Source organism: Tamandua tetradactyla, chromosome 6 (assembly GCF_023851605.1).
Source record: "Tamandua tetradactyla isolate mTamTet1 chromosome 6, mTamTet1.pri, whole genome shotgun sequence".
NCBI lineage: Eukaryota > Metazoa > Chordata > Mammalia > Pilosa > Myrmecophagidae > Tamandua > Tamandua tetradactyla.
In genome coordinates this window covers 147,785,134-148,073,491 of record NC_135332.1, presented here as the reverse complement: position 1 = coordinate 148,073,491, position 288,358 = coordinate 147,785,134, and the positions used below count along the sequence as shown (strand labels likewise).

Here is a 288,358-nt window from a genome sequence, read left to right as displayed (position 1 = left end):
TTTTTTTCCAGTATGCTCACATCCTTGTCTTCTTCATTAGTGTTTTTTTGGATTTATCCTCTTCCTTTGCATAGGCCATCATTTCCTGGTTCTTTGTTTGTCTTGAACTCTATTTCACATTGTACATTTTAATATTTAAAAGTTTTAGCTCTGGGATTTATTCCCTGAGATGTCTGTTTCTTGGTTTGTAAACATCTTGTGATAAGACAGATATTTTCTTGAGCTTCAGTCCTTCTATCAGGAAGATCTTCCCAAGGCAGATGCAGGATGCATTTGGCTTTTGCTTGTTAGTTGTTTTGGAGTTCCCTTGTTTCCAAGAGTTTTGTTGTCCACTATGTTTCCCAGGAGACAGAACTCCCTCCCCTGGGTGTCTGAAGTTGGCAGGCCTTTGTCCCAGACTGTCCCTCTCTATGCTTTTTTATATTCCTATCATTTTCTCAAGTTGCCTTTGTCTGGAGGGCAAATTCTGGAAGCAAGGCACAACAGGGGGAATTTTCCCAAGTCAAGGCCAGGGACCCACGAAGGAAGCATAGACTGGCTCCAAAGTGCCCCAGGAAAGGGATCAGGAAGGGCACCAAGATCGTTTCTGAAGGCTCCCCAGAGCTGGCCTGCCAAGCAGATGCAACCCTTCAGCTAACTGTGCCCCGCAGCCCTGAGGAAGCACAGCATCTTTAAATCTTCGTGGCACAGCCTCTCTCCAGGGTAGGTTGAAACAATGGCTGCTGCTATCTTTGTCCTTCATGGGTTGAAGCATTAGCTGCCCTCAGAGCTGGGCCCCCAGGACACTGAATTCAGTAGTCAGTAACCATGATCAATGAGCAGTCATGTCTATACCTGGTCTTGGGGAAGAGGATTTTTACATCCCTTTCTGTCACCAGTCACTAGCCAGGGGACTCCACAATGGACTGCTGTAAGAGTGGGGAATGGGAACTGGTAGCCACTGTGCAGAGAGTAATTTATTGTTCTTGGTTGTAATTGATAAGTGTCTTCCTCCCGCTCTTGCCTGGATGCTGCAGTGTTATTCTGGCCTCAGGAGTTTTGAAATTTCTGTTCCAGACAATTCCTATCTGTTTAATAGTTGTTCTGGTGGAAGGGCTGAGTATTGAAGCTTCCTACTTCACCATCTAGCCAGAATCTGCCCCAAGCATTAGATTTTAAAACTGTTCTTTTATAGTTGTTGTGGAGAAGTGTTTATTTTGGATGGGGGCAAAAGGAGGGAGAATCACAAAATCATTGAGGCCTATTTCTAAAGCTGGCCCTAAAAGTGAAACTAATTTCCTCCTTTGGTTGAATGAATTATGTGTTAAAGATCAGAAGAAATGTCTTCTCTTTTTTTTCTTTTCTGCTAGCATTCACTTGGCTCCTGTTAGAAGCCTGTTTCCCATGCTGGCTGATTTTGTTAAGAGTAATTACCAGGACCTGCAGCACATTTCACTTTTTGCACCCACCTTCACCTTTATTTAATCCTCCCCTTTTCTGCCCTTTGCCCTAAGACCTCTGGAACTGTACTTTTTTTTTTTTTTTTTTTTGCTTTCTTATCCATTCCATCTTTAATACCCATTGAAGCTACTTTACAGTAACTCTTTATCTTCCAAGAACATTAGACCAGACCTTCTGTTATTTAGCTTAGGATAAAAACTTTCTACAATGTAGCATTGCTGAAACAATTTCGTTCATTAGTAGTGACATGTCTGAATGAGGGATCACAGATTTATTTTGATAACAGCCTGTGCTGGTTTGAAATGATGTATGTCCCCTAGAAAAACCATGTTTTAATCTAAATCCCATTTCATAATGGCAGAATAATCCCTATTCAATACTGTATATTTGAATCTGTAATTAGATCAACTACCTGGAGATATAACCCAATCAAGAGTGGTTGTTAAGCTGGATTAAGTGATGACATGTCTCCACCCATTTGGGTCAGTCTTGATTAGTTTCTGAAGTCCTATAAAAGAGGAAACATTTTGGGGAAGAGAGAGATTCAGAGAGAGCAGAGCAGAATGGCATAGCCACGAGAAGCAGAGTCCACGCGCCAGCGACCTTTGGAGATGAAGGAAAATGCCTCCCAGGGAGTTTCACAAAACAGGAAGCCAGAAGAAGCTAGCAGATGGTGATGTGCTCGCCATGTGCCCTTTCAGATGAGAGAGGAACCCTGACCGTGTTCACCGTATGCCTTTCCAGATGAGAGAGAAACTCTGAACTTCATCAGCCTTCTTGAATCAAGGTATCTGTTCCCGGATGCCTTAGATTGGACATTTCTATAGATTTGTTTTAATTGGGACATCTTCTCAGCCTTAGAACTGTAAACTAGCAACTTATTAAATTCCCCTTTTAAAAGCCATTCCATTTCCGGTATATTGCATTCTGGCAGCTAGCAAACTAGAACACCGACTTACAGTATTTCCACTCACCCATGCAATATGCCAGGACCAGCTGGCATTGGATAAGCATCATTCACTTCTGAAAGTGAATTTCCCTGCAGGAAGTTAGGGAAAGTTTTCTCTTGGGCACTGCTATAACTGTCCTAAGGCAGCACAATGTATTGCAATCACTTCTTTTCATGCTTATTTCTTTTGAGAATGTGCTCCTTTTGGAATCTTTCATAGATTAAGTGCAGAGTACAGAGACTCAATATAGATAATAATACGTCCTTTCTTTTAGGATTCTTATGAGAATTAAAAGTAAATTAATTTAAATGAAGTGCATGTAAAGCATTTGCAGTGCTGTGAGTGTTACGTAAACATTAGCTGCTATTATTATTATTACTTTCATTAGTAATAAAACGTGTGTCCTTACCTCCACATTTCTGTCTTGGTGTCTCTGTGCAAGGGATGTGCCATTCAGGGATAAGGAATGCAGAAGAAATTAAATTTTGGCTATGGAGTAAAATAATGAGTTCATATCTGGACATTGGTTTCATGTACTTGTGAAGAGATGTAGACATGGATCTGGTACTGCCCTTGGATTAAAAAATAATAATAAACCAAATACATAGCTGAAGCCCAGTAAGTGCTGACTAAATGAAAGAAATCATTTATTTATTCAATGAAAAATTTATTGACCCTTATTCAACCCTAGGTAGTCAAAAACTTTAAAGACTCAAACAAACTTAATTTTAACTGTAAAATGCATGCAATATTAGCAATATTAGAAGTGTCATCATCTCTCCAAACTGGAAAACACTGATGCAGTATATGTTTTAAAATTCCTTTCACCAAACAACTGAATATTTAGTTAGTATCTTCTCATATGGGGCTTTAAGACCCTGTTTACATCATCAGTTTTCACTGGGTTGCCATCAATTTTGTATTCATTACTCAAATAAAGCTGAGTATGAATGTCTGATCTCACGTGTGTGATATCCTGATTATCCCTTCTTGCCCTTAAGTGTCCCTAGTATATAGTGGTCACACCAACTTTAAAAATCTCTCTGCTCTGTTCTGGAATTATAAAAACATAGATGACAGAAGATGAGGAGGAGGGAAAAAGGGGGAGGTAGGAAGGGAGGAAAAGAAAAAGGAAAAAAGACTGTTCTGTGTCCACATCACCAAATGGGTGTGGGAAAATGATTGCTCTTTTCTGTTCCTTTTTTTCTGAAAATAAAATGATGAGTGGAAGTTATAAAAGAGGTTAATAGTAATGAACTTTATCTGATTCCATCAAAGGCAAGAGTAGTAGCAGTGACCAAGTGGCAAGACTTAATAACCAGACATTTGTTGTAGCTTTCCTTCTTTGAAGGGCTACTATAAATCTTTATTTCTACCCTCTGAAGTAACCCTTTCGCATGCCACCCCTTTTATTTCCTTCCTCGGGGCTCCACCCTAACAATCCTTACTTCTTAAAACCCACAACACATATGTGGGTTTTATTCCAAAACATTTTGATGGGTGAAGTTATATTTCAAAATGGTCAAAATCATGCTCCCATTTCTACATTAATAAAAGGTCTGAATTGCAGGAAATTGCCCATGTCTTTAACCAATCAGATTCTGTTGTGTACAATTCACTGAGCCATCACTATGGAAACCACAGGTTGTAGCAGGAGGTAGTGCCAGTGATTCAGCAGGTGGTAATTTTCTAGTCACTAATACCCAGCGCCCTGATGAGATGCTGGGCAAAAGCCCTACTATGGCTATTTCATTCTTTAAATAGTAAATAAATTGAAAATTCACTGGGCTAAGGCACAATCAGATTTTAGATCTACCAAACTATGAATAGTAAAAATAGAAGTGCAAGATCAGAGTCAAGTGGTGAAAAGTAAAAAATTTTAAGTAAATTTGTAAGTCATTAGGTAATTCACTTAAATAACTGGAATTACCCAGGGGAAAGATGCTCTTGTCTGTGTTGGGCTCATTCTTACCGCCTGTTAGGATAAGATATTGCTAGATAATTTCCTACTGGAATTTTCTTTCCTTAATGAGTTATAAACTGCTCAAACTGCACAGCTGACTGAAACAAAAGATCTCTGTAGCAGCTTGATTAAATTAAACTAACCCAGGGTTTTATCAACAGTTCACTACTGACATTTTGGGCTAGATAATTCTTTTTTGTGGGGCTGCTATTCTGAATATTTGGGGATGTTTAGCAGCACCTCTGGCCCCTAGCAGTCCCCTCCCCACATTGTGACAACCAAAATTTGTCTTCAGATATTGCCAAATGTTTCTGGTAGGGCAAAACTACCCCCAGTTGAGTCACTGGATTAAGAGGTTAAAAACCAAACAAAAACCTGCACCCAGAAAACTAAGAGCAATGAATCCACTATTCTTCTTAAATATTAAGGAAAAAATAAGTTCTTTATTGAACTTCTAAGCATCACTGCTGTGCTTGTTTGAAACTGTCATGTACTCCAGAAAAGCACATGAAGAGATGCTCATTTTCATTAGCTAAAATGAAAATGCAAATCAAGACTTCAATGAGACACCATCTCACACCTATAAGAATGGCTGCTATTAAACAAACAGGAAACTACAAATGTTAGAGAAGATGTGGAGAAACTGGGACACTTATGCACTGCTTGTGGGAATGTATAACAGTACAGCCACTATGGAAAACAGTTTGGCAGTTCCTTAGGAAACTAAATACTGAATTGCCCTATGACCTGGCACTATCACTACTTGGTATATGCTCAGAAGAGCTGAAAGCAGTGACACAAACCGACATTTGCACACCGATGTTTATAGCAGCATTAGTAACAATTGCCAAAAGATGGAACAGTTCAAGTGCCCATTAACAGATGAGTAGATTAACAAAATGTGGTATGTACATAGGGTGGAATATCATGCAGCTGTAAGATGGAATGACATCCTGGAGCACATGACAAGATGGATGAGCCTTGAGGACATAATGTTGTGTGAAATAAGCCAAGCACATGATAGATACTATATGATTCCACTATTATGACCACGGTAAAGGTAAAATCAGAGGCTTATAATACAGAATATAGGTACTTAGAGATACAAAGAAGCTAGAGATGGGTGAACCATTAGCTAATGAGGTTGAACTACAATGTAAGGGAATAGATAGGAGCAAATGTGGTTATCTAGTGGGCCTATAAGTAATATTACCATATGTAAGTAATATTACCATATTGAAGATGAACAAGATTGAAAGGGGTTGTATAGGCCTATGTGACCCACTGATTAACACTAGAAATATGAATTAGTTTTCGCAAGAATTACTTCAAAGATGTGATTCTTGTACAAAGAGTGTTTAAGTCCGGGGTACAGGGGGAAAGCTGCTATTGCATGCTATGAGCTATGTTCAAAAGGAAACCATCCACTACTACAGCAACAACAGAGGTAAATAATGGGGTGAGGGACAAGAGTTAAGAGGACATTTAGATTTTCTATTTGACAAGGGTATGGTTATGGTTTTCTTTCTCTTGGGAACAATGAAATTATCTAAAATTGAGAATGTTGAGGGACTGTTGACTTTGGACATTATAAAATGATGCCTAATGCATCATCCAGGGGTGAAAGTCTCCCTGCAATGTGGGAGATGACTCCCAGGGATGAATGCAGACCCGGCACCATGGGATCAACAATTCCATCCTGACCAAAAGGGGGAAAAGAAGTGCAACTAAGAAAGTATCAATGGCAGAAAGAGATAGAACCAAGAGGCTACTTTGGAGGTTGCTCTTATGCAAGCTTCAGTTAGAACTTGCTACCTATCATAACCTGCCAAACCCCAATCAGGACCATTCTAGCCAATCCTAAGGAACACCTAGGGCAATACATAAGATCCCACAAGGGTTCCATGCACTAGAGTAACTTTCCAGAAACCTACAACCTCCAGATTGGTGCCTGAACATATAAGTACTGAAACCTAGCTCAGCCACTCCAGAACATCAGATAGCTCCATTTCCCTACTCCATATTAGTGACAGACCCTTCCAATATAAAAAAAATTAGAATTGCCATAGCCCAAATACCCTTAAAGAGAGGAATGGAAAGATCAAAGGTGATGGTGGAGTTATACAGAGAAGATAGGTTTTAACAAATGAATAAGACGGCTGAATCATTAAATTAATATCTCTTTTAGTCTCCAGTATTTTAGAGCAGCTAGGAGTAAAAACCTAAAATTGTGAAATTGTAACCATGTCAAACCCTGAAATCTGTTCTACAACTAATTGTGGTGCTGTGCTTTGAAATTCATAGCTTTATTGTATATATGCTATTTTATACAAAATAAGAAAACCGTTGATTGTGATTGTTTACGTTAGGGTTCTCTAGAGAAACAGAATCAACAGGGAACACTTGCAAATATAAAATTTATAAAAGTGTCTCACGTGACCATGGGAACACAGAATTCAAAATCTGCAGGGCAGGGTGTGAAGCCGGAGATTCCAATGGAGGGTCTGGATGCACTCCACAGGAGAGGCTCATCAGCCAAAGCAGGAAGAAGAGCCTGCCTCTTCTGAATCCTCCTTAAAGGCTTCCAGAGATTAGATTAAGCATCACTTATTGCAGAAGACACTCCCCTTGGCTGATTACAAATGGAATCAGCTGTGGATGCAGCACTTGATCATGATATGATTTTATGAAATGTCCTCATCACAACAGATAGGCCAGCACTTGCCCAACCAGACAAACAGGTACCATTACTTGGCCAAGTTGACACATGAACCTGACCATGACAGTGATGATAAAAAAATTTTTTAAGCCCTCTAGCCTCCTATATTTGGGATCAGCTAGAAGGAAAAATATGAGAGGAACAAATGGTAGTCCATGACAAACTCTGGAATCTGTCCTGTAACTACATGTTGAAACTGTGTTGAAAACTATTGCCTTTTTATTTCCTTGCTTTGTATATATGGTATACAATACAAAAAAAAAAAAAGTTTAAAAAAATGAACAGAAAGGAAGTAGTGCTAGAGAAAATGTGGATAAAGTGATGTACCTATTTTAAAAAATGTTAAGGAAATAACATAAATAAAAGTATAATTTCCAAACCAGTAGACTGAAGCAAGGGAGAACAGAAATAAAGTCAACCAATCTAATAGAAAACAGAAAAGGAAAAAAAATCTAGAAATAAATCCAAGTATATAGTTAAATGTATATTATTACATTGTTAAAATTGGGGAAAAAACATGTGAGCTTAACTCACTAGTTAAAAAAATAGAGGGAGAAACAAGGGGTATAGAATGTTTTAGATTTTATTTTTTATTTTTGTTCTTTTTATGGAGTAATGAAAATGTTCTAAAATTGATGAATACATAACTATGTAATGATACTGTGAGCCACTGACTATACTTAAGATGGATTGCATGGTGTGTAAATATAGCTCAATGAAACTAAATTTAAAAATAAATTAAAGAGGCAAGAAGGGAACCAAGATGACGGCTTAGTGAGGTGTGGGATTTAGTTCATCCTCCAGAGCAGCTAATAAATAGCCAGAAACAGTACAGAACAACTGATGGGGCCATGTCAGTGACCAGACACACAGCGTACCCCAGTCTGGACCAGCTGGACTGGCTGTGAGCCCACCCAGAACCATGAATCCCCCAAACCATGGTGGCCGACGCCTCTTCCCCACAGGCTGCTTCCCAGAGGGGAAAGGAAAGAGACTTTACTAGCAGCAGGGGCTGATCTCAAGCAAGCTCCAATTGTGAAATTAATTAACAAATTCTGACTACTAAAAACAGGCCCCCAGCTCAGCTGAACCTCAACTAAAAGCTGAGGTTGTTGGGTTTTGCCCCAGTGCAGAGGGGTCAGGGCTGATGGAAAAAGGGAAAAAAACCCAAACAGAACAGAAGTTTTTTTGGATTGTACAACACAAAATACTTGAAAGGTTCTGGGCCCTGAAGGAAAGGAGGGGGCACATAGGACGTGGAGATACACAAAGCAACATACGAACTTAAGCTCCTAATTGATTGGCAAACCTAAGGAACAGGGTCCTCCTCTGAAAAGGATTTCTTTTCTTTTCTTTTTTTGTGGCTGTGTTTCTATGGCTTGACTGCTCTTTGGATACAGCTGCAAGGATTCTCAGGCTCCAGTTGCCCCAGGCATGGGCAGAATTAAGCTTGTTTGAGAGTTTGTCTGGAGGCTGTGCCCTCCCCAGGAGAGGGGTGGGGCCCAACTCAGGTGGAATGCCTCCCTCAGGGAATTCAGACCCCAGGGTCTGGAAAACTGAAGCGATTAAAGCCAGCCTACAACTTCTCCTCTGTCTCAGCCACACCCCCCAGGAGGGAGAAGTTAAAGATACCAAATCACCTTATGCTGGCTGGACCCACAGACAGACAAGTATCATAGAATGGGCAGGATAGAAAAAACACAGAGTTGAGAGGCTTCATAGGAAAATCTTTCAATCTGCTGGGTCTCACCCTCAGGGAAAACTGATGCAGGTGACTCTTCCCGCCTGACAGGAGGCCAGTTTGGTCCACAAAAATCTGGCTGGGGTCTATAATACCTAAGTAGACCCTACTAAGGGGTAGGGGAAAGGCACCATACAGGCAGGGCAAGAAACAAGAAAATAAGAACAGAAAAATTCTGATCTCTTAAATAAAACCTAAGCTAGAGGTCTAGAATAAGCTGAACTGAATGTCAAAGAAGAAATAGACAACAAAGTCATCCAGTAAGAAAATCCTAGGTAAAAAAACTGAAAGCAATCTCCAGAATAATCTAATTAAGGAAATTAAATGCCTTGACACCAGCAAAAATAATGAATCATACTGGGAAAATTGAAGATATGGCCCAGTCAAAGGAACAAACCAACCATTCAAATGAGAAAGAGGAGTTGAAACAATTAATTCAGAATGTTTGAACAGACATGGAAAAACCTCATCAAAAATCAAATCAATGAATTGAGGGAGGTTATAAAGAAGGCAAGGAATGAACAAAAAGAAGAAATTGAAAATCTGAAAAAGTAAATCACAGAACTTATGGGAATGAAAGCACAGTAGAAGGGATGAATAAAAAATGGAAACCTACATTAGATTTCAAAAGCAGAAGATAGGATTAGTGAACTGGAGGACAGGACATCTGAAATCTGAAAAGCAAAAGAAAATACAGGAAAAAGAATGGAAAAATATGAGCAGGGACTCAGGGAATTGAATGACAACATGAAGTGCACGAATATACGTGTTGTGGGTGTCCCAAGAGGAGAAGAGATGGGAAAAGGAGGAGAAAAACTGATGGAGGAAATTATCACTGAAAATTTCTCAGCTCTTATGAAAGACTTAAAATTACAGATCCAAGAAGTGTACAGTACCGCAAACAGAATAGATCCAAATAGACATACTCCATGACACTAATCAGAATATCAGATGTCAAAGAGAAAGAGAGAATCTTGAAAGCAGCAAGAGAAAAGCAATCCATCACACACAAGGGAAGCCCAATAAGACTGTGCATAGATTTCTCAGCAGAAACCATGGAGGCAAGAAAACAGTGGGATGATGTATTTAAGATACTAAAAGAGAAAAACTGCCAACCAAGAATTCTATATCCTGCAAAATTGTCCTTCAAAAATGAGGGAGAAATTAAAACATTTTCAGACAAAAATACACTGAGAGAATTTGGACCAAGAGACCAGCTCTGCAAGAAGTACTAAAGGGAGCACTAGAGACAGATAAGAAAAAACAGGAGAGAGAGGTGTGGAGAAGAGTGTAGAAATGAAGATGATCAGTAAAGGTAAAAAGAAGAAAAATTAGATATGACGTATAAAACCGAAAAGGCAAAATGGTAGAAGAAAGTACTGCCCTTACAGTAATAATACTAAATGTTAATGGATTAACTCCCCAATCAAAATGCATAGACTCATAGAATGGATTAAAAAACAGGACCCAACTATATGCTGTCTATAGGAGATGCATCTTAGACCCAAGGATAAACATAGGTTGAAAGTGAAAGGTTGGGAAAAGATATTTCATGCAAACAACAATCAGAAAAGAGCAGGAGTAGCTATACTAATATCCAACAAATTAGACTTCAAATATAAAACAATTAAAAGAGACAAAGAAGGACACTATGTATTAATAAAAGGAACAATTCAGAAGACATAACAATCATAAATACTTATACACCGAGCCGGAGTGCTCCAAAATACATGAGATGAACACTAAAAAGAGAAGTAGATACATCTACATAACAGTTGGAGACTTCAATTCCCCACTCTCATCAATGGACAAAACATCTAGACAGAAGATCAATAAAGAAACACAGAATTTGAATAATACAATAAAAGAGTTAGACTTAATAGACCTTTATAGAACATTACACCCCACAATAGCAGGATGTGCCCTTTTCTCAAGTGCTCATGGATCATTCTCAAGGATAGGCCATATGTGGATCACAAAGCAAGTCTCAATACATTTAAAAAGATTGAAATCATACAAAACACTTTCTCAGATCATAAAGGAATGAAGTTGGAAGTCAGTAATAGGCAGAGAGCCAGAAAATTCACATACATCTGGAGGCTCAACAACACACTCGTAAATAACCAGTGCGCCAAGGAAGAAATTACAAGAGAAATCAGGCAAATGAAAATGAAAACACAACATATCAAAATTTGTGGAATACAGCAAAGGCAGTGCTAAGAGGGAAATTTATTGTCCTAAATGCCTATACCATAAAAGAAAAAAGAGCAAAAATAAAAAAATTAACTATCCACTTGGAAAAGGACAGCAGACTAACCCCAAACAAGCAAAAGGAAAGAAATAACACGATTAGAGCAGAAATAAATGAAATTGAGAACATGAAATCAATCAAGAAAATCAAGAAAACCAGAAGTTGATTCTATGAGTGTGCTGGTTTGAAAGGAAGTATGCCCCCTAGAAAAGCCAGGTTTTAATCAAAATATCATTTCATAAAGGTAGAATAATCTCTTTTCAATACTGTATGTTTGAAACTGTAATCAGAACATGTCCCTGGATGATGTGATTTAGTCAAGAGTGGTTGTTAAACTGGATTAAGGGATGACATGTCTCCACCCATTTGGGTTGGTCTTGATTGGTTTATTGGAGTCCTATAAAACAGGAAATATTTGGAGAATGAGAGACTCAGAGAGAGCAGAGAATGCTGCAGCACCACAAAGCAGAGAGTCCACCAGCCAGCGACCTTTGGGGATGAAGAAGGAAAACGCCTCCCATGGAGCTTCATGAAACCGGAAGCCAGGAGAGGAAGCTAGCAGATTATGCCGTATTCACTGTGTGCCCTTCCAGCCAAGAGAGAAGCCCTGACTGTGTTCATCATGTGCCTTCTCACTTGAGAGAAATCCTGAACTTCATTGGCCTTCTTGAACCAAGGTATCTTTCCCTGGATGCCTTTGATTGGACATTTCTATAGACTTGTTTTAATTGGGGCATTTTCTCGGCCTTAGAACTGTAAACTAGCAACTCATTAAATTCCCCTTTTAAAAAGCCATTCCATTTCTGGTATATTGCATTCCGGCAGCTAGCAAACCAGAACAATGAGAAAATCAAAAAGATTGATGGACCCTTAGTAAGGTTAACAAAAAGAAGAAGAAAGAGGATGCAAATAAATAAAATCATAAATGGAAGAGGAGATACAACCACTGACCCTGCAGAAATAAAGGAAGTAATGAGAGGATACTATGAACAACTTTATGCTAATAAACTAGACAATATAGATGAAATGAACAGCTTCATAGAAAGGCATGAACAACCAACATTAATTCGTGAAGAAATAGATGACCTCAACAAACCAATCACAATTAAAGAAATTGAAGAAGTCATTAAGAAACTCCTAAAAGAGAAAGATCCAGGACTAAATGGCTTCACATGTGAATTCTACCAAACATTCAAGAAAGAATTAGTACCAATCCTGCTCAAACTCTTAAAAAATTGAAGAGGAGGGAAGGCTACCTAACTCATTCTATGAAGCCAACATCACCCTCATACCAAAGCCAGACAAAGATATTACAAGGAAAGAAAATTACAGACCAATCTCCCTAATGAATATGGATGCAAAAATCGTCAACAAAATTCTTGCAAATTGAATCCAGCAAAGCATTAAAAAGATTATACACCATGACCAAGTAGGATTCATCCCAGGTATGCAAGGATGGTTCAACATAAGAAAATCAATTAATGTAATACATTATATCAATAAATCAAAGCAGAAAAACCAGATGATCATCAGGATTGATGCAGAAAAGGCATTTGACAAAATTCAACATCCTTTTTTCTTGAAAACATTTCAAAAGATAGGAATAGAAGAGAACTTCCTCAACATGATAAAAGGAATATGTGAAAAACCCACAGCTAACATCATCCTCAGTGGGGAAAAACTGAAAACTTTCCTCCTAAGATCAGGAACAAGACAAGGATGTCCACTATCACCATTGTTATTCAACATTGTGTTGCAAATTCTAGCCAGAGCAATTAGACAACAAAAAGAAATATAAGGCATCAAAATTGGAAAGAAAGAAGTAAAACTCTCACTGTTTTCAGATGATATGATACTATATGTCAAAAACTCTGAAAAATCCACAGCAAAACTACTAGAACTAATAAATGAGTACAGCAAAGTGGCAGGTTACAAGACAACACTAAAAAAATCTGTACTGTTTCTATACACTAGTAATGAACAATCTGAGTGGTAAATCAAGAAAAAAATCCATTTATAATTGCAACCAAAAGAATAAAATATTTAGGAATAAATTTAACTAAAGATACAAAAGACTTACACAAAGAAAACTACAAGAAATTGCTAAAAAATCACAGAACACCTAAATAAATGGAAAGGCATACCATATTCATGGATTAGAAGATCGAATATAGTTAAGATGTTAATTCTACCTAAATTGATTTATAGAATCAATGCAATATCAATTAAAATCCCAAAAATTTGCTTTTAAGAAATAGAAAAAACAATAACCAAATTTATCTGGAAGAGCAGGATGCCCCAAAAAGCTAAAAATATCCTGAGAAAGAAAAATGAAGTCGGAGGTCTCATACTACCTGACACTAGGGCATATTACGAAGTTACAGTGGTCAAAACAGCCTGGTACTGGCATAAAGATAGATACACTGACCAATGGAATGAAATAGAGTGTTCAGATATAGACCCTCTCATCTATGGACAATTAATCTTTGATAAGGCAGTCAAGCCAACACACTTGGGACAGAACAGTCTCTTCAATAAATGGTGCCTAGAGAGCCTGATATCCACATGCAAAAAGAATGAAAGAGGTTCCTTTTTTCACATGCTATACAAAACTTAACTCAAAATGGATCAAAGACCTAAACGTTAGATCCAAGACCATAAAACTTTTAGAAGAAAATGTAGGGAAATATTTTATAAATTTTATAATAGGAGGTAGTTTCCTAGATCTTACACCCAAGGCATTAGTATTGAAGAAAGAAATAGATAAAATGGGAACTCCTCAAAATTAAACACTTTAGTGTGTCAAAGAACTTTGTCAAGAAAGTAAAAAGACAGCCTACTTACAATGGGAGACAATATTTGGGTATGATATATCCAATAAGGGTAAGAGTCTAGTATCCAGAATATATAAAGAGATTGTTCAACTCAACAACAAAAAGACAAACAACCCAATTACAAAATGGCCAAAAGATATGAACAGACACTTCTTAGAAGAGGAAATACAAATGGCTAAAAGGCACATGAAAAGATGCTCAACTTCCTTGGCTATTAGGGAAATGCAAATCAAACCACAATGAGATATCATCTCACACTCACCAGAATGGCCATTATCAATAAAACACAAAATGACAAGTGCTGGAGAGGATGTGGAGAAAGAGGCACACTTATCCACCATTGGCGGGAATGTCAAATGGTACAACCGCTGTAAGGGCAGTTTGGCAGTTCTTCAGGAAGCTAAGTATAGAAATGCCATATGATCTGGCAATACCACTGCTAGGTATCTGTTCAAGGACACAGATGGACATTTGCACACCAATGTTTATAGCAGCATTATTTACAATTTCCAAGAGATGGAAACAGCCCAAATGTCCATCAACAGACAAGTGGCTAAACAAGCTGTGGTATAGACATACGATGGAACATTATGCAGCCGTAAGACAGAATAGAGTTATGAAGTATGTAACAACATGGATGGACATTGAGGACATTATTATGCTAAATGATATTAGCCAGAAACAGAAGGACAAATACTGTATGGTCTCACTGATATGAACTAACATTAATGAATGAACTTGGAGAGTTTCAGTTAAGAACAGAGACCATCAGGAGATAGAAATAGTGTAGACATTGGTGATTGGAGCTGAAGGGATACAGAACTTAAAAATTCAGATATGGATAGCACAATACTACCTAACTGTAACACAACAATGTTAGTACACTGCATGAAGCTGAATGTGAGAATGATAGAGGGAGGAGGGCTGGGGCCACAAATGAAATCAAAGGAAAGATAGATGATAAAGACTGAAATGGTATAATCTAGGAATGCCTAGAGTGTACAATGATAGTAACTAAATGTACAAATTAAAAAAAGTTTTGCATGAGGAAGAACAAAGGAATGTCAACATTGCAGTGTTTTGAAAATAGATGGTAATTCATACTTTAAAACTTTAACTTATATGTGAGACTAAAGCAAAAAATGTTTACTTGGTACAAAATTTGTGTTTTGACTAGTGCATTTCCTAATATAACTTATGTGGACAGTTTAATTGAACACCATAAATACACAGAACCTTGAATAGGGCATGAGATTTTGTAGGTTTGTCCAGAGTGATGCCCTGATAAATCCCAGAGTGATTTGAACAGTGAATAAAAAAGTATTTGCAAAGTCCCCTTGGGGGAATGGCGAGAAAAGGGGAAAATTCAACTTCCCCATGTGAAGAATTCCTGTTATTCTTACAAGCAGTGGGGGCAACCAAAGTAACAGAGCGAGCCCTCAATCTTGGGGTTTGTTCAAATGAAACATCCCCACAAAGGATAGACTAAGCCTACTTAAAATTAGGCCTAAGAGTCACCCCCCATAAAACCTCTTTTGTTGCTCACATGTGGCCTCTCTCTTTCAACCAACATGACAAGCAAACTCACTACCCTCCCCTCTCTACATGGGACATGACTTCCAGGGGTGTAAACTTTCCTGGCAATGTGGGACAGAAATCCTAGAATGACCTGGGACGTGAGACATGACTTCCAGGGGTGTAAACTCTCCTGGCAATGTGGGACAGAAATCCTAGAATGACCTGGGACTCAGCATCAAGCGATTGAGAAAACCTTCTTGACCAAAAGGGGGAAGAGAGAAATGAGACAAAATAAAGTGTCAGTGGCTGAGAGATTTCAAACAGACTCGAGAGGTTATCCTGGAGGTTATTCTTACGCATTATATAGATCACCTTTTTAGTTAAGAGTTAAGGTATATTGGAGAGGCTGGAGGGAAGTGCCTGAAACTGTAGAGCTGTGTTCCAGTAGCCATTTTTCTTGAAGATGATTGTATAATGCTATAGCTTTTGCAATGTGACTGTGTGATTGTGAAAACCTTGTGTCTGATGCTCCTTTTATCTATGGTATGGATAGATGAGTAAAACATATGGACTAAAAATAAATAAATAATATGGGGAACAAATGTTAAAATAAATTTAGTAGATAAAATGCTAGTGATCAATGAAAGGGAGTGGTAAGGGGTATAGAAAAAAAAGTAGGGGAAACAAAGGCTAAAATATATTGGGTAAATAAAATACTAGCAGTCAATGAGAGGGAGGGGTAAGGGGTATGGTATGTATGAATTTTTTCTTTTTTCTTTTTATTTCTTTTTCAGAATTGATGCAGATGTTCTAAGAAATAATCATGGTGATGAATATGCAACTATGTAATGATATTGTGAGTTACTGATTATATACCAAGAATGGAATGATCGTATGGTATGAATGTTCATTTTTGTATGTTGTTATGTTTAAAAAAGACAAAAAATTTAAAAAATAAACTAATTTAAAAAATGATGCCTAATGAATGGAGGTGGCTGAAAGATGAACTGACTGAGAAGTAGATGGGTGAATGATGGTGTGTACATATAATCACATATTGTGCTGCTACAAAAAGGAACAAAGTTGCGGGGCATGCAACATTCTGAATGAACTTGTGGAACATTTGGTGAGGCAAAACAAGCCAGAAACAAAAGAGCAATTATTGTATGGTCTTATTTAGAAAATACCTATAAGAAAACAGATTGAGTACCTATAAGAGCCTGGATTAAAGCTCTTATAGCAGTCACATTTCACCCAGAGTGGTACTTATTATATCTGAATCTTGCAAGGCTGTTTTATATATGTACAACCTGGTATTTAAAATTAAGAATGAAACGTATCAGATCAGGATTAAGGTAATTTAGAATACAGGGGTAAGGAAGACCTTGTCTTTATTTTAGAACTTCATCTACTCTTTGAAACCAAAGAAGAGGAAATGTTTATTTTGTCCAGAACCTAAATTTCTGTAGCACATAATCTAACTCAACCTGTCTGGATAGATCATTTAAAAAATCCAAACACAGGTAGCCCAGAATAAGAATGAAGGCCTTTCATCCTATATAGGCTAATGTAATGCCTGGATATATCCCAGAGTTTATTAAGCAGATAATCAAAAGTATTAACAAAGTCCCTTAAGGCATGGAAGAAAAAATCTGGAGCTATTAAGCTTTAACACAGGGGAAAACCCTGATACTGTCAAACATTAGGGACACCCAAATTAATAGGGCAAGCTCTTGATCTTGAGGATTGCTCTTGTGAAGCTTATGTAAGTGTTGGAGAAGCTCAGCCTACCAATAGGTATGCCTAAGAGTTACTTCCAGAGCATCTCTTCTGCTGCTCAGATGTGGCTTCTCTCTTTCTAAGCCCAACTCTGCAAGTGAAATCATTGCCCTCCCCTCTACATGGGACATGACATCTAGCAGTGAAAGTCTCCCTGGTAGCGTGGGAGATGATTCTGCTGGGAGTGCTCTGGCACTGTGGGATCAACAATACCATCCTGACCAAAACAGGGAAAATAAGGTATCAGTGGCTGAGGGAGTTCAAATAGTCAAGAGGTTACTCTGGAAGTCACTTTCATGCAAGCTTCAGTTAGACATTGCAATCTACCATGACTTGCCAAACCCCAACCAAAACCATTCCTGCCAATCTTAAAGAACACCTAGGGCATTATATAAAATTGTACAAAGATTCCATGTACTAGGGTAACCTACCAGAAATCTACAGCCTCCAGATAGGTCCCTGGACCAGATAAGTCCTGAAATGCAGAGGGGCCAGCCTCTCCAGAACATCAACTAGTTCCCCTATCCCATATTATCGACAGCCCCTTCCAACATGAAAAAGTTAGAATGGGCATAGCCCAAATACCCCTAGAGAATGGGAGAAAGATCAGAGGTGATGGTGCAGTTATACGGAGAAGGTAGGATTTAACAAACGAGTATAATTACTAAATTATTATATTAATATTTCTTTTAGTTTCCAGTACCTTAGAGCAGCTAGAAGTAAATACTTAAAAAATTATGTAATTGTAGCCCATACCAAACTCTGAAATCTGTTCCACAGCTAACAGTTGTGATGTACTTTGAAATTTATTGCTTTTTTGTATATATGCTATTTTTCACAAAAAAGAAAAAAAATGTTATTTCTTCTAGCCTCCAGTGTCTTGGAGCAGCTATAAGGAAACACCTGAAATAGTGGAATGGTAAATCATAACAAACTCTGAAATCTGTTCTGTATCTACTTATTGAAGTATACTTTGAGAATTGTTGCTTGTTTTTCTTTTTCTTCTTAAATATGTTATGTTTAACAATAAAAAAATTTTTTAAGTAAGTTCTTTATTGAACTCCTAAGCATCAATACTGTGCCAGTTTGAAACTGTTGTGTACTCCAGAAAAGCCATGCCCTTTAATCCTCATTCAATATTGCTGGATGGGATCTCTTTTATTATTTTCATGGGGATGTGACCCACCTATACTGCTGTGGGTGGTATCTTTTGATTAGATGGTTCCCATGGAGATGTGTCTTATTGGAGCCCTTGAAGAGGGAATCACTTTGGAAAAAGCTTCAGAGCCAACAGTGCCAGCAGTGCCAACAGAGCCCACACAGCAAGATATCTTTGGAGATACAGAAGGAAAATGCCACTGGGGAAGCCTTATGAAATGAGGAGAGAAAGCTAGCAGACATAATTATGTACCTTCCCAACTGAAAGAAACCACAACTTCATCAGCTCTTTCTTTGGAGTTAAGGTATCTTTATATCTAGATGCCTTAGTTTGGACATTTTCACAGCCTTAGAATTGTAAACTTGCAACTTAATAAACTCCCTTTTTAAAAAGCCATTCTGTTTCTGGTATAGTGCATTCTGGAAGTTAACAAACTAAAACAAATGCCAAAAGAATAAGATGTATTTAAGAAGTGATACGCTCCCCAAATATTGGCAGTGATGTACCAAGTGTTGTTTTTAAATGTCACTTTAAACCGCTTTTAAAAAACACTTCCGTTTTCCTGACATATTCCTTTGGTTTCAAGTTGAGAACTCAGTCATCATACATGTCCATAAGCGCTATGACCTATTCACCTTCCCGTTATTCCCCTCTTCAACCCTTCAAGTAAAATTGGAATATAATGATGGCAAATATCTGAACTTTCAAAAACTGTTAAATCTTTTATGAATAGGGCGGAACCCTCTACTAGCATTTTGCTCCACTTAGGGCTTGCCTACCCACTTTGCTAAGCTTCAAAATCTGTGGTCCTCCTTTATATTTTGTGAAATTAAAGGAAAACCGTTATAGTGACTTAGTTTACCAGGGCTGCTTAACATATACCAGACAGACTGGTTGACTTAAAGAACAGCAACTTATTGGCTCAGAATTTTGGACAGTAAAGGTCCAAAATCAAGATGCCAGCAGGATCATGCAGATTTCTCTCGTAAGTCTGTGCGTTCCAGGGGTGGTTTGATGGCAATCCATAACTTAATTTCTATCTCTGTCACATGGCCACCTGTCTCCTTCCATCTCCTCTTACTGTGTCTGAATTTCTTCTTCTTATAGGGACTCCAGTCATATTGGATTAAGACCAACCCTGATTTAGTTTGATCTCATTTTAAGAAATAACATCTTCAAAGATCCTATTTACAAATGGGTTCACATCCACAAGATGGGGGTTGGGACATGAACATGTCTTCATGGACCATGATTCAACCCATAATAAAAACTTAAAATCAAGCAAAGGGGAATACCGGGGCTTTGTTTTCAAACTACATGATCTAATCTATGCACTCATCCCTCATTCCTTAAGAGTCATGGCTGATTGATTATATACCATGTATGGAATGTCTGTATGTTAAGAATGTTTGTATGTTGTTTTGTCAATAAAAATATTTAAATTATTGAGAGATCCTGTGTACCGTTTATCCAGTTTTCCCGAATGGGTAACATCATGCAAAACTAAAATATAATTCCACAACCAGGATATCAATATTGATACAGTCCCCCAATCTTATTCAAATTTCTCCAGTTTTACTTGTACTCATTTGTATATGCATATGTGCATTTAGTTCTGTATGATGTATTACATGTACATTTGTCTTCACCATCACAGTCAGGTTAGAGAACAGTTCCATCAACACAAGGGATCCTTATGTTGCCCTTTTAAAATCATACTTAATTGATTCAGTTTGCCAGGGCTGCTTAACGAGTACCAGACTGGTTGGCTCCCTCACTTCTGTCATGCACCTAACTCCTGGCAATCACTAATCTGTTCTCCATTTCTACAGTTTTATTACTTCAAGTATGTCATAAAAATGCAATTATATTGTAACTTTTTGGGATTGGATTTTTTTCAGGCAAAATAATTCCCTTGAGATTCATCCAAGTTCTTGCATGTGTCAGTAATTTGTTCCTTTTAAATTCCAAGTAGTAATCTATGGTATGGATGTATCACAGTTTGTTTAATCATTCACCTGTTAAAGGACATCTTGTTTCCAGTTTTTGGCTATTACAAATAAAACTGCTATGAACAACTTAAAAAAAAAAAAAGTATGGCTAGGCTCTGTTTTGGTAATGATGATTACCCTTCAACAAACAATAAAATCAGAAAGTTATTTTGTAACATCCATTGACCTAACTTTAAATATTTGACTGTATTTTTGCACATGGAAATATTTCAATTATTTGAACCAATTATTTCAATTAACTGAGGTGTGGAGTGCATGGCACAAAAAAGCTTAAATATTTTCATAAAGGCAAACTTAACCAGTTATGATGCAAAATTCACTGGCATGAGAGAAAGCAGAAGCAGAAATTTAATCAAATTTTTATTTTATCAAATAATTTTAACACCATCAAAAAAGTGAGTTGTTTTTATTTGCGCACATGAACAAAATATTTTTAAGTATTTCAGAACAAAATAGATTTTAAAAGGTGCTCTCCTTAAACCTAGACATTTGCATTCTCTAGGTTTGATGAGGACAAAGGAATTAGCAGAAAGGGTTAAGTCATGAAAATATATAACCCAAGTCATCAGTCAATATTCCACCAAGAACACAAGTCTAAATTTTATTTCAAGCAAAGTGTGGAGCTTGGATCCTTTCTCTCTCATGTTCACTCCAGTTTCATCAGTTTTTAATATCAATTACACTAATATTTGAATAGCACTTTGCAAATGAAATGCACTTTTACTTACATAAAGTTCAGGGTAAGTAAAAAATTCCTATATACCTATTAAGCCAACTGAGATTTTCTCTACAGAAATATACTAAAGATAGTAAATTATAAGTGATGCTGGATATGAATGTGGGTGATTGTAGCAACCACAGAAATGTGCTGCTTGGATCTTTTTTGAGGGGAGTATAGTTGACTGAGAGGTAGTAACCCTCTACATTCTCCCCAAGGCTACATATTCCCTGCGCTCAGCAAGTGACTGAGCACAATCTGGGTTCTAGTGCTGGCTAATCTGTAAGATGTGGGCCTTCTCTAATGGGCAATTTTGGCTTGAGGACTCTCCATTGACTTGCTTGAAATTTTCTCAGAATTGAACTGCAGTCTGAGATTCTTCCTATCCAACCATCATTCCTTACCCCTCATTACAGTAGTCAAAACTCAATATGGTCTGAAGGCTTTTCTTGCAGCTCCTATTCCTCCCCTTCATCTTTCATAGGCAATTCCTTCCAACAAATCTCTTATATCTTTAATCTTGTGTAGGCATCTGCTTTCTGAAGGACCCAAACTGACACCATAGCTCATACTTATAAGTAATATTTGCATATTTTTTTGAGACCATATCCAAATTAACTGCAGTAAAGTATACACAAGAGAGCTTGGTTCACCTTGAAAATCAAGCAATCTAGGCCAACACTAGATCACTAGGATCAAAAAGGTAGCTATGTATCTCTAACATGCCTATTGTCTGCCCTGCTTTAAGAAAAAATATGATGAAATATTTAAAACATTCAAGAAAGTATAAAATATAATAGACTGGACACACAGCTTAAGAGATAAAACCTTACCAACAGAGTTGAAGTCTCCAGTGTACCCACCCTAATTATATCTACTTCCCACTCTCCAGACTTTGGTCTTTACAATGCCTGTGCATTTCTTAACATTTTTATTACAAATATAAGTATTCCTAAATAATTCATAATTTTTCTTTGGATTTCTTTTTAGTTCTTCTTTACTTAAAATTTTCTAAAATTTTGGCTTACATATATGTATAGTAAAATCTTACTAAACTGATGATTTAAGACAAGAAAAAAACCTATCTCACACAGAACTGTTTAGGATTTGGTGAGCCTGGAATAAATGATCAGAAATGGATCAAATTTTGATGCTGAGAAAAAGGATGTTTTATTATCCCAACCACAAATTATAATTATTTATAAGAGGTATATATAAACACAGGCTAATCGTCTTTTAAGTCTCAAAAAGTTAAATATATATAAAGCACAGAAAATAAATTCAGTTGAAAAAAGTTCTGAATGTTATGAAGAATCACAGATTCTAAAGAATAATGGCAATCATTACCCCATCTAATATTAACAATAACAAAGAGATACTGGGCCTAAATGTAAATTCAAACATGTAATGTTTGATATATATAATAAACAGATCAGAGAAAACACATAGCTGCAATGCCTAATAGCAAAAATTAAAGTGGTTTACACATATTATATGCTTTAATAAAATAAGAAAGCAGACCAAAGTATAAAACGCTGGATAGTCCTGGCAGCCAGGTCACCTTTAAGGATAGTTTTTCAGGGCAGCAAAAATGAGCAATGATAAAGTTCTACACATAAAACTGAAATGGGTGATATTAAACAGGAGCCAGTATTTTTATTTCTAGAGTTTACACACCCAAATATAACAAATAAGTATACATTAGGATTGGGAGGAATACCAAATATTATTTTACAACTGCCACTATGTGTTTCTTCTTCTCCGACACAACTGGCACAGATCCAGGCTTGCTATGTTTACGACGATTCACTTCCCTAGAAATAAACAAAATATGTAAAATATAAGCAACTTCATGAGAAATTATCTTAATCAAAGAAAACTTTCTTAAAGAAATCATAAAGCATTTTCTTTCACTGGAACACCACCTACTGAAAAAACAGTATAATTTTTGTTTTTCATAACAGGAATATTAGGAATTCATAATGAGGAAGTAAAAAGTAGCTAGAAATGAATTTTTATTACTTATTTCCTTCTGATTCCATTACATATAAATGTACTTCACTACATTTTAAACTGTGCAACAGTATTAACATATTTTAAATGGACTCAAGTCCAACACCTACCCAATGACAGTCATTTGTACAGCCTGATGGCAGTAACAATAAAAAGAACTCTGCCTTAGAGTTTCTATATACTTTTCGCCATGAATTCAAGGATTTCAAAGAAGGATATTCCACACTGATAGGGAGGAAGTGGGGTGCTAAATCTTTTATCCAACATGTTAGATCTCAAATGTTATGATAAAGCATTTAGAAAAATTCTTATTTAAGAAATATCCTCTATATAAGTTATTTGCATTCTTTAACTTGGAAGATACATAATACCTCTTAATTCCAGTTACACTAGAAATAGTTTTTAAAACATTATTTATAAGTTTTTTTAGTATGAGAGTGTTTCCTTAATTTTACATAAGTCACTTTAATTCTCAAAAATGTGTAATGCAAATTTTCACAATCTCAGATGATCAGTGCTTTCCCCCATTATTAGAAAAAAAGGGGGGGGGGCGATATCTCTAATGTACAGCCACACATAAACTACTCTCTTGAAAAGTAGTTTTTTGTTGTTTTTGATGAGTGGAGAAGGGAAAATTAGAAAAGGGTCCTGAAATAGAGTCAAATGCCCCAAAACATACTTTCGTCGACGAGCTTCTTTCATGATGCGCTGCTCCTGAATCTGGCTGTAGATAGATTTTGGTAGATGTCGGTGACGAGCTATACGTTTTATTTGAGGATGATGTTGAAATTTTTCCTTCAATTTCTGATTATAATCCTTGGCTGCTTTTTCTCGTGATGTAAGCTGAAAAAATGTATTTGGGTATTTTAATGAATCTGCATTCTTTCTTTTGCTTTAGTATATCAAAGCTAGGACCACCCTTTTCCCAAAAACCAAATATAAAAAAAAAATATGCAATTTAATTGCCAACGTACTTCTGATCTTTACAAAAAAAAGTATGATTACTCACTTTCATGTAAGTAATACTAGCTCTGCAAGCACTGAACATCTTTTTAGATACCATGCGAACAATATGGATAAATGCCATCAAGTGAAATACAGCAGTGTTGAGGGAATAGGGCTATATGGACCACTGAATTGAACTTTACCTAGGCATAAATAATAGAAATAACACCTAACACAATCACTCAATTTTTTTTTTCTGTAAAAATAACCACACAGAAATGAAAAAAAAGGAAAAAAAAGAGATCGATTCCATAATAACTAGGCTTTGTTTAATAAACGTTAAGGAAGATATAACTTGCAGGAACAGCATGGTGCAATGCCAACCAATCATTAAACTTAGAACTGTCTTTAATTACTTCTTATTATATACCTTAGTCTTCCTACTCAGGCTAAGTAGAAAATTAATCACCCTTTCAAATTTCCTTCTTAAACTTAGCATTTATTCCTGATAGAAAAGCTCTGTATGTTTCTTATAGAAAACATGGGACATTTAGAAAAGCATCAAGAACAAAAAATCATCCCTAAGCCCACAACTCAGATGCAAGTAGCTAATGATAATATCTGTTATATTTTTCTAAATCTTCTTTAAAGTCCAAAACTTTTGGCATTTTATCATGTCTCAGATATTAAAAGACCTCCCAGGAAACTTCAGTTTTTGATCTGCTGGATTTCTATGCCTCTAACAGAAGAAATATGTACTCTCCTAAATTCTAAGCTTCTTTTCTTACACCCTACCTCAAGGAAAATACAAAGAACGAAGAAGGCTGAAATATTATCAAATATCTGAATTAACAAAGGCAGCGTGAAGATGTCTTTGACATGGAAAAACAATCTCAATACAGCCTTGTCAGTTATGTTGCTAATTTATTTTTATCACAGCTATGCCAATTTGATCAACATACCTAAAGTACTTCAAATAAATTCTCTTCACAAAATGACGATATCCAATAAAATGAGAAACAAGCTTTACCACAATGAAAGAAAATGGGGTTCTTACCACACCCAACTTTTCAGAAGCATTAGCTTTCCACAGACGAATGTTCATTTCATCAGATCCACACATAATGTACTTGCCGTCAGAAGTCCATTTTACGCAGATAACATGCTGCATTCGCTTTGTGTGATAAACTTCCCTGTAGAAGAATTAAGTTAAAACTCTTAGGATGATTTTGGTACAGCTTTTCTTTAATCATTACCCATCAATATCAGGATACGACTTACGAATCTGAGGAAGTATAAAAAAGGAAATTCAAATAAATTTTAATGTATTTTTTAATTAGATAAATTGTAGCTCTACAAAAAAAAGTTCACATAAAACACAGAGCTCCCATATACCACCTTGTTATTAACACGCGCATTATATTTTTTATTGAGCCCAATCAGCAAGGCTCTATGCTAAGTGCTGGGGAATCTGACAGTTGAATCCAGTAAAAGAAATAACAAACTGAGCAAAACAGATGCACAGAAAAGCATGAAAAATAAATGAAGACATATAATGCAAATAAACTATAAAGCTAAAGCCAGAGTAATTCTGCAACAGTTAAAATGGCTTGCTCTTACAAAATAAAGTGTCAATCGCTGAGAGATTCCAAACAGAGTGAAGAGGTTATCCTGGAGGTTATTCTTATGTATTATATAGATATCACCTTTTTAGTTAAGGTGTAATGGAGAGACTGGAGGGAACTGCCTGAAAATGTAGAGCTGTGTTCCAGTAGCCATGGTTTTTTCTTTTTTTTTTGCATGGGTAGGCACCGGGAATTGAACCTGGGTCTCCGGAATGGCAGGCAAAGAATTCTGCCTGCTGAGCCACCGTGGCCCACCTAAAAGCCATGTTTCTCGAAGATGACTGTATAATGATACAGCTTTTGCAATGTGACTGTGTGACTGGGAAAACCTTGTGTCTGATTCTCCTTTTATCTACCTTACTGACAGATGAGTAAAACATACGGACTAAAAATAAATAAGTAATAGGGGGAATAAATGTTAAAATAAATTTAGTAGATTGAAATGCTAGTGATCAATGAAAGGGAGGGGTAAGGGGTTTGGTATGTATGAATTTTTTTGTTTTCTTTTCATTTCTTTTTCTGAATTGATGTGAATGTTCTAAGAAATGATCATGATGATGAATACTCAACTATGTGATGAAAAAAATGGCTTGCTCTTAAAATAAGCCTTAAAAAAAAATTCAGGTCAACAAAAATATACCACTCACCCTCCCACCCCGTTTTACTGAAAACAAAATAAATGCAATAGCATTCAAAAAGCATAATTTGATTGTTGATTCTAAGTCTGATTTTTTTTGTTTTGGTCAAATTGTTTAAAGGGCATAATTAATTGAAGTGACAGATGATGATTTACATGTGTGAAGAGGAGAAAAGGTCTACAGAAGTGTTTGGTGAGCTGAGGTAAGAATCATTTCATAAATGGAAATGTCAAATATCATACCTTTTTGGAAAGGTTGTGAAACATGCTGAGAGAATTCACAGAAGAAACTATATTAGGAAGTGTTAAGAAAAGCATTACAAAGTAAATAAAAGACAAGGTCAGAAAAAAAAAAGATGAAACTTCTGGAGAAATAAAAGTTCCATGATTCGGGTGGGCCATGATGGCTCAGCAGACAGAGTTCTCGCCTGCCGTGCTGGAGACCCAGGTTTGATTCCCAGTGCCTGCCCATGCAAAAAAAAAAAAAAAAGGTTCATGGTCTCTATTAAATAATCAAAACTGCAGATTACATGAGAGAAAGAACCAAATTCAACAAACTATGCACAGTAAAAGAAAACCCATGGAGATGACCAGATAAATAAAATTCATTTCTGTAAAAAAAAATCTCTGAAGTATAGCTACAAAACTAGTGTTTTAAATTGTTTCTGACAGATTTTTTAAAATTCTTGAATATGTAAAGGTAAACCATAAGAAATTTATTTAAAACACGAGAGGCGATTATAAAGAACATCCTATTAAAATGAAAATAGTTGAGACAATAATTGTGTTTTCTTCTCTTTCCTCAATGCTCCGCTTTTACAATACTCATTTCTCACAGATTCTACCTTTTTAAGAGGTCCTTTTTTTCTCAAAGCAATGTAATGAGTTTAAATGTCAGGAAATTCAGTCAGACTTAGATAACCATTACAAATAATCTGGTCATGTTCCAGTCCAGTCAAATTAAATGGTTCATCATTTTATCAACTTAAAACCCTCCCCTCTTTAATGGTAAACTATCTCAAGGTTTCTAACCTTGAGATATGCTGACACTTGCACATACACTAGATTTATAAAGCTCGTTAAAAGTTATACTATGTATTAGGAGACCAACACATTAAAAAACTTAAATTCTTTATGTACATACTCGAAATAAACTAACTGTTCTATGTGTGAATGCTGTTTATTCATTTGTTTGCTTAGTAAATATTGAATGAAATCCGAAGAGACTTTCAAATATTGTCAACTGTAGTATTTACCTAAAAAATCTACTCAAAATTTACTTTAAAATTCACTTTAACCATTTTAAGGTCTTTTGAAGGAAAATATTTTTAAAGATAGGTTGTTCAAAGTAATGCCTAAATGTTTTTTGACTTTTTAAAATGATCGTAAATTAGAGCAGACCATAGAAACAAACCAGAACTACATTTCAAGCAGATGAAAGCAAAGGTCTGAGAGCGTATCATTTATATCTAAACCTAACAGAAAGTAACACACCTTAAGATTGTGATTACAAAACTTCCAAATGACATTAAGAGACAATAGCCTGCTAATGGGAGGTAAGAACTCATCACTTTACACAATTGTAGAATAACCTGAATTTGGTAGCTAGACTTGCATTTAGTTAGTTGCCCAAGTTGGCTTTGGAATAATTCAGTCTGAATTCAGCAGCCAGGCTCTTGGGATCATAGCTACCTACACACTCCCATTTCTTATTCTCTTTGTTCTGCTCCCATTCTTTGTGTCTATCTATGTATCATGTTAGAAAAGAATTATCCCACTACTTTGGGAAGTTTTGGTGCCTAAAAACAATACTCTTTTGATTCTCAACATTTTCCAGAGAACCAAAGAAGAATGGAAAATATTAGCCTTGCCTTGGGCCTGATTAAATGGTCCCAACAAGCCATTACTGACAGCTTGGGGAGACTATCAAGTTAACTGCAAAGGAAGCAAAAGCCATACAGACCCCAAAATTACCCATCAGGAGATTGGGAGATGATGGAATAAAGACCAAAGTTACCAGAAAGCTTTGGTCAGTATGCTTTTGATTCAAGCAAAGGAAAACCACTTTATAATCATATAAACAGTGATGAACACAATTATTTGTTGGCAACCAACCACGATACCAGGAGGCTTAAGAATCAATATGGCTTCCTCAAATTAAGAGCGGACAAAGTTGCAACCATCAAAAGTAAAAATACCAAAGAGAGACAAACAGGTTGGCTATGCCCAAAGAAGACATGAATGAGTACTTTTCTCTTAGGAGGAGGCACTGTCTGAAAGATTTTTTGGTGTTGAAACATAGGGTAGGACTAGGGTGAGACAAGCTGAGGCATCGATAGTGTAAACTTTAAGGAGGCACTCACTCCCAGGCTGGTCCAAATGCTAAGCTGGCACCTGTACAACCCTAAGAGTATCTTCTAAAATTTTGTGTCCTAGGTACCTCACTCCCTCTTCCTATTTTTGGTCCTTCTGGAACAGAAAGAGGGTGAAGCAGAAAAAAGGAGAGGATGAGCCTTACAAAACATGAACATCATTCTCTCAGAATCTTCACGAGAGGAAATGCTTGGCTAATTATTAATGATGAGTTAAATTTTCTCCCTGCACTAAAATGGACAAATTTATCTACCCTGGTGAAGCTGCAAAACCAAACTAAATGTTCTGTAGATTTTTTTAAGTGAGGGAGGGTCCCAGGAAGATTCTCGGCTACCATCAATCTTTATTACACTGGGGAAACTGCTCCATGCTGTTGTCTTCTATTGCAGATCACCCACCTTCACTATGTAGGTTCTCTGTTCTTTCCTTTTTCCCATTCTACTTTTTCCTCCTTTCGTTTTTCTACCACCAATCACTCCCTGTTATCTTTCACTAAGTCCATCTTCTCTCTACCTAACTATAATAATTCCATCAAGCAAATCTGGGCCACTCAATCAAGAATATGTATGTGTAAGTACATATACACACACACACACACACAAGCATATGTATACACCTTTATATTATTTTAAAGGGATTTACAGTTTTAAAAATTTTAATACGTAATTAATAGGAATATGTTAAAATGGAGGCAGTCAAATCTTTAAGTATGTAAAATGCCACCTTTATCTTTTTTTTAAATCGATATTGTTAAATATTTTTAACTCCAATTTACTCGGATTTGTTTTATGCATATTTCTAGGAATGCATCTAAATCACTATTATGAAGCAAAGAGAGTATGTGTGAAAGTGCTTTGTAATCTGTAACATGCCACAAAGGGGGCTGTATCTTACACAGGAGTTAGGTTTTAAAGTTAGCCTATACAACAAAAAAAAAGTACAGTCAAAATTACCTTTAAAAATCTCTTAAAATGCCATATTTTTGTAAACATCATTATAAAAATATGAGATAATATACAATATGATATAATATACCATATGATATAATACAGATGTGTAAACATATTCATTAATATATAATATAGAGTAGAGGGCCAATCTATATAAGACGACACATGTTTTAAACAGAATCATAATCAATGTACTTAAAAAATAACAGGCACAAAAACTGAGACTAAGGAACAGCTGAGTATTTGTTCCACCTCTCCATCATTCGAGGGCATATGCTAAATAAATGGAAAACAGGGAGAATGAGTCTTACAATTTAAACTATTATTTCTCCCACCTGGACTCCATAGAGTTGACATGAAGTAAGTAAAAAATAACAAATGTATGGTTTATTATTATTAATTGCTCTTAAACTACATTAGGGTAAAACCTACTCATTCAAGCTCTTCTTTATCAAAAACATTTTTTTTAAGTTTACTATAAAACAAACACTTACAAATATTTCCAAAAGAAAAGGCCTGGGCCTAAGACAAACACTAAGAGTCTATGCCAACAAATTATATAATAATACTGGTAATGAAAGAAGCTGATGCTTGTCTGTAGATTACACAGTCCCACCATATACACATAACCAGTCAACTTGTGAGAAAAGATAAAAGAACATCAAGATTAAAAAAAAATTTAAAGAAAAATAGATGGCTTATTGATAGTCACATACCTGCTTCGACCTTTATTCACAGGAAAGATTCGAATAGATTTATCAAAGCTAGCAGACACAAACTCTTTCCCAGTAGGAGAGTAATCCACATCAAGCACTGCAGATACATGATCCATATGGACCATTACAGGCATGTCAAGTGCCCGCATATCAAAAGTATATAAGCTGTTTAAAAAAAAAAAGTATATAAGATATTTTAAATATCCAACACAAACTTCTAGAAATAAACCATATACAGTAGTAAGAGGTATTAGTAAAAATAAGACCCATTATCCAAATAACACACATCTCATACTAAGACAGTTGAGGGATGGAGGAAAGTATCAAGTTGTTATTATTCCTTAAGATTATACACACACACATTTTCTTCCTTATAAATATCAATTTCATTGTAGAAAATGTGGGAATTTTGAAAACGAACAAAGAATATAGGAATTACCTTTAATTCCACCACCCAGAGAAACTAGCTCTTTCTAATCTCTTCACCATGCCATTTTAATAAAATTGAGATAATACTGTATAAACCTTTGTAATTTGTTGTTTCATCTAGCATATGATGAGCATTTATTTACCCATATCATTAAATAATCTTTGAAGACTTTAATGGCTACACATTTACATAAGAATTAAAATAAATTATTTCCCAAATTTTTGATATATGGTTTCTAATTTTTTACTTATTATAAATACTATTTAATGAAATCCTGATATTTGAATGTTTGCCATTCAATCTTTAATTGTATGGGACATATTCAATTAAATCTGGACAGATTCCTACAAGGAAGATTATTAGGTCCAAAGGCATTAAGTTGCCAAATCACTTTCCAACAAAGCTGCAATAATTTACTGTTATCTATGGATGATCACAGGTTTTCAGAGGGTGTGCCAAAATTAGAAAACTATACTTAGTGCACAACTGATAAGAACAATGACTTGAGTTTAAGATTTAGAAATAGCCAACAGAACAGGGCTCCACATAACTCAACAGGGACAGTGAACAACAGTAATACAGCATTATTGTGACCAAGTTTCTCACATCAGAACTCTTCAAAATGCTAAGATTAGTGAGCAAATTTTGAGGAGAAAAAGGATATATCTGCATAGTTTCAAAATAGCCCCCCTTCAAAGATAATATTAGTTACAAAGGGAAAAAATAGTAACTTATGGTAGAGCAACCTGCCAGGCACCACCTTAGCCAAGTGATCAAGGTTAGTATCATCAGTATTAAGACATATTGATATCACATACACCCTGATATGATACTCTGAGAAGGGCACATCAATTTTGTAGTATTCTTCCTAAAAATGCCTAACCTGAAATATCAGTTAAACCCAAGTAAGTCGCAGGCTACAAAATTACTGCTGAGTCTTCTTCAAAAGCACTAAGATCATACAAGAGAAAGAAAGGCTAAGGAACAGTCATAGATTGAATGGACTAAAAAGAAATGGGAATTAAATGCACCACGAATCCTGTGGAACAGAAAAGGAACACTGGGGGAAAACTTGATAACGAATAAAGTTATAAACACTATTTTACTAATGCTAATTCTTGATTTTGCTAATTGTATTATTATTATGTAAGATGTTAACATTAGTGGAAACTAAGTAACAGGTACTATTTTCAACTTTTCAGCAGGCCTAAAAGTATTTCAAAGTAAACTGTTAAAAAAAAAACCCAACACTTGAAAAAGATTATTTTTTAATACCACTATTGCAAAAAGTCACTGATGCCAGTGATAAAAAATCCCAAATGTCATGTAGTTCTTACCAAAAGACAAACCATTGTTTTCTTTCTTTAATATTCCAACATAGCATGGATTTTCATCTACAGTAGGGCTGAAAATTTTTTTTGTGTGGTTAAATTTCTGAGCAGACAACTGCTTATATTCCTGATCTAGACATCTAGTCCAGGGGTTCTCCATCAGGGTCCTGCTGGTTGTCACAAGCAAGAAGGCATTGAGTGGGTAGAGGCCAGGAATGCTGCTAAACATCCTACAGTGAACAGGCCAGCCCCCTAACAAAGAAGTATCACGTCCTAAGTATCAACAGTGCTGAGGCTGAGAAACCTGGTCTATGGCATTTATCCAGGATTACCACATACTACCACACAAGCTATGCTTTGCAGAATGCAAACAGGCTGCAATGTGAAGTGTCCTCTGGAGATATGCAGTGCCCACCTCGTAAAACCACAGAGCAGGTATGCTTTTGCTGCCTTGCTTTCATGGAAGTCCTATTCACCATTACAGTTTTATTATTTCATACCAAGACCAAAAAAGTTCTGAAACTGGCTGCCTCCAATTTTCCCCTGTTGATTCCTCTTATCCACCATTGTAAGAATAATTTTTCTAAGGTTAACAGTCATTTTATGTTTCCTGTTCAAACATAATGTTGGCTCATCAATCCTGAATAAAGCCCAAGCTTTTTGTCACCAATTCACAAACAACAGTGTTCTAACATATATGAAAGTACACTACCTAGTGACACATTTTTCATAGTAAGACTTTTACAATTGAGCTCTTCCTGACAGAAATAACTTTTAAAAAGAGGGGAAACTTACTTGTAATCTTCATTTGCTGCAGTAAAAATGAAAGCCTCCATAGGATTCCAACAGATTGTATTCGTTCTCATATCTAAGATAACCTGAGAAAGGAAACATACATTATTCCATTACCATAAAATTCCCTCTAAAATGGATAAATTTCCTTTCCTTCTCATTGACTTAAGCAAATTTTTAGTAAGTACCTATTATGTGCACAGAACCTACCCAGCTCAAAGCAATAGGAAAAGAAAATCAATCAACAACTGTTTTCTGAATACATAAGCATGGTAGTAAATAATGAAAAATATAAAAATAGTCACTTGACCTCAAAAAGTTTATACTTTACTCAGGAAAATGAGATGTGCAAAAATGTATCGAAGTACAGGCAAAGTTAATGGTGTGAGCTTAGGGTTTGGACAGAGAGAAAAGGTTTCAAAAGGCAAGTAACATACGAATGTTTGTAAATACTTACTCCCCCAGACACATACTAATCAGTCTGTCAAATGTTGAAGAGAAGCAGAAAATCCTGAAAGCAGCAAGAGAACATTTTATAGGAAAAACTCAGATTGTTACCCACTTAAAGGGAGCAGGGAATAGGGTAGATCGAGTCAGCCCTGCTCCAAGGAAAAGTTAGAGAAGAGACAGGAGGGTGACTGAGACAGCAATTTAGGAGTGCAGCTGACCTGGGAGAATCTTCTGCACCACATAGGGCAGCCCTGGTTGCAGAGGCCAAGGAACTGAGAGGCAGAGGACCAGACCCTAGCTCGGAACCCTGAGTGCACGGAAGTAGAAAGATGGGGAAAAGAGGACTATGAAGTAAGACAAGCCAAGTTCCTTGAACGTGTTACCCCCATGAGTGCAGCCCCGTGACCCACGACTCACCCCACACCGCACCACATGAACCCCATCACCTGCCCCCACTCCCCGTGCTCCAAGCACCCTCGCCCCACCAACCCCCAGCGCATGTACCCACCCCCACTGCCACCCCAAATGCAGCCCAAGCACCACTTCCCCTCCCTGCTCCCTGCAAGGTGTCGCCAGTGCATGGAGGTTGCAGGCGCTTAACTCCATACCCAGGCTACACCCATCCCCTGCCCACAGTGTCGCACAACCTCCCCCTGTTTCCCCTGAGCTCTGAGAATCAGGTCAAGGCACGCCTAGACCTGCGCATGCGCAAAGCCTTCAGTCACACTTCCCAGCTCTGGAAACATCAGCTTACAGTACTCCGAGACACGCACATGCACAGGGTCCTCATGATTCCCAGACAGAGAGAGCGCTGACCTGAGCAGCCAAATCACATCCGCCCCCAGCCCATGAAGGTATAACACTGACCTGCTGCCAAAGCTCTGCACATGAGCACAAAGGGCCGTGCCTCCTAGATCAGTGTACATCAGGGTTACATCTCCCAGACCTGTGCACCATTAGGGGCACAACTACATCCTCCCTGGCCGCTGGGTGCCCACATTCACAAGCACTAGCATCACATCCCCAACCTGCACTGCAATGCATCACTGCACTGTTGTGCCCGACCTGGTACCATGTATCCTGCTACATATCCACCCTACAACCACAAGGCTTTAGACTATCGAAGGAAATCAACTCCCAAAGTAAATCAATCAAGATATTTACATGTGACAAAACAACAGAAGATCACTAAGAACATCACAATGCAGACAGATATTGGCCAGCCTAATGACCAAATTAAAACAACAGAGACACAGATGTTGGAGCAACTAATCAAAGATGTTCATATAATTTACTTAATAAAATAAGTGGATGGCTAATAATGTAAAGGAGATCAAGAAGACAGTAGAAGAGCATAAAGAGGAATTTGAAAGAATAAATAGAAAAATAGCAGATATCACAGATATTAAAGACTCTGTTGACCAAATAAAACACATACTAGAGGCACACAACAGCAGATTTGAAGAGAAAGAAGAAAGAACAAGAGACCCAGAGGACAGGATAACTGATTTCAAAGACTCAAAACAGCAAATGGCAAAAAAGATGGAAAATTTTGAATTGGATCACAAGGAAATGATAGACAAAACAAAGCACACAAATGTAAGAATCACTGGTGTCCCAGAAGGAGAAGAGAGGACTAAAGGGCTAGGAAGAGTAGCTGAGGATATAATGGGGGAAAACTTCCCAACCCTTAAAAAGGACATAAATATACAAGTCAAAGAAGTCCAATGAACTCCAAACAGAATAAATCCAAATAGGTCTCCCCCAAAACACATACTAATAAGTCTGTCAAATGTTGAAGAGAAGCAGAAAATCCTGAAAGCAGCAAGAGAACAACATTTTATAGGAAAAACTCAGATTGTCACCCACTTAAAGTCTAATGCCAAAGTTCACATATATCTTCCCACTACATCACACAAATGAGTGAAATGATTAAAGCGGTATTTTGGAAAGATTACCCCCTATTTATCTAGTTAAAATTTGAATGAATACATATTCTATGTCTAATATTTTAAAATTTATTCATGTTATAAAAATGATTTGGGGGGAGGGATAAGAGTTAAGAGGAGGTTTAGATTTCCTATTTGGCAAGCGTAGTGTTTATTGTTTTCTTTCTCTTGGGAACAATGAAATGATCTAAAATTGAGTGTTGGCGGACTGTGGGCTTTGGGTACTATACATGATCCCTGATGAAGGCAGGTGGCTGAAGGATGCACTGTTTGAGAAGCAGATTGTCGAACAATGGTGTATACTTATCAACGAATGTTGTGCTGCTACAAAAAAGGAACGAAATCATGAGACAAGCAACGATATGAATGAACATGTGGGATATTTGATGAGGCAGAATGAGACAGGAACAAAAGAATAACAATGGTATGGTCTCCTATAGAAAATGCTTATAAGAAAACAGGGGCCTAGATTGTAAGCTTTTATAGCAGACATATTTAGTCTGGAGTGGTAATTATTATTTCTGGATTTCGAGAGGCTGTTTCATATATATATATAAAATATAAAATATATATATATAAAACCTGATATTTAGAGATAAGAACGAAGCCGATCAGGTTGGGGTTAAAGTAATTCAGCACACAGGAGTAAAGAAGACAATGTCTATATTTTAGAACCACACATAATCTTTGAGATCAAAGGAAGAAAAGTATTTGGTTTGGAACTGAAATGTTCTGTAGCACATAATCTAACTCAACCTATTTGCATAGCTTATTTGAACAACTGAAACACAGGGAGCCCAGAATAAGAAAGAGGTCCTTTAATCCTGTATAGCTTAATGTAATGCCTGGATACATCTTAGAGTATATTAAGTAGATAATCAAAAAGTATTGTCAAAGTCCCTTGAGGGATGGGAGAAAAAATTTGGAAATCGCCTGATACTGACTCAAATTATAGGGAACCCAAATCAATAGGCCACACCCATGATCTTGACGCTTACTCTTGTGAGGCTTATGTGAGTAGCAGAGAAGCTTAGCCTACCTATAGGTATGCCTAAGAATTACTTCTGGAGACCTCTTTTGTGGCTCAGATGTGGCCTCACTTTCTTTAAGCCCAACTCTGCAAATGAAATCATTGTCTCTCCCCTACGTGGGACATGATATCCAGGGGTGAAAGTCTCCCTGGTGACAAAGGAGATGACTCCAAGGATAAATCCGGCCCTGGCACTATGGGATCAACAATTCCATTCTGACCAAAACAGGGAAAAGAAGTGCAGAGAAAGTTCAAATAGAGCTGAGAGGCTACTCTGGAGGCTGCTCTTACACAAGCTTCAGTTAGACTTAGCTACCTCTCATAACCTGCCAAACCCCAACCAGGACCATTTTAGCTGACCCTAAAGATCTAGGGCAATATATAAGATTCCACAAGGGTTCCATGCACTAGTGAAACTTTCAAGAAACGCACTACCTCCAGATGGGTCCCTGGGCCAGATAAATCCTGAAACCTAGAGGGCCCAGCCTCTCCAGAACATCAGATAGTTCCCTCTCCCTACCTCATATTAGTGACAGACCTTTCCAACATGAAAAAGTTAGAATGGCCATAACCCAAACACCCCTAAAGAGAGGGATAGAAAGATCAAAGGTGATAGTGGAGTTATACAGAAAAGATAGGATTTAACAAATGAGTAAGATTGCTGAATCATTAAATTGATCTCTTTTAGTCTCCAGTAACTTAGAGCAGCTAGAAGTAAAAACCTGAATTGTGGAATTGTAACCCATGTCAAACTCTGAAATATGTTCTACAACTAATTGTGGTGCTGTGCTTTAAAATTTATTGCTTTTTTTGTATATATGTTACCTTTCACAAAAGAAAAAAAGTTAATTGTGGTGATAAAAGCCTTCTAGCTTCCTATATTCTGGAGTATCTAGAATGAAAATTCTGAGAGGACTGAGATCCCATGACAAACTCTGGAATCTGTCCTGTTACTTATTGTTGAAGACTGCTTTGAAAACTATTGCTTTTTTATTTCTTTGCTTTGTATATTTGCCATACTATACAATAAAAAAGTTAAAAAAAAAGATTTAGGAAAAACAAATATTAAAAGCAGGTCTTTCACATGCAGATTATGAAAATGGGCTCACAGCATAGGAATGATGTATGGCCCTTTCTGTGTCCCCACAATTCTAACATTTGAAATCAGAACTTATACTAACACTCCTTTCTTCACTGACACTATTGCTCTCCCTTTTGAGAGTCATTTTAAAGTTGTAGTAAGTTTTGATATCTAAGTTCTGAAATGACCAACTAAGAACTATTGAGAAACAGGTCACCCTGATCAGGATAACACTTATTTAAACAAATAGTCAAACTCATACCCAACAGCAAGCAACTAAACAAATAAAGCTGATAGTCTCAATTAGTTATAAAACTTTCTGAAACAAAATACTGTACATGGCCTACTTCATGGGGTGTGAAGTACTGCTACACTACTAGGTAGATGCTAGTGTAAGAACTTTCAATTCAGTAAGTACTAACTAGATGCCTGTAGTATGGAAATTATAAAGAAGACTAGGATACAGTACTAACATCAAATAACTAACGCAGTCCAATTCCAAAATAGTAGAGTAAATTCAATGAAAGACAATACAACCCCAGTCAAAAATATGAAGCTATATAGCAAGTAACTGAAATTATGGATTCCAGAGTGGAGAGAAGAATATGCAGATTGCTACAGACTGTTCAGATTTGACCAATAAGAGGGTGTTTAAGCTTGGCCATAAAGGCCTGCAGTATTAGGCCTTCAACAAAGGAAAATGCTAGGCAGAAGGAAACAGCATCACTAAAGCAATGATGAGCAGAAATGTCAGAGGACCACAAAGAAGCAGAACATTATTCTGGAAAGCATTAGAAGATGAAATTGAGAAGATATATTTCTCTAGAGGATAAAGAAGTAAAAGAAAGACAAGGCTACAGAAAAGCTCTAATACCAGGCTAAGGGGTCTGAGTCTTATCCTGGAAGCAACCTGATGCTACTTTAAAATTTTGTTTGACAGAAGATGTGAAGAAGCTGCTGCAAGACACTTAACAGTTTAAGGTTACCATAACATACATTGTAATGTTACCCAACTACTTTTTACTTTCTGGATAACCAGAACATGGATTTCCTAAATTATTTATTCATAACTTAAAGCCTGGTTATAAGTAGTGCCACAGAGTAGAACAGCGGCTCTTAAAAGTTCTAAAAGTCATGATTTCTGACCAGTTACTAGCACTATATTATTAAGCATACTTAAAAATACGTTGGCATTAAAATAGTATCCATATCATTGGTATATAGCACTATTTATAAGTCTCACTGAATAATATTAATGAATTACCACATAGCTATTTCAACATGCAAAAAGTGCTGAACAGCCTTCTATTTTTTCCTATTTTATATCATCAGCATTCATTAAAATATCACCTCTGAAGTCAGCCCAGTATACAGTGAAGTCATCACATTAAAAACCTGTAACTCCCTGTGGAAAGATTTTCAAAGAAATGACATGCAGTACAACACTGGCTACAGGATAACCAGTATAATTCTATCAAGGTACTCACAAAAGTTATAAAGAAATATATTTTTCTTTGAGAAAAGAGGAATTTTTAATTTCTATCATGAAGCATGTGGTCTGTACATAATTCTAACTTCATGCTAAAAAGTCATTTAGGTCATCTTTACATTTTTCTGGGAAAAAGCCTTTCACACATAAAGAAATACTGAACATTTTTATTAAATAACTGCAGTAGTCAGATACGGAATTATAAAGTAAAAGTTCACTAACATGTATTTTTTGCTCACATCTGTCCAGACTGTGACCTCTATCTAGACTGTAACATCTGAATATTTCCACAAGCCTATACTGACTTTCAGCAGTGCATGTGTTCCTGGAAAAATGTGTGCTATTCTAGACCTACTTCATATACAATAGGGAGCTCCTACTTAAAAGGAATCTTATTTATAAATACTTAGCTAAAATAACCCTTTTTTTGTATGCTGTATGGCGAGGGTCACATTTCATTCTTTTTCCATGTGCATAACCCTGTATTGCAGCACCATTTGTTGAATTTTTGTTGGGTTTTTTGTTTGTTTGCTTGCTTGTTTGTTTGTTTGGGAAATGCATGGACCGGGAATAGTACCCGGGTCTCCCACATGGCAGGTGAGAATTCTAACACTGAATTACCCTTGCACATCCCCCAAAATAATCCTTTTATAGTCTAAACTAATGAAATAGAATTTTCATTTTTGTGGTTTTCATAAAACCTACAACACATTTTAAACATACAAGACAACACAAAAAGAACCTTGTGGTATATTCCCAGTACCTAGCACAGTGCTGATGGAGTAGGCATTAATGAGTATTTCCCGATTAACTGAATCAATGGTGTCAACGTTGAATAGGTAGTAAAACTGTGCCTTCCAGGAATGACAGGATAAAAGGAAGAGAATATAGGGTCAAAGAGTCTCACTGAGATTTAACAATAGGTAGAAAGGGAGTAAGAGAGTCAGAAAGCTAGAAGGAAAGAAGGTTGTGGTTAGCACTCAGAAGTTTAAAAAGATTCCAGAAGTGGAGTATTTCTGAGTGAAGGCCAAAGCAATAAACTACTGAGGTACAATATAGATGAATGTAACTGGAGTGCAGAGAGACAATGAACTCAGAGGCTAGGGAACAGGATAGACTGCCCACATGAAAGCTGAAACCACCCTGGTGGGTGGCAGGAATGGGACTCATACGACAGAGTCAGATACCAAAGACTTCAATGAGTGAGGCAGCAGTGAGGGGACAGTCAGTCATATAGCCAGATGGTAATAACTTCAAAGGTAGGTTTTTGTGTAAGAGTGAAAATGTAAGGGTCTCTAAATAGCTGAGAGAATGCTACTATTATCACTTTGGGTTCTAAGAACATCTCTATGAAAACAATTTCAAATGTAAACAATATAAATTCTTAAAAAATCATTTGCTCCATAATTTCAATCATTCTGATTTAGAGGAATACATTAACATTTGTATAAAGCAAAAGATGACACTGAAACTCACCTTTTTCAGAGGGGTGGCTTGCCTCATATCATACAGTACTATATTTCTGTCAGAAGCACAACTTCCCAAGAGAAATGTCTAAAAATAAGTGAATAATCACTAGTTAAAAGCCAAGTTTGGCAGCACACCTGTCCATTCAGCAAACAAAAGATTTAATTATTCCTCATATTTATGTTAAAAACAAGGTTACAACATTAAAATCCACTTTAAGAGGGGAAAATAAACCACCCATCATCTCAGAACTCTAAGTATTTTCACTGTTAAACCCTTATGCATGTATTGTAGATCCTGTGATAGTGCACAGACATTACTGTGTTTAATTTACAATAGAACATATTTTACTTATCCATTACTTGACTTAGACTTATTTCCTATTTTTTGCTATTACAAATAACATTGATAACCATTTTTAAACATTTAAAAATAATGAAAAGCCCTTCTTTTTCATTATTTTCTTAGGGTAAAATTTTAGAGTGGGATATTGAATCAAAAGGTATGAACATATTTAGGGCTTTTGATATATAGGGCTAATTATTTTCCAAAGAGTTGTGTACATCCGTGTAGGAATATGCCAATTTTACTGCAATCTGGGCAGCATTAGGCAGTGTCATTTATAAGTTAATATCTACAATAAATATTTTTAATTATATGAATGTATTACTTTATTAGGGTAAATGTTTCCTTATTTTTGTTAACTTTCTGTAGAAATTAGGCCTGTTTCTTTGATCATTTCAAGATGTTTCAAATATTTATTTTTAAGCCATTTATAAATGTGCAAGGTACGTAAACAATGCTTGGTAAACATTGTCAAAATATGTCCTCTTATTTTAAAAATTATAGTAAAAATGGAGCCCTGAATCTAACCATTTGTAGTTGTAGCATTATTCCTCACTCATGGTTCCTGACATGCACAACTCCTGACTTCTGCCTATTAATACTTCCTTTCGCAAGCGTTAAGAGGAATAAGGGTTCTTTACTAAATAGCTGTATGCCAGCTGACTCCAACTACATACTTATTATAAACAGTTTACAAAGCATCATAAAGCTAATGCTACAATCATGATTTCCATTTCTTTTCCAAACCCTCCTTTTTATTCACCGCCTCTCTGAGACATTCCCCTAGTTAGTGACTCGATTTTTCTTGGCTTCCCATTATGTCACCTCAAAGTTGACCAGGTTCCATTTCTAAAAACAAAGGCTTTGATCTAAACAAAGTAAAAGAATTCTGCCAGACTGAAAGTCAGTTTTCACACTGTAAAATGTGGTACGGCTCAGCATAAGCTTTTGGGTTCACCAGAACTCTAGGTTTCAATATTTTAACAGAAAATTAATTATTAATGATTAGAGGAGACAAATACACTCCATTTGCTCACAGGAACATGCTGTCTCCAGTATGTTTAATATAAAGTAAGAGATGTATACCATTTGCATTCACAACTAAGTCAGTTCATAGGATTAATAAAGAAATGCAATGAACAGAGTTGACTTACTGACAAGTCTGAGAAACAGTCTAAAGTAATTTTAGAATTGGCCATTATCTCTTCTGATATAGGTGTTCACCAAAACAAAGAAGCACATCTTCTTTGACCCTGAGAGAAGTAGGAATCAATATCTGCCTGTTTCTCTTGGCTTTTTTTATAGTGATAACATCATCGCCTTGAATTTGGGTAGCACTTTCTCAAAAGTTCACATATATTATCATATTTTAAACTCACAACAAACCTATGAAACACACTGAGCCATAATTAATCTGATTTATAAATAAAAAAGTAAATACAGAGAAACTGTAACTTATACAAGGTCAGTGCAAAGGCACAATGGCAGGAAATACAATTTCAGTCTAACTCCATCCCAAATAGGGCATAAAATGAACCTACAAATCACTTGTTTTTGTAGCCTGCCTCTGCCTGGTATCATCTAGGTCCCACTCTGCAAAGCTGGTTTGCCCATCCATGCCACACCTCACTTCTACAACCAGGGAGAACACAGGGAAGGGAGACAGAAGATAGAATGAAAAAGGTATAGTAGATGGATGTTCTAGAGCAAGGAACAGTAAACTTTTTTCTGTTGAAGGGCCAGCTGGTAAGTATCTTAGTTTTGTGGGCCATTTGGTCTCTGTTGCAATTACTCAACTCAACCACTGTAGCACAAAAGCAGCTATAAAAATAAACAAACAAATAGGCATTGGCTGTGTTCCAGTTAAACTCTATGATAGCCTTCTAATAGTGATTTCTTTTTCTTTTTGCAGGAAAAAGCCATCTTCTAAGTTCTCTAGCCAACGAATTCACCTGCCAAATATTCAGAAAAAACACAAAGAAAGGGCTAGCTTAGTCATCAGGGCAGCCTCCTCCTAAATTCAAACCTGAATACACAGCAAGTAATGGCCAATCTCCATCTCTTCCCAAAGACCTGAAAAGAACTGGGAATCACAATTCAGACTTCTGAGCATAGACAAATATAACTGTAACTAACTACAACATCACACAATAAAAATTACGCATATTTTTATGAAGTACTGGTACCCTTCTCATTTACAAATAATTAGAGAAAAGAATACTAAGTGCTCCTTTTAGCCTCAAAGAGGGTTCAGAAAATTTGACATTTTCCTAAAGATGCAATGATGTAATCTGTGGAACATAAGTGTTGAAGGTATGAATAAAACTAAAGTTAAATAGTAAAGTATTTGCTTGGATTCCATCCCCATGACGCCCTGCATACGTCCCTCTTCCAATGATGCTTAACACAGGTGTCTGGGACTGGACTACAGGCAAACAAGTTAAGAGCTGACCAAGGATACAACTCAGATACAAACTGGAACACTGACCAAATGCCAGAACACTGTTAAAACTCAGAAAATTCTTATATTACACACTCAAGTTTCATAAACAGAACTTAAAAGGCATATTATTAAGCAGAACATATTTAAAAAGGAACATTACCTCAATTGGGTTAAATTTAACACTACTTATACTGTCAAATCCCCAGGTCATTGAACATATAGGATTGGTTCTTTGTTCATCCCAAATGTCCACTTGCTGTCCACATGTGGCAAAAACAGCTTCTTTCCAGTGATGATCAATTCCAGTATACACTGTCTTTAAAAACAGAGAGGTTGTTATAGATGGGTCTGTTCACTGCTACTTCCAATCTGCAGAATAATATTTTCAACATATCTATCCACACACTCAAATCTTGGAGAAAATTTCCATTCACAAAGAAACTTCTTTGAACCCAATACTTAAACAGAAAAATAGTAACATAAGTAATGTTTCTTATCACATACTCTGAGAATAAAGAAAAATGTTAGCATGGGATATACAGTTATCCCTTCCACACCGTGACTTTCTCCATCGTGGTTTTGATATATCGTGGGTCAATATAAGAAATTAAAACGGGGGGATTTTTGCAGAAGGCACAGATGACACCCAAAGGCCAGCAGATTCACAAAAAGTGTAGAAATGTGCAGGATTGTTATTAAAAAAAAAAAAAGGCATTCCAGTAGATTCTGGCATCATACAAAAAAGGCAAGTCTTTATAAGATACCCTAAAGGAAAATGAAAGTGAAGAATCTACTAATACAGATTTTCAGGCCAGCAAAAACTGGTTTGAAAATTCTTAAAAAAGATTTAGCCTATTGTGCCAATAAGAATCTGTTATGTACCCTAGAAAAGCCATGTCCTTTAATCCTCATTCATATTACTGGGTAGGTATTTTGATTATCCATGGAGATGTGACCTACCCAATTGTAGTAGTAATTTTTGATCAGATGGTTTCCATGGAGATGTGGATTATCTATGGATTATCCCAACTGTGGAGATGTGACCTACCTATGACCCACCCAACTGTGGCTGGTAACTTTTGATTAGATGGTCTCCACCCATTCAAGGTGGAGTTACTTACTGGAGCCCTTTAAGAGGCAATCATTTTGGAAAAAACTTTAGAGCCCACACAGCCAGACACATTTGGATATGAAGAAGGAAAACACCCCCAGGGGAGCTTCATGAAACAAGAAGCTGGGAGAGAAAGCTAACAGGCTTTGCAACATGCCCTTACAGCTGAGAGAGAAGCCCCAAACTTCATCAGCCTTTCTTAAGTGAAGGTAATCTTTTGTAGGTGCCTTAATTTGGACATTTTCACAGACTTAGAACTGTAAACTTGCAACTTAATGAATTCCCCCTTTTAAAAGACATCCCGTTTCTGGTATATTGTATTTCAGCAGCTTACAAACTAGAACACCTATGCAGTGTAAATCAGCAATGTCTCTAGCTACAAACAGAAACAGTGTAATGATCAGCAGTGCCTCCCAATCAAGAGGCAGCTAGGGAGTTTCCTGAAACCCTGAAGAAAAAAAATTATACACAGATTTTCCAGATCACAAGGATGCTACACTCTTAACCCCTGCAGTGTGGAAGGATAACTATATTCAAGTTTGACTACATTTTATTGAAATGCCTTTTAAATCATCACTGGGTACTGAAGAATCTAGGAACCACGAATGACTTGCAAAAGCAATTTCTAAAAAACATAGGTCTACTTTAACACATAAAATACTTTAACACATAAATTCCCAGGACAGAAACACAGATACTAACAGCTGGATTGAAACCTGGGGGGAGGGAGGTTGAAGGGTATGCCGGTTTTAATCTGTAGTGGATCCCAGAAAAACCATGTCCTTTCATCCTCATTCAATATTGCTGGGTGGGGCCTTTTTGACTGTTTCCATGAGATGTGACCCATCCAATTGTGGGTGGTAATTTTTTATTAAATTATTTCCATGGAGGTGTGTCTCTACCCATTCAAGGTGGGATTGCTTACTGGAGCCCTTTAGGAGGGAGACATTTTGGAAAAAGCTATAGAACCTGCACAACCAGAGACCTTTGGAGGGGAAGAAGGAAAATGCCCCTGGGGGAGCTTCATGAAACAGGAGCTAGCAAACACAGCCATTTGCCTTTCCAGTTTAGAGAGAAACCCTGAATGTCATCGGCTTTCTTGAACCAAGGTATCTTTCCCTGGACACCTTAGATTGGACATTTCCTATTTTTTAAAATCATATCGTTGTATATTCATCATCATGATCATTTCTTAGAACATTTGCATCAATTCAGAAAAAGAAATAAAAATAAAACAGAAAAAAATTTATACATACCACACCCCCTATCCCTCCCTTTCATTATCACAAGCATTTCAATCTACTAAATTCATTTTGACATTTGTTCCCCCTATTATTTATTTTTAATCCATATGTTTTACTCATCTGTTCATGAGGTAGACAAAAGAAGCATTAGACACAAGGTTTCACAATCACACAGTCACACTGCGAAAGCTATATCATTATACAATCATCTTCAAGAAACATGGCTACTGGAACACAGCTCTACATTTTCAAGCAGTTCCTAGCCTCTCTGTTAGGAGACTGGACATTTCTATAGCCTTGCTTTTGTTGCGACATTTTCATGGCCTTAGGACTGTGGACTTGCTTCTTAATAAACTCCCCTTTTTAAAAGCTGTTCTCTTTCTGGTATATTGAATTCCAGCAGTAGTAAACTAGAACAAAGGGGATGGATAATAATATTGCTAAAAACAATAAAGTCTTGTAAGTTTGATTTTATTCCCTTGAACATGTAATTAATCTGCTCAGGGCTAGAATAAAGTTCGCCTTTGTACGACACAGGGAAAAGAATGTTTGCAAAACAAATTAAAGGGAGATATTTGGCCAATACTTTTAGCCTTTAAGAACCCTCATCACCATATACAGGTTTCTAATTATTTTCTGTTCATGGAGGTGAGACTTACAAATTTTTCGACTCTAAATATTAGTTTCCAATACCACAGAGACAGGGATAAGACCAGAGACTTCAAAAACTATTGAAACTCCTTGAGAAACGAGACCAATTTTTTAAATTTATTTGTTACTATCTGCAAATTAGTACTATTCCACACTCATACCCCATTCTCCCATTTCTTTAAGAACATTTACAACTTCTTGAAACCTGAAAAGCAGAACCTAAATATAGCTAAGCATAGTTCAGAAATTATGATTTGTAAAGCACCCATATTTAATTTAAGATTAAATCTAACTTCAGTATGTCCTTTATTTAATATAAAAATGTAAGCATATAAAATATGGGTAGGCCAAAGGTTGTGAATAAACTTAAGCTAAAATTAAACCATATCATGATTTGCAGAATAATCTGTAAGAAACATGAATGACAAATACACAAAAAGTATCACATTATTACATCTCTTCATGGCCTGAAGTACTCTTTCAAGTAAGAAAGTCTAACCTTTGTGCAAGAACTATTATGAGATACATCAGACAGAAGCTGAAATATTAATTTTCCTGACCTTTCATCTTACAGATTTTCCTTCTTGGCCTTGCTATAGGCAAAGTCTCATTGCATTTCCTAGCTACAAACAGAAATAAAAATCTACTACAATGAACATCAAAGAATTGCTCAAATTCTTTGGCTGCAAAAGACGTGAATTGGATTAAATACTGCTCAAAATAGATCAATTACTGCAGCCTAAATAAAGTCTCTCTCATTTCTTATTTTCATCTCTTTTTTTCCTTTGGTAAGATATAATTAGGAAATAATTTTAAGTAAAAAGGAAGAATTTTAATAGAAAAAGCATGGGTTAATTTATTTTTATACCTTTCCTAACACTGTATGCAGTGGCTCCTCCTCTTCTCCATAGCCTGGGCCATCCATTTTCCAGTGCTTCACAGTTTTGTCATCACCAATCTAGAAATATTTGTTACATTATGATGAACAATAGCTATAAAGTATAAGCTTGCCAACATATACATCAAATTTTAAGCATCCCCAGTTTGAAAAATAACATATCCTTCTTGTAACTTATTACTGATGCATTTGTCATTCACCTCATTATGGTAAAGATATATAGAGCACAGAGTAAAAAATAAAATACTATGAGTAGAACAAAAGAAAATTAGAATAGGAAAAAAGTAGGATTATAAATATGTCAAAAGAGTCATTATGATAAAGGCAGTATTTCAAATTGGGCAGGAAATGGACTACAATAAGACAGCACTGTGATATCACGTTAGTCATTTACTAAGTTTGAGCCTCATCTAATGTCTTACATTAAAAAAATCCAGATAATTTTAAATGTAAAAAATGAAATTAAAAACATAAAAATGCTAAATGGAAGATACTTTTTATAATCCTAGAGTGAATAAAGGTCTTCTATGCATGACACAAAAATCCAGAAACGATCAAGGCAAGCAGTTTTCAAATAGTCACCTGACAACTTTTCAGAGGTCCACAAGGTCAAAACTATTTTCATAATGCTACTAAGACATCATTTGCCTTTTTACTGTGTTGATATTTGCACAGATAATGTAAAGCAACAATGAGTAAAACTGTAGGCCTTTAGCATGAGCCAAGGGTGTAGCAACAAACTATAGTAATTTAGAGTTAGATATCTGGTAGACATTTTCTCAAAATTAAATGAAGCAATCCTGTCACTTCATAGAAAACAAATGTCAATACTTTCGCCAATGATAAACTGTAAGCCTTCTAGCAAAAAAAAAAAAAAAACAAAATTTTAGGAAACTTTCATCTACCTTCATAAGCTTGACAGCCAATACTTAAAGTTTTCTGATAACCTCAATGGTAATATTAAAATGTGATTTTTAAAATATTATATAATGAAATGTGTCAATATTTAGAAGATCTGTATAGTTTGGTAAGCCAGTATTTTCTAGATGACCAATGCATGATGTTACAAAATAATCCAAGAGTAAAAGATATATTCAAAGTACAAGTCAGACTGAAGAATTCTAATATAACAGTGTATGCAAAGTTTACTGATGTGCCTTTAGATTTAGGGTAGCTGTAATCTTTAAATTATCACTTTCAAATTTGGGTACAGTATCAAAGAGGAATATTCACAATCATTGAAAAAGACTACGAAAATACTGTTCATTTTTCAACTACACTTCTGTGTGAGGTCAAATTTCCTTCATACACTTCTACCAAATCACATATTGCACCAGAATGAATAGATAGACATGAGAATTTAGTTGTCTTCGATTAAATCAGACAAGAAAAAGATTTGATCCTACAGAAATACATGAGTGCAGACAAAAGTACAATGATTCACTGTGCAGGACTGTTTGCAATAGCAGACTGGAAACAATCCAAAAGCCTATCAATAGTGATTTGATTAAGTAATCCATGTCAAATTTGCACAACGGAATACTAAGTAGTTACTATAAAGCATAAAGAAGAGCTGTATGTTCTTAATTGGAAAAATATTCAAGATATTAGGTGAAATAGGCTGCAAAATAGAATGTATAATCTGGTTTGTAGTTAAAAACATAAAATAATCATGTATGTGGTATTGCACAATTGTATAAATAAACTGCTAATGTAAACTCAGAGTTTCAGGGTCCATTAAGTTTCCGTTTTTTACTTTTCTATGTTATATACAATCCACATTCACTTTTGGAATAACAATATTAACAAAAAATATATATTTCTTGTGTGAAGAGTATGAATTTAGATCACTTCTTGTATCCAACTCAAAACAGGAAACCTTTCCTACAAAACAGTTCACAGGGCAATGAGATTAGAATAGACAAGTGATCAGGAGAGAGAAATGATCAGAAGACAGGAATTTCTTTTGTTGAAGATGCTAAAATATCAAATCCTTACTCTTTAATAAATAGTATTTATTAATAACTCTAAATTTGGCATCACAACAAAACTCAATTTAAGAAAACCAATTCTACTGGGAGCAAGTAAGATGTACCTGGAACTAGGTATCCAGGTCTTGGCTGGTCTGGCTTGACCCAGTGAGTATTTTAGCATTTGTGGAAGACAGTACAAACTGTGTCCTTGACCACACTCTCCTTGAAAACAGTTTCTCTCAACTGAGCCTCTGATAGTGTCTGCAGGTCAAGTCTGAACTTTTTGCAACGACTGAACTATGCTATATAGTAAGTATAAGCTTAGGGGATGCGTTCAACTGAGTAGCCCAATAAAAATACTTGCATGGCTAGAACAATAGTTCGTCTTCAGGATAGGCAGGCTGAGAATGGACCTATTGGTACCACAAACTGGGATTTCTTGAAAACTATGAAATTTGGATAATAAATGTTTACCTTTCGCATTGTTGCATACAAACAGTATTTGAAAGCATAAGAAGTAAAATTATGCCAGTAAATGGCTTTTTACATGTGCCATCTCTGACAAAGCAAACATTACTTAAAAATATCTGAAAAAGGGAAAAATGAATGGTGAATATGAAACATTTTCAGCCATCATTCACTTCAAGCATTAACAAAAAACAACAGTCAATTCTCTGGCTATGATAATAAATTAACCAATATATTCAGAATAACCAAATGGAAGAGATCTTAGCTGCAACCAACTTGCCATCCAATCCCTTCTACAATATAGTATATACATGATCAGGCCGTTTATACTCTGGTGAAAAGCCAATGAATGCTTTGCAAGGTAGCCTATTTTGGTTTTTGACAGCACGTAAATGTTTTTCTTTACATCAAAATAAAAATTTTAACATTAGCATTTGTTTCTAATGCTCCCTAATGGAACATCAAAAAAGTCTATTTTCTATTCCACATGACAATCTTTCAAATAAATAAAGGCAGCTATCAGGTTTTCCAGAAGTCTTCTATTTCATTTACTATTCTGTTGCAATCTGGTTTTTACCTCAATACTCCTTAACCTGTTCTTTAATAAGTCACCAATGAATAAATAAATGGCTAGTGTGTATATGTATACCAACTGTTATATAGGAAGATTAAAAGATTTGAAAACATGCACACCAAACACTAACAGTGTTAAAACTGAAAGAGTTAGAATTATACCTTTAATTTTCTATTTTTCACATGAATACATTCCTAAAATGTTTTTCTCAGTCTTCATCCTCATTATCCTTGTAGTGGTTCACAAAACTGACTATCCCTTCCTCCTGGGACTCTACACTCATTCTCAGGGGCTTCTAGTTTTCTGGCTATTCCTGGAGACAGACACTATCCAAAGCTACTTCATGACATATTTGTATTTCTACATTTCCTCTTCTCACCTCCCTCAGTGATGACATACCATGACTTCAATCATTACTTCCATATTGATGATGCCAACTTGAGCTCTGACTTTGTTCCTGACCTCTAGACCTGTAAAGGCCAACAGATATCTTGATGTGAATAGTTCATTGGCCGTCCCACTCACCACATGATACCCTTCCTATTCTCACTCTCTTCTAAACTTGGTGATTTTCTTGACTTCTCTATTTTGTAACAGGCACCACTATCTTTCTAGGCATCTCTGACTCAGCTGTGAAGTTTTCGATATTCGAACTTCTAGATGTTTCTTGAGTCCAATCATTTCTTTCTACTGTTTCTTCTCCTCAGTGGAGCTTCTTATTATTGCCTGCTCAGACTATTAAACCTAGATCACTTCACTGCTACCAAATTAATCATCTCAAAGCATACCTTAAATACTATCATTGTGTTTAAAAACTTCCAATGTCTCACTGTCTGGCAAACTGCATACAAACTCCTAAGGCTGGTACTGAAATAAAAATAAGCCAAACTACTTTTCTAGTCTCACCTCCTGTCCTACTTCCCAGAATTCTACAGAATATTAATTCAATAAAAAGCTAAATAATTACTTGTAAAAAGTCGAAATATGGGGAAACTGGATTACATGAAAGAAACTAGGGCTTTTCAAGGCTTGTAATAATACTTTGCTTTGTTAAACTCCAAAGGGGCCTAGGAATAAATAAACAAACTATGATCAGATCAGTTTTACAGGGGTTAAAAAATCTTAATTACAATGGCATTTTACTTACAGTAAAAAAAGAAGTCCCACAAAAGCGAGTACATATTCCTCGTACAAAACCTTCATGTGCTTGTATTGTACGAATACATTTTCGTTTAGTCAAGTTCCAAATTCTAACCTATGACAAATCATACCAGGAAATTTCAGTGAACTATAAATATAAAATGTTCAAGTATAGAAATATTGCATTCTAAGAAAAATATATTTAACATTGGAAAAACTATGAATCACTGTACCAGCCAACTAAAAACAAATTCCTTTGGATTAAAATAATGCAACGCATATGGGTAAGTATTTCAACAAGCAGTAAATTCAATCTGTCAAGTATGGTTAATTCTAGCTTAAAGTATTTCAAAGCTTTTTTCCTCACTAGAGTGGAAAATTATGACATAGACTCTATAATAACACCACTGTGGGGGGAAAATCACACTTAAATATCTTTATTGTAAACACAAGTTATTTTATTTACTCTCAAGTCTACTACATTCATAATTTCTTAGGTTAAGAAGTTATCAAAGTTACCATTTCAAATAGAATTTAGTCTTGAGAATTAACAGAAAACAGGACACAGTTAAGACTAAAATCAAAGTACAATGCACAATAATGAAAAATTAGAGGTAAAACACTTCTAATATGCCTATCTTTAGTTTAAAATCTCAACATGTAGAGTGACACTTGCCTCTCCATCACATGCCCCAGAAAGGACTGTAGCCAGACTCTTTGGATGTTTTGCCAAGCAATTGACTCCATCTCGGTGACCATCCAGGGAGGCAAGGAATGGTTTTGCAAATACCCGCTCTAGTTTGGTAGCATTTAAAGCTCTTATATATTCTCGTGGAACCTCAAAAGGATGCAAGGCAGGATCATAGTTTCTTGGAACTGAAATAATAATGACTTCTTTTAATAAAATAATTCACATTTAGTATTTCCTGTGGTCTTCCACCGCTATCACAACTTATTTTTCAATAAGCATTCCTGAGGGGCCCTGTTCTATGCCTGTTGTTTAGAAGCATTTTCAAAATTGCCAGAAAATCATGGAATTGTATCTTGTTAAATAACTAGACCCTATATATACACAGCTTTGCCTTTTATATGTCCTAACTACACTCTTCAACTGAGTTGTAAACTCCCCTGGGCAGGGCTTCCAATACATTCTGCATCTGTACTCCCTAGGCCAAGCTCAGTGTCAGAAACAAAACAAGCACATGATGAATGTTTGTTCAATTAAGCTTTTCATGGGGCAGTGTACACTATTAAGCTCTGGTCCTAAATACTGTACTGACAGGCACACAATGTTGTGTTATGGTCTTATTATCTAACTATCAATTATTGAGTACTTTAGTAACTTTAAAAAGCCTCATACAGAGCTTACCATATGCCAGGAACTGCTCTATACACCTTATATTAATTCCTTTCATCCTTACAGCACTCCTACAGGATAAGTTCTATTACTATGTTCCACTGTACAGATAAAGAACCTGAGGTGCAGGGATTAAGTAATGTCTATTAAAGGTGGAGCCAGGGTTCAAACTAAGGTAGCCCGACTCAAGAATTAATGTTCTTAACCATTCTGCTATGCTGCCAAATATACTGCCTCAGTTAATAATTATGCTTAGAAAATAATTCTAAGCCTATACGTCTGAAAAACTTCAATGTCTAAAAGTAAGTGCTGCTTCTACTTACACTACTTTAGGCCATTGTACCTGTCATTTCCCTTCCCTGGAATGTTCACACATGGTTGGTTCCTTGTCATTAAGTTGCATGATTAGGCCATATAATTAAAAATTGGTTGGTGTGCTAACTGGGAAGCACACTACGTATAAACAAAACTCAGTAACTTCATTTCAATAATTCCCTCATCAAACTTTTCCCAGAAGTTGTTGATAAGAGAAAATTGATGGCGTTATGTTTCATCTTTGTTTCTTCTTCCATCCAGGACTATGTTATTAGTCGGGAAGTGGCCAGAAGTCAGAGCAGCACAGAAAGACTTAAAGAAGCCTGTTTAACTCTTCAACCACTTCAATTCACAAGTTTTGCTCATTCAAGCTTCACTTTCCAAGAGAAATAGGAACATGAGAACAATCAGAAAAAAGCAGTTGGAAGGAAGGCGGGAGCTTCCCCCACATATCTATTTCCCACGTACCAATAGAAGAAATTCTTCCAAAAAAGACTAGGAAGAGGGGAGTTATCTGCTATCCAGCCCTGCTCCCGCCTTAATTGCAAAGTTTGCTTTGGTGAAAGAGAAGTGGGGAAGAACGAAACTAGAGCACCAGCCTCTTTCCAGATTTACTTCGGGAAGCTGAAGCCAGATCCCAGGACTCGCGTTCCTTTCTCCTTACCAACTAGTCTCACCTCTCTGTAAGTCCAACTTCGTTTCGCGGACGTAGTTGTCCGGGTTGCGGCTCAACATCTTTACCTTCATCTTTGCGGCTCGTTCTCACCCGGGAGCCTGTCAGTCAGAGTGCCTCTTACAGCCACCTCTTCCGCCACATGCGACTTCCGCTTCTCCTAAACTACTTCCTGTCACATGACTTCAGGTAGTGGAAGCCGGCTCGACTGGGTCCTGCGGCGTTCCGTAGGTTTGCAGCCATCTACGGTTGGCAGGGGGCGTTTTTTCGGCAGCTCTCTCTCATCCCTAGCCTTTTCCCCGAGCCCGCGGCTGTAACAGGGCGGGGACTCAGCCCAGCGCAGGAGGGCACCCCGCCTCCTTCGCCCTCTCCGCCTGCGTGACGTGCGGCTTCCCCTTCCCTCATCCCCTCTGAGTGACGGTCTCTCGGCTTTGCACTCTCTCCGTCGTTGGAGTCACGGAGGTGGGCTTGCACTTTGTGGTTCTGCTGCTCCCGGGCGGCGACCACTGTGTCTCGTCCCACCTTCTCTTCCCTGGGTACCGTGGTCTCGGCAATCCAGGAGCCTATGACGGGACAGAGCCAGTCTGTATCTGGGTCGACGGTATGGAGCACGATTTTCCGCCACGTCCGATACGAGAACCTGGTGGCGGGAGTAAGCGGTGGAGTCCTGTCCAATCTCGCGTTGCACCCGCTCGACCTCGTGAAGATCCGCTTCGCTGGTAAGAGCTATCTCAACTCCTCTTCATCCCATCCCTGGAACCCCCATCACCACCGCGACCCCAACGGTTCCTTCTCTTACTCCTCGTTTCGGATTCCGAGTCCCTGACTGCGTTGTCACTTGAGAATGGCGAAGAAGGCAAAGGCTGGCGAAGTTGGGATAGTTTCTGGCTACAATATCATCTGAACTGGGTGATAAAAACTCAGAAGCAGTTCTTGATCTAGAGCTTTGGAGAGGATGCTTCTGTTCTGGCTTACCTGGAACTAGATTTGGGGACGGGATCCTGGTAAAGGTGTCTAGTCCCGTCACTCCTGCCTCGCAACACTGAGGGATAGGGAATGTGAGTAGAAAGTTTGACAAGACTCTTCGCTGGCTTAGAATGTGGGACTCAAAGCTTAAATTTTAAAATGTTCAAGTAGGCATATCCTTCGTCCCACGCTTGGAGGTATTTAATAGTCTTATGAGTAGCCACGTGTTTAGCAGCTCCGCTGAAAAGAAAAATGTTATGCTTGGAGGTAGGGAGTAACCCTTACTCAGCAGGTGGTGAAAGGTTTAGAATAGAATGCTCTTTGAAGGTTTGATTTTTGTGGTTTATGGTGTGGTACAAGGTACTGTGAGGGAATAGGTAGCTAGAATTTAAGTACTGGTTTGTCTTTAAATTTATTGAATTAAGTGTATTGAAATTACAGAATTATTAGATTATTAGAAATTAATACTAAATTATGCAAAAGATAGTTTCAAAGATTATTTTTGATAACTTAATTTGAAAAACTTTTCTGGTATTTCAGTTATCTTATTACAACTAATTAGATTCTACCTTGAGAATTAGATCTACAGAAGTGATTTATTCAAAAAGTTAGATAATTCCATTCAATTCTCCAAATACATACTTTTCTCTTAATGTTTGTAGTCTTCTGTGTGGGTTGCATAAGTACCTAACAAAGTTTTTGCCCTCAAAGAACTTATAGTCGAATTATAGGCTTGAGACCTAATCATATGAAACAGATAGTACTAGATAACATAAAATCAAAGGCAAAGTGGAATAAATCCAAATATCAAAACATAGGTATAGCTATATTATCAAAAAAATTATAGATTGCTGGTGGCGGTATATATCCATAAAGTTTCCATGAAAGGTTAGATCTTGAAGTTCACCATCAAAGGACTGATATTTCAGTAGCGAGTTGGGGAGAGGCAAGAAGCCATTTCGAAATAAAGGAAAATTAGTGGAAATTATGGAGTATTCTCCCCAGAATAAAATCCACAAGGCATATAATTTCAGGGAGTCTACAGTGCATACATAAATAATAAATATGTTAACAAGTAATATTCATTAAGCGTTTAATACAAGGAACAAGGCAATAATGTAAGAACTTCGCATGCATTATCTCTTTTATTGCTCTCAGCAGTCCTTGGATTTATTGTCTCGATTATATGGGTAAGGAAATGGAAGATAAAAGAAGTTTACTGATTTGTCCAAATCGTATGTTTGTGAAGATGGATGTGTAATTTGAATCCAGTATCTTTGGCAGGGATGAAGGAACAGACTAGTTTAATTTTGAATATGTTTACATGAAATATCCAGTTGCATATATCTGTATGGATCTGAAGATCAACAAAAGGTCTAGTCTAGAGATATAGAACTGGAATTTATGTCCAGAAACAAAAAAGAAAGGAAGGAAATATGTTAAAATAAGGGCAGTCATCTCTTGAGTGGTAACTTTAGGGGTGTTTTTATTGTCTTTTTATAGTTGATACATGTTCTGCAGTGTACATGTATTGCTTTTAAAAAGCTCTTTTAAATGATTATATAGTAGTTTAACATTTAATACATGAAAAGGTTTTAAATGTTATTCTGTTACTATATGTTAATGTCATTTGCAGATGCTCAACATCGAAATTTTCTGGAATGAGGGATATCAGAAATTAAAATTTTTAAACATTTTCCTTAGGACTGCTTTATTTATTTTTATTTATTTATTTTTGTATGCTGTATGGTGGGGGGTCACATTTCATTCTTTTTCCATGTAACTGTCCCATTATTGCAGCACCATTTCTTGAAAAAAAATTTGGAGGGGGGAGGGGTGCACTGGTGGGAATCTAACCTGGGTCCCCTGCATGAGAATTCTACCACTGAACTACCCTTGTACCCCAAGATTTTATTCACTTTTATTGCTACAGAAAATGCTATAATTAACATTTTCCATGTTCATTATACCCTATCTTGGCCTAGTATTTCTGTAGGATATTCTTAGAAATGAAACTGCTAGGTCAAAGGGTAATTGCCTTTAAAATTTTAATAGACACATCTGAACTTCAAAAAGAGCATGTGAGAGCATATGTCCCTACACCCTTTCCAACACTGGGTAATAGCAAATTAAAACATTTATTTTCAGTCTGGAAAGCAAAATAAAGGCCTATCATTTTAATTAATATTTATTTTATTAGTGGGGCTATATGCTTTTTCAGTGCTTCTTGGCAATTTGTATTTTTCTGCGGATTAACAGTTCGTATACTTTGCCCATTTTCCTTTAGGGTTGTCTTTTTGTTACTGATTTGCAGACACTTTGTATATAGTAAGTCTTTTAACGCTTTGTTTTTTATATATTGCCAGTTTTATTTTGTTTTTTCTCAACCTCTTGTTTGTGGAGTCTTTTGCCAAATAGAGCTGTAAAATTATTTAGTCAGAAGTATCTTTTACACTGTCAAAAACAGATTTGAGTTCCCTTTAAGAAACATAAAATGTATATAACTCAGTTTTTGCTTTATCCTATCATATTTTATTAATCTAGAGCTTTTGAGAGTAAGAAAAAAATGGATAGGAAAGATATTTTTTCTCCTTTCTGTTCTGATTTTGGTGTGTGTTAGGGGATAGAGGGGAATAGAAAGAATTTCCAGGAAAAAAGTTTATTCCATCGTTCACATTTTTTTCCTGCCGCTCCCCAGGTTTTGACAGCACTCTTGGTGTAATTGAGGTTCCTAGTTAGTTTTTTGTGGGTTTTTTTGTTTTTGAGGTTTTGTTTTTGTTTTGTTTCTTGGTGTGGGGTGGGGGGTTTACATGGACTAGGAATGGAACCCTGTTCTCCTACATGGCAGGTGAGAATTCTACCATTGAACTACCTGTGCACCCCCTCCTGGCTAATTTTTGAGTAATAGTTTGAGCATCCTTAATTTTGGATGTCTATAACAAAAGAACTAAATGTTAAAACCTGTTTATCTAAGAGGCTTTTGGATTATTTAAGAGCTGATCTAATACTTCATACAATATTATTTGACTGTTTATTATGCCCTCAATAAACATAGATTCATGAATGTATTAATTTTAAAATATTAAATTATCCTGGAAAGTAATTTTCTCTACTTAAACGATTTATCTTCTAAACTTATCTTTGTATAACTGACTGTGATTTCTGTATTTCTGTGTGATTCAGAGCTAGAACTTGGATCTTACCTAACTTTGTGTATCCTTTAATATAGTGAGTGATGGATTGGAACTGAGACCAAAATATAAAGGAATTTTGCATTGCTTGACTACTATTTGGAAACTTGATGGACTTCGGGGACTTTACCAAGGAGTAACCCCAAATGTGTGGGGTGCAGGTTTATCCTGGGGACTCTACTTTTTCTTGTAAGTAGACTTGGGAAATTTTACAGTATTAAATACAAGCAAATTTCTATTTTTAATGATTTTTACATATCAGTTAATAAAGCAAGTTGACACATTTAATTAGTTTCTCTGAATTCAAAGAGTCAGAAGGGGTAAAAAGGCTTAATAGTTTCTTTCTCCGTCAGCTGTTACCAGAGGTATTTAGTCCAGAATAAAATCGTAATTAGAAAAAGGTAAAAGGATGAGAAGAAATACTCTTATAGAAGCCGTTTCTGTGAGGTGAGTTCAGCAAAGTGAAATGTTTAACTGGTTTCTCTTGTAAGCTGAAAAGAGTTTTTATTTTCATTAAGACCATTTGAAATACAGCTAACTCCAGATGGTTCAAAATGTTACTGTAGAGAGCCCCTTTAGTAATTCTGAGGTATTTGGCTATTATCTGTACTCCTGAGTATTTCCAACAAAGATAGTCACAATAGAATTGAAAGAAAAACTGAATCAGACAGTTTGGCATTTGTTAGCAAGTTTATAAAATGTCACAGAGGCTGGAGGAGCTTGAAACTATTATCTAAAATGAATTTCAGATCCCTTTAGGGGTAAAGAATACCATATTATCTCTACTGTGGTTATTTATGTGTTTCTTGTAGTCCTTGTTAGTCTGTTAAGAAAGGATCCATAGCACATTTATATTCTCTTTCAAAATGCCAAATATGGTAACTGAACATATGTGCTCAGCAAATGTTAGTTGTTTTTTGTTGTTATTTTGTTTTTGGTCTTTTGCCTTGTCTGTCGTCCCCAAGTTTTCCTGTCTGTTTTTAATTGATGAGTGTGTGATTAAAATATTTTACAAATGTATTGCTAGCCATTTGGGGACGGTTGATAGCCTACAATGAGCCATTTCCAGCAAATACCGTTCATGTAAAGGGACTCATTTTGTGGTTGCATTAGGCATTGACTTTTACTCCTGAGATCCTCTTGTTTATTATACACACTTTCAAATTGATTTAGTATTTTATGGCACCTATTCCAGTATTTGACAAACTGTTCCTGTTTAATTTTTTTAGTTATAATGCCATCAAATCGTATAAGACAGAAGGAAGAGCTGAACGGTTAGAGGCAACAGAATACCTCATTTCAGCTGCTGAAGCTGGTAAGGCAGTGTGTGAAATAAGTAACACCAACTTCCAACTTGATTTTTATTTTTTGCTTTGATTTATTTGCCTTTTTTTCTTTAAACCAGAATCTAAATATGCCCATCTAACTTTATTAATCAGTTATCACATGAAATTTCTTAGAAAGCAGGTGTTTTTATTTATTACCCAGAGTAGACTGCTGTGGTTCCATTTAAAGTATAATTTCAGTTTGCAAATTATATAATTTGTATAATTTAGTAGTTTTGTTTTATTGCCTCATGTATGCACAATATCCAGAGGGAAAAAAACGAAGACCCATAAGTTTTTATAACTCATACTTTGTTCCCTTACATTCGTTGGTTTCTTAATGTTTACTATTTGTGAGTTCTTTAAGGCAGGAACTGTTTTACCCACTTCTGAATACTAAGACTAAATCTTAGTATTTAGCAAAGACTAAACCACAACAGGACTCAATAAATATTGTTTAATAAATGACTACTTAGGAAACTCAGCAAACTAGAAAATTAGCACCAGATGATATTTTTAAATTTTAACTTTCTATGAAGAACATAAAATGTTACTGCAATATGTAATATTTTAGTTTTGAGGAATAATAGCTACTTTGAATAGATTTGAGGAGGATTGTGATAAAGTTGGGATGGAGATATGTGTGTGTATATATCCTAATTTATAGGTCATAAGTGAATAATCTTATTTAAATCTGATTTTAGGAGCCATGACCCTCTGCATTACAAACCCATTATGGGTAGCAAAAACTCGCCTTATGTTACAGTATGATGGTGTTGTTAACTCTCCACAACGACAGTATAAAGGAATGTTTGATACACTTTTGAAAATATATAAGTATGAAGGAGTGCGTGGATTGTATAAGGTAGTGAATTATTATTGTCAATATATTTTGAATAACTAAAAATTGTTACTGCAATTATTCCTGTTGGTTGAATTGAATGGCCTGTAGTTGGTTGTCAAAAGAAGCTAGACTCTAAGCAAGAAACAATTTAACAAAAACTGAAATATTACAATATTGAAATTGTACTTTAAGCTGTTTATCCTCATTACCACAAGATGTATCATCATGACACTGGTGGGTGTGAGATCTGTCTAAAACTTTGTCAAATACCTTTTCACTAGGTCACACTCCAGGTCACATATCCCCTATGCACCTCCCTGGAAGTTTTGATGTTTTGGAAACTTGGGATAACATGGCAGGGAGAAGAGATCAGTGGGTCTAACAGAATCTTAAGAGATTTTATTGACCCTTGTGGTCAGTGTACCAATGATATAACAACTCCAGTCTGATCAAGGGAATATATTTTGGACAGATCTTAACTGAATTAAAAGACAACAACAACAATAAAAACCTTCACTATTGTAATATTTTTAAAAATTTCTTCCTAGTGGCAGTAAGCTCTGTTTTCTGATTCTTATAACTCCTTTTTCCTTTATCTGTTTCTTCCTTATCCACCTCCTGCTTATTTCCATAAAAACTTTTTTAAAGCTATAAATAGTTTAAAACAAATTTAGATATAATTAGATTTTAGTTTGTTTTTTGAGAATTGTATAATAGCTTTCAAATCATTGGCATTATAAGATTAGTGTTAGGGGTTATGATTTATGGACAGAAATTATGGAAATACATCATTCAATTCTTTGTTTTTTCCTATCGCTTCTGATCTCATTCTTTCAGATTACCTATGCCATGAAATTACGATTCCCTTTCTTAATTTCCAGAAGTTAACTTCCTACTTGTAATCCAGTTCATGAGAGTGGAAAAGGACACTTTAGGCATTAGTGAACCCAGAAGCCCACTTATGTTCTTTTCTACATAGCAAGTAGAGTTTTTCTAGAATAGGTCATATAGTCCTCATTTTATAAATAATGAAATGAAGGATGGGAGAGATTTAAAATTTGTTCAGAGTTGTTCGTAGTGTTAGTGGCAGATACATTTCTAAAAATGCAGTCATGTTTTCCATTCCAGAGCTATTTCAGGTTAGAAATTTCAGTTTTTCTGACCTTACAGTGTAGGTCTTCTTTATGTTTATATGTATCCTGTTTAAAGAAAAACTAGTTATATACCTCTGATTTAAACTAGTTATACAAAACTGATTTAAAATTAGTTATATTTAACTAATATTTAACTAAACGTATGAAATTCCAAACCTTGAATAAACCTTAAATAAAATAGAAAGGAATGCTTTCTTTAACTCAGTATATACAAAAATGTGATTTGTGCACAGCTTAAATGAATTTGCTTAAGGTACTGTATTAGGGAAACAGAACTGGCTGGAGATATCTCTAAATACGAGATTTTATAAAATTGTCTTGCACCACTGTGGAGATGCATGAGTCCAAATTCTGTAGGACAGACTGCAAATTGGGAACTCCAATGAAGGTTTTCGATGAATTCCCTAGGAGAAGCTGTCTGGCTGAAGTAGAGATGAAAATTCTCTCTTCTGACGCCTGAAATCATCACTTTTTTTAAAGCCTTCAGCTGGTTAGATGGAGTGTCACTTATTGCTGAAGGCAATCTCCTTCATTGATGTAGACATAATCAGCCATAAATATAGTCAACTTAGTGATGATTTAGGTCCATAAAATGTGCTCGTAGTAACATAGTACTATGTCCTCATAGTAACAGTCAGACCACTTCTTGCTTGACCAAACAACTGGGCATCATTACCTGGCCAAGCTGACACATGAACCTAACTATCACGGTACTAGACTAAGAGGGAAGAGAAAATATTTTAATAAGCGTATCTTTCTTTGAAAGTATGTTGTTTATTTTTGTGTTATTTTCTTGTAATGGTTCTCTTCTAGGGATTTGTTCCTGGGCTGTTTGGAACATCACATGGTGCCCTTCAGTTTATGGCATATGAATTGCTAAAAATGAAGTACAACCAGCATATCAATAGATTACCAGAAGCCCAGCTGGTAAGATGATTCTTGAAAGATATCATTTACTTTTTGAGGGGTGGGGTGCAAGGTCTGGGAGTCAAACTCTGGTCTCCTGCATGGAAGATGAGCGTTCTACTGCTGAACCACCTGTGCACCTGATATCATTTACTTTTATGGGCCTTTCATAGGTAGAAATTTTGTCATGCTTTTTTGGGTAGTATTGATGTGATAATGAGTACTGACTTAGTTAAATGTTTATTTTTCTATATAATTTTCACTTCTGTATTTTTAAGAAATCCTGACTAAAGAAAAACATAAATGTTTTGTGTTGTGATTTTAGAGCACAGTAGAGTATATATCTGTTGCAGCATTATCCAAAATATTTGCTGTAACAGCAACATACCCATATCAAGTTGTGAGAGCTCGTCTTCAGGATCAACACATTTTTTACAGGGGTGTATTGGATGTAATCACAAAAACATGGAGGTGAGTGCCTGAGATCTATCTAAATTGGTCTTAAGAGGGGACTTGCATGTCTTAGACTGTCCAGTTGATATTGGTTTTATAACAGAGGCCAGTGTGCTGTGGTGAAAAGATCCTGGTAATTCTTGCTGTCCCGTTTATGATATCTGGAACCATGGATTAATCATTCTGAGGCTTGATTTGTTCTTTGTGAAATTAGAATATCTAAGCTGACAAGACTGTTGGAATGATTGAATGAAATCTGTGAAAGTACTTTGAGAACTAATAAAACAATTTAGGTGTTTAAAAATATTTAAATGACATTGGCTATAGGTAATAAACCTCATTTAATACATTTGAGAAGGTCCCTCGCCATCTATTGGCCTCATAATTTTTGCAAATACTTGATTCCATGTTTGAAAAATTTGCTATAGTTAAACTGATATGTAGACATCCCCATATTTCCCTTTTATTCTAAAAGCTCAGAGCAGAATATTTAGAATGTTTAAATTTAGTTCCATTCTGAAAATAGTTATTGAAAGCATGGCAAGGTCCTAGACCATATCCCCTATTCTAGGCATTTAAGGAAATAAGGTTTTATTTTTTGTGTGTGCTATATTTAGTGTTGTCTAGCATTATGTAAACCATGAAATTTTTAATGCCTATATTAGATTGGATTTAAAACTCGTGCATATTTATACATTTAAAGACATTTGAAAAATAGTTTTCATTAAGGTACTTTTTAATTTGATTTTGAGGTAATCTTGCTCTCTCTTTCTCAGTCAGTCCATGAAAGTAATGTTAAGTCCCACCGAATATCTATGTCATAAACTACATGATTTCAGAAGACTAGAAGCACAGACATAAATCACAGTGAGGTTTAACTATTTGCTCCATCCCCTGTGTCAGTTAAACTTTTGTAATTTTAGGCTAGTTATTTAGAAAATTAAGCATATATCTGTTTTTCCCTCTAAAGGAAAGAAGGCTTCGGTGGATTTTACAAAGGAATTGCCCCCAATTTGATTAGAGTGACTCCAGCCTGCTGTATTACTTTTGTGGTATATGAAAATGTCTCATATTTTTTAGTTGACCTTAGAGAAAAGAGAAAGTAAGCTAAAAGAAGATAATTCCAGTATATTTGCCCACGATGGCAACATGTTCCTTTATATTTAAAACATAAGACTCAGAATACTGCAAGAATACATGGCTCATAATTGAAACTGATCTGTAATCATTAGAAGAAGTTGAAGAACTGCTGAGTTTCCACAATATTTTTCTGCTTTTTGCTTTCTCATGTTTATGGGGCTTGGCTACCTCTGCCTAAAAATCGCTGCCATCAGCACAATGTTAAAACAGACTGAGTGTGGATCTGCAAAATGTGTTCATTTCACTGTTCAGGTAGAAGCTGTTTTGCAATGTTTGCTACAGGAATGTAGATGAATTTGCTGTTTTTTCTAAACTAATTTGCCTGGATTGGTTTTCAAATTGACCACTGTGCAATAGTAAGAATGGCTTCTGGAGGGGTAAGGGTTATGGTATGTATGAATTTTTTTTCTGTTTTCTTTTTATTTCTTTTTCTGAATTGGTGCAAATGTTCTAAGAAATTATCATGATGATGACTATACAACTATATGATGAAAAAAGTGTTCATATTGTATGTTGATTGGTTTTATTAATAAAAATTAAAAAGAAAAAAAGAATGGCTTCTTATTAAGAATGTCATTTTATGTTTCAAGGATAAATTAAACTTTAATGAATACTGAAAGTGTGTTGCCCAAATCCAGACCATTTTAGATTGGATTATTTTGGTAAGAAAGAATCCACTATAAATGTGTTTTATTTTTAATTCAGTTTATTAGAGAAAACTGAAAAGTATTCACATCTCTAAGTTTGAGAAATATCTGATATCTGTTGTTATTTCATTACTAATGTTTAATTTTTTCAGAGGCTCTTTCCTTAATTTAAAATATAGTCTGGGATCCAGTTCTTGTTTTGTGGCATAGACAGTGTATTTTAAATTTATAAAATCAGAACATTTAGGATCCAGCCATTTAGCACGTATGGCTATAAATCATTTATTGGAGGTGCTAATAGATCCCCTTATACAGATGCTGGAATGTTTGGGGTATGTTTGTTGGCAAACTGTATGGAAATGAGAAACAGTTCCTCTATAAAGTAGAGTAATATTCACTTAACTTTGGCATATCTGGGTCCAGATCCCAAATTAAATGATTTGGTTGCTCAAATTCATATTTAATGGACAATATTGATTTTACTTTCATGAATTATTGGAAATATCTTGTGAATATAAAGGACTTCTCCAGTAGGATGCCAGAATAATGTTTTTTTTAATCATCTACATCTATGAATGCTTTTGCACTACCATCTATTTATTGTAAATAAAACATTGTGGTTTTCAAAACTGTATTTAAGTGGTTCTTTAAAAAATAGCTCTATTTTTATATTTTGAAAGTGGCAGTTTTTAAAATAAAAAAGAATTGACATGTACTGAATTGTATTTCCTATAATCTTGTGTAATATGCATAGGACTACTTTATAAATTAAATATGTGTTTTTCATACCTCTGAATTATGCTTTAATTCATGTGAAATCAGACATTGGTCCCCAGATGGAATGACAAGCTGCAATTGCTATTTGGAATTTGGGAAGTCATACCATTATTTGAATGCCTCCCATGTACACAAATTAAGAAAATATGTCATCGCTGTCCTGTGAGAGGATACAAGCTATTGAGGTAAACAAAATATGCATTAAATAATTGCAGTTCTAGGTTAAAAACATGCAAAGAGATTTGTACAAAGCCCTGCAGGAGTTCTGAGAAAAGACAACTCATTTTATTCACTCAATAACAAATACTTCTTGAGCTCCTTCTCAGTGCCAGATATGTTTCCAAATGAGAATAGAGCAGTAAATAAGCCACAAGTATTCCTGCCCTTGTGGTATTTTTGTTTAGTGTGAGTGACAGCAATGTATAATATAATTTCAGTTGTTCAATGCTATAAATAAAACTAAAGCAGAGTTAGGGATAGTGGTGCTATTATAGATAGGATTGTTGGCATCTGGAAAAGCCTCTTTGAGGAAGTAATATTTGAAGTATTTTGAAAGAAGTGAGGATGTAAGCCAAAAACAGCTAAAAGAAAAATATTCAGGCAGAGTAAATAAGAAGTACAAAGGCTCAGAGGCAGAAATGAACTTGACTAGAGGAAGAAGAGGGAGGACAGACTGAGAGGAGGTTGGAGAATGTGTGGTGGTAAAGAGGGCAGGTCCAGAAGCCAGACTGGCTGGTTTCAAATTTCAGCTTTCCCCTTTCCCATTTGCTCTTCTGAAAAATGATCTTAGTTCAGTTCCTTTGAAGCAGTGCCTGAGATGAGGATTCTTGGGCAAGTGATTTATTGAAGGAGTACATTTAGGACAAATTTGTAATGGAGTTAAAAAAAAAAAAGATAGGGCTGGGCTTTTATGTTCCCACAACATAGGTCAGTCATTGACTGTGGATTATGTGAGATGTGGTTAGGTGTCTCTCCTCAGCCAAGAGCAATCCTCCAAAGGGTGCCGGTAGAAGCTGTTAGCCACTAACACCTCAGGCAGCTGGGGGATGGGAGATGGGTGCACCAGCCCTAGAAAAGATATCTAGGTGGATCACCAGTAACAACTCCTACAAATAAGGATATTAAATTGAATAGCTCATTGGATTATCAAAAGAATTTATATTAATTAGTCCCAGTAAAGTGCACAGTACAGTTTCTGTGAGAGTGAGCATTAGCAGGGGCCAGGTCTTGTAGGATCTTGTAGGCCATGAGTAAGGAGTTTGGATTATGAGAGAACGTTCTGCCGGTTATATACAATAATTGGGGGACAGATGAGAAACAGGGATACTGGTTAAGAAGCTGTATTAGTCAGGGTTCTCTAGAGAAACAGAACCAACAGGGAACACTTGCAAATATAAAATTTATGGAAGTGTCTCACGTGACCGTAGGAATGCAGAGTCCAAAATCCACAGGGCAGGCTGCGAAGCCGATGACTCCAATGGATGGCCTGGATGAACTCCACAGGAGAGGCTCACCAGCCAAAGCAGGAATGCAACCTGTCTCCTCTGAGTCCTCCTTAAAAGGCTTCCCATGATTGGATTTAGCATCACTAATTGCAGAAGACACTCCCCTTTGGCTGATTACAAATGGAATCAGCTGTGGATGTAGCTGACGTGATCATGACCTAATCCTATGAAATGTCCTCATTGCAACAGACAGGCCAGTGCTTGCCCAATCAGATGAACAGGTACCACAACTTGGCCAAGTTGACACCTGTCCCTAACCATGACAGTCCACCCCTTGTCAACTTGGCACATATATATATATATATATATCACCTTAGACCGTACTTAATTTCCAAATGAAAGCAAATAAGCACGCATTTTTTTTTTTTTTTTTTTTACCTGACAATACTCAACTGTCCTGCATATAACTGGAAACACATTAAATCTCTCCATAATAGTGTGCAAATCCTTGGGCAACATTCATTCTTAAACTTGATATCTTACAACTTAAATAGTATAACACAAACAAAACAGCATTACAGTCCTCGTTTCTGTAACTGATCACGTGGTTGAAGTTCATATTTATCACTACCTTCTTCCACTACCCATTCCATGTTCCCTTTCCCCTCAGCAAGCACTTCAGCTGGCCATGGTTCTTTGCCTGGTGGGGTGACCCAAACCTTCATTCCTGAAGTCTCAGAGCCATTAGTGGTCCTGTCTGGATTGTGTTGTTGCAGTTTTCCATTGATTTTAATCACAGGGCATGGTAGTACTAATAGACGCCCCAGGGGATCTCCTATATTCCAAGAAAACTCTTCTTTACCTCCATTATGTAGTTGCAGTCCTACTTCCTTCTGATAGTCAGGGTCAATTACCCCAGACAATAATGTAATCCCCTTCTTGGTGTGTTGATCCAGAGGCATAAGTAGCCCAAAGTGGCCAGGTGGCAATCTTAACTTCCAGTTCAGTGGTATCACTGTTGTTTCTCCTGGAGAAAGCACACCCCGTTTTGGAACTAAAACCTGTAGGCCAGCAGAACTCAGGGTAGCGGACAGGAAGCAAAAATTTTCCTAGTGGATCACTAGGAGTAATAGTGAGTGGCACCACACCCATTTCCACCCCTTGGTTCCTGGACCCATGGATCCTGGCTATGGGAGAAACAGCACCATACAGCGGACGCTGATTCAGAGCATACACAGCTTCCTGGAGAACATTACCCCAGCCTTTCAAGTTTTTGCCACCTAGTTGGCACCGTAATTGAGTTTTCAAAAGGCCATTCCACCGTTCTATCAATCCAGCTGCTTCTGGATGATGGGGAACATGGTAAGACCAGAGAATTCCATGAGCATGTGCCCATTCCCGCACTTCATTTGCTGTGAAGTGTGTTCCTTGATCCGAAGCAATGCTATGTGGAATACCATGACGATGGATAAGGCATTCTGTAAGCCCACGGATAGTAGTTTTGGCAGAAGCATTGCGTGCAGGGAAAGCAAACCCATATCCAGAGTATGTATCTATTCCAGTTAGAACAAATCGCTGCCCCTTCCATGAAGGGAGTGGTCCAATGTAATCAACCTGCCACCATGTAGCTGGCTGGTCACCTCGGGGAATGGTGCCATATCGGGGGCTGAGTGTGGGTCTCTGCTGCTGGCAGATTGGGCACTCAGCAGTGGCTGTAGCCAGGTCAGCCTAGGTGAGTGGAAGTCCATGTTGCTGAGCCCATGCATAACCTCCATCCCGACCACCATGACCACTTTGTTCATGAGCCCATTGGGCAATAACAGGAGTTGCTGAGGAAAGAGGCTGACTGGTATCCATAGAACGGGTCATCTTATCCACTTGATTATTAAAATCTTCCTCTGCTGAAGTCACCCTCTGGTGTGCATTCACATGGGACACAAATATCTTCATGTTTTTAGCCCACTCAGAAAGGTCTATCCACATACTTCTTCCCCAGACCTCTTTGTCACCAATTTTCCAATTATGGTCTTTCCAAGTCCCTGACCATCCAGCCAAACCATTAGCAACAGCCCATGAGTCAGTATACAAACGCACCTCTGGCCAGTTTTCCTTCCAAGCAAAATGAACAACCAGGTGCACTGCTCGAAGTTCTGCCCACTGGGAGGATTTCCCCTCACCACTGTCCTTCAAGGACACCCCAGAAAGGGGTTGTAATGCTGCAGCTGTCCACTTTCGGGTGGTACCTGCATATCGTGCTGAACCATCTGTAAACCAGGCCCGAGTTTTCTCTTCCTCAGTCAATTCACTGTAAGGAACTCCCCAAGAGGCCATAGCTCTGGTCTGGGAAAGAGAAGGTAATGTGGCAGCAGGAGTGGAAACCATGGGCATTTGTGCCACTTCTTCATGTAACTTACTTGTGCCTTCAGGACCTGCTCTGGCTCTATCTCGTATATACCATTTCCACTTTACAATAGAGTGCTGCTGTGCACGCCCAACTTTATGGCTTGGTGGGTCAGACAACACCCAACTCATGATAGGCAACTCAGGTCTCATGGTAACTTGGTGGCCCATGGTTAAGCATTCAGTCTCTACTAAGGCCCAGTAGCAGGCCAAAAGCTGTTTCTCAAAAGGAGAGTAGTTATCTGCAGCAGATGGTAAGGCCTTGCTCCAAAATCCTAAGGGTCTGCGTTGTGATTCTCCTATAGGGGCCTGCCAAAGGCTCCAGACAGCATCTCTATTTGCCACTGACACTTCCAGCACCATTGGATCTGCTGGATCATATGGCCCAAGTGGCAGAGCAGCTTGCACAGCAGCCTGGACCTGTCGCAGAACCTCCTCTTGTTCAGGTCCCCACTCAAAATTAGCAGCTTTTCTGGTCACTCGATAAATGGGCCGGAGTAGCACACCCAAATGAGGAATATGTTGTCGCCAAAATCCAAAAAGACCAACTAGGCGTTGTGCCTCTTTTTTGGATGTGGGAGGGGCCAGATGCAGCAATTTATCCTTCACCTTAGAAGGGATATCTCGACATGCCCCACACCACTGGACACCTAAAAATTTTACTGAGGTGGAAGGCCCCTGTATTTTTGTTGGATTTATCTCCCATCCTCTGACACGCAAATGCCTTACCAGTAAATCTAGAGTAGTTGCTACTTCTTGCTCACTAGGTCCAATCAACATGATATCATCAATATAATGGACCAGTGTGATATCTTGTGGGAGGGAGAAACGATCAAGGTCTCTGCGAACAAGATTATGACATAGGGCTGGAGAGTTAATATACCCCTGAGGTAGGACAGTGAAAGTATATTGCTGACCTTGCCAGCTGAAAGCAAACTGTTTCTGGTGGTCCTTACTAATAGCTATTGAGAAAAAAGCATTTGCCAGATCAATAGCTGCATACCAGGTACCAGGGGATGTATTGATTTGCTCAAGCAATGATACTACATCTGGAACAGCAGCTGCAATTGGAGTTACCACCTGGTTGAGTTTACGATAATCCACTGTCATTCTCCAAGACCCATCTGTTTTCTGCACAGGCCAAATAGGAGAGTTGAATGGGGATGTGGTGGGAATCACCACCCCTGCATCTTTCAAGTCCTTAAGAGTGGCAGTAATCTCTGCAATCCCTCCAGGAATACGGTATTGCTTTTGATTTACTATTTTGCTTGGTAGGGGCAGTTCTAGTGGCTTCCACTTGGCCTTTCCTACCATAATAGCCCTCACCGCACGAGTTAGAGAACCAACGTGGGGATTCTGCCAGTTGCTCAGTATGTCTATGCCAATTATACATTCTGGAACTGGGGAAATAACTACAGGATGGGTCCGGGGGCCCACTGGACCCACTGTGAGACGGACCTGAGCTAAAAGTCCATTGATCACCTGGCCTCCAAAAGCCCCCACTCTGACTGGTGGTCCAGAGTGACGTTTTGGGTCCCCTGGAATTAATGTCACTTCTGAACCAGTGTCTAATAATCCCCGAAATATCTGATCATTTCCTTTTCCCCAATGCACAGTTACCCTGGTAAAAGGCCATCGGCCTCCTTGGGGAAGACTTAGAGGAAGGTTAACAGTATAAATTTGTGGCAGTGTAACAGGTTTCTCCCCCATAGGGACCTGGCCTCCCCTTCATTCAAGGGGCTCAGGGTCTGTAAACTGTTTCAAGTCTGGAAATTGGTTAAGGGGCCGTGACTCTGTGTTTTTGTAATTCAGGTTAGACTTCTGTTCCCTTGACCTAGAACTCTTTTGTTTATACAGCTCCAACAAGAATTTAGTAGACTGCCCTTCTATTGTATTTCTAGGTACCCCATGATTCACTAGCCAATGCCACAAATCTCTGCGTGTCATATAATTTTGATGCCTCCTTTGAGTTTGTTGTCTATTATAATACCCACGTCTACCCTGTCTTTGGTGATTAAGTGCTGCCACCTGGCTTCTGCCAACTCGGGATCCTGTCATCCCCATTGTGTTTAAGGATTCCAGCTCAGTGACAGCAGTTCCTACAGTAATATCTGACCTACAGAGAAGTGCAACCACAGAGCTCTTGAGGGATGATGGTGCTAGTCTCACAAACTTATTTCTCACTGTTCTGGTAAAAGGTGCATCTTCTGGACATTCCTGGGGTGTAAGAGCAGGCTTTGCATGATAAATCCACTCTAACATCCCAATCTCTCTAAGCCTCTGGATCCCCTCATCTACATTATACCAGGGCAGTTCTGGCATTTCAACCTCAGGTAATGTTGGCCACCTTTTGATCCATGTTTCAACCAACCACCCAAACAAGCTGTTAACACCTTTTCTAACTGCTCTAGCTATAACATTGAATGCAGAATCTCTGCTTAGTGGGCCCATATCAATAAATTCAGCCTGATCCAGCCTTATATTCCTCCCACCATTATCCCACACTCTTAAAATCCATTGCCACACATATTCCCCTGATTTCTGTCTATATAAATTGGAAAACTCACACAGTTCTTTTGGAGTATAACGTACCTCCTCATGTGTGATACTTTGTACCTCACCTTTAGGGGCCTGTTGGGACTTTAGTCTAGTTATAGGTCTAGAAGAAATGAGGGGTGGTGGGGGTGGGTCATGAAAAGAATTAGAAATATCTTCCAAGTCATTTGCTTCAGGGCTTTCATTTGCAGTTTCATCTGGTGAAACAGGATTAATAACTCTAGGGCTAATCCCTTCAGGAGGAGGTTGGGTGGCCAATTCCTCAAGGCAGGCTGGAGGTGGGGCGGCTATGTCCTTAGGGCAGACTATTACAGGGTTATCTAAAGAAGGCTCAGCATGGTCTAGGGTTTCAACCTCACCCCCAACATCATTATCAATCCATATGTCACCATCCCATTTTTCAGGGTCCCACTCCTTTCCAATCAATGCCCTCACTTTAACGGCAGACACCATGCAAGACTGAGATTTCAGTTTACGTTGTAAAGTTGCTACTCTAACAATAAGATTCTGAGTCTGATTTTCAGAGATCTCAAGTCTACGGCTACAGGAAATAAAATTTTCCTTCAAGATACTCATAGAAACCTCTACATCTTTCAGACGGCACTTAAGCTTCTTATTTGAAGCCTTAAGCCCATCCCTTTCATCCTTTAATGTAGACAGTGTATCTAACAACAACCAACCAACATCTCTATAACTCTTATTCCTACAAAACTCTGTAAAGGTGTCAAAAACGTTATCCCCCAGAGTCTGGCTTCGTACAAGCGAAGCATTAGGAGAATCGAATGATGATATTTTGACTATCTCCTTTGCCAACTCAGTCCATGGATTGGGAGTGTCATTCTGATTACGGGAATCAGAGTCCTTAGTGTCTCTGAGCCCAGTCAGAGTAGAAAACCATTCATAAAAACCCATTTTTAAGATTCTGTTCCTTAAGAACCACTCCTGGTACCAAGATGTATTAGTCAGGGTTCTCTAGAGAAACAGAACCAACAGGGAACACTTGCAAATATAAAATTTATGAAAGTGTCTCACGTGACCATAGGAATGCAGAGTCCAAAATCCACAGGGCAGGCTGCGAAGCCGATGACTCCAATGGATGGCCTGGATGAACTCCACAGGAGAGGCTCACCAGCCAAAGCAGGAATGCAACCTGTCTCCTCTGAGTCCTCCTTAAAAGGCTTCCCATGATTGGATTTAGCATCACTAATTGCAGAAGACACTCCCCTTTGGCTGATTACAAATGGAATCAGCTGTGGATGTAGCTGACGTGATCATGACCTAATCCTATGAAATGTCCTCATTGCAACAGACAGGCCAGTGCTTGCCCAATCAGATGAACAGGTACCACAACTTGGCCAAGTTGACACCTGTCCCAAACCATGACAGAAGCTTATACAAATCTAATCAAGAGCTGATGGTAGCTTGGATTTGGTTGATGGAGGTAGTGATTTATGGCTTGGAGAAAGCAGAGAAGAGTTCACAGAAGGAAAAACATTTGAATTGGGTCTTGAAGGAAGAGCTTCAAAGAGAACCTCGAGGAAAACATGGAAAAGAGAGTGACATCTTACAGCTAATGAGGTGGGGTGAACTGCAAGTATTCATCTCACTTAGCTTTTCTGGATTTTTGCAGATAAACGAAAGGTAAAGAACTTCAGCTTGGAAAAGTAGTGAGAATGTAAGAAAGAGTGGAAGGGGTTGGCAGAAGGAAAACCGGGATATGATTGTAGGGAGAGCTCTTAAAGAGGAAGATAAAAAAAGATACAGCCCAAAAGACAAAAACAGCTGGTCATAGGTAGGTGCCAGAGAACATAGGGTAGAATGGAACCAAAGATGATGGTGGGTGCCATGTTCTGTGAAAAGAAAGCTATTACATTGCAGTATGTGCTTTTGTGGTCTAACAACGTATAAAGTCATCATGTTTTTTTAAACACTACTAAAAGAGGGACATCAACTAAAGTATGCTTAGTTTGTGAGTCATCAGAATTAGGATTTTCTTTGAATGTAGATATTTTCTTGAATATAAATTCCTTCAGATAAAGTATTATTACCACTCCTAACAATATCTCTTTATGCCTCTTTCTAAAAATGTGTTAGGTAACATGCAGAAAACATGACGTTTTGGGTTACTTAAAAGTCTTAAATTTCCCTCTGAAGAGTAAATGGGAAACAAACTCTTGAAGTTCCTGTAATAAATATCTGTTGTTGACTATCCAGTATCCATTTCTCTTCCTTTTTGGAGTAGTAGTCTGAATTTCTTTTAGGAGCCTGTTTCACTCCTCTCAGCTTTGTGGTTTAGAAGGAATTGACCTCGCCTGTCCCAGCTGTGTGCCCTGATTAACAGAACCAATATGCATGTACCATCTCTTTATAATTATTGGTCCAGGTGCCTAAGCTGGCCATTCAGAGTGACTCTTTTTTTTTTTTTTTTTTTTTTTTGCATGGACAGGCACCAGGAATCAAACCCGGGTCTCCAACATGGTAGGCGAGAATTCTGCCACCGTATCACCACAGAGTGACTTTTAATGACATGTTTTCTGAGAATACTTTCACAGATTCTCATTGGGCTGTTTCATGAATGAGATTTCATGTAATTCTTGGAGCCACTCAAACCCAATGTAGGATCATGAATTGGAGGAAGTGAGTTTATACAAAATGGAGTCAACACCAAAGAAATTACAATAAAGAAGATTTAAAGAAAGAAAGAAATTATGTCCCGAATCATTATATGAGATTTGGATCAGCCTTTGTAGCAAAATATACTACTGGAGTTTCCAATAGATGAACCAGTAAATTTTATTTTTTAAGTCAGTCTCAGTTGGGTTTTTCTATTGCTGCAACTGAAAGCTTCTTGGATGATACAGAATCTTTGATACAGACCCTGAAGTTTCTATGTTACTATCTCATCAGCTGTCACAATGTTTGTGTACTGTTTCTATGGAAATTGATGTCACATTTATAAAAATGAGCACTTTGGAAACTTTGTCTATTGTGGCCACATATTTATTTAAAGTGTCTTTAGCTTTACAGAAAAACATTAGTTACTAATATTTATGAAATCAAAGAGATTATTCAACTCAACATCAAAAGCATAAATGAAAAATATTGTTTAGTAAGCTTAGAAAAATAACCGAAAGTCTGCTTATACTGGAAAGCCCAGAAGTTAGATGACTTAAAGAGAAAAGCAATCCATCACATACAAGAGAAGCCCAATAGGACTATGTGTAGATTTCTCAGCAGAAACCATGGAGGTGAGAAGACAGTGGCATGATATATTTAAGATACTAAAAGAGAGAAACTACCAACCAAGAATTCTATATCCAGCAAAATTGTCCTTCAGAAATGAGGGGGAAATTATAACATTTTCAGACAAAAAATCACTGAGACACTTTGTGGTCAAAAGACCAGCTCTGCAAGAAATACTAAAGGTAGCACTGCAGACAGATAGGAAAAGGCAGGAGAAAGAGGTGTGGAGAAGAGGGTAGAAATGAAGACTATCAGTAAAAGTAAAAAGAAGAAAAATTAGATATGGCATATAAAATCCAAAACACAAAATGGAAGAAGAAAGTATTGCCCATACAGTAATAACACTAAATGTTAATGGATTAAGCTCCTTAATCAAAAGATATAGACTGGCAGAATGAATGAAAAAACAGAACACGGGCAGGCCATGGTGGCTCAGCAGGCAGAGTTCTCGCCTGCCATGCCGGAGACCTGGGTTTGATTCCCAGTTCCTGCCCATGAAAAAAAAAAAAAAAACAGGACACATCTATATGCTGTCTACAGGAGATGCATCTTAGACCCAAGGATAAACATAGGTTGAAAGTGAAAGGTTGGGAAGAGATACTTCATGCAAAGAACAATCAGAAAAGAGCAAGACTAGCCTTACTAATATCCAACAAATTAAGCTTCAAATATAAAACAATTGAAAAAGACAAAGAAGTACACTATGTATTAATAAAAGAAACAATTCAGAAGAAGACAACAATCATAAATATTTATGCACCAAGCCAGAGTGCTCCAAAATACATGAGGCAAACACTGAAAAGAGAAGTAGACACATCTACGTAATAGTTGGACACTTCAATTCCTCACTGTTATCAATGCACAGAACATCTGGACAGAGGATCAATAAAGAAAGAGAATTTTTGAATAACACAATAAACAAGCTAGACTTAACAGACATTTATAGAACATTACACACCACAACAGCAGGATACGCCTTTTTCTCAAGTGCTCATGGCTCATTCTCAAGGATAGACCATAGCTGGGTCACAAAGCAAGTCTCAATAAATTTAAAAAGATTGAAATCATACAAAATACTGTCTCAGATCATAAAGGAATGAACTTGGAAATCAATAATAGGCAGAGGGCCTGAAAATTCACAGATATATGGAGGCTCAACATCACACTCTTAAACAACCAGTGGCTCAAGGAAGGAATTGCAAGAGCAATCAGTAAACATCTCGACGCAAATGAAAATGAAAATACAACATATCAAAATTTGTGGCATGCAGCAAAGGCACTGCTAAGAGGGAAATTAATTGCCCTAAATGTCTATATCAAAAAGCAAAAATTGAGGAATTAACTGTCCACTTGGAAGAACAAGAGAAAGAACAGCAAACTAACCCCAAAGCAAGCAAAAGGAAAGACAATAAAGATTAGAGCAAAATAAATGAAATTGAGAACATGAAAACAATCTAGAAAAATCAACAAAACCAGAAGTTGGTTCTATGAGAAAATCAATAAGATTAATGGACTGTTAGAAGGTTGACAAAAAGAAAGGGAGAGGATGCAAATAAACAAAATCAGAAATGGAAGAAGAGACATACCACTGAAATAAAGGAGATAATGAGAGGATACTGTGAACAACTTTATGCTAATAAACTACACAATATAGATGAAATGAATAACTTCCTAGAAAGGCATGAACAACCAACATTGACTCGAGAAGAGATGAGACAACCTAAACAAACCAGTCACAAGTAAATAAATTGAATTAGTCATTAAGAATCTCCCTGAAAAGTCCAGGATCAGATGATTTCACATGTGAATTCTCTCAAACATTCAAGAAAGAATTAGTAGCAATCCTGCTCAAACTCTTCAAAAAAATTGAAGAGGAGGGAAGGCTGCTTAACTCATTCTATGAAGCCTACATCACCCTCATACCAGAGCCAGACAAAGATGTTACAAGGAAAGAAAGTTACAGACCAGTCTCTCTAATGAATATGGATGTAAAAATCCTCAATAAAATTCTTGTGAATTGAATCCAGCAACACATTAAAAGGATTATACACCATGACCAATTAGGATTCATCCCAGGTATGCAAGGATGTTTCAACGTAAGAAAATCAATTAATGTAATACACCATATCAACAAATCAAGGCAGAAAAACCACATGATCATCTCGATTGATGCAGAATAGGCATTTGACAAAATTCAACATCCTTTCTTCTTGAAAACATTTCAAAGGATAGGAATAGAAGGAAGCTTGTTCAATGTGATAAAGGGCATATATGAAAAACCTACAGTTAACATTTCCTCAATGGGGGAAAACTGAAAACTTTCCCCCTAAAATCAGGAATAAGACAAGGATGTCCACTTTCACCATTGTTATTCAACATTGTGTTGGAAGTTCTAGCCAGAGCAATTAACAAGAAAAAGAAATACAAGGCATCAAAATTGGAAAGGAAGAAGTAAAACTCTCACTGTTTTCATATGATATGATACTATATGTCAAAAACCCAGAAAAATCTACAGCAAAACTACTAGAACTAATAAATGAGTACAGCAGAGTGGCAGATTACAAGATCAGTGCTCAAAAATCTGTAGTGTTTCTATACACTAGTAATGAGCAAGCTGAGGGGGAAATCAAGAAAAAAATGCCATTTACCAATTGCAACCAAAAGAATAAAGTATTTAGGAATAAATTTAAGGATACAAAAGACCTATACAAAGAAAACTACAAGAAATTTCTGAAAGAAATCACAGAAGATCTAAATAAATGGAAGGGCATACCGTGTTCATGGATTGGAAGACCAGATATAGTTAAGATATCACTTCTACCTAAATTGATTTATAGATCCAATGCAATACCAGTTAAAAATCCCAAAAACCTATAAGAAATAGAAAAAACAATAACCAAATTTATCTGGAAGGGCAGGGTGCCCCAAATAGCTAAAAATATCCTGAGAAAGAAAAATTAACTCGGAGGTCTCACGCTACCTGACACTAAGGCATTACAAAGTTACAGTGGTCAGAACAGCCTGGTACTGGCATAAAGATAGATATAGTGACCAATGGATTTGAATGGAATGTTCAGATATAGACCCTCTCATCTATGGACAATTGATCTTTGATAAGGCAGTCAAGCCAACTCACCTGGGTCAGGGCAGTCTCTTCAATAAATGGTGCCTAGAGAGCTGGATATTCACATGCAAAGAATGAAAGAGAATCCATATCTCACACGCTATATAAAAATTAAGTCAAAATGGATCAAAGACCTAGACATTAAATCTAAAACCATAAAATTTTTAGAAGAAAATGTAGGGAAATATCTTATAAATTTTATAATAGGAAGCAGTTTCCTAGACCTTACACCCAAAACACAAGCATTGAAGAAAGAAATAGATAAATGGGAACTCCTCAAAATTAAACACTTTTGTGCATCAAAGATTTTCATCAAGAAAGTAAAAAGACTGCCTACACAATGGGAGTCAGTATTTGGAAATGATATATCAGATAAGGGTCTAGTATACAGAATATGTAAAGAGATTGTTCAACTCAACAAAAAGACAACCCAATTACAAAATGAGCAAAAGATATGAAGAGACACTTCTCAGAGGAGGAAATAGAAATGGCTAAAAGGCACAACTTCCCTGGCTATTAGGGAAATGCAAATCAAAACCACAATGAGATATCATCTCACACTTACCAGAATGGCCATTATCAATAAAACAAAACGATAAGTGCTGGAGAAGATGTGGAGAAAGAGGCACACTTTCTTATCCACTGATGGTGGGAATGTAAAATGGGACAACCGCTGTGGAAGGCAGTTTGGTGTCCCTCAGGAAGCTAAGTATAGAATTGCCATATGATCTGGCAGTACCATTGCTAGGTATCTGTTCAGAGGACATGAGGGCAAGGACACAAATGGACATTTGCACACCAATATTAGTGGCATTATTTACAGTTGCCAAGAGATGGAATCAGCCCAAAAGTAGGCAAGTGGCTAAACAAGCTGTGGTATATACATACGATGGAATATTATGCAGCTGTAAGGCGGAATAAAGTAATGAAGTATGTAACAACATGGATGGACCTTGAGGACATTATGCTGAGTGAGATTAGCCAGAAAAAGAAAGACAAATACTGTATGGTCTCACTGATATGAACTGACATTAATAAATGAACTTGGAGAATTTCAGTGAAGAACAGAGGCCATCAGGAGATAGAAATAGTGTATATATTGGGTAATTGGAGCTGAAGGGATACAGATTGTGCAACAGGACTGATTGTAAAAATTCAGAAATGGATAGCACAATACTTCCTAATTGTAGCACAATAATGTTAGTACACCGAATGAAGCTGAATGTGAGAATGATTGAGGGAGGAGGGCTGGAGGCACAAATGAAACCAGAAGAAAAGATAGATGATAGACACTGAAGTGGTATAGTCTAGTAATGCCTAGAGTACAATGATAGTGACTACAAATTTTAAAAAATGTTTTTCCATGAAGAACAAAGGAATGTCAATATTGCAGGGTGTTGAAAATAGATGGTAATTCATATTTTAAGTCTTTAACTTGTGTGTGAGACTAAAGCAAAAAATCTTTATTTGGTACAAAATTTATATCTTGACTAATGCATTTCCTAATATAACTTATATGGACAGTTTAATTGAACACCACAAGTACATGGAACTTTAAATAAGGCATAAGATTTTATAGGTTTGTCCAGAGGGATGCCCCAATAAATCCCAGAGTGGTTTAAACAGTGAATAAAAAAAGTATTTGCCAAGTCCCCTTTGGTGAATGACAAGGAAGTGGGAAAGTTCAACTTCCCAATCTGGAGAACTCCTGATATTCTCGCAAGCAGTGGGGACAACCAAATCAATAGCCTGAGCCCTCAATCTTGGGGTTTGTTCATATGAAACTTATCCCTGCAAAGAATAGGCCAAGCCTACTTAAAATTAGGCCCAAGAGTCACCCCCAGAGAAACTCTTTTGTTGCTCACATGTAGCCTATTTCTCAGCCAACATGGCAAGCAAACACACCACTCTCCCCCTCTCTATGTGGGACATGACTCCCAGGGATGTAAACCTCCCTAAGAAACATGGGACAGAAATCCTACAATGAGCTGGGACTCAGCATCAAGGGATTGCGAAAGTCTTCTCGACCGAAAGGGGGAAGAGAGAAATGAGACAAAATAAAGTGTCAGTGGCTGAGAGATTTCAAACAGAGTTGAGAGGTTATTCTGGAGGTTATTCATACGCATTATATAGATACCCCCATTTTTAGATTAAGGTATATTACCTAGAGGTAAGTGACTGAAACTGTAGAACTGTGTCCCAGTAGCCATGTTTCTTGAAGATGATCGTATAATGATATAGCTTTCACAATGTGACTGTGTGAAAAGATAAAAAAGTTCTCACTAGTGTATTTTCTGAGATCAAATATTACAAGGTTGTATGCTTAATATTAATTTTAAATACATGTTAATTATGAAATTAAACCTGTTTTATTTAAGCCTAGAAAATGATAAAACTATACTAAATATGTTAAGTTTCTTTTTAAGTGACTCACTTTAATCCCTTTCCCACCCACGTTTTAAACTTACTCAAAAATAGACAAGAAGTAAATGGAGCATAAATTATTACCTTTATTAGTGATAAAGCTGCAGTTAGAGATTTATATCTAGATAAAATTAGGCTTCTTAATAGTAGTCCACTCCATGAATCATACAGACATACTCATCCAGGCATAGAAGACATTGGACCAAGACTATTCTACAGTCTGATCCTGAAAACGTATGGCAAGAAGGAATAGGGCAGGACATATGCTCTCAAAGTGGCTTTTTCTCAAGAGGGAGAAGGAAAAGAGAATGTGCTACTCATGCTAACTCATCCCAAACTCATCAATGTAGTAATCTATCAATCTGAATCCATTCAGGAGACAGAAACACAGTAATTCAGAAAAGAAATGTTTAAAGAATTATTAAGCTATGATAAAAGAGTAATATAAATATGTCAAGAGAACCCTAGGGCTGAAGGAGAGTACCTAAGGAAGAACAAGTTTGGAAGAAAATTCCCTTCCCCTAGGTTGGCATTCAGACATCACTGGAAGTATGTTTGCTAGGCTCCTGTATGGTAGAGAGGTTTGCTGGGTTTCCTATGCCCGAGTTCACTGACAATTAAACAGTAAACAATCCTCTGGTTCACAGGCAAGACAGAGTGATTGGCACATGTGCAGAGGGAGGTAGGGCATTTCTGCAGGTGTAAAGCCAGGAGCAGTCCTTGTCTACAGAGAGAGGACCTCAGGAACACCCCTTCATGGAGCAGGCAAGTCAATATTGGTGGGTGGGCATGCAGAAGGAGTCGGGATACTCCTGTAAGTACAGGGCCAGGAACATTTAGTGTCCATGGCAACAGGCAACAGTAAGGTGTTCATTGGGTCTGGACCAGGGCTTCGAGGTGATTGACCGACTGTACATTCTGGAGGTGTGACTGGAGCAGAGCACCACCAGCTCTTCACCCAAAGTCACCACTATCTATGCAACAGGAGCAAGAAAAACCATAATTCAGCACACTGAAACTAGGAAGAGACGCCCCGTCCTCCTGCATTGTCCCTGTATTTTCTCCTGACAAAGCCTAACATCATGTTTACTCTAAAGGAGAAATGCCTAAGGAATCCAGTCAATTATCACAGAGTAGGTACTGAAGGGTGAATTTGGAGCTGAGAAACAATATTGGTAACTGGCTCAGCCCACCCCTTTGACTATCCAGCATTCATAAGTACCCTTCTACACACATTTAAACTGTACAACGAGGAAGCAACTGTATTTCTGCCTAGCAAGATACAACTACTGTTACAAGTAAAATTGTTGCCCTTTGTAAATGAGATGACATGAAGTCCCAATACTAAGTGAATCTGTCACTGCTATATTAAGCCACTGGCACTACGTCACTGAATGCAGAATTGTGAAGACATGCACTTATTCAGTGTTTGTCAGCTGATACCAGCCAGCTGTAGCACACCACTCACTGCTTTCTGTCTCAGTCCTCAACCTCGTCACCATTTGTACAGTATCCAATATTGTTGCCCCTCCATTAAATTGTACACTCACTGACTTCTGTGATACTTTACTCTTTGGATTCCTTCATTTCTATCCAATAAAATTCCTGAATCTGGATTTTTCTTCTCTCTCTTATACTCTTTCTGCTTTCTTTCTTGACAATCTGTTGTCATGGCTTTGACTGTTTTTCTGTGCTAAAAACTTGCAAATATTCATTTCCATCCCCTGACTTTCGTCTGAATTCCAGACTTTTATTTCCATCTGCCTGCTAGAATTTCTTAGTACTAATGCAAACTCAGCACATTCCAAGCCCAAAACATCTTGTCCCCAAATCTCCTGACTTCTCTATTTCTGTTTCTGCCAGTGTCCCAGGATTCAAACCTTGAAGTTACATTTGATTCTCCTCTACTCAGTTTTTCCATATGTAGTTGAAAGGCCTTTTGATTCTCTTTTGAAGTTTTCTTTTTCATTCCTGTGGTCACTACCAAAGCCCAAAGCATCACGGTAGCCTTTTAACCCATTCTTCCTCATCTTTGCACCTCTGCTTTTTGTTGTTGTTTATTTTTTCACTCAGTTGTCAGTGAATTTTGTTATGATGTTATGCCTCCAAATATCAGTAGCTTTCCATGGCTCTCAAATAACTCTGGTATTCATGTGCTCCGCAGTATTTTCCCAACCTCCTTTTCCAGCTCTATCTCTTACCATTACTACATAAATGCTTTAAGCCTCAATTCAACTATTCTCTGAAAACCATGTCTTTCCTAACTCACAGTTTAATGTTCTTGCTCTCACCTAAAATGTCCTCAATGTCCCCCACTTATCAAAAATTTTACCCATCTTTGTTTAACTTCTACCTATGGTCAATATTATTTCTTCTACATCTCCCCACTCGCTCCCTTTTCCAGGTTACTTTGAAGCAAATTCCAGACATCAAATACTTTATCTTAATTATGTCAGTATCTCTAAAACTTAAGCAATATTTAAAAATAACCACAATACATTATACCTAAAAAATATTTTTTTCATATCAAATATCTAGTCAGTGTTCAAAAGACCTTCAACTATCTCAAAGCAGTTTTGTTTTTGTTTTTGTAATTTGCTTGAATCAGCATCCAAATGAAGTCCAAACATTGCAATTGGTTGATCTGGTCTTAGGTCTCTCTTGTAATCTAGAAGTTTTCTTCCACTTTTCTTGAACTCATTTTTCAAAGAAACAAAGTTGTCTACTTAGAGTTTCCCACAAGCTGGATATGCTGATCCATATCCCTGTGGTGGTAGTTAACCATACTCCTCTATTTCCTGTATTTCCTAAAAACTAATGGTTTGATCCAGAGGCAAAATCAGGTCCGGATTTGATTGTTTCTTGGCAGGTAAAATTTCTCGAGTGGTGATACTTATTTTCATCAGGATGCATATTATCTAGTCTGTCTTCTTGGAATGTTATCAGCCATTAATAATCATTGCTAAATCCCATAATTCATTAGAGCTGCATAGGGGTGATATTTTAATTTTATAACTTTCTAAATTTGGTAGCTATAGTATATTACTATGAAACATATAATACTAGGTTACTATACTATTACATGTACTTCGATAAAAAAAATTTCCCTTCACCAACAATTTGGTAACCTAAAAATAACAGTTCATAAAGGGAAAGCAGAACAAATGCTGCTTTTTAATTTGCCAGTTTTCAAAATAACAGGTTGGTTTGCTAGCATCCTCTAAGTTGACCAATAAATTTTATTTTAGTATCATTACGAATTCATGCATTTAAAAATGTTTTATGCGTTTCAAACCATTTCATTATTTTTTTAGTTGATATATATTTTATTTTTTTGTTAACGGAAAGAAAAAAAAAAGAAATTAACACAACATTTAGAAATCATACCGTTCTACATATGCTCTCAGTAATTCTTAACATCATCATATAGATGCATGATCATCGTTTCTTAGTACATTTGCATCGGTTTAGAGGAACTAGCAACACAACAGAAAAAGATATAAAATGTTAATATAAAGAAAAGAAATAAAAGTAGTAATAATAGTAAAAAACAACAACAAACAAACAAACAAAAACAAAAAAAACCTATAGCTCAGATGCAGCTTCATTCAGTGTTTTAACATGATTACTTTACAATTAGGTATTATTGTGCTGTCCATTTTTGAGTTTTTGTATCTAGTCCTGTTGCACAGTCTGTATCCCTTCAGCTTCAATTACCCATTGTCTTACCCTGTTTCTAACTCCTGCTGAACTCTGTTACCAATGACATATTTCAAGTTTATTCTCGAATGTCCGTTCACATCAGTGGGACCATACAGTATTTGTCCTTTAGTTTTTGGCTAGACTCACTCAGCATAATATTCTCTAGGTCCATCCATGTTATTACATGGTTCATAAGTTTATCTTGTCTTAAAGCTGCATAATATTCCATCGTATGTATATACCACAGTTTGTTTAGCCATTCTTCTGTTGATGGACATTTTGGCTGTTTCCATCTCTTTGCAATTGTAAATAACGCTGCTATAAACATTGGTGTGCAAATGTCCGTTTGTGTCTTTGCCCTTAAGTCCTTTGAGTAAATTCCCAGCAATGGTATTGCTGGGTCGTATGGCAATTCTATATTCAGCTTTTTGAGGAACCGCCAAACTGCCTTCCACAGTGGTTGCACCATTTGACATTCCCACCAACAGTGGATAAGTGTGCCTCTTTCTCCGCATCGTCTCCAGCACTTGTCATTTTCTGTTTTGTTGATAATGGCCATTCTGGTGGGTGTGAGATGATATCTCATTGTGGTTTTGATTTGCATTTCTCTAATGGCCAGGGACATTGAGCATCTCTTCATGTACCTCTTGGCCATCCGTATTTCTTCTTCTGGTAGGTGTCTGTTCAAGTCTTTTTCCCATTTTGTAATTGGGTTGGCTGTCTTTTTGTTGTTGAGTTGAACAATCTCTTTATAAATTCTGGATACTAGACCTTTATCTGATATGTCGTTTCCAAATATTGTCTCCCATTGTGTAGGCTGTCTTTTGGAGGTCCAGCGATGCCGGACTTTAAGGCATATTATGAAGCCACAGTGGTCAAAACAGCATGGTATTGGCATAAAGATAGATATATCGACCAATGGAATCGAATAAAGTGCTCAGATATAGACCCTCTCATCTATGGACATTTGATCTTTGATAAGGCAGTCAAGCCAACTCACCTGGGACAGAACAGTCTCTTCAATAAATGGTGCCTAGAGAACTGGATATCCATAAGTAAAAGAATGAAAGAAGACCCGTATCTCACACCTTATACAAAAATTAACTCAAAATGGATCAAAGATCTAAACATTAGGTCTAAGACCATAAAACAGTTAGAGGAAAATGTAGGGAGATATCTTACGAATCTTACAACTGGAGGCGGTTTTACGGACCTTAAACCTAAAGCAAGAGCACTGAAGAAAGAAAGAAATAAATGGGAGCTCCTCAAAATTAAACACTTTTGTGCATCAAAGAACTTCATCAAGAAAGTAGAAAGACAGCCATTTCATTTTTGATGCTTAAATTGTTTCATCTTTGCTAACAGGAACCTATTTTAAGTTTGGATCCTTTTGAATTATCTTTTATGGTTGTCTTCTTTTCCAAATTTTATTATTGTTGTTTTATAGTTGTTGTTTAGGATCAAATAGTTCATGCGTTCACATTGATGTTTCCAATTTAAGCCCAGGACCACACCAATTCACTTCACTTCATCAGTCTTACACATGTGCTTCCTTCATGAATTCTGACAGTCTTAGCCAGTAGTGATCAATCTCTCTTTCTTTTATGGGAATCAACAAATTAATCTTTGATTTATTGGTATTTATTATTATTATTATTATTATTATTATTCTGCATGGGCAGGCACCGGGAATCAATACCCAGGTCTCCAGCATGGCAGGCAAGAACTTTGCCACTGCGCCACCATTGCCCTCCTGATATTTCTGTATATATCTGATTCTTCCTACCAAATGGTAAGCAATTTGAGGATAGAGCCCATATTTTTAGTTTTTGTTAAATTAAGATAAAAATCCTAAAGTGCTAGTGTATTTCCTGACACATAAACACTCCATTCTCTTTGTACATACCCAAATATGGAACAGTACTATACAATCAAAATTAATATGATTGTTAAATGAATACATGCAAGATTAGGTTTATAACCAACTTTACAGTGATATACAGTACAATAATGCTTAGTGACAGTTTCAAGATATTAAACTTGTTTGGAATAAGTTTTTATTTAATACATATAAAACAGTTCTGAACATTTACAGCTCGCACAAAGACTGGCAGCTTTCCTATTTAAAAAAATGTTTTACGAAGAGAACAGAAAAAACTAAAGACCACTATGAGATTTCAAATTATAGGTTCAGGGAATAGACATATGTAGAAAGTATTCTAATCAACTACAAAATCCTGAAACAATTTTTGATTGAAATAAAATGAATAATATGATATTTAAAAGCAGTGTGAGATCACACTTTGGTCCGTAAACATGTTTAGCTTTGTTTCTCATTCAAAAGCATACTTAAAAATGATATAAAATGCTATTTAAATGAATAAGCAAAGGTATAATTAAAAAAAGAGGTAGGGAATGAAAATTAAATTATTTCGGCAGTTCTTCAATAATTATGCGAGACACTGAATTCCATCCAGTAGAAGCATCTCCTTTGGGGTAATCCGAACAAGTACCAACCCAAATAGCAATATCTACTAATCCAGCACCAATTCCTTCACAAAGTCCTTCCACTGCAAAACAAAGATGAAAGTTATATCTTTCCTTTAAAAAGCAAAGACCTTTAGCTAAATTTTACTACTTTAGCCAGCTATATTATAAATATGTTCATAAAGACAAATTATCTTTTTTTTGGTAAATAAAGATTTTCAAAACTTTCATACATATCCATTCTATGATATAAGCTTAACAGCAGTTTGCTTACAAGTTTCAGCCAAAATAACATAATTTGTTCAGTTAGAGAAACAGTCTAAAATAAATCAATTCATTTGACTAAACCAAACCAAAGGAAACCTGCACCTTTAATATATAAGATGTTGATTTGATATACGATTCTTTTAAGAAAGCCCTTTCAACATCTTTCTGTACATTTGATGCCATTGAAGTAAAAGAAAGCGCTCTTATAAACATTAAAAGAAATTCTAGCATAATCGTTACATGAATATTTCAATGTGGAAATTCCATTTTATAGAATTTCCTCACGGTAAAACAAAAATACATATTCTGCTTTTCCTCTGCATTCTTAGGCTTTCTAAATATATGTCTTCTCACGTGTCCTCTGGACTATCACATACTAACATACTATTTGCATTCCATTGTACCATCTTAAGTTTCTTATACCTTAGAAAAATTTCTCCTAGTGGCCATTTTAGCAGGCAAAAAGACACAGCACCTTTGGTGTCTTTGTAAGGAGGGTAAAGGAACTATAAATCAGCAGATTCTTTAGGAAACTGAATTCTGGACATATAGGGAGTGTACTGGATGACCTCATGTGATTGGTAAGATTTCCAATTTGGTTGCGGTTAGCGCAGTCCAACTGAGACACAGGAATGTAGGTCTGAAGTATATCTATTAGCTATTAGTACTCCATCAGTGAATCTAGGGTAGGTCCCTTAGAAGACGGAGCCTTCAAAGGTTGGCGAGGTAAGCAGGGGCCAACAATACCATTTAACCTAGTATTCTCAGTACCATACCAGGTGGGAGTGCCCAGAAATATTCATATGTTTCTGAGGTCTTGACATCCATGACACAAACCTGTTCACTCATCATAGAGCCTGTCAACTCAGGAAGTCAGACAAGCTGGGATCTAGCATCAGCCTCAGACATGGGGAGAGTCAAATGGTGCCTCATGGTCTTTGACAAATAATTTTGTTAAATGAATGAATTTAAAATTTTCATTATCTGGTAATGTGGTATTGCAATTTACTAAGTACCTGAAATACTTTGAATTGGGAATTCTCATCCTGTTTTCCTTCTAAATGACTTTCATATGTTTGTCAAACATTCTGATGGTCATATCCAAGGTTTTAAGTCATCCTCCGATGTGCTAACTATAAATGCATCCCCTTTTCTTTCACTCAGGATAGGGAACAGTGTGCAAGGGAAAGTGATTTTATTACAGAGGTAACCTTTAATCTACTTTAATACAAAGACTGTTTTTAATAAATTACTTAAGATACTCCATCCAACTTACATCAAATAAATGTCCATACCACTATTAGGAAATGCTATATTAAATAATTTATAAAGTATATGCATGTTCAAGACACCATTTTTAGCTCTAAGGGCTTACATTATGCAAGATATTACCACATACCTTAAAGGTAATATAACAAAATAAGTTGCTTGTTTTCAACTAACATCTAAACACATATCACTTCCTAATCAAATTAAAATTAAAAACCAGTTATTTCCCTGGGCCTCTTCTATGTGTGAACAGAGGGGATTAAAATATCTTCGCTGTATATCTACTATATTGTATGGATTTGAGAAAAAAATGTGAAAGGGATACCCTTGATTTCTTAGGACTAAATGTGCTATATTAGTTTTCAACTATAGTATCTGACATGGATTCCCAAACAATGCTGAAATATGATTTCTTCTGGTTAGCAATGGGGGGGGATCTTTTCCCTTTCCTCTGCCACTTTTAAGCACAAGTTTAGTGAGAAATTTCAATAAGAGATCAAGGAAATGAAAGTGGTGATGTGTACCCCTTATGGTATCCCTTGTGATTCTCCCAGGCAAATGCTACATGGCGTGTCATGCCGCAGCACCTCAAAAAACCAAAATGGCCAGTAGCCAAGTGATGTCTCCAGGTAATAAGATTAGTAGGTAATTTGTTTTTCCTGTCTACTGTTTGGTACTTTCTAAACGTTCTTTAATGAATAAAATAGAATAATGCAAACCAATTTTTTTTCCTGACAGCTTATGTGACTAGTGGTTTAAGTAAATTTTTTTTCTTTCATACTAGGTAGAAACAAACAGAATGCAAGAACAATATAAAAATTCTCACTTTTACAAATTCAGCAGACTATACCCACTCTTTTAAGGATTAGGCAGATAATCAGTCTCCTTAGCAAAAAAAAAAGTCCCCTTATCATTGGAAGTCCCATGCGTAGGCTGCACCCTGACCAAGTAAATTAGAGTCTGATAGGTGGTACCCAGGTGAGCCCAATATGCAGACAAAGTCAAGAACTTGATGTCATTATTAGCTGTTTTGCCATTTCATCTGATTTTAAACCCTGAGACCCTATCAGAATCACAAGGGGGTACTTTTTAAAAATGCAGATGCTTTAACCCCCGAGATTCGGATTCAGTACGTGAGAGGGGAGACTCAGGGATCTCTATTTATATTTTTAGAGAGCTACCAGTAATTCTAAAATGCAATCAAGCTGGAGAATCATATACACTGAAATCTTGCTGTAACTCCCCTTATTGCAGGCTAGTGACCCAACATGACCGTGGGACTCAAAGCTAATCTTATGTCTCTAAAGTTTTGAGGCACATGCAACATACCAGAAGAAGTGCGATGAATGTTAATTGTTGAATTCATTTCAGGGCTTCCTTGGTCCAAATAAATTATGGCTTCAATTGGAAGAGGCCCTGAACATTCAGCTCCATTGAATGTGAAATACCACCGCTGACAGCATGCGTTTCTGCATTTTAGCCGAAGTGAGCCACTAAATAAAACTCTAAGAGCACTGTTTGAACGCATCTTTGTAAATGTACACTCCTATCACAAACACAGAAATGGGGTTTAATTAGCATTTAAAATTTTATTTAAAAATATGCTTTCAAATTGTATTATGAGTTTTATTTAACACTCCTTTCCCCCAAACCACATTTTAAAAGCTTAAGTTTTACAGAGACAGAGGTGGAGAGAGATTGATTGATTGACTCTCTGCAAAATAGATACGAGACTTTGATACAGGAACGCTAAGAAAATCAAATCATGGCTTCTTTTAAATTATTCGTCCCATCAAGGGTATATTTTAATTTTACCAAAACAAAACAAAAAACTAGTCTTCAGTATTTCAGACCAAACTAATCTATTTATTCATTTATTTTATTAAAAAATATTTACTGAGCCCCAACTACATTCTAGATACGCAGTTAACAAAACAGACAAAATCCTTGCCCTCACGGAACTTGCATCCTAGACCGGCTCTGCCTATACATCTTTACTCTTGACCTCGTTCTTTTTGAACAACAGCAAACAGTACTGGGGGGTGGGGTGGACAGGGGAGGGGTAGAGCATAGGCAGGTGTGGAAGGTCTGTTAGTCCACCTAATTTTTAGTCTTTACCTATATGACACAATTTTAAAGCCTAGCTTTTTCTCTAATTGGTCTTGGCAAAATTTGTCTATTGACTCATGAAGCCACTATCTTTAGCTTGCAGAAGGCTCCCAAACCCATTCTGATCATTGCTAAAAGGAACCTGAGACATATTAATAATTTAGAGTCCACAGAGATGGTTTTTAGAAAGAATTAAGCAACTTTTGATGGACTATAAACAAGCAACCAGTCTATCAATTTCAGCTGTTTTAATCAAGTGCTTTCTTAGAAACTAGAACATAAGAATGGTTACAGCCACAAACACTATAAAAGCTATATGAAGTTCCTTTCATGCAAAAATCAAGTCAAGACAGTCTCAAAACTTTTTATGGATAGTAAATCAGAGCCCTAAATGCTTTAAGGAGCTGAGATGAGGGGCAGGGATACTACTACACAGATAGCATCTCAAAACATTTGAGTTTTATAAAAGCAAATTATTTTGTAAAATGTTGTCCCAGGGGTCATGGTAGTTAAAATCACAGCCATTCCTGTTACTATTTGTTGAAGAGTACTTTGAAAACTTGCTTTTTTCTTTCTTTGCTTTGTATATATGCTATACAATAAAAAAAAAGTTTAAAAACATCACAGTCACATGTTGTGAAGAAGGAACCATGTGCAGATTTGGTTGACAAATAACAAAAGAGGCTTATGAATGCCACCAACTTCTTCAACTCTATCCCATTCCAGTGGACTTGATGGTTACTTTTTTATGCAATTTTATTGAGATATTCACATACCATACAAACCATCTGATGCCAATTACTTCTGAGGCAAAAATTAACAAAAATGATTGAATCATTCATCAAAATGCATTGCCAAATAGTCGATTTTGAATAATTTTCCCCTTAAATGTTACAGAATAATTTAAATTGGTCAATGCAGTGCATCTCATCTGGTTAGTCCATTTCAGTTCTCTTAAGCTTAGTATTTTTAAACTAGGTCTCTGCTTCCTTGGAATGAGGGCAAATTCCAAAAGACTTCCCACTTCCAGATAATCTCTATCATGTGAACAGTTCTAGAAATGTATTCCTACATTGGAATCAGAGCAGAAGTTTCTTAGAATAATTTAAATTTGAATTCATATTAGGAGAAGATTAAAAAGTTGTTGCTTACTGCCCAACACAGACACCTATGTTCTCCCTTTTCGTTTGCACTTTAAAAAGATGAGAGTCATTTTAGATATTATGGTTAAAATGATATGGTGATTTATTTGTCTTAGAAATATCTTCACAAAATTCACTCTGAAATTTAGTAACTTTGTCATTGCTTTAAAATTATAAGTCACGATGTATCCCATACTTTTTAAAAAAACAAACAATAAAATCCTACCTAAATGTTAATATTCAAATGTGAAAACCCTAAAGTTTTGCTTCAACTTTTTAAAAAATCAGACTTACCGCAATTTTCCCAAGATCTATGCCATAATTTAGTGAACTCCATGAGCACTGCTTGTAGTTGGGTGTCCAGGATTCTTCAAAACTTTCCCTCAGGCATTCTCCCTTTTCTCCTTTGAATCCATCCCGACCTGGGATCCCAGGGGTACCAGGAATGCCATTGGCCCCAGGGTTCCCATCTCGCCCAGGCACTCCGGCAGGCCCTTGTAAGCACATTCCATTGTACTACGGGGAGAAATGAAAGGTGGAAAAACCACTTAAGACTCAATGACTCAGTCTGATTAGAATTGCATGTATTTTAAGCCCTTGGAGTCAAACATCCCTTCATACCTCTTTGCACATGTTATTCTAAATGAGTTATTGCAGATAATTTATTTTTAAATTATTACTTTAAAAATATGAGATTAAGTGCATACCTTTACACACATACAAAAAAAAGAATCAAGGAAGAAGAAAAAATGTTTCTATTTGCCTTGCTCCTTTCTACTGCTCAATACTATAAGCATACATAGTTTTTAAATAGCTGTGTTCCAAGATGGGTATAAGTTGATAATCTGCTTTTTTTCTTCTAACCCTAATCTTGTAAAGGGACTTGAATTTTATACTTTTATACAAATATTCCACTATTTTTAGATCTTATTTCCATTTTTTCTATCATTAATATTGGTAATGAAACTCTTTACCTTTTTCTTCTGAGTTATTTCCCTAAGATAAATTCCTAGAATTATAAAATAAAATCTTAATAGTCAATAATTATCCTCCACTGGTAATAGCTATAAGTTGAATATGCTGACCCCGACTTCTCCTCCCTCCCTTTATGTGGAGGAAACGTCACTAGAGGCTCTTGGCCTCTGGCCTACCCCTCACTTCCCGAGGAGAAAAAGTAAGTGATTTGGTTGCAGGTGATTCTGGTCCTCAATTGGTGGCAGTCTACCAGAAGTCTGTAAGAGCTAGGATTCTGTGTGTATGTGTATGTGTGTGTGTGTGTGTGTGTGTGTTCGGGGGTGAGGGGCAGGGGTGGTATTGTGTACAGGTTAATAGCATGGATTCTAGATCCAGATTCTCTGGATTTAATTCCTGGCTCAGCCACTTAGTAGGTACGTGACATAGAGCAAGTTACTTAACCTTTCAGTGTCTCAATTTCCTTATCAGTAAAATGTGGATAATAATATAGTTCTTAGGGTTTTTATGAGATTTAAGTGAAACAATAAAAACGTGCCTAGAGCGTTGCCTGGTACACAGTAAATATTGCATAAATCAGCCATTATTATTATTATTATTATTCCCCCAAGACCAGAGCAAGGCAGTGATCCTGGGTGAGTGTGTCCACTCACTTAGGTTGATTTTACCCGAGTCTAGACCTGGAGAAATGAGCATTAGCAAGCCCACCTGCTAATACACATAATTCACACATGCCAATGTAGTTTTATTCATGATAAAGGTGATATTTTGATCTCCATCTGTCTGATTCCTTTGTCTATCCTTGAATTGGTTCATGTGGGCACAGGGATGCCATTTATTAGACCCTTAACCCCCAAAACAAACCACTTAAGTTTCTTATTATAACATTTCCCCTATTTGTATAAACTGTTCAGTACTATCATTCTTTCCAGTGAAAGCAAAAACCAAGTTACTTATATATTAAAATAACTTATCTTTTAAAATTATTGTTTTATTATTAAATGGCTTATCTTTTTAAAACTTATTTTGAAATGTTTTCTTATCTATAGGATAGTTGCAAAAATAATAATAAAACCCATACAGAGTATTCCAGCATAGCAGCCTCCCCACCGAGATATCCAGATCTGCCAACTTTTAACATCTCACAGCATTTTCTATATTATTCCATGTATATCCATGTACCTATAAAATAGCTTATCTTTTAACTTCATCAGCTTGGATTGGACATGGTCAGATTACAAATAATAATACTACCTAGGAAGAATCCTTTATGTATCTAGGCTAATATTTGCCAATTTGTTTCTTACATCACCAGTTTGATCTCTGCTTTGATAAATGATAAATGATGACTTTGACCACTGACAAATGATGACTTTGACATTTTTCTGATGGTAAGATAAAAAAAAAAAGACATTCATTTACTGCCAGAAAAATAGGTAAAAATATTTAGCATTTGCAAAAGTATTCAAAGACAGGCTAAAGTATAAAATATTTTAAAGCAATTTGGCTTTATTTTAGGCTTAATTTTCATTTTAGTAATTTCATTCACTCTCATTGGCAGGTATAACTGCAATATTTGGACTTATATCTCAAGTAGGAAGGGAGAAACAATTAGGATTCTGGCATTTACTTTTTTTTTTTCACTATTATCTCTCTCAGGGCAAAACTTGCACAGACTAAGTTTTATTTTCCTAAATATCAGCAGTACTCCATCAGGGCAATTTTACCCCCCAGGCAATGTCTGGAGATATTTTTGATTATCACAACCTGGGGAGTGGGAGGGTTGCTACTGGCATCTAGTGGGTAGAAACATCCTACAATGTGTAGGACAGCCCCTCAAAGCAAAGAACTGCCCAGCCCAAACACCAATAGTGCCAAGGTTGAGAAATCCTGGAATTTTTATTCATCTTTTTTTATCCAAAAGCTACATTTCAGAGATGACTTAATTTTATAGGATTCGCTTCCATAGGTATTCTATCTACTTCCTTTCTCTAACCCAGCACATGCCTAATACTGAAGTTCAGCAAGTATCTGGAATGAATAAAAACGTGAATGGAAGCACAAACTCTTCTCTACTCCCTATATATTCAAAACTGTTCCTTTTCCTGACCACCAGAGGTCAGAGCTAGCTGAAAGCATGAAAGAGATGCTTTGAAAGACCTGTACAAAGAAGTTGTTTTATAAAATCGGTTGGAACCTTAATAACTATGTGGACTTTATCGTTCAGTAAAACCAAATCCAAATCTACAGGATACACCTGAGTCTGGCTGTACAATAAGCTTTCCCAAGTCGCATACTGGAAATCCTTGGAGAGAAAGAAAAAAATTGCTAGCTTTAGGGGAAAATCTGTATCATAAATACAGATTCATAAAATGCAAACTGTACATGAACTACACTCAGCAGCTTTAACATTTTAGACACTTAGACCTGTATCCTTGAATTATATAGTCTGCTTTTGTAGAATGAAATTACCAGCATATCACTAAGAAGTGCTAAGTGAAAAGGCAGGAATTTTTTCCCAGCTCTTTTGAATACAGCATAAAACTAGCTTCCAGAGAGCTTGGTTTATTAGCTCAGTTAAGAATGGTAGCTTAACAAATTTGAAATATTTTTTGTCAAAAAATATCTCTGTCTTATTTCTGCAATGCCTGTAAACCATTATTTGTGCAGATGAGATTGGCTTAAGGACTGAAGTTTATTATGTGCCCAAGAATATGGTATTGCAATAGCTCTTACCACTGAACAGAGAACTTCAGGGCCCTCCAGGGGTCTGTTGACTTTTGGAGGGAAAGAGCTTTGAGCAAATAAACCTTCCTATAGATTAATCCCTCAGAAAGCACTTAGGCTATTCGTTCTCCTGGAAACTCTTCTACCTTAGCTCCACTAAATTTCTACTTTGTGACCACAGGCTGAAGACCTAATGTGTCTGGAAGGACTTGACTGCCCATCTGGTCTAAACAGAAGGAATGAAATGGGTCCTTGGAGGGTTCCTACTGGAACCCTTCATTTTCGCTTCCTGCCCTAAACCCTCTGAACCATTCCTGGCCTCAGCTGTGGTTTTCTAACAAAGTAAATTGCAGTTCAAACTCCCTAGGAAGATGACCCAACGTGACTCACAGTCTTCAAGTTACAAAGAGTGGGACTGACGCCTCGTGAGGGCTGTAATTCTTTCCTGTGGGCAGACGTGGCCATCGGCCCCAAGAAAGTACTCGTCGCAGGGCCCTGGCACAAGCCCAGGAGATCAGCGGAGTCCAGGGTCTCCCTGTCAGCCCCTGGCCCAGGTTCTAACCTACCCAAGCTTCTCATTCTACCCGCATTCCCATCCTTTCCTTTTCCTTTCTCTGAGGAGTTCCCTCTGAACCCATAAAGTCTTGGGCGAATCCCAGTACTTCGAAGTGTCCCACCCAACCCGGATTCCTCTTTGCTCTACGATGGCCCTCTCATTTTGGTTTCCACTCCGAGTTCCAGGACGCCACTAAATGTACAGCCCGGGTCCTTTCTTACACGTACAGACAGACAAAGCAGGACAACCAGGCGCACGCAAGATACACCACACACACACACACACACACACACAACTGTAGAGACCTCACCGCTCGACATCTGGATCAATGCCCACCCCTGGGCCGCCCTCCCCGACTCACCAGGTCCACCACCTCCCTCTGCCGGAGCAGCGACTTTTGCTTCCCCTTGGGGGTCTCGGAGCCGCTCGACAGCGCCGGCAGCTGCAGCAGCAGCAGCAGCATGAGGCCGAAAAGCCGCTGCCGGGAGGCGGCGACCGGGACCTGCGGGCTCATGGCGCGAGGCGGCCCCGGGACGCACTGAGCTCCGCGGGTGGGAAGCCCGGGGCGGGAGGAGGAAGAGGACCAAGACGAGCAGGAGGGGGGGGTCGGGACGTGGTCAGCGCCTGGCCCCGCCGCGCTCCGCAGCCGCCGCAGGCTGCATCAATGCGCCTTTCACCCGCGCGCCTCCCTCCCCCCGGCCACCGGAGCTTCATAGGCGGGAGCCCGCGCCCCGGGCCCCACGCGGGGCGGGCCGAGAACGAGACCCGCCCCCTCCTGCAGCCGCCGCTCGGCCCGCCACGACCCTCGCGGCACTGGGCAGACCAAGTGGAGGGGCGGGAGGTGGGAGATGGTCGTCGGCGGGGAGCCGCAGGTGGTGGCTTCAAAGAGGGGTGGAGCTAACAGCGCCACGTGAACATTTAGAGACCAGTTCTTCCACCTGGGTCCGGGAACCGCCTTCGAGGGTCGTCAGTCTCTGGCAGTGTCGGCAAGGCTTCTTGGGGGAGGGAGAAGGAGAGTTGACATTTTTGAGTGTAAAGAAACCGTAGATATCCTCAGGTTCTCCGAGGGGCCCATAACCCTAATGATTAAGAACAGCTGTTTTAATAAGTGCAGACGCTTACTAAACGCGGAGAACCGGAGAGTCCTTTTCGTGTCCTCCGCCTTCGCTGTCACCCTAGGGGTTAGAAGCATCCCCCGCTAGCCGCATTAACGGATGAGGAAATTGAGTCTCAGAGAAGTTCATCCTGATTCGGTGATAGGATTTACCTTTGAATATTACTCTAGAATTTAGTTTGGTATCTTTTTCCAAGCTTGTCTTCCTGGGACTTAATCTCAGATGCTTTCCAACTTCTAAAGGGAGAGGTTTGCGGCAGTGACGGCGGTGAGAGTTAAGTTTTGATAGAATGAACTGGCAGTCTCTCTCCTAGCGCCGAGGGACCTGGGGTGAATAGGATCCTCTTCTGTTATGTCGCACTGGACCAGGCCCCCTCTGCAGGTTGGGGAAGTCATCTGTCCTTTGTCCACTCTGGAAGAAAGCGTCCTCAGGGACCTAGGCCACGCATCCGGAAGGGACAGGTTGGAGCAGGAATAACTCCCTCATAGTCCACTGGCTAGAATCAGGCAGAATAGAAGTATTGCTGCACTGAGGTTGTTGACAGATGGCAGTGCTGCTGGGGTCAGATTCACCTCAGCAGGGTTCTCTTTAGAGACCCAGCAAGACTCCAGGAAGTTATTGTGAATCCAACTGATGAATATTAAAGAGAAGGAACAGTGGCCTGTGAGTTGGTCAAGGCAAATTCTAGGAATGCTCACTTTGGAGTGAGAGCAGGTAAATTTTATTCCAGTTTGTCAGAAGAAGAAATAACCACATCAGTTCTAAAGCCAGGACTTGCTAGATAACTTGCCATGCCCAATGCAAAACAAAAATGCAGAGTCCCTTGTTTTGATAAAAATACGCATTAATAATATCAAGACAGTGACAGCAGAGTGTTAAATCCAGCATGGGACTCTTGTAAGCGAAGAGCCCTGTGAGGCTGCCCAGGTTGAACTCCCATAAAGCTGGTCCCATGCAAAGCTAAACAAGGTCCCAGTTGATGCCCTTGTGCAGCCAAACCACTGTAATGGCAGCAAGCTCACGGGTCAGAGGGGGGGCATCGCCACCCAAAGAGTCTGTCTTCTACCTGATTCCTGCAGTTGCAGCTGCTGCTGCTATCATCCAATGACTGCAGATGGTCTCTCTCTGGCTAAATCTGGTGTCCAAATTGGGGTTTCAGCAAAGATCTAACCCTGCATTAACTTTCAAGCATTTTAAAGCCACACATTCACATTATTAAATTGTACTGAAAGATAAATAAGGCAGGTATCATTATCTATATTTCACATATATAATAACACATAAGTACTTTACCGTATACATAGGGTTTCACCTACCCTGACCCCCAGGTCCTCAAGTAGCCCTGTGCACAGAGATTTCCTGGAGGCTGGCCTAGGCCCTTCACTCTTCATCCTTCCAGTGGTCTAGGAAGAGGCCCTACCTTGGTGCTTACATGGCTGTATGTGGTACAAAATTTGCAGAAGTAAAATTTTCAGCCACAATATTTTTTTAAGACTCTTCTCTCTTTGCACTTGAATTTCCCCTCCATTTCACCCTCCTCTTGGGTGGCATTGGAATGGCCACAAACATTTTGGGGATCCAGCTAAGGGCAAATTGAAGTGTTGACTCATTTGGTTCGTGTTTAGTAGAATATGTATATTTTCTATTTCTGACCAGCCTGGATAGGAATGGCTTCCAGGAATATTCCTACTGCCCACTGGGCTGCTTAACCCTTTCTTGTGATTTAAGGGTGCAAGGCCAGAGTTTGTATGATATAAATGTATCCTAAGGTCCTCGGCCTCAGAAGAATGTGGATAATGGAGGAGAAACAAGGTTTGGCATGCATGCAGCCAGAAGCTAGTCCATAGAAATTTTTTTTCTGGTCATTAGACACGGAAAACTTCAGGTCTTATCAAAATGGAAGTTTCCTCCTATAAGGAATATATTCAGTAATACAGTGCACAAAATAAAAAGCACTATACATATTTTTCTTTGTTGATAATTCAAAATTGAATTATTGGAATTTCTGCACTTCTAGGGAACAGATCTGTAATAGTACTACAAATAATGGGTTCACTGGTGTGTAAATCCACGTTTTTCCATTCCAACTATCAATAATAAAAAGTTTCCATCAACCATTTTACAGGAAACAGTGAGCTGTCTTTCTAATCTCTCTATAGTAAATGTCATTGCAAAATCATTATCATGCCAGTCAATCAAAGAGCAGGCAGTTGAAAAATGTAGGAACAAAGGTATTGTAGAGATGTGTCAGGCAGTTAATGAAAATATTGTGACATTTTTCTGGATTTTGTAATGTTTATGGCATCCACTGATATTTGAAAACTATGTTAACTTGTGATTTTTTCATTCTAAATAGTCACTTTTGTACATAATTTTGATTTATAATTTCACATTTTTTTAAAAGAGGATGCTCCAAATTATATAAACTCTGGCCCCACAAAACCTGGATCAGCTCCTGGTGGAGCTGATTAGTAAACAAATGTGTAAACTAGCATCTCAGAGGAGTGAAGTGATTGGCACAGATCTCACTGTTGTTAAGCAGCAGATGTAAGCCTTAAACCTGGCCATTTCTAAGTCATATGCTATTTCCCCTACTCCATGCTGATTCCCAAATCACAAAACTGCATATAGGAATACAAAGCACGAAGAGTTTATTGGCAAGCCAGCCAACTCTACTCAAGTGATTAAAGGCTATGAAAGCATTTGATGTCATTTAAGACCAAAAAAAAGGTAAGAGTAAATCTTAAAACATACCCAGGGAACATTGGTGAATTGGTTTACAATACTAAATCCCATCTGAGAGGCATATGTTGAGATCCCTTAGAATAAACTCAATTTGTTAATCCGTGGCCTTGGAAGGGATCCTAAACTAATCCTTAGTCTCTAATTGGAATTAAAATCTATAAGTTTAATTAAAAGAGAGAAAAGTGAGAAGAGGCCTAAATTTTGGACCGAGAAAACTCATCTGGACTTGGGCAGTAGCGTCCAGAGTCATTAGGATAAGTGACTTTGCAAACCTTACAAAGTATAGAAGTAAGCATAGAGAGTGAAATTAATCAAACCCATAATGTTAGTATTTTCATGATAATTTTAGGAATGTCTCATACTAATGTGATCATATGATTTAGTAAAGTCTTTGAAACATTTAAGAAAATTTAACTAATTATTTTGTGACATTAATTTGCAATGAGTAACAAAATTTAATCAAGTTTGTAGAGCTTTTGAATGTTTTAAAAATCTTATTTGCTACATTTATAAGCTTATAGATTTAAAAGAAGTGCTTGGATGTTTAAAAAGAATCTTCTTAAATTGTTAAGCTTGTCCTGACAAGAATTTGGCATTGGGATAAATTTCATATATTACATTTGTAAATGTGGTTTAAAATATGTAAAGTAATTTATTAAACTAAGATTATAAGTAGTGCTAACCTTTAGAAAAATTAAGTCTTTTAAACTGATGAGGCACTTGAACCTGAATCCTCTATGTTAAGCTTAAAGACTTAAAACTTGGTTTTCAAATTTAATTTTTTAACTAATTAGAGTAGCTGCAAATAGCATTTTCTATGCACATACAGCATCCCCTCTCTACTGAAAGAAATTAAGAAGGGAAATGAATGAGTTAATATTGTTGGGTGTAGTTTATCCTAGTTGTTCATGTGATGCAAGTTCTAATATAACAATATTGATCTCTTTGGTAGAAAAGAGTAATAGACTCTTAGAGCTGACAAGAATTTTAGAAATTATCTAATCCTATCCACATAGTCTGTGGTTGTAGGATATAATTAAAGGCAACTCAGAGAGGTCAAGGAGCTTTCCCAAGATCTAATTGCAAGTAAATGTCAAAGACATGGCAGTACGGAAGTCAGAGGACTCCTAGTTCAGGTAATATTCAGAAAGTAGTATCTAAGTAATATTACTTTCAAAGATTCTAATCTTCCAAAGCCTTGCTTGTGGAAAACAAGGAAAGAATTTTCCACACTTGAGCCAGAAGTTTCAAGACAAAGACATGCCTTTGAAACAGGTATCATAAAGGCAGAAAGGGATCAATGAGACAGGATCCCAAAGGAAAGGTAAAACTGCTTGACCAGCTAGCTGCCTTTTGGAGGGTGCTGGGTTGTATTTAAATAAAGAAGCTGTTTTCTTAAGTGACTCTGTGTAGTGTTGACCCATATACCCTGGTTTTGTTCTCCAGGACAACCCATAGCAAGTCCAATCACTTGTCCCTTTGACAATCTTTCCTCTGTTTCAAAACAGCATACCATAGAGTGAGACAGTTGTGAAATTTGGAGTCAGGGGACCCAAGTTTGAGATTCAAGTCCATCATTGCTAGTTGGATTCATTCATTCATTCATTCATTCCCTGAGCAAATATTTATTGTGATCTTACTATATGCTCAGTACTGTTCAAGGTTTTGGAAATCCATTGATGAAGAATATAGATAAATATCCCATTGCTTACAATTTAGTTCATCATGATAGATAGAAAATAAACTTAATGAACAAGGTATAAAGTATGTTATGTAATAAATTCTATGGAAAAATAGATGGTAGAAGGGATTAAAAATGTCAGTGGCAGTGGCAGAGAAGCTGATTATAGTTTTCCATAGAGTGGTAGGGGTAGGTCACGTTTGAGTAAGGGTTTGAAGATGGTGAGGGAGCAAGCTGTGCAGATATCTGTGAGAAGACTATTCCAGGCAAAGGGAATCTTCAGTGTGAAGGCCCTGAGGCCAAAGGGTGCCCAGATCTTTCCATTTATCTACTCTGTCATTTCAGTGGGACAACTTTACCCTCAGGCCAATTCGCATCATGCGGGTAAAATGGCATTGGACATAGGAATGTCCAGAAAAAGACAAGCGTCAATATCCTTTCTCTGTCATGTTAAAGAACAAGGAGACTTTCCAAAACCACCTCACAGTATTCCAGTCATGTTTTTTGCCAGCATTGGATCACATCTGTTTCCAAACCAATCACTCCCAAAGGAAATGAATGGAGTTTAGAGTTTAGCTTAGACCAATCATTTGAAGTGATATTGATGTTGAAAATGTTACTTTCATTGGTTATTTTCAATTTTTCCATCCTATAAATAATACCACATTGAACACTATTCTCCAAAGTTCTTTTGCACACTTCTGATTATTTCCTATGGATTGATTCCTAGATATGGAATTACTACATCAAAGAGGCTCTTGATTTTAAATGATCGTTTACCAGCCATTTCCAAATCTTTTGCATATTTCCCATTTAAATCCATTACTTTTTCTATTAGGCTATTAGTGCACTTACTTATCATAAACATCTTTTAAAGCCTGACATTCTTAGAACATTTAATCTTTCCATCTAGGGACATACTATGTCTCTCCATTTTTCCAAATCCTCTTTTATACTTCAGTAAAAAAACTTTATCATTTTCTTTATACTGTATGGGTCTTGTATATTTTTTATCTGCCTATATTTTTTCTGATCTTGGTATTTTGCTGCTGTTGGAAATGTAATTTTTCCTCCCCTGTATACTATATTCATCTTCTATTACTGTGTAACCCATTACCACACATTTAGTGGCTTAACACAACACAAATTTATCTCACAGTTTTTTGTGGGTCAGGATTTCGGCATGAGTTAGCTGAATCCTTTGCTCAAGTTCTTACAAGGCTGAAAGCAATGTGTCAACCAGGTGTGTCCTCATCTGGTGGACTGACTTGGGAAAGAGCACTTCTAAACTTCCTTAGTTTTTTGGCAGAATTAATGTCCTCGTGTTTGTATGGCTGAGATGCCTATTATCTTGCAGCTGTCAGTTGGGGATGGTTCTCAGCTATAAGGCTGTTCTCAGCTTTGAGGCTGTTCTCATGTCCTTGCCGTGGGTCTCCTCCGCAAGCCCTCTCTGTCTGTAGTTCTTCAAATCTCTGAGTTCAGGAAAAGCCCAGTCCCTTTAAAGGGCTCACATGAGTAAGCCAGGCCCGCTCAGTACAATCTTCCTTTTGACTTACTCAGAATTCACTGGTTTGGGGCCTTAATTACATGTGCAAAATCCCTTCTGCCATATAATGTAGCATAACTGTGGAAGTGACATCCACCACATTCACAGGTTCCACTCACACTCAGGAGGAGGACATTATACAGCAAATGTACACTGGGGACAGGAATCTTGGGGACATCTTAAGAATATATGCATGCCACATCTATCAGTTGGCTTTGATTGAGAGCTTTTGCTATTCATCACAACTTCGTTATAATGTGAAAAGTAAAATGGCTGGCAGGTATCAAGAAGTTAAAGGTCATTGATAAGAATATTCTAATCACACGAGTGATAGAAGCCAACCACCAAAATTCTATACTTCTTTCTCAGGAAGGCAAACACGAGAACTTCTCAGTTTTAAAAATGTTCAGCATTCGTATATCTCTAAATTACCATTTATATGCCAAGTGAATCCTTTCATGCATCAGCTGATGATGAACATTTCACTCTATCCCATAATCACTGCCTGCCAGTCAAAAGTTCCATTTCGGCAGCCTTTCTATCTTTGCATAGCAGTATTTGCACTACTATTTGACTATTTTTATATATTCTATCATTTCATTAAAAAAGCAAAAAAAATAGAGAATGAAAAGTGGTCATAATAAAAGCTCATAAATTTAGAAAGAATTCAAATAAAGACAGCAATAAATGGGCTAAAAGTGCCAATTTTTAAGGCTCGATGGAACATAGTGGAATTTAGAAGAAACTGTGACAGAGTAACATAAACCTGCTAGATATTTCAACCAGAGAGCACTTAATATAGGAGCTTGGTTACACAGGTGTTGGAAATCCAAGATGCTAAGGGGCACCACATGGTTACAAAAAAAGCAGCTAACACCCCTATAGCTAGAGAAACAAAATGGAAGAAGTATTTGCAGAGCTTCTGAGGCTAGAGCTTTGAGGAAGTTCCAACCCTAAGCCCAGCTAGAACACATTTGGTCTTAGACTTCAGGTTAAAGCACCAAGTACACAGTGTCTGGAAGACAAACAGGGCAAGGCCAGCTGGTTCTGACACCTCTGAGGGGGTGGCAGGGCTGGTAGAAGTGCCAAGAAAAGCTGGAGGCTGAAACTATAGCTGCCCTTTGCTTTGGGCATGAAGCTACCAGGAATTTGTGATAAAAGGAGACCCCTCCTCCCTTCTTTTTCCTTCTTATCTCCTTCTAGTTCCTCCAGTTGTCCAATTGTTAGAACCTAACAGTCACTGGCAAGAGGGTCTGGGACGTGTAGTTCTCGGAGTACAAAAGGGAGGGGTTAGAGTTGAGAGGCAGTAGAAAATAACCCTGAGCATGTGCAAAATGCTAAAAATACATGCCAAATACTGGTCCAACTAGGGCATTCATCTGAAGGCTAGAATGGAAGGAAAGGGAAACTCTCTGTTGAACTTCTCTTGCCTTTGTCCTTTCAGAAGCACTTGTCTGATTTCTTCTGGAGTTGGAACCCTTCTTTTAGAATAGGGAACTGATTCCATGTAGGTCAAGTAAAGCTGGTCTAGCCACCACAAGAGTGGGGTATTGTATCTAGACCCAATAATTGTAGGACTCCATTCACTTGGCATAAGTAATTGGTTCAGAGATGAACAATAGTCTAAACCAAGCCAATCCAGTTTCTCCTGGGACTTAAAAAAAAAAGAAGTCATTCTCAGCACATACATTTTCTGCTGGCCTTGGTAATTTGGCAGAATAAGAGTTTGAGGCTGCCAGTGCTGTTTTTTCTACCACTGGAAAGAGCTCTTTCAAGAGACAGAGGAAGAAAGACATAAAGACTCAAAACGTAAGTTGAACCCAATCATGAAGTGAACTTATACTTTTAAGTTATATGATCCCATTAATTCCTTTTTTCTTTTCCTTATTGTGTTAGTTTTAATTTTAAGATATTTGACTTTTATACATATTTTTCATAAGTATAAAATGTTCAAAGGCAATATGGAATACAGTGATTAAGAGTGAGAACTCTGTAATTGTATAGACTTAGGTTCAAATTCTGACTAAGGCCCTTCAGCAGCATGGCCTTAAATAAATTACTTAATCTCTTTGAGCCTCACGTTTCTCAAATGAAGATATTGATAGAACCGGCTTCAGAGGGCTTTTGGGAAGATCTATTGGGAGAATGAATGTAAGGGCTTAGCATAGTACATGGTACTCAGAAAGTGCTCAATACATATTAGCAACTCTTTTTATTTAAAAAGTAGGGGATTCCATATAAAAGGAAAGGAAGTTATGATTTGAATAGATAGTACATAACTTCCATATCAGTTACATCATTTGAGGTCCAACCAGGAAACAAAGACTACTCTGAGTGAGAATTTAAGGTAGGAAACGGGCCACACAGGCCAGAAGCTAAAATTGGCAATAGCTGAAAGTGCTCCCCCCTTAAGATGGAGAGACATAGATTGTCCAGTCAAAGCTGGAACTATGTTAGACTTGTCCATTAGAAGCTGGAGCCACGAAAGAGGTGAAGTAACTGACAGAGGGGCCATCTAGGGCAGGCAAGGACGAGGGGCAAAGCCCTGGCTTCTCTGTTCAACGCACCCACCAATCTCTGATTGGCCAAACCCACCTGGGGGTCGCTTGATTACAGGCACCTGGGAACCCATCTGCAGGGTCAGCTTCCGGTGATAAAGAGCAGAGTAGGAGGCAGGAAGAGCAGATTGAAGGGCGAAGAGGCACACACCAGCTCTGAAAGGAAGGGACTAAATTCCTCCCTCCACTGGCTCCTACCATGTTCACATGGGCACGCAGATGGTCAGCTCTAAAATCCAACAGTGTGGTGACTTCATCCACATTCCTAACTGCCTAAATTGCCGGAGTGCTCAGATCTGTAAGTGATTAATTTATCACCATTCTGTACTGATTGAATAGTAGATATGTAATGCTTTAATGGCTCACAAGTTATGGGAATTTTTCTAGTTCTAAGAGAATAAAAGTAGATGGAAAGTAATAGAACCTAAATCATTAGTGAAAGATGAGTGGAAATCCCTTGCCTGCAATTATGGTAAGTACGTTCTAGATGCAGACTTTATTATTTTTATTTATGCTACTGGAAGCTCATATTCTTCTGTCAAGAGAACTATTACAAGCAAACAGAAAGAAGAGAGTATAATTAACAGTATAACAATTTGCAAAGTGGGCAACACAAAGCAAAAGCTGGTGTTCCAAAGCAGAAGGGGGAATTGGGAATTTATAGTCCAGAAAAAGTGGTTGTCAGGAGAGTTCTGTGCTAGGTGCTTATTGGAACGCGGAGGCAGAAGGAAACCTGTACGAAACTGACTGGTCAGAGCTTAGACCTCTTTTTTTTTAATCCAATTTCCTGTAACTCTCATTCTCCAAGCTGTGCATTTCTGAAGTCATCAGCATGTTACCTTCTACGCCCCCTCTGCTGGGAGCCCTCTTAAAACCCAGGACCTGAAGGTCAATTTAGAGTTCCTTCGACACTTTGCAGGGCTTAAGGGCAAACGCTGCTCTGTGGTAGACCTGGTAGAGTTACATTTCATTTATTCTGAATCCTAACATGCTGCATGCTTGCAACTTGGGTAGTCTTTAATTTCCTGCTAATTTTTCTTCCTTTTCATTAAGTTACACAAAACTTTACCTCTTCATTATGCCCTGTGTACAGATTTTTGAATCAGCAACCTCAGAACAGACTCTGCTTTGTAAGAATTCCTCAGAAAACTGTCCACCATAAAGATCTATGTTTGAAAATGGTCAAGATTAAAGGCATTTTGGGGCAGTTTCGATGACTCTTTGCAGCCTGTGTGTCTCTTTCAAGGCACAAAGAACTGCCTGTTTTGTGATAAAAGGAAGCCAAAGTAAGCAGGATTTTTGGAATTATAAAATATTTAAATTTGCAAAGACACATCCAACTCCCCAGTCTCTCCCTCCACAAATCTCCAACCTTACCAGCTAAACTGTAGTTTCTCATAAATCTCCCTGCCCCAACTCCTCCAGTTGTAATGTAGGTGATAGATTTGCTGATATCAAATCAAATCTTTGCAATGGAAACTGAGACAAGTCAATATTATTAATCTTCTCTCCCACCTACCAAAGCTTTTAGCAAGCTGAATGTGGTTTTAACTCTACCCCCACCCCCACCCCGTCTCTCTATGTCCAATAGAGAATGCTAAAGTGTGATGAAATGTGAATTGACTGGTGACAGGAGGGAGAAAGAAATCAAGTTTGAATGCAAAACAAGAAATGGATAACTATTCAAAGAAAAAAAACAAGTGTTAGTGTAATGGTTCATTAATAATTATGGCAATAAGGTTACCTGTTGTAAGACTTATTAAGTAATTTTATCTATTCTAATAAAATTAAAATTAATTCTATGCAAACAGCCTTTCCATGTCATTTACCATGATCTGAAAACCCTGTGACAATATTATCAAAAACTTAGGCAGTATTATCAGAATTATAGTTATTACAGAATTGTCAGAAACATCTTCTCACCATCTTTTAACCCTTGACTAGATTAATGATTCCTATTTTATCAAAACTCTTTACCTCCTGATTTACCTGTGTTTTCTATGGAAAGCATGATTTGCAATTTCTAGATGATCCAAAACTGGAAAAGAGAGCTATACAATATGCAGCTGCTGGCACCAAAACCACATGGGAGAGAGTTGCTTGGCAGCAGTTTCCAAGGGCAGATAGGTGATGGGAGAGGGAGACATGTTGAATTAGCCACTTGCTGAGTGAAAACCAATGAATCGTACAGAGTAGAATCACCTGAAATTGAATAAGGAGAGAGAATAAAAATTCTCACTAAATCTGTTAAACAGATGTTAAATGGACCAGTTTAGATGGAGCCACTATTTGCATGTGACTCTTACACTAGGGATGATAAGGGATGGCCTGTGGCCTGCTCCCTTCTCCATCTTACTGTGAAATTTCCTTATCAGGTACCTGGAGCCCTTGGCACAAGCCTTGATTTCAAAGGCCTTGACTGTCACAGGAAATTTGCACACCAGTCCTATTCCTTTCCACCCCGTTCTTGTAGGTATAATTCTTCTTAGAGCCAGGCCACATCCTCAGCATTTGCTTCATATGTCTCCTAAGAATTGCTGCCTCTTAGTAACCTCTTATTAAGTGTTTGAGTACATTTCAAGGTCGTGGTGGAACATTGCATTATTGTACTACTTCTCTGTCATCTCTGCCCATCTCGGCCCAAATATTCACATATATAAACCAAGGCAAAGTCCTGCATTTCTACTCTGATTTTAATTATATCACTCCATATTTCACAATTATCAAGACCAAGATGATATGGTTACCAAAAGCTAAGGTAATCTTAATGGCATTATAACCACTATAAGAAATAAGTGCATTGACAGACATAGACTATTCTGCATGATTAAGAACACTGCCAGAGTATTGTGTTCCGTTCCAGCCAGCATATGCTAAGATGGACATTGGCTTGTTCAGCCTGGGAATGTTTCTAAGTAGAGTGAACATGATTGAAAGGAGATTTAAAAAACATCTCAAAGGAAGAATAGTTGAGAAACTGGAGAAAGGTAACTAAGGGGAGGCAAGATACAAAAGTCTGAAGGACAGCCCCAGAGGAGACCGTACTCAAGAGGGTGGAATAAGCTTCCCTGAGATCGTTGTCCACTGCCTCCCAGAAAGTGCTAAAAGTGGAAGTGATCATTTGGGGAGGATGTTTGTGTTGCAGCAAAAGTCCAGCTTTCCTGGCAGTGGGTGGGCAGGAGTAGAGGTTCTGTCTGAATGTGCAGTGCTACCTCTGTGAGGCCTCCTGTTTGGAGATAGTTTACACAGGGCAATTTCAGTTGACTTTAGAAGATACAGATTACATTCCAGAAATAGGCTATGAATTGGCAATATCTAAATCCATGAAACCAGGCCTAATAGGTAATGCCTGTCCCAGGAACTGAAATTGGATGCATACTCTCAAAACAGTCTTGAAGCACAGCCAGTTTAAGAGTGGCAAGGCTGTGGAGGCAGATTCCAGGCTTTACAAAGCAGGGCTCAGGTGCTCTGTTTTTCTCTGAAAAACTTTATCTCAGGACATTCCATTGTGTAGGTATTCCACCCAGCCCCATCTCACCCAGCAACTGCGCCATGTGCCTCCTGCACTCTGGATTCCCTCTGACCTGTGATGCTCCTGTTGATGCTGCCACTTGGGTTATCCTCATTATTCTTGGAATTCTTTCATTCACCCAGCTAATGCTTATGGCACCTGGTCTATATAGAGACCTTGTGTTAGACACTGGCAGTATAAATAAGAAAAAAACATGGTTTCTATCCTTAAATAGCTCAGTCTAGTGCAAAACACAGATTTCTAAAGATAGATATTAGTACTGAATAGTGTAGAGAATGCTGTTGTAGAGGTGAATACAGACTGTCAATGATGGGGAGAGGCACTGCCATGGAAGTTTTCCTGGAGACGTTGATATCTGAGCTGTTCTAAAGAGTAGGTGGGAGTTAGCCAGGCAAAGGTGTGCACTGGGCTTTGGAGAGATGGAGAGAGATGGAGAGGAGGATATGAAAGAAAGGGCATTCGATCAAAGTGGTAGCATGAGAACTGGCACAGAGGTGTAGAACAGCACTGTGTTCAGGGAACTGTAGCATTGGGATGACTAGATCTTATAGTGCAAGGCAGGGACTGTCCAGAAATGGGGCTGGAGAGGCCAGTAAGGGTCAGAGCATGGTGTGCTCTATGTTTCTTTTCAAAGTATTCGGGATTTGTTTTATAATCAATGTAAAACTCTGGATGGTTTGATTAGGTTTGTTTAGGCAAAGGTCTCTGGTAACAAGTAAAGGCTGGTTTCCAGTCAGCCAGATAGTATCCAGGAAGACTCTTTAAAGGGCCATTGCTGCCAGGAAGACTAGTGGGTCTCAGACATAGTGGTTCGTCCTGATTAAATTTGAGAACAGACTCGAGTCCTGCTAGGGACCTGGAAATTGCCCAGAATCTGAATCCTTTTCTTTCTTTTTGTAAATCTGTGCTGCATGTCTGTGGCCATAGGGGTGTCTTTTACCTACCTGGTGTCTCTATCCATGAATATTTATTTCTCAGAAGAAAAAAGATTGGAACCCACTGGTGTAGATGAGATATGACACAGATCTGAACTTGCACAGGGATAGGTGGGTTGGTGAGGAAGAGATGATGATGATGAGAAAAATTTAGGAGATACAATCAGTGGACTTAGTGACTGATTGGATCTAGGGGGTGGTAGGAAAGAGGAAGAAGGCCACAAGGATCTTCTCTCCTCCCCAACTTTGTAGGTTAGGTAGACAATTCATGGATTGTGAATCCCCAACTAGGATATAAAATACAACAGAAGGAATAGTTTTCAGGGAACAAATAAAAAAAAAATGCAGCTTTGGACCTGTCAGTCTCAGGGTACCTGAGGGGCATCCCTGTAGAGCTATTCTGCAAGCAGTTGGAAACACTACTCTGAAATTTAATGAAGCAGTCATCAGCTTAGCCATGAAGAAGGATGAGCAGAATGGCCAAAGAAGAGGAGGCCAGAGGGAGACTAAGACTAAGTAGCCTGATTATATGCTTCATCTCAAGGTTGTATATGCCCAGGTATGGAAATGTACCATTTTGGTAAAGAGCCAAACCACCATGCAAATCATGGTGTCTATGCAGTCTCGCCACACCATCCCTTCTGGAATGAGGGATGTTTAATAGTTGAGCTCACTGATGCAATAGCCTGTGAATGTTGAGAGTTCAGAATGGGTGATTAAAAAAAAAAATCTTTGAGTTTCATGACCAGCTCCTTTTTGAAAAATGCATATCATATATCTCTGTGAAATGTCCAACAACACCCTAGAACTGTGATCATCCCAAGCCTGGGTTGGCTTGCTCATGTTGGGTATCCATGGAAACAATCTAATTAAAGGTTCCACCCCAAATTATAGGGTGAAGAAGTTAAAATCACGGCAGAGAGGAAATATTCTTAGTACGAGATTAGAAGTCCCACTCTATTCTATATACCTGCTGGTCTTCCCAGGTTCTTGAACTGTTGATTCTTTCTTTCAGCCCAGGACTTCAGTGCTACATGCTTCTCTGAGTCTTTGGTGACTTCCTGAGCTTTGGAATTAGTTGACTCTCTCGAATCCACAGTGCTGTTCTTTTTATCTTATGCTCAGCATGTACTTCCTCCCCAACTTCTTCACCAAACTAGGTTTTCAAAGCTGTCCAGCTAGAGACATCAAAGTACATCTTATGATAAATGTGTTATTGTAACTCAAAGTTATTTTTAACAATTGTAACTGACCTGAATAAAGTAATCCTAAGGTTAACTTTATTACTGTATTCCAGTGCTTATACAGGGAAGACAAAATGTGAATGTATTAGTACCTTTTTTGAATAATTTGCATAATATGTTAGACGCTAAAATAAGGATTTTAAGACGTTTCTTTTACATGTTGCTAAAAATACGTTATGTAAGTGGATATTGTGTGGCTTTCTTTGGTACCAAAGTTAGACATTTTAAAAACAAAGATCCTAAATATGATTAGTAAGAAACACATTGTGAGTATTAAAATTATTCCAAATGGGTAATGAATACTTAAAAATTATTATCCTTTAAATGTTTTCTTCAAAATGCTGAAGGAAAAAATATATACTTTTAAGGCAATACTTTTTATATTGATCAAACATTTCCTTCATATACTATCATTTGTTGTTTCAGAACCCTATAACGCTAAGGATGAAGTTTTAGTTTCTGTATCTTTGCTCATTTTTATTATGACTTGTAAAAGGACCTTGGCCATTAAAAGCTAAAACACTGATCTTTTATAATAGTTTGATTAAAGTATTTTTGTTATTATGGGTATGTTACCTTATCTATAAAGAAAGAGCAGAACTTTTTTTTAAAAGGACATTAATGAATTTTTATACCAGCCCAGTTTTTTTGTTTGTTTGTTTTGGGTGCATGGCCCGGGAATTGAACCCGGGTTTCCTGCATGGAAGGTGGGCATTCTAACTACTGAACTATCCGTGCACCCCACCCCAGTTTTTTTGTCTGTAGAGGGGAAAATAAAGTAACAAAATCATTATAGAATTGAATAAAAATAATATGGAAGTACATCAGTATGTTCTGACAAGGAGCACAACTGCTTAAAATAAATTAGTTAAGAAAAACACTTCAAATCTAAATCCTTTTTGAAGCAAAATACAATTACTCTTGGATTTAAAAATTTACAAAAGGTTTAGAACAAAAATGCCTTGGTATACACTGAATAAACTGTAAAAAACATAGGATTAAAATATATGCTGAAAACAACAGATAAGCAGAGTATTAAATATATTGTTTCATGATATTTTCACTAGGGCTTCAATAATAGAACACAGACCTTATGACAAAGTATGTTACTTTCAAAATAACTATCAAAGTAAAATATTTTCATATAGATGGAGTGGTTTTCAAGTTTGCCAGAATATTTATTCTTCGGGTTAAATATATTAGCCCAGAAACGTTAAGACTGATATACAGAAAACGTATTTAATATCAATTGACAGTTCATTATCCTTTATGAGACAGGATAAAAAAATTAACTAAGGTTATAACCAGGTATCATCTTCTGAATATTATGAAAATACTATGGTTTTTTAAATATATTTTATTCATACTCAGTGGAAGTGCAAAACCACTTCAGTTCTCAGAGTGGACATGAAATTAAAATGGTGAAGAAAATTACACTCTTGCCTAATATTGTGCAATCAAATTTCATTCAATGGTAGAGTAAATTTCCATGTAGTCAATTTAAACGTTGCTCATTTATATGTTGTTTCATTATTAATCCAAATATCTATAAAAGGAATAATATTTTTACAGAAGAAAGTTGAGATACATGTTAAACAGTCAGCATTTAGAGAAAAGTTAGAGTGGCCAGTTTTTAATTTAAAAAACTCAAGTGTGACATTTTTAATAGTAAAAAAGTTCTCCAATTCTGTAAGAGCAGGCAATCACGGCTTCTTTGTATTTTAAAGGTGAATTGATAATATGGGTAAATTTTATGCAGACAATGTTAATTTTTTAAAAGCCTAGAAACATCACAAACTAAGACCTGAATGAAAGATAAAAAGCAATACTGAAAATGTTACTGTTTTAAAGGAAGAAATATGTATCTAGTCTGACATGATACATGCAGCAAATGTTTTTATTTGCTAAGATGCTTTAAGAAGCCTTATACTCAATATATGAATGACAAAAGAGGGTCAATAATAGATATGGAGATATCTTTAAGTATGTTTAAGAAAAGCGTCAACTTTGGCCATAGTAATTTATATGAGAAAAATAATCATAATATGACAGGTTTCTGGATATTATATATACAAATATTTTGAACATATGTATTAATGTTTGTAATATAAACCTAGAGTTTGAATTTTAAAAAACAGTTAATATTGCTAAAATATACACAAGCCTAAATATGGTGAAACCAAAATCAAGTGAAAGCTAGAATCTATTCTACACATATTATCTTCCTAACACAACAGTGTTTTCTTGAACTATATCATATTAAAAATAACCCTGTTGCTCCGTATTCTATACACCCTTAGCTGTGTCTACAAATATGAAACTGAATAAACACCAAAGATGTTTTTAAGTGAAACTTAGGGAACCAATGTTACATTCTGTGAGAAGAAGCTTTTCTCAACCTTCATCTGTAGGTTTGAAACCACGATATTCTCGAAGCCCCCACTTTCATCCTAGGAGAGATTTCAGAGCAGAGGATTCAATTCTTACTCCACCTTCCTCTACTGATTCTGTTAAGTAGAATCTTGGATAACTATTTTATCCAATAATAGAAAACAACTGGCCCCATATGTGGTCCGGTAACAAATATGAGAGTTCTGGATATGCTTAAGATTAAATGTTTTTGCTAAATTTTTAAGGAAATTAAAGAAACTTAATAGCCAAAACATTGAGGTGCAGGATAAAATCATGGTTTCCTTTATTAATTCACCCTCATTTAAATTAACAGATTTATAATCTGTAACAAATAGAACAAAGGCTTTATCTATAAGATAAGTCAACAAATGTTGATCTATTTATCAACCACAAACACTATGTTTACCAAATAGATTTTTATGGCTTAGCCTTAGCCATGTGCCTTTCTCTTTAGAGAATGACTAGTTCAAAACTCTTGACCTCAGATATACCTGCCTTCACATAAATCTTCAAACATCTGTCTCAACAAGCTTTTACCAATGATGAGTTTCGATAACTTGGTTTAATTTGACTAGCCCTTTTCTCACTATTCTCAATGTTAAGCAATAAGTTTTCAGTATTTTTCCTATTGTACTCTCAGAGATCACGTTGACTACCTAATTTTTACACTTAGCTACACACTTATACATTTATCTTAATTTTTATGTCCCCAAGCTGATAGCTCCATTTTCAGATGGTCTCCATGGGTTATGGGATAAGGAAGAAGTACAGTATACTTTCCTTTGTCTAGAAAATCAATTTATGATCTCAGTTACAACCAAAATGTTTTATTTAGAAATTGTCATGAATTATCTACATTCTAGAAGCTGATTTTTATGTGGATAACATTTTAATAAGAGAACACTTCTACTTTGAGGATTGATCATTAACTAACATAATTTTTTAAACTAGAGCAGACAATGTCATAATGATCGCTAAAAGTATTTTCTTTATACCCAAACAACAAAAAATACTCCTTGTAACTCGTAAAATGGTGTGAAAATCTAACAACCAGCTTCCATTAAATTAATCTTACATATTTTCATAATTTGCTTTATTACTAATCTGCTTTCTTCTCTATTACCAAAATAGGCATCTTACATATAGTAACTTGATTTATACTTAATTATATTCCAGAAATAAGTTAAAAAATAAAACAGAACTCAGGACTAAAAAGGTTTGCTTTTTATGTAAAAAAGTAGAGTTAGGAATGTGCTTTTATTTCTGTAAAATAAGTTCATAGAAATTTAAATATAAAAAGTTATGCAGTCAGGGCGGGCCACAGTGGCTCAGCAGGTAAGAGTGCTTGCCTGCCATGCCCGAGGACCCGGGTTCGTTTCCCGGTGCCTGCCCGTGTGAAAAAAAAAAAAAAGTTATGCAGTCAAAAAATAAAAAAGTTATGCAGTCATTTTGATTTACCAGGATTAAAGACTCTTTACTTTATGAGAGCCTTTATAAATCCCTTTAGCAAACGATTTTTAAAGGTAATCTAAAACTATCTAGGATTTTTTTTATGATATGTCCTTCTAATTGTCAGCAAGTCATAATCCACCATTAAAAAAAAATCTGAAAAAGCACCCACCATGTCCTTGCTAACTATGAGACTGTGTTACTTGCATTTAAACAGGGTTCTGAAGAAATTATTTAAAAGAGAATAAAGATGTTTTTACATCTTTAAATTCCAAGTTAGCAAAGACTTAAATATCTTTTGATACATTTTTAAAAATATTTATTTACATAAATTTCATCCCACTTCTTCAGCCAATGTCCAACATAATAACTACATTTCATTAAAAATGTAAAATATGACACAGCATTCTTTATGATTAAGACTAAAGTCTCTAATTTGGGGAAGTCAGAACGTGTCTACAATGGTCATAAAAAATACAGTTTATCAGGAATTATCTATGTGACTTTTTGCTAAGGGATTAGTGTTAGCTTTGGTAATAACTGAAGTCAAAGGTCATTTAATCTGGTCTGCAGGCTTATTGGAAAGATGTCATAAGAATACAGTAGTAAATGTTCAGTAAATTCGTAGAACTCAAATTGTTATTAAATCGATGAGTTTTATTAATATTTGTATTAAAATTGTATGTGTGGAACGAAAAACTTTCTGTTTGTGACCTCTAATAAAATTGTCAAGCTTTGTTACTATAATACATCATTCAAATAAAATGTTTGAATGTTAAAAAAAAAAAATGAATGAATGAATATATAAATAAATATATAGAACAGCAGTCTTCCAGAGGCAGAAACATGAAATGACTCTGTCATATGTTCCTTTTCAAAAGTAGGGAAATTCTCCCCAGGGTCTTCCCTGCAGACGTCCCTGCTGTCTCATTGGCCAGAATTGTCTCTCATCCCTGTTGCTGAACCAACTGGGAAGGAATATTAGATCCATAGGGATGAGAGACCCTACCGGCCATTAAGTATATGGCCACTTGTAGGACAGAGAACAAAATATGTGTTCTGTTAGCAGGAAGAAGGGTGAGGGGCAGGTATGGTGGCTAACTGTTGTGTAGAAAACCGAAAGTGTCTGCCACAGAATACAATCTTTCTCATCCATGATGATCTATTTACCCCTTCCTGTTAACTACTGGAAAGTCTTTGGTTTACTCATCCAACCTCCCAACAGCTATTTTCAAAAGTTCTGAGTAACTTTTGGTAATGGGAGACCTAAGGGGAAGGTGGGATAAATTTACCAGGGGAAGTAAATTACTAAGTCCAGAGGATGTATCACAGAGTTCCATTTATGGATGCAAATCCATTATACCTACTCTCTTCTTGCACCAATAGTTTTTCTAGCTCACAAAGGTGAATCAGAGGCCAGCTCTGTTTTCAGGGAAGTAGCCTCAGTTTAGTTTGCGGTTTTTAATGGAATGTCTCAGAGACGATCCATTGTTATGAATGTTTCACACAAATTCCAAGAAGCTTGCACAAATTTCTGTGCTTACTCAGTGTCTTATCCATAATATATTTGTGTCCTGCCTCTCCAGAGATTCTGGTCTTAGTGGAATATGCTTCTCCTCCTGGGGTACTTTGTACCATCATCTGTGGGGCCCTATTTATTGAGGAGCCTGTGTAATTTTGGGAAATGTCAGGTTCCTAAAGGATTGAACTGTTGGCAGAAACTCAATTATTAGGCATTATAGTGGGTGCTACAATGATTCTATTATAATAATCATGATTGCACTTTAACTCACAAGTTGCTTGTCTCCACACTAGTCTTTATATCCATTGGTATGGTCTTCAATTCCACACTGAAGATAAGATGAGTCTTTGTGATAACTGTTTCCACTTTTACAAAGTTTTCTCTATACCAGATACAGTTTATCAGTAGATTACTTTAGTCAATTATCCACACAGTTGACCATTATCTTTTGTGAAAATAACTTCTAAATGTATGTATAAAGAAAATTTGAGTTTTAATTATATTTAATTATATGAAGAAGAGTTTCATGGTAAGTACTTTGAGGGTATACCATGTTTTTTGGCAATTCAATTTTTATGTACTTTGATGTTGTCTAATTTTTTAATTGCTATCTTTGATCGCCCAAAGACTACCAAAAAGGCAGGAACTCTGACATTTCTTTGTATCTTTCACAATACTTAAAACATTATGCTGGGCACAGAATGGATGCTAAATAATACAGCATTGAACTGAAATTCTAACCTTGCCTTCATATAAGTTTCAGAGCATCTAGGACAGATGGATAAAATCAGGGTAGAAAGAGGATCAGTCCTTTTTGGAGTCTGTCACCAAAGTGTAGTTAAAAACTTGAGTGTGATTGGGTAGAATGTTGTGGTATTGCCTAGCATCCATACAAAATACCAACTTTGGATCCTTTTTTAAACAAAGACTTCCTAGAATAGCCATTGCCCACAATGCAGAAATCACTTTGGTTGGGCAATATGTAAAATGGATACATATGAAGGGGGATATCTCTACATACAAAAGAGTACAGAATTCTAGGTATAACCAAACTTTAGCTTTAAGCCTTTTATTCTAGAGGCTCATTATCTGTCCCATTAGTCTTAACCATACCTCAGATTGGGAAAAACTTTCAGCTTATCATTTACTATCCTGCTATGCCATAGTCTCCCCATGCTTACAACAGAATGTTCAAGGATTTCATTCTGAGGGTTGAAGTCCCTTTAGAGACATAAATCACATTTCTCTAGCTAGATGGTTATTCTTGCTTTCCTTGCTGACTCTTGATCATGAATGATTCTCAGATATACTCACCCCACATATATCATACCATTTTTGCTACTCATTTGCAAATTATGAATAAGCTCAAATTCAGGCTTATTTGGTAGAATGATGTACTTCTTGTTGAGATCACCAGGGAGTCTGATATACACTCTCTTATAGTATTTCAACAAACATCTGTTGTGTGCCTTTTATGTGACAGACACTCTGCATTGAGGGATATGTATCACCCACAAGAAGTTGATTGTTTTATCAGTTAAAATGTTTTCAGCAGCATGTAACAGAAAATCCAACTCAAAGTGGCTTCAATAATAATGAAATTTATGTTCTCTTTTAGGAAATTTAGAGACAGAGTTGAGAGGGTATACTGGAGGTTATTCTTATGCAGTATATAGATATCTCTTTTTAGTTTATGGTGTATTGGAGTGGCTAGAGGGAAGTACCTGAAACTGTAGAGCTGTGTTCCAGTAGCTATGTTTCTTGAAGATGATTGTATAATGATATAACTTTCACAATGTAACTGTGTGATTGTGAAAACCTTGTGTCTGATACTCCTTGTATCTAGGTTATGGACAGATGATTTAAAAATATGGATAAAAAACAGATAATGGGGGACAAAGATTAAGACAAATTGAGTAGATGGACATACTAGTGGTCAATGAGAGGGAAGGGTAAGGGGTATGGCATATATGAGTTTTTCTTTTTCCTTTTTTTTCTGGAGTGATGCAAATGTTCTAAAAAATTATCATGGTGATGAATACACAATTACATGATGATATTGTGAGCCATTGATTGTATACCATGTATGGCATGTCTATATGTTAAGAATGTTTGTATGTTTGTGTGTTAAAATTTATCAAAAAAATATTTTTTGAAAAAGAAGTGCAGAGGGAGGGCTGCTTCAAGGTTAGATAATTCAGTGTGTCAACCATATCATTAAGGATTCAGGTTTTTACTATCTTTATCATTGATACTCTTAGAGTATTGGCTTTATCCCCAAGCCATCCCCCTGAGGAGGCAGCTGGTCCAGATGTCTAGAGGAAGAAGAAGACAATCTCATGGAGTGTCCCCTTCTTAAGAGGAAAGGAATCTTTCCCAGAATCTCCCCTCTTTGCCTGTAATATCTCCCTTCCCCATCTCATTAGCCAGAATTGGGTTACATGTCCAGTCCTAAAATACTCATTAATCAGATGAATGAGCTAACCACAAGTGACTTAGGCAAATGAATCAGAAGCTCCTGGAACCAGTTTCCCCTTGTAGAAGAGGGTTGCTACTTGAGTAAATAAGGATTCTATAATGAAGAAGGAAGGGGGAATGAATGTTGAGTTGGTAGTTAGCAGCTTTCTTTTCCCTCAAACTTTGAATGAAGCCAAAGTAGGTGACAGGTACCTACATATTCTACAAGGAGATTCTAGACGTGTGTGTACAATCCTTTGACCCCATAGCCTAGACTCATCACTTACCCACCTTCAGACTTTGTAGTCTTTGAATATATGTGTCTGGCTTCTTTGCTCAGCATAACGTTTTTGAGACTTATCTATTATTGTATGTGTCAGTAGTTTGTTTCTTTTTATCATTGAAATATATCACATAATCTGTTTATTCATTCATCTGATAAGATTATATCAGCCATTTATACTTCAGGATAAATGAGTCTATCAGCTCCTTTCCGGAGAGCTTGATGGGATCAGAATAGAGAGAACCCCAGGGCTTGGAGCTCTAGAGTGTTCTCACTGCAGAATGAACCCTAGAGTCCAGACATATGCTGAGGAGACCATAGTGTACTAGTGGGTACTGCCCCTTTGCTGCTCCCACTGGGTGGAGGAGGCCGAGACAAAAGCTGGATTGCTCTGAGGGCTCCTGAGAATTCTGAGAGGATGCAGATTTCCCATCCCTTATAACTTCATCAGCAAGACTCCTTTTGTTCTGAGATTCTTGGCTTTTGCATCAGAAGCAAGAGTCTAAGTCACACCGTGGGCTGCTGTGAAGGTATTTCTCCCCTGCTGACAGACAGAGTCCTGAAAAAAAGGCAGAGGGAGATAGGGAGGTTCCCCTACTTCTGAGCCCAGCAGAGTACATTATTAGCAAACTCTTGGCCTCAAAGTTAGAAGTCCAATCCAATATACCTAATTCAATCCCAATTTTCTGTTCATGTTGCAGTAATCCCAGACCTCAGCAGACCCAGAGCTATGAGCTAAACATTTAATTCCTTGGTATATTTAACTCATGTGGTTATGAGTCATTGTTAATATGTTCAACAGATATGCTGATTTCCAAGCTGCCTGTCCAAACTAAGGATTTTAATTGTTTTTCTTAGTGATTTACTCATGTCTGCATACCAGCAGTCATGCTTGGCTGTCCAAAGCCATCTTGAAATATTTAATTTCAAATTCAGTATAGGCCGAAACTGTGTAAAATATTCCTAAGATCTTTATCCAGAGACATGGATCACTGATCAAAATTAAGTTCTAAACAAAGCTACAGTAGGACATAAAACTAAATATGTATTTTGTACATTAATATCATATATGCAATGAATGAAATCTTACAATGTCTTGTTCCAGGAATATACATATTCTGTTTTACAAAATTGGAAAAAAAAAATGGAAATGTTTATCTGATGGGTAAAAATTTTGCAAATTCTAGAATGAGGTTGAAGATAATGAAATCATAAAGCTTCTTATCTTTGTACTGATGTGTATCTTGAGCTGCAATATGCATTGATCTGCATGAAATATGGAATTAAACAAGTAATAGAAATTTGCCAGTTTTTCTTTCTTACCATTTTGAGTGTTTTTTCCTTTTGGGAGGTGAGATGGAGAATAGCATATGCTCATTCTGAGAAACTCCACCAATATAGAAGTATATAGAAAGTAAAAGTTTTCCCTGTTGTTAACCACTACCATAATCTCACTCCTCTAAACTAATTATTGTTCATAGGTCGGCATATATGCTTCAAGTCATTATACATACACATATGTATGTAAGATAATACTTGAATACAGACATACCTTGGAGATATTGCAGGTTTAGTTTCAGACCAAATATCGCAATAAAGTGAGTCAAATGACTAAGTTTTGGTTTCCTACTGCATATAGTTCTTGGTTTCCCAGTACATATATAAGTTATCTTTATACTATACTGTGGTCTATTAAGTGTGCAATAGCATTATGTCTAAAAAAACAATGCACATACCTTAATTTAAAAATGCTTCATTACTGCCCAGCCTCAGTCCTGTTTTTTTAAAAAGCATTCTTTGTTATGAAATATAACATATATACAAAAAAAGCAATAAATTTCAAACTATATTGTAACTAGATAGAAGAGCTTTCAGAGTTTGGTATGGGTTATTTTTCCACAATCTTAAGTTTTTCTTCCTAGCTGCTTTAAGACTGGAGACTAAAAGAAATATCAATATAATGATTCAGTAGTCATGCTCATTTGTTAAATCCTATCTTCTCTGTTATAGCTATTCCCTCTCCTTTGTTATAACTTCTCCCAATCTTTATGGTTATCTGAACTCTCCCTTTTTAACTTTTTCATCTTGGAAAGCGATGTTGTTAGTGCGCAGTAGGGGGATGGAACTAGTTGATATTCTTGGAGAGGCTGACCCTTCTGGGTTTCAGGACTTATCTGGCCTAGGAACCCATCTGAAGGTTGTAGGTTTCTGGAAAGTAATCTTAGTACGTGAGACTTTTGTAGAATCTCTGATCAAGTCCTAGGTGTTCTTTAGGGTTAATAGTTTAGCTGGAGTTTGGCAAACCATGGTAATTAGCAATATCTAACTAAAGCTTGTGTGAGAGTAGACTCCAGAATAGCTTCTCAAATCTGTTTGAACTCTCCTAGCCACCAAAGCCTTATTTTGTTACATTTCTTTTCCCCCTTCTGGTCAGTAAATCATTGTTGATCCCATGGTGCCAGGGCCAGGCTCACCCCTGGGAGTCATGTTCCACGTTGCCAGGGAGATTTTCACCCTGGATGTCATGTCCCACATAGTGGACATGTGGCTGTGTGGACTCTGTTGGTCCTGGTAGCTCTAAAGCTTTTTTCAAAATGGTTCCCTTTTAAAGAGCTCTAGTTAGCAACCCCACCTTGGATGGGTGGAGACATATTTCCATGGAAACCATCTAATCAGAAGTTACCACCCACAACTGAAGTGGGTCACATCTCCATGGAACCAATAAAAAAGATTTCACCCAGTCATACTGAATGAGGATTAAATAACTTGGCGTTATTTAATCAACTTAAATAACTTGAGTTCAGATAACCATAAAGATTGGGAGAAGTTATAACAAAGGAGAGGGAGTAGCTATAACAGAGAAGATAGGATTTAACAAATGAGCATGACTACTGAATCATTATATTGATATTTCTTTTAGTCTCCAGTTACTTTCTGGAAGTAACTCTGTGTAGGCTTAGGTTCTCTATTACAGAAGTAAGCTTCATAAATGCAAGCCTCAAGATCAAAGTTTTGGCCTATTGACTTGGGAGTCCCTAATATTTCAGGTAGTATCAGGGGTTTCTCCAGTGGTAAAATTTAATAGTTCCATATTTTTTCTCCCATCCCTCAGGGGACTTTGCCAATACTTCATAAGCAACTGCATGACGTGCTCTGAGATGTATCCTGGGTATTAGCTTAAGATATACAGAATTACAAGCTCTCATTCCCATTGTGGGTTCCATGTGTTTGAATTGTTTAAGTGAGCTATCCAAACAGATTAAGTTAGATTATATGTGTGCAGTTTGAATCTGTTGGATACCCCAGAAATGCCAAGTTATTTAATCCTCATTCAGTATGACTGGGTGAAATCTTTTTTATTGGTTCCATGGAGATGTGACCCACTCAGTTGTGGGTGGTAACTTTTGATTAGATGGTTTCCATGGAAATATGTCTCCACCCATTCAAGGTGGGATTGCTAATTGGAGCTCTTTAAAAGGGAACCATTCTGAAAAAAGCTTTAGAGCTACCAGGACCAACAGAGTCCACACAGCCAAAGACCTTTGCAGATGAAGAAGGAAAATGCTCTCTGGTGAGCTTCATGAAATAAGCCAGGAGAGAAAGCTAGCAGACATTGCCATGTATCTCCTAGCTGAGAGAGAAACTCCAAACTTCATTGGCCTTTCTTGAGTGAAGTTAACCTCTTATTGGTACCTTAATTTGGACATTTTCACAGCTTTAGAACTGTAAACTTGCAACTTATTAAACTCTCCTTTTTAAAGGCCATTCTGCAGTTTAAAAAGTGATCAGGCATTGAGTAGAGATATGAATGAAGCTGATCTGGATAGGATTAAGATATATCAGAAGACTGGGTAAAGGATGATATCATCCATGTCTTAAAACTTCAACTTCTATGTGAGACTAAAGGGAGAGATATTTATTTATGTTTTGTGTAGTGTATTTCCTAATTTAACTTGTGTGGTCAGTTTAGATGAACACCAAAAGTACAGGGAATCTTGATCAGAGCATGAGGTTTTGTTGATTTGTCTAGGTTAGTGCGATGCCCTGATAAATCCCAGAGTGATCTGGAGAATGAATAAAGTAGTACTTGCTGGGTCCCCTTAGGGTAATTGGGAGAAAGGGGGAAAGACTTAATGTTCCATTTGGAGAATTTCTGATACTCTCACAAGCAGTGGGGACAACCAAATCAATAGACTGAGCTCCCAATCTTGGGTTTGCCCCTAGGAAACTTATTCCTGCAAAGGATAGACTAAGCCTACTTAAAATTATACCTGAGAGTCATCCCTAGAGAACTTCTTTTGTTGCTTAGATGTGGCCTCTGTAAGCTGACACTACAAGGGAATCCACTGCCCTCCCCTACTACATGGGATATGACTCCCAGGGGTGTGAATCTCCCTGGCAACATGGGACAAAAATCCCAAGATGATCTGGACTTGGCTTCAAGGGATTGAGAAAACCTTCTTGACCAAAAGGGGAAAGAGAAATGAGAAAAATTAAAGTTAAAATGGCTGAGAGATTTCAAACAAGAATTTAGAGGTTATCCTGGAGGTTATTCTTATGTATTATATAGATATCCATTTCAGTTTATTGTGTATTTGAGTGGCTAAAGGAAAGTACCTGAAACTGTAGAGAGGTGTTCCAGTAGCCTTATTTCTTGAAGATGATTTTATGAAGTTATAATGTTTACAGTATGACTATCATTGTGAAAAAAATCTTGTCTGATGTTCCCTTTATCTAGGGCATGGACAGATAAGTAAAAAATATGGATTAAAAAATAAACAAATAGATTGGTGAACGATGGTGTATACTTATGAATGAAGGTTGTGCTGCTACAAAAAGGAACAAAGTTGTGAGGCATGCAATGATGTGTATGAACATGTGGGACATTTGGTGAGGCAAAGTAAGCCAGAAACAAAAACAACAATGGTATGGTCACCTTTAGAAAACGCTTATAAGAAAACAAGGGCCTATATTGTCAGCTTTTAGAGCAGATATATTAAGTCCAGAGTGGTGATTAATATTTCTGGATTTTGAGAGGCTGTTTTATATACATAACCTGATATTTAGAGATAAGAACAAAGCCAAACAAGTTGGGGTTAAAGTAATTCAGAACATAGGGGTAAGGAAGACAGTGTCTATTTTCGAACCACACGTACTCTTTGAGACCAGTTGAAGAAAGGTTTATTTGATCTGGAACTGAAATTTTCTGTAGTGTATAATCTAATTCAAACTATCTGTGTAGCTCATTTGAACAATTGAAACACAGGGAGCACAGAATAAGATAGAGGTCCTTTAATTCTGTGTAGATTATTGAAATGCCTGGAAACATCCTAGAGTATATTAAGCAGATAATAAAAAGGTATTGGTAAAGTCCCCTGAGGGAGGGGAGAAAGAATATGGAACTATTAAACCTTACCATCAGTGAATCCTCTGACCCTGTGTCAAATTTTAGGGACACCCAAATCAATAGGCCATGCCCTCGATCAGCAGGCTTACTCTTGTGAAGCCTTTGTAGGTGGCAGAGAAGCTTAGACTAATTGTAGGCACACCTAAGAGTTACTTATAGAGGACATCTGTTGTTGCTCAGATGTGGCCTCAGTCTCTCTAAGCCCAACTCTGCAAGTGAAATCATTGCCCTGTCCCCTACATGGGACATGACATCCAAGTATAAAAGTCTCTCTGGCAATGTGGGAGATGACTCCCAGGGATGAGTCCAGCCCTGGCACTGTGGGATCAACAATTCCATCCTGACCAAAAGGGGGAAAAGAAGTGTGATTAATAAAGTATCAGTAGTAGAGAGAGTTCAAGTAGTGTCAAGAGGCTACCTGGAGGTTGCTCTTATGCAAGCTTCATGTAGACATTGCTACCTATCATAACCTGCCATCCCCCAACCAGGACCATTCCTGCCAATCCTAAAGAACACCTTGGGCAATATGTAAGATTCCACAAGGGTTCCAGGCACTAGAGTAACTTTCCAGAAACCTACAATCTCCAGATGAGTGCCTGAACCAGATAAGTGCTGAAACCTAGCCCAGCCTCTCGAAAACATCAGATAGTTCCATCTCTCTACCCCATATTAATGACAGACCCTTCCAATATCAAAAATTTATAATTGCCATAGCCCAAACACCTCTAAAGAGAGGTATGGTAAGATCAAAGGCGATGGTGGAGTTATGCAGAGAAGATAGGATTTAACAAATGAATATGAAAGCTGAATCATTAGTCTCCAGTATTTTAGAGCAGCTAGAAGTAAAAACCTAAAATTGTGGAATTGTAACCCATATTAAACTCTGAAATCTGTTTTACAAGTAATTGTGGTGCTGTGCTTTGAAATTTATAGCTTTTTTTTGCATATATGTTACTTTTTACCAAAAAAAGAAGGAAAAAAAAGTTCATTGTGATGACAAAAAAAAGTATTTAAGCCCTCTAGCCTCTTATATTCTGGAGCAGCTAGAAGGAAAAATATGAGAGGATCACATGGCACCCCATGACAAACTCCGGGATCTGTCCTCTAACGACTTGTTGAAGAGTGCTTTGAAAACTATTGCTTTTTTATTTCTTTGCTTTGTATATATGTTGTACTATACAATAAAAGTTAAATAAACAAATAATGGGGGGAACAAAGGTTAAAATAAATTAGGTAGATGGAAACAGTAGCGGTCAATGAGAAGGAGGGGTAAGAGGTATGGTATATATGAATTTTTTTCTTTTTTCTTCTTATTTCTTTTTCTGGAGTGATGTAAATATTCTAAAAAATGATCATGGTGATGAAGGCACAAGTATGGGATGATATTGCAAGCTGTTGATTGTACATCATATATGGAATGTTTGTACGTTAAGAATGTTTGTGTTTGTATGTTGTCTAGTCAATAAATATTTTTTAAAAAGCCATTCTATCTCTGGTATATAGCATTCTGGCAGCTTATAAACTAAAACAATGTACCAAAGAAATTTTAGGTTTTGGACAAAATAATCCTCTCTTCCTTTGTCTCATACAGTAGGTGGAGTTCTAAAATACAGACAGTATCATCCTTACCCCTGTATCCTGATTCACCTTAGTCCCAATCTGATCAGCTATGTTATCTGTAATTGTAGTCTGATTTCTTCTTCCCTTTCTTTAACAGTTGTTCTGTGTAGCAATGCTGACTTTCAGAGCTGCAGAACTCCAACTCTGAGTCTTAGGTGTCACACAGGCAGCCAAAGTTCCAGGGAGATATCAGGTTATACATACATCGCACAGCATCTCAAAATCTAGAAATAGCATTTATTAGCTCCAGACTAATTGTGACTGTTCTAAGAGCCTACAGTCTAGGCCCCAATTTTCTTATAGGTAATTTTTAAAAGAGACCATAAAATATTTGTTGTTTTGTTTCTGGCTTATTTTGCACCACATAATGACCCCAAGGTTCATTCAACTTGTTGCAGGCCTCAGGACTTTGTTCCTTCCTATAGCTGCATGATATTCCATGATGCGTATACACCACAGTTCTCCATTCTACTTCTCAGTCAGTATATCCTTCAGCCACCTCCATCCGTTGGGCATCATGAATAATGTTCAAAGTCAACAATCCATATCTCTCATTATCTTTACTTAGTTTTATGGTCATCAACATTCTCATTTTTAGAAAACCTTCATTGCTCCAAGGAGAAAAATAATCGATAAACACCCTCTCCAAATAGAAAGTCCAAAAATCCTCCTAACTCTTGTGCCCCCTCCCCACCCCCAATTATTTACCCTTGGTATTTCTAGGGTACTGTGGATGTCTTCCTGTTAACATAGCCCATAGCATGTAATAGTAGGTTTGTAGGTTTCCCCTTAGACCCCTCTGTTATTGACTCTTTGTATAAGATTCATTATTTTGAAGTAGTTCATGCAAGGTAGTGTTAATCGGTGGGATACATGGCTCTATACCACCTCTTTCAATCATGTTCACCTTCAATATAGCAATATTACTTATAAACCCACTAATGAACTGCCTTCACTTCTATCCATTCTCTTACATTTAAGTTCAACTTCATTAGCTAACCATTCACCCGAGTTTAGCTTCTGTGTATCTCTAGGTCCCCCTACTCTATGTTATAAGCCTCTGAATTTGCCTTTACCAAGTCATAATAGTGAAATCATACAGTATCTATCTTTTTATGCCTGACTTATTTCACTCAGCATTATATCTTCAAGGTTTCATCCATCTTGTCAAGTGCTTCATAACATCATTTTGTCTTACTGCTGCATAGTATTCCATCATATGTATATACCACATTTTGTTAATTCACTAATCTGTTGATGGGTACTTGGATTGTTTCTATCTTTGGGTGATTGTGATGCTGCTATGAACATCAGTGTGAAAATGTCTGTTTGTTTCTCTGCTCTCAGCTCTTCTGGGTATACCAAGTAGTGGTATTGCCAGGTCATAGGGCAACTTGATATTTAGTTTTCTAAGGAACCACCAAACTGTCTTCCTTAGTGGCTGTACCATTATACATTTGTACCAAGAGTACATAAGTGTTCCAATTTCTCCATGTCTTCTCCAACATTTGTAGTTTCCTATTTGCTTAAAAGCAGCCATTCTTATAGGTGTGAGGTGATATCTCATTTTAGTCCTGATCTGCATTTCCCTTATAACTAATGAAAATTAGCATCTCTTCATGTGCTTTTTTAGCCATCTGTATTTGCTCTTTGGAAAAATGTGTATTTGTAGCTTTAGTCCATTTTATAATTGGGTTGTTTGTTCTTTTGTTGTTGAGTTGTATGATTTCCTTATAAATATGGGATATCAAACCTTTTTCTGATATGTGATTTCCATATGTTTTCTCCCATTGAGTTGGCTGCCTCTTCACCTTCTTGACAAAGTCCTTTGAGGTACAAAAGCGTTTGATTTTTAGGAGTTCCCATTTATCTATTTTTTCTTTCATTGATTGTGCTTTTGGGTGTAAAGTTTGAGAAGTTAACTCCTATTATCAGGTCTTGAAGATGTTTCCCTATATTTTCTTCTAGGAATTTTATGGTACTGGCTCTTATATTTAGGTGTTTGATCCACTTTGAGTTCATTTTTGTATAGGGTGTAAGATAAGGGTCCTCTTTCATTCTTCTGGCTATTGATATCCAATTCTCCCATGCTCATTTATAGAAAAAACTATTCTGTCTCAGTTCGCAGATTTGGGGGCCTTGTCAAAGATGAATTGACCATAGATTTGGTTGTCTATCTCCATACTCTTAATTGGATTCCATTGGTCACTATTTCTGTCTTTGTGCCTGCCCCATGCTGTTTTAACCACTGTGGCTTTGTAATAAGCTTTAAAATCAAGAAGTGTTAGTCCTCCCACTTTATTTTTTTAAGGATATTTTTAGCTACTCAAAGTCTCTTTCCCTTCCAAATGAAATTTTTAATATATTTTTAATTTTTAATTTTTTAACAAGTATTTATTGTGAAATATATATATATATATATACACACACAAAAGCAATAAATTTCCAAGTACATTTTAACAAGTAGTTATAGAAAAGATCCAAATGAATTTGATATCTATGTTTTCCAAGTCTTCAAAGTAGGTTGTTGGAATTTGTATTGGTATTGCATTGAATCTGTAGGTCAGTTTGGGTAGAATTGACATTTAATTTTCCTATCCATGAGCAGGGGATGTCTTTACATCTATTTAGGTCTTTGATTTCTTTTAGCAATGTTTTCTAGTTTTCTGTGTAGAGGTCTTTTACATCCCTGGTTAAGTTTTTCCTAGATAATTGATTTTTTAAAAAATACTTTTACTGATAAAACTTAACATACAAACATTCCATACATGGTGTACAGTCAGTGGCTCACAATGTCATCACATAGTTGTATAAATTGATTCTTTTAGTTGCTATTTTGAATGGAATTTTTATTTGTCTCCTCAGGTCATTGCTTGTGTATAGAAACATTACTGACTTTTGCACATTCATCTTACGTCCTGCCACTTTGCTGAATTTGTTTATTTAGCTTGGTCATAGATTTCTCAATGGTTTTCCAGTATAGCATCATGTCATCTGCAAATAATGAAAGTTTTACTTCTTCCTTTCTGACTTGGATTTTTTTTTTTTTTTTTTTTAAACATGGGCAGACACCGGGAACCGAATCTGGGTCTCTGGCATGGCAAGTGAGAACTCTGCCACTGAGCTGCTGTTGCCTGCCCTTGGATGCCTTTTCATCCTTTTTTCTGCCTGACTTCTCTAGCTAGAACTTCTAATACAATGTTGAACTAGCTAGAACTTCTAATACAATGAGTGGTGTCAGAGGGCATCCTTGTCTCAGTCTTGGTCTTAGGGAGAAGGTTTTCAGTCTCTGCCTATGGAGAATAATGCTGGCTCTGGGTTTTTCATATATGTCCTTTATCATATTGAGGAAGTGTCCTTTGTGTCCTACCTTTGGAAGTATTTTTATCAGAAAAACATGCTAGATTTTGATAAATGATTTCTCAGCAAGATGATCATGTAATTTTTCCTTTTTACTTGTTAATATGCTGTATTACATTGATTGATTTTCTTGTGTTAGCCCACCCTTGCATTCCTGGTATAAACTCTACTTGGTTGTGGTGTATAATTCTTTTGATGTGTTTTTGGATTCAATTTGCTAGTATTTTGTTGAGAATTTTTGTATCTCTATTCATAAGAGAGATTGGCCTGTAGTTTTCCTTTCCTTTAGCATCTTTACCTGGTTTTGGTATTAAAGTGATGTTAGCATCATAAAATGGGCTAGGTGGTGTCCCTTTTTCCTCAGTGTTTTGGAAGAGTTTGAGCAAGATTGGTGTTAGCTCTTTTTGGAATATTTGATAAAATTCCCTTGTGAAGCCATCTGGTCCTGGGCTTTTCTTTGTAGGAAGATTTTTTGATGACTGATTGAATCTCTTGTGATTGTTTCATTGAGATCTTCTGTTTCTTCTTGAGTCAGTGTAGGTTGTTCATGTATTTCTAGGAATTTGTTCTTTTCATCTAAGTTGTCTAGTTTGTTGGTGTATAATTGTTCATAGTCTCTCTCTCTCTCTTTTTTTTTTTTTAATTCAGGGTCCATGGTAACAATCCCCGCTTTCATTCCTGATTTTGTTTATTTGCATCTTCTCTCTTTTTCTTTTTGTCAGCCTAGCTACACATCCATTGATTTATTGATTTTTCTCAAAAGAATCTTTGAGAAATCGCTTTTATTGATTCTATTGTTGTTGTTGTTCTCCAATTCATTCATTTCTGCTTTAATCTGCTATTTCATCTGTTATTTCTCCTCTATTTGTTTTGAGGTTAGGTTGCTATTCTTTCTCTAGTTCTTCCTGATGAGCAGTGAAGCCCTCAGTTTTTGCTCTTTCTTCTTTTTTAATATAGGCATTTAAGGCAATAAATTTCCCTTTCAGCCCTGCCTTTGCTGCATGCCATAAATTCTGATAAATTGTATTCTCATTTTCATTCATCTCCAGATATTTACCGATTTCTCTAGCAATTTCTTCTTTGACTCACTGATTGTTTAAGAGTATACTAAATAATCTCTACATATTTTTGAAAGTTCTGGTTCTTTTGGGGCTATTAATTTCTAGTTTCATTTTGTTGTTATCAGAAAAAACTGCTTTGAATAATTTTAATCTTTTTAAATTTATAAAAACCTGTCCTATTTTGTGCCATAGTATATGCTCTATCCTGGAGAATATTCCATGAGCACTAGAGAAGAATGTATATCCTGGTGTTGGGGTGTAATGACCTATATATTATCTGTTAGGTCTAACTCATTTATCAAATTGTTTACTTTCTCTATCCCCTTGTTGATCCTTCATCTGATTGCTATGTCTACCGAGCAGAGTGGTGTATTGAAATCTCCCACTATTATTGTTGAAATGTCTATTGCTCCCTTCAGTTTTGCTAATGTTTGCCTCATGTCTCCAGAGCTCCTTAATAGGGTGCATAAACATTTATGATTGTTTTTACTTTTTGGTGAATTGTCTCTTTTATTAATATGTAATGTCCTTCCTTGTCTCTTATGATGTCTTTACATTTAAAGTCTATTTTGTCTCTTATTAGTATAGCTATTTCTTCTTTCTTTTGGTTACAGATTTAACCCATTTCTAGTGTACTTTCCTTCCAGTCTGAAGACCTCTTTAGCATTTCTTGTATGGCAGATCTAATGGTGACAAACTCCCTCAGGTTTTATGTATTGGGGAATATCTTAAAATTTCCTCCATATTTGAATGAAAGTCTTGCCAGATATAAAGTTCTTGGTTTGCAATCATTTTTGTTAAGCATTTTAAATATTTCATGCTACTGCCTTCTTGCCTCCATGGTTTCTAATGAGAAATTAGCACTTAATTTTATTGGGATTCCCTAGAAAATAACATGTTGTTTTTCTCTTACAACTCTCAGAACTCTCTCCTTGTCCTTGGTGTAAAAAAATTTGATTACCATGAGTGTGGGCATAGTTCTTTTTGAGTTTTTCCTGTTTGAGCTTCCTTCAGCTTCTTTAGTGTGCAAATCATGTCTTTTGTTAAATTTAGGAAGTTTTCCGCTGTTATTTCTTTGAATATTCCTTCTACCTCTTTCTCTCCTTCTTCTTCTGGAACTTTTATAATGTGTGTATTGGTCTGCTTTATGGTGTCTCACAGTTGCCTTAGGATCTGTTTTCATATATTTATTTATTTATTTTATTCTTTCATCTTTTTGCTTCTCATCCTGAATCCTTTCAGTTGTCAAATCTTTCAGCTCACTAATTATTTCTTCTGCCACCTCCAACCTGCTATTGAAACTGTCAGGTAGTTTTTATTTCAGTTCTTGTATTCTTCAACTCCAGTATTTCTCTGGTGAGATTCCCACATTGTTCATTCAGTTGTTCATTCCTCATATCCTTCAATTCTTTGTCTGTGTTTTCTTTCATCTCCTTCAGCATATTGTGGATCACTGTTTTAATGTCTTTTTCCAGTAAGTCCAAAGTCTGGTTCTTTTCATATATGTATTCTGGATTTTTATTATATTCCTTTGAATTGACCATCATTTCCTTTTACTTTATTTGTCTTATAATCTCTTTCACACTGTACATTTTAGTATTTTAACATGTTAACATTTTAACAGGTTAACTCCATATTTGAGTCCCTGAGCTGCCTCTAGTTGTTTCTAACTAGTGATATGACAGAGATTTTCTTGAATGTCAGTAGTAAATTAAAAAAAAAAAAAAAACCAAAGAAAAAGCCCCTTTCACTCTCTGCAAATTGGCTCTGCTTTGGCTGGTTATCTCCTTTAGAGCTTAGCTCCCCTATGAAGCAGATCAGCCTGAGAGAAATGGAAAGGACAGGTCATGTCTGTCTAATGTGACCCTGCACAGAGCAGTAGTCAGGGACCCTGTATCTTTTCCTCAGCTTGTGATTGCTGGAGGCCTTAGGAATTCCCTCAAAGTTCACAGGACTTGGAATGAAGATCTTTTCTACTTCCTTCGGAATAGACCTCCTCTCCCTCCTGGGTGCTCTTTTTTTAAAAAAATGCAGCTTTATTGAGATACATTCACACACCATACAAGCCATCCAAAGTATACAATCAGGGATTCACTGTATCATCACATAGTTATGCATGCATCACCACAATTAATATTAGAACAGTTTCATTACTTCAAACAAACAAGAACCAGATGTCCTATACCCTCCCACCACCACTCCCATCACTGACTCCTAGCATTGGCATGGTATTTGTAACTTTTATTAAAGAATATTAAGATATTATTGTTAAGTACAGTCCATGGTTTACAGTAGGTACATTTTTCTATATGCTACTCTATTATTAACTCTTTGTAATAGTGTCATTCATTTGTTCCAGTTCAAGGAAGCAATTTTTTATATTTGTACTGTTAATCACAGTTGTCATCCACCACAAAATTTGCTGTGTTTAACAGTCCTATGCTTTACACTTTAACTTCCCTTTTGTTGGCATACATGACTCTAAACTTCCCCTATGAACCACGTTCACACACGTTCAATATTCTTAATTATACTCACAATAATGTGCTATCATCACCTCTGTCCATTTCCACATATTTAAATTCAACCCAGTTAAACATTCCACACATCTTAAGCAGCCACTCCTTATTCTTTATCAAACCCATTCAAAGGGATGGCTTAAGCAATGAGGAGTTAATTGCTCATGGTTTGGAGGCTAAGAGAAAGTCCAAATCAAGGAGTCAGGAAGGCAATGCTTTCTTCCTGAAAACTGGAGTTCTGGGGCTGGTCCCAGATGATCTTTGGTCCTTGGTTCCCCTGTCACGTGGCAATGTACATGGTGGCCTCTCCTGGCCTTTCAGTTCGCTTTCAGGTTCCCATGAATTTCAGTTTTTCTTCTTCTGGTGGCTTTCTTTCTCTGTCTGAATTTCATTCCACTTATAAAGGTCTGCAGCAATAGGATTAAGACCTATCCTCATTGAGGTGGGCCACACTTCAACTCAAGTAGCCACCTCAAAACGTCCTACCTACGATGGGTTCACACCCACAGGAATGGATTAAGTTTAAGAACATGTTTTTCTGGGGTACAGCTCCAAACCACCAAAGGATTCTTCCTAAATCACTTTACTAGGTATATTTTACTGTTGACAATTCTTTGTCAAGTTTTCCTAGGAAATGGGCATGTACTGTGATAGACTCAATTCTTTTATTCTTGAAAATTTTTCTTGTAACCTATTATTAGATGTTTCATATGTTCCATTATTTTGGTTATCTTCTTTGGGGACACTAGTTATACATGTGTTAATTTCTTTTATCTTCTGTAATTATCATGTTCTCTATCACTTTTCAACTCTTTTTATTCTTTTTAACTCTTTGTTTTTATTTACTTTACTCCCTTTTTAAAATCCTCTCCTCCATGTCTTTTGAGTAAGAAGCAGTTTTTATTATTCCTAGTGTTACTTCTAATTAATTCTTATTCCTTTCCTGAGTTTTGGCAGCAATTCATATCTTGTTTTCACATCATCCCTGAGCTCTTGTTTCTGCTTTGTGTCAGTTGTTTCATTGCTTTTGAAGACTTTTAAAAAAGCATATGTTTAGTAAGAAAATTTATCTGCTCTGCAGCAGTATTTTCTTGGGAGCATTTTATGTTTGCCATGCTGTGTGTGTGGGTGTTTCATCTTCCTTTTTTTTGTAGCTTCATTGTATAGCTTCTGGGTTAATTCTGTTTGAAAATTACTTTTAGATGAGGCAAATTGTTCCTGGACCAGATATCTGTTAGAGGGAAATGAGTGAGAAGTCAGAGCATTTTCCCCAGTCTACTGTGATTAGTAGCACAGGGCTGAGCAAAAAGCAGAATTACTAGATTCATACCCTGTAGCTTGTCTGAGTGATTCCTCATTTATCTATGCCTCCCCTGATTTTTGTGACCGCATGCTAAGTTTCTATGTTTGAGAGTCCATAATAAATGACACCTATATCTGGAAACATTTGAGAGATCAACACAGGAGTTAGACAGATGAAGATAACACCTTACTTTTGTTAGTGTTAAAATTGGTGTTGGAGAAGGTGTCTTATTGTGAGAGCCAAACAGGCTGGCTTGCACTCCCAGTCTCCTAACACATCCAAGTTTGGACCAAGCTTAGAAGAGCTCATTCAAGGGAAAATTTGAGGCTGAAGAACAGATCTATTTACGTGAGTGTGAAGGACGGAGGCTTGATGTGGGGTGTTCTTAGTAGTTCGTTGGGGGTGTTTCAAAATCTCATGCCCATCACACTCACACAATGCTCACATACACTCCCCCTCCACACGTGCTCAGGTGCACACACACACACACACACACACACACACACACACACACACTTATATGCACAGGCTTGATATTTACCAACTTTAAAGCCGAGGTACATCCTTCAGTTTTCCATAGTCAGCAGTCCTCTGTCTTCAGAGAGATGCGGTGATTCCAAATCCAAAGCAGTATGGAATAGGTGTCTTAATAAAGCATCAAAAAATAAGGTTGTATTGTTTTCATGGACTCCTTCTTCCTTATGTGATATACCTTATTTTAAGTCCTTGATATATCTCAAGTTCCATCCCAGGAGGACTTGCCTAGGCCTGAAGCACAGACACTAGCTGACTTTATTGCCTTCCCCCACCATACCCACCCCCTGAAAAATAAGGAGGGACTGTAGCACCTGTCTCAGTTAATAGGAATAGAATCTAATTTGGACATCAGCTACTAGTTCTGCTGAAGCCATAAAACTGACCGGATATAAGTAAACAAAATATCTATTGGGAGTTACTAAGTTCAGGGCCTAGAGTTTGCATGTTCGTTTGCCAAAAGACAACATACAGATTTTCTTTCTTGGCTGATCAACAGTAGATCTGGCAGTGACAGAAGAATAGCTCCTGCAGGCTCTGAATTCTCCCAGGCTAATCTGGGCTGTTATCTTTGGCTGATATATATAACAGTTGAATTATATATGTTTGTATTGCAACATTTCATCCTCCGGGTTAAACATAAGGAGTTTTTGGTTTAACTGTCAGATAGTTAGGAATATTATTTTTGCTCTTGATAAGCATACCATAAAGGAAAAGCTGACTTTTCTGTTCTGGAGGGAAAGGAATAGGTCAAATTGCAAAATCAAGAACTAGTCTCTCGGCAGCTTAGGTAGTAGGCAGACACAGACAGAAATATATTCCCTTCAGAGTTCAGCCCAAGTTTGGAACTACCCTGCAAATTAGGAACTGTACCCAAACACCTAGCTATGGCTGCTAGGAGAGAGCCAAAGGCCAACAGCCAACTTTCTTCTCAGCTCCATGGGCTGCTGGGCCTGAGTCCAAACTCAAGTGCTCTAGAAGCATTCGTGAACACACTGGTGGGGGTTCTAGAGAACAGGGGTCTGCCTTCTGCAGAAAGTCATGGATGCCACAGACTCTCCCTGACTTCCAGCACTCAGACTCTTGACTCACTTTTGGCCAGTTTCTCAATCTGAGGTTAAAGAACATAGAAACAAATCGTAGTGATGAATTATTCACTTCTGGGGACACTTGAGATGGTGGGGATGTGAGAGGTGCAGTGGGGAGGGAGGTAGACTCTGCAACCAGGATGCTTCACTGAACTTAGCCCACTGCAGCCCCACTCCCTTTCCTCATGTCCCCCATGTCACACACTGGGAGGATGGGCCTCTGGCACCCTCTGTCTTCCCAGTTCTGAGATAGGTCAGCAGTTCAAGGCTTTATGGGTGAGGATGGGAGTGGGGTCTGGGGAAGGGACCAAAGAAAAAGAAGTGGGTAAGGACGTGCTCAATAAACATGTGGTGATTGCCAATACTTGAGTGTGTGGTTTTAGGGAAAGAGGAGAAGCATATGGGTGAGGAACCAAAGGGAGATGGAACTAGATGAAATAGTGGCCTTTCCTGTTTCATGGGGTTTGCTTTCATAAAGAAAACATTTGGAACTCTCAGTGTCTGTTGGGTAAGTCTGGAAAGCCCTTCCAGGGGCCTGAGGACCAGTGACAAAGAGGCAGTGATGCATGTCTGTTGAGGAAACACAGTGCTCCTGTTTGGTCACACTGGACTTCTTATTTCCCTGAAACCTGCCAATGAGCTCAGCTCTAGAAACATAGCATGCCATATTTTCCCACATAGAGCCTGTACTAATGGAGGTGGCAGTTAAGAGGTTCAAAATGCCAGCAAGGGATTTGCCAGTGGTCAATTTTGCTATAGGCTCTGGAGGTCTCTGTTTTATGAAAGTTTTTGTAGGGGGTGCAAGCCCAGTGAAGGGCCTAAAAGCACTAGAGGAGCTCTTGCCTTGTTGAATTTTCCTTGTTAAAGCCTGGAGTCTGTCTATTCAGATTTGTATATTTCTTGACAGTGGAACTAATTAGATCCTGGAATAGGCCCTAAGGAAATAAACCCACAAGGTAGACAGTTTTACTTTAATTAGCAGTTCAGAAAGTAAGATGTTTTCTTTTTCTTTTTTGATTTTAGGAAAAACTTTTTTCATAATCTATATTGACTTTTTGCCTCCCTTCTCAACATATTCTAAATGTAATAGTATATTTCTAAGCATAGATAACTATGTAGGGTTTAATAGACTCTACACAAGTTATATTTAAAACAGAGTGTAAGTAAAGCCAAATAACAGAAAATATTTAAAGTGTGTTCAGTGTAAATGAAGATGAGTTATGGCATGTGCTTGGAAAATAATTTATTTGAAATACTTTCTCTAAGATGTTTCTCTCCAAACTTAAATAGGTTCACCCTCCCTCCCCTTCTCCTTTTGTGAGTGAAACTTAGGAAACTTATTCTTCAAAGTCGTTCTTGATTTCACTTTTTTATTTTTGGTAGTGATGGGGGGCAAAAACCTAGACTTCATATTTGGCTATTAAAATTTATTCATATTGGCAATCATTTTTCCATTTACTTTCATTCCTCATTAGTATTTTCATTTTATCGTAGTTCTTTTCATTTTGCTCCCTTTTGGTCATCCTCCTCCAGTAATGTTGAAAATGAACTTTACTATGCCACTTTCTGTTTCCCTCTGGCTTTCAGTACCTATGTCTTATGATCATTTTGAATTAACCTTTTACTCTTTCCTACCCTACTCTCGCTGTTGACACATTGCCATTGGAAGTTAATAAAAGTTTGATTCTTCTGCACATGACAGATCCCGGTGGCCCCTGCTAAAGCCTTTAGCATCTGGAATTTAAGTCTTTGGCTTGTGCTGTGGGTTATGAGGTATTAAGGATTATGCTTTCCAGGCAGAAAAGCAATGTCAGGGTTTCTTGTGGTTATTTAAAATTGCATCTTTCATTTCCTGAGAGTCCAAGTGCCTGCCTTGGCAATGTTAAAACTTTCCAACAGTAATGACTGGAAATGCCTGCCAGTGGTATATTTCTGAGAAGACGAGAGTGAGGAAGCACTAAAACTGTGATTTTGATGATGGATGGCATTTGCAAGGTGTTTTAGATCTAGTTTTTCCAGGAAAGTCTAGAATTTTGAAGGATCAAAACCATGAATAATCTTAGCAGTTATGTATCCTGTGCTGGTTTGAAAGTACCGTGTACCCCAGAAAATCCATGTTCTTTAATCCTGATTCAATATGGTAGGGTGCAAACCTTTGATTAGATTGTTTCCATGGAGATTGAACCACTCAATTGTGGGTGTGACCTTTTGGTTAGATTAATCCATGGAGATGTGACACACCCAATTGTGGGTGTGGCCTTTTGATTAGATGGAGATGTGGCTCCACTTATTCAACGTGGCTCTTATTTAGTTTACTAGAGTCCTTTAAAAGGGACATATTTTGGAGAAAACACAGTTGCTTCAGAGCTGACAGAGATGCAGAGATTTGGAGATGTTTGGAGTACTGACAGAGAACAGACACCTTGACATGGACCTTTGGAGAAGCAGAGCCCAGCAGACATTGCCATGTGCCTTCCCATGAGATTCTAAGCCAACCAGAACCCAGAGTTGTGTCCTGGAGTTGCTAAGTGAAGGCTCACAGACACTTAGAGAGGAAACCCACTGGCATCAGAAGCTGGAAGCAATGGAACTGGGAACAAGGACCAGCAGATGCCAGCGATGTGCTTTCCCATATGACAGATATCGGCCTTTCTTGAGTCAAAATATCTTTCTCCAGATGCCTTAGTTTGGGCATTTTTATAGCCTTAGAACTGTAAACTTGTAATTTAATAAATTCCTTTTTTAAAAGCCATTCCATCTCTGGTATATTGCATTCTGGCAGCATTTAGCAAACCAAAACATATCCCAATGGGTGTGCTGGGTCTTTTTGAAATATGGCATTCCATAAAGTTCAGTTGAGAGTCTGTAACTGACTTTCAGAGTGAAATATACTTTATCATATCTTCACTGCAGCAGGGTTTAGCTGCACACTGTTCTTGCCAACCCCCTTTTTTATTGTGAATGTGAACATATTGTGTAATTCAAGTCAACTATCTTGGTTAAAAACTATGTAAATCTTTTGAAAATGAAATCTCTTTTGAAATAGTGGGCTCTTTCTGAATGAAGAGTTTGGGTCCATGAAAAAGAAGAACTACTGTTTTTCTTTTATACTAGAACATAATTTAGAAGTTTACTATTAAAAATGAATACTGGGTGACAGTGGCTCAGTGGCAGAGTTCTCTCCTGCCATGCCAGAAACCCGGGTTTGATTCCCAGAGCCTGTCCATGCCAAAAAAAAAAGAAGACTGTTTGAATTCAGGCTTGCTAATTACATGGCTGATAAATCCTTTAGAATATAGATGGACATAAATGCAAATTTATATCCTAAACAAATCACTAACAAATCAAATCTAGCAGACAATTAAATGATACATCAAGATCAAGTAGGGTTATTCAAATAATTTAAGGATGACACTATAAAGGAAATTTACGTAATACATCACATTAATAGATTAAGATGTTGCTGGCCAATTGCTCACTAAACCTGCTTCTTCTCCCTCCTAGACACAAACCAAGACTACATTTATCAGCCTTCCTTGCTAGTAGGTATGTATTTACAGCTGCGTTCTGGTAAATGGAATGCAACTGGAAATTGAGCGCCACTTCCAGACCTGGCCCGTAACATTTTTTCCTATGCAGTCATTGACTCTCTTCCTCCAGCTGCTGGCGGGTGCACAGAATCCTATAGAAGAATCTAAGGCCCTACGTGATGGCAGAGTCACAGGATGAAGGTCGGGGGTCCTGGAATCATGATTTGGAAGGTTACCCCAAGAACATTTATATTGAGCTGTTTAAATGTTAACAGATTCTTCAATTGCTAAGATTTGGGGAACTGTTTGTGATAGCAGTTGGCCTACCTTGACTAATATTGATAACAAAAAGGTATTTGATAAAATGAAAAAATAGTGCTAATCTTTAAACGTTGTAAGATGGAACAGGACTCTTAAACTCCTTAAGATATCTATATGTCAAATTCAATAGTATTCTTAATAGTGACACACTGTAGGCATTTTCATCAAAAGAAACAAGCCTGTTGCTATTACTATAATGTTGATTAAGTACAAGTTTTAGATAATGGATGAGATATAAAATCACCATTATCTGAGATGAAAAGATCACCCACCTAGAAAATCCAGGAAAAGCCAATGGCAAATTACTGGAGAGACTAAGGAACTCGAATAAAGTTATCTGTTACTAAATAGATATTTTAAAATTTCCCATGACCTTTAAAAAGTAAATTATATAATTTTGAATTTAAGAGTTATAAAACAGGAAGATACAATGGAAAAAATAACAGATAAGAAAAACCTCTGTGAAATTATAAAGTATTATGGCCAAATTAAAATCTACCCAGAAAGTCCAATATCTTATTAAAGGGAGTTCCAGTGAGAAAGAGAACACAGAGGGAAGAAATTATCTCACACAGACCTAAGAATGCTTTCTGAAGTGTAAGGTATGAGTTTCTAGCCTGGAAGACTCGACAAGTGACCTGCAGAATAAATTAACAAAGACCCACATCAAGTCACAGATTCATAAAATTTCAGAACATCAGAGGTAAAGAGACGGTCCTAAAAAGCTTACAGAGAAAGAAAAAGACCAGACAAAAGAAGAGAAATCAAAATGACATTGGACTCCCTAACATGACTTGTGAGGTAGTGCAGTGTAATAGTGTTTCCAAATTATGACAAGAAAACCCAAAAAACAAAAAAAACACACAAAAAATATGACCCCCAAAAAATATGTACCCAGAAAAAGTACAGACCCAACATAAGAGTAGAATAAAGATATTTTCAGACATGTAGAAACTAAGTGTAATTCTTTCCCAGGCTTTTTTTTAACTTTTTTAACTGTGAAATATAATATATGAACAAAAAAGCAACAAATTTCCAAGTACATTTTAACAAGTAGTTATAAAACAGATTTTAAAGTTTGGTATGGGTTACAGTTCCACGATTATTCGTTTTTACTTCTAGCTTCTCCAAGACACAGGAGATCAACAGAAATATCAATATAATGATTCAGCAGTCATATTCATCTGTTAAATCCTATTTTCTCTGTTATACTCTTTCTTCTCTTTAAATAACATGTACAAAAAGCAATAAATTTCAAAGTACATCACAACAACTAGTTGTAGAACAGATTTCAGAGTTTCATATGGGTTACAATTCCACAATTTTAGGTTTTTACTTCTGGCTGCTCTAAGGTACTGGAGATTAAAAGAAATATCAGTATAACGATTCAGCACTAATACTCATATGTTAAACCCTACCTTCTCTGTATAACTCCACCACCACCCTTGAACTTTCTCCCACTTTCCCATGCATTTTTAAAGGAAACTATTGGAGATTATGTTCCCGCAAATAGGAATTTAAAACAAGAAAGAGGACAGTATAGGAGCCAGGAAACAGGTGAACAAACATAACAAAGTGGCATGGCAATGAAACGAAGTCCTAGGATGAGAGCCAAGCAGTAAACCTAGAAAGCTACCAGACTAGTTGGAGCAGGAGGCAAGGACTCTGGGAGAGTTCTTCAGGAAAGAACAAAATAAAAAATTTATCATTTTTATAATTTGGAAAATAATACTGGAAGGACACATAATATTAACAGTGATTAACTCTGGGCAATTGGATTATAAGAAATTTTAACTTTTATGTTCTTACATTTCTACATATATTACTTTGGTTAGATTGTACTGTTAAAGCTGATGCAATAGGTGGAAAAAAGCAAGAATTGGTATATCAAAAAATAAGCAAATGGCACAATTACTAATGCTGGGAAAAACAACAGTTGTAAAGAAAAGGAAATACCATCATTTAAAAATAAATGGCTCGTCCTTCTTTCTCCACGTGGTCTCCACTCCGCCTCCTGGTCTGGCATTCCCGGCCGGGTGTCCTCACCTGGTGCTCCTGGCCCGACCCGCCAGACTCCCGTCCCTCCGCTCCCAGGCCAGGCCGAGGTCTGGCGGGCTGGGGAGAGTTCAGAGCCAAGCCTAGGGCTTCAGGCACCGCCCTCTCTCTTCCCAGCCTTGAGTTTCCCGACGTCCCAGTCGTCTTTAAGACCTCTACTTGGTGTTGTCTCCGACCAGTCCTTTCCAATGCCTGTAGCCACCATCCTCACGTCTCAGCCCGTGGTACTGGCCTCCAGTTCCAGAACCTAACCGCCTCAGCCTTAGAGTCCCCCTACACCAAAGGTCCTGTCCAAAATGCCTTGATGTCTTCACTAGTGTCAGTGAGCCAAGGATCTAATTCCCGGTTTCCAGGACCTTACCCTCACTAATGCCAGCAAAAACTTCTTTGAATTCATTCTCTGAACAGCATAACTGTGGTGGTTCTCAGACTGTTTCTACATTAAGTCATTATCAAGGACCTGGTCAGACTCTTAATAGACCTCCCACGGCTTCTACTCCAATGACAACTTCACTCCTTAGTGAACATGTTCCTCGAATGCCACCACCTACTTCTCAGATCCCGGCTACGACACCAGTGCCTTCTGGTAGCTTTCTTCCTGGAGTCAACCTGCCACCACCTTTGAATTGGCAATATAACTATCCACCTATGGGATCACAGACAAACCATTGTCCTCATGCATCATCCCAATCAACTGTATCTGAGAAAACAAATTTAACAAATTATCAACATGTTTCTAGCTGGAGATCCTTCATTTCAAAACAGCTACTTAAAATCAGATTCTACATCCTTCTTAGTGAATTCACCTGCTTCTACTTTTCAACCAGGAACTCCTCTTGGGCCCCCCTCCAATTAAAGGCCCACCTCCAGCGAGGGCCCTCATTCCCAAGAAATCCTCCCATTAATGAGATAGCCCTCATTTAATTCAGCTATCAGTCAAGAAGGTGGTACATCAAATACCAGGAATGAGTCTTTGGTGGTCCACAATAGTTATGATGAAATTGAAGGTTGTGGCTTCTTGGCGACATCACAGCTTACTAATAAGAATCCCAAAATGGGCCAAACTGGTGGCTATTCGTATCCTTCTTTTCTACCTGGTTATTAGAACACACCACTACCTTGGAATGCCACCCTATTCTTGAATTACCCAAGTGGGCTGCTGGCCTTTAATCAGACTCCCTTTGGTGCTAATCATTTAACTGAAAGCATGCATGGATTAAGCCTACATCCAAAGGGTCTAAGAGTTATCAATTCTCTTCAAGAAAAAGACGTGCTTGCAACAACACCTCTGCAGCCTCTGATTTCAAATTTGCATGAAGACATCCAGAAACTTAACTGTCACCCAGAGTGATTTTGATGCACACTGACTAGCAGTCTTCAGACTCAGGCATTACTGAATCGAGCCAAACTTCCTTTGGGGCTGCTACTTCATCCTTTCAAAGACCTAGTGCAACTGCCTGTGGTTACCTCCAGTACAATTGTGTCTGTTCGTACTGGATGCACATCAACCATTTTGTGAGCTTTCTAGGTAAAAGGAGATGGAAGTGTAACTTATGTTACTGAGTCAATGATGTTCCTGAAGAATTCATGTACGACCCTCTGACCAGAGTTTATGTAGAGCCTCATAGAAGACCTGAAATTCTACTATTGAGTTTATGGCTTCTTCAGAATACACATTATGACCACCTCAACCTCTAGTATAGATATTTTTACTTGCTGTATCTCACAATGCAGTTGAAACTGGATACTTGAATTTAGTTTGCCAGAGTTTTTTAGACAGTCTAGGTTTGCTTCCTGGCAATATGAGAACAAAAATTGGCTTCATGACATTTGACAGTACCATCCATTTCTAAACTCTTCAAGAAGGCCTCTTTCAACTTTAGATGCTGATGGTTTCAGATATTGAAGATGTTTTTATACTTATGTCAGAGAACTCATTAGTACATTTAAATGAAAGTAAAGAGCTTATCCAAGATTTACTGAAAACACTGCCACAAATGTTTACCAAGACTCTGGAGACCCAGAGTGCTTTGACCCTGCACTTCAGGGTGCCTTATTTAAGTTGATGTCCCCAGTTGGTGGTTGAATATCTGTCTTTCAAATACAGCTCCCAAATCTTGGAGCTCAAGAAGAGACAACCAAAGGTCCTCTGCTAAGAAAATACACTTGATCCTATCCACTGACTTCTATAAGAAATTAGCTTTGGACTGTTCTGATCAGCAGGTAGTTTTTATTACCTAGCAGTGCGGATTTATTCCTTCTCAGTGGATAGTATTCTGATTTGGCTTCTCTGGGTTGTATTTCTCAGTATTCAGCAGGTAGTGTCTATTACTATCCCTTTTACCACCACCAGCACAACCCAGTCTAAGTATAGAAGTTATAGAAAGAACTACATAGATAACTCACACAGAAGATTGGTTTTGAGGCAGTCATGAGGATTCAACGCACCAAAGGTCTTTTGGTTCATACTTGCCCTGAGAACTTCTTAGTTTGGTCAACAGACTTATTGTCTTTGCCCAACGTAAACCCAGAAGCTAGGTATGCAGTATAGATATCGCTAGAAGAGAATCTGACACTCAGTTTCTTTTCAGTCAGCACTCTTGTATACTTCCAGAAAAGGTGAGCAAAGAATGTGTCCATACATTGTGTTTGCCAGTAGTTTCAACTCTGAATGAAGTCTTTCTCGGAGCTGATGTTCAAGCAATTTTAGATGATTAGCAAATACAGCTATTGACACTTGTATTACTGCCAGTCTGAGTGATGCAAGATGCCCTGTTGAATGCCATCATAGACTCTCTTTCAGCTTATTGTTCTTTAGTCCTAAGTAACCAGCAGCCTGAACTCATGGTTCCTTTTCCTTGCAGCTTTTCTCTACTCTTTGTGTTGGTTCACCTTAAACAGAAATCATTCCGGACTGGGACAAATGCACATCTAGATGAATGAATTTTTGCTATGTGTCAAGTGAAAAATCAACCTCTGGTTTACGTTGCTCACAACTCATCCCAGTTTGTATAGAGTTGACAATCTCTCAAATGAGGGAGCACTCAGTATCAATGATAGAACCATAGCTCAGCCCCCTATTCTTCAGCTTTTGGTGGAGAAGCTGAGCAGGGATGGAGCTTTCCTCATGGATGCAGGCTTTGTAATGATGCTTTGGGCTGGAAAAAATTATGGACAGAATTTTCTTAACCATGTTCTAAGAGTTCAAAACTATACGTCAATTCCACAGACTATGACAGACCTTCTAGAACTTGATACTCCAGAATCTACCAGAATGTATAGAACAATATACTCCAGAATGTATAGAACAATACATTCATTTTTTTGCTTGGAGAACAGAGACCATTTTTCCCAATACTCTGTGTATTAAGGGAGGAGAGTCCAGTAAAAGCAAACTTTCTTCAAAACATGGTAGAAGACAGAACAGAATCTGCATTATCATATTATGAAATCTCACATATACAGCAGCAAGCAAACAAATGTGGAAGTGAAGAAACTTGACTTAATTATTATTTTGTTTTACTTTTTTTTACTGTTTAATGATGAGAGCAGCAGAGACATGAAAGCTGCAGAGTCCATCAGTCAGTGACATTTGAAGATGAAGGCAAATGCCCCTGGGGGAGCTTCATGAAGCAAGAGGCTGGGAGAGGAAGCTAGCAGATGTCACCATGTTTGCCATGTGCCTTTCCAGTTGAGAGAGAAACCCTGAACTTCATCAGCCTTTATTGAGTGAAGGTAACCTCTTTTGGTGCCTTAATTTGGACATTTTTATAGACTTGCTTTAGTTGGGACATTCTCATGGCCTTAGAACTGTAAACTTGCAACTTAATAAATTCCCCCTTATATAAGACATGCAATTTCTGGTATATTGCATTCCGGCATCTAGCAAACTAGAACACTATATGTAAAAGATCCTGAGAAATCTAGAGCAAAGCTACTAAAGCTAATAAATGAGTATGGCAAAGTGGTGGGATACAAGATCAACATCCCCAAATCAGCAGTGTTTCTATATGCTGGTAATGAGTAATCTGAGGAGGAAATCAAGAAGAAAATTCCATTTACAATACAAACCAAAAGAATCAAATATCTAGGAATGAATTTAACTAAGGAGACAAAAGACCTATACACAGAAAACTACAAGAAATTGCTAAAAGAAATCATGGAAGACCTAAATAAATGGAAAGGCATACTAGGTTCATGTATTGAAAGACTAGATAGAATTAAGATGTCAATTCTACCCGAATTGATTTATTGATTCAATACAATACCAACTAAAATCCCAAAAGCTTATTTTGCAGAAATAGAAAAACTAATAACTAAATTTATTTGGAAGGGAAGAGTGCCCCAAATAGCTCAAAATATTTTCAGAAAGAAAAATGAAATGGGAGGTCTCACACTTTCTGACTTAAAAGCATATTATAAAGCTACGGTGGTCAAAACAGCATGGTACTGGAATAAAGATAGATATACTAACCAATGGATTAGAATAAAGTATTTGGAAATGGAACCTCTCATCTATGGACAATTGATCTTTGATAAGGCAATCAAGCCAACCCACCTGGGACAGAGTAGCCTCTTCAATAAATGGTGTTTGGAGAACTGGATATCCATATTCGAAAGAATGAAAGAGGATCCATATCTCTTAACCTATATAAAAATTAACTCAAAATGGATCAAGGACCTAAACATTAGAGCTAAGACCATGAAACTTTTAGAAGAAAATGTAGAGAAATATCTTAGAAATCTTGGAATAGGAGGCAGTTTCCTAGACCTTATATCAAAAGCACAGGCATTGAAAAAAGAAATAGATAAATGGAAATTCCTCAAAATTAAACACTTTTATGCATCAAAGAACTTTGTCAGGATTGGAAAAGGGCAGCCTACACAATGGAAGACAATATTTTGAAACCAAATATCAGATAAGGGTTTAGTATCCAGAATATATAAAGAGATTCTACAACTTACCAACAAAAAGACAATCCAATTAAAAGATGGGCAAAACACAAGAGCAGACATTTCTCAGAAGAAGAAATACAAATGGTTAAAAGGCACATGAAAAGATGCTCGGCTCCCCTTGCTATTAGGGAGATGAAAATCAAAACCACAATGAGATATCATCTCACACCCACTAGAATGGCCATGATAAAAAAAAAAAAGCAGAAAATGACAAGTGCTGGAGAGGATGTGGAGAGAGAGGCACACTTATCCACTGTTGGCGGGAATATAAGATAGTACAATTACTCGGGAAGGCAGTTGGGCAGTTCCTCAGTAGAACTGCCATATGATCCAGCAAACCCATTACTAGGGTATATATTCAGAGGAAGTAAAGAAGACAGTTTCACACAGATGTTTATAGCAGCATTATAACAATTGCCAAGGGGTGGAAAGAGCCCAAATATCCATCAACAGAAGAGTGGCTAAACAATCTGTGATATATAGATACAATGGAATACTACACAGCTGTAAAACAGAATGAAGTCAAGAGGTATGTAACAACATGGATGAATTTTGAAGATATTATACTGAGTGAAATTAACCAGAAGCAAAAGACAATTACTATGTGATCTCACCAATATGAACTAATATTAATAAGTAAACTTTGAGAGTTAAAGTTAAGGATACAGGTTATCAGAAGATAGAGGGTTGAGATTGGGCATTTGAGGCTGAAAGAGTATAGATTGTGCAACAGAACTGTTCTACTTTGCAAGATGCCAGAATACTGTGATACCAGAAATGAAACACCTTTTAAAAAGGGGAATTTAATAAGTTGCAAGTTTACAGTTCTAAGGCCATGAAAATGTCCCAATTAAAGCAAGTCTATAAAAATGTCCAAATAAAGGCACCAACAAGAGGTTACCTTCACTCAAGAAAGGCCGATGAAGTTCACGATTTCTCTCTCAATTGGAAAGGCACATGGTACACCTGATGACATTTGCTAGCTTTCTCTCCAGCTTCTTCTTACATGAAGCTTTCCCCAGGGGCATGTTCCTTCTTCATCTCCTAAGGTCTCTGGCCACATGAGCTCTTGTGGTTCTTGTGGCTCTGAGGCTTTCTCCAAAATGTTTCCTCTTTTAAAGAATTCCAGTAAACTAATCAAGACCCACCTGGAATGGGTGGAGTCACATCTCCTTCAAATCAGAGGTTAATATCCACAACTGGGTGTGTCACATCTCTTTGGAGATAATCTAATCACATTTCCAACCTGCAGTACTGAATAGGAATTAAAAGAAATGGCTGCTTCCACAAGATGGGTCAAGGATTAAAACATGGCTTTTTTAGGCACCTAATCCTTTCAAACCGGCACAAGGACTGATTGTAAAAATTCAGAAATGGATAGTACTACCTGATGGCAGCACAATAAGGTAAGCACACTGAATGATGCTGAATGGAGTATGATTGAGGGAGAAGGGTTGGGAGCATGTATGAAACCAGGAGGAAAGATGGAGAACAAAACTGAGACAGCATAACTTAGAAATGCCTAGAGTGGACAATCATGGTGATCAAATGTACAAATATAAAAACATTTTTGCATGAGGGAGAATAAATGAATGTCAATATTGCAAGGGGTTGAGAATGGATGGTATAGAAGAAAAGGTACATCAATACAAGCTAGGGTCTATAGTCAACAGTATCATTGTAATATGCTTCCACTGAATGTAACAAAAGCATTATGCCAAAACTAAAGGTCAACAAGTTGGGGGGGGGGGTGCATGGGGATGGGGTTTAGATTCTATGTGGAAGTAAAGGAAATATCTTCATATAGATTATCGTGGCAAAGACATGTCTATTAGGCTGGATTGTATGATGTATGAATAAAATTAATTAAAAATAAACAGAGAAACAAGTGCTAGAGAAAATGTGGAGAAAGAGATGTACCTATTCACTGTTGGTAGGGAATCGGAGAGGTACAGCCCCTCCAGAGTGCAGTATCGTGGTTCCACAGGAGGCTAGGGGTTGCTAGGTATATACCTGGAGGAACTGAGAGTGAGGACACAAATGGACATTTGCACACTGGTGTTTACAGTGGCATTGTTCGCTATTCTACAATCCACAATGGATGGAGGTGGTCTAAGGGTACATTGACTGAGGATGAAAGGGGGAAGGGTAGTGCTTATATACAATGGACTACTGAGCAGCTGCAAGAAGGAATGAAGTTGTGAGGCATTCAACTATGTGAATGAACCTCAAAGACAGTATGTTAAATAAAATGTCAGAAACAAAAAAGACAAATATCATGCCTCACTCATATGGATTAACTATAATATATAAACTCAGATAATTGAAGTTGAGAGCATGGGTTATCAGGTTGGGGACTGTGCTGGTTTTAATCTGTTATGTACCCAAGAAAAGCTATGTCCTTTAATCCTCATTCAGTATTGCTGGGTAAAATCTTTTTTATTGTTTCCATGGAGACGTGACTCACCCAATTGTGGGTGGTAACTTTTGATTAATGCTTTCCATGGAGATGTATCTCAACCCTTTCAAAGTGGGGGTGCTTACTGGAGCCCTTTAAGAGGGAACCATTTTTAGAAAAGGCTTTCGAGCCCACACAGCCAGAGACCTTTGGAGATGAAGAAGGAAAATACCTCCTGGGGAGCTTCATGAAACAACAAGCCTAGATAGAAAGCTGGCAGATGTCGCCATGTTCACCATGTGCCTTTCCAGTTGAGAGAGAAACCCTGAATGTCGTTGTCCCTCTTGAACCAAGATATCGTTCCCTGGAGGCCTTATATTGGACTTTTCTATAGCCTTGCTTTAATTTGGACATTTTTATGGCCTTAGAACATGTAAACTTGCAACTTAATAAATTATCCTTTTAAAAAGCCATTCCGTTTCTGGCATATCACATTCCGGCAGCTTGTAAACTAGAACAGGGCCAATTGTAAAGTCTCCTAGATTATGAACTCTTACAGAAGTCACATATATTCAGGAGTTGTAACTGGTATTTCCAAATTCTGAAGTACTGAGCTATTTGTATATTACCTGGTCATTCCCTGAAACTTCAGGTGTTTATGTGACACCTGAGACTCAGAGCTTGAGCACTGAAGCTATGAAAGTCAGCATTACCCCATATAGCAACTGTTTAAAAAGCTGAAAAAGTGATCAGACTTTGTCTGGAGATATGAGTGAAGCTGATCTGGATAGGACTAAGGTAATTCAGAATACTGGATAAAGGATGAAATGACCCATATATACAAACTTCACATATACAGACTTCAACCTCTGTGTGAGAACAAAGGGAGAGAAATTTATCTCGTGCATAATTTATATTTTGGGTAGCATATTATCTAATTTAACTGCTATGGTCAGTTTACTTGAACACCGTAATTATATGGAATCTTGAATACGGAGTGAGATCATGGTGGTTTGTACAGCTTAATGTGATACCCTGTTATATCCCAGAGTAATTTGGGCAAAGAATAAAAAAGTATTTGCAAAGCCTCCTCGGGGGATTGGGGAGAAAGGAGAAAATATTCACCTTCCCCATTTGGGGAATTCCTGATGTTCTCACAAGCAGTGGGGACAACAAATTCAATAGGCTGAGCCGTCAATCTTCACCCTCACCTGGATGAAGCTTATTCATGCAAAGGGAAAGCTAAGCCTACTGATTATTATGCCTAAGAGTCACACCCAGAGAACCTCTTTTGTTGCTAGATGTGGCTTCTCACTTAAGCCAACGTGGCAGCTGAACTCACTGCCGTCCCTGCTATGTGTGACATGACTCCCAGGGGTGTAAATCTCCCTGTTAATGGGACCTGACTCCCAGGGATGAGCTGGGACCCGGCATCATGAGAATGAGAAAGCCTTCTTGACCAAAAGGGGGAAGAGAGAATTGAGACAAAGTTTCAGTGGCTGAGAGATTTCAGAGTTGAGAGGTTATCCTGGAGATTATTCTTATGTGTTATATAGATACCTCTTTTTGGTTTATGGTGTATTGGAGTGGCTAGAGGGAAGTATCTGAAACTGTTGAGTTGTGTTCTAGTAACCTTAATTGTTGAAGACTGTATCATTCCATAGCTTTTATAATGTGGCTGTGTGGTTGTAAAAACCTTGTATCTGATGCTCCTTTTATCTAGGGTGTGGATGGATGAGTGAAGAAAAAAAAAAAAGGATGAAAATAAAAGGGGAGATAAAGGGTAAAAATTGAGTAGATTGAAACACTGTGGGTCAGTGAGTGGGTGGTTAAGGGTCATGGGATGTATGAGGTTATTTTTTTCTTATTTCTTTTTCTGGAGTGATGAAAATATTCTAAAAATGATTATGGTGAAGAACACACAATTATGTGATGATATTTCAAGCCATTCATTGTATGATATGATTGGACTGTACATGCATAGCTATTTCTCAATAAAAATATTGAAAATAAATGGCTCAGTCATAACTTATATTGATATATGTTAATAACAAACATCAACTAAGGACTTAAACTGAAAAATAACTACATTGGGAAGATAAAAGCGGGGAATGTAAGTAGAGGAGGTGTGGAATATTTGTCTTCATATAGCATTATAGGATATCAAATAATAGGTGAAGAAATATGAGTATAAGCATATTATTTCAAAATATAAGATTATATATCAGAAAGAAACTGCCTAAGGCTGAGAATAGTTGCTCCTGAGGTGTAGTCCTGGGAGTAAGTGCGAGTGGCTCAGGGAGCTGCTCTATTTTATGTGCATTTAGGATTATTTTCTAACTGTATACAGATATAGAATTAGTAAATTTTAAAATCAACCTTCCTACATATTAGTACCTTAAAATACAATACAAGCTCATTTTTAATATATGTATTTAATACTATTACAGTTTTTTAAATATCTGTAGGGCAGGAGGGGAAGAGAAAGTGTGCTAAAAAATGCTAAAGTTTAGAGGGAATGATAAATAGGGTGGATAATAGGAAATAAATTAAAATATAAAAAACAAATGTGAGCTTAACCTATCAGGTTATTAAAATCTACAATAAAGGTAAAATAATGAAAATAAAGTATTGATAGTATAAGAATCATCAAATGAAGAATATAAAACTTGATCTACCCATGTACTTCCCAAAACAAACAAACAAGTAAACAAGGAAAAAAAATTCAACAAATGGTGCTGCAATAATGGGATACTCACATGGAAAAAGAATGAAATGTGACCCCCCACTGTGCTGGTTTGAAAGGATATATGTCCCCTATGAAAGTCATGTTTTAATCTAAATCCCATTTTGTAAAGGCAGAATAATCCCTATTCAATACTGTATGTAATTAGATCATCTCCCTGGAGATGTAACCCAATCAAGAGTGGCTGTTAAACTGGATTAGGTGATGACATGCCTTAACCCATTTGGGTGGGTCTTGAGAGGTTTCTGGAGTCCTATAAAAGAGGAAACATTATGGAGAATGAAGAAGATTCAGAGAGAGCAGAGCAGAATGACATAGCCACGAGAAGCAGAGTCCACCAGCCAGCGACCTTTGGAGATGAAGAAGGAAAATGCCTCCTGGGGAGCTTCATGAAACAGGAAGCCAGGAGAAGAAACTGGCAGATGATGCTGTATTTGCCATGTGTCCTTCCAGATGAGAGAGAGACTCTTACTGTGTTTGCCATGTGCCTTCTCACTTGAGAGAGAAACCCTGAACTTCATCGGCCTTCTTGAACCAAGGTGTCTTTCCCTGGATGCCTTTGATTGGACATTTCTATAGACTTGTTTTAACTGGGACATTTTCTCGGCCTTAGAACTGTAAACTAGCAACTTATTAAATTCCCCTTTTAAAAAGCCATTCTGTTTCTGGCATATTGCATTCCAGCAGCTAGCAAACTAGAACAGTGTCTAATGAGAAATCAGTACTAAAGCCTTATTTGGCTTCCCTTGTATGTCGTGAATTGCTTTTCTTTTGCTGCTTTCAGAATTTTTCCTTCTCTTTGGCATTGGCAGTCTGATTATTGTGTGTCTTGGAGTGGGTCTGTTTGGATTTAATCTGTTTGGAGTATGCTGGGCTTCTTGGACTTGAATATTTATGTCTTTTATAAGCATTGGGGAATTTTCAGCCATTAGTTTTTCAAATTTTCTTCCTGGTCCTTTTCCCTTTTCTTCTACTGGGACACCTGTGATGCATATGTTTGTGAGCTTCATCTTGTCAGTTGATTCCCTGCTCGAATTTTTCTATTTTTTCTTCATTTGTTCTTTTGTCTTTTAAAATTTTAATTCATTTGTTCTATCTTCTAGCTCTGATACTTTTGTTCTTCAAATCTGCTGTTGTTTGTCTGTAGTATAAAAAATATATATATTTTGGCATGGGCAGGCTCTGGGTGGTGAACCTGGGTTTCTGACATGGCAGGTGAGGATTCTGCCACTGTGCCACCATTGCCCTGTCTGTAGTATATTTTAAATGTCATCTACAGTGTCTATTATTTCCATAATGTCTGTTATTCTTCTATGTATTCTTTCAAATTCTTCTTTATGTTCACCTAGTATCTTCTTAATACCCTTTATCTCTTTAACCATCGCGTTGAACTTGTTTAGGAGATTTGTCTGCACATCTTTGATTAGCTGTTCCAGATTCTGCCTCCTCCAACTTTTAAAAGTTGTTCCTTTGATTGGGCCATACCTTCCTGTTTTTAGTATGCTTTGTGATTTTTTGCTGGTATCTGGTCATCTGATTACCTTGATGAATCTGTTCTGAAGGCTGTTTCTCGCTCTTGTTTAGGATTTAGTTGTTGCATGGGTTTGTATTAGGGCACTGCTTTGACTGTTGGATTGTCAGTATTTCCCAGTCAAAACACAGCCGGGTATCTTTGTAGAGGGTGTAGATAGCTTCATTGAGCCTGCGATGGGTACTGGAAAGACTCCAAAACGTCCTTATTTCCCATGCACTTTCCAGCCTGTCCAGAAGATGGCGCTCTTCGGTTATGCATGCTTCTAAAGTTATTTAAATGGTGGCACTCAGCAGTATCTGAAACTGAAATTCAGGAATTCCATTTTCTCATTTTCCAGGCCTATGAGTGGGTCACTATTGGGCCGTCCCCATCTGTACTTGGGATGGAGAACTTCCGTGGCCATCACAGCCCATTGCCTTCTCCAGGCAAGGGTGGGGGATGGGTGCCAGGAGTCATGGGCGAAATTACAGCCTTTGCCCAAGTTTTTCAGTCTCTTTGTCCTACACTGACCTGGGCGTTGAAATGTCTTCCCCTGTCCCCCAGGTCCCTAAACAGTTGATTCGGACAGTTTCTGCCTGACAACTTGCTACTTTGTGGAAAGAAGTAGGTTCTACCTTTCCCTTCCTAATCCTCCATTTGGTACCTCTCCTTGGGGCTCTTTGATATTCAGCCCACCTGTGATTGTGTCCTACCCTGGATGTGGACTTCAGTCTCTGTGTCTGGATGTACATGGGGTTCTATGTCACTGCCGTGTAAGTTTTTATAGTCTGTGTCCCAAGGGGGAAGTGGGAGGGATTCTGGCCACTGCCTATTGGCACTTCCAAGCTGCATGGGATGGAGTGAGGGGGAGAAGGGAGGGGCCACCTATTGGGATGGAAGTTTCCTACCTAAGATTTTTCTCTTTCTTTGATTTACCATTTCTGGGATCCTTCACCAGAGTTCTAAGCATGTGATATTTGTCCCTTTTCCCGCCCGAATCTCTAGGGAGAGTTTTTCAGTGGATGTCTTACATCGCCATTGATGTCATCTTAGAAGCCCATTTCTTTGAGCTATCAGTCCTTAGACTTCTCTCGGCTTACAGTTTTTCAGCCTTTTCTTGTTTTTGATGACCATGACAGTTTTGAGGTATCCTAGTGCCCTCCGTTGGGATTTGTCTGATGTTTTTCTCATGACTAGACCAGGTTTTAGGGAGTAAGATCAGAAGTAAAGTGCCATTCTCATCGCATCATATCAAGAGTTTATACTATCAACATGACTCACCATTGTTGGTGCTGACCTTCATCATCTGGCTGAGGTGTTGTCAGATTTCTCCACTGTAAAGTTACTCGTCTGGTCCCCTCTCCCTACTGTACTCTTTGGAAGGGAATCACTGCACTGCCAACACTTAAGGACTGGGGACTGACATTCCACCACGAGGGTGGACTATCTCTATATATTATTTGGAATTCTATCATTTGTATAAAATCAGTATGGACTTATTAATATTTATTTTATATTTTGAGTTATCATCAAATAATACCTTATTTTGTTTTTGTTGCTCAAATTGTTCTGGTTTTGGGAACTCTTTCAGTTGGCTATCCCTCTCTGACATACTGCCATTAATGTACCTTTTCATCTGTATCAATAGTAAACTAAAGTTTATTTTGATGTCCCCAGCACTGACCCATTATCATATGTATCAGCCTAGTCTCGTCCCCTTGTTCATCTGTAAATTCCCACTTCAAAAGTAAGAGAACTGGCTCCCAAACCTGCTTCTCATTTATATAATTGTTCAGTTCCAGTATTCATGTATGAAAGTATCAGAATTGTTAATCCATGTCCCATGGGATAAAACTTTGTCAACAACAGTACAGTGCTTATGTAGATTTTTTTTTTCTTTTGCCTTCAGGTTTACAGATTCATTCGCAAGCTTCATAGGTCGGTAACTTTTTCCACCACCCACTTCGGTCAAGTTTTTTCATACCTATGTATGCTTTGGTAAAGTTTTTTTTATACATTTGTAGCACAGATTGTTTGGGTACATTCTATATTTCATCCTAGGATTCCTTCCACCTCCATAATTTTTAAAATTTGTGCACATTAAGGTTCACTGTTTGTGTGTGTGTGTGTGTGTGCACAGTTCAGAAATCAAACCCAGGTCTCCTGCATGGAAGGTGAGCATTCTAATACTGAACCACCTGTGCACCCCTGAAGTTCATTTTTTGTACTATGACCTTCAAAGGGTTTTGACAAATGCATGTCGTGCATGTAATGCATGTATTCACCCCTGCATCACATGAATAGTTTCATTGCAAAAATCCCCCATGCTTCCCACCCTTCCCCCCAAACTCACAGCAACCATTGATCTTGATTGTCTCTATACTTTTGCTATTTTCAGAATGTCAAAACAATTAGAATCATACAATAGTCTTTTCAGACAGGCTTCTCTCACTTAACCATATGCATTTAAGATGCATCCATTTCTTTTTATGGTGTGATAGCTCATTTCTTTTCATTGCTGAAAAGTGGTCCATTTTGTGAATGTACCACAGTTCATCCATTCATCTTCTGAAGGACATCTTGGTTCCTCCCAGCTTTTGGCTATTATTAAGGAAGCTACTATAAACATTATTTGTATGCAGGCTTTTTTGTGGACTAAACTTTCAAAGCATTTGGGTAAATACCTGGAAGTGTGATTACTGGAGTTGTATGGTGAGACCACATTTAGCTTTGTAAGAAACTGCCAACCACCTCCAAAATGTCTAGTACCATTTTTTATTATTACATTTATTGTTTCCTTCCTTATTTGTGAAAAACAACATACATACAAGAGTTATAAATTTCAAAAAAGCTATAAATTTCAAGCACAGCACCACAATTAGTTGTAGAACAGACTTCAGAATTTGACAAGGGTTACAATTCCACAATTTTAGGTTCTTACTTCTAGCTGCTCTAAAATACTGGAGACTAAAAGAGATATCAATTTAATGATTCAGCATTCATATTCATTTGTTAAAGCCTACCTTCTCTGTATAACTCCACCATCACCTTTGATCTTCCCATCCCTCTCTTTGGGCTATGGCAATTCTCAATTTTTGATATTGGAAGGGTCTGACACTAAACTGAGGTGGGAAGATTGAACTATCTGATGTTCTGGAGAGGCTGGGCTAGTTTTCAGGACTTACCTGGACCAGGGACCCATCTGGAGGTTGTAGGTTTCTGGGAAGTTACTCTAGTGCCTGGAACCCCATGGGATCGTATATATTGCCCTAGGTGTTCTTTAGGATTGGTTGGAATGGTCCTGGTTGGAGGTTGGCAGGTTATGTAGGTAGCAAGGTCTAGCTGAAGCTTGCATAAGAGCAACCTCCAGAGTGGTCTCTCAATCCTATTTGAACTCTCTTTGCCACTGATACTGTATTAATTGCACTTCTTTTCCCCCTTTTGGTCAGGATGTAATTGTTGATCCCACAGTGCCAGGTCTAGATTCACTCCTGGAACTAATGTCCCAATGTAGGGGGCAGGGCAATGATTTCACTTGCGGAGTCGGACTTTGGGAGAGTGAGGCCACATCTGAGCAACAAAAGAGATCCTCCAGAAGTAACTTAAGAATGCCTATAGGTAGTTGAAGCTTCACTGCTACCTCGGCTGGTACCATTTTGCATTTTCTTCAGTAATAAATGAAAGTTCAGGTTGCTTCTCCAGAAGTTGGTACTGTCAGTTTTCTGGAATTTAACTATTCTGATAGGTATGTAGCTGTATCTCATTGTTGTCACTGCTGATATTTTTAACTGATATGAACTTTACAAATCTATGCCTGGTAATTCCAGGACTACCTGTGGTTCTTTCTTCTTGTCTGATGGTTATGCCGATTCTTGCACATCTTGTTCTTTTTGTATGCCTGATATGTTTGATTGTATGCCGGGTAAAAGTATTTGTAAAGTATGTAGAATAACATTTTTTTCTGCCAGAGAGGATTTTTATTTACTTCTGCATGGTTCCTGGGCATGTTACTAATCCAGAATTACATTAATCTAATTTCAGGGTTTGAGACTTTTCCCAGTAACTTGAAGCAGGGTTGCTTTACTTAACAGTTCACATTCACTCCTAGGATACATACCTTTGAGATCACAATTCTAAGTACAGGATTTGCCAAACTCTTTTCCTTTGTCCTCCAGATGTCTGAGGCTATTAAAAGCACTACTCAGCCTCTCAGCCACCTTTTCCAAGATCTTAGGCTGGCAATTCATTACTGTTGTTTTAATGTGTTATGGGAAGATATTGTTGTATCATCTGCATATTTTTGCTTTCTTTTTTGGGGAATATTTGTCCAAATTACCTAATTCACTATTAGTAGCAAAAGCAGAGTCTTGGGTTTCCTTTGCTTTTTCCCTTCCCCGTGTCTTTACTGGCTTTTAAAAGTTATGCTAAATATGGCTATATAACTTACACTTTGGGGAAGAGACTATGACAAATATAAAACAAGTCCTAATTGTCCTCTAATTTAAAAGAGAATTCTGGCTTATCAGTCCTGGAGACATTGAGCTGAGAAATTATACCACTCCCTGGGCCAGGACTATTCCCCCATTCACAGACAAAAATTCCACAGTCTCTAATACAAAGAAAATTTTATTACTGAAAAGATCACACAAAACATCAAGTTTTTATATACAAAGAGATACCTGTTTAAAAAGTGAAAAACTTAATATTTACATTTTCCATACAGTACATGATAATTTTCTTGATGTTTTAATAATGCTAATTAGAAAAAGCATCAGAAAACTTTATTACTGGGAAACAATTTTAAGATTTAAAATATCCTAAAATATGTTATAGAAAATATGTTTTGATCAGAGCTTACAATTTTTTTCCATTTCATTGGCACATTGTTACTAATACACTGTTGAATGTTCAGCAAAATCCCATATAATGGAGAAATTTTTCTAGTGTCTGAAAAGAAACTGCACAAAGTGTTTATGCTATTCAAAATGTTAAAAACATAAGTTACAGTATAAGCCACTGTAAATGCTCATTATACAATCTTGGGTGGTCAGAAACATTTTTAAAAAAAGGAAAATTGCACTTGGCTTAATTCATAAAAGAGTAACATTTCATCTACTAATCCTTCAGAACATTTTATTTTAAAAATGCAGAAGGGTGAGTGAGCAGCATGATACAATTAACATTGGATACCCTTTAAGTAAGCACCTTATTTCATTTGCATAATAGATCTGTGAAATTTCTACAATAATCAGAAATTGTAAAATTCACATAAAGTACAGTAAGTGTTTTAAAGTTGAATTCCTATTATACCTTTCCGTGTGTCACCTTTTTTTATATTATAAAAGAATATTTTCCAATTTTCTTGGAAATTCAGTGTAAAATCTATCCAAGTAATGCCAAAATAAGGTATCAGAATGATACTGTAATAATAATAGTAGGTTTTTTGAATAGGTTTTCCAAGATATCAAAAAAGTTCAATTACATATAAGCTTATTTCAAACATATAAAAAAGATACAAGGATATGTTTTAAATATTTCAAAGAATTATCTTGATATTTTATCATAAAAATGAAATAGCATAGTATATCTAAAACACTTTTACCTAGAATCTTCATAAATAGAAAAGGAAGATTCCTCCTAAGTCCCTCTTCCCACAAAATTTAAAAAGTATTAATAACCTGCACATTGCTGGTTTCTAGATATACTTGTTAAAGGCTTTATGTGAAATGAATCCTATTATTCTTAAAAAAAAATTTTTTTTCAGTGTAACAGCAGGGAATGAGCTTTAAGTGCAAAATAAGAACATAGCAGTGATCTTACAAGACAGTGCATTGGTGACCTCCAGTGTAATATGAATCCTGTTTGAAGTAATTTTCAAGTATCTGAATGACTGCCAGCACATTGCTCTTTTCTGATTCCTGAAATCGAGTGAACAAGCAATGATGTAGAACCCTTGAGGCTGCTTGGCTGTGAAGAACTGGGGTTTTGCAAACTGTTGCTCTGGCCTGGGCCAGTTTCTGTAAAATCACTTTTTGGACTTACCCTAGATAAAAGAAAAAAAAAATGTATACACAAAAACTAATACAATGTCAGATGCCCTTAAAATTGCTATCCATTTTTCATATGTTTTACCTCTAATCAGTGTCTACCACTGTCAGAAGATAATTAACTAAAACTCTTTATGTATACTCAAACTTCAAAATACAAATAATTTATTAACAAATACAATTTTTATTCACTTCAGATACTTCAAGTATCTGGGCTGAGAAGGAATATAATTAACTATGACAGGATTCCTGCCCTCAGTTTAGCATAATTTTACTGACTTCCCACCATGGATCAGATACTGTATAAGAAGATGAGAATACAAAGATGACTTGATTGGGAGTTAAAAAAAAAAAATTGGAGGTGGATTAAATATATCTAATTACAATCCAGATGCATAGAAGATGTTGTGAGAACACTGAGATGGTACAGGAGGCCTAGTTTGGGGTGAGGGGTGAAGTTAGGTAAGATTAACCTTGAGATCTTAAAGGAGTTAGCCGTCTGGCTAATTAGTGTTTAATTAGATTTAGAAAATTAAATCTTACCTTCCTTCACTCTGAACACTTTCAGATACACTGCTCTTATCATTCTGGTTGCCTCCCTTGCTCTTTCTGTCAGCCTGTTCCCCAGAGAATTTGGAGCTGGATGCTGCTGGAGAGGAAGGTTCACCACAGTCCTGTTCTCTTAATTTGGAGATGTTTCCTCCATCTGTTGTCACCTCTCTCGCTGATGTTTCTGGTGAGGTTTGGATTTCTGTCAAAGTTTCTTGTCCTAAGTAATCATGGTTAGTGATTGCTACAGCAGAAGTGCCATGATTTGCTGTAGCTCCCGTGCTGGTTCCCATGGATTTGGAAATGACCTTCAGTTTATGTGAACTTGGTTTATAGTGCTTCTTTTTGTGTTTAACTTTAGTATTGTGTTTTAAGAAAAACTCACATGATTCTTGTAGTACTCTTCGACTTTCACTGATTGGACTGTAAGAAAATTAAAGGAAAGGATTTACTTGATAAATTTTGTTACTGTAGGAGCCAAAAATCATACAATTATATCTCTTGCCAAAGATTCTTATGTAATAAATTTAGAAATTCTATATGATCTATTATTTATAAAATTTGGTATTTTAAATATTATGAGATTGTGTTAGTTAGATTCAGTTGTCAACTTGGCCAGGTGAGCATACCTAGTCTGGTTGCTGCGGACATAAGCCAATGGTATGTGAACCTCATCTGTTGCCAGTTACATCTGCAGTCAGCTAGGAGGCGTGTCTGCTGCAATGAGTGATGTTTGACTTAATTGGCTGGTGCTTAAATGAGAGATCGCAACATAGCACTGCGAAGCAGCTCGGCATTCCTCATCTCAGCACTAGCAGCTCAGCCCAGGCTTTTGAAGATGCAGAAAGAAGTCACCCCGGGGAAAGTTGTTGGAACCCAGGGGCCTGGAGACCATCAGAGGGACCAGCAGAGACCATCTTGTGCCTTCCACGCAAGAAAGAACCTCAGTGGAAAGTTAGCTGCCTTTCCTCTGAAGAACCAACAAAATAAATCCCCTTTTATTAAAAGCCAATCTGTCTCTGGTGTGTTGCATTCCGGCAGCTAGCAAACTAGAACAGATTTGGTACCGGAGAGTGGGGTGCTGCTGCGGTTTGCAAATGCCAGATACATTTGAATGGTGTTTTGGATGGCTTAAGGGGAAGATTTTGGAGGAACCGTGAAGAGAATGATGGAGAAGTCCTGGAGGGCTTGAAGAGACTGTTGGTGTAAATGAAACCACTGCCAATCTTGACAAAGGAGGACACAAAAGGGAGAGACTGGAGTTTGCAGAGTGAGAACCATGAAAGTTCGGGTCTGAAGCCAAGAAACCTCAGCCAGGAGAGTGGACCCACCTGTATGCGTGGAGAGGGTGAGTTTACCCTGAAGGGCAAGGATGAGTCTCCCCTCTCATTGCAGTGGAAGAGTTGTACAGCCTCAGGCCTTGGAAAAGGTGTAGCACGCTCCTTGGGGGACTGGGAGAGCTTGGCTGCCACCATGTGCAGGGGTTGAGCGTGTGCCCCAGAAATGGCAGAGAGCCCAGGGGTGCCCCTGATGCCTGGAGAGAGTGAGCCCAGAGGTGGTCTCCTCAATGTTCCCCGAGGTTGATTTGGAAAGAGGCGGGCCACTGCATAGCCCTTGGAAGGGTTGGGACTGCCACTTTCTAAAGCCGAAGGATAAATGACTTTCAGACTTTGAGATCCCACGGCACTTGCCCTGCAGGTTTTACATCTGTGTTCCAGTTTCTCCCTATGGAAATGACAATCTATATCCTGTGAATATCCTCCTTTGCATCTTGGCACCAGACAACTTGTTTTGAGATTCACAGGTCCACAGCAAGAGAATTTTTTACATCTGTGTAAGGTGATGCTTGAAGTTGCCAAGTTGACAGGGGTGGACATGTGTTAGATTCTGTTGTCAACTTGGCCAGGTGAGCATACCTAGTCTTGTTGCTGCAGACATAAGCCAATGGTATGTGAACCTCATCTGTTGCCAATTACATCTGCAGTCAGCTAGGAGGCGTGTCTGCTGCAGTGAGTGATGTTTGACTTAATTGGCTGGTGCTTAAATGAGAGATCGCAACATAGCACTGCGAAGCAGCTCGGCATTCCTCATCTCAGCACTAGCAGCTCAGCCCAGGCTTTTGAAGATGCAGAAAGAAGTCACCCCGGGGAAAGTTGTTGGAACCCAGGGGCCTGGAGACCATCAGAGGGACCAGCAGAGACCATCTTGTGCCTTCCACGCAAGAAAGAACCTCAGTGGAAAGTTAGCTGCCTTTCCTCTGAAGAACCAACAAAATAAATCCCCTTTTATTAAAAGCCAGTCCGTCTCTGGTGTATTGCATTCCAGCAGCTAGCAAACTAGAACAGAGATAAAAGGAGGCTTCCTATAAAGCAAAATCTTCTATGTATGTACTATCTGTTACTTTTGTCAGCTTAAAGAGTGGATTGGTAAGAAATTAACTAGATAAAAATCACATGAGGACAAGGAAACACAGCAGCATAAAGTGGGGGCACTATTTGTATGTCTATTTTGAAAAATATAACAGTAAATTACTTGCAGTCACATTCCTCAGCAAGACAACCAAAAGAGAAAAAATATTATAAATATAGCTAGTGGTTTTTGGTTAAATGTAATTAAATTATTCAATTTAATAAAATTAGAAAGTTACACTGAAGTCACTGTGGGTATGTAATTACAGGATAGACATAATTAATAGTATGTGCCAAAAAAATTAAACTCCAATTTAAATGCAATTCCTCAGACTTCAAAAAGTTATTTGTGAAAACTTCCTGTGATTCTGCAATTTGAACCACAAAAAAAGTTCATCAATCAAAGCAGTAGGGAATAGTTTTAAAAGGTCTACAGTACACTGTTGATAGCACATTTATTTATATATATATATGAAATAACTAAATTGAACTATTTATAAATGTAAATCTATTATACATTCTAGAAAATTCCATAAGTTTGAATTTTTACCACTTTAGGCAAGGCAAGTAAATGATACTTTAGGACAAAGCTGAGTGTGTAGTAGAATTCAAATGTAGTAAATAATGACCATAATCCATTGTTTATATTTGAGTCATACTTTATAAATATGCTTATATATATTTGATCTAATTTAATCCTCATTAACAGTGACAAAGATAAAACTATTAAAAATGTACCAAAATAAGCACGATAGCAGTAATGATATTGGATGCAAGTCATGGAAAGAATATGTACATTTTACAAATCTTTCATTCATATTTCAAATAGAATAGTATACATCAAACACTGGGAGGTGGCCATCAAATTCAAGGAAATGGTTGATACAATGAAACTCCAGTACAATGAATTTTTGAAACGTTCCTTGGTATTTGGTCTATTTATCTTACAACAATGACAGATAAGTGAATAAAGTCTTACTCTCTCTTGCGATTTCGTTTAAAAAATCCAGCCCATTCTGTGCATGTCTTTTTGCTTCCAACCCAGAAGACAGCAGAGATGCCAACAATTAATGTCATCAGATATTTTAGCATAAATAAAGCCAATTCCGGTCGAGCTTCTGTTTTTGCCTACAAAAATATATAGAGAAAAGCAATTTTCAGTGATACATTTAAAGTGCAGAGAAATGCCTCTAGATTCAATATAAAATTTGCAAAGTCTATTTTACTATAAAAGGTCTGAAATAACATTATATAATGACTAGTGCTTTAAGTGCAACACATTTTTCTGATGTTCTCAACTAACAAAGAACGATTAGCTGCATATCATAATATATAACTATCAAGGGAAAAATATTAGAATCTATTTATCTATTTACGAAGAATGTTCTAAATCTTGGCATGGCTTCCTGTTTTTTTGTTTGTTTGTTTTTTAACCAGTAGAGCAGCCTCTTACAATTGTAAAAATATCTTTCTCTAAATTCTTAACTATTTTTCATTATAATCACAACAGTACCATTAATATCTGTTATAAAATTTTGATTAGAGTAAAATAAATCACTGTCCCAAAAGTGTGAAAATGTGCAAATTTCATAAAAATGAAAAATACTTTTCCTTCAAGCAAAAATTTTCACATATTTTTTAAAAAGTTGCACAAATGTCAATACTATAAATTCTGTGTTACAGCCTGCATATTGCACTTAGTATTTCTTGGAGACCACTACAGATCAGTACAAATGAAGGCTTTCATTTTTTTTAAAGGTTGCCTAGTGTTCCATTGTGTGGATGAACTATAACTTTATCCCTCTTTAAGGATATTTTGGTTATTTCCATTCTATTGCCATTGCAAATAATATTGTAGTAACTATCTTTCTAGATACGTCATTCTTTGTGAGACTTGTCAATAAATTCCCAGAAATGGCAAAAAGGGTATGCACATTTTAAATCTAATGGATATTATCAAATTGCTCTCCAGAGGTTTGTAATAACCGAAACTCTCAGTAGCAAAGCCTGAGAATGTCTGTTTTGCCTATTTTTGCCACACATTCACAAACACAGAGGTTATTAAAATCTTTAAATGTTTGCCATGTCATAAATAGGAATTTAATTTTATTGTAATCTTACATTTCTCTTAATATTTTTTCACATATTTAAGAAAAGCCTTTGACTCTTTTTTAAGAACCCTCTTCATATTCTTTTTCCATTTTTATATCAAATTGTTGATTTCTTATTGATTGGCAGGAATTCTTCATATATTAATTAGACCTTCTGCTATGATGTGAATTGAAAATTTTCCCAGATGGTGTTTTGACTTTTTTTTTTCCCTATGCAGATTCTGTATTTTTAAAAAATCAAATTTAGCAATCTTTTTTTTTTGCAATCTTTTTTTTTATAGTTTCTCAATTTTATATCAGAATTCTAAAGTCCTTCCCCACTTTGGGTTTATAAAATAATTTTATCATTTTATCTTCTAATAACTTGGCAGTTTTTTATAACATGAAACATAATTTTTAAGAACCACAGATCTTAAAGTTTGCCAAAAAGACTGAAGAATGTGGGAGACATTTAATATGGAAGAATGACCTTAAGACATAGCTCCCTTATTAAGGATATAGTTAAAAAAAAAAAAACTATGGCTATCTTGTAAGACAAGTAAATCTATTATCTCACACCACTTTAAAAAGTGCTTATGAAGCAGGAAATTTCTAAAACATAAATTCATAAAACAATTCACTCACTGCTTGATTTGATACACTGTGATGACAGAATTACTGTTTACTATAGTTAGTTAATACCATATATAAATATTCAGGAACAAAGTACAAAAGCTACTAGAAACAAAAATTTTCTACAGAAAAAGCCTTCAAAATGCTTTAAGAATTTTTACATTTTCAGAAATAAAATGTACTTTTTTCAGTCTTAAAACACTACTCACTCTAATACTATGAAACAGATTTTGTTTCATGTGGTTTTTTTTTAGTTAAGAAATTATAAAGTATAAACTATGGAAAAAATTGTAAGATAATATAATTAAATGTATTCAAGGTTTTCCCCTGCAAACTGAAGAATTAAGCAGTTACTTCTCTTTTTCTCCCTATGACAAAGCCTATTCTTATTAATCTGCCTTTGCAACCCGATTTAATATTTAAAAGAATAGCTAACTTTAACTAAAGCCAAAACTTGAGAACTCTTCAGACACCCAGTTTCAACTGATGCATAAGGAATGATTACCTATCTATGTCTGTTGGATTTTCTCACCTGAAAACTAAATTTATGTCTATGACTAATACAAGTATATTGCCAAGGAACATTTTTTATGTTAAAATTAAATAATGCAATAATCCAGATGATAGCTTTTACCTGATAAGGGCATGGAATGTGGTACTGACGACAATGGTCAGAGACCCACGTTATCTCCCAGGTGCTTCTGCTCACTTGTTCATAGACATAGCATCCAAGAAGTGTCACTAATGGTACGAGATACAGGCCACTGAAGACTCCTATTCGAATCATAAACTTCTTTAGTTTTTCTTGGTTCCGGCCATCATGTTGTATAACTTGTCGGACGTGATTTAAGGAAATAATGCCAGCTAAAAGAAGAGAGAGCCCAACAAACACACAAAGGCACAGTGGCAAGAGTACAAAGTAGCGAGAAGCATCCAAGTCATAAAGGCCAACAAAGCAAACTCCACTGATATTGTCTCCTTCAACTTTGTTCATAGCAAGAAGCATAACAGTCAGAAATCCTGGTGTTCCCCATGCAACAGCATGAAACCACACTGCTTTTTGCTCAATGGCTTCACAACTCCATTTTCTTCCTGCTGCTAAGAACCAAGTAATGGTAAGAATCACCCACCACACAGTGCCAGCCATTGTGAAAAAATATAAAAACATAAACAAAACAGTACAAGCCTTATTTTGAGAGCCTAGAACAACTGTGTCACCAAGTTCTAGCTTCTCATCTGCCTTATTACAGGCTGTGTTATTGCCTAGTAAAAACCCAATGAAGTACATGAGAGATACAATGCTGTAACAGACAGAATAGTATATAATTGGTCTCTCGGGGTATCTAAATCTTTTAACATCAATTAAAAAAGTCAGAAAGGTGAACAGAGTTGCAAAGAGACAAAATATTGAAACTATCCCAATAAAACTTTTTGCAAATTCTAACTCATCACTTTTAAAATACATGTTGGGACATGGAGGTGCACACTGGTCAACTCCCAAAAACTTATAGCCTTGTGCGCCAGATGTCTTGAGATGTCTTGGACACCAAAATCCAATGTCTCTTTGGACTTGTTCTGCTTTCTTCTGAGGGTCAAGAAACTTTGTAGGCGGATCAAAAGTTACAGGAACAGTCTTATCACAGTACTGTAATCTGTAAAGATCATAAAAATTAAATATATGAAGTCAACATTTTTACTGATTCATTATTTTAATGCTTTGTGTTTTCAATCTATAAAAAATTACCTTATGCATTCATTTAAGAAAGTTTATATTGATGGCTTAAAGTGCTGGCTTCTCTTTTTACAGGATGTGAGATACAAGTCTTGGGGATATTCATTTTTTTTTTCTAATACCAACTGCAAGGCAGATCAACCATATAACCAAGGTGTTGACAACTAAAATGACTGAAATGAGATCCTTGCTTGGACTGACAGTGTTCAGGTAATCACTAAGTTCTTAAAGAAGGGCAAGAAAACCACAAAGAAGGCTGAGGTCCAGCTTAACTTGCGTCACCATTTTATTTAGCCTTATTTGTCTCCAATTGTTTATGGACAGACCCAAGTGGTACCCAACTTAATCACTGAGTCAAATATGTATATATCAGTATTATTGGGAGATCCAAAGGATTAAAAAAATAAGTGTTTTTTGTCTTTAGCCAGAACATATTTTAAAAATACTGTGGATAAGAACAGAGATTAATAAAATGTATGTCTACGGAAGGACCATTTTATGTACCCACCCACTTGATCAAATATTGATATTATGTCAGCTTTGCTTTATATCTTTTTCATTGAAGTAATATATACAGTTAGGGCCCCTTTTCTGTTTTAGTCTCGTCTCTACTTCCTCAGAAAAATTCATTATCACAAATCCTAAATACTAAAACATGTACTCATGCATGGTTTTGTATATTTATTACATTATTTTCTAACCATAAATTTTATAGTACTGGTTTATAAGTTTTGAACTTTATATAAATGACATGCTGTATACATCAATCTATAACTTCCTTTGTTACTCAACACTATATATTTTAGACTTATTCATATCAACAGATGTGGGCCATCTGCAATCATTTTATCAGCTGCACAGTAACATTCCAGTGTCTATCATCACAATACAGTAACTATTCTTCTACAGTCAACTTTTAGACATTTTCTTAATTAAAAAAAAAATCAGGAATAATATTCTTGTGCATGATTCCTTGTTCATGTAAAAGAGTTTCTATAGAAAGGGATTTCCTAGGATGTACGCTATAAGAACCTTCAACTTTACTGTGTATCACTAAATTGTTCTTGAAAGTGCTTATTCATCTATCAGAAGTGAGTTCTCAGCTTGTTTTTTTCCCAGTCTACAGATCAAGTTAGTCAGTTTCTTTCCCATGTTTATTAAATGAAGTCTCACTGAAGCAGCAGAATATTTCAAATTGTAAGCTCTCAATGCCCAGAGAATAGGAAACAAAAATAATTAATCAAGACTAATGTATAAAAGGCCAGTGAATTGATAATATGGTTCATTCCTGAGTTAATTGTCCTTAAAATTCATTTTCTCACTAATTGTAAATGATCAAGCCAACTAGTATTTATCATATTTATTCACAATCACTGAAAGACCCAGATGGACTATTTTAAGAGAAAATGAGTATTATGACTGAGGTTTTATACTTAACATGTTATACTAATATTAAGACTGACAGTAACAAGTAGCATTTTTGACCTTAACATAGAATATTCCATGTTCTAAAAATGTTAATTAAGCACTTTACCATCACTTTCATTTTGATATGACTTGCTAATTTAAAAATCTGTCATCATATAGTGGGTAAGGGGTAGAAATACTGCTGATAACTCATGTCAGAAGAGTATATTTTAATAAAAGCACAAAAGATACAGGAAAAAAGGAAAAGAAAAAATAGTAGAGCAGAAAATAAGCTTCTATAAACTCTGAGGTACTGTGGAAAGATATGCACTACTGTGGGAAAAAGAATGAGAAGAGCAGAGAAGAAATGTGAAAGGTCACAATGAGAGGGCTTAATCTACTGGCAAGGCACCAGAGGCCAGCTTGAGTCAAAGCTGAAAACAAAGTTCAATTTACCACAAAATTCCTCAGATACAAAAGCATGCTCTAGATGCCTCCAAGAATCAATTAAGTTTTTTTTAACCTACTTTTTATTAACTTACTTCCAAAGCAAAGACACTGGAGTGGCAAAGGCACTCCCCTCGGGAGGCAGGAGTACAATGTAAACCATAACTATATAGTTCCACTGTTTCTCAAGTAATAGGAACTGTTTGTGTTTTTAACAGATAGGTAAACATTTTAAACCTTTCATTATGCTAGAAACCTTTCAACAGGCCAAAATTAGAGTTTCAATCAGAGCACTATTCTGGGTTTTATTTTTTTCCTTGGTGTGTTTCCAAAGTAAATAAGATGCTAAGAAAGCATGAATGTCTTATTTATAGAAATGAAAACAATATTTCTCTTATACTAAAAATGTTGGCGTTATTCTTATGACTTATTTAATAATATTTGTGGTTTCTGCTTAAAAATAGTGGCATACAGTTAAATATGGGGCTTAGATAATTTTAAAAAATCAATTCTATTTCCCAATGTATCAAACATTCTTGACTATGAAATGAATTTGAAATAGTTTCATTATAGGAAAAAAGTGTCAGTTTCCCAAAAGATCAAAATTCCAAATGGGTTGGGAATTACTGTATAGATGCCAGAGTAAATTTCTACAAGTTTTATAATCTTGCCTCTGTTTTGAAATTAACAACGCAACCCCAAGAAAAAAAAGTATTAAGTAAACCAAAGTGCCACTTGGGATAAAAAATACTGCATGAAACAGTAATTACCAGTAATTATCAAGATTTAAATACACAAAAATAATCAAAAAGTGGTTATTATTCTTTTTCTTCATAGAACTTATCACCTTCTAAAATAAGGTGGTATGATGAAATAAAACATCTAATATGTTTATTATGTTTATTTCATCTTTTCCTCCCTCTAATAGAATGTAAGATCTACATTCTAGCCTATAGAATGTAGGGCAGGAGTTTTTCTTCTGCTCTACTGATAGTAACTAAACATCCTGGCACATAATAAGGTGAGCACTCAATACATATTTGTTGGAATGAATCACGTTTTCTCCCCTCTCCTTTTGCTGTCATCATCCTTAGGAACAAGCCAATGACACTCGGGCTTCCTTTCCTCAGCATCTTAACCTCATCTCCAATTATCATCTCCAACCTACTTCAGCCATCTCAATCATGGTCACAGTGAATTCCACCACAACTGGTAACTGCACACTATCTTCAAAAATCACCAATTTAAGCAGCCTGACTTTTGACAACAAGCCCCTATCCTTACAGTTGGTTTATTTAAACTTTTTCACTGTGCATCTTTTTTTTTTTTTAAACTACACTGGAATTTCCTCTACCTAGTCTCAATATATTACTCCTTCCCTTTTTTCATTTCACTTCCACAGTCTATCATTTTAGTATCAACCTTCTTGTTATCCCTAACTTTCTTGCAGCTCCTTTATCTTTTTACTGAATCCATCTAAGAAAAGCCAACCACAGATGAACCAACTACTGCTGGAGGTTTCAATAGGTTAGATGAGATCCCTTACAAATTCAGGATCACCTCATTTACCTAAAATGTTACAAAGCCTCTCCAGTCAACTTCACACCTACCCTCTATAACATCAACTCCACTCAAACTTGCATCCCTTCTCTCCAGACTGTCAACAGACCTTGGCTCTTACTATTTCACAACCGCCAGACAGGAATTTTTGCAACAATCTTTACTAATCAAACCTACCTAGATCCACAGCCATCTATTGTCTCGGTTCTGGTTATCTATGGCCAATCTTCTATCTGTGCTTGGGAACCTGACTCCTCAGGAAACTTCTGCTGATTATCCTTCTTGCCCCATTTATGCTTGTCTCTTTCTTGTTATCTCCTAGCAGTTCTTAAAAAGTCAGTTCTTTTCCATTAAAAAAAAAAAAATCTCCCTGACCTTCCCCTCCTGGCTACTATACCTCTTTTCTCTTTCATATACAAATTTTCTGAGAATTAGCCAAATGTTTTGCTTTATCTCCCACTGCAATCTATCCTCTGCCCTGACCACTTCAGTGAAACAGTACATGCTAATGTTCTTACTAACTGGCAGCACCGGACACTTTCTCTGCCTTGAATACCTTTTTCCCTTCTGGACCCAGACTTTCTATTCTCCCTAATAGTTCAGTTGTGACCATGTGACTCACATCTTGCCTATAGGAATGTGAATAAAAAAGATGTGATACTTCCAGTCTGAGGCATTTAAGAAAAGATACATGTTCTCCACATTCTCTCTTCCCAGTGGCATGACTGTCAGAGTCACAAAATAGAAGTCTGGATTCCTGAGGTGAACTGCCAAGGGAAGCTGCCCAAACCTCATCAGATTGTGACATGATACCAGGCTGTACATGGGAGCCAATGTAATCATCCTACCCTTCCCCAATCTATCTTAAAAATATTTCAAGAGCTTCTTACTGTTCCAGGATAAAAACATGCAATCTAGAGATCTTAGTGGCTTGACTGCTGCTTTCTCTCCTTCCTTCTCTTGCACTATACTTTCTTACGTCACTCAGCCACAATGACCTTCTAATTCCCTGAATATGCCATGCTCCCTCCTGCCATAGGGTCTCTGAACAAGCTATCCTTCTGCCTAAAATGCTCTTCCCTGCCCTCACTGCCTAGTTAAAGCCATCTTAGCCTTCAGACTTCAATTTTTTCAAGTATCTATCACAGAGGTAATTTTACATCTATTTGTATAATACTTTGACTACTATCACTCCCTGTACTGTAAATTTCTTGAGAGCAAGTACTATGTTTGTTTCTGCTCAGCACAATTCACCCAAACTTATCACCACAGTGTCTGACAAATAACAAGTGTGCAATAAACATTTGTTGAGTTAATTAATGAAAAGACAGTTACCAACATTTGGGAAAGCTAACACCGATATTCAAATACCACCAATAGCTTTCAGTCAAAAACATAATTTACCTGTCACATTCAAGTTCCTCAGGCCATCGGATACCAAAAGTATCAATTAATTTTTTGCAATCAGAATATACTTTCTCACAAAATTTACGACAGGGTGGAATCACCTGAATTTGTTCTGTGCAGGCTGGTACAAAAGCTTTGCAAAGGAAAGTTTCAACATTTGGTGAACACTCCAAATTTGCAAGAGGAAGGAAAAGCTATTAAGAAAAACAGCAAGAGAAGGTTAGATAACATTTTAATAGCAAACGAATAAAATTAATTTACTGTTTAAAGGAAACTTTTCTACTTACACTTCAAAAGAATCTTTAAATTTCCTCTCTTTGTAAACCATATTTTGAGAAAGTAATTTTGTTTAGTCTGTTAGACTTATGAATCCTTCATATACAATGAGATAGTATTATTTTACCCAATTAGACATTTCTCTAGAAGATATGCTAAATCAAAAGCATTTTTTTTTTTGGCTAGGTGAAATACATTACATAAATATTCAATTCACATGAGCATTAAGGAAAATAAAGGGGTGTTTGGGGCAGAGGGAACAACATGAAAAAGGCAAAAAGACTGCAAGAACATGGTGCATTTACAGCAAGAAGTTCAGTACGACTACAATAATAAGACCAAAGAGGTCGAGTCAAGGACAGACTTGAGAGATAAGCATGGACAGGTAACCTGGGACCTGATCGTGAAAAGTATAAATGATAGGCTATGCCAACTGAATTTTTAAATAAAGGAATAAGATACTATTGCTAAGTTTTAAGCAGAAAGTGACTTTATAGTCTGACAGTCTGAGTGTGAATTCTGGTTCCACACTTAATAGGTGTGTAACTTTGGACAAGTTATTTAACTTCTCCGTGCCTTAGTTTCTGTATCTGTAAAATAGGGATAACAGTAGTACCTGTCTGTGCTGGTATGAACTGTTAAGTGCCCCAGAAAAGTCATTCTCTTAATCCAATCGTGTAGGTACAGGCATAGTGCTGGATGGGACCTTTTGGTTAAATTACTTCTTGGAGATGAGACCTATCCAATTCAAGGTGGGTCTTAATCCTTTCCTGGAACCCTTTATGAAAGAGAGCCAGAAATGTTTAAAGAAAGAAAATACCCAGGAGAAGCCAGAAGGACCTACAAGAGCTGAGAGGCATTTTGAAACCAACCCAAGAAAGAAGGGCTAGCAGATGTCTTCATGTGGTCTTCCTGTGTCCCAGAAGCCATTGACCTTTCTTCAGGGAAGGTATCCTCTTGTTGATGCCTTTATTTGGACATTTCCATGGCTTTAGATCTGTAACTTGTAATTTAATAACTCCCCTTTGTAAAAGCCAATCCATATCTGGTACACTGAATTCTGGCAGCTTTAGCAAACTGAACACTGCCTCATAAGCTTGTTGTGAAGATTGAGTTAATAAATGTAAAGCACTTAGAGCAGTGTCTGGCATAGAGTAAGCACTCAATAAGTGTTAGGTTATTGAGATGATTATACTTCAGAGAGTTCTGATAGGTTCTGGATAAACATGATAGACTGACCCCACATGTTGATCTCCATACCTTCTCTTCTTCCTAACTAAAATGACAATAACAACAACAATAATAATAAAGGTACCAGTCCATTAGGATAAAGTGAGCATGTGAGACTGCAACAGCATATCAAGAGTTTTACAAAGCATAAATACAAAACAAAGTGGGCAGGGGACTCCAAACTTTGAAAAAACAGAAACAAGTAGAGTTGAGATGAATAACTTAAGTGTGTAGGGGTAGATTACAAAGCAGGAGTGGAGGAATTCAGATGAGAACAAGCTAATTTGCCCTGACAAATCTAAGAGTCTCAGTGCTTTGAGGTACCATATAGCATAAAAGGCTAAAATGAGAGGAATGTTTTACCAATTAATTCCTCTGTATATTACACACACGTACCCTTTCTGGACAGCCAGATGATCAATGCATTCCACCAGGGTTGTTGCTAGAAAAAATAAATAGAAATATTCTGCACTTGAGTTATGAGGCACAGAGCAGGGCAGAGATGCAATGCAGAGTGAAAAGAAGGGGACTGAATAATTGTTGTCTATTTACTGAAATACGGAGCCCTTAGCTTCCTTTTATTGCTTTGTTCCCAAAAGGCTGGCAGATAGGAATAAACCTACCATCCTGACTCTTTGATAAAACTCAAGAATCTTGGAGAAAAGACCCCTACATAATGACAATGAAAAACTAGGTCCACCTCAAGCTCACCTTACTAGGAAGCCTACCAGTAACAAGCCCCCATTAGTGTAGAGCTTTTCAGTGACCTACATCAATATAAATAGCCAAGGATCATCAGACAGCTAAAGAAAGCCTCCGACATGAAAAAGTCCAAGTAAGCACACAGATAAAAGGACATCTGAAGGAAATAAAGATGCAGGAAACAGAAAACAAAACAAAAATCACAAAACAGCAACAAACCTTAATATCAAATCTGAGAAGCAATTGCATCCAGAAAACAGGATTCTATGAAAAATTAAAATAATGATAGCTGAAATAAAACATTCTGTAGAAGGATTGAAGGAAGATATGGACAATCAGAGCAACAATCTTTCCCATCTGAGAATCAGTCCAAGCTTTTAAAACTTGATTAAGAGTTCTAGAGAGAAAGAATAGGGACAATGGGGATAGAAGAGTGATAAATAAATAAAGAATATAAGAACATTTCTCAGAACTGAAGAATACTGTTCTCCAAATTGAGAGAGCTGGTATCATATTCTGCAGTTATACTATTAAACCATTTCTGGGCTAATAATTCTCATTAATTAACTTGGTCTCTTATAGTGATCTCTCTAGCATTCTCCTTTCTTTTCAACCCTCAATTCTACATCCTTTCTTCCCAGTTGATGACCTCCTTTTACTTCACTGAGAAAATAGAAACAATCTAATTTCCTTGTTCTCTCACCAACTGTGCCATTCTACCTGTAGCTTATCTACATTCTCTGCCTTCCCTATTAGAATGAATAAACAGTTTAAACTCCTAATCAACCAAACTCTCCATTTGTACACTGGATTCCTCCCCATTTGATGAGTCAAGGACTCTGCTCCAGCAATTGTCTCCTAATACAGCAATATCCATGCCCTCCCCATCTTGCTACAGTGATCCCTCCATCATACAAACTTGCTATCTCCCATCATAAAAAAATAATATCTTGGGGGTGCAAGGGTAAATCAGTGGTAGAATTCTCACCTGCCATGTGGGAGACCTAGGTTCGATTCTCAGTCCATGCACTTCTCAAAAAACAAACAAGAAAAACAAACAAAAACCAACCAAAATACAACAAATGGTACTGCAATAAAGGGAAAGTCACATGGAAAAATAATGAAATGTGACCTTGCCATACAACATACAGAAAAAAAACAAAAACCAATATCTTTTATTGACTCTGCATTCCCATCTAGCTATTGCTCCATTTTTTTTTTTTGCTCCTTTTTATAGAACAGCTCTTCAAAATAATTGTCTGCACTCAAATTATCCAATTCCTCTTTACATTCCCTCTCCAACCCACTGTCTAATCAGGTTTTGTTCCCATACTTGATGAAACTGCCTCTCAGAGTTACCAATAAACTCCATATTGTCAAATCCAATGGTCAATTCTGAGTCTTTATCCTACTCAACTCTTAACAATATGGGACACAGTGGATCTTGTCCTCTTCCTGAGACTTTTTTTTTTCACTTGGTTTCTCGGATGCGATTTTTCCTGGGCTTCTATGAAAACTGGCTGCTCCTTTTCAGATCTTCCTCTATTTCCTAATTTGTGCTCCAGAGCTCAGTCCTCAGACTTTTTCTATCACTACATTCCCTCCTCAGGGGAAATTAATTCAGTTCCACATTATGAAATACCAATTAAAAATAAAGGACTTCCTAATTTGTATCTCTAGTCTCCTCCTCTCCTCTGAACTCCAGACTTGATCCAGAGTCTATCTACCTCTTTGACTGCTTCACTTGGCTGTCAAGAGGCATCTCAAATCCACTATGTCCAGAAACACCTCAATCTCACTGCATCCCTATTCCCCAAACATTCCCTTGGTCTTCCCCATCTCTATAAATGGTATCACCACTCACCAAGTTGCTCAGGGCCAAGAATCTTAATCATTCTTTACTCTTGTCTTTGTCTCACTTTGTATCCAATCAACCAGGCAAATCTTGTTCTCTCTCCCTTCAAATTGTTCAAAATACGGTCATTTCTCACCATTACCACTCAATCTCAGCCACTATATCTCTCACCTAAACTACTGGAATAGCCTCCTGACAGGTTTCACTGCTTCCACTTGTTCATTTTACAGTTAATTCTCCATACTAATCCAACCTTCCATCAATGTGAGTCTTTAAAATTTAAGATTGTCCTTGTTCAAAAGCCTCAAATGGAATAAACCCCAAAGTCCTTACCAAGTCCTACAAGGCCTTAAATGTCCTGGTATTTCTCTTATTCACTCCACTGCAGCCAAACTGTTCTTTGTGCTTTTCTTCAAACATTCCACCTTATGTTTCTGCCTCAGAAACTTTGCATTTGCTGTCCTCTTCATTGGAAGCACTCTTACTCTGCTTAGTCACATGGCTTGTGTCTTTATTCATTTGGGTCTCTGTTCGACTATCACCTAAGAGGGGCATTCCCTGCCCCCCCCATATCTAAAAAAGTATCCTGTCATTCTGCGTCCCATTACTCAGGTTTGAATTTCTTTATAGCCCTTATCATTATCTGACATTTCATATATACTAGTTTATTTCTTAATTTCTGTCTTCACTACTAGAATGTAAATTGCACAAGTGCGGGGTCTTTGTCTATTCACTGCTTTATTGCTAGTGCCAAGAAAAGTGTCTGCTACACAGTGATTTTATAAATCTTTATTGAAAAAAATGACTATCCAGAACAATGCAGAGCATCAAGATAAAGAGATCACAAATATATCTGGGTGTGTATGTGGGGAAGAGGTCATACACAAAGGAGCTAAATCCTGAAAATTTGATAATATAGTCAGATGCCAGAAGATGATGAAGAAATGACACTAAAACCCTAAAGGAAAATTATTTTCAAGCTAGGATTCTATACACAAATACTTAATCAAGGGTAATAGTGAAATAATGACATTTTTGGTCATGTAAAGATTCCAATATTTTAGATTTCAAGTATTCTTTTAAGGAAGAAACTAGAGGATGTCACATTCCTGAAACAAACTGAAGGAATATATGAATAAAGTAGGGGGAAAATAAGGGACTCAGGACTTAGCTGATCTGAAAACTGAAGTATGTCAAGAGGAAGCCTCTTCTAGGTACCTAGTCCAGAAAACAATCAAAGCATATATGACAGAAGAATATAGGGATGAAGGAGAAAGGTCTCCAGGTGATAGGAATAAGAAACTAGAACTGATAGATTATGTTTTGAGCATAGGAAAACCTGCTGCTAGGTGTCTGACAAGTCTGTTGGAGCATTTGCAAAACTTAGCCATAGGTACACAGAAAATGGGGAAGAATGCAATTACTGTGTGTGTGTGGAAGGGAGGAATTAAATAAAGAAATGTAATTAAAGTATACTACTTAATTCAACAATGTACAAGATTTAATTTTCCTACTAATGCTAGCACTAACTATTGATTTAACCAAAAACTGTAATATAATTATACAAGGAGATTGGGAGGAGAAGTAAAAGAAGTGAAGAGAAATAAATCATAAGAAAAAATAAACAGTCACTGCCTAAAGTTCTAAAATTGGTGAATAAATAAATAACAAATCATATTGGTTAGAATATGGCCTGTATATCAGAAAAATTACCAAGGAGTTCAAAGTGGCTTCCTCTAGGGGTGAGGACAGGAGTGGGGTGGAGCAGGGTGTGCAGGAACTGTTTTCTGTTAAAAGTCATTTAGTATTGAAGGTTTATTTTTATAGCTTTATTCAGGCATAACCGACATACAATAACATGAACATGAATAATGTGTACAATTTGTAAATTTTTGAAATCATTACTATAACCAAGATAATAAATATATCCATCACCACTAAGGTTCCTCTTGTCCCACTGTAATTCCTTTTGTTTACCCCTCCTCACCCTCAGTAATGCCCTGGGTTAGTTTGCAAGCTGCCAGAAAGTGATATACCAGGAATGGAATGGTTTTTTTTTCAGGCACCAGGAATCAAACCCGGGTTTTTGGCATGGCAGGTGAGTACTCTGCCACTGAGGCACAGTCACAAGCCCTAGAATGGCTTTTTAAAAGGGAATTTAATAAGTTGCCAACAAAGAGGTTACCTTCACTCAAGAAAAAGGTCAATGGGTCAGGAACACCTCTGTCAGCTGGGAAGCCACGTGGCTGGCCTCTGCTGGTTCCCTGCTTCTGGGCTCTGTTGCTTTCAGTCTCTGTTCCTGTGGGGGTTCCTCACTTTACTTCTCCAGGGGTAGCTTTCATCCCTTGGCTTCCCTCGGCTCTCTCCAGGTTCTGGCTTGCTTAACCTCTCAGGGAGACATCTGCTGGCCTCAAAACATTTGTGTCTCTGTTCTCCATGTGTTCACATCTGTGTCAGCTGTGCTGTGAAGTCTCTGTCGGCTCTTAGGCTTCTGTCGTTTCTGACTCTCTCTCCAAAACGTTTCCCCTTTTAAAGACTCTAGGAATCTAATCAAGACCCACTTAAAATAGGTGGAGTCACATCTCTCTCTAATCAAAAGATTATACCCACAGAAGATGGCGGCTTAGTAAGATGCGCGGATCTTAGTTTCTTCTCCAGGACACCTACTAGGGGAGTAGAATCGATACAGAAAGCGCCCAAAGCCACAACAGAGATAAAAAAGACAGCGTACCCCATCCTGGAACTGCTGGCTGGCTGAGAGAAGCAGCTCGGGTGAGATCGCCGAGGCGCGCGGGCCTTACCGGGCGGGGTGGCAAGCGGCCGGAGTTACTCCCTTCCCCCTTCCCGGGCCGGCTGGGAGAACTGGAGAGGCGGTCCCCTGAAACCAAGGCGGCTGGCACCCACACCACGCGCAGCCCCCAGACCAACTAAGAGAATTGGATCGGAAACCCCCAGGCCGCGGAGAACGGTGACGGGTGGGGGAGGCCCCTTCCAAACCCGTGACTCCCGGGGAACGTGCACTCTCTCGGGCGGGCCGCTGCCGCTGGCGCCCTCCCGCCACACTTGTTGCCCAGGGCCGACTAGGAAATTCGGACGGGCTCTTTCCCTGGCTGCGGCGACCAGCAACCCTCCCTGCGTTCGGACACCCTCCCTGCGTTCGGACCCCGGGCCGGCTCAAGCCGCTTCGGCTAGCGAACCCCCAGGACGGCGAGAGTTTTCCAAAGTTTAAGGTCCCACAGCACCTTTTACTGGTGGGACCCGCAGACAAACGTGTGCCACGAGCGCCACCTACTGGGCAGGATAAGAAAAACAGAACCCAGAGATTTCACAGAAAAATATTACAACCTTGCTGGGTCCAACACCAAGAGAAATCTGAATAAATGCCCAGACGCCAGCAGCAGAAGATAACTGTCCACGCTCAAAAGATTGAGAATATGGCTCAGTCAAAGGAACAAACCAATAGCTCAAATGAGACACAAGAGCTGAGACAACTAATGCTGAATATACGAACAGAAATGGAAAACCTCTTCAAAAATGAAATCGATAAATTGAGGGAGGACATGAAGAGGACATGGGCTGAACATAAAGAAGAAATAGAAAAACTGAAAAAACAAATCGCAGAACTTATGGAAGTGAAGGATAAAGTAGCAAACATAGAAAAAATAATGGATAGCTACAATGATAGATTTAAAGAGACAGAAGATAGAATTAGTGATTTGGAGGATGGAACATCTGAATTCCAAAAAGAAACAGAAACTATAGGGAAAAGAATGGAAAAATTTGAACAGGGTATCAGGGAACTCAAGGACAATATGAATCGCACAAATATACGTGTTGTGGGTGTCCCAGAAGGAGAAGAGAAGGGAAAAGGAGGAGAAAAACTAATGGAAGAAATTTTCACTGAAAATTTCCCAACTCTTATGAAAGACCTAAAATTACAGATCCAAGAAGTGCAGCGCACCCCAAAGAGATTAGACCCAAATAGGCGTTCTCCAAGACACTTACTAGTTAGAATGTCAGAGGTCAAAGAGAAAGAGAAGATCTTGAAAGCAGCAAGAGAAAAACAATCCATTACATACAAGGGAAACCCAATAAGACTTTGTGTAGATTTCTCAGCAGAAACCATGGAAGCTAGAAGACAGTGGGATGATATATTTAAAATACTAAAAGAGAAAAACTGCCAACCAAGACTCCTATATCCAGCAAAATTATCCTTCAAAAATGAGGGAGAAATTAAAACATTCTCAGACAAAAAGTCACTGAAAGAATTTGTGACCAAGAGACCAGCTCTGCAAGAAATACTAAAGGGAGCACTAGAGTCAGATACAAAAAGACAGAAGAGAGAGATATGGAAAAGAGTGTAGAAAGAAGGAAAATCAGATATGATATATATAATACAAAAGGCAAAATGTTAGAGGAAAATATTATCCAAACAGTAATAACACTAAATGTCAATGGACTGAATTCCCCAATCAAAAGACATAGATTGGCAGAATGGATTAAAAAACAGGATCCTTCTATATGCTGTCTACAGGAAACACATCTTAGACCCAAAGATAAACATAGGTTGAAAGTGAAAGGTTGGGAAAAGATATTTCATGCAAATAACAACCAGAAAAGAGCAGGAGTGGCTATACTAATATCCAACAAATTAGACTTCAAATGTAAAACAGTTAAAAGAGACAAAGAAGGACACTATATACTAATAAAAGGAACAATTAAACAAGAAGACATAACAATCATAAATATTTACGCACCGAATCAGAATGCCCCAAAATACGTGAAGAATATACTGCAAACACTGAAAAGGGAAATAGACTCATATACCATAATAGTTGGAGACTTCAACTCACCACTCTCATCAAGGGACAGAACATCTAGACAGAGGATCAACAAAGAAATAGAGAATCTGAATATTACTATAAATGAACTAGACTTAATAGACATTTATAGGACATTACATCCCACAACAGCAGGATACACCTTTTTCTCAAGTGCTCATGGATCATTCTCAAAGATAGACCATATGCTGGGTCACAAAGCAAGTCTCAACAAATTTAAAAAGATTGAAATCTTACACAACACTTTCTCGGACCATAAAGGAATGATGTTGGAAATCAATAATAGGCAGAGTGCCAGAAAATTCACAAATACGTGGAGGCTCAACAACACACTCCTAAACAACGACTGGGTCAAAGAAGAAATTGCAAGAGAAATTAGCAAATACCTCGAGGCGAATGAAAATGAAAACACAACATATCAAAACTTATGGGACGCAGCAAAGGCAGTGCTAAGAGGGAAATTTATTGCTCTAAATGCCTATATCAGAAAAGAAGAAAAGGCAAAAATTCAGGAATTAACTATCCATTTGGAAGAACTGGAGAAAGAACAGCAAGCTAATCCCAAAGCAAGCAAAAGGAAAGAAATAACAAAGATTAGAGCACAAATAAATGAAATTGAAAACATGAAAACAATAGAGAAAATCAATAAGGCCAGAAGTTGGTTCTATGAGAAAATCAATAAGATTGATGGGCCCTTAGCAAGATTGACAAAAAGAAGAAGAGAGAGGATGCAAATAAATAAGATCAGAAATGGAAGAGGAGACATAACTACTGACCTCACAGAAATAAAGGAGGTAATAACAGGATACTATGAACAACTTTACGCTAATAAATACAACAATTTAGAGGAAATGGACGGGTTCCTGGAAAGACATGAACAACCAACTTTGACTCAAGAAGACATAGATGACCTCAACAAACCAATCACAAGTAAAGAAATTGAATTAGTCATTCAAAAGCTTCCTAAAAAGAAAAGTCCAGGACCAGATGGCTTCACATGTGAATTCTACCAAACGTTCCAGAAAGAATTAGTACCAATTCTCTTCAAACTCTTCAAAAAAATCGAAATGGAGGGAAAACTACCTAATTCATTCTATGAAGCCAACATCACCCTCATACCAAAACCAGGCAAAGATATTACAAAAAAAGAAAACTACAGACCAATCTCTCTAATGAATACAGATGCAAAAATCCTCAATAAAATTCTAGCAAATCGTATCCAACAACACATTAAAAGAATTATACATCATGACCAAGTAGGATTCATCCCAGGTATGCAAGGATGGTTCAACATAAGAAAATCAATTAATGTAATACACCATATCAACAAATCAAAGCAGAAAAATCACATAATCATCTCAATTGATGCAGAGAAGGCATTCGACAAGATTCAACATCCTTTCCTGTTGAAAACACTTGAAAAGATAGGAATACAAGGGAACTTCCTTAAAATGATAGAGGGAATATATGAAAAACCCACAGCTAATATCATCCTCAATGGGGAAAAATTGAAAACTTTCCCCCTAAGATCAGGAACAAGACAAGGATGTCCACTATCACCACTATTATTCAACATTGTGTTGGAGGTTCTAGCCAGAGCAATTAGACAAGAAAAAGAAATACAAGGCATCAAAATTGGAAAGGAAGAAGTAAAACTATCACTGTTTGCAGACGATATGATACTATACGTCGAAAACCTGGAAAAATCCACAACAAAACTACTAGAGCTAATAAATGAGTACAGCAAAGTAGCAGGTTACAAGATCAACATTCAAAAATCTGTAGCATTTCTATACACTAGTAATGAACAAGCTGAGGGGGAAATCAAGAAACGAATCCCATTTACAATTGCAACTAAAAGAATAAAATACCTAGGAATAAATTTAACTAAAGAGACAAAAAACCTATATAAAGAAAACTACAAAAAACTGCTAAAAGAAATCACAGAAGACCTAAATAGATGGAAGGGCATACCGTGTTCATGGATTGGAAGACTAAATATAGTTAAGATGTCAATCCTACCTAAATTGATTTACAGATTCAATGCAATACCAATCAAAATCCCAACAACTTATTTTTCAGAAATAGAAAAACCAATAAGCAAATTTATCTGGAAGGGCAGGGTGCCCCGAATTGCTAAAAACATCTTGAGGAAAAAAAACGAAGCTGGAGGTCTCGCGCTGCCTGACTTTAAGGCATATTATGAAGCCACAGTGGTCAAAACAGCATGGTATTGGCATAAAGATAGATATATCGACCAATGGAATCGAACAGAGTGCTCAGATATAGACCCTCTCATCTATGGACATTTGATCTTTGATAAGGCAGTCAAGCCAACTCACCTGGGACAGAGCAGTCTCTTCAATAAATGGTGCCTAGAGAACTGGATATCCATATGCAAAAGAATGAAAGAAGACCCATCTCTCACACCCTATACAAAAGTTAACTCAAAATGGATCAAAGATCTAAACATTAGGTCTAAGACCATAAAACAGTTAGAGGAAAATGTTGGGAGATATCTTATGGATCTTACAACTGGAGGCGGTTTTATGGACCTTAAACCTAAAGCAAGAGCACTGAAGAAGGAAATAAATAAATGGGAACTCCTCAAAATTAAACACTTTTGTGCATCAAAGAACTTCATCAAGAAAGTAGAAAGACAGCCTTCACAATGGGAGACAATATTTGGAAATGATATATCAGATAAAGGTCTAGTATCCAGAATTTATAAAGAGATTGTTCATCTCAACAACAAAAAGACAGCCAACCCAATTACAAAATGGGAAAAAGACTTGAACAGACACCTCTCAGAAGAGGAAATACGGATGGCCAAGAGGCACATGAAGAGATGCTCAATGTCCCTGGCCATTAGAGAAATGCAAATCAAAACCACAATGAGATATCATCTCACACCCACCAGAATGGCCATTATCAACAAAACAGAAAATGACAAGTGCTGGAGAGGATGCGGAGAAAGAGGCACACTTATCCACTGTTGGTGGGAATGTCAAAGGGTGCAACCACTGTGGAAGGCAGTTTGGCGGTTCCTCAAAAAGCTGAATATAGAATTGCCATACGACCCAGCAATACCATTGCTAGGTATCTACTCAAAGGACTTAAGGGCAAAGACACAAACGGACATTTGCACACCAATGTTTATAGCAGCATTATTTACAATTGCAAAGAGATGGAAACAGCCAAAATCTCCATCAACAGAAGAGTGGCTAAACAAACTGTGGTATATACATACGATGGAATATTATGCAGCTTTAAGACAAGATAAACTTATGAACCATGTAATAACATGGATGGACCTAGAGAATATTATGCTGAGTGAATCCAGCCAAAAACTAAAGGACAAATACTGTATGGTCCCACTGATGTGAACGGACATTCGAGAATAAACTTGAAATATGTCATTGGTAACAGAGTTCAGCAGGAGTTAGAAACAGGGTAAGACAATGGGTAATTGAAGCTGAAGGGATACAGACTGTGCAACAGGACTAGATACAAAAACTCAAAAATGGACAGCACAATAATACCTAATTGTAAAGTAATCATGTTAAAACACTGAATGAAGCTGCATCTGAGCTATAGGTTTTTGTTTTGTTTTGTTTTGTTTTGATTTTACTATTATTACTTTTATTTTTTTCTCTATATTAACATTCTATATCTTTTTCGATTATGTTGCTAGTTCTTCTAAACCAATGCAAATGTACTAAGAAATGATGATCATGCATCTATGTGACGATGTTAAGAATTAATGATTGCATATGTAGAATGGTATGATCTCTAAATGTTGGGTTAATTTCTTTTTTACTGTTAATTAAAAAAAAAAAAGAGAGAGAAGGGATAATTGGAGCTGAAGGGATACAGACTGTACAACGGGACTGGATATAAAAACTCAGAAATGGACAGCACAATACTACCCAATTGTAATGCAATTATGTTAAAACACTGAATGAAGCTGCATGTGAGGTATAGGTTTTTTGTTTTTGTTTTTTTTGTTTTTTTTCTTTCTATTATTGTTTTAATTCTTATTCTGTTGTCTTTTTATTTCTTTTTCTAAATCGATGCAAATGTACTAAGAAATGATGAATATGCAACTATGTGATGTTATTAAGAATTACTGATTGTACATGTAGATTGGAATGATTTCTAATTGTTTTGTTAATTCTTTTTTTAATTAATAAAAAAAAAAGAGTAAAAAAAAAAAAAAAAAAAAGATTATACCCACAATTACAGGCATCACATCTTTGTGGAGATAATCTAATCAAAAGTTTCCAATCTACAGTATTGAATCAGGATTAAAACATGGCTTTTCTGGGATATATAATACTTTCAAACTGGCATGCCCTTACCCCTGGCAACTACTGGTTTGCTTTCTATCACTACGGTGGCATTTTCTAGAATTTTATATAAATGAATCATAAAGTAGTATACTTTTTTTTGTCTAGCTTCTTTCACTCAGCATCATTATCTTGAGATTCATCCACATTGTTGCCTGAGTCAATAGTTCATTCCTTTTAATTTCTGTGTAGTGTTCTATTGCATGACTGTACCATAATTTATTTATTCACCTGCTTATGGATATTTGGGTTATTTCCAATTTTTTGCTATTATAAATAAAGCTACTATGAACATACCTGAACAGGTCTTTTTATGGGTATATGTTTTAAATTTTCCTTGGCTAAATACCTAGGAATGGAATGGCATTGAAGGTGTAGGTTTACTCAAGAAACTATTAAACTATTTTCTGAAGTATAAAATATCTGGGTACCATTCTCAGAAATCAAACCTTAAGAAGACCACTAACCTATCTAAACTGCAGGAAATGGGGACTAAGAGGTTGAGCATCCTGTGGAGAGTCAAACAGCTAGTAAGTGGCAGAACCAGGATATGACCTGATTTGGTGGTATGTCTCAACAGTATGTCCTCTTTAAACCTTACACTGAAGGCATGTCCATATACTTAGGTTGCACTGTATGATGTGTGAATAAAACTGTTTAAAAATAAAAAACAACAACAAAAAACCTTACACTGTGCTGCCACCCAGTACTCCCTGAAAATTCTTCTTCCCTAAAGCACCATAACAGGCAAAAACATCAACAAGGATGAAAAAAGAAAAAAAGTATACATATATAAATTGGGGGAATCTTCTACATGAAATAATTACATTTGAAAAAAATAAATGTTCACAGGATACATAATCAAAGACTAGAAAATCACTCAAGCTATCTATCTCTTGAAACAGGTAGTTTAGAACAAATAATTTCAGAACAAGTAACAGCATTTTAATTAATGGGTGTAGGATTATTATTGACCTCATCTCTTTTGATTGAAAACATAAACAGGAGGAGCATATTTTCCTAATCATTGGTTTAATGCAGTTTTGCTGATATATTCACACAACACAAATCATCCAAAGTGCTCACAGTATCATCACATAGTTGTACATACAACCCCATGATCATTTTAGAACATTTTCATTACTCCAGAAAAGACAGGAAAATAGAAAAGAAAACCCACCTTTCTCTCATATTAATTGTCCCATGGTATTGGTGTAGTACATTTATTATTGTTGATGAAAGAATATTAAAAATATTACTGTTAATTATAGTTCAGTTTCCAATAGGTTCATTTTTCCCATTACATCTCTATTATTAATTCCTTGCAATAGAGTAGTATACTTGTTCTAGTTCACGAAAAAACTTTTTTATATTTGTACAGTTAATTCCAAACACTGTCTATCACAAGATTCACTGTATTATACATTTTAATGTTTCCTTCTGGTGACATACATGATTCTAACCTTTCCCTTTCTACAACATTCTCACACTATTCAGAATTGTTAATTATTGTCCAAATAGCGTGCTATGTCACCTCTGTCCATTTCCAAATGTTTAAGTTCAACCTAGTTAAACATTCTGCACATATTAAGCAACCATACCCCTTTCTCTAGCCTCATGCTATCTGCCGGTAACCTATTCTATATTTTATGTCTATGAGTTTACATATTATAATTTGTTCGTATCAGTGACTTCATACAATATTTGTCCTTTTGTGTCTGACTTATTTCACTTAACATAATGTTCTCAGGATTCATCCATGTTGCCACGTGCTTCAGGACTTCGTTCCTTTTTACTGCTGAATATTCCATTATACCACATAATGGATTCTGCCAAATATTCCATTATACCATATAATGGAAAATTAGACCACATTTTGTTTATTCATTCATCTGTTAAGGGACACCTGTTTGTTTCCATCTTTTGGCAACTGATGTGCAAATGCCTGTTCGTGTCCCTGCTTTCAAATCTTCCGGATATACCCCGAGTTGTGGGATTACTACGTTGTAAGGCAAGGCTGAGCTTCCTAAGGAACTGTCAAACCATTCTCCACAGTGGTTATACCATTTTACACTCCCACCAGCAGTGAATAAGTTTCCAATTCCTTCACATCCTCTCCAACAGGTAGTTGCCTGTTTAAAAGTGGCCATTCTAAGTATGAGATGATATCACATTGTGGTTTTGATTTGCATTTCCCTAATAGCTAGTGAAGCTGAGCACCTTTTCACGTGCTTTCTAGGCATATGTAGTTTCTCTTTGGAAAAATGATTTATTCATGCCATTTGCCCATTTTTCAATCGTGTTGTCTGTTTTTTTTTTGTTGAGTCATAGCATTTCTTTATATATTCTGATAACAAACCCTTATTAGATATGTGGTTTCTAAATATTTTCTCCCATTGAGTCAGTTGCCTTTTCATCCTTTGACACAAGTCCCTTGAAGCATTGAAATATTCAATTTTGAGGGGGTCCCATTTATCTATTTTTTCTTTTGTTACTTGTGTTTTGGGTGTAAAGTCTAAGAAACTACCACCTATCGTTAGATTTTGAAGATGCTTCCCTACATTTTCTTCTAAGAGTTTTATGGTACTGGCTCTTGTATTTAGGTCTTTAACCCAATTTGAGTTAATTTTTGTATAAGGTATGTTCCTCTTTCATTCTTTTGGACATGAATATCCAGTTCTCCCAACACCATTTATTGAAGAGTAATGTTTCCATTTCTGCAAGGTAGTTTGTTGGAATTTTTACTGGTATTGCACTGAATCTGAAGATTGATTTGTCAAAGAATGACATCTTTCTTTAAAAAATATTTTTACTGAAACCTTCACACATATTCAGTCCAACCATATTATACAATCAATAGCTCACAATGTCATCACATAGTTATGTATTTATCACCATGATCATTTTTAGAACATATGCATCACTCCAGAAAAAGAAAAAGGAAAAAGAAAGAACTCATACATTCCATACCCCTAACTCCTCCCTTCCATGACAACTAGTATTTCAATTTACCCAATTTTTTTTACCTTTTATACACCCTGTGGTAGTTAGGTTCAGGTGTCAACATGGCTAGGTGAATACGTACCTAGTTCTATTGCTGTGGACATGAGCCAATGGTATTTGAACCTCATCTGCTGCTGATTACATCTGCAGTCAGCTAGGAGGCGTGCCTGCTGCAATGAATGATGTTTGATTTAATTGGCTGGTGATTAAATGAGAGAGCTCAATGTAGCACAGCCAAAGCAGCTCAGCATACTCCATCTCAGTACTCGCAGCTCAGCCCAGGCCTTTGGAGATGCAGAAAGGAATCACCCAGGGGGAAGTTGTTGGATCCCAGAGGCCTGGAGAGATGGTCAGGAAAGAGTGCCCTGTGTCTTCCCACGTAAGAAACAACCTCAGCTGAAAGTTAGCTGCCTGTCTGTTCAAGAACTATATGTTAACTAAATAAATCCCCTTTTATTGAAAGCAATTCCATCTCTGGTGTGTTGCATTCCAGCAGCTAGCAAACTAGAACACCCCCTATTATTTATTTTTTATCCTTATTTTTTATACTCATCTGTCCATACCCTGGAAAAAAGGAGCATTAGACACAAGGTTTTCACAATCACATGGTCACACTCTAAATGCTATATATACTTATACAGTCACCTTCAAGAATCAACGCTACTGGACTACAGGTCAACAGTTTCAGGTATTTCCCTCTAGCCACTCCAATACACCATGAACTAAAAAAAAGATATCTATATAATGTGTAAGAATAACCTCCAGAGTCAATAATCTCTTGCTCTGTTTGAAATCTATCAGCCACTGAATCTTTATTTTGTCTCATTTCTCTCTTCCCCCTTTTGGTCAAGAAGCTTTCTCAATCCCATGATGCCAGGACCCGACTCATCCTCGGGAGTCAAGTTCCACAGTGCCAGAGAGATTTATACCCCTGGGAGTCATGTCCCATGTAGTGGGGAGGGTAGTGACTTCACCTGCCAAGTTGGCTTAGAGAGAGAGGCCACATATGAGCTACAAGAGAGGTTCTCTGGGGTGACCCTTAGGCATAATTATAAGTAGGCTTAGCATCTTCTTTTCAGAAATAAGCTTCATAGGGGTGAACCTCAAGATTGAGGGCTCAATTTATTGAACTTGTCCCCACTGCTTGTGAGAATATCAGGAATTCCTCAAATGGGAAAGCTTAATATTTCCTTCTTTCTTCCCAGTCCTGCAAGGGGACTTTTTACAAATACTTTTTTATTCTTTGCCCAAATTACTCTGTGATATATCTGAGCATCACATCACACTAACCTGTACAAACAAGTGTTTTGGTTTTGCTAAAGCTGCCGGAATGCAAAATACCAGAAACAGAGCAGCTTTTAAAAAAGGAATTTATTAAGTTACAAGTTCACAGTTCTAAGGCCATAAAAATGTCCAAACTAAGGCAACCAGAGAAAGATATCTGGACTTAAGGAAGGCCAATGTTTATCACAAGGGAAGGTACAAGGCCGGCCTCTGGTGGTCCTTGTTTCCAGTCCACTTCTTCCAGCTCTTGATGCTAGTGGTTTTCTAAGTGTTTGTGGGTGTTCTGGTTTGCTAGCTGCTGGAATGCAATATACCAGAAACAGGATGGCTTTTAAAAAGGGGAATTTAATGAGTTGCTGGTTTACAGTTTTAAGGCTGAGAAAATGTCCCAATTAAAACAAGTCTAAAGAAATGTCCAATCAAAGGCATCTAGGGAAAGATTCCTTGGTTCAAGAAGACCGATGAAGTTCAGGGTTTCTCTCTCATGTGAGAAGGCACATGACGAACACAGTCAGGGCTTCTCTCAGCTGGAAGGGCACATGGCGAACACGGCCTCATCTGCTAGCTTTCTCTCCTGGTTTCCTGTTTCATGAAGCTCCCCGGGAGGCACCTTTCTTCTTCATCTCCAAAGGTCACTGGCTGGTGGACTCTCTGCTTTGTAGTGTTGCTCTCTCTGAATCTCTCATTCTCCAAAATGTTTCCTCTTTTATAGGACTTCACAAACTAATCAAGGCCCACTCAAATGGGTGGAGACATGTCATCCCCTAATCCAGTTTAACAACCATTCTTGACTAAATCACATCAACCAGGGAGATGATCTCATTACAGTTTCACATATACAGTATTGAATAGGGATTATACTACCTTTAAGAAATGGGATTTATATTAAAACATGGCTTTTCTTAGGGGGCATGCTTCCTTTCAAACCAGCACAGTGGGCCTTCACTTAGCTTCTCTGGGGAACAAGTCTGGGTTCTGGCTTGCTTAAGCAGGCACATGGTGACAACTGCAGGGCTCTGCATCGCCAAACGTCCACATCTAGGAATCTGCTCTCTGTTGGTATTCCAAACATCTCCAAGTATCTGCATCTCTGTCAGCTCTGAAGCAACTGTGTTTTCTCCAAAATGTCTCCCCTTTTAAAGGACTCTAGTATACTAATCAAGACCCACCTTGAATGAGTGGAGCCACACCACCACCTAATCAAAAGGCCACACCCACAACTGGGCATGCCACTTCTCCATGCAATAATCTAATCAAGAGTTTCCACCCTACAACACTAACCCAGGATTAAAGGACATGGTTTTTCTGGGGTACATAACGCTTTCAAACCAGCACAAGGAGTTTAATCCATTAACAAAGCTATTATTGTAAAGGCAGTTCTTAATTCAACCATCTTGTCATTTCATTTTAGTCAGATTTATTTTTTTTCTTTTTATCTTTTTAGTTATCCTGACTAATACCCTTCGATTCTGTACTGCTCTAGACCTCTTCTTTTTTCAGTTGGCAGCAGTCCTTTTAGAAATTCTTGTAGATTTGGTCTCTTATTAACAAATTCTCTCAGCTTCTGTTTATCTGTGAATATTTCAAACCTCCTTCATTTTTGAATGACAGCTTTGCTGGATAAAGAATTCGTGGCTGGCAATTTTTCTCCTTCAGTATCTTAAATATAAGAAACCACCGCTTTCTCGCCTCCATGGTGTTTGATGGAAAATCAAGTTGATAATCTTAGACAATCTTTATTTCAGGAAAATAAACTTAGCGCATGAAACTTTATAGAGTTTCAGAGCTCTCGGTGTTCTTAAGAGTTAACAGTAATGATGTTTGTTGGGGGTTGGCAAACCACAGGAATTAGCAATGTCTAGGTGAAGTTTGCATAAGACTAGCCTCCAGGATAGAAAAAGGATAGAAACTGGGCAATTAGTGCTGAAGGAATACAGACCATACAACAGAACTGAGTGTAAAAATTCAGAAATGGATAGCACAATACTACATGATGGTAGCACAATAATATAAGTACACTGAATGAAACTGAATGTGAGCATGATAGAGGGAGAAGGGTTGGGGGCATGTATGAAACCAGAAGGAAAGACAGAGACACTATAATTTTGAAATGCCTTAAGTGGACAATAATAGGGATTAAATGTATAAATCTAAAAATGTTCGCGCATGAGGGGGAACAAGTGAATGTCAGTATTGCAGGGTGTTGAAGTAGATGGTATATGGGAAAAAGTACAACCAATGTAAGCTAGGGTCTATAGTCAACAGTAACATTGTAATATGCTTCCACTGAATGTAACAAAGGCATTATGCCAAAACTAAATGTCAACAGGCCAGGAGATTGAGAAAGGGGTATGGATTCTTTGTGGAAGAAAAGGAATGTCTTCAGATAGAGTATGGTGGTGAAAGCATGTCTATACACTTCATCTGGCTTGTATGATGTGTGAATAAAACTATTTAAAAATGAACAGAGAGAAGTGCTAGAGAAAATGCAGAGAAAGAGATGTTCCTATTCACTGTCAGTGGGGAACTGAGAGGTACAGACCCTTGGAGGGCAGTGTGGTGGTTCCACAAGAGGCTATGGGTGGGTTTGCCATATGATCCTGAAACCCCATGGCTCAGTATATACCTGGCATATCTAAGAGCTGCTTCTGGAGGACCTCTGTTGTAGCTCAGATGTGGCCTCAGTCTCTCTAAGACCAACTCTGTAAGTGAAATCATTGCCCACCCCCGCTATATGGAACACGACATCCAGCGGTGAAAGTCTTCCTGGCGACATGGGAGATGACTCCCAGGGATGAGTCTGGCCCTGGCACCATGGGATGAACAACTCCATCCTGAACAAGCGGGGGCAAAGAAAGTGTGACTAATAATGTATCAGTGGCTGAGAGGGTTCAAATAGAGTCGAGAGACTACTCTGGACGTTACTCTTACGCAAGCTTCAGTTGGAAACTGCTATCTAATATAACTTGCCAAACTTCAACCAAAACCATTTCGGCCAATCCTAAAGTACACCTAGGGCAATATATAAGATTCTACAAAATTTCCATGCACTAGGGTAACTTTCTAGAAACCTACACCCTCCAGATGGGTCCCTGGTCCAGATAAGTCCTGAAACCTAGATGGCCCAGCCTCTCCAGAACATTAGATTGCTTTGTACATGTTATTTTTCACAAAAAAAGAAAAAAAAGTCAATTGTGATGATAAAAAAATATTTAAGCCTTCTGGCCTCCTATATTCTGGAGTAGCTGGAAGGAAAAATAAGAAAGGATGGTATGGTAGCCCATGACAAATTCTGGACTGTCCTGTAACTAGTTGTTGAAGAGTGCTTTGAAAACCAATACTTTTTTATTTCTTTGCTTCGTATATGTTATATTATACAATAAAAAGTTAAAAAAAAAAATCTGGTAGGAATGATTTCTGCTCTTCCACAGAATATCCTAGGTATCATTCTCAGAAACTGAACATTAAGATGAAGACTGTCTCAACTGCAACATTTCTCACAGTCTTAATACTTTGAATTCCATCATATTTTTAAACTAGTATTTGGCATGATAAGTACTATGTAAACCTGTGAATTAAGCATAGTTTCAATATTCCTGGTCTCTTCAGTCTGTTCCTTTTCTTCTTTTTTAGGGGCAGATCTTCTTTAAATCTAAGTAACCCAGTGCAATCATGGTTGTGCTCATGAATTTCTCCTTTACAAATTTCATTCTCAGGGAAGGCTCAGAAAGTCTCCTATGACTAAGTACAACACCAAGTGTCAATAATGTTTTTGAGATACTATCACTCAATAACACCTAAAATAGCCCTGGCTTTGATCACAGTTTTAATGCTCAGAGAAATAAAAGTAATAATTTTCTATCCTTGAGTCTCAAAGTATCAGTAAAAGAGAGTAATGTACTACTGGATGATCTCTAAGGACACTTTTGGCTCAAAATATTTTTGAAAAGGGTAACAAGATTTGAATATTTAAAGTGGAGATAAATTTCAAAGCAACTGTAGGTACTACAACGAAATTTTCTCCTTGGTAAGTAACTGTCTTGCACTGAGCTTTGCAGTGAACAATTATTGTTTTCATCTGCCCAGCAGTCCTATTTTGGGAATCCCAAGGAATATGGGATATCACAGAAGCTTAAGCAGATTTGAAGGGTTGCAACCTGGCAGCAAAAAATAGGCATATAATCTAAGCTTAACCATTTGGATACTTCAGGGATTCTGATTCTTGGTGGGTTGAGGATGTGTTGTGCCAAAGAACAGATATATTCAGTTTATTTAAGGTAGCTGAAAGGGGTCAACAATTCTGCAGTGCCAAAATTAGTGTCCACTGGCTTTGGTATCAGTGGCAGCCCAACCCTTCTGGATGATCTTAGCTGTGCCCTGGCTGCCTTTGTTCCTTCTTACACTCTGAACTTGACTCTCCAGCCTCCCCACTGATTCTATAAGGTATTCAATATCTGTACATTTTCCACTTAAATTAGTCAGAGTTGATATGCCGGTTTGAAACTGTTATGTACCTCAGAAAAGCCATGTTCTTTTAATCCAATCTTGTGAGGGCAGAACCTCTTAATTACATTGTTTCCAGGGAGATGTGACCCCGCCCATTCAAGGTGGGTCTTAATGTGCTTACTGGAGTCCTTTAAGAGAGAGACATTTTGGAGAAGAGCAGACACCTGAAGAAAGAAAATGCCCCAGTAAAAACCAAGAGGGCAGTGTGACGGTGGTTCAGTAGCAGAATTCTCACCAGCTATGCTGGAGACTCAGGTTCAATATCCAGTGCCTGCCCATATTAAAAAGCAACAACAACAACAACAAAAAAAAAAAAAACCAGAAGGACCCACAGAAGCAGAGAAAGCCATTTCTGAAACCAACCTATGAGAGAGAGATGATCAGCAGTGGTGGCCATGTGCCTTCCCATGTGACAGAAGAATCCAGACGCAATTGGCCTTTCTTCAGTGGCACTATTCTCTTGCTGATGCCTTAATTTGGACATTTCCATGGCCTTAGAATTGCAACTTGTAATTTAATAACTCCCCTTTGTACAAGCCAATCCATTTCTTGTACATTGCATTCTGGCAGCTTTAGTAAACAGAGACAGTTGGCTTCTGTTGTTTGCAACCAAGACCAGTGACTAATACAGAAATTATACAAAGAATGGGTTACAAGTGACATCAGCACAATGGGAGGAATTCTAGGACTAGTTTTCTGGTCTAACTGGGGCCAAAAGCAGTGAATTTTCTGTTAGATGGTACTTAGAAATGGAAATCTGGAAGCTCATGGCATATAGCAGGCAAAACAGCTAATTGAGTTATGCTTGTAATCACTTTGATTGTAAATCTTGAAATGATATGCCCAGTGAAGGCAAGGCTTTGGGGAGTTCAAATAAATGGCTGTTGCCAGAAAACTAGGAAAACACATGAAGAACATGAGTTATTCAAAGACTGTGAGATGGATCTGATAGGCATTTCTGTAAAGAAAATATACAATTGCCCAATAATAAGCACATAAAAAGATGCTCAACATCATTAGCCATTAGGGAAATGCAGATTGAGATAACACTTCACATCCACTAGAATGGCTATAATCAAAAAAGAGGAAAATAAGTGTGGGCAATTATGTGGAGAAATAGTGGTAACCCTTATACACTGTTGGTAGGAATCTAAAATAGTGTGGTGGTTCCTGAGTCTGGCCCTGGCACCATGGGATGAACAACTCCATCCTGAACAAGTGGGGGCAAAGAAACAGTTGCTGTGGAAAATTGTTTGGCAATTCCTCAGAAAGTTAAGTATATCATTACAAAATGACCTGGCAATTTTACTTTCTAGCTTATACCCAAAAGAACTGAAAACAAAGACTCAGATATTTGCGCACAATGTTCATTCTAGTATTATTCACAATAGACAAAAGGTATAAACAAACCTAAGTGTCCATTAACAGATAGGTGGATAAAACAGTCATATATACATATAATGGAATATTATTCACCATGAAGAGGAATGGAGTTTGCACACTGATGTTCATAGTGGCATTATTCATACCTGCCAAATGGTTGAAACAATCCATCAACTGATGAATAGATAAACAAAATGTGGTATATACCTAAGATGAAATATTATTCAGTAGTGATAATGAATGATGTACTGAAGCAACATGACATAGATGAATCTTGAGGACATTATGCTAAGCGAAATAAGTTAGATATAAAAGGACAAATATTGTATGATCTCAATAATATGAACTCATTATACTATGTAAACTCATGGACATACAGTCTAGAATACAGGAGTCATGAATGGTGTGTGAATGTGGTAGACAGGGGATGTTTAGAGCCATACATGTTAACAGAAGGAAAGCCAGTGGTTAAAATATGGGAATGTATAACTCAGTATATTTTGAGGTGGAAGATGAGTGATTAATAGTACAAATATAGGGCGGGCCGCGGTGGCTCAGCGGGCAAGAGTGCTTGCCTGCCATGCCATAGGACCCCGGTTCGATTCCCGGCCCCAGCCCATGTAAAAAACAAACAAACAAACAAAAATATAATAAAACAAGAAAATGTTTAAAGATGTTTCCCTTTCTTCCTCCCTTCCTTCCTTCTATCCTTCCTTCCTTCTCTGTCTTTCCTTCCCTTCCTCCCTCTCTCTTTAAAAAAAAAAAAAAAAAAAAAAAATAGTACAAATATAAAAAATTTCTTCCATTAACTAGAACAAATAAACCAAACTATTAAAAGGAGTTAATAAGAGTGGTATATGGGGGGAAACGCACATACTGCAAACTATGGACTATAGTTAACTACCATCTAACATTCTTTCATCAACAGTAACATATGTACCATACCAACACTAAGGATCATGATGGAGGGATCAGGGGAACAGGATTTTTGGGTATTTTTTTTTTTTCTTTCTGAAGAAATGAAACTGCTCTAGAAATGATTGTGGTGATGAACACACAACTATGTGATGATGCTGTGAGCCACTGATTGAATATTTTGGGTGGACTGTATGATGTGTGAATATATACCAATAAAATCACATTAAAGGAAAAAAAAAAAGAAGTTCTGATACATGCTATAACATAGATGAACCTTGATGACTTCATACTGAGTAAAAGGCAGGAGCAAAAAGGACAAAAATTGTATGATTTCCCTTACAGGAAATACCTAAAATATGCAAATTAACAGGACAGAAAGTGGATTACAGAGAGGGAATAGGGGGAATTGGGTTCCCATTCTATTTAATGGGAACACTTCCTGTTTGGAATGATGAAAAGGTTTTAGTGATAGTAATGACAGTGGCACAAAACTGGGAATGTAATTAATACCAATGAATTGTATATTCCAAGTCACTCATCTTCCACCCCAAAATGTACTGAGTTACATATTCCCATATTTTAACCACTGGCTTTCCTTCTGTTGACATGTATGACTCTAAACATCGGAAATTTTATGTTGTATTTATGTTACCACAAAGAAAATTAAAAAAAAAAAAAAAAAAAGAAATCAGTACAATTCAGAGATTTGAAGTTGGGATACTTAAGATTTAGAGTACTCACTCAATGCCCTGAACCCCAGTCCTCCATGAAAGTACCTTGCCAGTGAAAACAGATCCTAATTCCTTGACTGTTGAGGAAGGAGCCCCTACTCTCAAAGAATTACCTAGTAAAAAGAAAACTATCCACATGCCCCGTCTCCACAAGTCTTCAACATCTCAATCATAGAGTTCCATTTCAGTATGCCCTGGAACGGTGAAGTCAAAATCATATCTGTAACATGGATGAACCTTGAGGAAATAACACTGAGGAAATAAGTCAGACACAAAAGGGTAGGTTCTATATGGTTTCACTAATATGAAACCCCTTCGAATGTAAACTCAGAGTCTTAACGTAGAACACAGAGACCTAGAGATAGACATAAGCTAGAAAAGGGGGAATAGGTACCCAATATGTACAGACTTTTACCAAGGTTGAGCTTAAAGGTATGGGAATGGATAGAGGCAATGGTAGTTCATTAGTGGGATTCTAAGTAATAGTGCCATACAGAAGGGGTTGTTTAAAGCCATGTATCTCACCAATGAGCACTACAAATATAAATAAATTCTACATGAACTACTTCAAAGAGTATGACAACTGCACAAAGAGTTAAAAATAAGAGGTGTTCTAGTTTGCTACCAGAAATGGAAAGGCTTTTAAAACAAGGGAATTTAATAAGTTATGTGTTTACAGTTCTAAGGTCATGAAAATGTCCCAATTAAATCAAGTCTATAGAAATGTCCAATCTAAGGCATCCAGGGAAAGATACCATGATTCAAGAAGACTGATGAAGTTCAATATTTCTCTCTCAAGTGGAAAGACACACGGCAAACACAGTTAGGGTTTCTCTTTCATCTGGAAAGGCACATGGCAAACAGTGTCATCTGTTAGCTTCCTCTCCAGGCTTCTTGCTTCATGAAGCTCCCCAGGGGCATTCTCCTAATTCTCCCGTCGTTCTCCCATCATTCTCCCAGCATTTTCTCAGAATCTCCAAAGGTTGCTGGCTGGTGGACTCTGTGGTTCTCTTGGCCTTATGGCTCTGTTCGGCTCTGCTATGGCTTTCTCGTCATTCTCAAAAGGCCTTCACTCCAAAAATGTCTCCTCTTTTACAGGATCCCAGTAAACTAATCAAGACCCATGTAGAATGGGTGGAGACATGCCTCCATCTAACCAAGTTTAATACCCACACTTGACTGAGCCACATTTCCATGGAGATAAACTAATCAAGTTTCCAACCTATAGTGCTAAAAAGGAATTAGAAGAAATGGCTGTCTTTATAAAATGGGATTAGAATTAAAACATGGCTTTTCAAGGGTACATAAATCCTTTCAAACTGGCACAGCAGGTATACAGAAAAAACTACCTATTGCATGCTATGGATTATATTTAACAGGAAAACCTCACTAGTATTACAATACTATGGGTAAATAAATGGGGGAGGGGTAGAAGTAAAGGGGAGTTTTGGGTTTTCTCTTTGGTGGGGATGTGTCTGTTCCTTTTCTCTTTGGAGCAATGAAATGTGTCTAAAATTGAGAATGATGATGATTGTACAACTAAATGAAGATACTGTGAGACACTTTACTTTGGACAGAATAAATGCTATGTAACTATACAAATCTGACCACACAATCTGCAGATTCGAAATAAATAAACAAACAGAAAGATTCAAATGCTAGAGAAAATGTGGAGAGGTATCCCTATTCATATACCCCTATTCATGCAAGAAGTTATTTACATTTGTAGTGCTCATTGGTGAGATACACGGCTTTAAACAACCCCTTTCAATCATTCTTACCTTCAGTATGCCACTATTACTCATATCCCTATTCAGTGTTGGCAGTCCCTCCAGAGAGTAAAGTAGTGGGGATCTACAGGAGGATAAATAATGGGTCACCATATGATTAGGCAATCCTGTTACTAGGAATATTCTAAGAAGAACTAAAAGTAGGGATTCGAATAGGCATTTGCACACTGATGTTTATGGTGGCATTATTCATGACAGCCAATGGATGGAGGTGGCCAAAGGGCACATCAACTGAGGAGCAGAAGGGTGAATTGTGGTATTCTCATATGATGGAATATTGTGTGCTACAGAAAGGAATGAAGTCGTGAGGTAGGCAACAGGGTGAATGAATCCTCAGGACACAATGTTGAGCAAAATTAGCCAGTAACAAAATGATAAATACTGTATGGTCTCATTTAGAAAATACTTAACAAGAAAACTAGAGCCTAGATAACAAGTTCTTATTCCTGAGTTTTAAGTGTTATTTCTAAATCCTGAGGTGCTGTGCTCAATATATATAACCTGGTATTTCCCTGGAACTTTGGGTACCAGTGTGACTAAGACCCAGATTTGGAGTTCTGCAGCTCTGAAAGTTAGCATTACTCCATAGAGCAAACTGTTAAAGCAGCAAAAAAAAGAGAGATCAAACCTCAGTTAGAGATATGAACAAAGCTGATCTGGATGGGACTAAAATAAATCAGAATATAGGGTAAAGGATGATAGCATCTGAATACTAAATCTTCACCTTCTGTGTGAGATCAAAGAATGAGATGTCCATTTTGTCCAAAATTTAAATTTTCTGTAGCACACAATCTAACCTAACCTGTCTGGTCAGTTCATTTAAACAATCTAAATACATGGAGCCAGAATAGGGAATGAGGTCTTTTACTTCCGTATAGCTTAATGTAATATACTCTGGAGTACGTTGGGCAGATAATAAAAAAGTATTTGCAAAGTCCCTTGAGGACTGGAGAAAAAATATGGATCTATTCAACTTTCCTACCTGGAAAATTCCTGATATTCTCTTAAGCATTAGGGACTCCCAAGTTAATAGGCCAAGTCCTTGATCTTGAGGCTCACTTTCATGAAACTCATTTCTGTAACAGGGAAGCTAAACCTATCTATAATTATGTCTAAGAGTCCACTTCTAGAGAACCTTTTTGTTCAGATGTGGCCTCTATCTCTTTAAGCCAAACCCTGCAAATAAATTCATTTCCCTTCCCCCCCACATGGAACATGATGTCCAGCAGTGTGAAGTCTCCCTGACAAGGTAGGACATGACTCCCAGAGATGAGCCTGGCCCTGGCACTGGGGGATTGACAATGCCTTCTTGACAAAAAGGGGGAAAGGAAATGAAACAAAATAAGGTTTCAGTGGCTAAGAAATTTCAAATAGAGACAAGAGACTATTCTGTCACTCTTATGCAAGCTTCAGACAGATTCTGCTAATTGCCATGGAATGCTAAGCCCCAACCAACAGTTTTCCTGAAAACCCTAAAGAATACCCTGGGCTCTATCTGAGATATTATAAAAGTTTCATTCACTAAATTTATTTTTCAGAAATCTAAAATCTCCAGATTGTTCCTATGCCAGATAAGCCCTGAAACCTGGAGGAACCAGCCTCTCTAAAAACATCAACCAAATATCCCTAAAGATTGGGAGAAGGATCAAATGAGATGGAGAAGTTGTAAGAGATAAAATGGGATTTAACAAGTGAAGATAACTAGTGAACCATTATGCTGACATTTCTTTTTAGTCTCCAATGTATTTGAGCAGCTAGAAGGAAATACCTGAAGCTGTGGAACTGTAACCCATACCAAAAACTGTGGAACTGTAATCCATAACATTTTGAAAATTGTTCTAAAACTACTTGTTAAAATGTATTTCGTGGGACAGAAATCCTAGAATGAGCTGGGACTCAGCATCAAGGGACTGAAAAAACCTTCTCAACCAAAAAGGGAAAGAGAAATGACACAAAATAAAGTGTCAGTGGCTGAGAGATTTCAGAGTCGAGAGGTTATCCTGAGGTTATTCTTATGCATTATACAGATATTCCCTTTTTAGTTTTTGATGTAGTAGAGTGGCTAGATGGAAGTACCTGAAACTGTAGAGCTGTGTTCCAGTAGACATGTTTCCTAAAGATGACTGTATAATGATAAAGCTTTTGCAATGTGTGTGATTTCGAAAACCTTTTATGTCTGATGCCCCTTTTATCTACAGTATGGACAGATGAGTAAAAAATACGAGTAAGAAATAAACAGGGGGAACAAAGGTTAAAATAAATTGAGTAGATTGAAATACTAGTGGTTGATGAAAGGGGAGTGGTAAGGGGTATGGCATGCACGAGTTTTTTTTCTTTCTTTCTTTTTCTGGAGAGACGCAAATGTTCAAAAAAATGATCATGGTGATGAATACACAACTATGTGATGATATTGGGAGCCACTGACTGTAATCATGTCAAGAATGTTTGTATGTTTGTTTGCTGTTTATAATAAAAACATATTTTTTAAAAATCAAATCTGGGAAGGAAGATTGTGGGAAGATGGTGGAATAGGAAGCTCCAGGAATCAGTCCCTCCACAAATATAACTACTGGATTGGCAGGAACTGTCTGAATCAATCACTTTAAAACTCCAAAATCTAGGGGAACACTATGCAGCATCCAGGGAAGAGCAGGAAGATGAGGCTAGTAAACTGGGATAAAGGACCTGTGAATTTCACCCTTCCTGTAATGCCTACTATGCTCCTTTCCCCAGCTGTGTCCAGCAGCAATGTAGACTTCAACTCAGACTCCTGACACAGTTTGCTGGGTTGCTGGGATGGGATGTAAAGAACTAGTCTTTCAAACTCTGGGATACGTGTGGTCTGATTCCAGATCTCTATCTTTGATCAGCTACTTTAGATAGCTGGGGGCCAGTGCTGGGGGCAGCCATTGTTTCAATTTCCCTTAGGCAAAGGGAGCAGAGCAATCTTTGAGACAGTAATCTTCCCTAAAACTACAGAGAACAGTTAAAGAGCTGCATTAATCCCCAAGCAGTGAACCAAGAAAATGCAGTTTCAAAACGCTGGCCCTTGTTGACCGCTCCTCCACCCCATCTAAATTACAGGGTGGTCACGGCTTGTGCTCTTAGTGGGCCCCTGGCCCTGTTCTAGAGGAAACAGAGGGACCCCAGTGTACATTCTGGGGTACATGTATAATAGGGCCAATCTATCAAGTGAAAGTCTAAGAGAATGAGCACAAACCCAGGAAAAGAAGCAAGCTCCTTGGCTCTGGTTCCATGCAGGTTCAGGTAAGACAGGACAGTACACTTCCATTTCCCTCCAACAGATCTGCTTGATAGGAAGGCTAAGCTATGAAAGAGATAACTAGCCAAAACTGGACCAATTTGCAAAGAAAATGAAAGGTGCTTTTTTGCTTTGGTTTGTTTGTTTTGATTAATTCCTAGTATTCAATAAAATCTCTTTTATATCATTAGCTGGATACAAACTTAAAGGACAGTACAGGAACTAAAACTAAGAGTTAACACTTTAAATATTAAAATTTTAAAATTTTAATTAAAATATTAAAATTTAAAGTGTGCAACAAAAGATCATAAGAAAAAGAAACAAGAAAGGAGGCCCATTCAAAATAGCAAAAGGATCAGACTTTAAACTTGCAGGACAGAAACTTTGTAACAATGATCCTCAATATGCTCAAGGAGATAAAGGAAAACACAGAAAGAACTAAAAGATATGAGGAAAACAATGAATAGAAAATATGGGAATCTCTCCAGAGAAATATTGGAGTTGAAGAACAATAACTGAAATGAAAATCCCCCAATTGAATCTACAGATTCAACAGTAGACTGGAATTGGAATTGGAAATGAACTGAAACACAGGGAAAACTGAGAACAGAAAGATAAAAAAGGAAAAAAATGAACAGAGTCTAAGAAATCTGTGGGACACTATCAAGTGTACCAATATATCTCTGATAGGAATATCAGAAGATGAAGAGAGACAGAAAGGGGCAGAAAGAATACTCAAAGAAGTAATGGCAGAAAACTTCCCACATTTAATGAAAAAATATGAATATACACATTCAAGAAGGCCAATGAACCCAAAAAAAGATAACTCAGACCCAGAAACATAGTACTCAAATTGTTCAATGCTAAAAACAGAGAGAGTTCTGAAAGTTACAAGAGAAAAGCAACATTATGTACAATGGAATCCCAATAATATTAAGTATGAATTTCACATCAGAAACCACAAAGGCAGAGATTCCAAGATGGCAACTTAGTGAGGTGGAATTTAGATCATCCTCCAGAGCAGCTAGTAAATAAGCCAGAACAGTACAAAGAACAACTGCTGGGGCCACATTAGTGACAGCATACACCAGTCTGGACAAGCTGTACCAGCTGCGATCCCACACAGAACTGTAAGTCCCCCAAGCCTCGGAGACTGGCACCCCCTCCCTCAAAGGCTGGCTCCCAGAGAGGAAAGGAAAGAGACTTTACTAGTAGCAAGCAAGGCATTAGCTCAACCAAGCTCCAATTGTGGAATTAAATTAACAAATTCTGACTACTGAAAATAGGCCCCTGGCTCAGATAAATCTGGAATAAGAACTAAAGGTATTATTAGGAATTTTTGCCACAGCACAGAGCAGGCAGGGCTAATGGAAACAAAACAGAGGGTTTTTCGGATAGGACAGCACAAAATACTTGAAAAGGGCAGGACCCTAAAAAAGGGGGGGTGGGGGGGAGTTGGCACATAAAACCTGGAGATACACAGAGCAATGTACCAACCAACTTAAGCTCTTGATTGACAAATCCCAGAAACAGGGCTCTTGTTCTGAAAAGGATTTTTTTTTTTTTGGCTTTTTTTCTACTACTTAACAGCTCATTAGATAGGACTGCAAGGCTTCTCTGTCTCCAAATGCTCCAGGTAAAAGTAGAATTAAGCTTGTCTGAGGGACAAAGAGGCAGACTGGTCAGCTGAAAGTTGGTCAGCCTGGAGGCTGTGCCTTCCCCAAGAGAGGGGTGGAGCCAAGCTCAGGTGGAATCCCTCTGTCTAGAAATTCAGACACCAGGGACTGGAAAACTGAAGCAATTAAAGCCAGCCTACAACCTCTCCTTCGACACAACCACATCCCCAGCAGGGAGAGTCTGCTAAAGTTAAAGGCACCGCATCACTTTCTGCCGGTGGGAATCCACAGACAGACAAATATCACATTTTGACTGGACCATATTGTCACCTTTCCTAGTATGACTCATTCCTTTTTGCTGGCGTCTAGGCATTTGATTTCCTTAGCTTATTCTGGAGATTTTCATCTGCTGCACCTCACCCTCAGGGAAAACTGAGGCAGATGACTCTTTCCTCCTGAGAGAAGGCCAGTCCGGTTTAGGTAAATCTGACTGAGGTCTATAATATCTAAGTACACCCTCCTAAAAACAAAAACAAAAAAAGGTTCCATATGGGCAGGACAAGAAACAGAAAACTTCTGATAGGGAAAAACAAAACCTAAGCTAGAGGTCTAGAATAAGCTGAACTGAATGTCAAATAACAGAGACCAAAGTCAACCAGCAAGAAAATCCTAGGTAAAAGAGTAAAAAAAAATCACTAGAATAAACTAAGGAAGTCAAATGCCTAGATATCAACAAAAAATAATGAGTCATACTAGGAAAGTTGATGGTATGGCCCAGCCAAAGGAAGTAACCACCAATTCAAATGAGATATAGGAGTTGAAACAACTGTGTGTAGATTTACCAGCAGAAACCATGGAGGTGAGAAGACAGTGGGATGATATATTTAAGGTACTAAAAGAGGAACACTGCCTACCAAGAATTCTATATCCAGCAAAATTGTCCTTCAAAAATGAGGGGGAAATTAAAACATTTTCAGGCAAAAATACACTGAGAGAACTGGTGTCCAAGAGATCAGCTCTGCAAGAAATACTAAAGGAAGCACTAGAGATAGACAGGAAAAGACAGCAGAGAGAGGTATGGAGAAGAGCGTAGAAATGAAGACTATCAATAAAGGTAAAAACAAGTAAAATAAGATATGACATATAAAATCGAAAAGGCAAAATGGTAGAAGAAAGTACTTCCCTTATAGTACTAACACTAAATGTTAATGGATTAAACTCCCCAATCAAAAGACATAGACTGGCAGAATGGATTAAAAACAGGACCTATATATATGCTGTTTACAGGAGAAGCATTTTAGACCCAAGGTTAAACACAGGTTGAAAGTGAAAGGTTGGGAAAAGATATTTTATGCAAACAACAACCAGAAAACAGCAGGAATAGCTACACTAATATCCAACAAGTTAGGCTTCAAATGTAAAACAGTTAAAAGAGACAAAGAAGGACACTATGTATTAACAAAAGGAACAATTAAACAAGAAGACATAACAATCATAAATATTTATGCACCAAGCCAGAGCGCTCCAAAATACATGAGGCAAACACTGAAAACAATGAAAGGAGAAACACACACATTACCATAATAATTGGAGACTTCAATTCCCTGCTCTCATCAATGGACAGAACATCTAGACAGAGGATGTTCTAGTTTGCTAGCTGCCAGAATGCAATATACCAGAAACAGAATGGCTTTTAAAAAAAGGGAATTTAGAAAGTTGCTAGTTTACATTTCTAAGGCCGAGAAAATGTCCCAATTAAAGCAAGTGTACAGAAATGTCCAATCTAAGGCATGCAAAGAAAGATACCTTGGTTCAAGAAGGCTGATGAAGTTCAAGATTTCTCTCTTGAGCGAGAAACCCTGACTGTGTTTGCCATGTGCACTCTCACTTATCTGGAAAAGCACATGGCAAACATGGTGTCACCTGCGAGCTTTTTCTCCTGGCTTCCTGTTTCATGAAGCTCCCTGGGAGGCATTTTCTCACTTGATCTCCAAAGACTGATGGGCTCTCTGCTTCTCATGGCTATGTCATTCTGTCCTCTCAGAATCTTGTGGATTTCTCTCTTGTCACTCTCTAGCTTTTAAAGGATTCTGATAAAACCAATCAAGACCCACCAGGAATGGGTGGAGACACATCTGGACCTAATCAGGTTTAAGATCCACAGTGAGTGATTTACATCTCCATAGAGATAATCTAATTAAAGTTTTCAACATATAGTACTGAATAGGGATTAGAAGAAATGGCTGCCTTTAGAAAATGGGTTTAGCACTGAATGAAACTGAATGTGAAAATGATAGAGGGAGGAGGGCTGGGGGCAAAATGAAATCAGAAAGAAAGATAGATGATAAAGACTGAGATGGTATAATCTAGGAATGCCCATAGTGTATAATGATAGTGACTAAATGTACAAATTTAAAAACTGTTTTTGCATGCGGATGAACAAAGGAATGTCATTACTGCAGGATGCTGAAAATAATGGTAATTAATATTTAAATATGTTACCTTATGTTTGGGACTAAATCAAAAAATGTTTATTTGGTACAAAATTTACATTTTTGACTAGTGCATTTCCTAATATAACTTATGTAGACAACTTAATTGAACACCATAAGTACATGGAACCTTGAGCAGGACATGAGATTTTATTGGTTTGTCTACAGTGATGCCCCAATAAATCCCAGAGTGATTTGAACAGTGAATAAAAAAATATTTGCAAAACTCCCTTCGGGGAATAATGAGAAAGGGGGAAAATTCAACTTCCCCAAGTTGAATTCTTGATATTCTCACAAGCAGTGTGGACAATCAAAGCTATAGGCTGAGCCCCCAATCTTGGGGTTTGTTCATATGAAACTTAACCCCACAAAGGAAGGTCAAGCCTACTTAAAACTATGCCTAAGAGTCACCCCCAAGAGAACCTCTTTTGTTGCTCAGATGTGGCCTCTCTCTCCAGTCAACACAAGCAAACTCACTGCCCTCTCCCTGTCTACGTGGGACATGACTCCCAGGGGTGAGGACCTTCCTGGCAACGTGGGACAGAAATCCTCGAATGAGCTGAGACTCAGCATCAAGGGACTGAGAAAACTCCCAGAATGAGCTGAGACTCAGCATCAGGGGATTGAGAAAACCTTCTCGACCAAAAGGGGGAAGAGTGAGAAGAGACAAAATAAAGTGTCAATGGCTGAGAGATTCCCAACAGAGTCGAGAGGTTATCCTGGAGGTTATTCTGACGCATTAAATAGATATCACCTTGTTAGTCAAGATGTAGGAGAAGCTGGAGGGAACTGCCTGAAAATTTGGAGCTGTGTTCCAGTAGCCATGTTTCTTGATGATGATTGTTTAATGATATAGCTTTTACAATGTGACTGTGTGATTGTGAAAATCTTATGTCTGATGTTCCTTTTATATCTAACTTATCAACAGACGAGTAAAACATATGGAATAAAGATGAATAATAGGGGGAACAAATGTTAAGATAAATTTAGAGTGAAATGCTGGTGATCGGTGATGGGGAGGGGTGGAGGTATGGTATTTATGATTTTTTTTTTCCGTTTTCTTTTTATTTCTTTTTCTGAATAGATGCAAATGTTCCAAGAAATAATCATGATGATGAATATGCAACTATGTGATGATACTGTGAATTACTGGTTATATACATAGAATGGAATAATCAAAAGTTATGAATGTTTATGTTTGTTTGGTGTTTTTCAGTATTTTTTTAAAAATTTAAAAATTAATTTAAAAATGGGTTTAGGATTAAAACATGGCTTTTCTAGGGTGCATACATCCTTTCAAACCAGCACAGAGGATCAATAAAGAAACAGAGAATTTGAACAATACAATAAATGAACTAGACTTAACAGACATTTATAGAACATTACACCTTACAACAGCACAACAGCAGGACACACCTTTTTCTCAAGTGCTTATGGATCATTCTCAAGGATTGACCATATGCTGGATCACAAAGCAAGTCTCAATAAATTTAAAAAGGTTGAAATCATACAAAACACTTTCTCAGATCATAAAGGAATCAAGTTGGAAATCAATAATAGGCAGAGGGCCAGAAAATTCACAAATATATGGAGGCCCAACAACACACTCTTAAACAACCACTGGGTCAAGGAAGAACTTACAAGAGAAATCAGTAAATATCTTGAGGCAAATGAAAATGAAAACACAACATATCAAAATTTATAGGATGCAGAACAGGCAGTGCTAAGAGGGAAATTTATTGCCCTAAATGCCTATATCAAAAAAGAAGAGCAAAAATCAAGGAATTAAATGTCCATTTGGAAGAACTAGAGAAAGAACAGCAAACTAACCCCAAAGCAAGCAAAAGGAAAGAAATAACAAAGATTAGAGCAGAAATAAATGAAATTGAGAACATGAAAACAACTTAGAAAATCGACGTTGGTTTTATGAGAAAATCAATAAGATTGATGGACCCTTAGCAAGGCTGACAAAAAGAGAGAGGATGCAAACAAACAAAATCATAAATGGAAAAAACCACTCGCCACACAGAAATAAAGGAGGTAATGAGAAGATACTATGAACAACTTTATGTTAATGAACTAGACAATGTAGATGAAATGGACAACTTCCCAGAAAGGCATGAAAACCAACACTGACTCAAGAAGAAACAGATGACCTCAACAAACCAATCAAAGTAAAGAAACTCGATTAGTCATTATGAGCCTCCCAAAAAAGAACAGTCCAGGACCAGATGGCTTCACATGTGAATTCTACCAAACATTCAAGAAATAATTAGTACCAATTCTGCTCAAACTCTTCAAAAAAAATTGAAGAGGAGGGAAGGCTATCTAACTCATTCCATGAAGCCAATATCACCCTCCTAACATAGCCAGACAAAGATACTACAAGAAAAGAAAATTACAGTCCAATCTCTCTAATGAATAAAGATGCAAAAATCCTCAACAAAATACTTGCAAATAGAATCCAGCGGCACATTAAAAGAATTATACACCATGACCAAGTGGGATTTATTCCAGGTATGCAAGGATGACTCAACATTAAGAAAATCAATTAATGTAATACACCATATCAACAAATCAAAGCAGAAAAACCTCATGATCATCTTGATTGATGCAGAAAAGGCATTTGACAAAATTCAACATTCTTTCTTGATGAAAACACTTCAAAGGATAGAAATAGAAGGAAACTTCCTCAACATGATACAGGGAATTGGGCGGGCCACAGTGGCTCAGCAGGCAAGAACACTTGCCTGCCATGCCAGAGGACCCGGGTTTGATTCCCGGTGCCTGCCCATGTAAAAAATAAAAAATAAATAAACATGATACAGGGAATTGTTCTAGTTTGCTAGCTGCCAAAATGCAATATACCAGAAAAGGAATGACTTTAAAGAGGGGAATTTAATGAGTTGCTAGTTTACAGTTCTAAGGCCGAGAAAATGTCCCAACTACAACAAATCTATAGAAATGTCCAATCTAAGGAATCCAGGGAAAGATACTTTGGTTCAAGAAGGCCGATGAAGTTCAGGGTTTCTCTCTTAAGTGGAAGGGCACATGGTGAGCACAGTCAGAGTTTCTCTCTCATCTGGAAAGGCACATGGTGAACATGGTCAGGGTTCCTCTCTCATCTGGAAGGACACATGGCAAACACAGCGTCATCTGCTAGCTTCTTCTCCCCTGGCTTCTGGTTTCATGAAGCTCCCCGGGAGGCATTTTTCTTCTTCATCTCCAAAGGTCACTGGCTCATAGACTCTCTGCTTTGTGCTGCTGCTCTCTCTGAATCTCCCATTCTCCAAAATGTTTCCTCTTTTATAGGACTCCAGTAAACCAATCAAGACCCACTCAAATGGGTGGAGACATGTCAACACCTAATCCAGTTGAATAACCACTCTTAACTAAATCCATCATCCAAGGAAATGATCTGATTACAGTTTCAAATATACAGTATTGAATAGGGATTATTCTACCTTTATGAAATGGGATTTTGATTAAAACATGGCTTTTCTAGGGGTCATACATCCTTTTACCAGCACAGGAATATATGAAAAACCCACACCTAACATCATCCTCAATGGGGAAGAATCAGGAACAACACAAGGATGTCCACTGTCACCATTATTATTCAGCATTGTATTGGAAGTTCTAGCTAGAGCAATAAGACAAGAAAAAGAAGTATAAGGCATCAAGATTGGAAAGAAGTAAAACACTCACATTCACAGCAAAGCTATTACAGCTAATAAATGAACATAGCAAAGTGGTAGGTTCAAGATCCACACTCAAAAATTTGTAGTATTTCTATACACTAGTAATGAGCAATCTGAAGAGAAAAATCAAGAAAAAATTCCGTTTACAATTACAATCAAAAGAATAAAATATTTAGGAATAAATTTAACTAAAGATACAAAAGACCTATACAAAGAAAACTATAAGAAATTGCTAAAAGAAATCACAGAAGACCTAAATAAACGGAAGGCCATACTGTGTTCATGGACTGGAAAACTAAATATAGATGCAATTCTACCTAAATTGATTTATAGATTCATGCAATACCAATTAAAATGCCAAAAAACTACTTTGCAGAAATAGAAAAACCAATATATAAATTTATTTGGAAGAGTAAGGTGCCCCAAATAGCTCAAAATACCTTAAGAAAAAGATTTTAGAGGTCTCACACTACCTGACTTTAAGGCATATGATGAAGCTACAATGGTCAAAGCAGCGTGGTACCGGCATAAAGACAGATAGACCAATGGAATACAATAGAGTGTTCAGATATACACCCTCTCATGTATGGACAATTGATCTTTGATAAGGCCATCAAGCCAACTCACCTGGGACAGAACAGTCTCTTCAATAAATGGTACTTGAAGAACTGTATAGCCATATGCAAAAGAAAGAGGATCTGTATCTCACACCTTATACAGAAATTAACTCAAAATGGATCAAAAAACCATTAGAGCTAAGACCATAAAGCTTTTTGAAAAAAATGAAGGGAAAATATTTTATAAAACTTGTATAGGAGGCAGTTTCCTAGATCTTACACCTAAAGCATGAGCACTGAAGAAAGAAATAGATAAATACAAACTCCTCAAAATTAAACACTTTTGCGCATCAAAGAACTTTGTTAAGAAAGTAAAAAGGCAGCCTATGCAATGGGAGACAATATTTGGAAACCACATATCAGATTCGGGTCTAGTATCCAGAATATATAAAGAGACTTGTTCAACTCAACAACAAAAAGACAAACAACCCAATTGAAAAATGGGCAAAAGACATGAACAGACACTTCTCAGGAGAGGAAATACAAATGGCTAAAAGGCAAATGAAAAGATGCTCAACTTTGCCGGCTATTAGAGAAGTGCAAATCAAAATCACAACAAGGTATCATTTGACACCCACTAGAAAGGCCATTACCAAAAAAAAAAAAAAAAAAAAAAACAGAACATGACAAGTGCTGGAGAGGATATGGAGAAAGAGGCACACTTATCCACTAATGGTGGGAACGTAAAATGGTACAACTGCTGTGGAAGGCAGTTTGGCAGCTCTTAGGAAGCTAAGTATAGGACTGCCATATGATCCAGCAATATCACTGCTAGGTATCTATTCAGAGGATATGAGGGCAAGGACACAGACATTTGCACACCAAGGTTTACAGAGGCATTATGTACAATTGCCAAGAGATAGAAACAGCCCAAATGTCCATCAACAGAGGAGTGCCTCAACAAGCTGTGGTATGCTCATACAATGAAATATTACACAGCTGTAAGACAGAATAAAGTCATGAAGCATGTTACAATGTGGATGAACCTTGAGGACATTATTCTGAGTGAAATTAGCCAGAAACAAAAGGACAAATACTGTATGGTCTCACTGAAATGAACTAACATTAACGAGTGAACTTGGAGAATTTCAGTTGAGAACACAGGTTATCAGGAGATAGAAGTAGGGTAGAGATTGGATAATTGGAGCTGAAGGGATACAGATTGTGCAACAGGACTGATAGTAAAAATTCAGAAATGGATAGTACACTACCTGACTGTAGCACAATAATGTAAGTACACTGAATGAAGGTGAATGTGAGAATGATAGAGGGAAAAGGGCTGGGGACACATATGAAACCAGACGGAAAGATAGACAAAGACTGAGATGGTATAATCCAGGAATGCCTAGAGTGTACAATGATAGTGACTAAATTACAAACTAAAAACTGTTTTGCATGAAGAAAAACAAAGTGTGTTAGTTAGATTCAGTTGTCAACTTGGCCACGTGAGCATACCTAGTCTGGTTGCTGCAGACATAAGCTAATGGTACGTGAACCTCATTTGTTGCTAATTACATCTGCAGATGGCTAGGAGGTGCGTCTGCTGCAATGAGAGACATTTGACTTAATTGGCTGGTGCTTAAATGAGAGAACGCAGTGTAGCACAGCCTAAGCAGCTCGGCATTCCTCATCTCAGCACTTGCAGCTCAGCCCAGGCCTTTGGAGATGGAGAAAGAAGTCACCCCGGGGAAAGTTGTTGGAACCCAGGGGCCTGGAGAGAAGACCAGCAGAGACCATCCCGTGCTTTCCACGTAAGAAAGAGCCTCAGTGGAAAGTTAGCTGCCTTTCCTCTAAACAACTAACAAAACAAATCCCCTTTTATTAAAAGCCAATCCGTCTCTGGTGTGTTGCATTCTGGCAGCTAGCAAACTAGAACACAAAGGAATGTCAATATTGCAGGGTGTTGAAAACAGATGGTCATTTATACCTTAAAACTTCAACTCCTGTGTGAGACTAAAGCAAGAAATGTTTATTTGGTACAAAATTTATATTTTGAATAATTTAACTTACATGGACGATTTAATTGAACACCATAAGTACATGGAACCTTGAATACAGCATGAGATTTTGTAGATTTGTACAGGTTAGTGTGATGCCCTGATAAATCCCAGAGTGATGTGGATGGTGAATGAAGAATTATTTGCAAAGTCCCCTTAGGGGAATGGCAAGGGGGAAATATTTAACTCCATTTGGAGAATTCCTGATATTCTTACAAGCAGTGGGGACAACCAAATCAATAGGCCAAGCCCTCAAGCTTGGTGTTTGCCCCTACGAAACTTATCCCTGCACAGGATAGGCTAAACCTACTTAAAATCAGGCCTAAGGCTCACTCCCAGAGAACCTCTTTTGTTGCTCAGATGTTGTCTCTCTCTCAGCCAACCGAGCAAGTGAACTCAGTGCTCTCCCTCATTCTACATGACTCCCAGGGGTGTAAACCTCTCTGGCATCATGGGACACAAATCCTAGAATGAGCTGAGACTCAGCATCAAGGGATTGAGAAAACCTTCTAGACCAAAAAAAAGGGAAGTGAGAAATGAGACAAAATAAAGTGTTGATGGCTGAGAGATTTTAAACAGAGTCGGGAGGTTATCCAGGTTATTCTTATGCATTATATAGATATCCCTTTTTTAGTTCATGGTGTTTTAGAGTGGTTAGATGGAAGTACCCGAAACTGTAGAGCTGTGTTCCAGTAGCCATGTTTCTTGAAGATGATTGCATAGTGATATAGCTTTCACAATGTGACTATGTGATTGTGAAAACCTTTTGTCTGATGCTCCTTTTATCTACACTATGGACAAATGACTAAAAAGTATGGATAAGAAATAAATAATAAGGGGAACAAAAGTTAAGATAAATTGAGTAGATTGAAATACTAGTGGTCAATGAGAGGGAGGTATAAGGGGTATGGCATGTATGTGTTTTTTCTTTTTTGTTCTTTTTCTGGGGAGATACAAATGTTAAAAAAAAAAATGATCATCACGATGAATACACAACTATGTCATGATACTGTGAGCCACTAATTGTAACCATGTCAAGAATGTTTGTTTGTCAAGAATGTTTGTATGCTTGTTTGCTGTTTACAATAAACCATAGAGGCAAGAAGGCCGTGGTATGAAAGATTTAAAGTGCTGAATGAAAACAACTGCAAACCAAGAATTTTATATCTGACAAGACTTTCTTTCAAACACAGGGGAAATTAGGGCAGGCCATGGTAGCTCAGCAGGCAGAATTCTCATCTGCCATTCTGGAGACCCAGGTTCAATTCCCGGTGCCTGCCCATGCCAAAAAAAAAAAAAAGTGGGGGTGAGGGGAGATTTTAAGACATGCCCAGATACACAAAGGAGTTTGTCAATACTAGACCTGCCCTACAAGCAATGCTAAAGAGAGTTCTTCAAACTGAAAGGAAAAGGCACTAGACAGTGGGTCAAAGCAGCGTATAGAAATAAAGACTTCTGGTAAAGGTAACCACACAGGTAATTATAAAAGACAGTGCTATCGTTTGTTATATAACACCACTTCTTACTAATTATAGGTGTGAAAACACAAGTGCATAAAAAGTATGATAAATCAATAGCTTTGGACTTACAATGTATAAAAATATAATATGTAACAAGTACAAAAAAATGGAGGAACATATGGGTAAAGGAACAGCGTATGTGTATGTTATTGAAGATAAACATATCAAATCAAATCTGATTGTTATAATTTAGGATGTTAAAGTTTAATTCCATTGTAATCATGAAGAAAATACATGAAAAAGTATATTCATGAAGAAATGAGAAGAGTCACAAAATGATACAATATAAAGCCTAAGTAAATACTGAAGTAGGCATTAACAGAGCAAGAGAGGGTCAAAAAAGATAAGACTTACAAACACACAATAACCAAATGGCAAAAGAAAGTCTTGCATTATCAGCAGCTACTTTAAATGTAAATGGATTAAACTCTCCAGTCAAAAGGAAACAGTTGGAAGACAGACTTAAAAGCATGACCCCAACTATATGCAATTTAGAAGAGACTCCCCTTAAATTCAAAGGTTGAAAGTGAAAGAATAGAAAAAGATATTCCATGCAATTAGTAACCAAGAGAGAGCTGGGGTAGCTATCATAGTATCAGATAAAACAGAAAAACTGTTATGAGGGACAGAGTGTCATTATGTGTTATTAATGGAGTCAATTCAATAAGACAAAACAATTCTATACACATATGCACCCAACAGCAGAGCCCCAAAATACATAAAGCAAACACTGATAGATTTGAAGGGAGAAACAAACAGTTCTACATTAATAGTAGTAGATTTCAATAGTCTTCTTTCAGTAATAGAACATCTAGACAGAAAATCAGTAAGGAAATAGAAGACCTGAATGATACTCTAAACCACCTAGATCTAACAGACATATATATAGAATACTTAAATGAACAGCAGCTGAATACACCTTCTTCCTAGTGCAAATGGATCATTCTCCAAGAGAGACCAAGTGTTAGGTCACAAAACAATCTCAGTAAATTCTGAATATTGAAATTATACAATGTATCTCTTGGGCAACAATGGAATGAAGCAAGAAATCGATAAGAGAGATAAATAAAAATATACAAACAAATGTAAATGTGGAAAAATAGTATGCTTGTGGATGCTGGGCAACCATAAGTGTACTGAAGTGAATATTTATCAGTCTAGCAGCTCAACATCTGACATACTTTCCATATTCAGAAGCTATGCCTTCTACCTCAGATCAAGAGGGACAGATATTCTCTCTTCCTACTCCCAGACATTATAGTTTGGGCACATCAACTAAGCAGTGCCAATTAACATGTTCTTATTGAAACTTGAAATGCCTCTGAAACTTGAGTGAAGCATAAGTGCAGTTAGATATTACTTGAAGTTGGTGAAGCATTACTGAGAAACCAGCATGGGTTGTGAGCGTCCAGGGGCAACAGGATCCAGCAGCTCAGCACTAAGTGTCTAGAGGAAATACAATCACTGGTGGCATCCCAGGCATGACCATTCTTGTGACAGGATTATGGCAGTGGCTTGTTTCCTTAGAACCTGAGCTTGATTTGCTGATTCTATGAGCTACCCTGCTACCCTTCTAATAAATTCTTTTCTGTTTTCTGGTCTGGATATCCTATTTCATGTTGAAAGGGCACAGAAAAGGAAGAAAATTAGTTGAAGTACAAGAAAAGGAGGCTCCTTATTTAGAATTAAAAGCATTAAAGAACTACATAAAATAAATGAAGGAATGATCAGAATAAAATACCATTAAAATAGGCCTGACCAAAAAAAAAAGGCCTGACAAAGTGTTTGTTAGAAACAAGTACAAGAGTAAAAAAAGAAACATAAAGCCTTGCCAAAATCAATGACCGAAACAGGTTGTCTTATATTTCCCCCACCAGAATATAAATTCCAAGATGATATAATGTCTCTTTGGTTCATTACTATATCTCCAGTATCTGGAACAGTGACTCAAGTATTTATTTATTTAGACATTCAAATATTTTTTGAATGAATGAACATTTGCTGTTCTCAATGAGATATACTGGGAAATGACTTAGCTATAATGACATAATGAAAGGGACCATAACATGGGTCTGGGGTTGGTGGCAGTGTAAGAGCCTGAAAAGATAGTCTGGGGTAGAATTAATAGAGAAGGGAATAAAAGAAGAAATGAATTTGTTTTTAAATATATTTATATAAAGCTAAGCCTAAACAGAGTGATTCTGTGGCAATCTCTTGGCTATGGCTTGCCTTCCTTAGTTCTGAAGATACAGGACTTTAGAAAAGCATGAATCAGAATCCCATTGGTCCAAGGGAACATGCCACTTCACCAGTGAACAAGGCTAAATGACTGCAAAGCATCTAATTCTAGATCAAGAATTTTGCTTTCTATTCATGGTGACATACACAGTAACTCTTAGAAAGTAATAAAACAGCTTTATTTCTTGCTCTAAACGGCACCAAAAAAGGGAGCCAACTTTTAGTGGTGTTGATGATAACTGATAGGAAGTGAAGTCTAATAAGTGATTGGGGGAAAAAAAGTGACCTTAGATAGACAACTTATTAAGGACCTAAAGGGAAACCTCAGAGAGCAAAGGGCATCAAAGTAGTGCAAACTCTGCCATTTATGTTCATGAAATGTGACTAATCTTAGCCAAGTCAGCTTCCTTTCAAAATTAAAAGCACTTAATGGGTGCAAACTTTCTGTTTGAGGTGATGAAAGTTTAGATAATAAATGATGGTTAGAGCACAATATTGTGAATGTAATTAATTTCACTGAGCTGCATACCTGCAAGTGGTTAAATTGGGAAATTTTGAATTGCATATACATCATTACAACAAAAAGGTTTTTTTCTTTTAAAAAGAAAAGCAGTTCCTGGAATACAAGCAAAGATGAAAAAACAAGAATATGCATATTTCTGTGATGGAAAACTTGTTTTTAACATATTTCTTAGTAGAAGCATTAGAAATTTAAAATTATTTCTCCAAGAGCTTTCCTTTGGAAATAAGACAAATATACATGTCACATTTGTATAACATGTATGTGATTGGTACTACAAAAGAATTGATGCATTTTTTTAATTTAAAATTTATAATGTGAAAAACTGTAACTATGGGAAACAGCGCATATTCAACAAACATTAATGAATGAGCACAAGACAAATGTACAAACTAGGGCCATATAGTTTCACTATCTGCATCCATTCTCAAGAAAAGGAAATTAATCACAACTTAGCAGTCTTCTCATGGTCTAAAAGAACCATGTTCCTTTGTGGACAGGCTCTCTTGAGGGCATAACTGATAATACTCCAGATCATTTATCTATCAGCAGAGTCTAACAGAGAAACACTGACCTCTCTGTTCACATACACATCTACCTTTATTCTGCACAACCAGAAGTAGTCAAGTTACTCTTCCTGCTACTGCAAGACATTACAAAGAAGTTAAACTTGTGGTCTACTTTTAAAACGTAATAGTTGCCACTATACACACAACTGATTTGGAATGCTTTTCAGTGTCTATTTAATTTTATATGACTCAAAATCTTCCTTGGAGAATTGTCACAGCTATTTTCAGATATTTTTTCCTGAAAAAGTAAAGTTCATCATATAAAACATTTTCTTTCTTTGTATATGGAGGTACAAGTGACAGGGTTCAGAGGAGAGGTTCCACTGGACTCTTCAAAAGCAGAAAAATGAAAATGTCTCCAAATTACTGCCTAGTGGAAGTAGGTATTTTTTTCTTAAAAGTTTGTTTATACAGTTTTTCCCCATCCCTTTATTTCCAATTGAACAGAGACATTTTAATAGTACATATTAACAGGTAGAAAGGAAAGAGGTGCTTGGCCTTGCTTTGCTTTAGACTGTTTAAAAGGGGAAAGACCACATGCTGTTCCAAACACAATACATGACTTAGCTTTTGCCTGGATCTCAGTAAGGACAATTAAAAAAGAAAAACGGCATATTCCTGTTTCCATTTTCCCTAGTCTCAGCTTTTTCTAGATGAAATCAGTGTCTCAAGGGACGTCAGTATCACAATTTGAGAAACAATGCTCTAGATATGAAACAAAAAGGAACACAATGGAAAACCAGCAGCCATTTGTTTTCCACTTGTGAGAGTTAGACTGTACAATATCTTTTTCATTACAAGTCAAGCTGCCAATCAGAATTATAAATTAACTCTTTGTAACACAAATGATCAGGTACAGAAAAATAAAACAAACAAAAATCTAAGTCCCTTATTTCTAGCATGCTCCAAAACAAAATTCCAGTTTAACTCAATAAGCAGGATATTCTGGTCAGATCTTTTTGGTTTGTGATAAATTTGACTTTAAAAGAAATTTTATGCAGAAAATAAATGACATAACTCAGGTAAAATATTAATGAGAAAGAACAATAATATTTATTCCTTATTCCTATTTCTTATCCCTACACTATTCTTAAGAACACTTTCAAGTACTTTAGGCCAGGAGTTGGCAACTACAGCCCATGGGCCAAAATTTGCCCCACCTGTTTTGTAAAGTTTTATTAAAACAGCCACATTCAGTCATTTACATATTGTCTATGGTTGCACTGGGCTACACCTGTAAAGTGAATAACTGCAACAGAGACTCTATGACCCACAAGCTGAAAATATTTATTATTTGGCCCTTTATAGATAAAGTTTACCAATTCCTACTTTAAATTAGCAGATCTCAAACTTTAATGTTCTTAAGAAACACCTCAACAGCTTGTTAAAAGTTTCCTGAGCCTTATATCCAAAGATGAGATTTCAGTTACGTTGCGTTAGGGTCCATGAACTCCCATTTCTAACAAATTCACAAGTCTATGAACTGAACTTTGAGGACCACTGCTCTAGAGCATATAATTATTATCACAGATAAACAAAGACCACAAGTGCCTAAATTCTATAAAATAGGCTATCCTTCACATAAAATGAAAACTGAGACATAAAAGAGGAGTGAGATAGATGGCTTGACCTATACCGAATTCTTGGTGGCTAAGAAAGTATACATGGTTGCCATAATAACCAGATAATTCCTCAACCCCTCTTCTTGATACTAATTCACAAAGAAAACTGGAAATTAACAGGGACTAGTGGGAACCAAAGGCAGTTAGATCAGAGATTTGTAAAACCCAATCTGTTCTTTAGAGAAGCTATACAACACATTTTTAACAATAGCTAAGATATATGCAGCTATGATTAAATACTTGACTGGACCATATACTTCAGCACTAAAGAACAGTTTTTATTAAAAAATCTGATATATATTTTATAATCCCAAATTTAAACATAACTTTAAAAAATAAATTCTTTAAATTCTGACGTGTATAAAGAGAGTGAAGGATGTCAATTGGTATATTTTATTAGAATTAGGGCTCAGGCAGAACAAAAAAGGATGATCTATAAACCACCAAAAAATATTAGGATGTGTTTCACTTGGGGAGGGGGGGTAGGATTCTCTCTTCTGATTTGCTGGGACAGAAACCAATACCTTCCTCTTTATTCAGCCTTTATTAAGCATCTAATATGCTCAAAGGTACTATACTAGGCAGTAGGAACAATGATGAGAAAACACCACCCTGTTCTCAAAAAGCTCACAATCTAATGAAAGAGTCATGTAAATAACTACAATACAGCCTCATAAATATTAGACAGTCATATATATTAATTATTAGAGAGTATACAGGAGTGAACTGATTAATATGCATGGGAGAAAGGTGAAAGAAGGCTTCACAAAGCACAAAATTACTGCTCTGAGACTTGAAGGAATTGAACAGGCATAGAAGAATAGGCAGATGGAACATCAGGCTGACTGTACAATATATGCAAAGGTATAGAGGTGAGAGAACGACACAGATTTGGCTCTGCAAGTAGTGGTCAAAGCAAAGTATACAATGTGGGAAGGAGCAAGATCCGAGGCTGGATAGGAAGACAGAGTCCCACACAAAGAGCTCTGGATGCCAGGCAAGAGTCATGTCTTCATTTTTCAAGTTTTAGTGAACTTGTGAAGAATTTTAACCCCAAAGCAGATTATGAAGATTTGCATTTTAATAAAATCACCATTGAACCAAAGAGACGAGAGATTGAAAACATGGAAACGGTAAGGATTTGATCTAAAAATTCAGATCAGACTTTGTACTCCAGGCACAGATGAGAGATGGAAAGACTGGAAGAGCTGAAAAGCGGGGGCGGGGAAAGTACCCATTTAGCTAAATGAAGTTTGTGCAGAAATAGCAAAGACTGGAATTAGCACATCACATTCTGACATTTGAATCTTAGGAAACATTTTCCTGTTTATCCAATAAGGTCAAGAGTAAAAAACAAACAAGCAAAAAGCATATGGACTCTTTGTGGAAGGAAAGGAAATGTCATCAGATAGAGTATGGCGGCAAAGGCATGTCTATACACTTAGTTTGGATTGTATGATATGCAAATAAAACTGCTTAAAAATGAAAAAATAAATGAAAAATATTTAAAGATCATGTTGAAAGAGAAGACTGTGTCAAAGTATAGCGCTCAGACCTTTGGCAAATCATAACCTCCTTGGGTCTCAGTTTCTTCATCTATTGACTTTTCGATTTTTTTAAACCATAGGCAGAAATATATATCAACATAATTGGTTTCCTTTGTAATCTTTTGCATTATATTTATTGAAATTTAAAAACAGTATTTTGAGCTGGAGATTAAAACATGGGACTGTATAACACAGTGACTATTGTGGTAGATGATGACTGTGATTATACAAATATAAAACATTCTTTCATGAATTAGAACAAATGTACGACACTATTACAAAGAGTTAATAGTAGAGGGATATATGGCAAAAAAGTGTATCTACTGCAAACTATGAACTATGGTGAACAGTAATATCTTAATATTCTTTCATCATCTGTAACAATGCACCACACCAATACTAGGATTAAATAATGGGGAGGGATAATGGGTATGTGATGTTTTGGGTGTTCTTTTTATTTTTATTTCTTTTTCTGGAATAACGAAAATGTTCTAAAATTGATTACAGTGACAAATGCACAACGATGTGATGATACTGTGAGCCATTGATTGTATACTTCAGATGGAGAGTATGGTGTGTGAATATATCTCAATAAAATCACTTTAAAAAAAGAAAAACAGGGGTGGGCCACATGGCTCAGTAGGCCGAGTTCTTGCCTGTCATGCCGGAGAGACCCAGGTTCAATTCCCAGCGCCTGCCCATGTGAAAAAAAAAAAAAAAATAGGGTCCTGAGAAAGGGTCAAATAGGGTAAGAAGTCCCCTATGATCCCTTAGGGTCACTTTCAATTCTCAAATTATAGGATTGTGGACACTTAATACAAAAACTAAAATTAGAATGTCACTGGCTAAGGACAAACAGGAATAAGACCACAAGGAAAATACAATTCTTCGAACCAAACAGTAATATACAGGGATTAAAAGTCTGACCCAAGTTGGTATTATTTTGCCCTTCCATTTTTCTTTCTGTCCCTTTCTCCTTCTGAAAACTTGGATTAAGGCCAGTAATAAATGACTGCTTTTTTCTCCAAAAAATATATTTTTTGCCATATATCCCTCTACTATTAACTCTTTGTTATAGTGTCATACATTTGTTCTAATTCATGAAAGAATTTTTTATATTTGTATAGTTAATCACAGTCATCATCTACCACAACAGTCACTGTGTTATACAGTCCCATGTTTTAATCTCCAGCTCAGAATACTGTTTTTAAATTTCAATAAACATAATGCGAAAGATTACAAAGGAAACCAATTATGTTGAAATATATTTCTGTGGTTTAAAAAACATATAAAGGTGATTGTGAGCCACAATCAATGGCTCAGAGTATCGTCACACTGTTGTGCATTTGTCACTATAATCAATTTTAGAACGTTTTCGTTATTTCAGAAAAAGAAATAAAAATAAAAAGAATACCCAAAACATCACATACCCATTATCCCTTCCCATTACTGAACCCCAGTATTGGTCTGGTGCATTTGTTACTGATGATGAAAGAATATTAAGATATTGCTGTTAACCATAGTCCATAGTTTACAGTAGATACATTTTATATATTAAACTTATAATTAATAAAGGCCATGAGAATGTTTATTATATTTAGAAGATTTTATAATAAGAAATTGGTAATGTTCACAGTCAAATAGAGGAGGTAATAACAAAAATGCCTTCTTGAAGACATCCAGATCCAAAACAATCTGGGAAAGAAGCTAGGTAAACAAAAATAATTTTTCTTTTTTTTCAGTCAGAAACAATTGTTCTCTTTCCTATCTTTAAATGGTACTCAATCATCAGAAATTCAAGTCTAAATTATCTGAATTTACAAGGTCACTGAAAGCACTGAAATTTAAAGTATATGTAGCTACTACAAATTTTTAAAAACTCATATTTCCATAACATTGCAAGGCATGAATTATACAATATATCATGAGAGAAAATGTGAATAAATGAATGAATGATATAATTATTACTTGAAGGTATTTTCACTACATACTTTATTTTAATTCAATTAAAACATTAAAATGTTTCTGATTAATCAATGAAAATCTCTTGATATCATTTTTTCAGTGTTCAAAACAGCAGCTTGGACTCTTTGAGAAACCACAAAAGAATACATTGATATAATTTGTAATATCCCTTAAAAGCACCTCCACTCAGTATTTAAAAGCTCTCTTTTTTCTACACATAAGTATTTAATGTAGTCAGACAACTATTCAAATGAACAACAGTGGAAGACTTTCAAAGAATCAAAACCAAATCTAGTCAGTTTTTAAAATAGTGTCTATATTAAATGTGTAGGGTTTTGCTTTCACCTCTTAGCAACAACTTCAGAGGAGAAAAGCCTTTACCACCCTTGGACAGTGTTTGTAGAGAAAAACTGCAAAACAATGCATTTGTCTTCTTTCCTTCACAGGACTTGTCAACTCTACAGATCTGTGCGAGAGAGCAGGTTCCTGTTTCTACAGGTAGCTCTTCCCACACCTACCTAGTCTCTACATTATCTCTAAACCAGCAGACAGGTAACTGAACACCTAAGGCAATCTTGGCGTCCCTTGCACCTCCCCTAATAGCTCATTTTTAAAAATATCTTACAAAGACTACTTGGCTATGCTTAAAAAAAAAAAACAGTCACTTTTTAGTAAGAGTATCCACAGCTCCCAGTTTTATTTGCTTCAGAAAAACTGTACCAAGTGAACTACTGTAACTACTTGTAAGAAAATATGTGAATTTCTTCAGGTTTAATCAAGGCAACATAAAATCATGTGTTCAATGGATTAGGAAAAATTCAGAATTCACATTTCTAAAGGAACTACCAGATGTGCTTCAGGAAAACAAAGTATTTGCCAAGTACAAGACATTTTGAAATCATTCATAGCTATACTTCATTGTAAACAAATCCTATCTTATTCAAGTCCACTAAACAGGGCCCCAAATATAGACAAAACATAATTTAGCAAGGGATTTCAATTTCAAAACAGTTTATTCTTAATATGACTTATACACAACCTGAAGAAATCACTTACTGTGTTATAAAAAAGTCACGTCTATATTTTATTTCAGAACAAGGCATAAACAATTTTTCTATAAACGTATGAAGAATGACTCACCTTCATTTTCACAGCAGCAGTATCCTGGTCATAATGACCCATGAGATTAGGAAAAAATGTCATATTGTAGGCCATTTTCATACATCTGGGAACAGCAATTGGTTCACAGGTGAAGAGACTGTGCCCAGTTACCAGGGGTAGAAAAATACAGATCCACAAAAAGGTAGATACTTCCATTTTCTTCAAATTTCCGATTTTACCACATGACTCAAATTAATAATTGTTCTTTTCCTCCACAGCAGATTTCCATCCAAACATAAAATGTCCAAATTCCTCATTTCATTATTTTATCACTTTGAAGGAAACGGTTTTCCTGAAGATGAGTTCTGAGTCAATTACTGTAAAAACAACCAAGAGGGTTGTAAAATTCGTCATAAGCTCAAATATGGACTTCAAAGGGCAGAATTACAATTTTTATACGAGGTAACACTTGAAAGACCGCGGAAAATTCCGACCTACCGAGATGATCTCCTGTCCGCCTTTGCACAGAACTATCATCTGGTGAACAAGTCTCATCCCTAGGGGACACATGATAGGTTTGTGCTGCGCTATATGGGTGGCTAAAACGGGGCACAAAACGAGGCGGATGGAGAAAAAGGGATGCTGGAGGTAAGGCATAAGCTAAAAATAAATTTAAAGGATTGACAGAATCTTAACATCTTTAAATAAATAAATAAATAAAACGGATTAATAGAATCTTAACATCTAAGGGCCCCTGTTGAAAATCATCTCAGGAACAAGAAAACTGAGGCCAAAAGAAATTCCTTAAGCCCTAAATAGTCCTTAGACGCTTTGGAGATTCCAAAAAGCCAGTTTTTGTGGCCGTCTTCTGGAAATTTACTTTTCCTGTTTTTCAAAAAGGCCAACTAATGGGAAACTTCTAGAATTCCTTGTGTGGAGGAGCGAAATTGTAATTTTTATAGGCTCGGTTTGTAGGGATCTCCCGAAAGGGAAAATGAGCAAATCTATTCTGGGAGGGAGAGGAGGTCGTCTGTGGGCCCCCACAACAAACAATCGCTACCTTCCCTCAAAAGACACACACACGTGCCCCGTTTGCCCGCACCGGGCAGAGTAACTCGTCCACACCCGAGCACCTGCCCGGCCTAAAGGCGGGCAGCGGCTTCCTGACCTCACCCGCGCAGCGCCGCCGTGACCCCGCGGCGCCCTTCAAGGGCTGGCTCCAACTTGCGAGGAAACTTGGGCGCGTGCGGACCGTCCCGCCGCCGCTTCCCCGACACCTGCGGCTCCGCCCGCCCCACCGCTCCACTCCAGACGCTGCCCCAGCCCACCCCGTACCTCCCCAGTCTGGCCACGGCTTCCTGCCCGCCCCGCATCCCCCGGGGCCCCGCCGTCCCGGTCGCGGCCGCCTACCCAGTCCGGGCCGAAGGAGACTCACCTCGGGCAACAGTTGAGAGCCTCTTTTCCTCCCCGCCTCTGTCCAGCCTATGGTTTGCAGGCGGCGCCGGACGGCTCCCGCGAGGGTTCGGAACCCGAGCCGCCGTCGGAGCCCCAGTGGGCGCGAGAGCTGAGCGATCCCGCGAGACTGCACTGCCAGGTCCGGCGGACAGGTTCGGGCTCGCGCCGGCGGCAGTGGGATTCTTTCTCAGCGCTGGCCCCGCCCGGCTACGCCCGGCCCGCCTGGCTTTGCAGGCGGCGCGGGCGGGACTGGTATGAACCGGGCTGCAGGTATGGGGTCCGACTGGAGGACCCGGAAGTCCCCTCCACCTTTCTCTCTGTTTCGGTACTTGAAGCAAGGGCCGCGCCCTATCTCGGTATCCGAGTCCAGAGAGGTTCAGCCTAAATGAGATTTTTGAAGCTCATGGTGATCCGCAAAATAAAGCACCCTTTAAAAGAGCCACGTAGCCCAGCTTCATTTCGGTTTTAAGGAGCCAAGAGTTCTTTTCACTGGGCCGCTTTGCTCTGTAACATCAATTGTACAAGTGACCTGAGCTGGAAAGTGGAGGCCAACTTATCTCCCTGAGTAAACGTCCTAAATAGCCCTTTTAATTTGGGGAGTTTGGTCACTAACTTGAAGCACAAGTAGCAGTGGGATTCCAGCCCTGGCAGGCCCTACAGGTTTATTCACACAAAATCGTAAAATGGAGTTGAATTGCTTGAAAAGTCGACCTAGTTTTTAGTGCCAACTCTGCCACACGTCATCTCAGCTAAATTACCTGAAATTTCAGGTCTCAGTCTCTTCACAGCAATAGAAAGAATGATAAGTTATAATGGTAGTTAACGTTTATTGAGCACTGTCTATAAAGCAAGGATGGTCCTGAGTGCACTACATGCATTTACGTCTAATCTGCGAGACACTCGAAGTAGGAAGAATTGTGTGAGAAGCAAATGAGCATTCAGGAGCACTTTGAAAAATTCAGCGTGATGTTTAATTGGAGGCTATTCTTATCGTATAAATCATCCGGCCTCAGAAAACAAATGTCAGACTTCATGAAGTACCTGGGATAAAGGACACTACTGAATAACCAGAAAGAAGAATTTTGAAACCTACAAAACATCAAAATGAGAAAAGGCTTGAGTTTGGATAGGGGAATTCCTTCCCAATTTTACCAAAAGCTTAGGATTGATATTGGCAGATAATAAATGATGACAAAATATTAACATCATTAAGAGCTGGACAATTTAATTATATATGGCAGAACCTAAGTTTCTATGTAGGAAGAATATTTCTCCCCAATTCTTATAAAATTAACGAACCTTTCTGTGGACAGACTTGAGGGCCAGAAGCAGACGGTGACTTTTTAAAGCAATGCTTTTGATTTATTCAGATGAATGAATGTAACATGGTTTAAAGGAAAAGATGGTATAAATTGGTTTATACTGAAATAAGGTCTGTTGAACTTGAGCTATATTTCATTATATAATGAGTAGTGATGAGCTCTAATGGTTGTCAGGGTGAACTTGGAGACATTGGTTGTTTGTTTTCCATTGATGTTCCTTTCAGATTGAGGAAGTTCCCTTCTATTCCTAGTTTATTGAGTGTTTTTATATTGAAAAGGTAAAATCTTATTCTGCATTTATGTAGATGATCACGTGGGTTTCATGTTTTATTTAATCAATATATTGTATAAGATTGATTTTCATAGTTGAACAAAACATGCATTCCTGAGATGAATTCCATTTGGTCATGGTGTATAATCCTTTTTACATGCTGCTAGATTTAGTTTGTACTATTTTTTTGAGAATTTTTCCATCTATATTCATAAAAGATATTGGTCTGTAATTTCTTTTCCTGTAATGTCTTTGTCTGGTCTTGCCAGAGAAATTCTGGCCTTATAGAATGAGTGAAGAAGTATTCCGTGTACAATTTTTTTGGAAGCATTTGGGAGGGATTGATGTTAATTATTCTTTAAACATTTGGTAGAATTCATAAGCGAAAATTTCTGATCTAAACTTTTCCTTCTGTGATGCTTTTTTTTAACTTTTATTTTGAAATATTTTCAAACTTACAGGACAGTTTAAAAAATGCAAGCCTCATATAGAGAACTCCAACATACCCTTAACCTGCCCTCTCCCAGATACAGCAAATATGGCAAAATTTTAAAATCTGGGTATCAGTCTGTCTACCTGTCTTTCCATCCATTCATCCATCCATCTGCCCTTCTGTCTATCTATCAATCGATTTTTCTGAACACGTGAATATAGGTTGTATACACCATGCTCCTTGAACACTTACTGCCATTTACATTTCCTAAGAACAACAATGTTTTACTTATGCAGCCACCTTAAATGCAGTTATCGAGTTAAAGAAATTCAACATTGATAAAAAGTTTACAGTCTATATTCCAATTTCTTCGTCTGTACCAATAATGTCCCTTAGAACCTTTACTCCTCCCTTGCTAATTGCACTGATGATAATGTTTTGCATTTAATCATCACTATCTCTTTAGTTGCTCTGTCTCTCCTTTTTGAAATGGTGAGCTCCTTTCTGCTTCCTCCAGTAGCTGCCAGGCTGCACTGTAGAGTGGGGAAATGGGGCTAGGGCAAGTTAAACCATCACAAAGCTTGCTGTTCTTACCTAGTTTCAGCCCTTTTTCTTGAATAAATGTTCCCTGGTTTGCTGCAAGTCTTTAGAAAAGCAAGGAAAAAACTGGAAAAAAATGTTAGAACCAACTTTTTCAGAACTTTGAATATTAACTAGAGAAGCAAATTTTGGTCCTTACTATGCCATTTTTGCTGACACAACTGGTAAGTAGATTCTTGATGAAACTTTATGCTTATCTGTATTATGTCACTCATTGCATTACTTTGAGTTATTTGTCCTAAATTAATCTTTGCCCATATTTTTAATTTATCTTTTTTAAATATTTAGTTTCTCATTTAAAAAATCGTAAGATAATGTCCAAATGGTATCTGGGACTGACCTGAGACCCAAGGGACTGCTGCCCTAGACACTTTACTTAATTGGGTCCTGCATATCACAAACACATTCATACAAATACTTTAAAGAACACATGACTCATATCCAAGGATGAAAGTCTCCCTGGCAGCATGGGAGATGATTCCCGGGGATTAGTCTAGCCCTAACTCTGTGGGATCAGCAATGCCATCTTGACCAAAAGGGGGAAAAGAAGTTTAACTAATAAGGAGTTGGTGAGAGAGTTTAAATAGAGTCAAGAGGCTACTCTGGGGGTCACTCATGCAAGCTTCAGTTAGACATTGCTACCTAACTTATCTTGCTAAACCCCAACCAAAACCATTCCTGCTGGGGCAATATATAAAATTCTACAAAGGTCCCTAGGTCACTAGGATAACTTTCCAGAAACCAACAATCTCCAGATGGGCCCCTTGACCAGATAAGTCCTGAAATGCAGAGGGGCCAGCCTCTCCAGAACATCAGCTAGTTCCATCCCCCTATCCCATGTTATCAACAGCACCTTCCAATATAAAAAAGTTAGAATGGGCATAGCCCAAATATCCCTAAAGAGTGGGAGAAAGATCAAAGGTGATGGTGGAGTTATACAAAGAAGGTAGGGCTTAACAAATGAGTGTGATTGCTGAATCATTATACTGATATTTGTTTTTATCTCCAGAATCTTAGAACAGCTAGAGATAAAAACCTAAAATTGTGGAATTGTAACCAATATCAAACTCTGAAATTTGTTCTACAACTAATATTGTGATGTGCTTTGAAATTTATATGCGTCAGTTTTCACAAAAAAAGAGAAGAGGAGTATGACTGCTGAATCATTTTATTGATATTTCTTATGGTCTCCAGTGTCTTGGAGCAGCTGGAGGAAAGAATGAAAAATCATGGAACTGTAACCCATACAAAACTTTAAAATCTGTTCTATAACTACTTGTTAAAATATACTTGAAAATTTATTGCTTTTTACATGTTATATTTCACAATTTAAAAAACATAAAAAAAAGAACATGACTGCCTCTGTCACTAAGGATCTGGCATTCAACACAGGTGCCACATGACACATAGATTTAAACACAAGTTCTCATGACTAATAATGTCCAGGGCCTGTATTGGTTAGCTACTGCTGCCAAAATTCAATACAACAGAAATGGAATGGCTCTTATAAAGGGAATTTATCAAGTTACATAGTTTATAGTTCTAAGGCCATAAAAATGTCCAAACTAAGGCATCCAGAGAAAGACAGCTTGTCTCAAGAAAGGCCGATGGATCCAGAGCACCTCTGTCAACTGGAAAGGCACATGAGTGGCATCTGCTGGGGTCCTTGGCTTCTGGTTTCAAATAGCTTACTCGGGGGCATTTTCTTTCTGCATCTCCAAACACCTGGGTCTCATGTTGACTCTGAAGCAACTGTTCCTCAAGCATCTGCATCTGAGGTTTCTCCAAAACGTTTCCCCTTTAAAAGGACTCTAGTAAACTAATCAAAACCCACCTTGAATGGGTAGAGTCATATCTCCATCTAATCAAAAGGTCACACCTGCAGCTGGGTACATCACACCTCCATGGAAGTGTCCAATCAAAGTTTCCATGACATAATATTGAATCAAGATTTAAAAAACATGGCTGTCCACATAAGATTGGATCCGGAAAAAGGACAAAGCTTTTCTGGGGTGCATAACAGCTTCAAACCAGCAATGGCCCTGAAGAAACACTTCATATTTATTGCTCTATGCCATTGATACATCAAAATCACCTGGAAGGCTTGAAAACTCACAGATTGCTGACCCTTGCCTCCACAATTTCTAATTCAGGTAGTGTGGGAGTGAGGCCTGAGTATTTATTTCTAACAAGTCTACAGGAGACTCTGATGGTTGTAGGCCATGGGCCGCCCTTTGAGAACCACTGCTCTTTGAAACAGAGGGCCACCACTTATGAATGCTGTGGAGTTTTTGTGTTGAATCATTGCCAATATCAAGGACAGACACCCCTTCAAAGTATGGGGAGGTGTTTAGATATGAAAGTGAAACTACCTACTTTGTGAAATTCTTTCACATATATAGCATGAATGAAATGGATTCTTTCATAAGAAAATACCATTTCCTGGTACCATCAAGCATCCCTTTTCTTCTTGTTCCAATTTGTGGTTTTGGAGTACTATTCTCTGTCCATTAAGGTATAATCTTGATTGAAGAGAGATTAGAACAAATTGAACAATGAAAATTTTGAAAAGAACTTAAGAAATACTGAATTAATCTTGACCTTGTTTTATCAGATGGTGAAAATGATAATATGGTGATTTATATGATGAAATTAAAATATTTTGTAACGATTCCTGCGTCATAATAGTTTATCACATGTACCCCTATTATAATGTTTGAATAATATGTAAAATTAATGATTCATTTTTGAAAATTAATATTGCTTTAAGAACTTAAAGAATTTTGTTGACAATTCCAGAGCAAATTAACAGAACAAAGTTTATGCAAGTTAAAATTAAGTTAAATAAATCCAGGAGATGCAATAACTGAGGGAAGTTATATAATTTGGCACTATTTTTTCACAGAATACTGATTACACGAAAATCTTCATTATAACGTAATTAAGTGATTGATGAAAAGAAGAAAAACATATTTTATAGAGTCAATAAATAACTGAAAAATTCTGTAACTTTTTATTTTATTACTTATCCAAGGGACTCCAGCCCATCACCAGAGTATGCAGACAGATGGAATAGAAATTAAATTATTCATCTTTTATATTTTGTCTACTGCCATTAAAATATAGCTTTATACATTTAGAAAAATTTTGTCTTTGTAGAAGTATATTTTTCAGGGTAAGAGGATGGAACATGTTTTATCTAGCAGTTTGTTAGCTTGATTTACGGCTTTTAATTATTTAGGTATATAGTATGATGTCATCTTTTATAGTCTTGCCTGGGTCCTGCCCCCATACTGGGGGTAGGGCTGCTTGCCCCCAGTAACAAACAGCAGGAGGGCTCCTTAGCGGAAAAGGCTGTGCTGAGCAGAGACATAGAAGAAAATTGAGGAACTCAGGAGTACAGCAGTTAGAAGAGCTGCATGCATCCTCTGCTTCCTTCCTGAAATTCTCTCCCAAACTCTTCTTAGCCTCCTCCTTGAAAACCCTACTCAGGGCTCCAAGCCTTCAAAGTATTGTTTCTGAAGTTGATCATGCAGTGGCTCAATTTATCCATGATACAAAAGATAGCCTTTATTTTAAAATTAGCTTCCACTTGAAGTACCTTACCTGTCACTCCCTGCTTTAAAAGCTAATTGCTGCTGTGTTTGTAGCATAGCAATTAACCTCTTAATATGCCGTGGTTGTATCCATTATGGTTGGCCAGAATGAAACTTTCTAATTGCTACCTCTAGGATAACTGGAAAAATTAATTTTTCAGTGCAGCAGTAACATGACACTGCAGGAAAGAGCCACATTTTAAAATGACAGTTTGATATATAAGATTGCCTTTTTGGAACTCTAGTATTGTCATTTACAAATACAGAAATTCAGAATGCTAAATAAAAACAGCTCCAGCTCTACTGGTGCTTTGTGTTACAGTTTATGACTGTGAGTCACACTGCTAGGTTTTCTTTTTTAGTGGCTCCAACACCTTCCATCTGGCCATCTTAAATACTTAATATCTTATTGTTTCTCCTAGCAAACAGCCATGTTAATTCAAGTATTAGAAATGGTAGTTTTCCCTAAAGCCTTTAACAGCTAGAAAATGCCTTCTTGCCTCAAATTTAGTGACCTAGTTAATAACTGAATTAATTTTCTTTGATATGCAAAACCAACTTCATACCTAATTGTGCATCATGGGCTGCTAATGATGACATATACTTCTTTTAAAAGAGCCTTAAAAACAAATGAGATAATTGTGTGTTATAGGGTGATGAAGGAAAATATAGAATTAAATTTTTAAAGAAATTGGAATTAAAGAAATGTTCTTTTTCCCAGTTGATAGAAAGGATTTTATAGAGGAGGTGGGATTTGGGAGAGTTACATGAATAAAACATTATCGAGAGCTCTTGCTGTTGCAGACTTGATGCGGGTTGGGAGATAGTTCAGAGGATGCAATGGGATATTTTGATACTAGGGATTTGGCGTATTTCCACTTGAAGACACAGGCAGATTTAGCATGAAGCTACTAAGGCTTAAGCTTCAGGAGTCTTTCCAAGGCTCTAATTTTTGTATTTGTCAACTCACATTCTTTCTATTAAAAATTGTGAAAGCTTTAACACCCTCACAGCCTGAATTCACTTCTCTTGAAATGAAGAAAATAAAATCGCAGGGACAAGGGAAATGGGATAACTCAGGGAACTTTGAGGCAGTGAATAACATTTAAAAGAGTTGAGCCATTGCCTCTAGGAAAGAGGAAATGGCAGAGGGGGAGGCTGCAACCAAATGTTATTAATAAACCTTGTAGAACTAGCTAATTCTCTTATATGTATAACTTTGACAGAACTTAAAACTATACATATTTTATATATTAATGTATTATTTTATAAGATAATATATAACACTTATTTGATATATTATGTATATTTATTCATTTATTCCATGTAAATGTATATTTATAAGAGCACTGGGAGGTAACAAGGACATACAAGTTTTGTTTTTTTTTATACTTAGCGTTTTTTTTTAACTTTTTTAATTGTATAGTATAACATGTATACAAAGCAAATAAATAAAAAAGCAATAGTTTTCAAAACACTTTTCAACAAATAGTTACAGGACAGATCCCAGAGTTTGTCATGGGCTACCATACGATCCTCTCAGATTTTTCCTTCTAGCTGCTCCAGAATTTAGGAGACTAGAGGGCTTAAATACTTTATCATCACAATTGACTTTTTTTCCTTTTTGTGAAAAATAACATATATACAAAAAAGCTATAAATTTCAAAGCACAGCACAATTAGTTGTAGAACATATTTCAAACTTTGACATGGGTTGCAATTCCACAATTATAGGTTTTTACTTCTAGCTGCTCTAAGATACCGGAGACTAAAAGAGATCAATTTAATGATTCAGCATTCATATTCATTTGTTAAGTCCTATCTTCTATGTATAATTCCACCATCACCTCTGATCTTTCCATCCCTCTCTTTAGGGGTGTTTGGGCTATAACAATTCTAAATTTTTGATACTGGAAGGGTCTGTCACTAATATAGGGTAGGGAGATGGAACTGTCTGATGTTCTGGAGAGGCTGGGCTAGGCTTCAGGACTCATCTGGTCCAGGGACCCATCTGGAGGTTGTAGGTTTCTGGAAAGTTATTCTAGTGCATGGAACCCTTGTGGAATCTTATATATTGCCCTAGGTGTTCTTTAGGATTGGCTGGATTGGTCCTGGCTGGATTGGTTGGCTGGTTATGATAGGTAGCAAGGCCTACCTAAAGCTTGCATGAGAGCACCTCCAGAATAGCCTCTCGACTCAATTTGAACTCTCTCTGCCACTGATACTTTACTAATTACACTCCCCCTTTGGTCAGCATGTAATTGTTGATCACACAGTGCCACGTCTGGATTCATCCCTGGGAGTCATCTCCCATGTTGCCAGGGAGACTTTCACCCCTGGAAGTAATGTCCCATGTAGGGGGTAAGGCAATGATTTCACTTGCAGAGTTGGGCTTAGAGACAATGAGGCCACATCTGAGCTACAACAGAGGTCCTCCAGAAGTAATTTTTAGGCATGCCTATAAGTAATCTAAGCTTCTCCACTACCTATGTAAGTTTCACAAGAGTAAGCCTCATGATCAAGGGCATGGCCTATTGATTTGGATAGCTCTAAAGTTTGACACAGTATCAGGGGATTCCCTGATGGCAAGGTTTAATAATTCCATATTCTTTCTCCCCTCCCTCAGGGGACTTTGCCAATACTTTTTGATTATCTGCTTAATGTACTCTAGTGTGCTTCCAGGCATTACAGTAATCTATACAGGATTAAAGGACCTCTTTTTTATTCTGTGCTTCCTGTGTTTCAGTTGTTCAAATGAGCTGTATTAGATAGGTCGAATTAGATTATGCACTATAGAAAATTTCAGTTCCAGATCAAATAAACCTTTCTTCAATTGGTCTCAAAGAGTATGTGTGGTTCAAAAATAGACACTGTCTTCCTTACCTCTATGTTCTGAATTACTTTAACCCCAACCTGTTTGGCTTCGTTCTTATCTCTAAATATCAGGTTACGTATATAAAACAGCCTCTCAAAATCCAGAAATAATCATCACCACTACAGACTTAACGCGTCTGTTCTAAAAGGTTACACTCTAGGCCCCTGTTTTCTTATACGCATTTTCTAATGGTGACCATACCATTGTTGTTCTTGTTTCTGGTTTATTTTGTCTCACCAAATGTCCCACAGTTTCATTCACATTGTTGCATGCCTCGTGACATTGTTCCTTTTTGTAGCAGCACAACCTTCATTCATAAGTATACACCATCATTCGCCAATCTACTCCTCCATCAGTGCATCCTTCAGCTACTGCCTTCATTGGGAATCATGTAAAAGGCCCAAAATCCAAAGTCCATCAACGTTCTCAATTTTAGATAATTTCATTGTTCCCAAGAGACAGAAAACCAATAAACGCAGCCTTGCCAAATAGGAAATCTGAACGTCCTCTTAACTCTTGTCCCTCACCCCATTATTTACCTCTGCTGTTGCTGTGGTAGTGCTGATGGTTTACTTTTGAACATAGCCCATAGCATGCAATTGCAGTTTCCCCCTTTACTCTGGACATAAACACTTTATACAAGAATCATATCTTTGAAATAATTCTTATGAGAACTCATTCATACTTTTAGTGTGAATCCACTAGACACGTAGGTCTATACAACCCCTTTCAAAGTTGTTCATCTTCAATATAGTAATGTTACTTCTAGGCACACTAGAGAATCACCTTTGCTCCTGTCTATTCCCTTACATCGGAATTCAACCTCATTAGCAAACGGTTCACCCATATATGGCTTCTATGTATCTCTAAGTCCCCTATATTCTGTATTATAAGCCTCTGATTATAACTTTATGCTGGTCATAAAAGTGGAATCATACAGTGGCAATCCTTTTGTGTCTGGCTAATTTCACTCAGCATTATGTCCTCAAAGCTCATCCATCTTATGTGCTTCAGGACGTCGTTTTGTCTTACTCTGCATAATATTCCATCATATGTATATACCACATTTTGTTGATCCGCTCATCTGTTGATGGGCATTTGGTTTGTTTCCATCTTTTGGCAATTGTGAATAATGCTGCTACAAGTTTTTATTATGGAGATCTTCAAGCCTGGATAAGCCCTACCAGTCTTTGTCTCTTCACTTCTTCCTCCATCTGGACACCCTTGTGGCCAATGAGATAGAGTTCATGGGAAGAGGAAATTCTTCTACCTATCATCAGCCAGAAAGCACTAATGGACTCCTTGAAGATCACCTTCTACTAGCGGCTTGGCAATAAGAGAATTACAAGTACAATTTAACAACTAGAGACATCTGAGATTGTAAAAGCCATTCTGTCTATTATAGTTATAGACAAATATGAAAGTTACAGGATATTTTCCTAAATAAATTTTAATTGGTTATATAGAAAAACATCAGCTTTAGGCTAAATTAGATGAGACCAGGATATGGTGTGGGATAGAGATGGAGAAGAGAGACAGAAAATACATTTTCAAAGAAGCACAAGAAACTATTACCATTGGGTCTGACTGGAACCATTAAAGCCTAAGCCAGAGGCTGAAGACCAAGGGGGACTCATTTTTATTTTTCCCACATTGAGCATATATTACTTTTATAAAAAACACTCTGAAGGAAAATAGAAAAATCTCACAGTGTAGTATATATACAAGAGTGAAGGACAAAAATGAGATTAAAAATATAACAGCAAGGAAATGAGTGCTCAAGGCCGTATCTTCAGACTTCTTGGGTTTGAATCCAGGGCTGGACATTTACTAAATGGGAAAGAGACAAGGTCGAGGAAGTTTCCAAAAAAAATGTCTCATCCAGTTTGACAAAAGGAGTTCCCATTTAAAGGATTGCATAGCAGAGGGCAATGCATTACAGACTGTGCAGAAAATGGAGTTGACACATTCTTTGGCTTTTTTCATGCTGTGTTAGTTTAATTATGGTTGAAGTGTTGGCAGTCTAAATGTTAAAAACAGTGGTTTGAGGCATTTTTGCAACTCTCTTGAGCTATAGGGTAACTACATCAGGGAGAAAAACACCCACATGTCTTGGACATTGGGCATGAGTTTTAAATCTGTTTTTATCATTGTATTTAGCATTTATTCCCTGCTGACACCTTTTGTATAAGATCATCTCATATACTATTCCAAACCTAATTTACACAAATTTCCTATTCTGGGTAGCATGGAAACTTTCATACTCGGGAATTGATTCTCTTCTGGAACAGGAGTATTTCTTCTCTTTGCTCCTATACTTTTGGTAATGAATCATTTTAAACATTTTCCCTGATCACAGGTTCCAAGTTTCAAGTAAAAGTGAGATTCCTCAGTAACAAGCATAAAAAAAATGACTTTCAGGTAAAAGAGGTCTGGAAAACATGAATGAGGTGTTTGGTGGCTTGTTAAGAGAGACTGATAAAAGGCATCAAGGGAGTGCTTATAACTACCGGGTTTAGGGAATATAAATACAGCCCTTGCAGATTCTCCTCCCTTTTAGTTTGGTAGCAAGAAGCAGTGTAGTATGACTAACAGCCAAGGCCGTATCTTTAGACTTCTTGGGTTTGAATCCAGGTCTGGGCATTTACTAAATGGGTAAGTTCTTTAAGCAGGCTGTGCCATATCTGTAAAATTGGTTCAAAATAATAATATATTTCCCATTGATTGTTGTGAGGGTGAAGGAATTAGTTTATATAAAGCATTAAGACCACTGCCTGGCAAGTGGTAAGGTGCCAACTAATGTTGGCTATTATTAAGTCCATCAAGAAAAGTCCCTGAAGGTATTCTGGAATACAGGCAGATGAAGGTGGCATGAACTGGTCTGATTGGGACATCAGGCATACCCTGCCTCTTCCTTTAATCTCTTTTGAGAATCATACAACTGTTTATCATTGCCCATGAGTTTATGGTTCAATTGAATGATTCTTCTGGTCTCCCTCATGCATGTATGTTCCGCTCCAGGTCAGCTAGTGGCTCTGTTTCAAGAGGGTGGCTGGCTGTTGGTTGGAACACTTCTGTTCCCCTCTCTGTAGTCTCTCATCTTCTAGCAGGCTAGTGATAGAGTTTATTTGGATGGCAGAGTCTGGGTTCTAGAAAGAAAGTGAAATTATGTAAGGCCCCTTGAGGCCTAGATTCAGAACTGTCACACTGTCACTTCTGCTGCATTCTTTTGAACAAAGCAAGTCCCAAGGCCAGTCCAGAATCAAGGGGGTGGGAAATAGATGTCACCTCTCAATGGAAGGGGTTGCAAAGGGGAATGGATAAAGGAAAGGGAAGCATTTCAGTCATTCTTTTCAAACAATCTCTTGCACGATCCCATATAATAATCTCCTCTGCAGAATTTCCAGCAGATGGTCTTGTTGCCAGAACACCAAGAAAAATCGGCAAGTCACTGTTTTACAAGGCAGTTCTCACTGTTGGAATGTTCTCCCTTATTATGCCTTCATAGAGACAGAGGCTGTCACAGAATCTTTGAGTCATAGAATTGAAGGTCATCTAGGCAATGAACTCTTTCAAGCCAGACTCATGTACAGGAAACTACAGGAAGGCTGCAGTTTCACTGATTTGTTCCAGTTCTACCTTTTGAAGCAAAACAAAACACTGCGTATTTATTACTTATTTGATTTTAGGAACATTTAATCAAGGCTTCTTAGCCATGCTATAACAGGTACCTATTCCATCCCAGACTTTATTCATTTATTCATTCATTCATTTACTCAGGCATTTAACATTATCAGTTTCCTTTTGCCAGACACTGGATGTTACAATATGTAACAGCATGGGTTTCAAGACACTTAAATTTGACTTTAAATCTCATTTTACCACTTAACTATGTGAATGGGGAAAATTATTTAACTTCTCTAATTCTCAGTCTTCTCATCTGAAAAATGGACCTTATAATATCTATTTCACATAGTTATTGTGATAACTAGATGAAAGAACAAATGTAAAGTGTTTGGCACTTAATAGGCACTCAGTTAATGATAGCTATTATTATTATTACTATTATTAATATCATTATTGATATTATTAAGGGATGGTTCGTGTGTTTTCTGTGATTTCATCATTTCTGGCGGTTTCAAATTACTGTCCATGTTTTGGTAACACTTCATTTTTAGAATGAGTTACATTCTACAGAGACAATAAATTACAATGTGGCAGTTTAAAGGCATGGCCTTTGCATTCAGACATTTGTTTGAATTCTGGCTCGGCCACTTACTAATTCTATGATTTAGACTCTCTGAACTTCAATTTATTAATCTGTAAACTGAAAATAAGTAAAAAACCCCATAGATTTGGTTGAGGATTATATGAGAAAATGTACATAAAACCCTCAGTTTGGTGCCTGACACTTGGTAAGACTCCCACTGCCCACATGCCACCAAATGGAAGCTGTGACTTTTACTTATCAAAATTTATTTAATACAATTTATTTTTTGTTTATTTATTTATTTTTATATGCTGTATGGTGAGGTCACATTTCATTACTTTTCCATGTGAGATCCCATCATTGCAGCAACATTTGCTGAGTTTGTTTGTTTTTTGGGAAGTGCATGGACCAGGAATCGAATCTGGGTCTCCCGCATGGCAGGCGAGAATTCTACCACTGAACTACTCTTGCACCCCACAATTTATTTTTCATCACTGCATTTTCAGTATGTTTAGAATGGTGTTGTAGAAAGAATCAAAATAAAACCTGGGTTTTAGGGCCTGCTCCATCTTGCATTAACAATAAACACTTGGTGAAGTCACTGCAGCTCTCTGGGTCTTGACATCAGTGTGTAAGGAAAGGGATGGAGGCTCTGGTCCCAGGGTAGCTTTTAGCTCCAATAGACCATGATTCACTTCTTCCAGATTTTTCTTACTTTTTTTGCTTTTTGCCAGAAAAACAATAATGCTGGAGTGTTAAAATGACTGTAGATAGTTCTAGAAAGTGGAAATTCCAAAGCCTTTCCAAGAATAAATAATCTCATAAGTGTGCATCTTAAGTCTCCAAGACTGTACCAATCTGCACTGTCCTTAATGACCAAGTATGATGCTCTGAAAAGTCAAAGTTAGAAAGAAATTGCCCTCTTTTGTCCAGGCATCATGCCAGGGTTTTCATGATGTGCTAAGCAGAAAATGGGCTTTACAGCAGCTATAACTGAAAGGATAGGCAATGTCTAGTTTGTTTTGGAAAGCAGTGATACTGCTATCAAATGTTACAAGCAAATGCATTTCTTACATTTTCCTTTCATTTCCTTTCAAGTATAGGAAAATTGGGGGTGCAAGGGTCATTCAGTGGTAGAATTCTTGCCTGCCATGAGGGATACCTGGGTTTGATTTCCGGTCCATGCACTTCCCAAAAAACAAACAAAAAAACAAACAAAAATTCAACAAACAGTGCTGCAATAATGGGATACTCACATAGAAAAATAATGAAATGGGACCCTGCCATACCAGCATACAAAAAAAAAAGTATGGGAAAATTGTTGACTATCTCTTCATCCAGTTTTTTCTTACATGCTTGCTTGTGATTTTCTTCAAATTACAGTTTCTTGAGTACAAGTAGTACAAAAATAAAGTTGAAAGACAGCACTAACTAATAATCAGATGCTAGTTTCCTTTCACTAGCTTAAATACTGTTCAGAGGTAGAAAGAAAGATGGAGACAATTATTTATTTTCATGTTCTGGTGCCTGAGAATGCTTTAAAAAATTGGCCCAAGTCTTGGCAAATGATTCCCTTAAAGATAATTCTAGACTACATCTAATATAAGAAAGAGAGGATCGCAGTACCACTGTTGTCATCGTGATTTTTTTGCACTTCATATAAACAGTCCCCACTAATGTAATAACATATCCACAGGAAAAATTCAGAACAATACACGTCCTTGCTTGACTTTGGAAAAACGCCTGATGTGTCTATTGACACACATTATGTACTACTAATATCAACCCACAGTAGTTGCACAAAGACTCACCTTGTGATTATTGCATTGGATTCCTTTTAGGATTCAACCTTCCGTTCACATTCATCCTTTCCTCAAAAGACCCCTTGTAAGTTATCCAAGAAATGTGCCATTTCTAAGGAAGTAGTTGAGAAATGAAAAATATTCTTTTTTTTTTTTAACCTCCATCATAGAATCATTTTGCTCCAAGGTGTGTCTCATTAGTCTTGTTTCTGGCCAATATAAGGTGCTTTCTCAATGCATATGTAAAGAATGGGTATGTTTTGTGAAATTCCTGTCATTTTCAATTGCATTATTGTTCTTTAAGTGGACTACAATATATAGGCTGTATTGGTATTGTTTGTGCAAAAATTAAGTCTTCTGATGCGAGTCTGCTCTCCTAAACCACCCAAACAGTGAAAGAGATTATGCAGGAGATGGCTGATTTTGGCATAAAATATTACATTTTTTAGTAAATCAAGTTTCTTTAAAGTATTAGATCTATTAGAAAATATTTATCAATCTTTCTGATCTTCAAGAATATCTTAAGGAAAGATCAGATATGAATACTGTGCAATGTATTATGGCTAATACCTCAGCATATCAAACTGGTGTCACAAAAATCACCCCTTGGAACAAAAGAGTAAATAGTAAGAAAATTTATATCACTATGTCAGGTCCAATAAATATTATTTTGGCGTAACAATGAACCTTATGGCATATGATAACTAACTCTGCCATAACAGTATGCTAATGAAGTAAATCAAGTTTGAAAACCAGCCCATACTAAGGATGATAAAGAAAGGCTGAAATCACTTTCTAGACAAGAGACAGAGACTAACATAGAAAAGAGGGAAGATGAAAATGTTTAGCAAATATATTCACAGGATAAGAGCTAAAAGAAACATTCATGGACAAACTGGACTCCCATTTTCCCTAGACTTCCTGAACCGCAACTGCCCCTCCCCCATCACAAAAGCTTTGGGAATATTTATTTCAGATAATAATTATAACAAACATTTATTGGGCACTTGCCATGAATCAGGCTTTTGCTGGGTGCTTGCATCATCTTGTTTAGTTCTCCCAATAACTCCATAATCCTAGGAGATAAGTACTATCATAATCCCTCCCCCTTTATTTTTTGTATGCTGTATGGTAGGGGTCACATTTCATTCTTTTTCCGTGTGAGAATCCTGTTATTGTAGCACCATTTGTTGACTTTTTTGTCTGTCTGTTTGCTTGTTTTTGTTTGTTTGTTTTTATTTGCTTGCTTGTTTTAGGAAGTGTATGGGCTGGGAATTGAACCCAAGTCTCCCACATGGCAGGCGAGAATTCTACCACTGAACTACGCTTGCACCCCCTAACATCTTTTTTAAATTAATAATTTTTTTTTCTACAAATGCCTTCCAGGATTTTTTGCCTTAAGCTACTTCTAGTAGCTAGTGAGTGATAGAGCGAGGGTGGGAACCCAAGTCTATCTATGTATCCTCTACCAATCATTTACCTATTCGCTCTCAGCCCTTCTCAGATACAAAGAATCTGCTTTGTATTGCAGAATTCTAAATTTGTGCTGCCCAATAGGGAAACTACTAGCCACATGTGACTCTAAAAAAATGAATTAAAATTAAATAAAATTAAACATTCAGTTCCTTAGCTGCATTAGCCACATTTCAAGCACTCAATAGCTCCCATGTAAGCTAGTAGCTATGAAGTAGGGAAAGGTCTGATCACCCAAGAAAGCATCTGAACCTCTGAGAAGGGGACAAAACTTTATTGCCAGCAGGCCCAGAGGACTCTCCATCCAAAGTTTGAGCCCCAAATATCCTTGGTTTTCAGATTATATAGGCTAGTAAGCAAGGCAGGAGTCACTATGGGAATGGGTGGTGAACACTGGAAAGGTATGGAATTTCTTTTGTCTGAGAATGGGACATGCACAGAGGACCCCTTTTCCGCGGATGTGACCAGAGGCTGGGTCTGCAGGCTTGGCCAAGGGAATTGGGAATGCCACATTTTCTTTTACTCCCTTTCAATATACTTTAGGAATACATAATTTCATATATAAATTCATAAGGTGATAAGCACGAATACACATAAATTCATGAAGTTATACAACAATAATACTGAGATGATACACATGATTCATAAAGTTATACAATAATACTGAGGTTAAGCTTATAAACTGCCTCAGCTATTGTATTGGGCAGCATGGATTACAGAACATTCCCATCATTGCAGAAAGTTCTATTGGACAGCACTGGAATTTAGACCCTACAATATTTCCTTTTAATAAACTTCCAATGCCAAAAGAAGGCACTAGTGGAAGATGGACGATGGAGATGAAAGAAGAGAAGTCATTATTCTTCCTCTAACAGCCTCTGTTGGCCACTGACTCCATTGTCTTTGGGCAGTTTCAATAGCAATGATAATGGGTCACAATTGCTGGTGAGCAGCTATGAGACCCAGTGACATCAATAATTCTGGCAGGAGCAGTAAGCTTCAGCAGTAACAGTGATAAATGCCTCATAGACCTGGTGACATCATTTTCTCTTTCTTTTTTTTTTTTTTTTTCTATAGCCCTAGGGGTGATAATAGATTCCTGTAGTTACTAATCTCTCAGTTATTTCTCTTTTTTTGTTCCTTCCGAGAACTTGTAGCACTTTTGTAGCAATACTCTCTATTAAGTCCCCTATTTGAAATACCTAGACTGTTTCTTAGACATTGACACTGAACCTAAGTGTCAATTAGGAAATTGTTCTAAAGGCATACAGCAAATGGGGAAACATTCATTTAGGAAATTTACCAAATTTTGGTAAGAAAAATAGTCTGTGGCATTTGAGCCACAGCCCACTTCATTGCTCTCCCTCCATCCTCAGTTCCATAATACAGAAGCTATACCCTAGGCATCTGCAACCATGAAGACAGGGGTTCCCTTTTCCGATAGCTCACCAATCTGGGGCTACAGTTTCATCCCAGAAAAGGCAGGCTGTTGATATTTCTCATCCTCCCCCCTCAAGTCCTGGGTTACAGAGTCTCTATTCCAGACAAGCATGGCCGAGAGAACTGTTTCTGTCTTCCCCCACACAGCCTCCACTCTTAGGACAGCTCTACTAGAGGCACAAGAGGCCAAGAGTGCTGGGACTCCAAGTATTTCCACCCCACTTCACCTATAGAGACAGACCTATTTTAGGAGGAACCAGCTGAAAAGACCAGGGGCTGCCATTTCTCGACTTCCTACTTACAGAATGAAAGAGTAGTCCCTGATCCCTGTTTCATTACATTCTGCTCAGGGGGAAAGGCAGGATATAAGGATGAGGAGCTCTGCAACTCTGCCTGGGTGGACTGACTTTTGTTTGAAAAACAGAATAGAAGAAGATGTTGTTGAAAACAATGAAGATCTTGGTGGAGAACAATTAAGAGGAGTCAGGTAGCTCTGATACAAGCGAAAGGGCAGGGCAACCAGAAGTTAAACAGAGAGAACCAGGGAAAGAGTCAAGGAGAGCCTACGTGGACATTAAACAACACACTCCTCAATAGCCAATGGGTCAAAAATAAATTATAAAATATTTTGAGATGAATAAGAACAAAACACAGCATATCAAAATTTACTGGAGGCAGGAAAAACAGCTTTTAGAAGGAATTTCTTAGCAGTAAACACGCATATATTAAAAAGGGGAAAGATCTCAAATCAATAAACTAGCACGACACCTTAAGAAACTAGAGAAAGAAAAACAAACTAAACCCAAGCCAAGTGAAGGAAATGATCAAGATTATAATAGAAATAAAAGTCAGAGAGAATAAAAAAAACTATAGAAAACAAAAGCAAAATTTGGCTCTTTGAAAAGATATATAAAATCAAATAAACTTTAGTTACATTGACCAATTAAAAAATAGAGAAAACGCAAATTGCTAGAATCAGGAATGAAGACATACTACCAACCTTACAGAAATAAAAGGGATTATAAGCGAATACTATGAAGCACTGCATGCCAACAAATTAGATAACTTTAGGTAAGATGGACACATTTCTAGAAAGACAAACTATTAACACTAAGTCAAGTAGGATTTGAAAAGCTGAGTAGGCCTTTAACAAAGAAAAAGAGATCAAATTAGTACTTTAAAAATCCCATAAAGAAAATCCCAGGCCCAGATGGTTTCACTGGTTAATTTTACTAACAATGAATACCAATTAATTACAAATTGTGCTGGTCAATGGTATTGTAAGGACCTGCTTTCCTAGAAAACAACTGCATTAGGAGGCTTAAGGATAACTCTAGGCCAATAATAAAAATAAGAACACCTACAATTACCACCACCACCTCAAAGTATTGAGCCCATATACCAGATATTGTGTTAAGCACTTTAGTACAATAAAATAGCTAATAGTTAACTGAGTTTTTACCATGTGCCCAGCTCTATGATAAATGCCTTATCTTTATTAATTCTTAGGATAACTATATAAGGTAGATGATTATTGCTTTCATTTTGTGTAATAGGAAACTGAGGCTTAAAGAGTTTATGTTGTTTGCCAAAGCCAGCTAATAGCTATAGAATAGGGATCCAAACTCAGAGTGTCAGGAGCTGAAGCCCACGCAGTGTAGCACAATGCTTTTTATATCTCATTTAAGCCTTCACAGTAATTCTACCAGGTAGGTAGGTAGGATTTTCCGCATCGATAGTGAGGATGACTGCTTATACCTTTGTCTTCCTATCTTTGGGTGGAGAAACCTCTATAAGCTTAACAGTCCTGGTGACAATCTGGTCCCTATTACACCACTTCCCCTAAGAAAGGTTTGGAAGAAAGGTCTGTATTGGCACTTGTGCTGGTTTTCCAGGGTTGCTGTAACAAAGTACCACAGAGTAGCTGGCTTAAACAACAGAAATTTATTGTTTTATCATTGTGGAGGCTAGATGTGGCGAGTTGTGCTTCCTCTGAAGTCTGTAGGGCTCTGCAGTGGCTTGCCCATAATATATGACTCAACTTCTGCCTCTGTCACATGGCTATCTCTGTGTCTGCATCAGTTGTCTGTCTCTTTGTAAAAATTTCTTCTCCTTACAAGGTCTTTAGTCATATTGAATTAGGGCCCACCGTAATCGAATTTTGTCTTATCTTATCTAATGACATTTTCAAAGATCCTATTTACAAATAAGTTTAAATTCATAGGACTGTGGGTTAAGACTTGAATGTGTCTTAGGGGTGGTTGTGGCAGACAATTCATCCATAACAGCACTATTAAGTCATCTCTATGCTCTCCTGTTCTCTCTCTTTGTGATCTCTCTACCAGCATGTAGCATGCATTTTCCCCTACCATTCCACATCTGAAGGAAGAACTGGGGAGGCCTTTCCAACTGAGCCCGTGACTGGGTATACCTGTCTGATTCTGGGGTATAGTATTAGGAAGCTCTGCATCTAAGCCACATTTTCTAGTATCAGCCTTTTCACTAATAAAGTTGGCATTGTAGTTTCTAGCTGCCTAACTTCTTTGTTCCATGATTAATTTTAGATTTGAATGGGAAATATGGGTACCATTTATAAAGCCCCTAAAGTCCCAACATCCATTTTATATATGAGATAATTGGGGTTCAGAGGATTTATGTAACTTGTCTATTTTTCATAGAGGATTTCTACAGAGTCTTAGCAAGGAGACCAGTTATTATTCAGGATCTCAAAGTGGTTAGAACTCAACAGAAAAATAACAGTCTTCACCTTCTATCCTCAATTCCTGAGTAGTTTATTACTGCTACCATTCTCCACTATTCCACTGAAGGTGGTTTGTTCTGTATCAGCATTACTTCCCTGGGCAATAAAACTCATCTCTTTCTGCTGGAGAATCATCTATCCTCCACACTCAGTCCATGCACCTATAATGTTCAGTACACATATGAGGAATTGGCATGTTTCTTAATGAAACCATACCCTCGTCCTCCCAAGTCATCTGTAGGTGTGCTGAGAATTTATAGTGAAGAGTGCCTGGATGCCAGGGACCCACCTCTTGTTCTTTGAGATCCTCCTACCCCTTAGGAATTTCATACTCATAGCTGCTGTCATCACCACAATGCCTCAGGGAACTTTGTCTCTCTTTCCCCCAAAGCATAGATCCTTCTCTTACTTTCCCACAGCACAGCTAAGACTTTCTTAACAGCTCAGGGACCTCAGAAGGGAACTACCACAGGATAATTGGCTCCTATATAACGTCTCCCATAAATTCCCCTATATGCTGTCTCTGCCAGGCCATTGTTTTGGGGCAGGCAAGACTTTCAACTTTCCTAAAATCACACCAAAAAGGTATGCAGGGAAACAGCTTTAGAACTGGCCTAACAAGAATAAGGTGGTACTTGCCTTAACATAGCTCAAATGGGCTCAAGAGAAATAGAATCAATTAATGGTAGAAGACTACCATTTTTGGGAAGAGAGCTAAAATGGAGGCAACCACGGGCAGTCTAAAATATGTTGGATTATTATATAAAACAATTCAGATAAGAGAACGCTGGCAGGTACAGGTATTAGAGCAAGCTGAGGGAGAGTCAGAGGTTAGCCCTGACTCTGACCAAGCCATGAGCTCAGCAGGGTATGAGGCTTAATCCATAAGGACATCTTTATAAAGACGCCTTTAAACTGCTTTTACAGAAAGAATACAAGATATGGCTATTCAATAACAGGATTGACTTTTTAAAACAAACGTATTGTAGGACTTATATCTAGGTTGATGTACTCCTCAAAGTAGTCTCCCTGGGAAGCTCCAATCTCACTCTAGATTTGTTGCCTTTTTGTAGATGATAGTTACCCACTCACTAGTTTATCCATGCTTATTCCTTGTGACATCGTACTGCAAGCACCTGTGATTCTCTGAGGGCTTTCTCTTGGCCCAAACACTAGAAGACTGGTAGTGCTAGGAAGAAGCAACCCTCAGCCAATGACAATGGGAGACATAAGATAAACACCTCGGCTTTCCTGCTTCTTGGGTGGGGCAACTCATTTCACAGCATCTCCCAGAGGTCACTGGTAGTTTTGAGCCCTAGTTGCTCACAGTGATAACTGCTTGTTAGCCACTCTGTGTTGGCTGATTTTTAAATAATTTGGAAAAATGCTCAAAGTAGAGAAAACAGAATGCAAAATGAAAAAAATCGTACCTCTAAAAATTGTACATAAAGAATGATTTCAATTATATACACTTGTGCACAAATTCACATACACTTCAAAAAGAAACATGGAAAGAAGAGATAAATAGATAGTATATGTGTTAGTTAGATTCAGTTGTCAACTTGGCCAGGTGAGCATACCTAGTCTGGTTGCTGCGGACATAAGCCAATGGTATGTGAACCTCATCTGTTGCTAATCACATCTGCAGTTGGCTAGGAGGCATGTCTGCTGCAATGAGTGACATTTGACTTAACTGGCTGGTGCTTAAATCAGAGAGCGCAAGGTAGCACAGCCTAAGCAGCTCGGCATTCCTCATCTCAGCACTTGCAGCTCAGCCCAGGCCTTTGGAGATGCAGGAAGAAGTCGCCCTGGGGAAAGTTGTTGGAACCCAGGGGCCTGGAGAGAAGACCAGCAGAGACCATCCTGTGCCTTCCACATAAGAAAGAACCTCAGTGGAAAGTTAGCTGCCTTTCCTCTGAAGAACCAACAAAATAAATCCCCTTTTATTAAAAGCCAATCCGTCTCTGGTGTGTTGCATTCCAGCAGCTAGCAAACTAGAACAGTATATTGACAAGCATGCATAATAAAAGATGCCAATATTATTAGTTACTGGGGAAATGCAAATCAAAACCACAGATACCATTTCAGTAGGAAGCTATAATTAGGATATCCATGATTTGAGAAAAAAAAAAAGGTAAACAAGCACTGGGGAGAAGACAGAGACGTTGAAACCCTCATATGTTGCTGGTACAATGTAAAATGGTGAGGCGGCATGGAAAGCATTTTGACAGCTCCTCAGCAAGTTAAGCACAAATTTACCTTATGGTTTAGCAATTTCACTCCTACTCAAAAAGAATAGAAAAGAGATACTCAAAAAAATATGTGTGTATGAATGTTCATAGTGGCACTATTCACAATACCCAAAAGGTACAAACAACCCAAAGTCCATTAACAGATGAATGGCTGGAAACATTTTGGTATGTGCATACAATGGAATACTATTTAGCCATAAAAAGGAATTCAGTACTGATACATACTACAACATGAATGAACCTTGAAAACATGCTAAATGAAAGAAGCCAGACAGAAAAGGTCACAAGTTGTAAGGTTCCAATAATATGAAATATCCAATATTGGAAAATCCATAGAGACAGAAAAGCAGATTAGTGATTACCATATTGGGGGAAAAGGGGAAAAGGGAGTGACTCGTTAATGGCTATGGGGTTTGCTTTTAGGATGATGAAAAGGTTCTAGAACTAAGTAGTAGTGATTGTTGTACATTGTAAATATACTTAAAACCACTGAATGTTACACTTTAAAATGGTTAAATTAGTATATTTTACGTAATCCGTATTTTACCAGAATTTTAAAAAATATGGAAAGAAGCACACCAAATGTTTCTGGGTGTTGAGATATTGAGTGATTGATATTTTCTTCCTGATAATTGTCTCTATTTTTCAGTTTTTTTAATGTGCCCTGTATTGCATTTTAAATCAGAACAAATGAATGTTGTTTTTAAATGCTCATAAAAGCTGATGAATTCCTTCTATTTCCTTTTAGTCTGTTATCATAGTCTAAAGCAGTGGTTCTCATAGAGTAGTCCCTGGATCAGCAGCATCAATATTACCCGGAAAATGAAAATTATCAAATCATCTGCCAGGACCTTCTGAATAAGAAACTCTAGGGGTAGGACCCGGCAATCTGTGTTTTAAGAAGCCCTCCAGGTGGTTTTGATGCACAGTAAACTGTGAGAATAACTTCTAAAAGAAACTTTCATTATACATTCCTGTAAATCTCTAGGAAAGTTCCATAAATGGAGTTTAAAAAATACAATCATATAAAATGCAGAGTTGCATTCTTGTGGAGTTAATGAGCTGGTTGGAGTGAGCCTGCCCCGGAGGATGAAAGCTTTTCACTTGTTCTATGTGCAAATTCATTGAGTGGCAAATTATGCTGGGGTTTCATGATATGTGTGTGTCTGAGGAATACAGATTCTCTAAATTGAATTCCCTGGTTCATTTAAAAGACATAAGTTGTGCTGGTTTGAAATGCTTATGTGCTCCAGAAAAGCCATGTTCTTCTAATCCACTCTTGCCGGTACAGACCTGTTGCGGGTGGGACGTTTTGATTAGGTTGTTTCCACGGAGACGTGACCCTGCCCATTCAAGGCGAGTCTTAACCCTTTCCTGGAGCCCTTTATGAGAGAGAGCCAAGAGAAGCTGAGAAAGGAAACGATCTGGAGAGAAGCAAGAAGGACCCACAGGTGCTGCAAGAGACGTTTGAAACCAGTACCTGGGAGAGAAGGAGAACAGACGTTACCAGGTACTTTCCCATATAACAGAGGAACCCCAGATGCCAGCTGCCTTTCCTCTGAGAAAGTATCTTTTTGGTGCCTTAATTTGGACATTTTCACAAGCCTTAGAATTAAAACTTATAACTTAATAAATCCTTCTTGTAAAAACTAATCCATTTCTGGTATATTGCATTCCAGCAGCTTTAGCAAACCAAAACAGAACTGTTGATTAATTTAAAACTGATGCAATGTTCGTAGAGATGTGAAGTATTAGAAGATTAGAGGAAGGTTGGTTTCCTTTATTATTACCTCCACCCACCTTCACTTCCTCAAACTCAATTTTGCTCCAGTAATTCTCCTCTCTTCTCCACCCCTGCGAGGATGATAGATTCCAGTATTTTGTGAAAACCACTACTTTCTGGATTTGGGAGTTCCCCTCTTCAGTTTCCAAATGGAGGCTTGGCTTACCCCCAATGCATTACATTTGTTTCTTTGTGAATTTGTGAGTGGTACAGTTACCTATGTCTCCAGCATCCCTGATTTTTAGCACAGGGTCTGGTGAACAGCAGGAGCTCAAAACAAATTGGATAAGTGTATACTAAAATTCATGAAACACATTCATTTATTCAGCATCGAAACATTTTACATAGCAAATTTTAATATGAGAAATGCATGCCAGGAACTTTACCTACATTAATTTTAATGCCTGAGGGATACATTAACTTTAAGTACCATGTGCTATGCCGTTTGTTATTTTATTCATCTCAACCTCATCAATTTTTCAGGAACTTCCAGCAGATGGCACCAATAAATACTGTCATGGGACTGGCTTGGAAATAGGTGATATTTTTCAACACGAACTTAAAATGTTGAAATGAATAAAATTTACTTGGCTCAATTGATAATAATAATTGGCATTTTCCAGTTAACAAAGTGCTTTCATAGCCTAGTCTCATTTGTTCTGTGAGAAATTTCAAATTCTGTCAATGTATTGAGAAGGTTGTACTATATAGTGTAGATTTTTGTTGACTTGTCATTTAGTCACAGTAGTGGAATAATTTAAGCCAGATAATGATAGCGCTATTACTTTATAGTTGTAATGCACCAGCCTTTCAAAGATAAAATTCTCAATGCAAAATTTGGGCATGAGCCTACACATGAGAACTGAACACAAACTCAGACCACTTTTAGTGAACCACATCTCTGGCTATTTAAGCAGTAATTGTGCCAGTTTGAAAGGATGTATGTACCCTAGAAAAGCCATGTTTTAATCCTAATCCCTATTCAGTACTGTATGCTTGAAACTGCAATTAGATCATCCCCCTGGAGATATGACTCAATCAAGAGTGGTTGTTAAACTGGATTAGGTGATGACATGTCTCCATGCATTTGGGTGGGTTGAATTAGTTTCTGGAGTCCTGTAAAAGAGGAAACATTTTCGAGAATGAGAGAGATTCGGAGAGAGCAGAGAATGCTGCAGCACCATGAAGCAGAGAGCCCACCAGCCAGCGACCTTTGGAGATGAAGAAGGAAAACGCCTCCCAGGGAGCTTCATGAAACAGGAAGCCAGGAGAGAGAGCTATCAGATGACGCCGTGTTTGCCATGTGCCCTTCCAGCTGAGAGAGAAACCGTGACTGTGTTCACCATGTGCCTTCTCACTTGAGAAACCCTGAACTTCATTGGCCTTCTTGAATCAAGTTATCTTTCCCTAGATGCCTTTGATTGGACATTTCTATACACTTGTTTTAATTGGGACATTTTCTTGGCCTTAGAACTGTAAACTAGCAACTTATTAGATTCCCCCTTTTAAAAGCCATTGCATTTCTGGTATATTGCATTCTGGCAGCCAGCAAACTAGAACAGTAACGATCCCTCTTATTTCTATGGTGCACTAAGGATACAAAGCACTTGCACAGACACAACATCCTCTGATCCTCATACAACACTATAATATGGGCCAGGTAAGCATTAATTTATAGATGAAGAAGAGAAAGTGGTTGCCCTCCTCTCCTTTCCCATTCCTCCTCTCTCCACCTGGCCCCCGCACTGCCCTCTCCAGCTTGGCTGACTCAGACTTAGTATCTCATAAATCGTAACAAAACTCCAGTGATGCGTGGATGCCAATTAATATTAGTTTCACTTAGCAAATTATAAGGAAAATTTTCGAAAGGTTAAAACTCATTATAAGGGCACAGAATTGCCTGGTAATAAGGCCCAGACAGGAATGTGTCAGTTTTCCTTCCCCTCCAAGCTAAATAGAGTCTCAAGCCAAAAAAATATGATCTCCCATTCTTTTCCTCTTCTCTGGGGACTGAAAATTCACTCAGATGAAGAGTAAGAGACTATTTGTTTTCTACATGTCTTTTCAGTTACTCTATTCCACTATGACTGCTTTTTTTTTCAGTTAAATAGACATTTCCAGTGTACCATTTTAATTTGCTTGTCATTTCTTTTACTATATATTTTTATAGTGATTTTTCTGAGAATTACAGTTAATATCTTAATTTATCACAATCTAGTTCAGGGTAATACCACATTACATCTCTATACATTGTATGCTCATAAACATGGTTATATAGTTATGGCTTTATGTAGTTGTATTTTAAGTCAGATTGAAGGAAAAAAGTTACCAAAAAATATTTATACTTTTTTTTTCTTTGTATGCTGTGTGTCAAGGGTCATATTTAATTTTTTTTCCATGTGAGTATCCCTATATTATAGCACCATTTGTTGAAAATTTTTGTTGTTGCTTGGTTTTTCATTTGTTTGTTTGGGAAGTGCATGGGCCGGGAATTGAACCCAGGTCTCCCACATGGCAGGTAAGAATTCTACCCCTGAGCTATCCTCACACCCCTTATACTGTCTTTTATACTTACCTATGTACTTGCTTTTACCACCCCTGCTCTTCATTTCTTCCTGGGTATTTGCTTTACTTTTTTTTCAACCTGAAGGACTCCCTTTAGTCTTTCTTGTAAAGCAGATCTACTAGGGACAAATTCTCTCAATTTTTAAAAAATCTTGGAATACCTCAATTTCTCCTTCATTTTTGAAGGATAACTTTGCTTGTATAGAGCTCTTGATTAACAGTTTTTTTTCTTTCAGCACTTTGAATATGTCATCCCATGCTGTGCCTTCTGACCTCCATGGTTTTTGATGAGAAGCCAGTTCTCTGATTGAGGATCCCTTACACATAATGAGTCGTTTCTCCTTAACTGCTTTAAAATTCTGTCTTTGCCTTTTTAGCAGTTTGATTATGATATGTCTAAGTGTGGCTCTCCTTGAGTTTATCTTCCTTGGAGTTCATTGAGCTCCTTGGCTGTGTAGATTGATGTTTTTCATCAAATTTGGGACAATTTTAGCCATTATTTCTACCCCTTTCTCTCCACTCTCCTTCTGAGATTGCGTTATGAGAATATCTATACACTTGATGATGTTCACAGAACTTTGGAACTCAATTTCTTTTACTTCATTCTTATTTCTGTTTTTCAGACTGTGCAATCTCCATGGACCTACCATAACATTCACTGATTCTTTCTTCTGCCATCTCAAATCTGCTGTTGAATTTTTATTTAAGTTATTGTCCTTTTCAATTACAGGATTCCTATTTGCTTCCTTTAAAATAATTTCTCTTTATTGATATTCTCTATTTGGTGAAACATTGTCCTCATACTTTCTTTTAGTTCTTTAGACACAGGTTTTTTTAGTCCTTTGAAAATATTTAATATAGCTGTTTTAAAATATTTATCTAGTAAGTCCAATATGTGGGCTTCCTCAGGGAATGTTTCTAGTGGCAGCTTCCTCCTGCCCCTCTGAATGGGCCATACTTTCTAGTTTCTTTACATATATCCTAAATTTTTGTTGAAAATTGGACATTTTAATTAATATAATATGGCAGTTCTAGAAATCTGATTCCTCCCCTCCCCAGCATTTGCTGTTGTTTTTGTTTGTTTAATGACTTCTATGGACTAATTCTATCAAGTCTGCATTCTTTGCCAAGTGTGGCCACTGAAGACTCGACTCAATTAGCTTAAAGGTTGGCCAGCTAATGACTGGAGAGAGATTTCTTTAAATGTCTGAAACCAGTAAGTATCCCAGCCTTTGCTGAGGGGCTGAAGGTGAATGCTGGAGTATGCCTTCAATGCTCAAGCATGCAGTTTACAACTCTGCCTTAGCCTTCACTTCTTGCTTACAAGAAGTAAGGCCTTCTTGCTAACTAAAGGCTTAGTTAGGTCAACCAGAGATGAGAGCTTAGGGCCTTCTCAGGTCTTTCCTGACCATGCCCACAACCCCTATACAAATGTTAGACATTCTAGAGTCCCAGGAATATGTTTAAGCTTTTCAAAGTCCCCTATGGCCATGTCATTCCCCAGAATTTTCTTCTCTTCTTTTCGTTCTTTTTTTGGGGGGATGGTTTATGGGGTGGGTGGTTATCCACTTGTCATTTGCCTAATTGTTACTGCCATCTAAGGCAGCTTTGGTGTTAAACAATTGCTGCTGACTGTATTGGCAAATGCCTCTGGGGATGAGGTTTGTTTACACGGGGTGAGCGCTGAGTTAGGTCAAATAAGGACAAGCCCTGTGAGTGGGGTTTTCCAGGGAATTTCCCAGAAGGTCAAATAACAGTTCTCTGAGGATGGGGATTTGGAGCACTCCAACCCTGTTTTGCATCCTCCACTGGCTGCTAGGCTGATGGTTTTCACCGTGTTTGTGGGGTTATTGTTTCAAGACTATCACAGAGCTTAGGAGAGAGGGATGGGGATATATCAAGTTAAAATGCCACCAAATTTTCTGTTCCTGCAGAGATTAAGTTACTTTTCTTGAATAAATGCTCCCTGGATTGTTGTAAGCCTTTGATTAATTTCCAGAGTTCTATAAAAGTTGATTTTCACAATTTTCCTCCAACCTTCTCATTACTTTTATGGAGAAGAAATTTTTCAGAGGTTCTTCCTCTCCTTCCCCTATGCCATATAAATTTAGTAAGACTACACTGCAAGTTATTTAGCCTGTGTCTTAGTTTCCTCACCCGTTTTTAAACAACAGAATTAATAGTGCCTATCTTAAGGGTTGTGTAAAGATAAAAGTGAATTCATGTAAAGGGCATAGCACAGTGCCTGCTTGATTGCAAGGACTCAATAAATGCTAGATATTATTATTTGTCATTTGTTTTCTTGGCTCTTTAATTTTCAATTTGGTATTCAAGCGCATCTCACTAATTTGGAAATGGAATGGAAACCAAAGAGCCTTTAGTCCTTAGGTAATCACTGTTAAAACACGAGCTATTAAATATTTTAAGACTCAAAACAGCTATTTTGGAATAAACAGATCCTCCCCACCCCCCACCCCAGACACCCTTATTTTCCCTTCTCCCCTCTTATTTGTTTGCTTTCTTCCCAAGTGAACTCAAGAGGGTTCCTCTGGTTATTTTGGTGGACCACTTTCACATTAACATCGATAATCAATCCAGAGCCACGAAGGGAACTGGCAGCAACACAGGCTTAGGGGGAACAATGCCTGCACAATATTTTGAAATCACACAATTGAAACATGCTGCATGCTTAAGCATTGGAATGTTGCTGAGATTGATAAAAGATAAAACACATGCCCAGGGTAAAGCTCATCACATGTCAGCAAAACTGTTTCACTCATGTTTGAAATTCCAGAAAAATAAGTGAATCATTTACTCACTCAGGGAGACTTTTCATGCCACAAGTGGGGCAGAACTATTTGTCATGGTACATAATTTCACATAGCCTCACCCATTGTAACTGAAAGCAACTTGGTGCAGGAGGAAAAGCAAATGATTTGGAGCCATATACTGATCTCAGTTCATATTCTAAATCTGACAGTGACACAAACTCTTTGAGCCTCACTTTCTGCAAATGGGAAATGGAGATAATTATCTACCTCATGGGATAATTGAAAGATTGGTGAGCTAATGCATCCCAAGTATTTAGCCGAGTACCTAGTTGCATAGCAAATATTCAATAAAAATTGAAGTTATTTCTTTAATTTTCTCCTCAGAATGCCTCTTACTAGTGTATAGAAACAGTACTGATTTTTTTCAACACTACTGATTTTCGCACATTGATCTTGTATTTTGCCACTATGCTGAATTCATTTATTAGATCTAGTAGCTTTGTTGTAGATTTTTCAGGGCTGTTGAGATACAGGATCATATCTGTAAATAGTGAAAGTTTTATTTTTTCCTATCATTGTTTCTTATTTTTCAATATTCAAATATTTTGCAATATTTGAGTTTCTTTATGTGCCAGGCACTGTGATATATATCCACTGAGTAAAAGTAGAGAACAAAAATAGTTCTCCTTCCTTATGAGGGCTTAAAGCTAATGAGAAAGAAAGCACTTAAGGTGTAAAATAAACACTAATTACAAATTACCATTAGGATGCTGAAAGAAAAGCATCTGGTGCTGTAGGAAAATAACAGAGGGGCCAATTTACATCAGGCAGAAAGGAAGATGCCCTGAACAAGAGAGATATAGGCCTAAAAGATGGGAAGAAAGGCATAGGGAACAGTTTGAGGGGAGATTCTGAAATGGGGAGGAGCTTAATATGCTCAAGTAGTGATGACAGCGTGGTGGCAGCACATTGAAGGAGAGAGAAGGTAGCAGGTCAAGGATGAGGCAAGGAACTGCACAGGGGGTTCTGTGGTAGAAAGCTCACCTGCCATGCTGGAGACACAGGTTTGATTCCCAGCCCACGTACCCCCCCCCCCCCAAAAAAGAGGAAAAGACCAGCTCATATAATAGCAAGGAGGCAGAAGAGGGTGAGGGGGCAAGGGAAAGGATACCTAAGATTTGCTAAGCATTTGCTTATGTGCCGGACATAGATCTAAGAGTTTCATATTTATTAACTCAATTAATCCTCAAATAAAATTCTAAATGAGAGGCCTGTTATTTTAGGTCATGTTAAGCAGTGTGTTTTTTATTCTGAGTGTGATGGGAAATCATTGAGGATGTCAGTGATGTGATTAGGTTTACATCTTGCAAAGACTCTGCTGTTATGCTAAGGAAGGATTGGAGATAGGCAAGAGTGGAAAGAACCCATTACATTCTCAACCACCTTTTTGCTCATACCCCTCTCCCCCATAACTCAGAGTGATTTTATATAAAGTACCTTCTGACAAATGGATAGAATTATTACAGTAATTTCATTGCAAGTGCAATGATAATAAGAGCAGAAGTAAAACAATGAATATGATTTTATACCTTGTATGCAGTTATATGGGCAAAATTTTTTTATTGAGATAAGAAGTTTTAAGAACAAACAAACAAAAGTATACTCATTCCTTGGCCCTATAAGAACTGGACCTCACAGATTACTAAGGAAGTTTATACCAAGAGCAGCAGATGCAGTTATTTTGCAAGTCAGAAAAGAATTTTAAAAATGAGTCAGAAAAGGGTATAAGCATCTCCAATGGCATAAGAGAGTCTGGCTAACAAAATGCATGGCACTTCCCTGAGTGTGACAATACCACTGCTGTTGCATGGGGCTGGGGGTGACACCAACCAGTTCCCTAAGTCCTAGCAACAGTTTGCTTCATCAGGAGAAATGTAACTTTAATATCTAACATTGGTTTTTTTACCTATGCATAATCCAATTTTAAGAATATACTTGGCATGATAGAGTTTGGGATGTCTACATTGAGAATTCATGGTTTGTATTTCCCCCTTCTGTGCTTGATTTAAAAAAAACCACCCTTGGGTGGGCCATGGTGGCTCAGCAGGCAGAGTTCTCACCTACCATGCCAGAGACCTGGGTTCAATTCCCAGTGCCTGCCCATGCAAAAAAAATTTTTTTAAATAACCAATCTTGTAGTTGAGAATATTTCTGCCATCTCTTTTTCCCGTCCTCCTTTTATGATAAACTTATTAAAGACTTAAATAAAAACCCAAAAGGGAGGACTTAGAAGTTGCTTTCTTTGGCGATGTGGGAGAATTTTGGGATTCCTTCCTTCTAGACTGTGCTCAAAAACTCTTAGATGCCAAGACCCAAATCTTTGGTTCTAGCTGTGTTCACTCTGCTCAGGTGATTCTACTGTTTCTAGTTGTGTTTGCATTTGTAATATTCTAGGGTAAGATACTTGTACTGGGGGAGGCCAGTTAGACCACAGAAAGATCGCCATCTTCTGCAAGGCTATGCCTTTCAGTCTGTCAGAGGAACGGATTTTGCTTTTCATTATTTACAGAGTTAGGGCCAGCCCTGTTCTGATGGGGAGGAGCTGTCCTGTCATTTCCTTGCTGACTACAGTAATTGTTTAGGAGTGTATTGGTGTGGCTTTCCGTAGCTGGGTTGTGAGTGCTTTGAAAATAGAGGAGGGGTATAGAGACATCTTTGCCTAAACAGACCTTTGCACTCACAGGAAATCTCTGCTTTTCCTTCCCCCTTAGCCCCTGAGATGTGCACAAACTCCATTTCTCAAGCCCTGTGGACCAGTGGCCCATGTTGTCAGTCAAGAATCAGTTACAGGTAACAGAACACTTGCTGGTTTCAGCAGAAAGGGATTTAATATTTAAAATTAGGTGCTTACTGAACTTTTGGTTCTAGGTTAAACACCCCCAGAGATGACATCTAGAACGGTCCCCAAGAACTGGCCTGCCCAGGGGACTGCTGTAAAAGGAAAGGAGAAAAACTTGAGGTCTCAATCAAGGCTTTTGTCACAAATATGCCATTTATTAAATATATGGATCATTATTATGGCTTTATTATGTCAATGTTGGGAGAAAACTTTGACCCGTCTCCTAGATCAATGCAACATGGCCCACAGACCAGAAATATCTCCTCCCATGGGAGTTTATTGTAAATGCATTATCTTGGGCCCCCACCCCAGATCTATGCAATTCGAAGGGCTAGGGGTGGAGGCCAGGAGTCTGTGTTTTTAACAAGCCCTCCACATGATTCTGATACAGCAGGGTGACCTGCCATCCTTTTCTCCCCTGAGGCTGAAATTATTCCTTGGACACAGGGCTTTCATTGCTAAAACCAGAAAAGTCCCGAGAAGCCAGGTAAAACTGGTCCCTTATATGCAGCAAAAGTTTGCAAACCACAATCTTAGGCCATCTGTGGAGGTGCTTGTTGGGTGGGTGAGTGGGTAGAAGATGTTTGTGAGTCAGAGGCATGACATATACTGTCATTGAAGCAATGGAGCAGTGAAGTTCTGTTCACTCAAAAAGACTCTGGCTGAAATAACAAAATGCTTATTTGTCACTATTTCATATACCATTGAAGTATGAGGGTCCCAAAATGCTATGAACTGAATGACTTTAAAAAGTGAGATATGACAGATTGAGAAAGCATATGTTGCAGATGAATTTTTACAGGTCACTCAATTGCACAAATTTTTTTTTCTGTAACTCAACTTTGCTTTAATCTCAAGCATCTCTTCTGTTTGGTACCATAACTGCATCCTAACCATTTGAGAGAAAAATCTGTTAAATTAGAGTTTTCTCAATCAAATCAGGATTTTTTTTCCCCACTCAATTCAGGGTTTTTGCCACCTCCAGTTCTCTGGTTCATGTTTAAGTTCCGGGAGCTTTGACAGAGCTGCAGTGTCGGAGGAAAGGAAGGCATGTGTCCCTGTTGGCATCTACCAAGATGTACATCACACCACAGTAAGTTTCTAGGACGTGTGGGTTCTCCATCTGGTCTCTGGTAGTTGGCCCTGTATCCCTGTCATCTCAATCTCAAAGCATTTTCAGGACTCTCTCAGTGGCCTAAAATTAAGACTATATGTTGCCTTAACATCTGAAAATGTGTTCTCCTCTCTACTCTGTTCCTATGGTTAAGGTCCCCTAACCTAACAACTCTCTAATCAAACAGACCAAATGCATTTCCTGCTTATCCCTGAGTAGCAGCTTTTAGTTATCTGCCAGCTCACGAAATTATTCATACAAGCTGATCACATCCTTTAGCAGGAACCAGGAGGCACTCTACCCTCTTGACAAAACAAAGCCTGTCTCCCACAGCCCCTGCCTGTTCACTCTGTTCCCAAATGTGACCTCTGGTGGCCCTAAGTGGCACTATGTCCTCCTTCCTGGGCCCTGAGTTTATGGGATAAATAAACCGCCATGGGTCTCATCTCTCCAGTGTCAGGGGTCGTGAGTTCAGCCACCCCCGTAACCCTAGGGCAGGAATTCTTCTCTCACCAACAGGATGAACAGGAGGCAAACAACACACTCAGCAACTTCCGAGCTCCTTTTAATGCATGAGATGTGTCACCTCCTGGCTCTTCCCCAGGGAGCAATGCACAGACCTTCTCTGCTTCTGGCTTTTCCAATGTGTCTGAGGTTTCTACTGCCTCTCTGGAGGATCCAGGGATGAATCTTAGGGCACAGGAACCTGTTCGCTGATCCATAACATCTATTTGCTCCTAGCTTGCTATCTGGCTCTTCCTTTGTCCCCCAGTACAAAGATGTTTATCTCACCTGAGGTGAGAAAACTTGATTTTGCAATAATCAAGAATTATTCTTGGCTTATTTTTATGATGTAAACTTTACACCTTGTATACTTCAGGATGTGGCAAAAAATTACGATTTGCAATTCTATGTCCATTCTCCCTTTCAGCTTTAGTAAGGTGCTGATTTCATTTAAGTCAGCAGTGTTCTCTACTAAAAGATTTTATCTTCCAGACTCTATTCAGCTTAGCATGGCCATGTAGCTAACTTCTGGCAAATGAGATATTAGCAGAAATGTTGAACAGGATTCTGGGATGGCTATGGAAATGATCTTAGTGTGACCCTTTCTGTCTTTCCCTGAGTCCTGTTGCCTTGAATGTGGATATAATAATCGGCACTTTAGCAGCTCCCTTGTACCAGGAGATAATCTTGTACCTACAAGCTGGTATAGGAGGAAACAGAAATAAAGATGGAGCCTGGGTCTCTGGTGACCAGACTAGCTCTAAACTACCTACCAAACTTCTTTTATAAGAAAGAAAAACTTTTATATCATTCAAGCCTTTTTATTTTCAGTTTTCTGTGGTGGGCTGCCTAACTAACTCCAACAAGGGCTTTGGCTTTTGTTCTTGGAAACCCTTTCTCAAGCTATTTTCTCTGTCATGAATTTCAAAGGTCTACATTGAAACTCGACAGCTAAAATTGGACTCCTTTTCCTTCTTTGCATTTATATTGTAACAACCCTTATCTGAGAACCCTGAGTAGGACATCTTTCTACTGCCTGAAGAATAGAGAGATATGCAAATATTAACAGTTCAAAATGTTATAATCTCACACATTAATTCATCCAAGCAGTCAGAATGCCTCAGATTAAAGCCTGGAATAAAAGGTTATAAAGATCAAAAAGAAGCATAGAGAAATGAAATGTTATCAATAAATTTGATGATGGCAGTTCTACAGGAGTTGCTTTAAAACAGTGGCTACAAATAACAGATCTTGAACTGCCTCTCCTAGCTTCTATTTAACATCCTAAAATTCTCCCCTAAATAGTTGTATGAGTCAACATCCATATCTGATATTTCTTTGCGGCGCCTATGAATTCCACAAGAGGCCTTTAATTAAGATGTGCTTATTGATCTGGGGCTTCTTGGGGTACCCTTTGATGAATGGCACAAGTCACCAATTTCTTGAGTCACTTAACTGCATTGACAGTTATAACAAATTCTACTCCTTAATGAAGTAACTGTTATTCAACCATGGATAACTAAGTGAAGTTTCCTGAAATAGGTATATATATCACGGGGTATGTCTTTCTTTCTCTCAACCTTATTTTTCTGCGAAATTATGATTAATTTTGCAATAGACATTGATTTAGCTTGACAAGCTAGAGAAGTAGAATCAATTCCAATAAAAGTTAGTTCAGAAAAGGCATTTAGGTTTCATCTCTGAGAATACATCCCCCCTTTGAACATCTCACCTCCTTCTAGTAAATATTCATAAGCCATAATTTCAACTTTTATATTGCCAATTTTTAAAAACTCAATTCTTTGATCAGGAACCACAGGCATGACTGTGTGGTGATGGTGGCCATGACACCTGCATTTTTCCGGAAAGTATTGATTTTTGTTTAATTAATTTGTTTATACTCCACCCCATTCTGCAAAGAACATAGCATCACTTACAAGAACATACACAATAATACAAAATATAACTCAAATGCAGAATCAGAAGCAAGGAAAAATAAAGAGGAAAACAGAGACCAGGTAAAAGAAAACACAAATATGTAAAAGCCAGGATTCCAAGTCAGCAATTGTTCTTTCCCATTTGTCTCTGAGCTTCCTAAAAGTCAAAGCCAAAGGGGAGGTACAGTAAGTCACATAATTTTCATTATAGGAAGAAAGGAAGCAGACAACTTCCTCAAGAGATATATATTTTGTCCTGACCACATATTCCTAAAGAAATGTGTCATTTGGGAATTCATAGAAGGTCCTGCATTACATCGTAAACAAAATCCTCAAAAATATTCACAGAGTAAGAAACCATACATGGCTCCCTTTTCTTTTACTTTAAACCAAAGTTGAGGAGATAACTTAAATTTAGCAAGTGAGCTCTCAGACTGATGGTCTAGAGAATGATATTTCAAAGGATTTTAACAGGTGTGTCACATCCAGGGGTGAAAGTCTCCTTGGCGGTGTGGGAGATGACTCCCAGGGATGAGACTGGTCCTGGCACGATGGGATGAACAATTCCATCCTGACCAAAAGGGGGGAAAGGAGTTTAACTAATAAAGTATCAGTGGCTGAGAGAGTTCAAATAGAGTTGAGAGTCTATCGAGGGTCTACTCTGGCGGTCACTCTTATACAAGCTTCAGTTAGACATTGCTGCCCATCATAACTTGCCAAACCCCAATGAAAACCATTCCAGCCAATCTTAAAGAATACTTAGGGCAATATATAAGATTCTCCAAAGGTTCCATGCATTAGGATAACTTTCCAGAAACCTATAAACTCTAGATGGATCCCTGGACCAGATAAGTCCTGAAACCTAGAGGGTTTCCGACTTTCCAGAACATCAAGTAGCTCCATCTCCCTGCCCCATATAATTGACAGCCCCTTCCAACATGAAAAAGTTAGAATGGCCATAGCCCTAATACCCCTAAAGAATGGGATAGAAAGATCAAAAGTGATGGTGGAGTTATAAAGAGAAGGTAGGGTTTAACAAACCTGAATATGATTGCTGAATCATGAAATTGATATTTCTTTTAGTCTCCAGTATTAGAGCAGCTAGAAGTGCAAATCTAAAATTGTGGAATCATAACGCATACCAAACTCTGAAATCTGTTCTACAACTAATTGTTGTGCTATGCTTTGAAATTTATTGCTTTTTTCACATTATTTTCCACAAAAGAAAAAAAAAGTCGATTGTGATGATAAAAAATATTTTTTCCTATATAGGCTCCTATATTCTGGAGCAGCTAGAAGGAAAAAAATCAGAGATGATGGTATGGTAGCCCATAACAAAATCTGGAATCTGTCCTGTAACTACTTGTTGAAGAATGCTTTGAAAATTATTGTTTTTCTTCTTACTTTGCTTTGTATATATGCTATATTATACAATAAAATAAAAAATAATAATAATACGTAAAAAAAAAAAAAAGCTGTGTCACTTAAAAAAAGAAAAAATTTCCCATGCTCAAATAAATTTGGGAAGTGCCAAGTTAGTCAAAATCAAGCAGGTTTCTTTGTTGTAAGATTTCATGGAAACTTTTGATGTGTATTGTGGCTCTCCAAAAAGGAGGAAAACCCATGTAGTGTTTCTAGATGTTATTTTACCACAGAAACCTTTCTAATCTCTAAATTCGGTGACACATAGTTTGGAAAGGATGAGCCGTGGTAAAGTGGTGGAAATACAATAAGGAGAGGCCAGGGCAGCCATCTAAGCTGGTAAGAGCACGTGTGTGGGTAAATTCAAGTAGAAGTCCTGTCTCTAGCACCTACTGGTCAGGTATGACTTTGGAAAAGTTATCCAGTCACACTGAGCTCTAGTTTCCTCATTTCCTAAATTAAGTACATCATTTAGAAATGTGTTAGGCTAAAGGATCAGAAAATCTACCAGGGTAATTTAGGGGTTTAATTTTCTGGTATACTATCAAGTCCGGGCTTGGATCATCCAGGGCCAACATAGCCTTTGGTGGCCTTAGCATTAGAGGCTTCTGCCTTCATGCAAAATGGGTGTTGCACCCTCAGTCTCACATCGGCATTGAGGTCATGGGGAAGGAGAAGAGGGAGGTAAATTGCTTTTGGGTAGCCAAGACCCAGTGTCAGGGCTAGGAAGATAATGACAAACTCTTCCTCAAAGAGTTATGTTGAGGTTTAAATGAGAGTGAATGCAGAATTCTTACATAGTGCCGGGCACTAGTTAGTGCTCAATAAACATTAGTTATTAATATTCATATGGAGCCTTGGATTCAATCTGATTCAAGTCTAACATTTAGAGTATGTAGAAAAGTGAACAAATGAAATTTTTTTTTAGTCAATCATCAGTAAATATCACTTCTCAGTGGGGCTTTTGACAGAAGCAGAAAATCAGACTTTTGATGCCACCTTCTAGCGCGTCTGCTCCCAAACAGCATCCCCAGAGCCTTGGTATTTGAGAGCAGACATGGTAGAAACCAAACAGGCAGGAGGAAGACTGGCTTCCTATTGTGCCAGCAAGAAATCTAGTGGAACTCTCCCCGATAGGATACCCATCTCATCTTTGCATGGAAGGTATGGGGTTGCTATGGGGTTCCTAAACCAGAATTGTATTAGGAAGCAATTTTAATCACAATGCTCAGTCAAGTCCAGTAAATTCCCTATATTATAGAAGGTGGTCAAGATGATTTGGAGAAATCATCTCAATTGTACAAGTTCTGTCCCATTGTCAGACCATGGATATAACGATGTGTTCTGACTTCCAGGTCACAAAATACAGTAAGAGTAGACAGAGATAGCATTTATGAAGTATCAATGAACAAATACATGTTGAATATTTACCATGAATCCAATATTGTCTCATGGTCACATGGGGCTGATTAAACTTTTAAAAATCATTTCAGGAAACATTGTGATAAATTCATCAGGAAATGTAGAGAAAAGAAAGAGCTATCACAAAATTAACTTGGAACGAAACATCATTGTAGGTAAAGAAAGTCAGCTTAGCATGACGAGGAGGGTGAGGACACTGATGACAATGGCTAATGCTTAGCAGCTTCCACTTTGTGCCACGTACCTGCTCTGCAGACCATATGCCATCAATTCTAAATATACTCCCCATACAAACACACATTTTCAATATCAACAGCTCACTTAGAGCTGTTGCTTTATGTCCAGCACGATGAATACATTTAGAATGCATCCTTCCCTTAATCCCCTCACCACACCTTTGAGGCAGGTGCTATTATTATTTTGATTGCAGAGGTCAGGAAACCTAGGCTTAGTAAGATTGACTTGCTCAGGGCCGCAAAGCTAGTAATTGAGGAACTGGGATTTGAATAAACACATGTCCAACTTCAGAGTCCACTCTCTTAACCACTACATGACTTAAAATTTATGTTCGGACATGCATAACTTTTATAAGAATAGTTTAAACCCATGTTCTTTAAAAAATATGTGAGTTGGGGATTTATGTCTTATGAGTTGAGCATTACTCTGCCAAGAGGCAGTCTGGAACTAAATAAACCAAGATTTTTTTTTCCATTGTAATACCTAATCTCTATATCCTTAAAAAGGGAGGAAGGAAAGCGATACAACAATGAGACATTCTCTGCACTTGGTCAACTCCCCATTCCTTAGAGCCAAGAGGGTAAATTTCTGACCCCAAATTGCCAAACTGCTTGACTCTCAGCTCAGCTGATTTCCAACAAAGTTTCTACAAGGTTATTACAAAAGTTGTCGGCTGGGCTTTTCCCAAGCATCTGAACATTTTCTTTCTTTCCTCTTCTTTCCCTATACCTGATCTTCTTCACCACTCAGCCCTTTTTAACTCCTTGTTCTTATCGCCCTCAACCTGTCCAGGGAGCCCTCAGAGGCACATCATGGAGTGAGTCACAGTCTCACTCTCAGGCCTTTGGTTGGTTACTGAGAGCATGGGTGGCAGCACCTGCCTAAACAGCTTTCGTGTCATTTAGAGAGCACTCCCAGGGCTATTTCTAGTCAGGGGGACAAAACAGTAGTTTAGGAGGAAAAGGTGGAGTGTCTTGGGTTCCTTATCTTTTGCCAAAATAAAAGAATGAAAGTTCTTATCTCATTCTACTGGCAAAGTTCGGTATTTTCTTTACAATTGTACATTTCCCACTGATAGTCACCATTCGTGAGCAAGAAAATAGAAAGTACACAGAGCAGAATATCCAAGTGATTTATGATATTTAAAGACACCTCAGAAAGAATTTGCTAGATATTTAAAATATAGATCTTATAATATGGTGCCACAAGGCATGATAAAGAAAAGTACCAGGTCACGATGTTCTGAAAGCTGTGATGATGGAGCACCATTTGCAACACTTATATAACTATCCATTGCAGGGCAAATTGAATTAGGTCCTATCTTCCTTACTAAACACCCTGATCAACACCAAATTTGTCTTCATTTCCATTTAAAACCAAAGGTCTGGAGGGTTTGCCTATCTTTACAGAAAGGAGTATCATGTAAATCTGTTAAAAAAATTTTAAAGGGAAGGGAGAGCACTTAAATTAATAGCATAGCTATTCTGTGTGATATTTTACATACATTAGTTACAAACCCACTAAACACCATCCATCCTGCTTTTTGGCAAAGGAGGAAATTTAGGCTTAAAATTAAATTAAGTAATTCACCCAATCGGTGGTTGCAACACAGGCTTCACATTAGAATCAACTAGGGAGCATTTGAAAATACTGTGTCTTGGCTGTCACCCAGAACCAATTAAGTCAGAATACCTGAAACTGGGTCTAACTTAAGCATTTTTTTTAAAGCCCCCCAGATTATTCTAATGTTCAGCCAGGGCTGAAAATCTCTGCTCCATACTAAAGCTTAATATTAAATGTCAAGGTTGGAGAATGACAGATTATTATAAGTCCAATATTTACACATGAATAAATGTATGACAATCCCTTTAATTATGACATTAAATTATTTTGACACTTAACATATCAAAAGAGTTTTATTTCCTGTTTCATTTGCTGCTGCTAGAAATGTAATCAGTATTATTATCCCCTATTTTAATCCAGAGTAGGAAACTGAGCACAAAGACGCAAATGGTTTTCTCCCAGCTTGCCTCAGTAGGAGAACTTGGCAGGAGAATAAGAATTTTCAGCCCCTTGTATAAGCCCGAGGCCCCTGCCAGGGCCGAGTGTGGCTTAGCAGCTTAATTCCGAAGAACAACTGGCAAATGCATCTTAAAACTGGGACAAGGCAGAAATTGCTTTCCAACAAAGCACTGAAACAGAAAACATCTTCAGTGCTTTGTTTCAACCCCCATTCTTTGTAAAAGGCAAAGTACGCCTCAGTTTTTAATTAGAATTTAATTAAAAACTTTAACATAGAGTTAAAGGCTGGTTGTAAAAAAAAAAAAAAAAAAAAAAGGCATTATGCCATGCATGAATCCTCAGAGACAGAAAGACAAAGTTTCTCACATATTACTTTTCTTTTTCAGTTTCTTCCAAAGATGCCAGGATATGCGTCATCAAAGATCCATAGGGTGAGACAGCTCTGTTGCATGGAGCTGGTGAGCAATGAGGGCAATGAGGAAGAATCGCTGCAAGTAAGAGATAGGAGATACAGAAAACTCTTCCCCAATAGAGAAGGCTTTGCAAACATGCCAGTTCCTTTGATTGCCCTTCCGTCTGCAGGTGCCAAAAAGAACAGAAAGGGCCCCCAAGGCTTTTTTTTTCCATGTAGGACAATGGCAGTGTCTTCCAACTTTTGCCTTCTAAACCAAAGAAGTAACTCTGATGAAATAAAGTTTTCCAGGAGGAAGGGGAAAGTGTGGGGACAGCAGACTGATGAGGGTGTCTGGAGCAGGCAGGACCTGGTAATCACCTTCAGATCATGTAAATGGGATCTGTCATGAGATTAGGTACCTGGGCTACATTTGTCCCTTTTCTTGAAGGACATCATGCCAGATCCTGGGGCAGAAAAGGACTGATATCTAGGTGTGTAAACCAAATTATAACCCTTTATCTTGTTTTAGAGTGTGAAGAAAGGGTGCCTCTTCCCCTGATGAGGTCTGTGTTCTCACATGGTAAAGTGCCCACCCCAACATCTCCACATAAACATCCCAGTGACTCAAAGTACCATCTTGATTTTCCAGAGAGAAAATTAGTATTTGTAACCATCAGAAATATGCTAGATCAGAAAAGTTAAATGATTTGGGCTATAAACTATTTTATATAGAATTCTCTTTAACTGAGATAAAATACTGTTTCTTTGTTTTGTTTTGGTGGGGGAAACTAAAAAAGAGGCAGTCATTAACTCCAAGAAAAACAAAAAATTGTACAAAGTAGAATAAATAGCCACAGTAGACCATCTGATTCTGTAATGAATATATAGTCACAATAATATAAACATTATTCTTTTTGACAATTATAATGTAACTACTAGGAGGATGGATGGAGCGGTAGTGAAGGTGGAGGTTACGTAAGGGAGCTAAAGCCTTACTACTATACCATGAAGTTGATGATAATATGTAAAACCGATACATCAAGAAATGGGCATATAAGCTTGTTATTTAAAAATATTGAGGCGATAGAAGAACAAACAACTAAAAGAAGTCAAATGAGTTGGCTAGGAATGAAGAAGGGGAGGACAAGGGCTAGGGTGCTTTTGTTTTATCAGTTTAGTACATTTTCCTTTTCTAGTTGCCCATCGCTTTAATGAAACATACAAAACGCATTTAAAAAGAAAAACAATTTGATAACACTGACGATTTTTCTACATGCAAAACATTGAATAAAAGCAATGTAGTGGGGGTAACATTTTTGAAAGATTTCTTGGGCTTTTCCCCCAGTATTTTCTGCTACTCCTTGAGCTGACCTCCCCCCTCCCCTATGGCCACATAGCATCTTCTGGCTTTGGACTTTTAAAAAGCCTTGAGAAGGAGAAGGGTAGAGGGAATTCCAAGATGAAATCCTTCCCAAGCGAGCCCTGGAAAGGAGGGAAAGCAGTGATGGCAGCATGCTCTAACTGCTCCAGCCCAACACGGCAGAGAGCAGTAGAACAGCTACCTGGGCCCCCAAACTGCCCAGAAGTAGATACGGTCTTAGCAGCACAGAGTCACTTGACTGTGCCCAGTGTGACTTGGAAGCCACACAGTGTTCCCTGTGTCCCTGAGAGAATGCAGGAAAACCACTGTGCAGACTGGAGTGAGACTACAAAGTCTAGACCCCTTGACGGGCACTTCCGAAGTCAATGAGGATAATGACACATGTCCGAAAGCTCTCTCACACACACCCTTATCCCCTGCGTTTGACATTCCTGGTATGAGGGTGTAATTTGAAAAAGGTAGGAGTTCTGAATACACTGAGATTAAGTTTCTTTCACATGGAAGAATGAAGATTAAAGTAGAAATTGAGATATAACTAAGAAAACAAAATCTGAGTTACATTTCATGCACCCCAAAGTTTATGGGTTGGTCTTAGTACTGGCTGCAATAACTAAACACAGTCATCAACATTTTTCTATATAAACTCAGAAAAAACCCTGCTCCCAATGAAAGCATATCTTTAATTTAATGGTTAAAAAACAAAAAACAAGACAAAACACAAAAGCATTTGTTTAGGAATATTACATTTTATGTCCAGGAAGCTATGTTCATAATTTTTTGCACAAAGTCTTGAGATCTCTTGGCTTCAAAAAAAAAAATATCTTTCCAAATTATTTCACAAACACAGCATTGTGTTCCTCTTGATGGTACGTGAAATTTCATCCTATGCTTATGGTTTCCCTGCATTCCACTGTGCTAATGAAAGGTTGGGTGGAAGCCGAAGTTAGGTGATAAAAACTTGGATCAGGAACAGGCTTGGATTTCTTCTTCAGCCCTCTGCATAGGGTTTGAAAAGAGGTGGAGTTTTCAAAGGCAGGATTGCAGGAAGGGCACTTGGAGTTTAGGTTTCAAAAGAAACCTAAATCACTATCCTGAATCACTTAAATTTCTTTTAGTGTGAGGTGTCACCTGAAATATCTTACCACATTTCCTGGATGAATGATTTGCAATATGGGCCAAATATCCCTGGTTCCTTTGCTATCTAAGTCTTCTGGCAGGAAGCAAATTCCCGTAGCTCCGCATCAATAGCACAGGTTCCTAGAACAGACACCTGTGCAGTATACCCACAGGCCCTCAGGTAACTGTCTGATGGTTGTATGGCAGGTTGTTACTATAGCCAGTTGATATCACAGACCTGGGTTTGAAAACAAGCTCAGATCTTCTAACTGCATGACCCCACATAAGTTATGCAACTGCTCTTAATCTAGGTTTCCTCATCTATAATATGTAGTTAATAGTGATATCCCACAATAGCTCTGGCAATGAAATCAAGTGTATACATTCCTTGGCACTTACTGAGCATTAAATAAATATTAATTCCTTATGCCCTTTTCCTAAACTAGTATGGCTAGGCTTATATAGCTAAACTGTGGGATATAACCTAGGTAGGCTGAACTGGAGGGATAGAAACTGAAGTTGGGGATTGCGGCTGAGAAAAAACCCTTTACATTCATTCATTGAATCATTGCCAGAAATGAAGCAATCCCAGATATAAGGTAAGCTCCAATTGTCCCAATGAGAAGTTCCAAAAAGACCTTTTGTTCTGAATATATAACTTGACTAAAGGTGATGGAAGGAGCCAGATTTTGAAGCATTTAGTAAACACATCTTGTTTAAGTCTAAATCTTAAGGGCAGCAAGTGACAAGATCAGGCTTGCATTTTAGAAGGATAATTTTTCAGCAGCATAGAGCCTGGATTAGGGGGCAAAGTGGGAGGTGGGGGGGCTTCTTCAGAAATCCTGGAGATTTAGTGGTCTGGACTAAGGGGGTGGTTGTGAGAAGGGAAAGAAAAAGAGAGATATAAGAGACATTTGGGACAGGATTTAATGATAGAAGGAGAGGGAGCGTAAAAGGTGACTGGAATTTCTGTTTTGAGTTTAGTCGACGGTGGAGCCATTCACTGTGCCAGATGAAAGGCACAATGACAACAAATTTACAGAGCTAAGAAGTTGGAGTAGTAGCAAGCAGGGAGAGATGGAGTCAAAAGGATGTGAAAGAACGGTTGTAACAGTAATAAAAGCTGTCGGGTGAGTCAGAAGGAATAGCTGATCAAGAGGAGTAGCTGAATTGAGGGCAGATGCTGAGCTCTGTTTGGGGCACTTTGTTCTCTCCAGCGCCTCTGCCACTAGCTTTAGATTTCAACATTGTCTCCAGGGTTTACACATGTGGTACCATCTCATTGTCTTTCCTGCTCTGATTATTGCAGGAGGAGCAGGAAAACATATAATTACCACCCCATAATAGGAAAGGCTACATCTCCTTCAAAGTGAACATATTTCATTGACACAGAAAGCAAAAAATTGAACAGAATGAAGACAGTCTTCCTTTGGAGACAAGAATAAACAAATTTACTGACTGTAATCACTCCTATCTCAGCAGCCATCACCAGAAGAGAAAATGACCACCTCAATAGGGTGATCAACTTGTCCTGGTTTGCTTGTGAGTTTCATGATTTTAACACTGAAAGTCCTACACCCTGGGAACCCCTCCTTGGTCACTGCCAGTTTGAAGCCATTATGTACCCCAGAAAAGTCAAGTTTTAATCCTGATCCAATCTTGTAGGGGCAGCCACTTCTTTCATTCTCATTCAATATTGCTGGGTGGGATCTTTTTTTATCATTTCCATGGAGATGTGACCCACCCAATTGTGGGTGGCAACTTTTGATCAGATGTTTTCCATGGAACTGTGTCTCCACCCATTCAAGGTGGGGTTTCTTACTGGAGCCATTTAAGAGGGAATCATTTTCAGAAAAAGCCAACAGAACTGACAGAGCCCAGGAGACAAAGAAAGAAAACGTCCCCAGGCAGGCTGTTGAAGAAGCCTGGAGAGAAAGCTAGTAGATGTCACCATGAGCCTTTCCAGCTGACAGAGAAACACTGAAGTTCATCGGCTTTCTTGAGCCAAGGTATCTTCTCCTGTATGCCTTAGTTTAGACATTTTTATAGTCTTACCTTAGTTTGGACACTTTCATGGCTTTAAAACTGTAAACTTGCAAATTAATAAATTCTTCTTTTAAAAGCCATTCCATTTCTGGTACATTGCATTCTGGCAGCTTTTACAGACTAAAACAGCCACCTCTCTAGGAATTAAATTGGGGTTTTAATCCTGCTTCTGCTGTTGATTGGCTAGGAAATTGTAGGACGCTTAGCTTTTCTGAGCATAGTTCCCTCATCCATAAAATGAGAGGGAGAGGCGTCTCTCTACACACTGTCTCCCTAGGTGATCTCATGCAGTCCCATGAATTTAAATATCATGTATTGCCAATGACTCAGATATATATCACCAGGTCTGACCAGCCCCTCCCATCTGAGCTCCAGGCCTGAATTTTCAATGGCCTACTCAACATCCCCATGTTGATGTCTAATAAACATCTCACACTTTGTGGCCAAAACAGAAGTCTTGATTTTCTCTCCCCAAACTTTCCTTCCCCCTATCTTTGCTTTCTCAGTGAATGACATCATCAACTATCTAATTACTCCAACCAAAAACCTAGAAACCATCTTTGATTTCCTTTCCTCACCTGCTCTTCTGCCCCAATTTTAGGCCATAAAATCAAGTTCTGAGGGCTCAACCTCAAAAATGTATCCCAAATCCACCCACTTCTCCACACAGGAGCCAGAGGAATCTTCAAAAAATAAAAATCCCAGTTCCTTGCCATGGCCCATGAGGCACTCAGAGCCTCTGCACTCATCCTGCCCTTTGCCCCGATCTTTGCATGGCAGGCTCCTTCTGGTCACTCGGGTATCAGCTCTAATGTCTCCTCCACAGAGAGGCTTGCCAGACCACTCACTTAAGCAGCCCTCCTGGGCCTCTCTCCACATTGCCCTGCTTATGGCTCTTCAAAGCGTGTGCTGCTACCTAACTGCATAAGTTTGGTACCTGCCTCTTCCTATAAGAATTCAAGCCCCCCCAAAACAAAGATCTTGCCTCACTGCTTCACCCTGTATTTCTAGTACCAGGAAAAAGCCTGGCATATAACTGGTGCACAATAAATATTTGTGGAAAGAGAGAGGGAGAAAAAACAGGGAGGGAGGGAAAGAGAGATGGAGGGGGCAGGCAGGGAGTAGGGAAGGGAACAAGGAAGGAAGGAAGGGAGGGAGGAAGAAAGAAGAATATAATCTCATGGTTTCTTCAAGATTTATAAATCCTCCATAGTAGGTGCTCAATAACATTTTTCCAAATATGTAATTTATTCTAAAATGAGTTTGTGCCCTATTTTGCCATGCAACTGAAGAATTAAAGGGATTACTTTATTATCACTTTGGGAATGGTCATTGCAAATAAAGCAGTCTGAACAAAAAATAAGTTTGATGTAAATCATTATCAACCACATTTGTTTTGTTGTTGTTGTTGTTCTCTTTTTATAAACCACATTTAAAAAACAAACAAAATGCAGAGTTTCTGTTTGGGGTGATGGAAAAGTTTAGGTCATGGATGGTGGTGTTGGTAGCACAACATTAAAAATGTAATTAATGCCACTGAATTATATATTTGAGTGTGGTTAAAAAGGAGAAATTATAGCTTGTATATATGTTACCAGAACAAAAACATTTTTTAAAAAACAGAACTATTCATAGAGTGAAGCCTAATGTAAACTATGGACTATAATTAATAGTATAATTATAATTATATTGTTTCATCAATTGTATCAAAGCTACCACATGAATGCAAAGTGTTAATAGGGAAAACTGTGCGAGGGGAGATATATAGGAACCCTGTAACTTTTTTTGGATCGTTTTTTTGTAAACCTACAACTCCTCTAACAAATAACAAATTTTTAGAAATCTAGATCATATAATCCAGATCAAGATACCGCAAGAAAAGAAAATTGCAAACCAATATCCTCTATGAATACATAATGGATGCAAACCCCCTCAACAAAATACTAGCAAACTGATTCAACAGCACATTGAAATAATTATATGCCAAGATCAAGTGGGGTTCATCCTAGGTTTGCAAGGGTGGATCAACGTAAGAAAATCAATTAATGTAATAAATCACACTAACAGAATGAAGGGAAAAAGACACGTGATCATCTCAGTTAATGCAGAAAAGGCATTTGGCAAAATACAGCACCCCTTCTTGGTAAAGACCCTTAGGAAGCTAAGAATAGAAGGAAACTTCCAAAAACACACAAAAAAGGGCTGTGGTAGTTAGGTTCAGGTGTCAGCTTGCCAGGTGATGGGGCCTAGCTCTGTTGTTGTGAAGTTGAATCATTAGCAAGTGAAATTCATTCATGGCTGATTACATCTGCAGTTGGCTAAGGGGCGTGCCTTCCAAATGAGTGATGTTTTGTTTTTCTTTTTAAAACTTTTTTATTGTATAATAACATATATACAAAACAAAGAAAAAAAAGTAATAGTTTTCAAAGATTCTTCAACAAGTAGTTACAGGACAGATCCCAGAGTTTGTCATTGGCTACCATATGATCCTCTCAGATTTTTTCTTCTAGCTGTTCCAGAACTTTGGAGCCCAGAAGGAATAAGTAGTTTTTTTTATCATCAAAATCAACTTTTTTCCTTTTTTTATGAAAAATAACATATATACAAAAAAGCAATAAATTTCAAAGCACAGTGTAACAATTAATTGTAGAACAGATTTCAGAATTTGGTATAGGTTGCAATTCCACAATTTTAGGATTTTACTTCTAGCTGCTCTAAGATACTGGACACTAAAAGAAATGTCAATATAACGACTCAACAATCATACTTGTTTGTTAAACCCTACCTTCTTTGTATAACCCCGTCATCACCTTTGATCTTTATATATCACTCTTTAGGGGTATTTGGCCAAGACCATTCATTCTAACTTTTTCATGTTAGAAGGGACTGTCAATAATATGGGGTAGGAAAATGGAACTAGATGGTGTTCTGGAGAGGTTGCCCCTCTAGCTGGCAGGGCTTATCTCGTCCAGGAACCCATCTGGAGGTTGTAGGTTTCTGGAAAGTTACACTAGTGCATGGAACCTTTGTAGAATCTTATATATTGCCCTACGTGTTCTTTAGGATTGGCTGGAATGGTTTCGGTTGGGGTTTGGCAAGTTATGATAGGTAGCAATGTCTAACTGAAACTTGTGTTGAGTGATCTCCAGGGTAACCTGTGGACTCCATTTGAACTCTTTCAGCCACTGATACCTTATTTGTTCCACTTCTTTTCTCCTTTTTGGTCAGGATGGCATTGTTAATCCCACAGTGCCAGGGCCAGACTCATCCCTGGGAGTCATCTCCCACGCCACCAGGGAGACTTTCACCCTTGGATGTCATGTCCCACGTAGAGGGGAAGGCAATGATTTCACCTGCAGAGTTAGAGTGAGGCCAAATCTGAGCAACAAATTAGGTCCTCCAGAAGTAACTCTTAGGCATACCTATAGGTAGGCTAAGCTTCTGTACTACATACATAAGCTTCACAAGAGCAAGCCTCAAGATCAAGGGCTTGGCCTGTTGATTTAGGTGTTCCTAATGTTTGACACAGTATCAGGTGTTTTCCCGGTGGTAAAGTTTAATCATTCCATATTTTTTCTTCCATATCTTGAGGGACTTTGCCAATACTTTTTGATTATCTATTTAATATATTCTGGGATGTAACCAGGCATTACATTAAGCTATACAAGATTAAAGGCCCTCATTCTTATTCTGGGCTCCCTATGTTTCGATTGTTTAAATGAGCTATCCACACAGTTGTTGGATTATATGCTACAAAAAATTTAGGTTCTGAACAAGATAAACCTTTCTTTCTTTGGTCTCAACGAGTAGGTGAGGTTCTAAAATACAGACACTGTCTTCCTTACCCCTGTGTTCTGAATTACCTTAATCCAGACCTGGTTGGCTTTGTTCTCATCTCTGATATCAGGGTATACATATATAAACAGTCTCTCAAATCTAGAAATAATAATTACCACTCTGGACTAAATGTGACTGCTGTAAGAGTTTACAATCTAGGTCCCCATTTTCTTATAAGCATTGTCTAAATGAGACCATACAATAATTACTTTTGTTTCTGGCTTATATAGCCTCACCAAATGTCCCACAGACTCATTCACAGTGTTGCCTGCCTCACTGCTTCATTCCTTTTTGTAGCAGCACAATATTCGATCCACTGTAATTTGCCAGTCTGCTTCGCAGTCAGTGCATCTTTCAGCCACCTGCATTCATTAGGCACCACGTATAATGTCCAAAGTCCACAGTCCATCAACCCTCTCAATTTTAGATAATTTCATTGTTCCCAAGAGAAAGATAGCCAATAAACAGACCCTCACCAAATAGGAAATCTAAAACTCCCCTTAACTCTTGTCCCCCCCCCCCCCATTATTTACCCCTGGTGTTGCTATGGTAGTGCTGTTTTCCTGTTAAACATAGCCAGTAGCATGCAATAGCAGTTTTTTCCCTATGCCCTGAACTTAAGCACTCTTTGTACAAGAATCATGTCTTAGAAGCACTTCATGCAAGAACTTATTTATATTTGTAGTGTTAATCAGTGGGACACATAGGTCTATACAACCCCTTTCAATCCACAATGAGTGATGTTTAATTTAATTAGCTGGAGGCTTAAAAGAGTGGTCAGAAGAGAGTTCAATGCAGCACAGTCCAAGCAGCTCAGTATACCTCATCTCAGCACTTGCAGCTCAGCCTCAAGTTCAGAGATGCAGAAAGGAATCACCCTGGGGAAAGCCATTGGGACACAGGAGAGAAGGCCTGCAGGCATTGCTGTACCTTGTCATGCAACAGAGAACCTCAGACGAAAGTTAGCTCCCTTCCCTCTGAAGAACTATAATTAACTAAATAAATCTCCTTTTATTAAAGCAATTCATCGCTGGTGTTTTGCATTCTAGCAGCTTTAGCAGATAAAACAAGGGCATATATTAAAAACCCTCAGTTTAAATCATACTCGATGGTGAAAGACTGAAAAGCTTTCTCTCCGAGATCAGGAACAAGACAAGAATGCCCAATGTCACCACTGTTTTTAAACATTGTACTGGAAGTTCTATCCAGAGTAGTTGGGTAAGAAAAATAATTAAAATGCATCCAAATTGGAAAGAAGAAGTAAAACTATTCCTATTTTTGGATGGCATCATCCTTTATAGAGAAAATCCTGAAAATCCAGAATAAAGCTACTAGAGCAAATAAATAAATTCCGCAAAGTGGTGGGGTATAAGATGCAAAAATAAGTAGTGTTTCTATATACTAGATGTGAACAATTTGAAGAAGAAATTAAGGAAAAAATGCCATTTTCAATAGCAATGAAAATAATCAAATGTCTAGGAATGAATTTAACCAAGGATATAAAGGACTTGTCCACAGAACACATTGCTAGAAAAAAATCAAAAGTCTAAATAAATGGAAGAACCTCCCATGCTCATGGATTGGAAGACTAAATATTGTCAATATATCAGTTCTACCCAAAGGAATTTACAGATTTAATGCGATCCTAACAAAAACTCCAACAGTCTTCTTTGCAGAAATAGAAAAGCCAACCATCAAAGTTATATGAAAGGGAAAGGGACCCCAAATAGTTAAAACCATCTTGAAAAAGAGGAGCAAAGTTGCAGGGCTCATACTTCCTCACTGTAAAACTTATTACAAATCTAAAGTAGTCAAAACAGCATGGTACTGGCACAAGACATATAAACCAGTGGAATCAAATTGAGAGTTCAGAAATAGATTTCACATCTATAGCCAAGTGATTTTTGGCAAGGATGCCAAGTCTGCTCAATGGGGAAAGAAAAGTTGTTTAAACAAATGGTGCTGGGAAAACTGGATATCCATATGCAAAAGAATATATTCAAAAATTAACTCAAAATGGGCCAAAGACAAATATAAGGAAAAAACTATCAAACTCATAGAAAAAAACACAGGAAAGCATTTTTAAGACATTGTATTAGGGAATGATTTCTTAGACTTTACACCAAAAGTATGAGGAACAAAAGAAAAAAAATAGATAAATGGCACTTTGTCAAAATTTAAAACTGTTGTGCATTGTGCTGGTTTGAAATGATGTATGTACCCTAGAAAAGCCATGTTTTAATCCTAATCCCATTTTGTAAAGGCAGCATTTCTTCTAATGCCTATTCAGCATTGTGTGTTTGAAACTGTAATCAGATCGTCTCCCTGGAGATGTGGTTTAATCAAGAGTGGTTGTTAAACTGGATTAGGTGATGACATGTCTCCACCCATTTGGGTGGGTCTTGATTAGTTTCTGAAGTCCTATAAAAGAGGAAACATATTGGAGAATGGGAGATTCAGAGAGAGCAGAGCAGAACGACATAGCTACGAGAAGCAGAGTCCACCAGTCAGCGACCTTTGGAGATGAAGAAGGAAAATGCCTCTCAGGCTGCTTCATGAAACAGGAAGCCAGGAGAAGAAGCTAGCAGACGACGCTGTGTTCACCATGTGCCCTTCCAGATGACAGAGGAACCCTAATCGTGTTTGCCATGTGCCTTTCCAGATGAGAGAGAAACCCTGACTGTGTCACCATGTGCCCTTCCATTTGAGAGAGAAACCCTGAATTTCATTGGCCTTCTTGAACCAAAGTGTCTTTCCCTGGATGCCTTCAATTGGATATTTCTATATATTTGTTTTAATTGGGACATTTTCTCGGCCTTACAACTGTAAACTAGCAATTTATTAAATTCCCCTTTTTAAAAAAAAAGTCATTCCGTTTCTGGTATATTGCATTCTGGCAGCTAGCAAACTAGAACATGCATCAAAGAACTTCATTATAAAAGTAAAAAGAAAACTTACAGAATGGAAGAAAATATTGAAAACCACAGATCTGATAAGGGCTTAATTCCTAGAATATATAAAGAAATCCTACAGCTAAACAATTAAAAGACCACAACCCCCTTCAAAAATGAGCAAAAGACTTATGAAATATTTCTCCAAGAAGATATACAGATGGCCAAAAAGCACATGGAAAGATGTTCAATATCATTAGTGATTATAGTTTTATTATATTGATATAAATTATTTTTATTATATTGATATAATCATCAATTGATATTATAATGATATAATTATCTCATTATAGTTTTATTTTTGGAAATGAAAATAAAACTATAACGAGACACCATTTCACACCTGCTAGAATGGCTACTATTCAAAAAATGGAAAATATTATGTTAGAGAGGATGTGGAGAAATAGAACACTCATACCTTGTTGATGGGAATGTAAAATGGTACAGCCATTGCGGAAAACAGTTTGGCAGTTCCTCAGAGAGTTAAGTGTAGAATTACCATATGACTCAACTATCCCACTTCTAGGTATATAGCCAAAAGAATTAAAAATAGGGATTATTCCAAATCTATAGTGATCAAAACAGCATGGTACTAGCACGAGGAAAAACATGTAGACCAATAGCTATATATTCATAACGGCATTATTAACAATTGATGGAAGCAACCCAAGTGGCCACCATCCAATGAATGCATAAATGAAATGTATATATATACACAATAGATATTGTTCTGTTATAAAAAGAAATGATGTTCTGATACATGAGACAACATGGATGAACCTTGAAGACATGTTGAGTGAATTAAGTCAGTTACAAAAGGGCAAATATCGTACGATCTCACAGTTAGGAAACAATAGAATAAACAATGTCACAGAGTCAAAAACTAGAATATAGGTTACCAGGAGCCAGGGTGGAGGTAGAGAATGGTGAATTAACGCTTAGGGTGATGGGAAAGTTTTGGTAATGGATAGTGGCGACAGTAGTACAACACTGTGAATGTAATTACCCACACAGAAGTATATATGTGAGTGTGGTTAAAAGGGGGAAATTTTGGGTTGATTATATATACATATTACTAAAATAAAAATTTCTAAAAACAACCATAGGATTGTACAACACAAACTGTGACTCCTAACGTAAACTATGGACAATAGTTAATAACACCAGTTTAATAATACTCTCTCATCAATTGTGTGTCAGTCAGGGTTCTCTAGAGAAACAGAACGAACAGGAAAGATTTGTAAGTGTGAGATTTATAAAGGTGACTCACGCAACCGTGGGAATTGAACAGTCCAAAATCCACGGGGCAGGCTGTGAGCCGGCGGCTGCAATGAAGAGTCTGGACGAACTCCACAGGAGAGGTCGCTGGCTGAAGAAGCAGTGAGAGGCTCTTCTCCCTTAAAAGCGCTCAGCTGATTGGAGACACGCCTTAGCTGATCTCAGATATAATCAGCCACAAATGCAGTCAACTGACCGATGATTTAATCAACCAGCCACGAAATATCCTTACAACAATGACATGATCACTTGGTCAAGTTGACGTAACCATCACAGATTGTAACAAAATTACCACAGTAATGCAAAATGTTATTAATAAGGGGTTATATGGGAACTCTGTATTTTCTGCATGATTTTTCAGTAAACCTGCAATGTCTCTAATAAAAAAAATATTTAAAAATATCCATTTTCTAAATGACGTTAAGGTGAGAAATGTTAAAAAAAAACAAAACTTTCTCAACACAATAATAACAGATATAAAGGGATGTCCCAGGTCCTTGGCCTAGGGCTGGAACGTGAGATCAAAGCCATCAGCAGAAGTGGGGGGCTACCAGAACCTCATTCATTCTGTTTTCCTTGTCCAAAGATTTTCCTATTATCCCCAAAACACAAGCCTTGATTTTGTTTCAGAATCAATATATGAGTTGTCCCTAGTCTCCTCTTTCAGGGATCTTGAATAAAGCTGTTTTAAAAGGCTCTCTTCTTTAATGAGATTTAAGTTTTTTGTGCCCACTCCAAGTAAAGCTTCTGAATATACACATTTACTTGGTCTTTCCTGGTTTTGAGGGTCAGGTGAAAATCATATGGGTAGAACAAAACAGGCTTGCCCAGGGTCTATAGCAGGTGCTGCAGGGCTAGAGTTTCTCCCCTCACAGAGAACAGCATCGTGTATTTGATGCCAGGGCCTGGCAAATTTATCAGTGCAAAAGAAAAATGTGATACCCCAAACCCACAGCTTTACAGGTCCTTGCCAGGGACTCCTTTACCTCCAAACTCATGGCTTGCTTACTAGTTAGCAACTTGGGGAAAACCACCCTCCAGAGAGCTTGCGAACAAAAATTCTGTCAAGTTTCACGTGAGAACCCAAAGTCTCTAGAGCCCAACACTAACTAAGCAAGAGTTTTCTGCCTCCACATAATTATGCTGAGTTGGTGCTTAAATAAGGGACCAGCTTTCTGGTACATTTACTGGTGAGAACTGAATTTTGTAGGTCAGATCTTGCCCATGTACTGGAAATTTCAGAGCTGGATCATAGGGCAACTATAACAAACAACCTGTTTATCTTCATATGTTAGGGACTATACCATGTGCTTCACATATAAATTCATGCTAAATCCTCACAATATTATAGGATACATTAACCTTTATGAATGGGCAAACAGAATCTTGGAGAGGTTAAATGACTTGCCTAAGGTCACAAAGCTTATAAGTGGGAAAGCTGGAATTCAGGCCAGGGACCCTGATTTAAGTTCCCTTCCTGGTGTCTTTGAGACACTAATTATATCTGTGATCAACTAAACCAGTGGTTCTCAACCCTGCCTGCACACTAGAACCCTCTGAGGTTTTTAGCTTCTTTTTGTGTGTGTGTATGAAATATACCTTCAAAAAAGCAAAACATTTAACAAGTAGTTGTAAACAGATTTCAAAGTTCAATAGAGTTACAGTGGGACAATTACAGGATTTTCCTCCAAGCTGCTCCAAGACACTGGAGACTACAAAGAAATAGCAATATAATGATTCAGTAGTCATACTCATTTGTTAAATCCTAACTTCTATGTTATAACTCCTCCTTCTCCTTTGACCCTTTTACCAATTTTTAGGGATATTTGGGCTACGCCCATTCGAACTTTTTTCATGTTGAAAAGGGATGTTGACAATATAGGATAGACGGATGGAATTGGTTGACATTCTTGGAGTGACTGGCACCTCTGGGTTTCAGGACTTATCTGGCCTAGGAACCACCTGAAGGCTTTAGGTTTCTGAAAAGTAAACTTAGTCACTGAAACTTTTGACGGATCTCATATAGAGCCCTGGGTATTCTTTAGGGTTGACAGGAATTATGTTGGTTGGTGTCTGGCAACCTTGGCCAGTAGCAATATCTAGCTGAAGCTTGCATAAGAGTAGCCTCCAGAGGAGCCTCTCAGCTCTATTTGAGCTCTTTCAGCCACTGAAGTCTTATTCTGTTACAATTCTTTTCCCCCTTTTGGTCAGGAAGGCATTGTTGATCTCACGGTGCCAGGGCCAGGCTCATCCCTAGGAGTCATCTCCCATGTTGCCAGGGAGACTCGCACCTCTGCACATCATATGCCACATACGGGGAAGGGTAATGATTTTACTTGCAGAGTTGGACCTAGAGAGAGGCCACCTCTCAGCAACAAAAGAGGTTCTCTGGAAGTAACTCTTAGGCATAATTATAGGTAGTCTTAGCTTCTCCACTACAGAAATAACGTTTCATAAGAGCAAGCCTCAAGATCAGGGGCTTGGGAGCTCCTTGTGTTTGAGAGAGTATCAGGCGTGTCCTGATACTATTAAGGGAAAGCTTAACAGTTCCGTATTTTTCCTCCAGTCCCTCAAGGAACTTTGTCATATTTACTCTGGGATGTATCCAGGTATTACATTAAGTGATATAGAATTACAAGCCCTCATTTCCATTCTGGGCTCCAAGTGTTTGTGCTGTTTAGATGAACTATCTAAACAGGTTGAGATAGATTGTATGCTGCAGAAAATTTAGGTTTTGGACAAAATAAACCTCTCTTCCTTTGGTCTCATAGAGTAGGTGAAGTTCTAAAATACAGACAATGTCATCCTTTACTCTGTATTCTGATTTACCCTTGTTTTAGGCATTAGAAAGGACGCCATATCTGAAAGAGAATAAACATTCACCCAACTGCGGAGAAGAAAATAATTTATTCACAATCTTGCAAGGATAGGCGTCCAGCCCCAAAATGGTGGCTGGCACACAGCAACCAAAAGCAGTGATATTTATCTCCTAAACCCAATCCACAGGCCCCTCCCTGTCTCTCCGTTGATTGTATCTCCAGAGGCTACAGCCTATCTGGATTTTCTAACTAATTCAAACTTCCCATGAAGGTTCCTCCTTTTGATTAAGCTTTACATTTCAATGACCCTCGTCGGAACTTATTTAATCTTGTTTCTACCTATTTAGCTCCAATTCTAGGCTTATGTCAGAGCTTTCTCTTCTTCCCTGCCTACAAGACTGGTGTGAGCTGTCCTGCAGCCTTTTCCTGCACCATCTTGTATGAAAGCGAAACTTAATTTTCTTATATAGGGAGTTTTTTTTTTTTTTTTTAAATCCTGATGCCCAGGCTGCATAACAGATGAATATAATCAGGGGCTCTGTGGGTGAGATCCAGGCAGCAAAAGGTTTTGAAACTCTCCAGGTGATTCCAACTTGCAGCCCCGTTGCAAACTATTGTGCTCAGTCATAATCCTTTTCACCTGTTAAAATTTTTAAACAAGAAAACAATTCTATTCCACTGCATTCCTTTCCACAAGCACATATTTTTGCAAGTGCTACCCTCTATTCTCTGACTGGAGGGTCCTTTCTCCTTAGGGATCTAGTAAGCTCAGGCATTCATTTTGTTTTTTCTGGAACAAAATGAAAGGAGTGATTACTATGGTAGATTAATACCGCTTAGGTTTGCAATATATTTTAGAAAGACCCCCCTCCCCAATTAATAAGAATTAGCTTTAAATATGAAGGCAGCTTAAAAGACTGCCACTCTTTTTGTTGCTGCTTAGAAAAAAAAGTTAAAAGAAACAAAGGTGAAATTTCACAGATTTGTATCTAGGGTGCTATAATTGATCTTGGCATTAGCACTGACAACTTGGAAGCGGTGAGATAGCGATGCTATAAAAAGGGCTGTGAAGTTACTCGCCGTTTATCCTGACAGGAAGGAAATTTACATCTATTGAGCACTTACTCATGGTGCACCAGACAGCACATGGGATCTTATAGATAAACAGAAGTGGGTTCAAATGCGAGTTCTACTGCTCAGTAGCTGTGCAGTCTTGGGCCTTGTGGGGCTGAGTATGCCCATCTTCCATGGCTGCTTGACTGGTTAGAGGTAGTGAGTGTGAAGCACCTGGTACCTGGGGCATGGCAATAATTATGATCATGTGACAGACACCATGTGATCCACTCTGCATTTGTTATCTTGTTCAGTCCTCACAGCATAACCTCAAAAAGTTGCTGCTATTTCCACTTAAAGGGAGTGAGCCTCCGAGAGTCCCTAGGGCACCCAGCTATAAGGTGCCAGGTTAGGACTTGGGCTCTTGTCTTGTGCGTCTGAACTCTGTGCTCCCTTCTGCAATTCTGGGCTGTCAGGCTCTCATCCCTTGTTTCACAGTCCATCCCAGCTGTTTTGGTTGCTTGGGTAACTCAAGCAAATACCACGAAAAGGATCAAGTTAAACAATGAGAATTGATTTGCTCTTGGTTTTGAGGCTAAGCGAGCATCCAAATCAAGGCATCATCAGGGCAGTGCTCTCTCCCTGAAGACTGTGGCATTCTGAGGCTGGCAGCCGGCGTACTTGGTCCTTAGCCTGTCACATGGCACAGCACATGGTGGCCTCTCTTGGTCTCTCCCCTTGTCTTCTGGGTCTCTGTTGATGTTCTGCTTCTGGCTGGTCCCTCTGGCTTTCTCTTTGTCTCTGAGCTGAGTAGAGATGCTGAGAAAAGGGGCTGGGGGAACACCCGAGTTTGAATAATGGATGTCTGAATCACTTGACCTATCCATGCTTGGGTCATGACACCCTTAGATTTACAAGTTGTATGAGCTGGTAAATCCCCCTTTTGGCTTAGGCTGGTTTGAGTTGGATTTCCATCATTTGCAACTGAGATGGTCCTGACTCAAAGTGAAGCACAAAGCTATGCTTGAGAAGTACTGCTATGGGTAATAGAGGAGTCCTTAAGGGAGAGAAGTGATTCGATTTGTACTTCAGAAAAATAATTAGATGTATTGAGAGAGGAGGGCCAGGAGTGGGGAGAAATAGTTAACAGCTATGACAATATCCAAGAAAGAGAAGATGAAATCTGAACTACAACTGTAACAAAGGGATGGATGGGGAGGAAGGCATTCCACAGGTGGCTCTGACAGAGGGCAGTCACTTAGATTTGTTGGGGCAAGGGGAAGGAATCTGGGATAGTTTCTACTTCTGTGTCTGGGTTGAAGGTCATGCCAAGTTGATGAATATGAAATAGAAATAACTTCGATGGGAAAATAATAATGAGCACCACTCTAGCCAGACATTGGGTTAAATACTTCGTATACATGCTCTCATTTAAAATTCATGAAAACTTTAATGAGAAATAAAATTATAAGCCTTGGACTTAATTCATACTTGGTCAAAATAAAAGGATATTATAGATCACAATAGCATTCAGTAAGAAACCTTGGAAATAGTCTTGTTGGCACAAGTACTATGAGAATTTAGATGTGATGCCAATTATTAGTCTCCTCTAGGACAATAAGGAAGAGAAGGTTAGAAAATATTTAAATACTATAGACCAAAGACATATAATGATTTGAAAACAGAAAACAATTCAGGTGGGCCAAAGGTTTTATTTAAGTTGATACCATCTCTATTTATCATGAACTACAGCTTCTATTACAGTTTTCTATAAAGTCTGTAAAATAATGTGTATGGGCGCAAGATGGAGTTGCTCATGCTAAAACCCCGCATCAGCAAACCAAAATTCAACTTGGTTCCTGTTTCTTGTAGGGCAGGGCTCTCAGAGAACATGAAGCCTAAGGCTAACCAATCATAGTCCACCAACTCCAATTTAGCCTGTGTTTCCTGACACACACACACACACACACACACACCCATTTGGCTTTAGCTTAAGAAGTATGTATTATCTTGATGTAGCCAATACATTCATGTTGCTAGGTTCCTTGTTGGTTGTGCAAGTCTCTATAAACCCTGCCCTTTCTACCTTTTAGTGGAGATGGAAAAAAATCCCTCAGGCCAAGAAGAGCATTCGGCGGTCATCAGAGGTGCACCCAAGGATTGTAGGGAATGGAGGGTAGAGGGTTAGGATTGTGCCTCCCACAACTTTGTTGGGGCTTCTGCAAAGTTCCCCTCAATAAGGGACTTGTTCTGACCTCTTTCATTCTGATTCCTTGAAGCCAGATTCTAAAATTCTGAGCATTATCCTACAAATATCTGCCTTATAAAAATGTGCAAGTGTTTTGCTAGAGTATATATAAAAAAATGGAATTGTTGAGTCAAAGGGCATGCACATTTTAAATTTTAATGAAGTTACTAAATTGCCATCTTAAGTGGCATTATCGATCTTCATTTTGACTAGCAGTGTTTGAAAGTACCTCTTTCCCACATCCTTCTCAATACTATTATCAAATGTTTAATATTTTGCTAGGTGAAAAATGGCATCTCTGTTTTAAATTGCATTTGCCTGATTACTGGTGAGATATCTTTTTATATTTTTATTGGCCATTGAAGTTTCCTCTTGCCTGTTCACATACTTTTCTCTATATTCTCCTGGGTAATTTGGCTTTTTCTTGTTAAATTGTAGGGTTTAAAACATATATATATGTATTAGTATAGTAACTCTTTGATATATGTCCTGCAAATGTTTCCCAATAGACAATTGTTAGTCTCTAAACTTTCTTTACATTAATTTTTGTCATACAGAAAATTCCAGTTTTACTGTGGTTTTTTTTGTGTGTCCTGATCTCGTCATCTCACCTTCTTAAGAACATTTCTCTTCTCTCACTCTTCCATTATCAGCCTCTCACTTGCTACTGAATCTTCGCACTAGTTGAGAAACATACTCTAGTATGTCTCACTTGTTAAAACTTCTCCTTCACCCTTTGTCCTTCTCCAACTACTGCCCTCTTTTTCTTCACCCTCATAGCAAAATTTCTCAAACGCGAAATTTTTCATTCCTCTACTTCCTCCTTACTCCTCCACTCACTGATGTCTCTAGCTTCCACAACTGTCCTTCCATTGAAATTGCTTTTGTTGAGGTCCCCAGTTACCCTCACGATGTCAATTGTAGTTATTTCTCAGTTCTCATATTATTTAACCTTTTGGTCAAAAGTGAGCCCAGCTGATGATTTTTCCTTACTGAATATTTTTATCTTGACTTCCATCAACTGAACCTGGTCTTCCTCCTAACTTCCTCAGGATTCTAAGCATCTTTTGCTGCCTCCTCCTCCACCACCAACTTCCTGAACAGTGGAGTATCCCAGGACACAGTTCTGGGTCCTCCTTATTAGCTTTTCCTCAAGTGAACTAATTCCTGAGTCATTAAATACCTGCTATATATATGCTGATGACTTTCAAATTCATATCTTCATCTCTGACCAATCCTGTCTTTTTACTTTAAACTTATATACCTAATTGTCTTCTGGACACCTCCATTGAATATCTGATAGATATTTCCTTCTGAATGGAACCAAAATGGTTCTCTTGATTTTGCACTCTGTTCCTCCACAAAAACTTTTCTCATCTAGTCTTACCCTATCTTATCAAGAACACTTGCTCAAACCAAAAAATTTAGGAATCACCCTGATTTCTCCCTTTCGTTCATTTCCTATACCCAATCCATCTGCAGGTCCTATTGTTTCTGCTTTCAAAATGTATTCAGCATCCATCCACTTCTATTCTTTACAACAATTACTTTATTCCTTGCCACTAATACCTCTCATGGGAGCTACTGCAATAGCTTTCTAAATGGTCTCCTGCTTTCTTTCCTGCCTCCCTCCAATTCATTCTCCTGTTAACATTCTTCTTAGCATTTATCACATTTATTAGTGTGATAACTTATTTTTTATTGTCTGTTTCCTCCACTAGAATGCCAGGTCCATGAGGGCAGAGTTTTATTCTTCACTGTATCCCAGCTTCTGATATATTGAAGATTTTTTAATAAATTCACATTTGAGTAAATGAAAGAGTGAGTGAATGCATACTTTTAAATAATGTCATACTTGTAATCTGGCTATTCAGAAAATTCTGAGATTAACTACTTCCCAGAATGGTGGGATGAGGCAAAATGATCTTCTACGTATTGATGACTCCTGAAAAGGAGATGAAAACAATATATTGGAAACACAATTTAAAGCAGAGATTGCAAATGCTAATGACTTGGGGTTGGGCAGGTTATATGAAAGGGGAGGCTACAGTGTGTAAGCCATGGATGAATAGTGAGGATGGTCACAATCTGGGACTCTTCAACTTCAGCCAACTGTGGCCAAGTGGTAATGAGGGCCCAGAGGTGCCAGACATTCCAATTTTTCAAAAGAAGCTGGAAAGTTTGTATATTAATTAGGGTTAGGTTTGGTTGTGAGTAATGACACCACGCAGCAACCTAAATGAGGTAGAAGTTGTGAAGAACCCTCTCACATAAAAGAGGTTTAGAGGTGTGCTCATGGATGCTAAATGAAATCAGGGACCCAAGCTTCTTCTAACTTGTTGCTCTGCTTGACATGGCTTCCATTCCCAAGTTTGCCTCGTGACTCAGTGGACTGTTCTAGCTCCAGCCATTACCTCCTCATTCCAGGCAGCCAGAAGGAAAGAGGTGAAAAAAGGGATCAGACTGTTCTTGTATAAGACTTCCTGGAAGCCTCCATATCTCACTACCATTTATTTCATTAGTCAGAACTTAATCATGTAGCTGCAAGGGAGATAGGGTAGTTCAGAATTTATTCAAAGTGGACATGTCCCCAGGTAATGAAGAGAGATTGAATATTGGAGTTCTGAATTAGGACTCTCTGCCACAGTTGGCTTTTTATGTGAAATTCTCATTTTTTAACAACATGGCAGCCAACCGCTTTCAGCATGGGGGCTGCCAAGTTTTGTGAACCCTGCTAAGAGGGATAAATATGGATGGGCTGCATTTCTGTGGCATGTGGGACAATCAATCAGAGGGACTCAGGTGGCTCATAAACAGGTCAGGCTAGCAGGGGCTAGAGAGGGAGTGCAAAGCAGGAGTGTTCCGGCAGGCTAAGGGGTGGGGTG

At 37.7% G+C, this 288,358-nt stretch overlaps 4 protein-coding genes, 1 long non-coding RNA gene and 1 pseudogene across 13 annotated transcripts; 3 read left to right on the top strand and 3 right to left on the bottom strand.

Annotated features, from left to right (window-relative positions):
• Positions 1-22,722: 22,722 nt before the first annotated feature.
• DCAF13 (DDB1 and CUL4 associated factor 13) lies at positions 22,723-53,751 on the bottom strand. Of its 3 annotated transcripts, none has more exons than XM_077167418.1 (11): positions 53,559-53,751; positions 51,886-52,085; positions 51,217-51,324; positions 47,025-47,114; positions 43,311-43,466; positions 40,372-40,449; positions 32,900-32,982; positions 30,344-30,508; positions 25,100-25,235; positions 23,777-23,940; positions 22,723-22,898 (listed from the first exon to the last, which is right to left on the bottom strand). In XM_077167418.1, the coding sequence occupies exons 1-11, from the start codon at positions 53,626-53,628 to the stop codon at positions 22,811-22,813; spliced, it is 1,338 nt and encodes a 445-aa protein (XP_077023533.1). In that variant the 5' UTR covers positions 53,629-53,751; the 3' UTR covers positions 22,723-22,810. The 3 variants fall into 3 exon arrangements, with proteins under 3 accessions (XP_077023533.1, XP_077023536.1, XP_077023534.1); XM_077167421.1 differs by lacking the exon at positions 51,886-52,085 and adding an exon at positions 50,469-50,539 and having other exon boundaries at positions 53,559-53,683; XM_077167419.1 differs by lacking the exon at positions 53,559-53,751 and adding an exon at positions 50,469-50,539 and having other exon boundaries at positions 51,886-51,990.
• On the top strand, positions 53,729-65,149 carry SLC25A32 (solute carrier family 25 member 32). Of its 3 annotated transcripts, XM_077167423.1 has the most exons (8): positions 53,729-54,273; positions 57,750-57,900; positions 58,941-59,026; positions 59,741-59,901; positions 61,848-61,961; positions 62,266-62,411; positions 63,170-63,260; positions 63,364-63,477. In XM_077167423.1, exons 1-7 carry the CDS (start codon positions 54,120-54,122, stop codon positions 63,252-63,254), a joined length of 897 nt encoding a protein of 298 aa, XP_077023538.1. In that variant the 5' UTR covers positions 53,729-54,119; the 3' UTR covers positions 63,255-63,260; positions 63,364-63,477. The 3 variants fall into 3 exon arrangements, with proteins under 3 accessions (XP_077023538.1, XP_077023537.1, XP_077023539.1); XM_077167422.1 differs by lacking the exon at positions 63,170-63,260 and having other exon boundaries at positions 63,364-65,149; XM_077167424.1 differs by lacking the exon at positions 63,364-63,477 and having other exon boundaries at positions 63,170-63,261.
• A 20,742-nt stretch (positions 65,150-85,891) lies between these two features.
• On the bottom strand, positions 85,892-96,064 carry CTHRC1 (collagen triple helix repeat containing 1). Its single transcript, XM_077163235.1, has 4 exons — positions 95,742-96,064; positions 91,420-91,641; positions 89,204-89,420; positions 85,892-86,421 (listed from the first exon to the last, which is right to left on the bottom strand). The coding sequence occupies exons 1-4, from the start codon at positions 95,892-95,894 to the stop codon at positions 86,279-86,281; spliced, it is 735 nt and encodes a 244-aa protein (XP_077019350.1). The 5' UTR covers positions 95,895-96,064; the 3' UTR covers positions 85,892-86,278.
• A 46,800-nt stretch (positions 96,065-142,864) lies between these two features.
• On the top strand, positions 142,865-145,158 carry LOC143686858 (protein transport protein Sec24A pseudogene; annotated as a pseudogene).
• Positions 145,159-157,911: 12,753 nt separating this feature from the next.
• Positions 157,912-224,811, bottom strand: FZD6 (frizzled class receptor 6). Of its 5 annotated transcripts, none has more exons than XM_077167412.1 (7): positions 224,621-224,811; positions 223,225-223,562; positions 171,548-171,744; positions 165,632-166,649; positions 163,254-163,402; positions 159,861-160,289; positions 157,912-159,313 (listed from the first exon to the last, which is right to left on the bottom strand). In XM_077167412.1, the coding sequence occupies exons 2-7, from the start codon at positions 223,399-223,401 to the stop codon at positions 159,145-159,147; spliced, it is 2,139 nt and encodes a 712-aa protein (XP_077023527.1). In that variant the 5' UTR covers positions 223,402-223,562; positions 224,621-224,811; the 3' UTR covers positions 157,912-159,144. The 5 variants fall into 5 exon arrangements, with proteins under 5 accessions (XP_077023527.1, XP_077023529.1, XP_077023528.1 ...); XM_077167414.1 differs by lacking the exon at positions 224,621-224,811 and adding an exon at positions 173,453-173,498 and having other exon boundaries at positions 171,652-171,744; positions 223,225-223,332; XM_077167413.1 differs by lacking the exon at positions 224,621-224,811 and having other exon boundaries at positions 171,652-171,744; positions 223,225-223,337.
• Positions 224,786-271,313, top strand: LOC143688931 (uncharacterized). Its single transcript, XR_013178385.1, has 5 exons — positions 224,786-224,910; positions 257,565-257,643; positions 258,660-258,785; positions 266,737-266,844; positions 270,551-271,313. It is a non-coding gene; the product is annotated as an uncharacterized LOC143688931 (long non-coding RNA).
• Positions 271,314-288,358: the final 17,045 nt, after the last annotated feature.

Excerpts from the sequence above, each read along its gene's own strand:
- CTHRC1 (XM_077163235.1), bottom strand. The coding sequence starts at position 95,894 with ATGAGCCCGCAGGTCCCGGTCGCCGCCTCCCGGCAGCGGCTTTTCGGC. Across the intron at positions 91,642-95,741 it reads AGAGGGAGGTGGTGGACCTG|TACAATGGAATGTGCTTACA; the intron begins GTGAGTCGGGGA and ends TTCTCCCCGTAG. Across the intron at positions 86,422-89,203 it reads CATTCATCGCACTTCTTCTG|TGGAAGGACTTTGTGAAGGA; the intron begins GTATGTTGCATG and ends TTTGTTTTGCAG.
- FZD6 (XM_077167412.1), bottom strand. The coding sequence starts at position 223,401 with ATGGAAGTATCTACCTTTTTGTGGATCTGTATTTTTCTACCCCTGGTA. Across the intron at positions 163,403-165,631 it reads ACATTCCATGCCCTTATCAG|GCAAAAACAGAAGCTCGACC; the intron begins GTAAAAGCTATC and ends ATATTTTTGTAG. Across the intron at positions 159,314-159,860 it reads AGTGTTCAGAGTGAAGGAAG|GGTAAGTCCAAAAAGTGATT; the intron begins GTAAGATTTAAT and ends TCTTTTATCTAG.
- SLC25A32 (XM_077167422.1), top strand. The coding sequence starts at position 54,120 with ATGACGGGACAGAGCCAGTCTGTATCTGGGTCGACGGTATGGAGCACG. Across the intron at positions 57,901-58,940 it reads TGGGGACTCTACTTTTTCTT|TTATAATGCCATCAAATCGT; the intron begins GTAAGTAGACTT and ends TAATTTTTTTAG. Across the intron at positions 59,027-59,740 it reads CATTTCAGCTGCTGAAGCTG|GAGCCATGACCCTCTGCATT; the intron begins GTAAGGCAGTGT and ends ATCTGATTTTAG.
- DCAF13 (XM_077167418.1), bottom strand. The coding sequence starts at position 53,628 with ATGAAGGTAAAGATGTTGAGCCGCAACCCGGACAACTACGTCCGCGAA. Across the intron at positions 47,115-51,216 it reads GTGGGACTTCTTTTTTTACT|ATTGGTGATGACAAAACTGT; the intron begins GTAAGTAAAATG and ends AAATATTTCTAG. Across the intron at positions 30,509-32,899 it reads GCAGCAAATGAAGATTACAA|CTTATATACTTTTGATATGC; the intron begins GTAAGTTTCCCC and ends TTTTTTAAACAG.